The following is a 255,790-nucleotide window of genomic DNA, read 5'->3' as shown; positions in this document are numbered from 1 at the left end:
AGGCAGCCATGACTGGGCAAGTGTGCAAACAGGTAAAATCAGGCTGATGTGTGGTGGTGTTAGTACATGGTATGTATGCAATAGACAGCACTGGGACACAACCAGGTATGCAAACAGTTATGTCCATGCAACCAAGTGGTGGCCCTATAACACAGCAGCTGTGCAATCAGACATGACCAGCCTGTGTGCCAACAAATGTTTTCAGACCACAACATGGCTACCCTAGGATGACAAAAGGCATGGCAGCAGTCACATCAGCTTGGGAACACACGTGGGACATTGTTGAGTGCCATCACATGTTGGCATGGGTACACATATTCACATTCATGATGGTTCTGTGTGCTAGCACACATTACTGTAGGCTAAAGTATTTACGCAAGTGACATTTTTGTATATTATCACATGTAGGTCTAATGTTTATGAGCATGGTCACAGGTTGTTGTGAACACATATATTCATATATAGACATTTTTTAGTGCTGTCATATATCAGCGTGGACATATGTGTGTTCGTATATTTACCATTTCAGAGAACTATCACATGTTAACATGAGAAAATGTGTTCACACACATTCCATTTCTGAGCAAAATCGTATTAGTATGTGCATGCATGTTCTCAAGCAGAACCTTTCTGAGCTCCATTATGTGGGCATAGGGATACATGTTTGCACATGGATGTTTCTAGTCACTGTCACATTTGTCATCATTGGCACATATGTTACATGTGTGATCTGAGTGGCATCACATGATATGAGCATGTAAGTTCACACATGTGACAGTCTTGAGAGGCATCAAATGTCAGAATGAAGTTTTTGAATATCATTGAGTATGTCGACATATGTGTTCATACATGGGACATTTCTAAGCACTGTTACATGTCAGCATTGACTTATACATTTAAATGCATGACAGTGGTAAGAACTAATGCAAGTCTGTCTGAAAGCATTTGGTCAAACATGATATATTTCTGTAAGTCATCATGTTTCAGTGTGACATTTCTGAACACATGTTTATACACAGGTTCCCATATATGACACTTGTTAACATGTTTACATATTGGTATGGGCATGAATGTACACACATATGACATATTTAAGTATGAGAACATGTGTTTACGCGTGGGACATTGTTGAATACTTACATTCACATATTTCCATGTGCCGGAATGTTTACACATGTGCTGTTTCTAAACACTGGCATATGTTCGTATTTGCACACCTGGTTATATGTGTGACCTTTCCTAGCATAGTCATATATTAGTATGTACAAGCATCCTTACACATGTGCCATTGCCAAGTAGAATCTTCAAACAAGTGATACTGATAAGTGCTGTCATATACGTGACTGAACACATATGTTCATACACATGAAGTTTCTGAGAATTGTCACATATTGATATGATGTTTTTGAGTGCCATCCCATTTTGGCATGAGCATGTGTGCTTATACATGGAATGTATCCAAGTATCAACACATTTCACTATGGGAATATGTATTCATAATGTGATATTGATGAGTGTCATTATTTATATGTCTGGTCACATTTGTGCACATACATGATGTTTTCAACCATAGTTACATGTCAGAATGTCATTTCTGAGCACTTTCACAAGTTCACACATATTCATACATGTGACATTTCTTTTTTAACATACACATGACATTTTAAGCACTATCACATGTCATCATATGCATGAGTGTTTAAATTTGGAGTTTCTGAGCACAATCACATGTAAATGAGTGCATATGAGCTCATACATGGGCATTTCCATGTGCAATAAATAATATGTAGGCATAGGCATGTGTATTCATACATGAAACATTTTTGAGCACACAGTCAGTATGAGTATATTCATATGCAGAAAGTTGTAGTACCATCATATGTCTATGTCAGCTTGAGCATTTATGTTCACATGTGGGACATTTCCAAGCTCATTTATGTTCACATGTGGGACATTTTCAAGTTCAGTTATATCATTGTATGCATTTGTATGTACATATGTAACATTTATGAGAATGAACGTATGGTCGCATGCATGCCATTTCCAAGTGTCATCTCATGTCATGGGCATGTGTATTCACATATGTGTAGCTTTCAATCATATTTCTGACCTGGGAATACATATGGTCACATGTTATGTTTCTGAGCATGATCATATGACAGCATGTATAAGTATGTCTACACAAGAGCCATGAGCAATGCCAAATATCAGTGCATGTATGTGTGAGACCATGTGTGCTGTTTTCATGCAGTGGTAGGTTGAATGAGAATAGACTCATATGCTTAAATTCCTGGTCTGCAATTGGTGGAACTTTTTGGGAAAATTAGAAGGCTTGACCTTTTTGGAAGTGGTGTGTCACTGGGAATGGTCTTTGATGTTTCAAAAGTCATGCCAGGACCAGTGTCTAGCTGTCTTTTTCTCTGTGTTCATATCTTTTATGACCAAGCTAGGAAAAACAGGTGTGTGAAATTGTATATATCAGCTTACTTGTATCAAAGTTGGATACGCAGGTGTGTGAATGTGCATATATAAGTCCACCTATGATTGAGCAAAGAAATACATGTAAGTTAATGGTGTGGGACAATGTTCTGTATTCTGTCAACTATATTTTAAATAAATGCTGTTTGGTCAGTAGCCAGGCAAGAAGTATAGGTGAAACAACCAGACAGAAAGTAGAGGCAGGTCAATGAGAAAAGAATTCTGGGAAGAAGGAAGTGATAGCACATTCCTTTACCCAGTCACAGAGGAAGCAAAATATGACTGCCTCGCTGAAGAAGGTACAGAGCCACGTTGCTAACATATACTAGAATAATGGCCTAATATAAGTTATAAAAGTTAATAAGTAGCCTGGGCTAATGGGCCAACAAATCCGTTTATAGTTAATGTAGACCTCTGTGTGATTTCTTTGGGACTTAACGACTGCGGGAGCCAAGCAGGACAGAAATCCCCACAATAGGTTAACCTGTGCATATATGCTTAAATATGACAGAAGTAGGATATGTACAATCAGTACATACGAAAGTACCTATTAGTGAGCTAGGATGTATGTTTGTACATAGGTATGTACATACTGTGTGTGTTAACTGGCACATATATGCTTATAAAATTTCTAGAAAGTACATGTGTATGATTCCACACATTATCAGCTTACCTGTGATAGAGCTAGAAAATACATATGTGACCTTGCGTATATAGGCCTCTGTGTCAGAGTTAGGACATATAGGTATTTGAGTCTGTACATTAGAGGCCTACCTATTATTACATAGCCTGTTAATCCATTTGTGTGAATGTGCACTTACATGCTTACCAATGAGAGAATTAAAAATACATGCATGTGAAGATGCACATATAAGTGTACCTATGACAGAACTAAAAGATATATATGTATGAACCTTCATACACAAATACTCACACACAAACACGTTTATCTATAATAGACCTAGGAAATGGATGTTTGAACCTGCACTTAAACACGTACCTGTTAAACATAACAGAGCTGACAAATAATATGTATGCTAGCTGCACATAGAGCTCTATACCTAAGACAGAATTAGAAAACATTTGTGGTAAACCTGTACATATATGCCCCTCTATGTAAAGAAGGAATACAACAGAGTTACAGTATGTGTACACGTGTGATGTGCATGTACATCCCTGCATTTATTGCTATTTATGTTAGAACTATAAAATCCATTTGTGTGCAGTCACACTTATAGGTGTACTTATAAAAGGTATACTTATTATAGCTAAGAAATGCATGTGTGTCAACCTGAACATATAGGAATTCATTTCATAGACCTATGAAATCCATATATGTGAAACATATATGCTTATTTAGGGCAGAACTAAGAAACTCATGTATGTGAACCTGAAAGCACATATCTAACTCTGACCAAGCAAGGAAATGCATACATATGTGTTTGTTAACTTGTACATATAAACCTACCTATGAGAATCTATTAAATCCATGTGTGTAAGCATTCACATATAGGACTACTTATTACTGAATGATAAAATAAATGTTTGTGAACCTGCACTTATCTACCTATGTATGACAGAGCTAGAGAATGCACAGCTAGAATATGTGTGAAAATGTATGTTCACATATAGTCATAACTGTGAAAGAGCTAGGAAATACATGATCATAAATCTGTACAAATAGGCCTACCTAAAACATAGCTAGGAAATACTTGTATGTGTGAAGCTGTACATATATACCTGCCTATAAAAAACCTACTAAGCCAGGTAGTGATGTTGCACACCTTTAATCCCAACACTCTGGAGGCAGAGGTAGAAGGATCCCTGTGAGTTCGAGGCCAGCCTGGTCTACTGAGTGAGTTCCAGAACAGCCAAGACTACACAGAGAAACTCTTGTCTTGAAAAACCAGGAAAAAAAAATCTAGGAAATTAATGTGGGTAAATGTCACAGTGCTAGGCAATACATTTGTGTTAGCATTCCAATCTACCTATTCCAGAGCTAGAAAATGTATGTGAACCTTCATGTATGAGCCTACCTAAGACTGCGTTAGGAAATACATGTGTGCAAACCTGAATGGTTAGGCCTGCCTACTAAATATCTAAGGAATAGATTTGTGTGTCAATGTGTACATATAGGCCTTCCAATGACAGGCCTAGGGATTACGTGTGGGTATGTGCTTGCACATATAGGCCTACCTATAAGAGAGGTATCAAGAACATGTATGTGTCTAAACCTGTACATATACACTTAATGTATGATAGAGCTAGGAAATACATGTGTGAACCTGCACGTATACACCTACCTGGAAGCTTTAAGAAAAACAATTTGTGTGTACCACACATTCACACCTGCTAATGACACATCCAGGAAGTATATCTCTATGCTCTATGAATATGCACATATAGACACATGACAGAGCTAGAAAATACATGTGTGTGAACGTGCACACATAGGCCTACCTATGATAAAGCTAGGCAATACAAGGCTGTGACATTGCACATTTAGATCTACCTATGATGGGCATAAGAAATACATGTTTGTTTCTCTGCAAATATACACCTTCCTATTACAAAGCTAAGAAATGCATGTCTGTGTTCTTGCACATATAGGCCTACTTATGAGAGAGGTAGGAAATACATGTGTATGAACTTGAACATATAGACACACCTGTGAAAGAACTAGGAAAAACATGTATTTGTAAGCATGTACCTACAGACCTCCTACATGACAGAGCTAAGAAATTGTCTGTGTGCAGATCTATACATAAATACCTACCTATGACAGTGCTTGGACATATATATGTGTGTAAATGTGGCATATAAAATCCTATCAATGATGGAGCTAGAAGGAACATGCATGTACCTACCTATTATGAAAGTAAGAAATAAATATTTATGTTTATGTACATGTTGATGTATCTGTGACAGAAGTAGGAAGCACATGTTATGACCCTACAAACAAAGGCTTATTCCTGGAAAAGCTAGGAAACCGTGCATTTGTAAACTTGCACCTGTAGGCATCCCTGTGAGAGAGCTAGAAAATTCATGTTTGTGAACACCTATGGCATGGCTACGGAATATATGTGTGTGAACCTACACATGTGCAGCCACACATGTGCAGCTAGGGATCCATTTCTCTGAACATTCACACATAGGTCTACCTATTACAGACCTAGGAAATGAGCATGTGTGTACATCTTTGCACTACTATTTGTTTACAGAATAACATGAGCCACCAGGTTTCATCACACAGGTGGCCTCATCTCACTAACTTTTGAATTAAGCATGGGGTTTCACGCTATCTCTAAAGAAAGAACTTGTTTGTCGAAGGATTGGATTACAATGGAAAAGGGACATGCCACTGCAAACTTCTACACTCGGAAAGTATAAGAAGGTAGAATGATAAAGCTGTTGGCTTGCTGCTTCTTACAGATGAAAAGCCTAATGGCAAAGGAATTACAGCTCACTGGAACCAGAGAGATGACGTAATAGTTAAAAGCACATGCTGTCCTTACAGAAGGCACAGATTCTTTTCCTAGCACTCACATGCTGGCTTACAGTCATTCACAACTCCAATTCCCAGGGGATTCAGCACTTCTTCTGACCTCCAAGGGCAGCATACACATAAATACATGAATGCAGAACACCAATATACATACTATTAATCATTTTTTAAAAAACTAGAGAACACAACTCAGATGTTTGCCGAAAGAAGGCCTTTCTGAGATCAGAGAAATTGGAAGAATAAGGTAATGAGGATGAAGGTGACAGAAGATACCCATAAGATTCAACCTTTTATACCGACAAAGGAAAATGTCTGTAAACCAGCAAGCAGATGGAAATAAAATCTTAATAATGGACCAATGCAACAGGCCATGCTAGTGAGTGTTCTGTTTCTGAACTGGTTGAATTTAGGAAACCTTTACACAATAAAACATTTTGTCACAGCCTGACTCATGAGGCTATAAGATATGGGGTGAATGGGATTAATCTCTGCTGCAGAACAGCAAAAACTGTGTAATATAACTATTTGTCTATCTGTGAGGTGGTTACATCACCTGAAGAAATTAATGATCTTCAGATCCCTGATGAACTGACTTCTAGGATCTATTAGAGACACTTGGTTATCAATAGTTGAGATCGGCATGAGTGTCACTGACTAGAACCCGATAAAGGATGGAGAGAATCAGTCAGTGCTTGGTGTCCATTTCTTTGGGTCCAATGGAGCTTAGTTTGCAGGAGAGTTAAAAAAAAAAAAGATTGATTCAACAGGGACTTCATTAATTGCATGGGGTTTTTGTAGTTTTACTGAGCCTCATGGTAGGACATAATTATTACTCAGAAGAAGCTCTGGCAAATCTAAATGACAGAGGCCAACTGTCATTATAAACCCAATTATGTATTGGGTTTATTAAATACCAAAATCAATCAAGATGGAATGAAAGAATGGAAAAACTGACCAAGAAGTCTGTAAGATTTGTGTCAAACTGGAGTTCCTAGAGAAGAAAATCAATAGAAAGCAAACTACGGAGCTAGAAAACTCCAGGAAGGATTTAATGCCATGCTAAGAGTTGATAGGACAGGCAATTATCCACCAAGACTATTTGGTGAAAACCTTTCTGAGGGTAGAGACTGTTCACCCAAGTTGGAGCCTTTCAACAGCAAGGTGTGGCTGATGGAAAGGAAAGGGTGGCAATGTTGTCCTGGAGCTGTGCGGAACAAGGAAACCAACCCCCAACAGCTGGCTGGAGTAAAGCCCTTGTGCCAAGGAGCAAAGCCAAACCCACTGAGAACATCAAGATTTAAGAGATTCATAACGACTTCAAGACAACAGTTATCGTATGGTTGGAGAGTTCAAGGAAAATGCCTATGGATTATGGAAGGTTAAATGGAGTAGAGTCTCCTACCAATACCCCTGGACCCAATATTGCTCTTGGCCACTTAGTGAATCCTAGGCCAGCTAGACAGTCTCAAGACCCTGTCTAAAAGACAAAGAACAATAATAAAATGCAATTTCCAAAGTGACAACAACAAGGGATCAGCAGATTAAAACAATACAGCTTCTCAGCAGATAATCCTCTTATGTTAAAAATAGCTAATGAAATTAGGTCAATAGGAATCCTTTTATCAGTGCTGGGGGAATCTGGTGGCATCACTGAGGTCCTTTATGGCAAGGTCTACCTTACTCTATCACTACCAGTCTAAATAATTGAGCTCATGAGACAGACAATAAATGAAAAAAAAGAATCTTCATTTACTGAGTTAATGAGAAGCAGGGATTATCAAGCATGTGCAATTTTAATTTTATTACTTCATTTATTTGATACTGGGTCTCATGGAACTCAGGGTATGATCTCAGACTCACTCATTATTTAGCTAAATATGCCTTCAACTCCTGATCACTCTGCCTCTGTCTCCAAAATGCTAAGATTACAAACATACCATGATCAATGGAGGTATACAAGCATAGGGAGTGTTTGAGACATGTCCACATTCCTCTTCTATAATGTACTTTTCAGCCTAAGATCCTGACTTGCACCTAGTATGTATTCAAACCTCTCTCCTTACAATGCAGGCAATAGCCTAAAACTCCCACATGCAATCCAGACACATCCATACACAACTACATATAATGTAATAAGTTTCTCCTTTCTTAACTATATCAAATTGAGACTAAACGTGTTCCTAGCTATATCTGGGTTGTATATGATGGTAAAGAGGTTGATATGACATGAACTAATTTTAGGTGAGTGTGTAATAGTACAAACTGTTCTAAGAGTGAAATTTTACCATCTTGTACCTGTGCATAATTTGACATGTATATGATTGTAATTAGAAGTTTGATATAGCGGGGCTGGAGAGATGGCTCAGAGGTTAAGAGCATTGCCTGCTCCTCCAAAGGTCCTGAGTTCAATTCCCAGCAACCACATGGTGGCTCACAACCATCTGTAATGGGGTCTGATGCCCTCTTCTGGCCTGCAGGCATACACACAGACAGAATATTGTATACATAATAAATAAATAAATATTTTTTTAAAAAAGAAGTTTGATAGGAAAGGACATGAACAGTAGAAAGTAGATTGACACATACTTCAAATGTATCAATCAAAATAGAAAGCTGTCCATGTTACACGGCTTAGTAACCAGCCCCTCCTTTCTTTAGACCCCATAAAAAGAAGCCCCAGTTAATAACTGGGACCCTTGAGCATCCTCTCACTACGTCGCCTGCTGTCATTCTTAACAGTTACTTTGATCCATTCTATTGCTTTACTTCGGGAAAAAGTTTCTTTTCGATTCTGCAGTCTCTTTGTGCCCTTGTTTCAGTTCTTTGAAAAAGAGGCCAAGAACCTCAAACATTCACTCCAGACACCGACAATCTCAGCAAAACAATTATTTGTTGTTATTAAATAACAAGAAACTAGAACAAAGGGCAGCAGAAGATATTTTTATACCTCATAAGTTTCCAGAGTCAAGTTCACTTGTCTAGTGGATTAGCCTACACAATTTAGAGAGTTTTAGACTAACATGGACTACATACAATGCTCAACACAATAAATCAAAGCCGAAATAGAATCAAACAAAAGCCTTAGTAATGTCAGAAGATATTAAAGAAAAGTTGAGAATTCTATAGAAATCACCCCTTTGGCTAAAATACCCGGCCAACAACCAACACTACATTGTCCCACCACGTTGAAATTGTTGAAAATTGTGTAGCACATGAAAATAAGGAAGATTGCTCTAGATCTCTGGTTTTCAACTTGTGGGTTGTGACCCCACAGTGGTAGAATATGAAGTATCCTGTATACTAGATACTACAGTTCATAATAGTAATAAAATTACAGTTATAAAGTAACAACAAAATAATTTTATGGTTCGGGTCACCACAATATGAGGAACTGTATTAAAGAGTCAAAGATTAGGAAGATAGGGAACCACTATTCTAGATGTTAATGAAATGTTGGTAAATACTATCTGCTAGATGTGGTTTTGGAGTTTTAAAACTTTGACCTTCAGAATGTAATTTTTATAAGGAGGATGCAAGTGCTAAGGCTTGGAGAGATTGGATAAGAGTTGGAAGATGCCAACTCTTCACACATGTATTTGGAAAACAGTTCATGAACTGTTCACAATAGAAAACAATTTCCTGGTTTCCAGTCTTCCAAAAACAAATCTTTCCCTCTTCCCCCTTTTCTCTATTGTTCGTGAGGAACCACTCAGGGAAAGGTTTGGAACCTTGGATGAGGATGATACTTTGTCAGAGGGGCCATGAAAAAAGAAAAGGAACTTCTGGGGCAATTATAGAAAAATTTGGACCATTATTACCATTACCTGGTGGATATCTGTGGATGGGATTGGACAGTAAGGGAGGAGCAGGGAAATAGAAATGCATAGCTTCTTGTGTTGTCTCCACAGGTCCTAGGCACATTGGAGACACCTAAGTCAGCAGGACATTTCTTGCAGGGTTTTTGTTGTTGTTGTTGTTGTTGTTTTTTTCTGGTGGCCTTAGGAAGGGAAGTACTATATCAAGGGAGAGGAATAGTCCAGGCAGAAAGGAAACACTGTCTCTCAATCTGAGTTTCAAATTATTGAAACAATGGACCTTAAAGAAATGGGATTTAAAGAAATGCTAGGATCAAGAAAAGACACCAGACCAGGGTGGGGGAAGTGTCTTACCTCCTGGAAAGAGATTTCATAGTTTTAGCAACTTGCCAGACTGTCTTACTGGAAAAGAGTGAACCCAGACAATGGTGGGTGGGGCCATGTCTTGACTGGGACTGCTTAGATATGCATATCTTTGGCTCACTATTTAAATTTTAATCTCAGTTCAGGACTCCAGAGATCTTGGGGGGATTCACCGAATCTCTTTGTCCCTCTTCTCAATGTGGCCACATCAGATAAATCTATTTTTCTCTGTTTTCCATTTTTAATTTTGCTCTTTTAGTTTGCTTATTGAGAACAGGTGGTCAGATCTGGTTTCAGAACAGTCTGTGACTCACAAGTTCAGTGACAGGATTAATTTGCAGGCAAAAGAACATTTTAAGAATGAGAGTTGCTAGTGACTCACGACTGTATACTTAGTACTTGGGAGTCTGATGCAAGAGGGTCAAAGCCAAAGCCAACATGGCCGACTGTGTTATTCGGGATTCTCTAAAGGAACCGAACTGACAGAATGAATAAATGTGATATATATATATATATATATATATATATATATATATATAAACATATATACTATGTATGCCATTTATTAAAGTGACTTCCAGGATAGTCCAACAATAACTTCTCCTGAACCAAGAATCTGGTTCATAAAGAGTACATAAAGCTGGGCATTTCAGGTGGTCTTCAGGCTATGTGGAAATCCTGAATAAGTATGTTCTAATGCCTCAGCAGCAGGATAGATGGTCTCAGCAAGAGGGCAAGCAGACGAAGAGCAACAGGTTTCTTTTTTCTTCATATGGGCTGACCAGATTTGAACTGGGTCTTCCCACTTCAAATGATCCAAGGGGGGAAAAGAAATTCCTTATAAGTTTGCCAGCTGCTTGGGTTGATGTCAGGTGTGGTCAAGTTGACAAAGTTAGCTATCACAGCTACATAGAAAGATTCTGTTTCAAAAAAGAAACACTGCCCCTAAAAAAGAGAGACAGTATTATTAGTAGTATTAGTCCCTCCTTTCTTTAAGTTGCAATTTGGGGTCTTTGTGTATTATTTTAAAAAATGCTAAGTGATAGTATGCTAGCATTCCTGACTCCCCAAGGGAAGCTTGACCCCCTCTGAGGAGTGGATGGGGGATGGGATGGGGGAGGTGGGGGGCGGCGGGAGAAGGGGAGGGAGGGAGAATTGGGGTTGGTATGTAATATGAAAACAATTTAAATAAAAGAGAAAAAATGTCAAGTGAATTCAGGAGAAAAAGTGGAAAATTCTAGTTAAAAACTGGAGAATTCAGTTTGCTATGTTAAACAAATGCTGTGCAGCATTATGCTTTTACAATTTGAAGGTCAGATCGCCAGGCTTTTTATTCTACGGTTATCACGCTTCGAATCTAACCTAGCAGACAGCTCTCTTTCGTCCCTTTTCTTTTCCCTTCGCTTCCTTCCTGACTGGCCATACATATTTAACGAAAAAATCCGGGGTAGGGAACAGAAGGGAGGAGGAAGGAGAAACTGCGGGAGTGGTGTAAAACAAATGAAAAAAAAAAATTAAAAATCATGTCATTTTTTTCTTAACACACACACACACAAACACACACACGCATCCCTATAATTCCCTTTAAAGTTGAATTTTCTACCTTTCCTTTTTTTAAAGCCCTAGATCTGCTCCTTGACTTTATTTCTTTTCACGACAGGCTCTAACTAAGTAGCTCCAGCTGAGCTATAGCAAGTGTGGCCTTGAACTCACAACGATCCACAGGATAAGTGCTGGTGCTACAAAGACTCGTGCCACAAGATCTAGCACGCTTTGACTTTTTTTTTTTTTGGCTTTTTGAAACGGAGTATCTCTGTATAAAAGTCGTTCAGTCGTCCTTGTTCCGACGGTTGCCACAGAGCCGTGTGCAGAGTCTAGGCAGGCTTGTGGAGCCTGTGGGAACCCAGTGAGTGCTCCGAGTAAGATCTGTGCACCTGCTCCTTCTGCTTTTCCAGTGTTTTTCCCCTTTGAGGAAGACGAGCCTGTCCCCAAGGAGCAGGAACTACACGGCAGAGGCTTCAGGCTAAGCAGGGAGAGGAAGTCTCAGCTCAAAGGTACTGGGTACCTTTAAACAGTTTAGAAGCCCACGTGACCCCGTGAGCGCCCGGCCCAGCGGTCACGTGAGGGCGAGTGCAGCACACGCACGGGAAGCCAGGCTGTGCGGCTTGCGCGTCGGGCACGGCCTCCTGCCCACCCCGGAGCCGGGAGGGCGGGGAGCCGCGGAGGGATCCCGCGGTGGCGCCGCGTGCGCGTGCGCAGCGAACAGCTGTCACCCAGTGCGGAACAAGTCTTCCAAAGATCCCGAAAGCCTCGGGGGAGGCCGCACTTTCCTCTCCGCAACCGGGTGGTGTCCGGGCCTCCGCCCGCCGCGCAGGTAACCGCTTCTCGCTCCGGGCGGAGCGGAAAGAGTGGCGGCCTCGGCCGATCTCGGCAGGGCAGCGGCACAGGCCTGGGCGCTCCGCGGTGCACGGCCGTCAGCTGGGAGGGAGGAGGCGGCCGTGACAGCCCATTCTGGGCCCCCGGGTTCGGGAACTCGCTCGCCGGCCTCCCGGGAGCCGAACCGAGGCGGCGCTGCTTCGGTCTGCCGGGCTGGGGTGGTCTGGGGCGCCGACCGACCCGTCTGCGGCCGACGCCGGGCAGGCCGGGCCTGGGCCCCTGCGGGCCTCCCGTGGGTCGGGCTGCCCGTACCCGCGAGGTAGCAGGTAGCGCCCCCCCCCCACTCGGATTTGTTCTTGGCCCTGGCAGATGACCTTTTGCGTTTTTCTGGCCTCCGTCTTGAGGCCATTTCTTGTGCAGTTCCTGGAGGAGCCAGGATGCGGGTAGACAGTGGGCGCTTAATAGATGCGAGTACGATGGGGCGTGTGAACTGCCAGGCACAGGACGTGGTGTGTATGCGGTGGGAATGGCGCGGGGAAGGCAGGCGGGCTAGCCCGGGCTGGAACCTGCTGTTCTCTGCTCAGCAGGGAGAGCAGCTACGCTCAGTTCGGCTGCTTTCGTCTTGAACCCAGGAGGCTGCGGTCGGTGTGCCTGAGCCCAGCAGCCTCGCTCGGACCGCCTTTGCTTAGATGTTCCCAAAGAAGACTTAGCAAACTTTTTTTCCTCCTTCACTCAATGCAGTCATTCACACTTGGTAATTTACCCAGCACTACTTAGAAAGCTTGAGTTAGACTTGCGGTCCGTTCCCGGGAGAAGCGTTTGATAGGCTCGGTCTGCTTAGGTTGGCACCAGTCTTTGCCCTATTTCACCCACTTGAATTTTGCACGTAAGAAGGGCGGGTTAAGGGGAAAGCCACGGTTTCTATGGCAACGTTATTAATATGCTAATTGAAAGCGTGGTGCTTAAAAATTAGTGGCTGAAAAAATGTTATTTTTTGCCTTTTGAGTCAGGGTCTTACTATTCGTAGTCCTTCCCGACCTGAATTCATGGTAGCAGACCTGGAGCTCAAGAAGATCTACCTGCGTCTATCTCCTCAGTGCAGGGATTCTTGGTGTTCACATTCACATTTCTGCACTGCTACGGACTATTTACTCTCTAAAATTTACGGTCCCAGGCTGGGATATAGTTTAAATGATAGGGTGAATGTTTAGTATTCGAAGACCTTACGTTCAATTTCTATGACTGGAAAAAAAGAAAGGAGAAAAAATTTCGATTTTTCTTTTTCTTTTTTTTTTTTTTTTTTAAAAAAAACTAATGGCTAGAGAAATGGCTCAGCAGTTAGGAGCACTGGCTGCTCTTCGAGAGGTCCTGAGTTCAATTCCAAGCACCCACATGGTGGCTGACAACCATCTGTAATGAGATCTGGCACCCTCTTCTGGCCTGCAGGTATACATGCAGAGAGAAGGCTGTATACATAATAAAAAAATAAATCTTTAAAAAAAAAAAAACTAAGTAGCGTGATTACTAAAGTTTTTCTGAAGCTTGTTGACCTGGTAACCTTCCATACCGTGTTTTGTTATATATTGCCATGTTGTTCAGAATTTTAGGCCTTTCTTCCCATCTTAGCATTATGAGTTTACACATTATGTTTACAGTTCTCCACGAAATCGGTAATACAACAAAATGTAACTCCGGCCTGTATTGTTTTACTAGGAAATGTACTTAATTACTACCTTAGCCCCTGTCTCTAGTAGCCCACCTGGGTTGGTGGGTGGCCTTGAATTCAGGAACCTTCTGTCAACTACTTCCTGGGGGTAGGGATTACCATTGTTTGACTCCAAAGCAGGGTACTGAAGTCGAGCACTCCACCAAGCTACCTTCTAAGTCCTTCTTTGTGTTAACAGTATTTCTTACTGCTTGTAGTTATGGCTTTAATATTTATTATTATTTATTAAAGTTAAATGATAAAATTTTGTACTGCCATTAAGTTCAACAGGAAATGAAGGCCTTTTAAGATTTTCTTTTATTATATATTAATGTTTAGTGCTCCTATAAGTACCATTTCTTATTTATATTTATTTAAATTTTTTCATAAATATATTTTGATTATGTTTTTCCCTGCACCAACTTCTTCCAGCTCCTCTCCACCTCTCTACATATTTTGTGTTTTGTCTCTCTTTCCATGCCCCCAAACCAATCAACCAACCAAAAATCAAAACAAAAAAACAGTAAGGCCGAAAATTCATGAATAAAACAAAAAATGTATGCACACACAGAGGGGTGCCAAGGGAGGGAGGGAGAGACTGAGACAGAGAGACAGAGACAGAGAGAAGGGGGGGAATTCTTTTTTATTGTGGCCAGCTACTTCTGGGCCTGAGGCCTGCCCTGGAGGGTGGTTGATATGTATCACTCCATTGGAGAAAACTGACTTTGATTTCTTAGGGCTGGGAGTCTGTGTCCACTTATTCTTCTCAGTATGTGTTGGGGGAGACCTCATCTCGCTTGAACCTATACAGACTTGTGTGTGGTACCACAGTGTCTATGAGTTCAAATATGCCATTCTTGCTGTGCCTGGAAGATGCTGTTTCCTTGGGCAATTCACTGGCTTTCTACCTTCTCTTCGTATAGATCCTTGAAACTTGGGGATGGAGGAGTTTGGTGAAGATATTTTATTTATCCTGAGTGCTCCAAAGTCTTTTATTCTCTGCACATTGCCCAGTTGTAGGTCTCTGAGTTAATTACTGTCTACTGCAAGAACCTTATCTGATGAGGGTTGAGTGAGGTACTGATCTGTGAGTATAGCAATTTGTCATTAGCAGTCATTTTATTGCAATGTTCCCTGAGCAGAACAACAGTAGTAGATTTTCTCCCATGTCCATGACTTACTTCAAGTGTTTGACCACTTAAGCTGTGACATTTATGGGTTCCATCTCATAGTCTACGTTGCAGTCAGGTTACTGTTGTTGGTTACAGGGTTTGTAGATGGGTGATATTGATGATTAACTTTTCTTCTTTGGCAGCATGCAAAGTACCTTCCAGCACCATGAATGCTAGGCAGTAGGGGTAAAGCTTCTGTTTAGATACCAGATCAATTTTTCTGAGTTTGAGAACAGAAGTAGCTGATGAGTAACCAAGAGCTTTGGCAAAAACCTGTGATTTTTTTAAAATTATTTCTATTTTATGTACATTGGTGTTTTGCCTGCATGTATGTCTGTGTGAGTCTGTGTCTTGGAGTTACAGATAGTTGTGAACTGCCATGTGGGTGCTGGAAATACAACCTAGTTCCTCCTAAAAGCAGTCTGTGAGTGCTCTTAACCACCGTCCCCCAGCCTGTGATGTTTTGCAGGCATGTCTATGGGGCCCATTTGATTATTGACTCAAAAAGATGTAACCTATTCCCAGCAGTGGGGATTTGTGGCATACGATATGTAGTTGGGGTGTTGTCTCTCCTATTATATGATGATTCCATTTAGATTACTTTCATAGGTGTATATTTTTTAGGAAACTTCTAAAGTAGGTTTCTATATTGCTTTTCAAAAGGCCTTCAGTGCTCCTGCCCATAGTCCCTCTTTTACCGAGCCCTTCCGTTTCTCTACCAGTTTGGTCTTCCTATTCCTTCCCCTTTATTTCTCCATAACACTATATTTTATTGCTAACAACTGAATACTGTTTCATATTCAGTTGAATAAATGTAACACATTTTAATTATCCATTCCAATAGTTCATTGACACCTAGGCTGCTTACAGTTTCAGGGTATTATGTATAGAGCAGCAATGAACATGAATAAGCAGGTATCTTTTTAGTAAGATGTAGAGTTTTTTGGGTATATGCAAGGAGGTAGCATCATTCCTGATTTCAAATTATTTTACAGCTTTAGTAGTAATAACAACATGATATTGCTTATAAATGCAGACATATTACTCAGAAGAATAGAATTGATTATCCAGACATAATTCTACACCCATGTGGACTCCTGAACTTAGATAATGAAGCCAGAAATACACACTGGAGAAAAGAAAGTATCTTTAGCCATGGTGCTGGTCAGACCGGATGGCTGCATGCAGAAGAATGAAAGAAAATGCAAATTAAAACTACTTGGATATTTCATCTTAACTCAACCCGAATAGCCAAGATCAGTAAAATGACAACACATGCTGACAGGAATGGATTATTCATTCTGGTGGGAGTGCAAACTGGTATAGCCAGTATAGAATTAAGTGTGGAGGTTCCTAAGGAAGCTGAGAATCAATCTGCTTCAATTCTGCTGTTTATTTATTTATTTTGGGGGGGGGGAGGCCTCACTTTGTAGTTCTGGTTGATCTGAAACTTACTGTGTCCACAGGGCTGGCCTGGAATTCCTGGAGAACTGCCTGCCTCTCCTTTCAGAGTGCTGGGGTTAAAGGCTTGTCCACCATTCCTTTCTCCTTTCACTGCTGTTTCTCGTCTGATTTTGTGTAAAGTCATTGCCCGCCCCCCCTTTTTTTTCTTTTTGTTGTATTAGGGATAGAACCTAGGGCCTTATACATGCAATGTCTATCTTTGTTTTTACGGCTATAGAAAATGTTGTGTATCCTAAATATAAATTTAAAATACTAGTGTTCAGTGAGACAAGATTCACAGGAACAGTCTGGACAGGGAGCTGACACATAATTCATAATTTTCTTTAGGTATGAGGTTTAATTAGAGTTAGACAGACTCAGTGCTATAACTCATTTTGTTTTTCAATCACCCAACTTCCAAAGCCTCTTGAAATTAACTGACACACTGAAAAGACATTGCCTTTCATATTCCATGCTAGCTGGGTCTGATTCCATCCATGCAGTCAGAATAATCCTTTTAAGAAGTTTATCCTCCTTGCTCCACCTTCTAGCCTTTCTTCATTGTAGAACCAGCCTGTAGTTTTGATCACTTGGTCATTTCTCATTACACTCATCTGTTTCCTTAGTTCTAAGGAGGGTTTGATACTTTGTTCTTTCTTCTTTTGGTTTCAGTGCTCCTCTGTTTTATACTTCACTGTTTATTCATTTTAACTACCTCACCCCCTTTCTGAAAGCTCTGCTGGAATTGAGGGTAGTTGAGTATACATTTCTGGCCTGTAATCCCAGCCATGTGTTGGTAGAGGCAGGAGGACCAGGAGTTACAGCTCAAATTAGACTTAGCTCAGGGACTGCCTGGGCTACAAAAACAAAATAAAACAAAAGAAACCAACTGCTCAGTTGGAGTTGTTGTCTCTTTAAGTCAGTTTCTCTTTAATCCTGCACATTTGCCATAAAGTCGGTTTGTTAAAGTCTGTTTTCCTTCCCCATAGCCATTGATAGTGGTTATTACTTTTGGTAATGAAGTGGTTGGTAAATTGTTGCTCTGTGTGCATTTTCTAAATTTTCTTCTGTGAATCATGGTTGCACTTTTGAAGAGGAGAAAAGACTTAAAATCCATAAAATAATAAATATATTTTAACTTATATAATAATAGACATAATAAAATTCCTGTCTTTTAGAAAGTCTAGGAAATAAACGGAGGAAAAAGAAAAGCCTCCAGAGCTGATGTGTTGGGTGACTGTCTTATCTTGTAATCTCGGTTCTTGGGTAGGCTAAATCAGAAAATTCTCAAGTTCAGTGTTATGTGGGCTATGTGGCCAGACCTTGTCACTGGGTAGGGGGGTGGGTGTGTCATCACTATTAGTTTTTCTTTTTTTAATTAAAAAATGATTTATTTTTATTTCATGTACATTGGCCTTTTATCTGTATGAATGTCTGTGTGAGGGTGTCAGATTCCCTGGAAGTGGAGTTAATAGTCATGAATTTCTGTATGGGTGCTGGGAATTGAATCCAGGCTGTCTGGAAGAGCAATCAGTATTCTTTAACTATTGAGCCATCTTTCCATCCTCCAGCATAACTTTTTTTGTTTGTTTATTCAATTTTACTTCCTATAACTTTTAATAACTTTGATGATATTTTAGTTCAGCCTTAAATTAATCAAAAATTTTCTTTTGAGTCTCATGTCTTCCAGAGTTTTTTAGGGTATAGTATCATGAGATTACTATTAGTTGTTTACATGAAATTTTTGATATTGAAATTAAACTAATTCTTAGGGAACAGAATTTAGCGTCTAAGAGTGAAGTATGTGTCAAATAACTTCTTTTCTTTGGATGAATGTATTGATTAATATATATGAGATTTTGCAGTAGTGACTTGTGTTTGGATAAAGGTCCATTATTTGTCTTGTTTATTTTTGCTGGGTGGTATGTTCTATGTACATTAAAAAAGTAATATGTACATTTTTCTAAAGCATTTATTGAATATGGGATGCCGTCGACGCAAAAAACCACAATTTTCATTTTAAAGGGAATAAGGGGTAGTTTATTCTAGAGCCATTTTGAGTGACCACAGATTTAGATTACTCCAAATTTTATATTCTTATGTTGAAGCAATTTGTGACAAGGTTTTATCTTTCTGTGTGACCCATGCTACTGTGGCACTCACTATATAGCCCATTAACTATGTACCTCCAACTCCTAGTGATCCTCTTGCTTAAGTCTCCAGAGTAGGTGAGTTTACAGGCCTGGCCCTTTCTTTTTCTTCAGTTTTCCAAAGACCGAGTCTTATTGTCCATATTGGTTTTGAACTCTGTAGCTCAGGCTGATCTTGAACTTGTGATTTTCTTGTCTCATTCTCCCTAGTGCAGGGAATATAGGAATGTCCTACCGTACTTGTACTCATCTCCTTTGTTTTTGTTTTTTACCAGGCATGATTTTGCTCTACAGCTCTAGATGGTCTTGAATTGATGAGGATTTTAGGTGTTGGAATTATTGCTAATGTCCAGAGCTACTCCCTTCACCCCCAAACTCGCCCCGCTCCCCAACCAGTGCTGGGGCTCAATCCTAGTGCATGCTAGGCAAGTATCTTACCTCATTGACCTACATCTGCAGCCACAGTTCAGAAATGTTGACTTTCATTCCTTTTTCATTTTTGTCATGGAATTTTCTTCAGAATGTACCTAATAGGCAACCTAATTGCATCTCACTGCCCACCATGTATACAAGCCTTTATTCTGTCTCGCCTGGATTTTGATAAATTGCCTCCTTTATGCTCCCCCTTCTTCAGCCTCTCTTTATTTCACATTCTTTTTTTCTTTCATTTTTTTTCTTACACAGCAATAAGAAATCAAAATGTGGGTGAGATCACTTTTCTACCTCACTTTTCCCAGAATAGGTAACCTTAGAGAGCTGTTACTCAGTGAATGGTATAAAAAGACGTTTGAGTTTAGGAACTGCAAAGGTTAAAGGGAAGAAGTCCAAAATTATTTCCTGGCATACTAAGATAAACTGCAAATTTCCCTTTCTCTTCTTTTCTTCTCACCCTCTCTGTTTTGCTTTTAATTATATTTGCCTCCTTATTATCTCTTAAAGGAAAGAGCCTAAGGAGACTTTCCTTTGTCTGAAATAGCTATCTTCCATATCCATACCTATTTATTTCTCTTTTTCCGGCATCTCCTGAATTTTGTTTTTCTGAAACGCCTTTTTTTCCCTCCTTTTGAAACAGGAACTATCCTTGTAGGCATTTCATCTTCTTAGTACTCACTATTGTAAATCAGAATGCCTGAAAAGCAGCTTTGTCTGCAGAGACTGACTGATTAGAATTTCAATGCTGTATAGAGGTTGGAATGTTGCAGCTCTAGAGGGTAGCAGCTACCTTATTGTGGAGCAGCTACCTTATCTTGGGCTAGTCTTAGTCCTCTGCAGAAGAAGATGTTGCTTTCAAGCCATTTGTGCCAGAACTAACATCTTGTGACTAGTAATTCAAAACCTCTTGGAATCTGATAATTTAGTTTCCTCTAATCAATGGATAAGAATGTTAGCAAATAGCCTCTAGGGCGTATAGGAAAGCTTCCCTCGGCTTTCTCTAACTGCCTCTCTGATGTGCCCACCAATTTGTTTTCAACTTGCCTTGATTTATAATTCTTTGCTCTGTAAAACTATGAAACTGCTTCCATGTTGGACCATGGAATTTGGGATAACTTAAATCTGTGCTTCCCTGGGACACAATCAGTCAAAATTGCTTCAGAATAAACTATCTCTTGCTCTCTCTTATTCCCCTTAGGATGAAAACTGCTTTTTTTTCCCTTTTCTTAAAATGAGATCTGCATTTTTTGCATTAACACTCTACTTATTGTGTGTGTTATTCCATTAGTGACAGGACTGTTCTGTACTCTGAGTGCCTGTGGAACTAAAGTTAGTAATTCAATCATTGTTTGTTGAATGGTTAGCTGCATTTCCAATTTCTTCAGTGGCTGCTTCCTCTCCTCGGAGAAATACCAAGGCTACTCCTGTACTTTGGTCAAAAGGAATGTTTCATTTCATGTATCAAGTATGCTTTGACACAAATATTTTGTAGGCTGCTTAGAATTTTCTGCTGTTATTATTATTATTATTATTATTATTTTGTTAGTGAAGCAAATGAGTCTTGTTTGTTGTTTTGCTTTTTGTTTTGAGATAGTACTGTGTAGCTGCCTCACCTAGAGGTTGGTATATAAAACAGGCTGACTTCTGAAGTGTGAATCCTCTTGCCTCTGCCTTTCAAGTACCAAGATTATAGGTGTATTCTATCACCCTTGGCTAATCTGTTTTCTGAGTAACTTTTCTCTTGTTTAGAACAATTGTTTTCCTTTTCCCAAATGTAAAAGTCTTTTTTTTATGTAAAGACTTTTTATTTTATGTAAAGACTTTTTAATATTTGACACTTCTTTTTTTCTGATTGATTTCATTTGTAAGAGTATATATATGTGGCGTGTGTGTGTGTTTGTGTGTGTGTGTATACATACCACATATATTCCTACAGATGGTTGTGCGTGCTGGGATTTGAACCAGGGTCCTATGTAAGAATAACAAGTGCTGTTAATTTATGAGCTTTCTCTCCATTCCCCTGATATTTCCAGCTTGCCTTTCTTTTCAGGACTTGATAGCTCAATGGCTAGTGGGAAAGTGCCAGCATTGGGAGAGGCAGCTGCTGTACATATAGTGTGTGTGTAGACAAGGAGATGGAGCAGGGGGTGTCCCATTGAGTCCTATATTGGACAATGCTGTATTACCAAAAGTAGGAAGCAGCCGGAGGCTACTTCAAGGGGAGGAATATTTAAAGTCACAAAGAGTTTAGCTTGTTTGAGAAGGTTAGGTTAAATACTGTTTGAGGGTAAAGTACATTTGGCTTTCTGTATTTGAGATTTTTGGATCAATGAATTGAAACAACCAAGGGCTTGTAAAAAAAATTACATCTGGTTAAGGATGTAGCTTAGTTGATGGAGTATTTGCCTAGAGGCTTTGTGTTTGATTCCTATCACTACATAAATCTTTTGTGTGCATGCCTTTAATCCTACAGTGTGGGAGATGTAGGCTTGTGGATCAGATGATCAAGGTCATTTTCAACTACATAACAAATTCAAGGCCAGTCAGGGTTATATTAGAGGTCTCATAAAGAAAAATTGTATTAGCATTTAAGTTTATTCCCCGTGCTGGAAAGTTCTATACCAACTTGACACAGGCTAAAGGAGTGAACCTCAAGAAAATGTCTCTGTAAGGTTGGCTGTAGGCAAGCCTGTGGGGCATTTCTTAATTAGTGATTAATGATAGTGGGCCCAGCCCATTGTCATTGTTGCCATGCCTGGGCTGGTGGTCCATGGTTCTATAAAAATGCAGGCTGAATTCCTCAATGGCTTCTGCTTCAGCTCCTGCCTCAGGTTCCTGCCCTGTTTGAAATACTATCCTGACTTTATTTGATGATGAACTGTGATATGGAAGTATAAGCCAAATAAATCTTTTTCTCTCCAAGTTGCTTTGGTCATTTACCCTTTACATTGTATTAGATAGTCTTAGAAATGATTTAAAGAGTAGAGAAGATGTATGTATGTAGGTTATATGCAAGCAGTAAGCAACTTTATGTGAAGGATTTGAATATCTTTGAATTCTGATTTCCTGCGGGGAGGGTCCAGTATTCTGTGGATGCCCGAGATGAGTTCATGATTGTTTTGCAAGGACTTCTAAAGAATTATAAGTTTGCTATATTGAATGGAAGTCTTGCGATTAATTATTTTTTATTGTGCGTGTTATGATTTTATATGCATGTAGTGTTTGTAGGAGTTTGTGTGACTATACAAAGAAAGGGACCAGGTAGGAGGACATCAGGTGTCTTGTGATATCATGTTCCACCTTTATTCCCTTGAAACAGGATCTCTTAGCTGAACCTGGAGTTAGGCTGGCAGCCAGTAAATCCCATTGATCCTTCTATCTCTGCCTTCTCCCACAATGCTGGGGTTACAAAACATGACCATGTTTGACTTTTAACATGGATACTAGAGTTTGAATTTAGGACTTAATTTTTGCACAATAAATGTCCCTTCTTAGCGTAGTAAGCTCCTCTGGTGTCCCTATTCCTGTTTTCTGTCCTCAGTACTTTAGCCTAGTTTCTAGTGGTTTTGTCATGTGATTGGTTTGTAAATTATCATAGAAAAGCATGCTATAAAAAGCTGAAAGCATACTTCAGCTCCGTGCTAGGTATGTTGAACATTTTCCATGCAGTGTACATCCTAGGCCTTTATGCATGTGTGAGTGAGATAGTGGAATTTGTACATCTGTGAGAAACTGCACTTCCAGAAAATTCATTTTTACTTGGAAAGGTTTCATGGAGGTCAGCAGTATAGTCAGGTCAGTGATTCTATACCCAGGATAGGAACATGTCTGGAAGCTACCGGAGGCCAGGAAAAGACCTGAAAGTCTCAGAGAGGTGGGAAGGAATGGACAATAACTAAAAAGAAAAGTTCCTTTTCCTTTGGTAGACACATGAAATGTTGGTGAAGGCCACTGGTAAGCACAGCTTCAGTAATTCATTGTTAATAGTCACATTTTCTCTGCAGAGACGTCTGTAACCATCATGGAGGTGGTGGAGGTGGATAATCCTCTGAATCCCAGCTGTAAGATAATGACCTTCAGACCTTCCATGGAGGAGTTCCGGGAGTTCAACAAATATCTCGCATACATGGAGTCTAAAGGAGCCCACCGAGCAGGTCTTGCGAAGGTGATTACTCAGCCTAGTCACAAAATAGTATCATTTGAGTTTAGATTTTATTTTTAGTTTTGTTGTTGTTATTTGTTTCTTTCAGTGCAATGTGTCTGCTATGCTTGTTAATGCAACTGGAACACTTAATTTTCTTAAAGAATATTTATCTTACTTTTGGATTATTTTTTATGCTAGGGTGTGTTCTATAGTGGTTTCTTTTCATTTTCCTCCTCCTCCTTGTCTTTTTTCTTTCTTTCTTCCTTTTTTTAAAGTAAGACTTCCAGAGGTGTGAATGTATCAGTTTTCATCCATTTCTCATAGAAAACATCTATTAAATTGAAGGTTAAGGTGATTCCCTCTCTGTGTTCCTTTCCTTGCTTCTACTTTTTCTTTTTATTTGTTTTACTGTTTTGAATCATGGCCATCATTTCATGGCCTCCCAAATGATGGGATTATAAGTCTTTCCTACCATGCCTGTCTCACTTTAAAACAACAATTTGTAGAAGTGTTACTTATCTTACATAAGTTCGGTCCCTAGAACCCTGTAGGACATCTATTGTAATCCCAGCCCTCCTGTGGCAAATGAAGACAGGAAGATCCTCAAAAGCTTGTGGGCCATTTAGCCTGACATAGAAGACCACCGTGTCAAAAGGGTAGAGGTATGAGGTAAGGGTACACATCCTAGGTTGTCCTCCGACTTCCACTCACTGGCTATGTAGGCTAAAAAGAACTTTAGATCATTTGGAGTTGGAGTTACGAGTGTTATCAGCTACCCCATATGGGTCTTAGAATTGGAATTCTGGTCATCATGATTGAGCAGCAAGTGCTCTTTAGCGATCCATTTCTGTAGCTCACTTCTGTTGTCACTTGTTCTTACTCTTTGCTCTTTTTGACTCTTTTGGGGACATTCCACCCAGCTACCAAATAAATAAACACATGAAGTCTTATTCTTTCTTATAAATGCTTAGTCCTAGCTTGGCTTATTTCTAGCCATCTTGTCATAACTTAAATTATCCCACCTACCTTTTGACTCTGGACTTTTGCTTTTCTCTATTTCTGTATATCTTTTCTTTCCTTGTTATTCTGTGTTTGGCTGTGTGACTAGCCCTTTTGTCTTGCTCCTTGATCTTTCTTGTTTTCTGATCCTGCTTTTTCTCCTTCTATTTATTCTGACTGCCAGCTGTATCCTTTCTACTATCTTGCTATTTGCCATTCAACTGTTAATTAGATGATAAATCAGGTGTTTTAGACAGGCAAAGTAACAGATTTTCACAGAGTTAAAGAAATGCATCATAAAACAATGCAACACATCTTCGCATCATTAAACAAATGTTCCACAACATATACAAATGTAAAGTACCTCAAAATAATATTCTACAATACACCACTCCTATTAATTTATTTTTATTTTTTCTTTAAAGGCATGGTCTTTTGTAGCCAAGGCTGGATTCAAACTTGCTAAGTGTTGGAATCACACCCCACCAAGTTAATATATCAGGGGTTTATTATTTCTGCAATGAGAAGTGAAGATGGGCTTACAGTTCTGATTATTCTGACAAAACAGTTTCATGAATGAATGGTTTATTTTGGCTCAGTTTTAGGATACTGTCCATCATGGTGGCCTGGACATCAGGCAACTGGTCACATTGCATCTACTTTATGGAAGCAGGAAGAGATGAATATTGTTGTTCAGCTTGTTTTCTACTTTTTGTGGCTAAAATCTGAGTCACATTTGAGGTGGGACTACACATCTCTGTAATACAATCTAGATCAGTCTCCTAGGTGATTTCTGCCAAGTTGGCAATCAATATTAACCATTAAAGTTGGGAAGGAAGATGTAGTAAATGTTTTCTTGTACTGTTCTTTTGCTATGTTGAGTTGAGACATTGTTTGCAAAAACAAGTTACACTGGCTTCTATGTAAAAATGAGTTTGGTGTTCAGGGTAAATGTCCACAAGAAGTCTTACGAGAAATAATCTATAGCTCTTGGTAGCTTAGAACAGATAAAACAAAAAATGATCTGTGAGGATGTTCATTTTTTTTCTTGTTCCTAAAGATATGTAACTATATCTTTAAAAAATAATGATAAATGATGTGCTTAGGGTCATAGAAATGTTCATCAAGGTGCTAAAGACTGTTGCAGGTTCAGATCATAAATCATATTTAGAGCTTTGAAGGAGCTACTGTCTGTATAATTTATTCTTTGACCTACACCAGGAGATGTAGCCTTCCAGAATATAATGAAAATGTATCTGTGTAGTAGGCTTTCTTTTAGGTCACCAACCAGCTCCCAGATCATGACATGGAAACTTCTTATTATTTGTAAATGCTTGACCTTAGCTTAGGCTCATTTCTTGCTAGCTCTCATAACTTAATTTAACCTGATCTCTTCATCTATATTTTGCCTCTGGGCTTTTAAATTTTCATTCATTCTGTATGTGCTACTCTGTGTCTTGCTGACTAGTGACTGGATATCTCCCTTTTTTTTCCTCCCTCATTCTCTTTTCTCTCCTCCTTATTCTCTCAGCCCACCAACCCCGCCTATCCCTCTTCTGCCTATCCCTAAATTGGCCATTTAGCTTCTTATTAGACCAATCAGGTGCCTTAGGCAGACAAAACAACACTTTTACATTGTTAAACAAATACAATGTAAACAAATGTAACACATCTTTATATAGTTAAAGTAATAATCCACAACATATCTTAATTGAAAACTTTTTTCTAGAGTACTTTTTTGTTTGTTTTAATTGCAGGTCAGCTTGTTAATGTATAGATATTATTTGTGATTTGTTTTTCTATAGACAGTTATTTCATTGTAAATGTTTGAGACTGGCAGAGCCTTTTGGTAGGCTGACCCATTTTATTGGAATTATGGGAAGCTTTTTTTTTCTGGACTTTTCATGTCTGTTCTGTAGATCAAATGGTGTGGACAACTATTGGGAGCTGAACAGAGAACCTCAGGACTTCAAGTATTAGAATGCAGAATGTAAAAATGATCCATATTTGAGGAGGCTGTTTATAAACCAGTTCTTCATTGTTGGTGGCATTTTGTTCCCAAAGGTCATTTCTTTTGTTATGTGTCTGCTGCCAGTAGCTGTCCTCTGACATCCACATTCATACTATGAGGCATGTGAACATTCCCCATGCTTCCATTCACCAATATATAGAATAAGTAAATGTAAACGTTTAGAATTTGATTTTTCAGTTTTTGCATCTCAGGACTTCCAGATTACCATTTGAGGTAAAGGTGGAGTGATCATTCTTCATTTGAGCAGGTGCTATATTTTCAGAATCATTTGGAACACATAATTAGTCCTGAAGATGTAATGGTATGTAATGGGGTTATCAAGAGTTCAACTTCATTTGCATCGAGAAAAGCTGGAGATCACTCCTTCCTTTCTCGCCAGATCTGTCTGTCTATCGATTGAGTCTGTCGTCTATTTATCTATCTATCTATCTATCTATCTATCTATCTATCTATCTATCTATCTATCTATCTATCTATCTATCCATCCATCCATCCATCCTCCTTCCCTACCTTCAAACCTACCATCTAATCTTTTTTTCTTTCTGAGACAGAGTCATCATAAATCCCAGATATCCTGGAGACCTGAACTTCCTGGTCCTTCTGCTTCCATCTCTGAGTGCTAGGGTTGTGTGTCACCATACTGTCTTTGTTATTTGACTTTTTAATGAAGCCCTTTGTTTTGTTTTCTCTCTTTTTGTTGCTTAAAACATCTCTTGGTCATCTGAGATTAGTATGCTGTTCCATAGTAAGGTGACATGTTTGGTAAGGAAGAGGAAATAGCAGCGGCCCTTATAAGGGAGCAGCAGGCACACTGAGTACACCTATGAAGCTTCTGACAGTATGTAATAGAATAAAGTTAATTAGAATTACAAACACACCTGAGCCCCGTGTATACCTCCCTCAACCTGAGGCTCATTAACAGAGTTTTATAATAATGTCACATTATACTAGGATGACAGTTGAACTGCTTGTTTCAAATCATTTCTGCTATATTTTCTTTGTCAAATAAATTATGTTAGCCTAGTCTCATTCTTGTTCTGGAGGTTGAAGTAATTTGAAGTGTACGAAACTCCAATAAACCATTTTTTATTACATTATAAAAAACCAGATTACACAGATGTAGATGGTTTTCTTTGGGCCTTACCCTGGGGGAACAAAGGCACACTGAGGTTCTTTCTTAATGTATTTTTAACAACATTAAATGGATTCATCTTAACTATTTGAAAGCAATAGCTGAGTACTTTATAGTAGTGATTTTGATTTCAGATATCTAATTTTGGTTTTTCTCTAATTAACAATTTTTAAATTTAGACTTACATTTTGTTGTTGTTATTGTTGTTAATGTGCATTGGCGTTTTGCCATGTTCCCCTGAAACTGGAATTGTAGACAGTTGTGAGTTGCCAAGTGGGTACTTTGGGTCCTCTGGAAGAACAATCAGTGCTCTTTACCACTGAGCCATCTCTTTAGTCCCACCTTTTGTGTGTGTATGTGTGTGTGTTAAATTTTTGTTATATAATCTTGGCTGACTTGAACTTTTAATTATTCCTCATTATTCCAGCATTCCAGGTACTGGCATGATACCATGCGTAGCATTGGTATCAAATAACCTTGATTGTCTGCACACTTGATTTTCAAGTTGGGAAATTGAAAATCTCCTTAAGTATAAAATGTTTTATTGTAAGGGTATCATGATGAACTTCTAAAATATGTGAAATGTATGACATTTGTTCCCTGTAGTACTTCTGTACTACATAGTACATTCTGTACATAGGTTGCACTAGAGAATGTTATACACACTATGTGCTTCAAAAACACCAGAGAGTGCAGATATATCCGTCTGTGGCTGCAAGATGAAGATAGAAGAAGCATTGTTCTTCCTTTGACAGTTTGTAGACAGCATCTGGCTTCAACATATGTAGTAGACATACACATTTTAGCTGGAAATGTCTAGGTTTTGGTAAACAGTGTTATAAATGTATATTCTGTTTTGGTATACTTCGGAAGGTGAATATATACAGTTTATAGAAATACAGCAGAATAGGTTTCTTTTACTTTAACTCATTAAATGTAAAGGTATTAACTTTGAAATTGCTTAATAACCAGATATTTTGTACTTGATTTCTAATTGTGTGAAGTAATTTAACACTTAAAAATTTAAAATGGAATTGGTGTGTGAGCTCAATAGGTAAAGCACTTGCCTCATGAACCTGATTACCTACTGATTCTTCTTCAGTCTCTGGATCCCATCTGTAGTGGAGGGAAAGAACCAGCTCCTGAAAGTTGTCTTCTCATCTCTGCTTGTACGCCACTCTCCTTTCCCATGCATATTAATAAACTAAAATAAGATAAAATTTAAAATTAGTTCAAAAGAAAATATTTGTTACAGGCTTTGTTTTGTCTGTTTTCCTCCCTTTCATTTATTTATTTATTCATTTATTTATTTATTTTTTTTAGTATGGAGTCTTATTGTGTATACCCAACTGGTTTAGGACTCATGATACAGACCAGGCTGACCTCAAGTTTATAGAGATCTTACTGATAGGCTTAAGTTTGTAATGATTTTATTTTATGCTCTGTTCTATCTTTAGAAATTTGTTTCAGAATATTCCTAGGGGGCTAGAGAGGTGTTTTAGTGAGTAAGTGCACTTGCTGTTCTTGCAGAGGACCTGGTTTAGTTCCCAGGACACCCATGATAGCATACAACCCTTCATAACCTCAAGGACATCAGACATTCATGTGGTACACATACATACATGCAAGTAATACACACCCACAAAATAAAATAAATATTAAAAATAAACTTTTAAGAAAAAATAAATATTTAAATATTCCTAGGAACCAATTACACCTTTTTTTTGTTTGTTTGTTTACTTTATTTTCCCAACCCCACCCCAAGACAGTTTTTTTTTCTGTGTAACAGCCTTGGCTGTCCAGGATTGTAGACCACTCTGGCCTCAAACTCACAGAGATTCACCTGCCTCTACTGGGATTATACACATGCACTACCATGCCTGGCATACTTATTTTTATTTTTTAAAATAAGAATTTTATTATTTTGTTTTATTATTATATATGAGTGTGTGTGTGGGTGTGAGTGTTGTTGTATGCAGAGGTCAGACAACCTTTAGAAGTCATTTTTCTCTTTCCATCAAGAATTCCAGGGATGAAACTCAGGTAGTGGTTTGAGTATATGTGGACCACTTGTGTGTAGGAGACCTCAGAAGTCAAAGAAGGTCATTAAATCCCCTGAAACGTAAGTTACAGAAAGTTGTGACCTGCTATTTGGTGATGGGGGCCGAACCCCAGTCTTCTGACAGAGCAGTAAATACTCTTTGCCACTGAGCTATTTCTCAAGCCCCTATTTATGTTTTATTTTTGAGACATGGTCTCTTGTATCTCAGACGGCCTTGAACTTGCTTTGTAGCCAAGAATGCTTCTACTGTCTATAGACATTTACTACCATGTCAGGCTTATGTGTTACTGGAGGTAGAACCCCAGACTTTGTGTATACTTCCTATTTCTTATTCTTTTAAGATTTATTTTTATTCATGTTTGTGTGTATATGTGTGTGATTATATGCTGTGTATTTTCAATTGTCTTCAGAGGGTGAAGAGAGTAACTCTGGTCTCAGTAAGTAACTCTGTCTCAAAATAAAATAAAATAAAATAAGGTAGATAGGAATAGAGGAAGACATTTGATATTACTCTCTGGTCTCTACATACACACGCATGTGTATCCTAATGCATGTGCACAAACACAAAAATATACAGATGCTACGTATACTAAGTAAAACAAAGCCTAGTATTTAAGAGTACATGGCCACATATAAAACTAAATTTTATTATCAATAAATTCCATAGTCATTACCTCTTAAATAAAAATAGACCTATTTGGAAGAGATGCTAGCAACATTCTGCTTCTTATTCCTGGGTTAGTGAGTCCTCTTTGGTTTGGCTTCTAATAATTCATTTTCATTTTCTTTCAATTTAAAATATTTTAAGAATTTTCTAAGGTATGCTAGTGCATGCATGTAATTCTAACATTTAGGAGGCAACAATAGGAGTTCCAGGTCATTCTTAACTATATAGCAAATTCAAGGGTGGTTTGGGTTGCATGAGAACTTATCTGAAAACACAAGAAAAACAAAACAAAACTAAAAGTACTGCCCTTGTTGGAAGAGGCATACCATGGAAGTAGGCAGAGACTACAAATCAAGCTTTTCCTCATCTTCACAGATAACTGGTCTTTAGACATTTATTAGTTTGCTGTAAACTGAGGTTTCTTTCCCTTCTGCCAGTTCCCAAATAGCCACTCAGAGGCTTAATATTATAAATCTTTGGCTGTTGGCTCAGGTTTATTATTAGCTAACTCTTTAAATTAACATGTATTTCTTATCTATGCTTTACCATGTGTTTTGTGCCTTTTTACATCATTTTTTACATGTCTTGCCTCCTTGGCAGCTGGCTGGCATCTCTTAGATTTCACTCTTCTCCTGTATCTCTGATTGGATTTCTCGCCTAGCTCCATCCTGCCTTGCCATATATCAAAGCAGTTTTGTTTATCAACCAATGGGAGCAACATATATTCACAGTGTACAGGATCCCACAGCAGTTTGCAACCATGTTGTTTGACAGTGAAGGGGAGTTGGATGGACATAGGCAAAGGAAGTGAAAGCGACCTCCCTGCGATTGACTTCTTGTTACCAGAAGACATTATGGGAAATATCTCAAGAACCTTTGGGAAGGCACAGGGGTTGGTGTCTAAATAGAACCAATAGTAGAAAGGGAAAGACACAGGGTCCCTGTAAAATACCCAGGCTAACATCCAAGCTTAGGCCTCTCACTTTCTTAAGGGATAAAGCTTTCACTTTCAGTTTGTCTTTGTCTTCCAAGACATTCAGTTCTTTGTCCATGCAAGACACTAGATGTGGAAGTTCCTCTAAATGACTACAGCAACCCTGTTATATGCTATATTACAAAAGAATTCTAAAGAGGAAATTTTGACCAAGCGAATATTTACTGATATGTGTCACATAAAATCACATAAAAAAGAGACACTTAGATAAAATACAGTAAAGATGAACTTCTTTGAGGACCATTAACATTTGAGCTTCTGTTGAGATGACACAGTGGTTCATTGTTTTGGTGTCATGATGTTTCAGTTAACATTGTAGCCTCTCTGTCATTAACTCTTTCCCCCCTCAGTCTTTCCGTATGTTTTAAAATCTTGCAAATTAAAATCAGTTGTTAATAGTACCACTGAAAATGAGGTAATACAAGAATAGTTTTGAGTGTAGTGAGTATTCAGTGAATTTTGTTAAGAATCATACTTCCTTAGTACAAAGTCTTCGTGAGTTTTTAAAGTACTTTTGTTTAAGTGATGTTGAGAAAATGTTAAATTATGTTTTTCTGAAAAATAAAGGATGTATAATATTTAGTTTTGAATAGTTTCAGGTTAATATTTTGTTTTGTTTTTAGGTGATTCCTCCTAAGGAGTGGAAACCGAGGCAATGCTATGATGATATTGATAATTTGCTTATCCCAGCACCAATTCAGCAGATGGTCACAGGGCAGTCGGGACTGTTTACTCAATACAACATCCAGAAAAAAGCCATGACTGTGAAGGAGTTCAGGCAGCTGGCTAACAGTAGCAAGTGAGTCAATTAATTTTTATTTGTATTTTTTCCAAAGAGGTATGTGAGTATGGCAGGAAGCCAAGTAGCTAGAGAAGCTTATAATTAAACGCTGGACCATGGTGATGCACAGCTTTCATCCCAGCACTCGGAAGGCAGAGGCAGGTGGATATTTGTGAGTTTGAGGCCAGCCTGGTCTACAGAATGAATTCCAAGACAGGCTCCAAAGCTACACACAGAAACCCTGTCTACAAAAACAAACAACTAAATAAGGAAAGAAAGAAGAAAGAAAAATAGGAACCTCTTTTATCTCTGGTTTCTGTTTTTCAAATGGCCTATTCACGTTCACTTATTTCTAAGGAAATCGTCCCACATTTTATTTCACATCATCATTATTATCTCATAATCTAGAAATGGTTTTTTTCTTTTACTTGTCATTCTCTTTATTTGAATTGTCTTAGTTTTATTGGATGAAATTTTATTCATAATTTTTTAAGACTAAAATTTCATCAGCATTAACAATTTCAAAAAGAAAACTTTGAATGAATAGGAAGGTACATATTATATTAGTTATCTATGGATATATAACAAATTCTCAAAATTAACCTCTTCAGCTAGCTCACATTTCATAAGAGTCTGGAGCCTAGGAGTCATGTAGATATGTGGACAAGTGATTTTAGCTTGGGGTGTTTTGAAGTTTATTGTTAGGTGTTCACTGGAAGTGCTGCTGCTTGGGAACGTGGCTGAAAGATTTTTCCCAGGTGAGCTCCTTCTATGACGCTAAAGTCTTTGCTGCTTGTCCTTTAAGGGAAACTTTACAAGTTTTTTTTATTATTTATTTATTTAATTGTGTGTGTGTGTGTGTGTGTGTGTGTGTGTGTGTCCTGGAACTTGCCTTATAGACCAGGCTGCTATTAAACTAACAGAAATCCTTCTTCCGCTGCCTCCTGAGTGCTGGGGTTAAAGGCGTGAGCTGCCACACCTGCCTTCACTCACATATTTAAAACTACACTTCATAATAAATTGTAGACATTGTCCTTTTTCTCTTAAATACTTTTGCATGTATATGTACCTTTAGAGTTTAATATTTGCTTTTTATTTAGTTTATTCTTTGACAATTTCATGCATGTATTTAATGTATTCTGGTACCGTATCCACTACCATCTTATCTCCCTAACATCCATTTCATTCCCCTTTCTTCCTTTAGGTCCTTTTCTCATGTTCATACCTTTTTGTTTTGTTTTTTGACCTGCTGAGTTTAATCAGGGATGTCTGAGAAATTATAGTATTATAAATATACAGTGGAGTCTGATAGGCTCACTTGTGGTTACACATTTGAAGATAATGATGCCCTTTGTCCAAAATCCTTCATTAGCCAATGGATTCCTCCATCCTTGACTGGCAGCTGAAAGGTCTAATACTGTGCAGACACAGTGCTAGTCACGGGTGCAGTGAGTTAACAATTAAAATGGGTATGTCATGTCTTTATTTCTTCACCATTTTCCTTATCCTACATTCTTTCCGCTTCCTCTTTGGCAGTCTTCTTGAATACTCAGATAGTGGCAATTGGCTTCTTCCAGAGAAATTGAATAGGTGCAGCTTATACTAAATGGAGAGGAGAATGAAGTTTTACGTTTTTTGGGACAAGGAGATACGCTGTCACTGTAAAGCCTAAACTGACAATGAATTTGTGGTCCTCCTGTCTAAGTCTCCTAAGTTCTGGGATTAAAGGTGTATGCTACCACACCCAGCAAAATTTCCTTTCTTGAAGAAGAAACTATTAAAGAATTTATGGATGTATTTTAAAACCATCACAATTAGTTTTTCTTTTTTGATATTTTATGCCCTAGATAAAAACCTTAACCTGCAGTTAGAGGCATAGCTCAGTTGGTGGACTGTTTCCTAGCATGCATGATACTGTGAGTTTAATCTCCAACTTGGTGTTGTGACATTATGCACTTGATGCTAAGGATCATCTAAAGTTTAAAAGTCATCCAAAAACTCCCATGAAACTGACTGTGTCCTAGCTCCTGCTTTTCTCTCCTCCTCCTATAAAAACAATAAAATACCCATTCTGACAAAAATGAAGCCAAACCAAAAAGACCTATCAAAAACATAGCTGTCTATAAATTTCTTGCATGGTTGTGAATGGAAACAAATCTTTGGATGAATGTAGCTAATTAGTCATAAAAGTAAATTGTGCTGGTGTGCATATTTGACATAGCAAGCAGACGATAAGGAGTACTTTTATATTTCTAATGTAGAACCTTCTGATACTCTATAGGAATTATAAATTTTAAATTTAATTTTGAGTTTTATTAAAGTACTAGTAGATCCTCATTCTTTTATATCTTAGTGAGATTGTAAGACTTTCCTTTTATGTTGAGTACATTATTCAATTATTAAGAAACTTTGTTAGTGTGTATGTGTGTGTACTTGAGTCTGTGCTTGAGTGAGCATGCATGTGCCATATAGCTTCTGTGGTAATCTTAGGACAACTTTGTGGAGTTGAATCTATGGACTGGAACTCAAGTCCTCAAACTTCTGAGGCAAATAACTGCCTTTATCCAGTGAGATATCTTGCTGATCATCATCATAATTCCCCAATGGGACCCACTTTGGGGAATGAGAGAACCAACTACCACAAATTTTCCTATGGCTTTCATGTGGCACACTTATGTGAGCATACACATACAGTAAAGAAATGAATTTGCTAAAAAAAAATCCTTTTGATAAATATCATATCTCTGTACCATGGAAAAGGTACACAGTGCTTTGTGGATTACAATGAAGATTTAACTTTTGTGATGTTTAACCAGGGAGACAGAAGTTTCATTTGTAGGTGCTGTTGAGATAGATTTTGAAGGAGGTTCAAAAATTTCAACCAGATACAGAAGTAATATGTGATAGCCAGATATGGGAAATATTGTTTTGCTGTCACACACCTTTCATATCAGAATTAGGAAGGCAAAAGTAGACCAGTCTCTGAGTTCAAAGCCAGCCTGATCTCCATAATCAGTGCCAGACCATAAAGGACTATTATAGTGAGATTCTTTCTTAAAAAAAAAAGTAATACATAATTAAAATCTCAGATATAGAAATACATATCTCCCAGATAAAATCATTGTAATGTATAGTAATTCAGAACACTGATAAGAGAGTTGTGGATGCAGTTCAGTGGCTGAATGCTTGCCCAACATACTCAGTTATCTTATTTGATCTCCAGCCTTTGTGCATTTATGTGTGAAATAGTAGGGTTGGGGAGAGACTACGCCTGATAAGAATTGATCTTAAGTTCTGTGTTCTGTTGTCACAGAGAGTCTTTGATCATTATTATTGGTCCATTTGCATATTCTGCATGTTTTCCATCTTTCACTTAAATATTGTGTTTTTATTTTGTGTGTGAAGGACACACATGCCATGGCAAGTTTTGTGGTGGTCCTAGAACAACTTGTAGGAGTTGGTTTTCTCCATTAACCATTTATGTTTTGTGGATTGAACGCACATTGTCAGGTTTGGTGGCAGGCACGTTACCCATTTTTTTTTATTTTTAAAGAACATAAATTCACTAGGGTTTAGTTTTATAGTTGTCTCTGTCTCGCTGAGATGGCTTCATTATAGATGGATTCTTTTCCACTGAAAATCACCATGCAGGTAAATTTGGTTTGTTTACCTCTGTATCAGTGCAACCTAAGATATGGCAGGCATGTTTTTACTATATAAATTGAATCAATAGTGTTATGTTAACAAAAATACATTTGAACTTGTATAAATTATTAGGTAAGTGATAAACATTTACTTAATAACAATATATGTTTCTCTGAATTATGTTTAAAGATAATATTTAGATATGGTTCTTTTTTAGTTATAAAATTTAATTATTAAGAATAGTTTGATTTCTAGATTGAATTTTATTTTTTTCAAGTCTGTTTTCCTCTAAGTTTTAGTTACTCTTTTTCATAATAATTATATTGTTAAGATGCTGTGCTGCTTAGTTTTTGTCAATTTGACACAAGCTAGAATCATGTGGGAAAAGGGAGCCTCTGCTTGGATAATGCCTCTGTCAGATTGTCTGTAAACAAGTCTGTCGGTTCCTGTACAATATAGGAACTTCTGGAGGCATCACAGTCCCTGAATTCAAACTGTACTACTACAGTACTACAGTACTGAAAACAGCCTGGTATTGGCATAAAGACATACAGGATGACCAATGGAACTGAATCAAAAACCCAGATATTAATCCACACACCTACTAAGAACACCTGATTTTTTGACAATGAAGCAAAAAATATAAAATGGAAAAAAGAAAGCATATTTAACAAATGGTGCCAGGATAACTGGATATCAACATGTAGAAGAATGAAAATAGATCCATATCTATCACCATGCACAAAACTCAAGTCCAGATGGATCAAAAACCTCAACATAAAGCCAGCTACACTGAACCTCTTAGAAGAGAAAGTGGGAAGTGCACTTGAATGCATTGGCATAGGAGACCACTTCCTAAATATAACCCCACCAGCACAGACCCTGAGAGAAACAATTAATAATAAATGGGATCTCCTGAAACTGAAAAGCTTCTGTAAAGCAAAGGACACGGTCAACAAGACAAAAACGACAGCCTACAGAATGAGAAAAGATCTTCACTATTCCCAAATCAGACTGAGGTCTGATCTCCAAAATATACAAAGAATTCGAGAAATTGGTCATCAGAAGAACAAATAATTCAATAAAAAAAAAATGGAGATGTAAACAGAGAACTCTCAGCAAGAGGAATCTAAAATGGCTGAAAGACACTTAAGGAAAAGCTCCACTTCATTAGTCATCAGAGAAATGCAAATCAAAACAACTCTGAGATTCCATCTTACACCTATAAGAATGGCCAAGATCAAAAACACTGATGACAACTAATGCTGGAGAGGTTGTGGGATAAAGGGAACACTTCTGCATTGTTAGTGGAAGTGCAAGCTGGTACATCCCTTTGGGTATCAGTATGGCGATTTCTCAGAAAATTAGGAAACAACCTTCCTCAAAGCCCAATAATACCACTTCTGGGTATATACTCAAAAGATGCTCAATTTTACCACAAGGACATGTGCTCAACTATTTTCCTAGCAGCATTTTTTGTCATAGCCAGAACCTGGAAACAACTTAAATGCCCCTTGACTGAAGAATGGATAAGGAAGGGGCTGGAGAGATGGCTCAGCGGTTAAGAGCACTGGTTGTTCTTCCAAAGGTCCTGAGTTCAATTCCCGGCAACCACATGGTGGCTCACAACCATCTGTAATGAGGTCTGGTGCCCTCTTCTGACCTGCAAACATACACACAGACAGAATATTGTATACATAATGAATAAATATTTAAAAAAAATGGATAAGGAAAATATGATACATTGACACAATGGAGTACTACACCGTGAAAAAAATGACATCTTGAAATTTGCAGGCAAATGGATGGATCTAGAAAACATCATATTGAGTGAGGTAAACCAGACCCACAAAGACAAATATCATTTCTATTCACTCAAATGGTTTTTCGACATAAAGCAAAGAAAACTAGCCTACAAATTATAATCCCAGAGAACCTAGACAACATTGAGGACTCTAAGAGAGACATACGTGGATCTAATCTACATGGGAAGTAAAAAAAGACAAGATCTGAGTAAATTGGGAGCATGGGGACCCATGGAGGAGGGGAGATTAAGGGAGGGGAGCAGAGAAAAATGTATAGCTTAATAAAATCAGTAAAAAAATTTACAAATTCATCAGGGCATTATCTTGATCAATGATTGATGTGGGAGGGCTCAGTCCACTGTGGATAATAACAACCCCCTGGGCTGGTGCTTCTGGGTTATATAAGGAAGCAGGGTAAATAAGCCACGAGGAACAAGTTAGTAAGCCATGTTCTTCCATGGCTTTTGCTTTATTCTTGCCTCCAGGTTCTGTGCTTGAATTTTGTGTTGACTTTGTCTGTGATAGACTATGATTGGTACATGTGAGCCAAATAAACCCTTTTTTGCAAAATTATGTTGGCCATGGTGTTTATTATAACAATAGGAAGCAAACTAATGCATATATATCTCAATATGTATAATAGAATGTATATACCTCAATGTATATACCTGTAGGTATAAGGATAAGTGTGTAGGATACAGTTAGATGTTTTGCTGGTTGGCGAAAGTGGCACTAGTAGGTTGTCCTCTAAGGTTCCTTTGTTACAGTGTCCATATGTTTTGACCAGCTGTGATCTCTAATTGTGTCTACCTGCTACAAAAAGAAGTTCTTTGATAGGCATGAAACTTATACTGATCATCTTGTTTGTCATGTGTCTTTTTAGATTGTTTATCTCTTCTTGTTTTGATTTTGGTGGTTTGGATGATCGAGAAATTCATTTATTTCATTTAGATTTTCTAACTTAATGGAGTATAGTTTTTTAAAATATTTCAATTTCTCAAGTATCTTTATTTTATACAGCTGTATGTTTGTTTCTTGAACAAACAATGCTTGTTTCATTCAGGTGTCTATTGCTAGTCTTATGTTTGAGCTGTCTGTTTCTTTTTAAAGGTACCTGATAAATTTTAAGTTCTGCGTCCTGGGGTTCATGTAGGGAATTCTTATTGGAGAACATGTCTATAAGACTGATGCATTTGGGGGGCGGGTGCAAGATATATTGCCTTAACTTTTCATATTGATTTTATGATGTGACCTGGCCATGTGGTTGGTTGGGTATCTGATGTGAGGTTCTGACTGCCTCATTAGGCCTATGTACATACAGGCAGTGTGGCTGAGGCAAGGCCTGAGGGATGAGGATGGCATAGACAGATGAGGTTTCATGTACTCACCAGGCCAGATCCTTGTATACATGTGTGATCTGGTGTATGCATGTAGGTTGTAGCTAGGTGCCGCCTTGGTGGTCTGGTGGAACTCACTAGACTAAACTAGTACACATAGTATATAAGAGTGGGGCCATTGCCGAGCCTGCAATTTGGGAAAGGCACAGGCAGTGACTGAGAAAACTAACGGGGGAGAGGGGCTCTGGAGAGAGTACAGACAGGCTATGTTTCGGGTAACTCAAAAGAGTGGATCTGAGAATAAGGTTGGGGAACAGGACAAGGGCTGAGGATTGGATTTGCCATAGGCAATTGGAATGGAGGATGAGGACAAAGAGAGCATAGGTAGTCTTCCTGGGACTGCCATGGTGACTACCAAGTCCCTGGTAGCAAATGGGGCTGAGATCAGTCTAGTCCAAAAGACATCACCTCTATTTTATAAAGTAATAATTAAACCCCAGAGAAATTGAGCTTTCTGTCCAGGGTTATTTAATTTTTGCTTGACAAACCTTGATGCATGTGGTGGCTCTTACCTGTAAGTACAGTTCTAGGGTTGCCAAGGAAGGAGAAGCCTAGTCATGAGCCTCTCTTTTAAGAGCTTTGCTACAGTGAGTGAAAGGTTCTGAGAAAATATTATTGAGTCAGTTTTGAGTAAATTGACATTTGGAACAGCTGTGATGGACTCTGGAGTCAGTATTCAGTCGGCTCTGGTACAGTTTACTAAAATGCTTACTTCTAGTTTCAATATGCATTTCAAATACTTAACGATGTAAAACATTCACTTCAATTAATAATGTCAACTTAAGCTTTTTATTATAGTATTCAAGGTTAAAAAAATTCTCAGTTACCTATACAGTGACAGATTCTATAGTGCTTTAAATACACATACTACTTTTTCAGAGGACCTGCATCCATGCTGGGAGGCTGACAACTACCTGTAACTCTAGCTCCAGCGAATCCAGCAGCTTCTTCTAGACTCCAAGAGCACATACACATACATGGCATGCATTCACAGATACTGATAAATAATTTTTTTAAAACAATCTAAAAATAAGCCAAAGAAGTAAGTTGGGCTGGTAGACAAGCAGTTTTCCATTTGAGCTAGGTGTATATATTCCTAACTCCCGAGCTCTGTTTTTGATTTTATTTTTAAAAAACCATCAGTGGGATTATGATATATTTAGTGTGGGAATATTTTAATGTCATTAAATAGAAAGAAGATCTACCTTATTTTATGTTTAGTCAATCATGATAGTTAATATTCATTGTCAAATTAACAGGATCTAGAGTCATAAGCCTCTGGGCATACCTGAGAGAGTTTATTTATATTAGATTAATTGGTATGGAAAGACTACCTAAACTGGATAGAATAGTTACATGGGCTGGGATCCTAGACTAGAAGAAAAGGGAAGCAGAGTTGAGAATTAGCATTAGTCTTTGATTCCTGAATGCAAATGCATGTGGTTTTGCCATCTCAAACTTCATTGTTAAAGTGAACCCTTTCTTCTTTAAGTTGCTTTTGTCATAACTGTAGGAAAATAATTCATACCTATTGTGTTTCTAGTTACTTACACTGTACCTCCTCATTCTGTATTTCACTGTTACTAAGATGCATTTCTAAATTTTAGATCAAGAGTATATATACTTAAGATTTATTTATTAATTATGTATACAGTGTTCTGTCTGCATGTATCCTTGCAGGCCCAGAAGAGGACACCATATCTTATTACAAATAGTTGTAAGCCACCATGGTTTCTGAGAATTGAACTCAGGACCTCTCTTAACTTCTGAGCCATCTTTCCAACCCATATATATATACATACTTTATTAACTGAATTTATAGATAGTTGTGAGCTGCCATGTGAGTGCTCTTAACTACTGAGCCATCTCTCCAGTCCCACAATTGTATATATACTTTTGACTTGATATGTGTTGAGAAATTATATCGTGCTAGTTTATTCTTCCACTCCAACTATGTAGGTGACTTCTTTTTTGCATGTCATTAGTATACCAGGCAGTACAAGCCCAATAACTGCAGAGTATCTTATTTCAGCTCTCTTGGAGTTATATACAGGCTTTTTTCCCCTCAGTTTTGCCATATATTCTGTATCTTTTTATATATAAATTTGTACAATGTTCTTGTATAATTGACTAAGTATTTTAGAAAAACTTTGAAAGCTAAAATAATGAGGTATAATTTGCTTCCTTTATTAATATTTTTATGAAAGTGAATGTCTTTTTTTTTAAAACTTATTTATTTATATATAGTATATAGTATTCTGGGCACCAGATCTCATTATAGATGGGTGTGAGTCACCATGTGGTTGCTGGGAATTGAACTCAGGACCTCTGGAACAGCAGTCAGTTTTCTCAACCTCTGAGCCATCTCTCCAGCCCCCTGAAAGTGATTGTCTTACTGATAAAGAATATAAAAAATCCTATGGAGTTTTAAGTATAAATGCTTTTGTATATTATTCATTAAATTTGACACTATTATAGTTTATAATAGTTTTATTTAGAAAGTAAATTACATTAGATGGGTGGAAAATCCTTAAAATTGCCTTACTGATCTGTGGTCTTTACTTTTTAATTTTTTTATAGATACTGTACTCCAAGGTACTTGGATTATGAAGATTTGGAACGCAAGTACTGGAAAAACTTAACTTTTGTGGCACCTATTTATGGAGCAGATATTAATGGAAGCATATATGATGAGGTATATATATACATATATGTGTATGTATTTATGTTGTGGTTTTTAAAAGATCGGTGATACTGCTTTTATTTATTATTTTTAGATATCCAAGAAGTACTCAGTTGTACTTACTTTCTTTTTTTTTTTTAAATATTTATTTGTTTGTTATGTATACATAATTCTGTCTGCGTGTATGCCTGAAGGTCAGAAGAGGGCACCAGACCTCATTACAGATGGTTGTGAGCCTCCATGTTGTTGCTGGGACTTGAACTCAGGACCTTTGGAAGAGTAGGCAATGCTCTTAACCACTGAGCCATCTCTCCAGCCCTGTACTTACTTTCTTCATCATATTTTATTTATTAGCTTTTGGGTGTCTATACTTTTTCAAGTATGAGAGAAAACACCAGGATTCTTTCTTGCTCCTTTTTCGTTCTTTCCCTCCCTAATGCTCTCTTTTTCATTTTATTTTAAATTTTTATGTTTATTACCTTAAATTATGTGAATGTATGTGTGCCTGTGGTTGAGGATATACATATATGTGCAGATACTTTTGGAGGTTTGAGCCATTGGATCCCTTGGATTTGATGTAAAGGTGGTTGCGAACCTTCTGTGTGAATATTGGGAACCAAATTCAGGTCCTCTGAAAGATCAGTATTCACTATTAGCCACTGAGTCACTTTCTAGATCTCCCTCACCCTTTTTTGTCATCTGAGCCAGAGTCTTATATAGTTCTGACTAACTTAAAACTTGCTATTCAGCAGAGGATGACCTTGAACTTCTAATCCTTTTGACCAATACAGCTATAGTTGTTTCGATTTATATCTGGCGTCTTTGTTTTATTCCATTGATTAGCCTGCCTGCTTTTGTGGTAGCACGATGCTGATGCACTGATGCCATTTTTATTACCTTTGGTGTGTTTTGCTTGAGATCAGATATGCTGATACCTATGGCATTACTTTTTTTGCTCAGGTGACTTTGACTCTTTTTATGCATCCATATGCATTTTAACATTTTTCTCATACTGTGAACAATGGCATTGGAATTTTGATAGGGATTGTATTGAATATATAGACTGCATTTCAGAATATTACCTTTTCTGTTCTGTAAGCATGGGAAGTCCTTTCATCTGCTAGTGTCTTCCTCAGTTTATTCTTTCTTTTCTGTGTTTCTTTTCATTGAGATTGTATATTAATAATATTTTCCTTTTCTTTCTTACCTCCATATCCCCCTACACCCCTCCCTTTTCTTGCTCAAATTCATGACCTTTTTTTCAATTGTTACTATATGCATATATGTATTTTTATATACATTTATATTTTTAAATATAACTATTTGAATCCATGTAATGTTTCTTGTGTGTATGTTTTCAGGGCTGACTCTTGGCACTGAGCAACCAATTGGTGTGCTCTTTGCTGTGGATGGTCACCTCTGCCATTCTCTGCTTTCCTTAGTGAGCTGTAGTTCTTGTAGAGTGGAGATAGACTTTGCTTTTCCCATTCAGGTTAGCGTGTGTGTTAGTGTCCTTCTTCAGCTCATGTTTAGGCAGTCATGTTCAGAATTTATGGATAAAGCTTCTTATGTTACTAGGAGAAACAATCTTACAGCAGTGTCCCTCATCCTTTGGCTCTTATATTAGTTCTGCCCTATCTTCTGCAATGTTTCCTGAATCTTCACTGTAGGAGTGTTTTGTAGATGTATCCATTGGGACTAGCTCCACAAATCTGCATTTTGATGGCTATAGTTTTATATACTATTAATGCCTATTGCATAGATTTTAGTTTCCTCAATAAGTTGCAAACACTATATTTATCTGTGGGCATAAAGACAAATGACTATGTGGGTCTAGTATATTAGGGGTTGTAGATTCTCCTCCTATGACCGTGATTTCACTAACACTGAGTAATGGTTTCTAATTTCAAGCATGGTCTTCCTCTTGTCTTTAATCCAGTTAGAGAGCAGTTGTTACTACCAAGGTGTGTGTTTTACTACTGCATCTGCAGGGTTATTATGCCATGTTGGTCATTGATTGTTGGTCATTGATGTGATTCATAAGTATCATAGTTGGATAGAACTGTTGATTATCTCTGTCCTTTGGAAGCTTTCATGGCCCCTTCTGATACCATGCAAGCTTGTCCTCAGGGAAGGGACATTCAGGTCAATTTGAGCTTTAAGGCCTCTGGCCATGATGTTTCATGGCGGTGTTTTTGCATGGTATCAGAAGGGGCCATGAAAGCTTTCAGCAGTAGAAATTTACCTTCCACCACTATAGGTCAACTAAGGACAAAAGCAATAAATTGTATGTTTTGGGTTTCTCTTAGCCCTTGCCAGCAATATAAGTGAAAGTTACTCATGTCTGGTATTGGGGTTTTTCTCAGATAGTCTTTGGCCTTTGAAGGGATTTCCATCATCTCAGAAGAGAAAATCTCATTAAAATTATAATTTGTACATTGAGATGTGTGCCTTGTAGATTTTTTTTTAAGGTTAGGTAGCATTATGATATCTTGTGAGTTTTTCAACCACATTGTTATTTTACTTCCCTCCGTCCAAGCTCTGTATTCACCTCCATCCTCTTTCCTTAAGGTACCTCACCTTTCCCTTTTCCCCTTTCTGATCACTTGTATCATGCCATTCTCTTGTACCCTCTTCCCACCTTCTGTATTTTCCTACCTCCTGTTCCCCAAGGAGCCCGCACTTTTCTCACTCATGATCAGATTACTTCTATTTTGCTATTTTCTTCTCTATTGCTCCCCAACTCCCGTAACCCAATAATGGTCCCCTTTTACATTACTGGTTTCTTTATGTACTCATATCTTAAAATTTGGAGCTAGGAACCTCCAATAAGGAAATGTGACATTTGTCTTTTCTGTCTGGATTACCTCACTTAATTAATCTTTTTTAATTCTATCCATTGGCCTGCAAAGTTTATGATTTTGTTTTTCTTTACCACTGAATAGTATTCCATAGTGCATATGTACCACATTTTTATTATTCATTCATTGGTTATAGGACATGTAGGTTATTTCTTCTTCCTAGCTGTTATGAATAAAAGAGCAGTAAACATGACTGGGCTAGCATTGGTGGAGTATGATGTTTAGTCTTTTTGATATACATTGAGAAGTGGTTTGTCTGGTAGACTTATTTCCAGCTTTTGGGAATCAGTGACTGCACAAGTTTGAAATCCCACTAATAGTGAATGACCCTTACAACTCACCTTTTAACATTTGTTGTCTGCTGTTCCACTGGTCATTTGCCATTCTTTTTTTTTTTTTTTTTTTTTTTTTTGAGATAGGATTTTTATGTAGCTTTTGAACCTGTCCTGGAGCTAGCTCTTGTAGCCCAGGCTGGCATCAAACTCAACAGAGATCCACCTACCTCTGCCTCCCAAGTGCTGGGATTAAAGGCGTGCTCCACCACCACCCAGCTTCGTTTGTCATTCTTACTGATGTAAGATGAAATCGTAGAATAGTATTGATTTGCATTTTCATAATGGTTGTAGTGATGCACATTTTTAGAGATATTTTGGCATGTTGTGTCTTCATTTTCTTCTAATTCTAGGTAGTTTTTTTGTTTTTAATTTTCTTGATTTTTTTACTGTTTCCATTTCATCATTGAGTAGTGTGTTGTTTTAATACCCATGACTTTCTTTGTTTTCTGTTTTTTCTTGAAATTGATTTGTATTCTTTGTAGTCAGAATACAAGAAGTTATTTTAATTTTCCTGCATTTGTTGAGACTTGCTTTGTATGTGATATGTTTTAAAGAAAGTTTCATGTAATCCTGAGACAAATGTGTTTTCTGCAGTGTTTGGATGGCATGTTCTGTAAACATCTGTTAAAATCATTTGATTTGTGATGCCATTTAAAGCCTCCGCTTCTATTTTTTTGTTGGAGTGAACTACCAGAGCTACTGGTAGTAAAATCAGGCAGTATTACTGGTTCTTCCAGTGACAAATAGATGAACCATCCTTCCTTCCTTCCTGCCTTCCTGCCTTCCTGCCTTCCTTAACTTCCCTCCTCCCTCCCTCCCTTCCTCCCACCTTCCCTTCTTCCTGCCCTCCTTCCTTCGTTCCTTCTTTTCTAATACAGTCTGCTGACTAGTCTGTCCTTTGATTGGGAAATTGAGACTAAATAATATTTGAAATTATTATTGAAAGGTGTGTTCCTTTTGTTGATTTTGGAGTGTTTATTGTTTTGCTAATGATTCTTTGTTTAACAAATGTATTATTTTTCTCCTCCTGTAGCTTTTGGATGTCTCTAATGGTTGTGTTTACCACTCTCTTGAATCTGAAGAATTTCTTATTGTATCCCCTATAGAGTTGGCTTGATGTTCATTCATCTTTTTGCCTGTTTTTATTATCAATTTAATATTTAATTTCTCCCCCAGTCATAATAGATAGATTTGCTGGGTATTGTGTAGCCTGGGTTGGTTCTTGTAGTATTTCAGAATATGCACTGCATCTTTCTATGTTCTTCTGACTTTTAAAGTTGCAATTGAGGGATCATTTGTTATTGTGTGAGTCTGTCTTTTTTTATGACTTGATGGTTTTCTATTTGTAGTGCTTTATATGCTTTCTTTGTTCTATATATTTATTGTTTTAACTGTAGTATAACTTGGAGTTTCTTTTTCCAATTGCTTTTTTTTTTTTAAAGATCTATTTATTATGTATACTACATTCTGCCTCCATGTATGCCTGTAGGCCAGAAGAGGGCACCGGATCTCATTACAGATGGCTGTGAGCAACCATGTGGTTGCTGGGAATTGAACTCAGGACCTCTGGAAGAGCAGTTAGTGCTCTTAACCTTTGAGCCATCTCTCCAGCCCTACAATTGCTTTTAAAAATGCTTTTTATATGTGAATAAGCCCATGTTTCCCTAGGTTTGGGATTTTTTTCCTTCTACAGTTATCTTCCTTTAGAATAAATTTTCTTCTTAGTTTCATGCCTGTAATTCATTGATATCTATCTATCTATCTATCTATCTATCTATCTATCTATCTATCTATCTATTTTTGTCTTTTTCCTTTCTTCCACTTCAAATTCCTAAGTATTGATTCATGACTTGATGCATGCTAGGCATGTGTGCTTTCAATGAGCCACATCTCCAGGTGATTTGCTTTTCAAGATGTCCCCAAAAGTTTCCCTGTTCTGTTCATATTTTTTAAATTTTATTATTTTCTTTCAGTGTACCAATTCTTATACTTGGTCTTAAAAAGATTTCATTTGATTTATTGAATTTTTGATTCCCACCATCATTTCATTTGGTGTTTCTTAAATATTTGTCTTTATTGAATTACCTTCTCATATCCTGTATTAGCTTACCTGTTCTATCTATTCAGTTGTCTTTGTTCTCTTGTAATTCATTCAAATTTATTGATATCATCTTTCATTTTGTAAACATAGTTATCATTCTTTTGACTTGTTTGTGTATAATTTTGTCTGATCTTTTACCAGAGGATATTGCTCTGGAATTGGTCAATTTTAGAGTGGAGAAAAATATATAGCTCAATTAAAACAATAAAAAAGAAGAAGAAATGGCTCAAATTGGTGCTATTCAAAGGCTGTACATTGGTGCTATTCAAAATCTACATGGAGAGCTGAGTATATTGCTCACCGGTAGAGTACTTATTTACCTTGATTTTAGACGGCCCTGGATTCAGTCCCTAGTATTGACAAAACAAAACAAGCCGTAAAACAAAAAGACATTTTAATGGTTGCCAATTTCACTCTTGTGAGGTATGTGACCATTACAGACTCTAAGATATTATAATCCCCCTTTAGCCAATGAGTGAATGGGGAAAGTACGGACTTGTGTATTTATTAAGAAGCAAATATATGTGACAGACATTATTTTACTGACAGGAATAGATAGAATCAATGGCTAAGATGAATTGGCTGTTTGTTATTACTTGTATTATAATTTGAGGCAAATAGTCTAGGTCCTGTTTTTACCTTCAAGATGCTATAATCAAAAGATAGATATAAAAAGCCAAGGAAGAAAGACTTTGGCCTTGGTCATTAGAAAAATGCCAGAGAACTGCCAGATTTGAATGACAAAGAGTTTCAAAAAGTTGCAACATGTATTGCTGTGGGACTAATAGTCCCAGGACCCAAAGAGTTGCATTCGAGCTGCAAAACTGTATAGTGCTCCCATCACTTGTTGCTTCCAGAAGCTGTTGGGGAATACTATTTTTAGGTGTGTGACTTTTGTTTACGCTGTATTTGTTTAACTCTTTGAAACTGTGTTACTGTGCCTATCTAAAACACCTGATGGTTCTAATAAAGAGATAAGTGGCCAGTAGTGAGGCAGGAGCAAGGATAGACAGGGCTGGCAGGCAGAGATTATAAATAGAAGGAGAATGAGGTGCAAGAGAACAAGGAGAGGTGGACATCAGGAGCCAGCCACTCAGCTACACAGCAAGCCATGAAGAAACAAAAAAAGATATACAGAAAAGATAAAATCCCAGAGTCAAAAGGTAGTCAGGATAATTTAAGTTAAAAAAGTTGGCAAAAAAACAGCTAAGACTGGGCATTTATAATTAAGAATAAGTCTCTGTGTGTGATTGATTTGGGAGCTGGGTGTCAGGCCCTTCAAAGAATCAAGAGTAAAACGTCACACAAGAAGAAGCTGAGATTTACATCTGCCCAGTACTGAGCTGCTAGTGGATACATCCCAAAGTGTGAACCTACAGCCACACATGTTGCAGCTCTTTGAAACTCTTTGCCATTCAAACTTTGCCGTTCTATTGCATTTTTCAGTGACCAAGGCCCATAATCTTTCTCCTTTGGTTCTTTGTAGTTTTCTTTTTTTAACCTTAGCTCTTTGCCTGTTTATCTTTTTCTGCTTTTGCTCTCTCTTTTCCATTGTTACAGTTCTACCTGAGCTGTGGGACTTCTCAGAAGCCTTTCATCATATTGCATCAGTCACATTTGTCCTAACGGAAATGCAGGACTATTTATATCAATCCCAGGCAGAGGATGTGCTAGGTCTTTGGTCTTGGTGGTAAAGATTGAGGGAGGTACCATCTTGAGTTCACCAAGGCTTGTTGTCACAGAAGTCTTGTGCAAACAGTATGAAACAATTGTAGTTCAGACAATCTTTTTATGAGCCAGAGTTATGCTTTAGTAGTAAGCAATTATGGTTTCCAGAACACAGATATGGCTACTTCATTGGAGTTCAAAATGTGAGTGCTGCACATCTCTTTGGGATGGCAGCAAAGGTTCCTAGGAAGAGTTCCACAGCAGTCAATTGGAGTTAAATTGTCCTGGCCCATAACATCTTAACACATTTAAAGGAAAAAGAAATAAAATAGAATAAGTAGAGCTCAGGGTGATGGATTACACCTATAAATACAGGAAGAGATGAGTTTTTCATCATATGCTATATATTGAGTTTGTGGCCAGACTGGGCTATTTGAGACCCTATCTTTTTCTTTTTCTTTTAAAAATATTTATTTATTTATTATGTATACAATATTCTCTCTGTGTGTATGCCTGCAGGCCAGAAGAGGGCATCAGACCTCATTACAGATGGTTGTGAGCCACCATGTGGTTACGGGAATTGAACTCAGGACCTTTGTAAGAGCAGGCAATGCTCTTAACCACTGAGCCATCTCCCCAGCCCTTGAGACCCTATCTTAAGGAAGAAAGGAAAGATGGATAGAGGGAGACGAATGGAGTGCTTTTAATAATGGCTTATTATTTAACAAGAATTTGACAGTATTTAATAATGTTTAATTTTAAACATTGTTTTAAAAATGTTTAATTTTAAACGTTGTTTTAACAATGTTTAATTTCTGTTCTGCTTCCTCAAGATGGTGTGAATTCCTCTCGTTTTTATTCTCTCAAAAGGAAGGTAAAGTCTTGTGATTTAGATTTATTTTTTTAAGATCAACAAGGCTGTGCACATGTAAATGTAAAATATAAAGCTTGCTAGCTGTAGTGGCACATGTCTTTAAGAGAAAGGCAGATCTCTGATTTCTAGGCTAGCCTTTTCTATATAGAGAGTTCTAGGACAGCTAGCGCTACATAGAGATAACCTGTTTCCAAAACAACAATAAAACCAAACTAAATAAAAAAAAAACCATAGTGATTATTTCTTTGAGTTTTAAAATAACCTTTTTTTCCCCTTTAGTAGTATGTGTATGTGAGTGGCAAATGCCAGCCACAGGATGTCTTACAAGGCCAATTTATAGGAGCTAGTTCTCTCTTTAAATAATTTGGTTCTCAGGGACAGAACTCAAGTCTAGAGGCTTTAGTGATACTTACCTTTACTTTTTGAGGCATCTTACTGGCCCTTGTAATTAAGAAAAAAAAAAAAGACTTTCTCTCTGTGGGTGTATCCGCGAATATTCTACATGACTTTACATATTTCTAAATTTTGATGGACCTACCTAAAAAAAAAAAAAAAACCAACATTAAACCCAAAAACAGAAAATAAAGGTCCCAAAGCACACTACATTTCTGCTTTCTAAGGTGTTAGGAGATAAAGGAGATGTTCTGCTTTTTTTTTTTTTATGTAAAACTTAAATGGATCAGAGTTGACTTTCTGGCAGTTTCTGGGGTACATTGTTTCAGAAACCATAGAGCCATTCCAGGCTAGAATTTTTCGAGTTTTTCATCCTTGGCTTTGTGGTTATGAATTTTGAGAGTTTGAGATCCTGGGCAAGCTATGCCTTTCTACAGTCCTTTCAGATGAAGTGGCATCTGAGGACACTTGTCACTTTCATAGGATAAAATGAGATGACATAACTAAAAAGAATATATATTACTTTCCCTCCCTTATGCATTGGACAAATTTAGTTGCCACTTGTGATAATGTTATAGAAAAACAAGGCAAAGAAAATCTATGGACTGTAATGATACTCTCTAGCATAGTCTGATAAGATAAATTTTGTTTTGTACTTATCCTTGTAAGCAGAAGTGCAGTTTGCACCTAGCTGCTTATAATGTTTCTTCTGTCTGTCTGTCCAAGATTGACCAAGCAATGAAAATTGCTTGTTTAGAAGTCAACTACTTAGGAAAAGGAAGACCTTGCTGTGTGAGGCACCTGGATGGAAATTTTGGCATGTACCAAAACTCAGGAGATAGTTTGTATGATTTTTAAAAATTATTTTATTTCTTATGTATAAGTGTTTTGCTTGTATATGTGTCCATGTGTGCCTGGTGTTCATGAAGGCCAGAAAAAGGGTGTTAGTTCTCTGGAACTGGAATTACAGATGTTGTGAATCACCATTTCTAAGACTTAAGCTTAAGTACTTAAACTAAAATTTTAAACATAAGCTAAATCTTCACATACTGTCCTGAATAGATATGAAGAGAGTGGACAACTTTTTCTTATTCCTGATTTTGGTGGAATTGCTTTGTGTTTTTCTCCATTTAATTTGATGTTGGCTACAGGCTTGTTATAAATGGCCTTTATTATGTTTAGATATGTCCCTAATCTCTAATCCCTCCAGGACTTTTATCATGAAGGCATGTTGAATTTTGTCGAAGGATTTTTCAGCCACTTAATGAAATGATGATGTGATTTTTTTTTTCAGTTTATATATATGGTGTATTATATTTACTGATTTTCATATGTTAAACCATCTCTGCCTTTCTGTGACGAAGGGTCCTTGATCATGATGGATGATCTTATTGATATGGTCTTGGATTTGCTTTGCAATATTTTATTGAGTATTTTCACATCAATGTTTAGAAGGGAATTTGGTCTGTAATTCTTTCTTTGTTGAGTCTTTATGTGGCTTAGGTATCATGAAAACTGTAACCTCATAAAATGAATTTGAGAATATTTCTTCTGTTTCTATTTTGTAGAGTAATTTGAGGAGTGTTAGTGTTGCTTCTTTGAAAACCTGGTAGAATTCTTCACTCAACCATCTGTCATAGGGCTTTCTTTGATTGGGAGACTTTTAGTGACTGCTTCCATTTCACTAGAGGTTATAAGTCCACTTAAATTGTTTATTTGATCATGACTTAACTTTGTTAAAAGGTACCTGTTGAGAAAATTATGCATTTCTTTTAGATTTTATAATTTGGAGTATAGGTTTTCAAAGTCTTTTTAAAGGATTCTCTGGATATCCTTATCTATTGATATATCCCCGTTTTTGTTTCTGAGTTTATTATTTAGGATATTCTCTCTCTGCTTTTTAGTTAATTTAGATGAGGATTTATCTATCTTGTTTATTTTTCTCAAAGAACCAACTCTTTGTTCTACTAATTTTTTTTTTGTATTCTCTTGGTTACTGTTTTATTGATTTCAGTTCTTACTTTCTTGCATGTGCCCTTCTTGGCTTACTTTTCTTCTAGAACTTTCTTATGTGTTGTTAAGTTGCAAGTATGAGGTTTCTCCATTTTTTTTTTTTTTTGGCTAGGCATTTATGTCTATGAACTTTTTTCTTAACACCTCTTCACCTCTTTCATTGTTTCCCATGATTTTGGATATGTTGTATATTTGTTTTTATTGAATTTTAGAAAATCTTTAATTTCTTTTGTTAATTTCAGTCATGACCTAATATTTTTTCAGCAGAGAGCTGTTCAGTTTCCATGAGTTTGTAAGCTTTCTCCTGTTGATGCCCAGTTTTAATCCATGGTAGTCTGATAGGATGTAAGGCGTAATTTGCTTGTATCTGTTGAGATTTGCTGTGTTCCAAGTATGTAGTTAATTTTAGAGTGAGTTCCATGAGGTGCTGAGAAAAGATATATATATATATATATATATATATGTATGTATGTATATATCTTTATATATATTATATGTATGTATATATATATGTCTTTGGGTTCCTTTTTTGATAAAGTCAGTTAGCTCCAGCATTTCTTTCTTTAGTTTTATATTGATGGCATGCCAGTTGATGAGAGTGAATGTTGTAGTTTCTCACTCTTACTGTGTGAGAATGTGTGAGAGGGTCAATGTGTGATGTAAGCTGTAGTAGTGTTTCTTTACAAAAGAGGGTGCCCTTGTGTTTGGGGCATAGATATTAAGAATTAAATGTCATTTTGGTGGAATCTTTCCTTTCGTTGGAATATGTAGTATCCTTTCCCCCCTCTCTTTTGAACAGTTTTGGTTTCAAGTCTATTTTGTTAGATATTAAAATGACTATACCAGTTTGCTTCTTAGGTGCGTTTACTTGGGTTTTTTTTTTTTTCACAAACTTTAACCTGTTGTGATGTATATCTTTGTTGTTGAGGTATGTTTCTTGAATGGTCCTGTATTTATATACTTTCTCTTAATCTGTGTGTTTTTGTTGGGAATTTAAGGGCATTGATATTGAGCAATATCAACGACAATGTGAGTTAATTACCTTTATTTTATTATTGTTGTTGCTGGTGGTTGAAGTGAAATGTCCTTCTGTATGCTGTGAATATGCTTTATTACTATTATTGGTAATAATATTATTACTAATATTACTATAGTATTATTAGTAATGCTTTATTACTATTATTACTAAAGAAACTGCTTTGACCTAAGGCAGGGCAGAATATAGCTAGGCGGGAAAGCCAACCTGAATACAGGGGAAAAAGTCGGAATCTGGGAGATGCCAGCAGCCACCTAGGAAACAAGAAAGGAAGATGGGCGGTAACAAGCAATGAGCCTTGTGGAAAAATGTATACTAATGGGCTAATTTAAGGCGTTAGAGCTAGTTAATAATAAGCTTGAGGTAATAGGCCAAACAATTTTTAATTAACATTAAGCCTCAGAGTGGTTATTCAGGAATTGGCGGGCAGGACAGAAATCTCCAGTTACACGTGGTAGTAGTAATTAATGGTAGTGTGTATATGAACGCACGTGTGTGTGTGCATGTACATGCTACCCTTCTTTTGGTTTTATTAATGTAAGAATATTTATTGTCTTTGTTTTCATAGGTGTAGTTAATTAACCTCCTTGGCTTTGAGTTTTCCTTCTGTATGGGTGGATTTATAGATGGATATTGTTTATATTTTACATTATAATGGATTGTCTTTTTGTTCATTTATGGTGAATAAGAGTTTTGCTGGGCATAATAATCTGGGCTGGCATCTGTGGTCTCTTAATCTGCAGGACATCATTGCAAGCCCTTTTGGCTTTTAGAATTTCCACTGAAAAGTCAGATATAATTCTAATAGGTCTATTTCTCTTGTAGCTTTTAATACTCTTTCTTCTTTCTGTATGTTTAGTATTTTAAGTACTAAGCTTACTTAAGTTTAAGTGCAGCAAGGGTACTTTCTTTTCTAGTCCAGTCTATTTGGTGTTTCTTTGCTTCTTGTTCCTTCATAGGCATCTACTTCATTAGGTTAGGAAAATTTTTGGTGATGGTATTTTTGTTGACTTCCTCTGCTTCTATTCTTACTTTGGTCTTTTCATATGTCTCAGATTTTCTTGATGTTTCATATCAGGAAATGTTTTAGATTTACCTTTTTTTGATCAGTGTGATCATTTTTTCTAACGTATCTTCACTTGAGATTCTCTCTTTCATCTCTTGTACTTTATTGGTGATACTGCCTCTGTAGTTCTTGTTTGCATTGCTACATTTTCTGCTTCCAGGATTCCCTTAGTGCTTTCTTTATTCTATTTCCATTTTCAGGTCTTGAACAGTTTTTTTTTGTTTGTTTGTTTCCTTCTGTTTGTTTTTTCTTGGCTTTCTTTAAGACATTTATTCATTTCCTCCAATTGTTTTTTGTGCTTTCCTTGATTTCTTTAAGGGATTTATTCCTTTCTTCTTCATGGACCTTTATCATCTTTATAAAGTTGGTTTTAAGGTCTTTTTTCTATACTTCAGTTGTGTTTGAACATTGAAGACCTACTGTGATAGGATGGCTGGACTCTGGTGGTGACGTATTGCCCTGGTTGTTATGATTGTGTTCTTATGCTGGTATGTATGTATCTGAGTTTGGGCTGATTATAGCTCTAGGTGCTGATTTCAGCTTCTGTCTTGCTTGGGTGGGAGTTTTGTTCCATGGTTTCTGTTTCCTCTCTGAATTTTCCAGGACTGCTTTGACTGAGTGTTGCTTGTTTCTCTGGTCTGCTGGACTGGTGTGTTCATTGGGAAATGCTTGTTGGTGTTGGGTATTTGGGTAATGGAAGGCAGGGGAGATAGTCTGAGGGATCCATAGGAAGCTTAAACAAGAGAATGGGGAAATTGCTTAAGGCATTTTGTCACAATGCTAGGGACAACCCTGAGAATTTGGTCTAGCATAAGACAGAGGTGGGAATATCCATGGTTTTCTGGCAGGCTTTGCATATGGTTAACTACTGCCAGGGTTGGGGGATGGGATGCAGAAATTCATAGGGAAGGGAAAGGCAGTGAGGAATCATCTGTAAAATCCACAGACCCTGAGCATTGGGTCTAGGGAAACAGTGAAGTTTGTTCTTAGTTTGAGACAAAGTTTCATATGTAAATGGATGAAGATTTTCTTCTAAGAGTGTTGAATTACTTCTGCTTGGAACCACTTCTTTATTTACCTCAGATCTTTGGTGGTTAAGTCTTTAGGCAGTAAACCCTAGGTTTATAAGGTTTTTTCATTTCAATGAAGGTTTTTTCATTGACTGGACAGTCCCATCTCTCTACCCTAATTCTGTCCTTTCAATTCAAATATTTACCTTTAATATGAGCAGTCAGTCTTTTCAAATAAATAATTACTTGTGACAGAATTTGTTTCTTTGAAAAGATGATCTGTAGTTGCTAATTGTCTAGAATTCTGGAAAGAAAATAAAGCATTACTCTAAAACTCTTAAGCATTTCTTACTAAAGAATGCCATAGGAAGACCTGGAGAGATGACTTAAGAATACTTGTTGCTCTTCTGGAGGACTTCTCCGTAGCCTGAGAGTGCAACTCTTCAAGGGCACCTCCAGTATTCAAGGAGGAAGTCCACAGTGAAGCGAAACTGAGCTTAAGGGTTTTTTTTTTTTAATCTAAGTTCTAATTCTTTATAGTTCTTCCTTGTTTCAATTCTGCTTCAACTCTCCTTTACTTCTCCACCTAGCTTAAATACATTTTTTACAGGAGGTTTGGGGTAATAGGAAAAAAAAATTACAAGAATTACATCTCATTGGTCATAGCATATTCCTTGGGTAAACGATCAGGAGTCAGGCCATTTACCTTTGCAATGCAAGGTTTCAAGGTTTCTGATGTAAGATTGTGATCAGAGGCCGGGGACACATTGGCCAGAGACAAGCTGTGAGACATAGGTTTTTATCAGCTAGACTTAGCAAGTGAAAAATTGGCATGCTTTTTTTTTTAGGTTACTTTGTGTTAATAACCGTTGTTAGAAATCTGCATCTTTGATCTAGTGCATATTTGTAAAGTTTTTTTAACTGATGATCCATTTACAGAAACATTCTAGTTTGAACTTACTCTGAGGTAAAAATCAGCTAAAACGTGTGTAGCTTGTCTTAGACTGGGGAGAAATTGTTGCTTTGTGTGTCTGTTAGTCTGAGTAAAAGGAACAAAGCAGTCTTTTAAGTGTTTTATAGTCCTTGTGAGACAGTAGATCTAGTTATGAGACATCCTAGTATATTTTCTATATATCAAAATTGTACAGTTTAATGAGAAGTCATCTTCCTAACCACCTATGGATATTTGTGCCCATAAAATAGAGATGCAATCATTAAATTACATATACATATCACATGAGATTATACATTACAATTCAGGTATTGAGGAGACACCATAGCTGCTTTTGCAAATGCAAAATTACAGACAGGAACAACGGTTTCCAGAGTCGTTGGTCCCACAGTCCTTTCTCAGACGGGATTCTCCTCCTTCAGAGAATCATTCTTCTGGTGGGTTGACATCTGAACAATATTTTTTACTTGCTGTAACTCCCATAGCCTCCAACAAGAACTGAAGTTTATTTCTCTATACTGATATCATGAAGCTCGTTAGTGTTTATAAATTTCAGTTCTGAGGAATCTAGCATCCTCTTCTAGATTTTATTGTTAGCCACATACTGGACATTGACTCAGAGATAAAAACATTATGCACATAAGTAAAAATAAGTCTTTTGAAAAGAAATTCAAAAAGGGAAATAGGTCTTTTTTTCTGAAAAGTGTTTACTGATGGGAGAGCTGGACTTGGGGTCCTAAGAGTGGGAGAGTGGACACTGCAACTTGCCTGGGCAGCACATTAGAGCTGACCTGCCCCTCCCCCCTCATCTGACATTGGGAGGGAAAATGCCCCATCAACCCCCACCCCAACTCCTTGCCAACTGCTCTAGGCAAGAGAGGAGGGAGTACTGGCTTTGCACCTCACTAACTGCAGCACTTGGAAGAGCAGAGAGTGGGCCCTGCACCATGCCTGGGCAAAACAGTAGAGCTGGCTCTGGTGAGATGTGTGTGGGTGAACCAGCCACAAGGGCATGAGAGCAGAACAGCCCTGCTTCTTGCTGCCTGCTGCAGTGGATGGATGAGCTAGTGTATGGGGATGGGTGCGGTATTGGAGAGCGCTCCCTGGCAGACTGATCAACCTAGCTACCACCTAGGCCCCAAACCAGGACTATGAATTGGCCCAACAAAAAATCGACCTCACCTATGAATTTCTGGATCATATGAAAGAGTGAAGATCTCCATGACACAAGGCAACAACAGGATTTTAGGATATTCAGTAGGCGTCCCAGTAAGGGTCTACTACCAACGGTTTAACAAACAAAGGCTGCTAACCAGACTAACAACAACTCATTGCAATTGCAATGAACACTTACAAGTAAAGATGTGTGGACAAAAGGATATACTGTGTGGGTCATTGTGTCAAACTACAGTTTCTACATTGAGACTTCTTTATTTGTTGTTTGTTTTTCTTTTAAAGTTTATTTTATTTTGTGGGAAGGTTGCAAGGACAGATCTGATATAAAGGGATGAGGAAATGAATGGAATCAGGATGCATTGATGTTAAATCCACAAAGAATCAATAAAAAGTTTTAAAAAATTCCTAGCACTTTGGAGTCAGAGGCTGGTGGACCTCTGTCAGTTCCAGGCTAGTCTAGGAGTTCTAGGACAATCGGATTGTTACACAAAGAAACCCTGGCTTGGAAAAGATTGTAACTTACTTTAAGACAAAATGAATTTTACAGAAGTTGAATTTTCTTCTTATAAAACAAAAGTTTTAAGGAAACCCTCATGTATCGTACAAGAAAATAATCTCTTTTGAATAAAAAAATCTTTTAATGTGGATCAGTTATTTCATTTTATTGTAAGGTTAAATTGTCTTTTTACTATGGAATAAATGCCGCAGGCTATGGTGTAGATGCATTGAATTTTGAATACTAACAAAATCTTATATTCATTTCTTCATGAACATTTCCTTGAAGATTTAAAGGAAATTTTATAGCCATAGGAATCATATAGATTTGCGATAATAATTTGCCTTTGCCTAACTTTAAATAATTAGTAAATTTGTGTAAATTTAGTGACTGGTCTTTTATTTGAACAGCGTGCTCTAGGGGATATTGGTCAGAATGTGGCAAGGGTCATTGGAAGGAATGATAAGCAAGTGAATAAAGGCCCATTGTTTTATCTCTTTCAAAATAATTAAAAATAAGTATTCTGAAATTGAATTTAAGTAAAGATTTTTAAATTTAAATATGCCACAGATCAATGTGGTAATGGAAAAATATATCACAATGCTGTTATAAAATAAAAGTCAACAAGCTCATCTGACTGAAGTTAGTTATTATAGATGGAGGACCTAGCATCTATGACATGTTTTTCTATTATATGAGTTATCTCACCTCTTTTGAGAGTCATGCATCAAATTAGCCACCTTTTGAGAAAGTCAGTTAAACATAAATGCTATTGTCAGCCATTAGAAAGAGCAACAATACAGCATATAATCTAACATTACAAGTGACATTTTCATGATGGGAGAAATATTGTAATCTGTCTCATCTATGAGCTCCTTTTTATGACCTCATTGGTGTAAATGATAGACTTGGAAACTTCAGATTCTTTACTAAGTTCTTTCCGTGATTTTTTTGTCATAAATCGTGAAGTGATTAATTTATCTTTCTTATTTATGATGTCTGTTTGTTTTTGTCTACTTGTCAAAAATCTCAACATATTAAGAAGGAATCTTAATTGAGTAAATGTTTCTATAAGATAGTCCTTGTAGGCAAAGCTCAGGGGTATTGTTTTAATTAGTGATTAGTAATTGCCATTGTGGGTAGTACTGTGCAAGTAGTCCTGCATTGTATAAAAAGGCAAACTAAACAAACCAGAAGGAACAAATATGTAAGTAGTGTTTTTCGAGGCCTTGGCTTAATTTCCTGCCTCCAGTCCTTGCCTTGCCTTCCCTTTGTATGACAGACTACAACTCTTTGATGAATGAAATCCTTTACTCCTGAATTTGATTTTGGCTGATGGTCTTTATCACCACAGTAGGAATCAAATTAAGTCAGTTATTTAATTTGCTTTTAGGCAAAGTTTCAGTTAGATTTTGCTACTCTAAAATTAACCGTGTAGTTGAAGATGACCCTGATATCTGGATCATCCTGTGCTCCCCGTGTGCTGGGTATTATAGGTATGTACCACCATATACCAGTTATTAGAACTAGGACTTGGTTCATACTAGACAGGTTCCCTTTTCCATTAAGTTGGATTTTGTTTTATTTTTCTGAGACAAGTTCTCATGTAGCCCAGGGTAGAGACTGACATTGAACTGTGATCTCTTTTTGTGTTAGATATCTTAGGGCTGTGATTCCATATGTATACTACCACATGTAGCTTTGAAACATAATACAGCTAATCTTTTTTATTATGTTAATAGGTTGTGAATCCTACTGTACCTGAAACACCTCTCCGTACCTTTTAAAATAAAATATTCACATTTTCAAAGTTTTTAAATGGACTCAGAAATGCTATTTTTTTCTATCTATGAGGAAATAATTCTGGATTTATATGGTTTTAGGTAGCCTTGGGACTCTCTACTTTAGGACTCTGCTTATTCTGGATGGGAAATTGTTTTATAATAGTTCTGTGAAGAGACTAGACCTTTATAAGTTGACTACTGTCTGTCATGGCCTAGCTGGCAGAACTGAACAGAGGTAGTTGTCGTGAGATAAAGAAAGAATCATCAAGAAAACATCAGATTTTGAAAACCCAGCATTTGACTAAAGAGCGCTCTCTCTGTCTCCGTCTCCGTCTCCGTCTCCCTCTCCCTCTCCCTCTCTCTCTCTCTCTCTCTGTACATGTCTAGCATACAACTCTGTTTACCTTTTTTTATTTCCTAGACATTTCCAAGTAGAAACAGGAATCCATCTGTCTCTGCCTCCCTAGTACTAAGACTCTTAAGAGCATATCACAATACTTATATTGACTTGTTTTTATTTCCTTTTTGTGAGTTCTGAGACTCGTGGAATTAGCTTGGACCCTAGCCTCCTGATTGTACAACATTTCTCTTTCTTTCTCTCTCTCTCTTTCATATTTTTATTATTTAACAGTTCTAAAATTTAAATATATTTTGATCACATACTTCCTCTTTCCCAAGTTTGTCAAGATCATATCTTCCTCTCTGTACACCCAACTTTCAGTTCTTTCTCAAAAAACAAACCCAAAAATCCAATCCAATAACAAAACATCCAAACCTAGAAAACAAAATTACAGTATGACCCAAGAAGAAAACAAACCAAACTATAAGCAAATGAAAGCATAGAAAAAACTGTGTAGTCCATTATTTGTTCGTCAACTACTCCTGAATATAAGGCCTTCCCTGGAGTGGTTGATATACCCAGTGCCATTCTGTTGGAGAAAACTGACCTTTTCCTCTCCCAGTAGGTATAAATGACAGTTCTGTTATGAATTTTTGCCCTAATGTCTAGGTTTATAGTCATTCATTCACTCACTCATGCATGCATTTTTAACTATAGCAAACTAAAATATAATAAGATAAAACAAAAACTAGCACTTCGAAGTCTGCCAGGATAGACCAAGAGAAGGAAAAGAGCTCAAGAGAGGGCACAAGAATCAAGAGACTCACTAGTTTGCACACTCAGGAATCCCATAAAAATACTAAGGTGGGAACCATAATATAAGCACAGAGGACCTGGTGTAGACTCATGGAGGTCCTTTGCATGCTGCTTCAGTCTCTGTGAATTCATATGAGTTTTGCTTATGTTAGTTTGGTGCCCTCCATTCTCTCTGACTCTTTCATTTCTTTTGCCTCTTTTTCTGTGGGCTTCCCTGAACTCTGAGGGGGAATGATTTGTTGGCGACATCTCATTTAGGGCTGAGTGTTCCAAGGGCTCTCACTTTCTGTGTAAAGACTGACTGTGGATGTCTTTGTTACCATCTGCTGCTGGAGGAAGCTTCTCTAATGATGGTTGAACAAGATACTGATCTATGAATCATTAGGAACCTTTTTATCACTACACTATTATTTTCTTTCTTTTAAGTCCAATATTATTAGATTTCCCCCTAGGTTCCTGGACTCTAGTCTCAGGTTCTTGATCACCTAAGCAATATTGAGCAGGAGCCTTAATCATATCACTTATTCTTTGGTTACCCCAATATATCTTGTAGGTAGTTGTAGACAGAAGTTTCTGTCCTGCTTGACCCTGTAACCATTTAATCCCCAAGAAACACACAGAGGTTTATAATAATTATCAATTGTTTGAACTATTAGCTCAGGCTTATTATCAATTAGCTCTTACAACTTAAATTAACCCATAGTTCTTGTCTATGTTATCTACCTTTTATCAGGGAGGCATTCTCATCTTTCTTCCTCTGCATCTGGCTGGTGACTGCAGACTGTGCCTTTTCACTTTCTCAGAATTCTGCTAGTCTGGTCAGTTCGCCCTGCCTTTACTTCCTGCCTGGCTACTGGCCAGTCAGCCTTTTATTAAACCAATACAAGTGACAAATCTTTACTGGGTACAAAAGCATTATCTCACACTAGGTAATACTCCATTGTATTTAAAGGGGTTTATGGCTGGCTTGGTTTTTATGTTTCTTGTTTGATAGTTTGTAGATTACCCTCCTCTAACACAGACCTTGGGACAGAGGGTGATTGATGGCTTTGTGAAGATCGTTCTCACTAGCTTGTCATCTCCATGTTCAGTGAGTTGCATAGGTGTTGTCTTCAGCAATGGGGCCCTGCTTTCTGTTTGTTGAGAGCAGCCAGTAGTCTCAGCAGCATCATGGATTGTTTGGGGATTCCTGTGGGCCCCTTTGGCCAATGCTATTAAATAACCCAAACCTAGTAATGGAACCTTCATTTAGTGAGAAGAAATTTGATGGTTTCATTTAGATTTGTATATACATTTATATATGTATATATTTTAGGAAATTTCTGTTGTATTAGGTTTCCATACTACCCTTCAAATGTCCCTTATTTTAGCTATCTCCTCATATTCTCTACCCCTATCCCCTCTCCCCCTCCCAACACCACTTGATCCTTGCATTCCAGAGGCTTCCCTTGATCCACTAATATCTTTTTTCTCCTAATTATTTCTATCTATCTGTTCCTATAATCACTTTCTTTATACTTCATCTTTGTGGATCTATGGATTGGAGCTTGGTTATCATTGACTTAATAGCTATTATCCATGTATAAATGAATTTATACATATTTTTCTTTCTGTGTCTGGAATACTTCACTGAGTATGATTTTTTTCTAGTTTCATCAGTTTGCCTGCAGATTTCATGATGTCATTTTTTAATGGCTGAATAATACTTCATTATGTAAATGTGCCACATTTCCTTTACCCATTCTTCTGTTTAGGGATATTAGATTGTTTGCAGTTTCTGACTATTATGGATAGAACAGCAATGAACATGGTTGAGCAAGTGTCTCTGTGGTGGATATTCTTTGGGTATATGACCAAAAACCGTATAGCTATATCTTGAGGTAGATTGATTTGATCTTCCTGAGGAATCACCACACTGATTTCCAAAGTGGTTGAATGAGTTTGTACTCCTACCAGCAGTATATGAGATGACGTCTTACTCCATATCCTTGCCAACATGAGCTGGCACTTGTTTTGTTGATTCTCGGGTATAAGACAAAATCTCCCAAGTAGTTTTGATTTCTATTTCTCTGATGACTAAGGATGTTGAACCTTTCTTTAAGTGCTTTTCAGCCCTTTAGGTTTTTTCTATTGAGAATTCTCTGTTTAGATCTGTACCCCACTTTTTAATTGGGCTATTTGTTTTCTTGATATCTAGGTTTTTGATTTTTATATACTTTAGATATTAGACCTTCATGGAAGATATAGTTGGTAAAAATGTTTTCTGTTTTCTCATTCTGTAGGCAGCCAATTTGTCGGAATCATTATGTTTTAGCCAAGTGTAATGGGTGTGGGGTCCATGGTAGAGTGCTGTTTTACAGGTCATTCAGGAGTCACAAGTGATGAGCTAGAAGAAAACACTGAAAGGTGACACTATAGGAAGAACTTGGGGTGTTCTGGGGCCATGTCCCAGGGGAATGTAGGTTGTTTGGGAGGTAGGACTTGGACTAGTAGGCTATAGCAAGACTAAGAATAAGTTTGGGGAGATCAGAATGGAGGACATTAAGGAGGATCTTAATTTCCCTACCTGAGTGTCAGCCTAGTCTGGCAGCGATGGGTCACTGGTAGAGAGGTTCAATTCAGTTTGTTGGCAAAGTCAAAAAGAGCTGAAAATATGCTAAAAGGAAAGGCTGAATGGGGCTGTCAAGAAGAAATAGGGGGATCTTGGGGCATGTACAAGACTCTCAGTTATTAGGAGATGGACATATGTTCCTGTGGGTGAATTGCAGCAGGACTAAGGATCTTTAGGTGTTTTCTTATGTAGGAATTCAGTGAAGTGGTTTATTTGCATGATCATTCAGTTTCAAAATGGTTTCTACATTGTGATACTTATTTAATTAATTCATATTAATCTGTAAAGATTTTCAAATAGGACTCTTACTAAAGTGTGTGGACTGCAGTTTTGTTGGAACTGAATTAAGAGATGGCATCATTATAAATGAGAAAATAATCTACAGAACTTTATTGCACTCTTCTATGATCCCTTAAGCATAAATCTTGCATTTTTAAAGAAGACTTTGATCAGTTTTCAGAGCTTCAGTTATATATATAACACAGTTATTTCATGATCTAAAATGTCTGAATGATTTCTTCCTTCTTTACTGCTTCACCAATATTTTTCCTTACACCAAAGTGTAAGGAAATAGAGTTAGTTTATTAATTAAATAATTGTTTAAAGATTAAAATAAAAACAGAACATCCCTAAAGGTTTTTAGTGTAAAAGGGAAATGATATAAAGGGTTGTTTGTAAGGCCACTATAATACTTATTAGAGAGATCGCTTTTAGTTCACATAGAAGAAGATTTAATGCCCCTCTGTTATAACACTTTGTGGAGGGTGAAATGAATCTTTATGGATGTACCCAGTTTTGGGTATTAGAATTTAGCTATGAGGAAAGTATATGGGGAAGACAATATTTTTTGCTAAAACATTCTATGAATTATAATAAATTAGTTATTGATTGGTAAATACTCTTAAAAATCGGAATTTTTTTCTTCAGTTTTTTTTTTTTTTTTTGAGATAAGGTTTTATGAAGCCTATGCTGGCCTTAAACTAGCTGTGGAGCCAGTTTTTATCCTCCTAGCTCCAATTCCTAAAGTTCCAAAACCATAGGCATTACTACCATTCCAGCCACTTTTAACAAAAAATAAACAATAACACAACAAAATTTCTTTTACTTTAAAATCAGAAATTATAGCTAGTTTTCACCCATGCCTCGAACTAACTGGGGCTAAACAAAACTAAATTATTCCAATAGTTTTACCAGAATTTTGATGAGTTGTTTACAGTTGAAATTATGTATTTAAATTTCCTTGGAAGTATATGCTGTTTTTATTTATTGAGAACTACTCTGAGCACAGGGTCTATGGTTTGGAAAAATGCAAATTTTTCCAGGAGTATGAACTTTGTAGGACATAGTGGATCACATGCTAAAGTAAAGTAAACATGACTGGGGGAGGGCTTTTGCAAGGTATGTTTTGCTATTGGTTTCCTAAGATTATGTTTCATGTTGAATAGGCCCTCAGAACTTATGTCCAAACAAGAAACAAACAATAAAAAACTTCAGCTCCCAAATTAAATATGTGCCAAATATCAGCATTATATCCCAGGCTGTTTTAAATTAAAGATGATTATTATTCTTTTCTTAGATAGCACCAAGTGGGAAATGAGTACTTACTTTTGGTTTTCATTGCAGTTATTGGATGCAATTTTACATTGATAATTGTATAGAAACACAAAATGTTAGTAGTAATTTTGGAATAATTTTAATGGATATATGCTTATCACTTTTTAGTAAGTGATATATTTTTCACTTTTAAGCAATAAAACTTAATAGTATAGTACTTGACTATTTGATTAATAAATGCTGTTTTCCATTTGCTAATATTGATTTTGCTCTCTTTCTCCCTGTTTTTGTTCTATCTAGGGTGTGGATGAATGGAATATAGCTCGCCTCAATACAGTCTTGGATGTGGTTGAAGAAGAGTGCGGTATTTCTATTGAGGGCGTAAATACCCCCTATCTCTATTTTGGAATGTGGAAAACAACATTTGCATGGCACACGGAGGACATGGATCTCTACAGTATTAATTATCTACATTTTGGGGAGCCCAAATCTTGGCAAGTCACTAGTTTAATATTCACATCCTTTAGAGTTACGAGTCATTGAGTGTTGTGCATTATTGAAGAGTATTGATTCTTTGATAGCATATAAGGAAGTTTTGAATTGTAATCATATAATCATTTTTTTCTTCTCAGATTTTTGAGTAGAAACTTTAAGCCCAGTGGTTTCCTATGGACATTTTGTATGCCATGAATTAATATAATCTTTATCTGAAGTAATTTGTGGAATGTCTTTATTTCTTTTGAGTATTTGTTAAAAATCTTGGATGTAGAGATTGAAGAATCTTGATCTGTTGATTCAGCTTTCTCTTAATAACAATTCTCATTTGGTATGTGTGCCAGAACAAGGGGAATGAATCAGGGGATCTATTAGCAGTCCATGGGAAATAGTTTTGGTAAGAATGGCAACACAATTAAGTTAATATATTGTCACAAGCTGTTGTGGGCCATGACACAATTGCTACAAATGATAGCTGATATTTATAAGGTCAACCTACATGGTGATCAACTGATGGAGGAAATTCATAGGCAAGGCTTATTGAAAATATTGCATATAATACTGACTGCCTATGTCTGTAAATTCACATGATATCTTCCCAATACCTGCAATGTAATGTGTATTCTCATGTGATGTGTGTATATAATGTTATGATTACACTTTAATCTTATGGACATATATATCTATGGATGGTCAGGGAGATACTTTTTCATTAAGATGTGTAGTTTTGATATATAACAAATATACTCGGATATGCTTCATAACTAGATCTATTGTCCCACAAGGACTGTAGACATTTAGGCCCTGTCTTTTATCACTAGCTCAAGACTGGCATGAAGAAAACGACAGTTTCTTCTCACTTCTAAGACAAGCCACATACAATTCATTGATTCATAACCTCAAGAGCAGATTCAAACTAGACTGAATGTCTCTGTGAACAAATTGTAAGTTAAAAACTTTGCAAATATGTACAAGGACAGAATTGCAGGTGTCTAAACAAGGTTACTAGCACAAAGTGACCTAGAACTGCTCTGCCAACTTCGTTAGCCAGGTTTGGCTGATAAGAGACCAGCAGCTACTCCCTACTAAATTCCTTAGCAATTAACACTCTGCACAAACTTCTAACCTCAGTTTATGGTACAAAATTCAAGGCTCAACTAAGTAACTGTTTATATTTTAGTCCTAAAATTTATATGGAGGACAGGAATAACAATTAACCAATTAATCAAGTCTAGTGAGAAGCAGCCCTACGTGGGAAAGGAGTTGCAGATGGCCAGGACTACAGAAGATAACCTGACCTCACAGCCTTGAATAAAATGTTACAAGCTTTCCTCCTATAATTCCCTCCTTGTACTCTGGGGCTACACACAGGATAAAAAAATATATATATCTTTAGTCTTGGGATGCTTTCAATGCTAGCCTTAATGGAAATACTGAAGTGCGCAGCACTCTTCATCTCTGCCTATGTGTTCCCATGGTAAATAGCCCTGCCCCTTATCTTTACTCAGGAGTGCATTGTGACCTTGAGAAGAAGATTTTGTAATGCTTTTTATTGACAGAAGTTTGCTGTAAAATATGTATATAAGCTGTGTGCCCAGAGAGTTAGGAAGAATAGAATTGGAACGAGAGAACTGAAACTTAAAATTAGAGAAAAATAGAACAAGAGAATTAGAACTAGAGAATTGGAAGCAGAAAAAAGAGAACAAGAAGTAAAAATAACATGTCCCTCAGTTCATGTATGTGAGTCTTTTCCTTTCAGATAAGAAAATTTCCCTAAAGTTCTCACTGCTCTGAGGCATTCTTTTTGTTACCTTGGGTACAGTGTTGGCAGCTAGAATCACCACTACAACAATATGTGGTGCATATATTTATTAAGATGGCGTCTCATTGTTCACACTGTGGTGGGCCTAAACTCATCGTAATTCTCCTGTTTCAGTTGCCTGAGTGTTGAGATTACAAATGTTAGCTGCCAGACTGGTTTGATAAGTGGTTTTGCTGTATATTCCTGGTTGGCCTGAACTCACTGTATAAATTGCATGTATCATAGACTTCCAGTGATTATTTCTGCTTCTGCCTTCCATATGTTGGAATTAGAGGCATACGCTATTTTTTTTGTACTGACTTTAAAATGTATCAGTGAAAAATGAAGTATATGCCACATTCATTACTTGTTTGTAGTTATTAGCTTATTAGTAATACTGGTTAATTTTGTTTTTAGTCAATTTCTAATATAAATTTAATTTTCTCTAATTCATACATATGCAGGCTGACATATAGACAGGAGCATGTTGTCTATCTTTTTGACAGAATAGGAGATACATTGTTTAGGATGCTTTTCGGGGATACTTCCCAGCATGAAACACCTTTTCTCACCTGAGAGTAGCCTCTTCTAGTTTCACTTTGATAGAGAATTGGAATGATTTGCATAATATACATCTCTGTCTTGCCAGTACTTCCACTTGTGCTATTATAATAATTTGTGCTATTTAATAACGACAAAAAGAACATTCTATTGGTCAAGTAGTTTCTTTTTTACTTACTAAAATTTTATTACAAAGAACTTACAAATAAAAAAATAATCACACAGTGAGTTTACATGCACCGAGATCTCCAGCTGTTGGTCCAGTGTCTGTGAGGTCCCAGGAGCTCCACTCAGTTGTATCTCACTATAAAGAGAGCAGCCATTCTGGGGAACTTCACATTGGGTATTGCATTTTTATAAATACATTTATCAAATACATTTTTATGCACTTACTTACCATCAAAAAACTAAAAAGTCCAAGATTCAATTAAAACTAGTAAAAAACTTAGATAATACTTGCTTTTTTTACTTCTGTCCTTTACCTTCAGTCCTTCCTCATACCCTAATATTTTCATGTTCTTGTTTTCTTTTTCTATGCTCTTCTTTACCAACATGTACATCTGTTCCCTCATACACTTACAATGCTAGGATCCTCATGTGAGGGAGAGCACATAGGTTGTTTTGCTTTCCTTTCTGAGATTGTATCACCTCACTTAATATCATACATTCTAAATCCTTCCATATTTACACAAAATTTTATGATTTCATTTTTCTTTAGAGATAAAGTCTTCTGTTTTATAAACGTACCACGTTTTTATTATCCATTCATTCATCTGTTGAAGGACAATTAGGTTGGTTCCATTTCTTTGCTATAGTACATAAAATAGCTTTTTTTTTTCTTTTTCTCTCCCGTCCCCCCAACAAGGTCTTTCTATGTTGACAGCTCTGTTTGTCCTGGAAATCTCTATATAGACCAGGTTGGCCTTAAACTCACAGACATCAACGTACCTATTCTTCACAGGTAGTAGGGTGACTGCTCTTGGGTAATCCAGTTTTTCAAAAACATTAGTTCTTTGAGAATATTGTATACCATGTTTTGGCCATATTCACCCTTCCTTTCCCAGCTGTACTTCTTCCCTTCACACTCCAACTTTGAACAACCCACACCACCTCTCCAAGGTGAATTTGTGCTGCTGAACTATTTTTGGATGAGTGATCTTTTACTGGAACATGATGGATTTAACAGGGCATACACTTTTAGAGAGAATGATCTTATCTCTGTCAGCAGCTAAGAATTGTATATCATGAGGTTTTCAGTTCAAAATTTAGGGAATTATTCAGATACTACATATTTTAAAGCACAAAGACCTGTTGGTCAAGAGTCCTTTGGCAATCATTCACAACAGTAGCAAAATTACAGTTATGATGTCGCAATGAAAGTAATTTTATAGTTGGGATCACCACAACATGAGGAACTATATTAAAGGGTTGCAGCACCACTGCACTGGGAACTTTAGATGAATATTTTTGTTCTTTAGGGTGAAAAGATTAAAATCAGGATTTTTTAAAAAAGTTATATAATTTGTGAGATAAATAGATAAGTAAAAGCTACATTTCAAAGACAACAGTAAAGTCTGGGACATGGCTCACTGATAAAGGTTCTTCCCTCCAAGTATGAAAACCTAAGTTTGATTCCTAGTAACTAACTTGATAAGAGAGAACCAAATTCTGGAAGTTGTTCACTAACCTTCACAAGCACAGATGATACACATGTGCATTCATACACATACACAGTAAGTATAATAAAAATTACAAAAAAATAGCAACCAATGTTTTCTTTGAAATAATACCAAAACTGGCCAGTTTCCAAACAAACAAAATACCTATCTGCAGTACATAGGAAAATTTTGGTTGAGTGTTTATCTTGATCCTTTGTTCCCTAACCTTTAAGTTACAATTGATCTTGGACATTTAAGTTGATAGTTTATATTGATTTTCTTTCATTCTGTGTCTAAGGTACAGACTTTTGTGAGTTTGAGTTCCTATTTTCTACTCAGTTCATCTAAGTGTAGTTTGGTGTTAAAATTTTGTAAGCAAAGATATTTGGAATAAATATTCTTCACTAACTATAATATTATACAACATTTTCTTATTTATTCTTAATATTTTAGGTATGCTATTCCACCGGAGCATGGAAAACGACTTGAAAGATTAGCCCAAGGTAAAACTTGCTTTCCATTTCTTGCCTTATGCTTTTTTTTTTGTGGTAGTTCAACAGTTTATTTACTGTGTTTATGTATGTCCTCTTCAAACTGTTGGCTTTTAAATGTTACCCTAATTGAACAATGTTACTTATTTTCATATTAATTTGTGATGTCTCTTCTGTTACATAATCTTCATAATGATTTTAGCTACTGTTTAGTTTTCATTGGACAGTTAGAATTTCAAACAATTTTGACTATTCTTAAATTTCTTTTCTTTCTTAAATAACATTGAACTTTATCTTGTTTGCTATTTACCCTTCCCCCAAATATGTCAGCTGGCCATGAACTATTCATAATAGCAAGTAGCGTTGAATTTGAGTGTTAACTGGTAGCAATTGTTCTGCCTTTATCTAGGATTCACTCTACAGCAAGCAGAGCACTTCTGCTGAGGCATATATATGCTTTATTGTTATGTTAGGTTTGCGTTTTATTAATATGGCAAAGGACATTTTCCCTCCATGTTACCTACTTTCAGTTAAAAATGAATTGAGGACATTGAGAAAACTCATTGGCTCAACAGTATGAGCTAAAATTGATAATGGCATCTACAGTTTATTTCCCTAATTCAAATTATAGGAGAAATTAATAATGATATCTACAATTTATCTCCCTCATTTAAATTATAGAAAACTGTTAGAAGAAATAGTACAGGATCACCTTTGTAAGAAGCAGTATTATAATTTTGGCAGGCTACAGTGTTTTGTTTTTAAGTGTATTTTATTACAGTAATAGTAGCAATTTAAGCCGGGCTGTTGTGGTGCACGCCTTTAATCCCAGCACTTGGGAGGCAGAGGTAGGCGGATCTTTGTGAGCCCGAGGCCAGCCTGATCGACAAGAGCTAGTTCCTGGATAGCTAGGGCTGTTATACAGAGAAACCCTGTCTCGAAAAACAAAACAAAACAACAACAAAAAAATAGCAGTTTAATTGTGAACTTTAATTTAGGAATTGTTTTCATGAATTACTAAAGTAGTTGAATACTGTGAATACTGTTCTGGATAACAGATTAAAGCAATTTTATAGATGATTATCATAAATTCAGAATGTATAAGCAATGAACTTTATGCTAAAATTAAATGTTGCTCTGTTCTTTTTTTTTATAATAACTATTTCAATGTTTGTATTAAACTCATGACCAAAGAACTTAAAAAGGAGCTAGTGTCAGCTTTGTGGTGTGGGGTCATACTATGAAGTTTATTATGTAAACTATAATAGATAATATCCCAGGGAGATAAAGGTACAATATTTTTAAAGAATAAGGTCAACAAAGTTGGTTAATGACCAAGAACTTTAAACCAAGACTGTTTTATAGTATCATTTTGAGAAAGGAAAAAAAATGAAAGTTCTATAGACAGTGAAGGATTTATGCCAGGTGATTATAATGATAAAGCAATGCAGTATATATGATGGAGTATTATAGACTATCTAGATCAAGGCAACATCTGATATATAAAATGAAAAACAGGTATCTTATCTGTACACAATAATATTTACGGCCACCTTTTTTTTTCATGAGTGCATTCATTTTTGATTTCCACTGAAATTTTGATTCTGACACCTATGAATATTTTATCTGAAAGCTATCAGGTCTGTATTTAACAAAGTCAAGAATTTGAATTTGCCTTTCAGTTGCTTTCTCATTTTGTGTGTGTGTGTGTGTGTGTGTGTGTGTGTGTTGGCATTTTTGTGTGCGCACAGGAGTTTGGTGTTGAGTGTCTTTCCCATTTGCTTTCCACATTATATATTTAGGTAGGGTATTTCACTTGAACCCAGACCTCCTCCATTTGGTTTGACTAGCCTAGCCAGCTTGCTCAGGGATCACTTTGGCAGACTGGTTATAATACCTGATTGACATACATGGTTTCTGGGGATCAGAACTTTGGTCTTGATACTTGAATGACAAACATTTTACCTGATGAACTACCTCCATAGACCTTACCTTCTAATTTATGCAGTACTTTCTCCCCAGTGTTATGTAGGCATATGTATAATAAGAATATACAATTGTCTGCTTGTTATATTCACTGGTAATACCATTGAATTCTTTCCACTGTTTGGTTTGATATAGTTGAATTCCAAACTGGAAGAGAATAGAGTATAATTATAAACTTTAATAAAAAATGATATCAAATTATTTTCAGTTTTTAAAATATCCACATCTCTCATTTTTTATAGAAAAAGGACAATGATTTTGCTTTTGTATTAAATTAATTCAAAACCAGATTGAAGTAAATTGGAAATGTCATTTTTAATGAAAATGCATATTCTATTTGACTCTTATTGTGAATAAAATTTTGTTTAAAAATATCGACAATCACTTGTTTGCATTTGTGAAAATTTTAGTTATTAAGAAAAGATATGATTTAGGATGATGTACAGTAAGTTTGGGAATGTGAGTGACTAACAGGGAGTGGATTCTTCTGTTTACCTGTTACAATGTGTAGTATTTCACCTTACTTATTGTTTGAGCGGGTAATTACTTTTCAATTAAGTCTTAGTAAGTTTGCTTTTACTCCATTATTTATTTTATTTGATGGATTAATACTATTGCCCATGTTGTCCTTTATCTCCTATACGCAGGAGATCCTTCTGTCTTCTGAGTAGTTGGTATTATAGATTCCAGCAGCTGCATCTAGCTACCACCTTATTTATAAAAACAGTATTCAACAAGTGAGGGCAGAAGAGTAATTATTAAGAAAGACTAATAAATTAGCGCATAAGTTATAGAGACATATATGTGAGTATGTATATATACTTCAGGCAGTTTTGAAACCTAGGGTGCAGACTCTTCTACCCTGATTTGATGGCATCCTTTTTGCTGGGGAATGAATAAAGTCCTGTGGGTGGAATACAAGCAGCCATCTTACATATTTCCTGAAATTATATTAAAATTGTGTCAGTTTCTGAGAAGTCATTCAAAGGAACTTTGGCTTAGTCCTATTAGTCCTGTCAAGAGAGCAGAAACATAGTTGTCATATGATACCTTTCTCTTTGAATTAGGTTGCTATACTTTTATTATTTCAATGTGATAAATATTATTCCCGTAAGCATTCGTTTATTGGTGGTCTAAAAATGTCATTTTAAAATATGTGTCTTTGAAAAGCTGGTTAATAGAATATCCCTAATTCTGAATAGTCAATCTTAAGGGATTCTATAAATATTTTTTAAAAAATGATAAAATCTGTGCTGGAGAGATGGCTTAGTGGTTAAGAGCATTTACTGCTCTTTCAGAAATACCTGAGTTCAACATTGTGACTCACAAATCTCTAACTCCATTGCAGAAAATCTAACACCATCTTCTGGTCTTCTTGGGTACTGAGTATTCACGTAATATATATACTTACACACATGCAGGCAAAATGTTCATACATATAAAATAATATCTTTTTTAAAAAATGATAGACCTATCTTCATTCCTTTTCATGGAGAACAGTTAGTGATCTATCAGCTTGAGTTTATTTGCATGTAAAACGTAGCTGGGATACATTAAGAATAGTAATGTAGCAATCCCTAAACCTCATACTTCACTAATATTTAGTTGTACTTTGATTCATTTACCCTTTAGATACTGGCTCTTACTACATAGAGCAGGATGACTTCAAACTCAAATCTACCCACTTTCCTAGTCTTTAAATGCATACATCACCATACCTGGCTAATAGTTTATATTTTTTGTTTTTTAATATGTTTCATGTATGTTTATAGTAGTTCTAGGAAGAAGGAATATAGAAAGTGATTATCAGTTATCAGGGAGGAATTATCAAAAATTGAACATTTCTGTGTTTTATGAGCATAGAATTAGGATAGGTTTTAAGCCAAAAATAAATTATCTGGTTATCTTTGTACTTGTTTGTTCCTCTTTATTTCTTAAAGAATTCTCATCATACATACACATGTGGGATTTGTCACATGTCAGGGAGAGAAAGATTTACAATGAAGTAGCCTCTGAGATGCACAAATATTTCATGTGAGAATGATCTACTGTTTGAGACCAGTTTCTACAAAAATACTACTTGCCAGGGTAGGGGCAAGGGGATCAGAAAAGTTAGTAAAGAATATGAAGACGTGAAAAATAATGAAACAGAAACATAGGATAATATCGGGAGGGAGTTCCAGTGAATACTGAAATTGCCTGCCTTTAATTTTTTATACACTTTTATACCCCAATACAAAAAAACGGAAGAAGGCAACAAAGACTTCTTTAACATGATACAAAGAACAACTCCAAAAGTTAATTGCTTCAGTACTTTGAGACATTAAGTCATTAGCATTTTGTTGTTTAGGGAGTGAAGTCACCCTTATATCAAGTATCAAAACATTTGTACCTGAAGGCAGCCACTCTCTAGGTCAAACCTCCTGTTTCAAAAGGAGCAGAAGTATGCTTGCATATTCTGACCATTTGTCAGAATGGAGTAGATCTACCTATATGTGCCGTTTTACTGTCAAAAGAACCAAGTAACCACATCCATTGTTAGGAAGTGTAGCCATACCTGTCAACAATTTTGGTCACCCTCAGACTCTCTGACCTTCAAACAAAGTGGGAAATAGGCTCACAGTTTTGGGCCTTCACAATCTGCAGAAAGTAAAAAATGGGTGAAAGTTTCTGCTAATCAGTTTGATATTGAAAAAAAGATACAGCTCAGTTGGTAGAGTGCTTGGCTTGAGTCTAGTCTCTAAGAACTCGTAGAACTGGGTGTGGTAGTGCACACTGAGAAGAAATAAAAGGAATAGAAATCTGGGGTCATCCTTCCCTGCACAGTAAGTTTGAGGCAAGCAGGCAAACAAAACTTGTCAACTATAAAAGCACTCTTTTCAGGAGATAAAAAACAAAGTAGTTTTTAGGAGACGCATTATCTTTGATCTGAAGGTCACTGTGATCTCTGCCTAGTACTCCTCTGAGCAGTGGTTTGGGTAAATGGAGGAAAACCAGAGAAGTTTGAGTCTCTAATGTCTAGGCTTCTTCTCACATAGTAGCTCATTACTTAAATTTTTAAATTAAAATATTTTTGGACCAGAGGTTTTATCTTAAACTTGCTGTATAGTGGAGGGTGACCTGACTGTCCTGTCAAGTGTTGGAATTATATGCATCAGACACCACACAATATCTCATAGTTTCTTCTATTGTTCTTTTTCTTACATATCATAGGTATATGTCACAATCTTTTAGTTTATTGTCATTTATTTATTGTTTGAATTGTGGTTTATTTGGAGACAGGGTCTTCACTCTGCTACCCAGTATAGCCTGAAGCTCAATGTGTACTTCAGGTTGGCCTGAAACTCATGATGATCCTTTTGTCTTAGTTCTCCCTAGTGTTGGGATTATTGTGGTGACATCAGACTTAGATTTTTTCCTTTATTGACACACTATACTTACATATTTTCTGGATTTAGTGTGATAATTTGTTATGTTGTAATTATTTTTATGACCAAATAATAATATTTCATTGTATATATACCACATTTTCCTTATTTATTCATCAGTTAATAGACAACTTCTGTTTGGTTCTATTTCTTCTCAGTTGTGAATAGTGCCATATTGAACACTAGAGTCTAGCTTGTTTCTTTAGTGTATGGATTTTATTTCCTTTGTATATATACCTATAAGTAGATTCCTATGTCATATGGTAGTTCTCTTTTAATTTTTATCTGTTTAAAGATAAGTATATTTATTTCATTTGATCAATATCTTATGTTTTGTTTACTGTTGAATGTTAGACAGAGCTATTGTGTCTGTTGCTTGCTTCTTTTGTGGTGCAGAAGCTTCCTAGTTTGATTTAATACCATTTGTCTCTCTCTTTTTTTTCCCCTCTGAGCCTTTGAGACTTGACCTTAAAGAACTTCGTTTATGTCATTGTCTTTTTTTCTCTATATTTTCTTCTAGTAGTTTCAAATTTTCAGGTATTGAATGAATTTTGTTCATTTTGAGTTGATTTCATAAAGGTAAGAAGTCAGTTTTACCAATACTGTTCAAGAGATTGTTGTGCTTTTGGCTTTTATTTACATTTTGTAAGACTTATATCAATAATGTAAATATGCAGAAGTTGTTAAAATGTGTCAAAGAATGCAATACTACCTTAAGATTTCTATTGCTGTGAAGAGACACCATGGCCATGGCAAATCTTAATAAAGGAAACATTTAATTGGGGTGGCTCACTTATGGTTTCTGAGGTTCAGTCTATTATCACCATGGCGGGGGCATGGTGTTATGCAGCCAAATGTGGTGCTGGAGTAGTAGCTGAGAGTCCTACATCTTATAGACAACAAGAAGTCAACTGACACACTAGGTGGTATTCTGAGCAAAAGAGACCTCAAAGTGACACACAAAGAGACCCACAGTGATGCACTTCCTCCAACAAAGTCGTACCTTTTAATAGTGCCACTCCCTTTGAGGTTATGGGAGCCAGTTACATTCAAACTGAGACACATGCTATGGTAAATTTCAATTATATTAAAAATAAATGATCATTGTCAAAGATTTTTCCCAATTTAGAAATAGATCTATACCTTTGACCTCCCAATTCTTTTTCTCCTATTTTGCTTTTTTTCTATTGTTTTCTTTTTCCCGTAAGTGGCCAATAAATATTGGAAAATCCTTATAGTTGTGTTTATTGTTCCTACTTAAAATCATTATCTTTGGCCTGTAAACTTACCCCCAAAGCTTAAAAATTTAGTTGTTTAGAGCATTATCATGCCTTTGTACTTGAGTTATCTGAGATAGAATTTAAAGGGAATTTCTTGGCAATAGTGAATATGTTACAAAATATAAGCTAGTTGACAACCCGGAAGACATTTCATCTGAAAGAAGGTAAATTCCTTTTGCATTTACTTTATTTCTAAAACAACTTCAAAAATACTGAAAAATATTTTGGTCAGATCCTGCTGTGTTTAGAAGACCAAGTTTGCTTAGTGTCCTCCATTTCTACTGGCTCTTATAATCTTTCTGCCTCTTCTTATATAAAGTTCCCTGATCTCTTAGGGTAGGTATAAGACATCCCATCTTTAGGACTGAGGGTCCAAGTCTGTCACTCTCTATGTGATTATGTCTGCCTGTGGGTCTCTGCTTTTGTTCCCATCTGCTATAGGAACAAACTTCTCTGATGATGACTGAGCCAGGCACTAGTTTATGATTTATGAGTATAGCAGAATGACTTTAGGAATCATTTTATTGTGACATTCTTTTAGTACTACGTTAGTATTTGGTTTTTCTTTAGGTCCATGATCTATCTAGTCTCAGGTTCTTGGCACCAGAGCAGTGTCAGGTATGGATTTGATTTCGTAGAGTGAGGCTTAAGTCCATTCAGATATTTGTTGATTATTCCCACAAATTTTGTGCTACTACTGTACCAGTACTTCTGTCAGGCAGATCACCATTGTGAATTATATGATTTGTAGCTGGATTGGTGGTTACCTTTTTCCTTATGCCTTGATTCTTTTCTTAGAACTGTTTTTTAAATTTTAACCTGTATCAGAATTTTACCTTTTGTTTTTTGGTTGAATGATGTTCCATTGTATAGTCATATTACACTTTATTTACTTTTCCATCAATTAATGAGTATTTGAACTTCAAATTTTTAATATTTTAAGTTTATAGTTTTAGAATTTCATACGTACATACATTATATTTTGATCTTATTCTTCCCATGTCCCCTCCAGTGACTCCCCACTCCAGTGCCTCCTGGCTTACCCCTTTGTTTCTTTTCTTTTTTTAAAATAAATGACTAAATCCAATTAGCGCTATCCCTATTTTTGTGTGTATGAGGCCATCTACTGTAGCATATCTAACCTACCAGGAGCAACACCACTAAAGAACTCCCCTATTAATCATCTGCTATCAATAGCTCCTCAGCTAACAATGGGGGCATATGAGTCCCTCACTACTTCACACTGGAATGTTGACATCCTTGGTCTTTTACAGGTCTATTACAGGCATCCACAGGTGATGTGGGTTCTTAAATGCAGTACTTCTGTTATGTCCAGAAGATACTATTTTACCCTGGTCCTTTCTGACCTCTGGTTTTTCAGGTATTTTTATGGCCATCTTTCTCTCTGCCTCTCACATCTTGAGGAGTTTGTATATTATATAGTTGTCACACTGATGGTTAAACTCTTCAAAGATACTTTTTCACAGAAAGACCCTTCTCCTATGAAGACTGAGAAGCATACTAATGTGTGCATATAGAGATGCATACATAGAAGGAAAACAGATTGATTTAATATCCATTTAGCAAAATAACAGTAGTTTCACATTGGACCTGTGATCTCCCCAGCCATGGATTCTTGGCCAGATTTATAGTATTAGAAATTAGCTTGTTCTTATGGAGCAGTACTTAAATCCAGTTTAGCTGTTGATTGTGCCCATTCATGTGATTAGTATACCCATGAACATATCTTTCAAGGGCAGTAGTTATTGTAGCTTCCAGGATCTATAGTTGTGTAAGACAGTTGATGACTTTTCTCCTCCAGTAGTCTGTATAGTACCTTGCCATACTATAATTTAAAAATTAATAGTGAAGAAGCTTCCAAATTGATTTCTCCAACTCCTCTGACCAGTTTTTGTAGTCTCTTTTAGCAACAGGATCTATCTGTCAGGTTCTTGTGGGCAACCAAGAGCCATGGTAATAGCATTATTTTAGGAGTCTCTGGGACCTCTTCTGAACAACAATTCAAAAAAATATATATCATACCTGGTACTGGGCTTTTGTATTTTCTTTCTTTTAGTAAGACTTATCTTTTTATGGATCATGGCAGTATATTCTTGTAATAATTTAGTTGAAAGGATAGTTGTCATGGGACATGCTTGCAATCCCAACTACCTTGGTGACTGGGCTAGAGAGATTACAAGTTCAAGTCTACCTGGCTGGATAGCAGGATCTTGTCTCAAAAATGCAAATGAAGAAAACTTGAACAAGTAAAGAAAGTCAATAGAATTTTGAGTAAACAGATTGGAAGATTGAAGCACTCAGATTATACTACCAATCAGACACAAGACTGTGTTGTGATTAGAATCTGTGCTCCCTTTCCATCTTAATTGTTTTAAAGATGTATTTATGCACACTGTCTGTGTGTCTGGCATCTGCGGAGGTCAGAAAAGACAGTCAAATCTCCCGGAACTGGAATTAATGAATTGCTGTGAGCTAGCATGTGGGTGCTGGGTCCAGGTCCTCTGCAAGAGCAGCAAGTGCTTTTAACCACTTAATGCCCACCTTCCCATCCCAAAATGTGTGTGCTTGAAGATTAGAGAAAAAGGAACTTTGTTGCTCCAGGAAGTTTTTTCAGTGTTGGTGAAAGGATGTATATTTATGCAGAGTTTTGCAGGACGGTTTTCACCACAAGTAGGCTACCTCTCAAGTACCCTTTCCTCACATCTGTACCAGATGGGTGATAATTTTGTCACTTTCAACACTAATGTAGGTTTTATATATGTTAGTTTCTAAATGAAAATAAACCAAATGCTATAACCCTACAAAAGCCAAGGTTTCAGGAAGATGGGACAGGATTATCTTGCATGTTTTTCTACCTATGGCATGTTTATTGGTGCCCTCAGAATATGTGAAATGGTCTGTGACTATGGGATTTCAGCATTACTATAGATCTTATTGGGACTTTCCCCTCTGATGATTATGAGACAGTTAATGATCCCATTAATGTTTGATTTGATAAATAAGTAAATGTTATAGAACATTCCAATAGTAACATTAAATTGTGGGAACTTTCAGAGACCATTTCTTACAAATGAATTACTGTCAAGTGCTTTTAATTGTACTGTCAAGTACAATTAAAATTTTTTTTAAAAACTTAGGGAAAATAAAGAATTTAAAATGAACTCAGACATATTTGATGAACTTGCAAAAGATTTTTGCATGTAGTGGCTGATCTTAAGTGGAGTTTGCTATCTTTTTTTGTGAGATTTTTTTGTTTGCTTTTTTATTGACTTTGACAGACACTAATATTGTTTATGAAAGCTAGACCTCACTCTTTCAAATATTGCTTTTGTCTTGAGAAGTATTGTGGTTATGTAATGAATAAGATGTTTTTGTAACCTATGAACTGAGGGTAAGTGAGATTTGTAGCCCCCATAAGTATTTTGATATTAAAATTCATGTTAAGACGTATATCTTGTGCTATGTTTGTGTTGGCTCTTAGATGATTTTCAAGATGTGGTTTCTGATAACTTCCTGTAAATAAAGTTTCTCAACCAATGTGAAGTTTGTAACTTACTTCATATTACCTTCCTCCAGTGCTTTTCTAATTTAGGTTAAATTTTGACATGTTTCCCTATTGTTAAGGTCCTGATGACAAATTCAGTTCAGAAGCAAATTAATAGACCTTTCGTTCTTCAGTGATTTTACCTTAAAATTTAGCTCATATAGTGTTGCACAAAGTTACAGATTTGGAACGCCTTATGGATCTCTTTGAATTGTATTAATAAAATTTTTGTATGGGTTTGAATTTGGAGACTACCCAGAGTTGGGTGCTTTATCGTCCCCATAGGTAAGAATTAGTGCATCTTAATTGTGGCTATTTAATCATTATTTTGATACAGGATTTTCTCCATATTCACTAGAGTTTTACTTTGTGTTTGTATTTTATGAGTATTGATCATGCATAGACTGATGTGAAATGACCCCATAGGGCAAAGTTATGTCTTATGGAGAATGGTAGTAGGTCCCAATGCCTCTAAAGAGACTTGATTTTGTAAATTCCTTTCCCTTCCCTTCCGTCTTTCCTTCCTTTTCCTGCTTTTAAACAGGTACAGATGCTTACCCAGAATGTACTTTAGGAAAAATATTTATTTAAAAAATTAATTGTGAATATGTGTGTTTGTATATGTGTCAAATGTGTGCAAGTAAGTAAAGGTACCACTGGAAACAAGAGGCCATCAGATAGATATTCTAGAACTAGAGTTACAGGTGGTTGTGGGCCTCCTAGCATGGTGCTAAGAACTCTTGGGTGTTCTGAAAGAACAGTATAAAGTTTTAACTGCTAAGCCAACTGTCTAGCCCCCATATGCACTTTTTTCTACCAAATTGTTTCTAAATTCCCTTGCTTCTATCCTGACTGTTTGTTTCCCACCCCCTAGCCTTGTCTGCCCTTCTCTTTGGCTATTTGTCCGTCCCTCCGTCCTTCCTTCCTTCCTTCCTTCCTCCCTCCCTCCCTCCCTCCCTCCCTTTCTCCCTCCCTCCCTCCCACCCTCCCTCTCTCTCTCCCTTCCTCCTTCCTTCCATCCTTCCTTCATTTGAGCTATGGCCTTACCCCCCCCCCCCCCATTGAAGCATATTTTTTTTTATCAAAGTAGCCTAGTGATTAATATGTTGGCAAGTCTTCCCTTCATATAGACAATGTGGTCACATGGTACCCTTGCTACATCCTCTGTATATGGATTATTCCTGGTGTCTTCTTGTTTCCTCAGGATTTGCCCTCTTTTATTATCCCTTATCTTTTCTTTGTCTTTCTCCTCAGTGTAGATTATTTTCTTCTTTCTTTGGTGATACTGATCATCCTTGGAGGGAGAAAGGTCTGACCAAGACATGAAATATGCTAGTTTTCATTTTCTTCTTCCTTGTATCACCAAGGTAGTAAGAGTATGCCTCAATAAAGATTGAAGGCAATGTTGGAGAAAATCAGCCATGACCTAAAGCATATTATACTGTTGAATGAATGTTTAAATATACTGTTGAATAAAAGATTAGCTTCCTCTCTTAAGACCTCCCCAAAGTGGCTGCACAAGTTTGCATTCCCACCAACAATGGATGAGTGTTCCCCCTATTCCACATCCTCTCCAGCATAGGCTATCATTGGTGTTTTTGATTTTAGCTATTCTGACAGGTGTAAGATGGTATCTCAAAGTTGTTTTGATTTGCATTTCCCTGATCATTAAGGAGGTTGAGCATAACCTTAAGTGGCCATTCGAACTTCTTCTGTTGAGAATTTATCCACTCACTGAGACAGTGGGACTGATCTTATGGGAGCTCACCAAGGCCAACTGGACAGGGAGTGATGGAGCATGTGATCAAACTGGACACTCTGAATGTGGCTAGCAAAGAAGGCTGACTGAGAAGCCAAAGACAATGGCACTGGATTTTGATTCTACTGTATGGACTGACTTTGTGGGAGCCTGGTTTGTTTGGATGCTCACCTTTATAGACCTAGATGGAGGGGGGAGGACCTTGGACTTCCCTTGGGGCAGGGAACCTTGACTGTTATTAGGACTACAAAAGGAGGGGGAGTTGGGGAGGGAGAGGGAAAAGGGAGGCGGGGAGGGCGTGGAAATTTTTAATAAATAAATAAATTTTAAAAAAAAAGGACCTCCCCAGAATCGGTTTCCCACAAAGACTAGTAAGGCAGGTTTTCAAGCATTTTGTATATGTTGACTAAGAAGTGTTTTTAAATTTTTTTATTTTACTTATGTGTATAAGTGTTTGTTTGTATGTATGTATGTATTTATGTGTACCATGTATGTTCTTAGTGCTGTAAAGGTCAGAAGAGGGCATCAGATCCCCTAGAACTTGAGTTACATGTGGTTGTAAGCCAAACCTAGCTCCTCTGATAGAGGAGCAAGTACTCTTAATAGTTTAATTCTCTCTGCAGTCCCTAAAATAATATTATTTTTAGTTGATATCTAGTAATTATGGATGTTTATATTGTTCAAAAAGGGGAAATCTATTATTTAAGAGATACATCATGTTTGAGATATTACCATCCTGTCTGTGATTTTGAAATATTTAATTGTTCTTAATATAGTTATAGAATACTGTAGGTTAGTAGTGATTAGTATGAAATTGATGGGAAGAAAACAAAGATAAGGGTCTGTTGGGTGTATGCTGTGTGTTGGGTGTTTAGGAGCAGTGCTTTAAGAATGGTTGGTTCTTTAATGGCTAGTTCTTCAGAATCTCCAATGACAGATTTATCTAGTAAATGCGTTTTTATGCTCAGTTATTGCTTTACTGGAAATATGTATCTAATTGAAATTCTTTCTTAAAGCTTAGTGAATTTTATATTTTAAGTGTTATTCTTGGTAAATATTTTTGAAAAATTTAGCCTTTTGACAAATATATTTCACTTTTAAAGATTATGACTTCAGTTTTACTAAGAGTTGTAAGAACATTAGAATTAAAGTATGTTTTAAAGCTATATGAAATGTTATTTTAACTCATACCTTATTTGCTGTTGATCTTTAGGCTTTTTCCCCAGCAGCTCCCAAGGCTGTGATGCATTTCTCCGCCACAAGATGACATTGATTTCTCCCTCAGTTCTGAAGAAGTATGGCATTCCCTTTGACAAGGTTTGTTCCTCTTAGGCTTTCACAAGTAGGCTTTTCATTTTGTGGAATTTGTATTTTGGATGAACTTAAAAGTACTCTGTCTTGCATTGTTAAGAACACTTTTATGAGTGAAAAGAAGCTTATGCTCATTTTCTATAACATCAATAATTAAGTTGAATACAATTTGACTATTTTATTTTAAAATATATTTAGAAGAGTTTATGTATATATAATCTTTTGTTAGAGAATTTCATGCATGAATACATTATGCTTTAATAAAATCCACTCACTGTTCCCTCACATCCAGATCTTCCCTTATCTCCCCCACTATTTTTCCATCCAAACTTAATTGTGGTTTTCGTTTGTTTGTTTCTTTTTTTTATTATTATTTACAGAGTCCACTTAGTGTGTTATAGCTGGAGGATGGATAGCTTCCCAAGGGCCATATATATAAAGGGAAAAAAAAAAACACTGATTGTCCATTCACTACCAGATATCAGTTGCCAATAGCATGATCTCCTTCTCTATCCTTACTGAGATTATGGCTTGCTTGATAATTTTACAGTTTTTGTATATACAGTCATAACTGCTGTGAGTTCATGTGTGAAATGAAGCTATCATGGCTGGCAGATACTGGTTTTCTGCAGATATCTACTTGTCTGGTTCTTACCTTTCTGTCCCCACTTCCATAATGATTTTCAAACTTTGTGGGGAGGAGGAGTGATATAGACACTCAGTGATGCACAGTCCACAGTCTCTTAATCTCTGCACACTGGCCAGTTGTGGATCTCAGTGTTGATCATTGTCTACTTCTCTGACTGAAGGTTGAGAAATGCACCAACCAATAGGTAAAAAGCATAGAACTGTGCAAGGGACAGTTATCATTGTGGCCATTTATCCAAATAATTCTGATTGGTCTTTCCCTGGGGAAAAGGTTAATGACCTAGCCAAGCAAGAAGTGTGAACCTAGTTAATGGTACTCGGCATACCTTTCATCTTGTAGTGTGGACTCTAAATAAGCAAATAGTGGTTGGTTGCTACTGTAATAACTGTAACATGATTGCATGTGTGAGTTTTTCTTGCTGGCCTAGTGTTTATTGTATCTCTCAGGGTTCAAAATTTGATAAGACTGTTGATGACTTTTCTTCCCTAGTAGTGTTCTTACAATACTTTATTGCTATGGATAACCAGTATGGATGAAGCTTCTGCATCAGTACCAGCTTGATTTGTTTTTTCCTCACCCCCATATTTATAAGTCAAGTATGTTGTGCCTACCTCAGTTGGTAGAGGATAATCAAGAACAATGGCAATATCATGTAATGTTTAGGATAACTCACTGACGAACAGCTCAAAAAGATAACCCCTTTCTGACACTTGGCTTTTTATTTGAGTGTATCATTGTATCTAGGGGAGGCATTGTCCCCTTATTAATTATAGGATAACTTCATTTAAACTCTTTTTATATGTACATCTGTTTTTGGAAGCATCTAGGTAGTCACCATAATATGCCATTCAAAAAACTATTTAGTATTATTTATCTCTGCCACCCTGACCGCCCATCCGTCTACCCAATATAATGTTTCATATTGTTACTCCTCTTTTCCCCTTCATACTATCTGTTTTCTGTCTTTTGAAATCCATCCTCCTACTATGACTGGTAACTAGGTTCCTATTTTCTTTGAGTATTCCAATTTAAACAAATATTGAAAGATTCAAAGCCAGCATCTAGCACCCACTTGTACAAATGAACATGTGTTTTTCTTTTGGATTGGAATTACCACAGTCAATGATTATAATTCCGTCCATTTACCTGTGAATTTCACAATTATGTTTTTCTTCATGGCTGAGTAGCATTCTATTTATAGCACATTTTCCAGTTGTTAGGTTTCTAGGTTGCTTTGATTTCCTAGCTATTGTCAATACCATAGCAATGAACATGGAGGTGCAAATATCTCTATAGTAAGATATAGAATCCATTGGGAATATACCAGTAATTCTGTAACTAGGTCATATTGTATATCTATTTCTAGCCTTTTGAGTTATCTCCATACAGACTTTCAATAGTACAAGTCTTTCATACATGGGGAGTTGAATTTGTATAGAGCCAAAATTAGTATCTTATTTTATTTTTCTATATGTAGCTCTCCAGTTTGACTAATACTATCTGTTGAAGATGCTGTTTTGTTTTTGTTTTTTTTCCTGCGGTGTGCTTCTGGCTTCTTTGTCAGTTGTCAGGTGGCTGTAAAAGTGTTGTCAATAATCACATGACTGTAAGAGTATGGGGTCATATCCATTTATCAAGGTGTTTGTTTTTATGACATTGCCATATAGTTTTTATTACTATAGCTCTATAGTATAATTTGATACCAATGATGGTAATACTTCTAGCAGTGTTTTTATTGTTCATTATTGTTTTAATTATCTAGTCTTTCATGTTTCTGTATATATTTTGCAATTGTTATCTTTAATTTCTGTGAAGAATTGCATTTAAGTTTTGATGGAGATTGCATTGAATCTGGTGATTGCTTTGAGAGCATAATTGTTAATCCTACCAATTCATGAACATGAGAGGTCTTTTCATCCTCTGATAGCTTCTTAATTTCTTCCTTAAAGATTTTATTGTACAAGTTTTTTCGATCTTTAGCTAGCTTTAAATATCTATCTATCATCTATCTATCTATCTATCTATCATCTATCTATTCGTCCATTTACCTACCTACCTACCTATCTTTCTATATATGAGGTTGTTCTCATTGTACGGTACCAGCAGCCCACAAATAATGCCATGAAAACTCATTAATTATGAAAGTTTGGCTTTAGCTTAGGCTTCTTCTCAACTAGCTCTTCTAATATTTAACCCATTTATATTAATCTATATTCTTCCACATGGCACCTTCCATCTTGTACCTCCTATTCTGGCTGACAACTCCGCTTCTCTTCTTTCCAGAGTTCTCTCTCTTGCTGCCTCTAAGTCCCACTTATAACTCCTGGCCAGCTATTGACCATTCAGGTTCTTTTTTTTTCTCACATCAGTCATAGCAATACATCTTAAATATCACACAAAATACACATATACATACATGTATGTATGTATGCTTATGATTTTAAAATTTATTTAATTCCTTTTAGATATTTATGGATTAGATTGTTTCTCTGGGTTTTTCTCAGTATTTTTGTCATTGCCTACTGATTTTTGTGATTTTTTTTTCCTCAACATATTTATTGGTTGTAGCAGTTTTCTGGTGGTCTTTATATATGTATATATATACACACACATATATACACACACACACATACATATATATAAATATATGTGTATCATTTTCAAATAATGACTTTCTGGTTTCTATCTTTTCTGTTTCTGTTTTCTTTATCTTAGTTTACTGCACTAGTGAAGACTGCAAGCATTATTTTAAGGAGGAGTTGACAGAATGGCTATCCTCGTCTTATTCTTGATTTTAGTGGAAATGATGTGACTTTCTTTTCCATTTAATGAGACATTGTCTGTAGACTTGTTGTATATTGCCCTTATTATATTGAGATCAATCCCCTGTGTTTCTACATTCTATTAGAACTCTTATCATGAAAGGATGCTCATGGATTTTTGTCAGAGACCTTTAATAAGTGTAATGAGTTGACCCTGAGGCATCTGATCAGTGTTATTATAGGGTGGATTATGTTTATTGATTTACATATGTTGAACTATCCTTGTATCTCTGAGATAAAGCCAATTTGATCATAGTGAGTAACTTTTTATATGTCCTTTAGTTTTCAAGGTTTTTTTTTTTAAATTGAGAGCTTTTTTCTTTTATGTCATAAGGGGAATTGGTCTTTAATGCTCGTTTTTAGTTCAGTAGGCATGCTAAAGAATTTGAAAATATTCTTTCCCTTTATATTTTACCAAGAGAATTGAGGAGTGTTGTTGTTAGTTATCTGGATATCTTGGTAGAATTTTATTCTCAGTGCATCTGGCCTGGGTTTTTTTAAAACTTGGAGGATTTTCAATTTCTCGATCTATCTTATTTATTTATTATTGGTGTGTATAAATTATTTTTTAAAATTTTAGTTTAACTTTGGAAGGTCATATGCATCTTAAAACTTATCCATTTCTTTCAGAGTTTCCAGTTTAGTGGGACGTTCTTATGATTCTCTTGAGTTTCCTCAATGTCTTCCTGTTCATTTTTAATTTTATTGACTTTAGTCCTCTCTTTTGCTTAACTGGCTAGTTTTTGTCAATCTTGTTTATTGTTTAAAGAACAAATTCTTGTTTCTTTGGTTTTTTTGTTTCTCTTTCATTAATTTCATACCCAATCTTTATTGTCCTACTGGTTTGGTTTTGTTTGTTCTTGTTATTTCAGGGCCTGGAGGTACATTCCTCTATTATTATTTTTCCATTCTTTACTAACATGGTGTAATATTGCCAGGTGGTGATAGTACACCAATTTTATCCTAGCACTTGTGAGACTGGCAAAAGCAGTGTCACTCTTCTGCCCTCTTTTCTCTTTTTTATGCCAATAATTTGAGGATTTAGTATTTTAATGGTATACCACATTTTCTGTATGTTCCTATCCTGTGAGGGTTGTCCTTTATAAATTTTTCCTCTTTTTCTTTTTTTGTTGTTACGATTCTTCACTTTGTGTCTTGATACTCTATCATTTGCTTGTTTCATTTTATTTATTTGTAAGGCTTCTTTTAATTGAGATATTGAGTTTTTGATTTTCAACTTCATTTAAGCTTGTGTTTTCTTCAATGTTTATTTCTATTGAATTTGTTTTTGAAATCCCACATTATCTTTTGTTATTTTATTCAGGTATGTATTTTTATTCTTGATATAACTCAAGGTCTTTTTGTTATCGTTTTGGAGTGTTTTTGTCATTATAAAATTACATGCATAAAATTACATGTATTTTTTTTAAGTTTATGATTGTTGATTTTTTTTAAGTTCTTTGTCCTGAGGTTTCTATAGGACTTATGAACTTGACAAGAGATATTTTGTATTTGTTTCTGTGATTTGACCTGGCATGTGACCTTTATTCTTTGCTTGTATGTTTTTTGTGATAATCTGACTTTCCTTAAAGTGTTCAAGATTCACCAACATAACTACTCTGATAACAGTTGCACTGTGTACTCTTATATTTATATAGTGGACCTGATAAATATTTAGTTGCATATTTCCACACATTCATCCATTTTCCAAGGTTTTAGAAACTGAAATGTTAAGAGAATTATTTCCCTTTTCTCAGTAGTTGAAACATAACATTGCTTGGGCTTTATTTCAAATGCTTTTGGAGAATATTCTGTCAGTGAGAACTAAATAATAAAATTTTCTTTCACTTTATTTAAGATTTTAAAAGAACTACTATCTTTTCTAGGATTGGCAGATGCCTGGTTCCCAACTATTATTCTTCTGGATTTCATTTCATGCTGTCTATTCCTTTATTCTTTTGCCACCTGTGGCTGGTGATCCAGGGTAGTAAATCATAGTTTGTCTATTCTACTGTTAAAATTCTCTTGCCATTCATAATATATTTTTAATATCACTATTAATTCTACCACCATGAACATATTGGGTATCTGTGAAGAGCAGTAATGATAAATATCACAGCTGGGAGAGGTTTTGGGTAATAGAGAAGCACAGAACATAGATGACAGTAGTAGATAATTTTTCTGGGTTGTATCTGCAGCTGAGGAGAGTCCTTCATAGTCAATTCAATTCCAGTAATTGCTGACAACACATATTCTCCTTTTGCATTGTGGGTGCCAAAGATGGAACTCAAAATTTCAGGCACTTTTAACCACTGAACCATCTCATTACCTACAACTTTTCTCATTTTAAAATAGTTGTGATATCATGACATTTGTTTGCTGTTTTAAAAATAGAAAATGAGAGCGTATTCTAATCGTTACATGATTTGGAAAGTCTTATTGAACATTATGTCTCATCAAACCCTGCAGATCACCCAGGAGGCTGGAGAGTTTATGATCACTTTTCCTTATGGATATCATGCTGGTTTTAATCATGGTTTCAATTGTGCTGAGTCTACAAATTTTGCTACTGTCAGATGGATTGACTATGGGAAAGTTGCTAAATTGGTAAGTTTTATCTGAAAAGTAAAGCATATATAGTGTATTTCAGTTGAACGTCTGCAGCTTTGTTTTCATCATTCACACTGTGTGCCTCTCGCTATAGCGCCTTTTTCTTTTCAGTTTTGGTATATAGTCTTTCCATGAGCTGAAAATTCATGCCTGAAATTTTCTATTTTGACATTATTATAGGACAGTTTGCTGAGGAGATTTTTTGCTATGTATGCTTAGTTTCTCTCTCAAAGCTACCACTTGGGTTTCTTGCAATATTTTCTATTGACTGTGTTTTAAATAGATTTGTATTTCTCATGCTAAAGTTCAGTCAGTGGTTTAGAAAATAGGTTATAAAAAGAAGTGATTAGTTAAATTTGTTAAATTCTTAGTTAAATTTGATGACTAAAGGAATGTGGTAAAAAGATATTACTAAAGGTTCCTTAATACAGAAGTGAATTTCTCAATAATGTAAAACATACTTTAAAGTATATTTTAACATTTAAGTTGGTATAGAGTTCTGTTTGTAGCTCTTGTCAGCTGTATTTGTTGTAAGGCATAGACTTTGTATTTTCATCTACAATGAACAGTTTTATGAAATTAGTCTGCTTTCACCTTGTGCCATTAAAACAGAGATATTTTCCAAACAATTGATAGTAATTTTCCCTTTTTATGGCATTTCAGGAGAAGCAGAATGGTAGAGGGTTATGTCATAATGAAACTGTTTCACAGTATAGGAAGTTCATATAGAGGCAATGAGAGAAAAGATAAATGAAGCTTATGGGCCTTACTTTAGCTACTTTATAGTAGAAGTAACTGTATTTTTTCTATTCTGAGAAGAATTGTATGTAGAACCATTTTGTGAATTTAGGGAAAATTATTTTTAAGTTATATGCATATTTAGAAGATTCCATGATATTAAAATGTATATGTAAAATTCTAGCCTTTGGCAACTTAGGAAGCATTTGAATAAATTCTTAAGAAGTTTGATTCTTGGGCAGGTCCTTTTATATATACATTTGGTCATTTAGTCATCAATACCCTCTCACAACCCCTCCCTACACTTACCAAGTCCCTTTCTCTTCCTAACAAGTTCCCCTCCTATTTTTAAATTTGTGTTGTCACCTGGTTTAGTTTGTGAGCTACATGGTTCAATTACAGCTGCATGAGAATGGGTGGTGATTTTTAATCAAACGTGGGCAAGTATCTAGTGGCTACACCACTGAAGAAAATGATTAATGTCTGTTTCTGAGGGCTTGTTTTCAAAGGCACAAAGCTGAACTACTTCTTACTACTAATTGGTAGTATGGATTAAAATAAGACATTTCTTCCTTGTTGACAGCTATAAACAATGAGATAAGTTTTCCACATGTTTGTAGTAAGAGTGGACTGCAACTGGTGAGAAATGTGGATCTTGGTCTGCGTTAGAATCTCACTTGACTGAAGGTCACTTGGATCTGAGGTCTAACTTTTCTGCTCTTGCTTGATACAATATATATATATATTGAAAATACTTTAGGAAAATAATTTATTTTTCAACAAAATTAGAAAGATCCTCTTTTACTTTAAAAATTTGCTGTAGGCCAGGAGGTGGTAGCACACACCTTTAATCCCAGTTCTTGGATGGCAGAGATAAGAAGATCTCTGTGAGTTGGATCTCTGTGAGTTGAAGGCCAGCCTGATCTATATAGTGAGATCCAGGACAGGCTTCAAAGCTACAGAGAAACCCTGTTTCAAAAAAAAGAAGAAGAAGAAGATTTTCCGTAAGAGGAGAAGAATACATATGTATGTGAACATTCACTTTTTAGTTTTGGGAATTTTATTTAACTAGACACATAGTTATTGATTCACACTTTAGGCTAGCTAATTTAAAATGTTCCACATGTCCTATGTAGGCATTTCCCTCACCCCTTTCTTTATTCTTCTCAGGTACTACTCTGAGTACTTTAGATTTCTATTGCAGGTTTGTCAAAATACCATTTGTTGATGCTTAGAAATATCATCTCTTTATCTTCGTACAGTTTAGTTGGTTAGAGACTCAACTTTGACCTCACCAGCAAAAAGTCAAGTTGTTTTATAGACTAGGTTTGTTACTACAAACTGTGGGAACAAGCAGGATTTTCCTACCTTCCCTTGTTTAGTTTGTATCTCAATTATGTTTCTATTGCTATGAAGTGAGATGTGTCTCCTAGCTAACCCCACTCCATAGTCCGACCAACATGACTGCCCAAACATGAACTCAACAAGGACAATACAAATGGACATGACAAAGTGGAGTGGGGAAAGCCCATGAGGTCTTGCCTCCACAAAATACTATAGGCAGCAAAGAAAAGTTGGGATTGGGATAGGTGTCATTCCCTAGGGAAGCACATACCAATTGGCAACATACATACAAGTAACATTATACAGACTGAGCAGGTTATATTTAGGAATAAACACATACATATGTGTGTACACACACACATTCATACAATAATGAATAATGAAGCCATGAATTTGAAGGAGAGTTGGTAGGAGAGTTGATTATAGAAGGGTTTGGAGGTAGGAAAGGAAAGGGAGAAATGTAACTATTAGCTTAAAATTTAAAAGAAAAATTAACAAAGAACAAAGAGACACTATGACCAAGGCAACTTATAAAAGAAATCATTTAATTGGGGGTTTGCTTGCTTTCAGTTTCAGAGTACGAGTTCATGGTCATCATGGCAGGCATTGTAGTAGAGCTGTAGTTGAGCTTATATGAGAAAAAGAAAGGAGGTGGGGTTGGGAAGAGAGAGAGAGAGGAGAGAGAGGGAGAGACAGAGTGTTAACTGGAAATAGAGTGTGGGCTTTTGAAATCTGAGTGCCCATCTCCAGTGATAGACCTTGTAATCATTCCTAAATGCTTCTACCAAGTAAGATGTGATGTGATTATCGTTTAGACTTTAGTTGTTTTTTATCTCTAATTTTCACGGTAGATAACCTTATTAATTTATAATATCATATATGTGTGTGTATGTATGTGTGTGTATATATATTAACCATTTGTGTAATGTGTGTTGAGAACAAATTTATTTGTTTTGCCCATGTTAGTTATGGATTGTGGTAAGCAGACGTTTAGCTTTGTAGATGCCTTATTTGTTAGTCTTATTATTTGCCTTTTTAAATTCATTCTAAATAGTAGATTACAAGTTTTTATTTATTGTAAACAAACTTCTGCTTTTTTACAGACAAGTGCAAAAGTGCTTGATAAAGTCTCTGTTAGAGATACTGCATTAATTGATGAGTGTAGCAGTACATGTATACTGTACATCTTCTTCATACTATAGACATATACATAAGTCATTGATTTATATGCTATGAAATAATTTCACATTATTCCAAATTTCTCATTTGTCTCAGAAAAAGAATTATTGCAAAATGCTATTTTTAATGAAAACTAAATTGATTTGAACACCTGACCATTTTCTCTGTGAGATCTTTGATTCTAAGCTATCAGGCTTGTTTGGTAGAGAAAACTGTCACTACTTTAGGTGACTAGTTGACAGAGAGAAAACCTCTATTTACTGAGACTGTGCTTGCTTCATATTGGTGTTGGTCTGGAAACCACAGGCGAGAATATTTAGCGTTGCATGGGGTCCAATACTGCTTCCTTTGTCCTTTGATACCTACTTAACCATCTGATGGTGTGGTGGTTTCTGATGGTACTTTTTTAATAGGTGGGTTACAGGTTTCAGCTGAAATGTTTAATGACTTTTGATATGTAGTAGTCAATAAAGCTTTGCTCTTACAATCGGTTTTGATTGACTAGAGATCCCATAACATGATTGTTATCCAAACTCAATGCCTCTTCCAAATTGGTACAAGTTTTTGGAGTTTGATATCTTCAACTAAATTTTTGAATTTGAAGGCTATTTCAGAGCTTGTTTCTTAGTCAAAGATGATTTTTCTTATGTATTGGTTTAAAACTCTCATTTTTCTCCAGCTTCAGATCTCATAGCAACATAGTGTGATCATCGTTTTTTCTAAGAGGTTCCTAATACGCTATCTACAGATCCTTGAAATTCTTGTTATTTCCTTCAATCTGAACCATTTAGCTCTCTTTTCCCTTGACTTATAAAGTATTACAAGGAGCTCCAGAGCATCAGGACCTTGTATTTAACAGGGTTGTGCTACATGAGAAGGTGTTTATATAGTTTGTCCTGATTTTACTAATCTAAGATGATTCTCATAAAATATACTCAGCTCCCTGTAGTCTTAAACTCCTTGCTTGGCGGGGGAATACTCAAAGAGTCTTCTCTGAAAGAAGTACTGGGCTGTAGGTTGTTGCAGGAATATGTGGGAATGATCTTAATGAAAAATACTGTTCAGATCTTGCTCTTACATATCAAACTTTCACAAAACTGAAACCAAGCTAATTGCTTTCAGATAATTTATCACTATGTACATGGTAGGCTCATATACCGTGTACTCAACCTGTTCTGCTATCTACGAAAAACATACTTGGTTCCCTGCAGTGTTATGATTTGGAATGCCCTCAGTATATTGTGTTCCTTAATTTTCTTTTGTGTTCTTGTATATCCCTGACTCAGAACAAAGTATGCGTCTATGAGCTATGGTAAGCCGGTCTCAGACCTTTCATTAGAAGCAGTCCGGTGTTTAAAGCAGCATCTCTTCTCCCTACATATGTTGGGAAAAACATATGGTAGAGTTATTAGGACCAGGAAAACAATTTCTGCCTTTTGAAATTCCAATAAATGATGATGAAGACAAGGTCTACACTCCCTTGTTCTTACCATATTTCCTGTGCAATTTGGTATATGAAGAAAATGGCCTTTGTTTATGGCTACTAGGACTAATCAGACTCTCTTAGCTTAGACTTCTCTTTTAGATTAATACAGGAAGACCAAAACCTCTTCAGAATAAATCAGGGCCACTGTCGAGTAAAGCACACCAAGAGTTAACTTTTTCTATTTCATGTGACATCACCACAAGGATCAATACATTTTCTCTGTCTTTAGGGAGCCTCCCTGAATAACTTTTAATAACTGCCATGTACAAGCTTTAATGGTAGTGGGTAGAATGTACTGTTGACTTATTTTGGGAACCTTCATTGCTTTAAACATCAGAGTAAATATAAAATAATAATGCTATTATACCCCTGATAGCAAATGAAGCCAAACATCTCTGCATGTTTGAATTATGCGTTACTTCTGTAGCATTCCTTTGTGGAAAAAGTGGAGCCCATGGTTATATCTGTATAGCTGCAGTGCTTTTCACAGGCTTGGATCCTGTCTAGGCTGTATGAAAGAGCTAGTTTTCAGGTTTTGGTTTTATCCTTTTATGTAGTGGGGTGAAATGTAGTTATTTGGATGCTGGATTTGATATATAGGTTTATTATTGTTATGTTTCTATTAGTTTCACATAAAGAAGCTGGTAGCTATTAAATAAATCTTTGACTTAGATTTGAGATTGAGTGTTCAAAGACATTCGTGACAGTATTTTGTTTTTGTGATGTGGCAGCTGTAAATATTGTGATCTCCTTAAAGAGAAAGAGTTATTTACTGTACTGATTGTTTTGGGGACAGTTATGTCTTACCTACATCCTCAGAAATTGAGTGCTTTTTACAGTGTGTAGAGTGAGAGACTTGCTATAACTTGTTAATGATGTTGTTTTGATTTGATTTGATTCACAGTAATTTTATGTCATATATAATATATCAGAGACTTGAATATTGAAATACAGACTGCAATAGATTTTGAACAAGAAGTTGTCTAGGATGTAAGCACCAGGGTATGGATTCATTCTTTTACAATTCTGTCTTTTTTTTTTAATGAAACAGAAAAAAAATTAGTTAATTAGCAGTCTTCCAGTGAACTCTTCAGTTTTGGTCATAAAACTCCAAGATCATTTTTTAGTTTTCTTTTTATTTTTTCCATTTCCTTGCTAGCTGGTACAGTTCAAATCTCCTTAGGCATCTTGGTAATTTTCTGCTTCTGGGAGATTTAACCATGCTCTGTTAGTTAGGGTCGCTATTGCTGTGATGAAACACCATGACCAAAGCAACTTGTTGAAGAGTGCTTACACTTCTATGTAACAGTTCATTATCAAAAACAACAAGTGCAGGAACTCACATAGAGATGTAATCTGGAGGCAGGAGCTGATGCAGAGGCCATGTAGGAGTGCTGCTTATTGGCTTGCTCAGGGTGTTTTTTTTTTTTGTTTTTGTTTTGTTTTTTTTTTGTTTTGTTTTGTTTTTTTATAAAGCATAAGACCACCAGCCAAGAGATGTAACCACCCACAGTAATCTGGGCCCTCTACTATCAATCACTAATAAAGAGAATGCCTTACAACTAGATCTTGTGGCAGCATCTTCTCCATTAAGGTTTCTTCATTTCAGATAGCTCTGTCAAGTTGACTTAAGATTAGCCAGCACTTGTGCTGATACCAAACTAGAGTGACACCTGTTTAATGTATGCACTACAATCCAGAATCCTTGGGTTCAAGCTATTCTCCTGCATCAGACCTATGGTAACTGGATTTTACAGGTGTGTGCCATTTGCACTTTATACTGTATCATAAAACATTAGTCTAATAATATTTACCTGCTGTTATTGTATGCAAACGAAAGAAAATTCGGACTGTCTTACATTTTTATTGAACAGGTCTCTCCTCTCCCTTCCCTTTTTCCTTGTGTGAGCTCAAATCCATGACCTTGGTCATACTAGACGAGAGATGAGACGTCTACTACTATTAAACTACATCACCAACTTCAAGTTCTAGATTTCTTAAAGTATTACATATTTTGTGTTGTGCAGTTGTAGCTTAAGTTCATATTTAATAACTAAGTAACTTATACAGTTATGTACAAAGATAAATAGAAAGTGCAGTTTAATGAATTCATAGATAATGTCAGCATTTAAACTTAGGCATGCTAAGTGAAGTATTCCCACTTCATTACTAAACCTACTTCATGTTTCCAGTCAGGCTCCTCTCCTCACTATTCATATTTTAGAAATTTAGCAAAAAAAAAAAAAACCTCAGGAAAATCAAACCAGGCACAAATTTCCAGTTAGCCCTTCTACTGAAGCCCTTCAAACTTAAGCTTCATGGTCTATGGGAAAATGAGGGCTGCAACAGGAGTGCATGCGCTGCCATTTTTTACCTTGTAGGTCCCACAATACATTGTTTTATTTTATTGTCTGTATCTGTATATGCTGTTTTCATACAGTGCTCCACACCTAAGGATCAAAGGCTTGAGCAGATTGGGAGAGATCTATAAATAAATTATAGCCAATTCACAAAAGATAACAGTTCAATTTGATGATGCAAACATTTGGTAAGTAGCCAATGAAATTTTCATTTAATAAAATCTACAGGAAATAAATGATAGTATAAATATTTTTTACATAACTGAGAACCATCTATTCAGCATAGCAAAGAAAGACCAATAATATCCTTCAAGACTTTCTCAGATTAGGAAAAGAACTATGAGGGGAGCTCACTCATTCTAAAGGACTAAGAAGACTAATATTCATAAGGAGATACTGTGTGATACACACTACTGTGGAATCATCAGTTTGAAAATAAAAATAATGAGATATTTTAATATTTAATCAACATAGTCACTGATGTAATCTACAGAGTCTGATACAGATTCTTGAATATAAACAGATAATAAGCATTTAGTACATAAAAGCAAAAGCAAACATGCAATTCAGGATTTAAAAAAAGAATATTCTTTCTAAACATAGTTACAAAGCAGAAGTATATTTTAGTTATTAAAATATAGTGTGGGTTTGAGTGCATCTATGATTGTGGGTATAACTTCTGTGTTTGTGTATGTATATGTGAGTATATGTGTTTGTTCATGTATGCTGTATATGATCTACATATATATGTCTATGTATATGTATGTAGGCATATTTATGTCTTTATATTTGTGTGTTTGCAGTGTAAGCATGTGTGTAGGTATCAGAATAACTTTTGTGAATAGGTTCACTCTTTCACAATGGGTTTTGGGATCATACTCAGATGTTCAGGTCTGTTTGGATAGCATTTTTATCTGTGGATACAAAAGCTTGATTTATTATTTATTTGATTTTAATTTTATTACCTGAAAGCCATTTTTCATTTTGTCTTCTCTGGAAGTTAATGCTGTCTCTGCTTCTGTTTTCCCTGGTGACTTTCAAAATGGTTTTATCTCTGCCACTTCTGACATAATATTATATTTAAAGTATTACTTTTCTAGTCTGTGTTGTTAGAAACTAATATATAATACTATTTATTAAATGCATACTAGATTAAAATATTCATGGAATAACATGATGCAAAAACTGAAAACAGCCTTGACATTACAATAGATAAAAGAGGGGATAGCTCTTTTAAAGCAAGCATGTTCTCTCCAGTTTTCACTTTCTGTGAAACAGTTCCCCCACTGTTTCACCTTCCTCTTTCTTAGTAGCTTATGAAGATACTTTGGGTCCCCTATACCTAGGCCTACCTATTGCATTCAACTATCATCATAAGTGCCTCATTCTGTGTCTATTGTAATTTGCTGCTCATGATTCTAATGTCCTTTAGTCTTAATAAATCATGTTTATATATTGTAATTTAATTCTTTGAGAATTAGAATGAACATTGGTCATTCATATATAATGTCAGTAATAATAGCCAGGATTGAACTACAGAAGATCTTCGCTAAATAAGAGTGGATAAGATTTGATTAGTAAAGATTGCTGTCCAAGCTTCAACAAGATTAATGTTGGGAATTCTAACACACCAATTATTTTTCCTTAAAATTTCTGACAGAGGTCTTCATAAAGAAATCATATGCTCATGTATCTGCAGGAACTTGCCCTCATTTTCTGAATTGGATTTGTCTCCCTGACCTGAGAATGTATTCAATGAAGAGTTAGAAATGTGTGATCTTTGAAATGGACCTGTACTAATTTTTTATTTAATTAAGTATTCATTTATTTATTCTGAGCCAAAGTCTCATATATTCCAGGCTGCCTTGAACTACCTATGTAGTTGAGAATAACCTTGAGTTCGTGATCTCAGGCCTGAGTTTTCTACCTAGGCATTTACCTCTTGCGTGTTGAAGTTATAGATATGACTCACTATCTGGTACCAGGACAGACCATATAAATCATTTCACCCCCGACCAGCTTACTGAACCAGTGATTTTCTTCAGGTTAGCTACAGTTGTATGTGCCACTCAAAGGCAGCTGTGTCACCCAACTTATCCCAGCATTAGGGAGACAATTCACTAATGAAGGCCTCATCCTTACAGATTCTTGTCTAACTTGGGGGCAACTGGGACAGTAGAAACATATTTTTCTCCCTAACAATCATTTACTGCTTTGGTAACCTTGGGGTAAGCCTTGTGCCAGTTTACTGAGCCTTATAAATTGGATTGCTTCTTTTTATCAGCTTCCCTGTTTGCCCCCCCCCAAGAAATGTATCAGTTCAGAGGAGATAACTATATAGTTTTCCCTCAGTTACTAGTGTTTCTTTTCTTTCTGTGAATTGCTAATGTCTACTTTTCATTTTTTTTTCCTTTGGTTTCAGATACTATTATAGATATGCTCATGTTTTTTATTCTCTGTAAATGTAGGCTTCTTCCTAGTGACTATCTGCTTTTCTTTTGTCAATTTAGCCTAGGTATTTTGCGTCATAAAGTAAACTCAGTAACAAACATACGTTTAGGAAACTGGTGTTTTAAAATGCTAAGTAATAGATTCCTCTGTGTCTAACTTTCAGTATGTTTTTTTATTTATTTTTTTTGTGCATAAATCCTGCAAACCAAGTTAGAAAAAGAAATCAATCTGGTTCACTTTATCAGAATAAAAAAAGTTAAGGATAGTTTTAGAATAGAGTTGTCAAGCCACTAATAAATGATTTTGAAAAAAAATATCCCATGGTCTTGGCATTGCTAATTTCTTGGCGACACTATTGCAACATAAGTTTTTTTTGTTGTTGTTGTTTTTCTTATACCCTTATGCTTGGTTAGTCCTTCCTTGCTGGGCAAAAATCTGACCCAGCTACATATTGCTACGCCTCAGTGACTTTTTGTGACCTAATCATAAGCCTTCCTGATCTCACACATAGTGGTTTTCAGACCTGTATGATCAATACTGCAAGAACAGTGGTGCCAGGTTATTCTGCCATCTGGTACTATAGTCTTCTTGGGTACACAATTGCATCAGGCCTTTGGATGATGAGGTTGCAAAGCAGTGTTCAAGGAGATTGTATTAGATCAGGAACTCCTTCATTCTCATTTTCAGCTTAGGCACTCTCTTTCCAAGTGAACTTGTATTTTTACACAATGGAAGCCTTGCTGAGTGACGTCTTATCCTCAGAAAACCTTTGCTATTATTATATTCTGTTGGAAAAGTGAATCTTGGCACCTTTAGGTCATATCCAAAGGTCTACAAACCTCCTGTTGAAGGACCTTCTGATTACCAGACTATCCCACTTAATAAAATAGATTTTTGGCTTGTACTGCAAATAATACTATGCCTTAGAAATCTCATTTCAAATCCTCTTTGGATTGTAAACTACCTGAGCTCTATGGAATAAATAATGGGTGAATATCCTGAGGTCTTTTAGCTGGATTTCTAATGCATAGTATAACACTGGCCAATTGTTTAATTTGTTTGAAAAGTTAGAGCCGTCGGAAGCCCAGCTGGGACGAAGGAGTTTCATGTTGGGTTTAGAAACACAAGATCAGAAGTCGGAAGACAAGCTTGCTAAAGCAACTAGATGTAGCTGTAAAACTACTATAGAAGCCATCTTTAATTATATCTCAGGTTATTACGGATAAACTGTTTAATAAAATTAACATTGCTTAGTTACCGCTGAGTACTTTCCTGAAAGCTGATATGTGGAAGGAAAAAAAAAGCTTCAGTAGCACTTTTAAACCAGTTACCAAAACTCAGATTAGAAGCCTAAGGTGCTATGTGAAGTCCTGTGTGTTAGCGCTGTAATAAAACTATCACATGGAAAACAAAGAAGTCGGCATTCTCTTTCGCCTGTACTCAACTTTCTGATACAGAACTTTAAACTCATTAATTTCTTAGCAAAATGGAACATTTTTCAAATCTTCCTGTTCAACTGGTAGTTTTTTTTCCCCTTTCACCTTCTTGTTGTAGACATATATCAGAGCATCAATAATCTGACTTGTATTCTGCTGGAAATTAGTCTACTACTACTAATTAACTTCATTCAGGTTCTTCAGGATGTGAACCAAACAATCCAGCATCTTTTCTGTTATAGCCATGTTCCTGATAGACTCATGTCTTTCCCTGAAATCTCATGAGTTGAGCTCCTATTTTCTGAATATGTACTAATATTCTGGCCTTCCAAATTTCCACAATAATTGCCCATTGTGCTTGGTTGATAACATTCTAGAGTATCTATCCCACAGTTACGATCTCTTCCATAATCTTCCCCTAGACCAGTAACAAATGCCTACAAACCACACACTCTGGTTGATCACAATGGCCCTACATGGGTACCAATTATATACATACATTCTTTTTTCCTTTCTGTAACAAAATACTTGGTGAAAGCAATTTAAAGAAGGAATTTTTTTAGGCTCACTGAAGTGGAGAGAAAGCATGGCTAAAGAAGCATTTGGTGGCTGGTCATATTTTCACGAAACAGAGAGAAGAACTCTGAAAAATTCATCCTGAGTTGTGTTTCCATGGTAATGCTAAATCCATGGTATTTCCATGAAGATTCCACATTGATGATTATCACGCCGATTGATAATCATAATTAACTTTTACAAGAACTGATTTTTAAAGAATTTTATGTTTATTAGTGTTATATGTCTATATATTTGTGTTATATGCATGTCTGGTGCCAGTGGACTTCAGAAAAGGGCATTGGATCCCCTCACGTTGGAGTTACAGATAGTTTTGAACTACCATGTGTATGCTACAAACCTTACTCGGGTCATCTGCAAGAGTAATGAATGCTCTTAACTGCTGAACCATCATCTCTCCAGTGTCAAGAATCAAATGTTTTACAGTTGCTTGTTTTATGCATTATCAAATAATTATTGAGAATTTTCATCTTTCATTCATTCATTTTGGTTTTTTGAAATGGAGTTTCACTGTGTAAAAGTCTTTACTGTCCTGAAACTAACTGGGTAGACCAGGCTGGTGTTAAACTCACTGAGATCCATCTGTCTCTGCTTCCCAAGTACTGGGATTAAAGGCATGCACCACCACTGCTTGGCAACTTTTCATTTCTTAAAGCTTAAAATTTACTTCTAATCTTAAATTTGTTGCTGCTACGGACCGGCTCAGGGGAGTCACTCAGACCGTGAGGGAATCAGGGCGAAGGATGGAAGATTTCAGGATATGGTGGAGGAAATTGACAGACAGTCACTCTCAATGTATTTTTGAAATGCTCCTGTGTTTTACTTATTCAGTGCGAGGTTTTTATATTATTACAAACAAAGAACTTGGCAAAGGCATACATCATCAGATCATAAAAATAAAAGCATAGAATAGTTTACAAAAAGAATCTTTGAAAATGCTTTGACTTGGGCACAAGGACTTTCGCCCAGTCTGTACCAGGCGGTTGGCTGGGCTAAGTGACCTTGTGCTCAGAATATCTTGGGGTGTGGGAGGAGAAGGCCACTATCTTCCTGGGAAAACTTTCTGCTAGGAAATTTTAAAGACGTTATCTCAAACTTGTCTGAATCTGGTTTCATACCATAAATCTCAACTTTCTTCCCTCCCCGACTCTCAGGGTCAGATGTTGTAATTAGCCTAGGTTTGTTCTGGCCATAATGAAGGCTGCATAGGCCTCCTGCTCGTAATTCTCAGGCAAACATCTAGTGTTGCTGCAGCTCTTTTCCTGCAGAAGGCTTCTAAGGTTTCTCCTGATAAGAGCAACTCCTTTTGCTCCACATCATTAAGGAATTATTTTAACGATGACTTCCCTATTTCCAGAACTGGCTATTTCTTTAAAGGCTTTAATGAATAGTGGAGCAAAACTCGAAAATGTCCTCAGCATTCTTGTTTGTATCCGCAACTGCCTGGAATAGTCTGATCTGTTAGCAATATGCAAGGATCACAAAGAACACACAGACAAGGGAAAAGACAGACATATAGCACCAAGTACAGTCAGGTCGAGTCAGTACAAATGGTAACTCAGGTAGCATTACACCACAACTGATTGCCAAGGGACAGCCCAGGACTCAACTCCGAGAAGCGCGGATCCTGATCCTTCTGGCAATATTTGCCCATCTAGTCAGCATTTCTGCTACACTGGCGAGACAGCCGTGGATGTAGCAGTTGCAATTTAGATCAGATGATTCTTTTCATCTTTACTTCTGGCATAAACTCCTGTAAGGACAACCAATGCAGAATGAAAAAGTATTAAATTGAGGGTAAAGCTTGTAAAAGCCAGAGAATCAGGAGGGTTTTTTTTTTTTCCCTCTCTGAGACTGCATCTTCTTATGATCTCAGAAGCTACAACATGGCCCCTTAAATGTGAGCTGACTAAAAACAGCACCAATGAATATCCCAGATTGGATGGGGGAAAGCCCATGAAGCCTTAATCCTACACACATACTAAAAAACTATTGGTAGCTGAGGAAGACTGGTATTGGAAGAGATGGTCTCCTCCAGGGAAGAACACACTAGTGCCAAAGGTTAGCCCTGAAAACATACATACAAATAACATTATGCAGAGTGAGTGGGATTTACTTATTAATATACATGTATATGTATGTACATACATACACACACATATGCAATAACAATGAAAGAAGAGGCCATAAATTTGAAGGAGAGTAGGGAGGCGTATATGGGAAGGTTTGGAAAAGAAATGGAGAAAAGTAGTTAATTATAATTTTAAAAATTAAAAAAAATGAATGGCAGGACTTTTAACACAACAGAAGAAAGGCATTTACCTTAGACGTTAATAAATACAAATATAACCAGAGGATGTATCCCTAGGCCTTCCCAGGACTGTTACTTGAAGATGATTGTGGTGTTTTAATTGAGAATATCTCCTGTAGTTTAAAATACTTAGACATTTGCTTTCCAGATGGTGGCAATGATTTTGGGAGGACTATGAGGTTTAGTCCTTCTGGAGGTAGCATGTCCCTCAAAGTAGACAGAATTAAAAAAAAAATATTTCACCTACTTCCTGGTTGTTCTCTGCTTCCTGCTTGCCTGTAAAGGCGCGAGCTTTCTGCTTCCTGTTTCTGATTGCTGCCATGCTCTCCCTGCAATTATGGACTCTAATGCTCTTAAATATTTTTTTAATATTAATTAATTAATTGTTCCCCTACATGATCAGTTTCCCTTCCTTCCCTCCTCTCTTCCCCACCCCTTTCATTCAATGCCCTTAAACATCTCCCCTAATCCACTCCTTTCCATTTCTCTTAAGAACAGTGCAGGCCTCCCATCTATGAGCCAGCCATGGCATAACAGGTTGCAGTAAGACTAGGCACCTCTTCTCCTGTTCAGAATGGATATAGCAGCTGGACAGTGGTGGCACATGCCAGCACTCAGGGAGGCAGAGGCCAGCCTGGTCTTCAAGAGCTAGTTCCAGGTCTGGCTCCAAAAGTTACAGAGAAACCCCATCTCGAAAAACCAGGGGGAAAAATGGATAAGGCAATCCAGTAGGAGGATAAGATCCCAAAAACAGGTAACAGAGTCAGAGACGGCCCCTGCATCTTCTGTTAGAAGTCCCACAAGAACACCAAGCCACCTAACTGTAATGAGGGACTAGGCCAGTCACATACAAGGTCTATGGTTGGTGGTTCAGTCTCTGTGAGCCCCTATGAGCCCATGTTAATTGATTGATAATGTAATACATTATTGCCAGTTTCAAAGTTCACATTTGAGAAACAAGCAATCCCCTTACAAAACCAAAACAACAATAACAAAATTCTCACAAAATGGTCCACTAATATTTTAAGTAATTTTATGATTTTTGTATTGGGCAACATTAGTAGCTGTCTTGGAGTACTCAAAGTCTGAGGCCACAAGTTATATATTCTTTGTCATGGGTTTATAATAGTATAGCCCTCCACATATATACAGTTCAAAAATAACATGGGAAGAGGTTAATTGTGTATTTGTGTGTGTACACATTACACACCTCCTTTCATCTATTTCATACACATAGTACTGATATATGATGTGGGATGTCCCTCTCTATGCTTTGAATAGGTTTTATTACCATTGATTAATAAAGATGCTAACTGCTTTGGCTTATGGCAGGGCAGAATGTAGCAAGGTGAGAAATCTAAGCACAGAAACAGTGGGGGAGGGGTAAGAAGGCAGAGTTATGGAGACACCAGTAGCTCTGGATGAATAATATGCCAAAGTAAGCCACGGTGACATGGTGATATTTAGATTATTCGAAATGGGTTAATTTTTATGTAGAAGTAGCCAGCAAGAAGCATGAGCCATCAGCCAAACAATTATAATTATATTAATATTATTAATATTATTAATATTAAGCCTCCAAATGATTATTATATAAACAACTGTGGGTACCAGCAGGTGAGAGAGAAACTGGTCTGGTAGAACTGGGCAGGACAGAGAAAAACCCCCAGATACAGATATATATATATATATATATATATATATATATATATATATATATGTATGTATGTATGTATGTATGTATGTATATATGTATGTATGTATATATATAGTCGTACTCATTTAAAAAATTTAAAAAGCAGTTCAGTTTTTAAATTTGTCAGGAACAATAGGGACAGAGTTATAACTCCACTTTATACCCAGCATCTGACTAAACAACTCTCAAAACAGATAGAACAGAATTTATTATTGACAATGTTCTAGAAACATAGAAACACATTTATATTTGTTACCCCAAATTCCATGTTTCAATTTGGCAACTGTTTGATAATGTTATTATAGTAACAGAACAAAAAGATTTCATCAATCAAGGCATCTTTAATATATATTGGTGGAAACATAAATAAGTGGATACCTTAGTTAGCTTTTCTGTTTATGTGATAAAACACTGACAGAAAGCACCTTGGAAACATTTAAGGAGGAAATGTTATTTCAGTTTACACTTCCAGGTAACTACCATTTGGGAAGACAGGGTAGAAACTCAAATAGGATCCTAGAGGTTGGAACAGAAGCAGAAACTAGGCAAGAAAATATCATAGAGACTAGGCTCACTGTGACTTATTTAGGTTGCTTTCTTATGTAGCTCTGGACCACCTGTGTAGATATTGTACAACTTATCATCCATCCTTAGTAAAGAAATGCCTTCTATAAATGCCCACAGGTCAATTTGATATTCTGTCTTCCTCAGTGACTCTAGTTTGTCTCTGTCTGGCAAAATTCAACCAGAACAGTGGGTTATAGCAAAGTGATGAACTAAATCGTTCGGACGGTAGAAACTAGTATTTTGTTAAGTTAATAGTGCAGTCTGGAAGGTTTTATCTGCTTCTCTTAGCTATAATATGTTTAGCTAGATGTTACGGAGGTCAAATAATGGCTATTTATGAAACTAAAGATTAAGTTCTAGACCTGCTAAATTTTTACCTTTCCACATTGTAATTATAATCAGTTTCTCAATTGTGTAAAGTTTCTGATGAAGGTAAAACTCCTTTCTGAGATACTTACTTTACAATATCAACTCTGATAAGGCAAGGTACTTGGTTTTGACACAGGAAAGAATGTCAGGACTAACAAATAAAGTAGTTAGGATTTAGAAGTTCTCTCTCTCTCTCTCTCTCTCTCTCTCTCTCTCTCTCTGTGTGTGTGTGTGTGTGTGTGTGTGTGTAGGATACTTGTGCCTCTCAGTTTATGTTCATAGAAGCAGAGGTTGATGTTGGATGCTTTCTTTTGTTGTTTCTGTCCAGCTTAATTTTTAACACAGAATCTCTAATCATTCTGGACTTCACCCACTGAGCAGACTAGCTAGTCAGCCAACTATCTGAAAATCTGAACTAAGATTCTCATGCTTGTGTGGTAGGCAAGTTGTGACCTGAACCATCTCACCAACCCTTAAATATACTTTAAAATACATTTAAACCCCAGGGTTTAGAAAGACATGAACAGAATGAATTTCAGTTTCCCTTAAAAGAATACCAGTTTGTTATCTTTAAACTAGTTGATTTGGGTGGCAAAATAACATTATCGCATAGGCCCTGGGAGAGAATTATAATTGTTAAGGCAAAGCAATCCTTCACAGGAATGTAGGCAGATGGGATATCTTTGTTGTATATAAAGTTAATAGATATATTAGAGGTTCCTAAAATTGTTCAAAAGAATGAAGCACTCTCCAGGTCATATACTTGTCAAGTAAGCCTGTCCCATTACTATTTCAACATAAAGCTTCAATTTATGAAAAGAATGTTATCTCTAGTTAAGTGCTAAGATCTCTCTCTCTCTAGTCCTAATTTGTGTATTTCTTGACATTCTGTTTTTTCATATTATTGTTTCTTGTAATACTTTTTCGCTTATTCATAGGTCATATCAGAGAAATATTTGGATGTTTGGAGAATAGAAAAGGCTTTACAAGGCATTGGAGCCCAAGGATTTTGATTGTTTGAAAGCAAAGAATATATTTTTTTCTATTTAATTACATAAAAACACCTGATTTATTTTTTTACTTATGATTCAGAAGCTAATCTATTTTTGATCAGTGAAGGTTAATTTCTTTTAGTCTGCTTCTACTAAATAACATTAACATGATTCCTTACCTTTCATCTTTTACCTGTTACTGTTGGATGCCAAATCTTAGAAAATAGCTAATTTCTCAAAGCTTTTTTATATAGCTCTTTTTTTTCTTTACTAAATGTTGGGTATTATATATTTTTAATGAGAATATCATTAGTATTCTCATTAGTAGGTGTTGACCAGATTCTGTTGACAGATGATTCTGTCCAGTCCTGCAGTCATTCAGTCCAAAGGAAACACACAGAAGTCTACATTAATTGTAAACTTGGTGTGGGAGGCCCTTCTGTCTATGTATTGCTTATATTGGTTAAGGAATAAAGAAATTGCCTTGACCTGTTGATAGAGTAGAATTTAGAGGGTGGGCAAAACTGGACTGAATGCTGGGAGAAGGAAGGCGTAGAGAGGCACCATAGGTCTGCCACCAGAGTCAGATGTGACGAATCTTTTCCCGTAAGCCACTGACAAACACATGGTGATACACAGATTAATAGAAATGGGTTAAATTAAGATGTAAGAGTTAGCCAATAAGGAGCTAGAGCTAATGGGCCAAGCAGTGATTTATTTGCTACAGTTTCTCTGTGATTATTTTCGGGGCTAAGCTAGCCAGACAGTTGGGACCAACAAGCGTCTCTCCCCTGCAGCATAAACTGGTTGGCCTAGTAGCTCAGGCTTCTTATTAACTCTTATAACTTATATTAGCCCACATGTGACTTGGTACCTTTTTCAGCGAGGCAGTCACATCATGCTTCCTCTGTAGGAATTGGGTCACAATTGCAGACTGAAACTTTTCTTTCCCTATAATTCTTGTCCCGCCTCTGTTTCCTGCCTGGTTACCCTGCCTATACTTCTTGCCTGGCTACTGGCCAATCAGCATTTATTAAGCAAGTATAAGAAACAAATCTGTACAGGGTTATACCATTGTCCCACAGCACTTACCCCCTGTTTTTAATAGTCTTTGTTTAGCTTTTTGTCCAGACCACTATCCATAATATATTGTATCCAACACTCGAAACAAAGATAAATTTCCATAACCCATTTTTTTGGAAATGTGGACATAGTTTTCCAGGCTACTTCCTGCTGATTGGGGGCACTGATAATCTTATGCGGACCTAAAGAAAATTTAGAATTTTGGTCAAGTCATGACTTGAATATCCTGTGAGGCTTGAACATCTGAGGCAGCAGTATTGAATCTGTTCTGGATATAGAACTCAGACATCTAGGCCATTCACTCCTATCAAAAATTTCTCAGGAGGGCTTTTTGGTTATTTTGGAGCTAAGCGGCCTCCTTACTACAACTTAACACCCATGTGGTGGACTAAATCCATGTAAAACCTTAGAGGACTTGAAAGGAACTCTAGACATCAAGAAACGAAGTTTAACAGCATTTGTTTTCCCCAAATGGGCTTTGCTACAACTACAGAGCTTTTGTGTGGGGTTTCTGAGCAGACTGCTGCAGCTTGCTTAATTTCTGCCTGACCTAGATGTGTGCCTGAGAATGGGGTTGTGGGCATGACCTCTCAGAGGCAGCAAACAGTTCCATCATGCTGGGCTGGGAAGGGCAAGCAGGAAGTACCATATATACATACCCTAGTAAGGCTGCAGCTTAATGTTTTAAGAAGTGCTTAGCATTTTAAGACGTGCTCCTTAACAGTAAAGAATTACAGATACACAATAGGGCAGATTCAAACATTTAAAACCTCTAAATGGGTCACAGTGTTGGATAAATGTATATAGGCTTGGGAGAAGAAAAAGAGTACAAAGAGCTATAAAAAGAAGTAAGTAGGACTGGAGAGATGCATCAGCGGTTAAGAGCATTGCCTGCTATTCCAAAGGTCCTGACTTCAATTCCTGGCAAACACATGATGGTTCACAACCATCTTTAATGAGGTCTGGTGCCCTCTTTTGGCCTGCAGGCATATACACAAACAGAATATTGTATACATAATAACTAAATAAATATTTTTTTTAAAAAGAAGTAAGTTAATGGTTTTTTAAAAAATAAAACAAAGTCTTTTTTTTTTTTTTTTTTAGTAAATTTTATTAAATTATAAAAGTTTCCATTTCCGCCCCCCCTCCCAACACCCTCCCACTCCCCCCACTCCCCCCCTCCTTCCCCTCCGTCCCCCAGGGCAGTCAGGGTTTCCTGCCCTGTGGGAAGCTCCAGCTCCCTCCCCCTCCCTCCAGGTCCAGGAAGGTGAGCGTCCAAACAGACTGGATCCCCAAAATCCAGCATATGCAGAGGAAACAGGTCCCAGTGTCATAGTCAATGGCTTTTCAGAAAGACCCCGGGCCAGCCACAGTCAGAGAATCCGGCCAAATTCCGAGAATCTGGCTAGATCACGTCCTCGTTCAGTCCCAGTCCGACTGGCCCTGGTAAATTCTCATCAGATCCGTTCCCTTGTATCAGTGGGTGATAGCATTCCTCGCAGTACTGATTTCGTCTTTCATGTTCCTCCTCCTTCCGCTCCCCCTCCGGACCTCGGGGGGCTCAATCCGTTGCTCCAATGTGGGCCTCCGACTGCATAGCCGTCCTTCGCCAGACGAAGGATCTATGGTGATAAGCAAAATATACATCAGTATGGTCATGGGCCACGGCCAATTCAGGCACCCTCTCCTCTGTCCAGAGAGCAATCTGGGGGATTTCTCCTTGGACCTGGGATCCCATATATAATCAAGTCTCCTGTAAACCCTAAAATGGCTCCCTTAGTTGAAATATATTGTTCCCTGATCCCATATTCATCCTACCTCCCTCCCCCCCCATCCCCGGCCACCAAGCTTTCCCCGTTCCTCCCCTACTCCCTTCTCTCTAGCCCTCTCCCCCTCCATCGCCCCTCCCACCCCCCCATGCACCCGAGGTTACCTGGGACTCTTGTCTATTTCCTACCTCCTGGTGGATAGCTAAATAATCTTCATCAGGTTCATCTTCTTATTTAGCTTCTCTAGGATCACGAATAATAGGCTCAAAGACCTTTAATTATGGTTAGAATCCACTTATGAGTGAATACATACCGTGTTCCTCTTTTTGGGTCTGGCTTACCTCACTCAGTAAAGCGTTTTCTATTTCCATCCATTTGCATGCAAAATTCAAGATGTCATTGTTTTTAACCGCCGAGTAAAACTCTAATGTATATATGTTCCACACCTTTTTTAACCATTCTTCTATTGAGGGGCACCTAGGTTGTTTCCATGTTCTGGCAATTACAAATAGTGCAGCTATGAACATAGTTGAACAAATGCTTTTGTAGTATGTTAGGGAATCTTTAGGGTATATTCCCAAGAGTGGTATTGCTGGGTCCTGAGGGAGGTTGACTCCCAGTTTCCTGAGAAACCGCCACACTGATTTCCACAGTGGCTGCACGAGTTTGCATTCCCACCAACAATGGATGAGTGTTCCCCTCACCCCACATCCTCTCCAGCATAGGCTATCGTTGGTGTTTTTGACTTTAGCTATTCTGACAGGTGTAAGATGGTATCTCAAAGTGGTTTTGATTTGCATTTCCCTGATCGCTAAGGAGGTTGAGCATGACCTTAAGTGTCTTCTGGCCATTCGAAGTTCATCTGTTGTGAATTCTCTGTTAAGTTCAGTACCCCATTTTTTAATTGGGTTAATTAGAGTTTTAGTGCCTAGTTTCTTGAGTTCTTTGTATATTTTGGAGATCAGACCTTTGTCTGATGAGGGGTTGGTGAAGATCTTCTCCCAGTCAGAAGGCAGCCTTTTTGTCCTACTGACAGTGTCCTTTGCTTTACAGAAGCTTCCCAGTTTCAGTAGATCCCATTTATTCATTATAAAACAAAGTCTTTAAAGAGATAGAGCACATACAGTAATATATTAAAGGAGTAAAGATGATAGAATAAATAATAAATGTGCAGAAAAAGTAATAGAGTAAAAACAAGCCACGTAAAGATGAAAAATTCACAGAGTCTGAATTATGTATATTATTGTATTGTTGAATTTTTAGGCTGCAGAGAGATATTTGATGCTGGGAACTGCTAAGCTAACCATATATATATATATATATATATATATATATATATATATATATATATATATATGGTTTTTCGAGACATATACTTTAAAGGTATCTTGAATTCAAAATGTGGGCCTAAGTATATGTTTATTTCGAAAAGAGGTTCTTCTTTTGTTTTATCAGTGGATAAGGACCTGTGGATTGCTTCCAGACTAATGCTCTTTGATGGATCAAGTCCTTCTGAAAGGTTGCCTTGAACACATCTCAAAAAATTACGTCACCCAATGAACAGCAGGGAGCAGTTTTGATAGAACTATGCCCATATTAAATATACTACACCATATAAATATTGTTTGTAAATTTTTTTTTACATTTAAAGGGGGACATGCTATAGAGATTTGCATTGGAATGGATCTTGGTTTATTGATGCAAATTTAAAGTCAATTCTGTTATATGTATATTTCTGATTTTGATTAAGGTATTGTGTTTGTGCAGCTCATTTAAAAGTTAATGTATAATTAAGAAATATAGGTCAATAATTATTTATAATAGTCAAGCCTGTAGTCATGTTAGTTAGGTTTTCTAGATGTATAGAGAAGTATTTCAGATGGATAGGCATTCTTCAAACCTTTCAAAGACTACAGAATATGGCATTTAAAATGTTTTAAGAGCTTAAAACTGTTCATGACAGTGAAACGCATCACTCCTGGAAGCACCAATTACTTCAAGAGGAAGATAAGCATTGAAGATGCTCCTTATGGAGATGGTTAGCCATTTGGGCAAGAAACTGCTGTTGCTTGGACTGCTTGATAAACTGGACATTCAGGACCCTCAGAGTAATGAGAGCTGAACTTGCCTAAAGGTGGATGATTCCTCGGGGTCCCTGCTTCAGGAAAGAGTCTGCAGGATACAGAAAAAATGTGACTGACAAACTGTCAAGACAGGCAGCACTGTCTTTGAAATTTCCTGCTTCATGGAAAAGTCTGCTGGAATCTATGGGCCAGTAGGCTGAAGATGGATGCCCCAATGATACAGAAGAACTTTGGTTGACTGTCCAGGCAGTGAAAAGTCTCTGTCAGTTCTAGAATTTTGGAAGTTGCTTACAATGAACTTATTGTTTACTTAGGTAATATTATATTCTTCTGGAGTTTTTGATGGAGTTGAAGAATTTATAGTTGTAGTTACAGTTTTCTTTAATGATGATAAGAGAGTGCTGGAATTAATGGCATGTGCCACCACTGCCTGGTTCATTTAAATTTCTTATTTCTATTAACCTTTTACCTTTCTCTACAAGGTGTGGTTGATTGTTTAATATTATCTTTGGTATAAGGTAGAAGAGATTTTATTTAAAATTTTCAGTTACTTTGCAAGCGTTTATTTTATTTTATATGTATGAGTGCATTTTCTTAACATCTGTCTGTGTACCACCTGTATGCCTAGTGTCTGCAAAGATCATAAGAGGTTGTCAGATCCCCTGTAACTCGAGTTAAGGATGTTTGTAAGCTACCACTTGTTTGCTGTGAATCAAACTGGACCCTCTTCAAGAACAAAAGCTTTTAACTAGCTAATCATCTTTCTAGCCACAAGAGTTTATTAATTAAAAACAAATAATTAAATACTTCTTTTTTTACATATATTTATAGTATTGTGTGTGCATGCATGTAAGTGTATATTGGCATATGCATACCATCATATACAAATGGAGTTCTGAGTACAACTTGTAGAGTCAGCTCTCTCATTTCGAGTGATAAGAGAGTTTTCTTTCTCATCTATCTCTTGAGGTTGAACTCAGGTTGTCAGGCTTAACAACTGCTCTAAACCACCCAGATATATCACCAATGGCTCACTGGTTAAATTATTCAATCTCACATTCATTGACATTCCAGATTTGTATGACAACTTTGCTTAACTGCAATATAATGCCTTAATACAAGTATCTGCAAAGAACTCAGTGCTTTAGATGTTCAAAAAGGAAAAAAAAAAATGCGCCAGCCCTGTTTGTTTGGGCCTCTGGTAAGAATAGCAAACTCTGTTTGTACATGTAGTCACATCTCACAAGGGCGGAGCTAAAAGATAGTTGGGGCTTGGTTTGCTTCTTTTATATCAGGCTTTACATAAGAATACATAAGAGAAATCTAAAGGGTTCACATATAACTATTTACCAAAGAAATATTATAAGAAGTATTTTATTTATCCAATGAGTTAAAATCCATTCATTAGGCCTAACCTACCAATAGCACCTCTGTGTGCACCAAACTTTTAATTAAGGTAAAAGTTTTGGTGATTTTCAGAACATGCCTAAACTAGCAGAAACATTCCATATAGCATCACTATTTTGGAAGGTTGATGCATATGTGTGATAGTTATCCTTTCATACTAACACAGCATGCTGTACTACAGAGTTTTGATGGATATCTGTGCTGGTAGGTAACTAACTGTTCCTTTGGAAAGCCTTCAGACAGACATTCATGCTTCTCTGTATCTTTTTCTTGGTACACAGTTCATATAAATGTACAGAGTATTTTTAAAATATTTTCTTATTTCAAAAAAAACCTGTTTTGAGTTTTTTTTCTTTAAAATGTAAAATTTCCTCATTTATATTTTAATTAAGCATTCATGCTCTACTCATTGGCATGGTATGTTATGTAGTTAGCAAAATATTTTATTGTTGATTTTATTGCAACTGTTCATTGTGTTTCAGTGCACTTGCCGGAATGACATGGTGAAAATATCAATGGATATATTTGTAAAGAAATTTCAGCCAGACAGATATCAAATTTGGAAACAAGGAAAGGATATTTATACTATTGACCATACAAAACCTACTCCAGAGTCTACCCCTGAAGTAAAAATATGGCTACAGAGGAAGAGAAAATTTAAAAAAGCCTCAAGGAGGTAAGGATCCTATCACATCCTGCTTGTAGTATGGACTTTGTTGAAATGGATCATGGAACAAAGTGTTCTCCAGGACTATTGGTTTATTTTTGTCTTTGCTATTCATATCTTTATTGTATTACTGAAATTTTGAGGTAGTATATGTTTAGTTTTTGAATTGGTGTAGTGGAATTTAGTAACAAGTAGTCACTTATGCAGAGTATTCCTGAAATCAATGTACATAAGGAGTAGAACAACAAAGAATTTTTTGGAATTCTTCCATAAATTTTTTTTAAATATGTATTTGTTCTTTGCCTTATTTATCATATTTTAAATAACTTGACTTCCGACTCCTATATTCTACCATTGCTTAAAATTTTTCTGTATGATTTTTTTTTCATTAGCTGAAATACTTCTTTCCTCATCTTGATGCTTATACTGTGATTTTATTCTTTTTGCTTTCCTTTCAAAGACTCAAAGGAGAAAGTGTTATTTCTCTACCTTGGTGAACTTTTTAAACCTTTCATCTAATCCACTTTCGTGACTAGGACTTTGCTAAAAATCCTTTGAATAGGCTATGTGTCTTATGGCTCAGATACTTAGGTTGCATATTAACTCTTAAATTTGAAAATTATTGTTTAGGTTTTCTTTATACTAGTGTATATTATTCTTTCAATTCATAAAAATAATAGTTGAAATCTGTTAATTTTCTAAAGCCAGGAAAAAAATATTGAAGGAATCCAATTCATTATTAACTTCACTATCTAGAGACTATCTTTCTTAATATTTTGTATATATTCCTTTATATTTATGTATATTATATATAATATAAAAATATTATACACCTCTTTCAAAATTAGCCTGTGCTATGTTAACAACTGAGTAACCATGTATGTGAGTGCTTTTCATATAATTAAATTATTTCCTTTAGCATAATTTTTAATACCTACCTGTATTTGATCTCCTACAGTTAGGACACCTTTGTTTTTGCTGTAATAACACTATTTAAATATTTTACTCAAAAGTTAGTAGTTATTTTATGTATAAGTTATCTCAGTAAAATGAATAACTTACTGTTAATTCTTTCAAAGTTTGAGATGCTGTAATTAGGGAGTCAGTACCTCTGAGGCGTTCAGGAAACATAGCAGTCTGAAATCTGGAGAAACGTGCAAGGTAGCACTTGTAGTCAAGTGAATAAACTGACATAGCTGTTAAAGTCACCAGTCTTTTCAACTTGATGGAGTACATACATTTGATACAGACCGCCAGTGTTTAATCAGAACATGTTTCTCATTTCATACAATTACTAATGTTCAGGAGTGTATTTTGTTTTTCTTAGTCACTGGCTTAAAATGGTGATTGATGGGATGGTCCTTCAGTAAGACCATCTTTCGGCATACACATATATAAAACCACCTCACAATCTCCGAGCCATGGCAGCTGCATTAGTTTACATGTATACCTTGTGATATGCAAATATTGTTCATGGCCTCAGTGTTGTTATTGCTGTTGACAGCACCCAATTGCTAATATGTGTGTGTTCTTCTTTTTTATTCTGTTTAGCTCATTTCTCTGCCTTACATGACTTTACAGTGTTATCTCATTAGGTATTCATAATATGAAAATTCTGTTGTTAGTAAGTCAGTTTAAAAAATTATGGCTTCAAATTCAGACTTTATTATTTGTAAAAATTATATTAAATAACTAAATTTTTCTTGATATAAGGACCAAACAGTATCATTTGCATTGATATGTGTTTCATATCTATTTTGAACTTTTGCTCTGACCACCTTCCTTTTGTTAATAGCCTCCAGGGTAATAGGTTGCTTTCTAAAAGGCCTAAATCTGAGGAGGATGAGGAATTTGTTGAATCTAATGGTGAGGAGGTCTCAAATCATGCCATATGTCCAGGGCACCTAAAAGTCACTGAAAAGCCAGGAAAACCATCCAAGCACGGTAACACAGAAGCCCCTTCAGAGGGAGAAGCTTCTGATGCCAGGATACAAGCAGATCAAAAGTTATTGAATGACACCAAACTCTCAGGTAAGAAAATGTATGATTATTTTTCATTTATGACTATGGTAATTAATAATCTGATGCATTAAAACTGTATCCACTAAGATATCTAACTAAACCACCTCGCTTTTTTATTAACTAAATAAACTTACAAGCTAATTTACCTACGAGGACAAGTGCATGCAGTGCAGTAAGGTATACAGTTTTTATCTGCAGTAGAATGCTGAACTTAACATCCAGTAGTGCACATTTGGTTTAATAAAAAACTAAGATTTACAAAATTTTAAAATTCAATTTAAAATTTACAAGAAAAAGGAGGAAGTTATAGATTATTCTGTTCAGATTTCTTGCTAATTTTAAGAAGAAAATAAAGAATAAATCTTTTTAAAAGGGGGGAAAACATAAAGTCAACTTTATAACACCATCAGCTCTTCGTTATATAAATGCACTTTCATCAAAGAACAATCATACATACAGGCAAAGGACTCAATAATGTAAAATAAATAAATCTAGAAATAAGTAAAAGGGTTAAGTAGTGGTGCAGTGGTGAAGACTGTAAAGTCAGTCGAGGAAAATGAAAGAATAGACCCAATTTGACCTCAGAAAGGTAAGAGCAAACTTTTATTCGTCTGAGAAGTTAGCACTTCTAAACCTGCTTAGCATATAATGGTACAGGATGCACCATGCCAGGTCTGGAATTAGTTTTTGCAGTGGAGAGTTAAAAGGGTAGAGGGCCTGCTTATTTAAAATAAACTGGTTTTTGTTTGTTTGTTTAAACTGGAAAATGAGAGATAAGTCAAATTGCCTAGTTTTATGATCTCTGGCTGCAAGTCAGTTGATTTCCAGAATGCCTAGGACAGCAGATTCCTTGAAGTCCTGAGCTTGTTTTATGACCCAATTATCTCCTTAAAGATTTTCTTTTTTTCTTTCTTTTTTTTTTTCTTTTAAACTTTATGTGTATTGGGTTTTGCCTATATGTATGTGATCCACTGGTACTGTAGCTATAGACAGTTGTGAGTCAGTATGTTGCAAATTGAACCTGTGTACTTTTGAAGAATAGCTAGTGTTCTTTATCACCCAGCCATCATTCCAGTGTCTCCCCCCCCATTTTAAATACATTTTAAATTAAAGCTTAATTACATCACTGCCTCTTTCTTTTGCTTCCTCCAGCTCCTCCTCCAAACTCTCCATGCCCCTCAAGTTGATAGTCTTTTGCTTTTGATTGTTATTGTTTTCATACACATGAACACACATCTAGGAGCAAATATGGTAAAACAACCTGCCGAGTCTGTTTTTATTGTTGTTTATATATGGTCTCAGGGCTGAACCAGTTTGTTAGGGGCTAATACTTACCAAAGGCTAATCCTCTAGTCCCCTCTGCTGTCATATCTCTGTAAATGCAAAAGTACAGCTCTCACATGAAAAGGAATGAGATTACTTATTTTGGAGCCAAATTTGAAGTCTGACATGGGGTGCGGGGAGCAAGGAATGGCTTTTTAGTAGGCCAACAATTAGAAAAATTAAACTCTGGAACTGCAACATTCCAACTTCTCTTTGAAGTTTTAAACAGTCAGTCTTCAGTAGACACATTATTTTTAGGAATTCTCATTCACATCTTCATATTGTAACTTTAAAAAAGAGTTCAAATCATGTTTATACCATCTTTGTAGTATTCTACTTAGGATGATAAAAAAAACCTTTGTGTTTCATTCTTAAAACAATTGTTCCTCAGTTTCTTCTTTAACTTTATTACCTTTAATTTTATTTCATTTTTTGTTTATAATTGAGCAATTTTCCCACTCCTCTGCCTTCCTCCCCTCCCCCTTTCTTTCCTCCCTTTGCCCTCCCGCTTCCATTTTACTCAGGAGATTTTTTTTCATTTATTTCTTCCTAGGTGGATTCATGTATGTCTTTTTTGGATATTTCTTTGTTGTCTAGGTTCTCTGTGTTTGTGGAGTGTGGGATAGCTAGTTATTCTTTGCTTTATGTTTAAAGTCACTTATGAGTGAGTACATATGATATTTTTCTGGGTCTGAGTTACCTCACTCAGGATGGTTTTTTTCTAGTTCCATCCATTTGCCAGCATATTTCAAGATGTCATTATTTTTTTACTACTGAGTAGTACTCCATTGTGTGAATGTGCCACATTTTCTTTATCCATTCTTTAGTTGAGGGGCATCTATGCTGTTTCCAGGTTCTGGCTATTAAAAATAATGCTACTATAAACATATTTGAGCAAATGTCCTTGTGGTTTGACTGAGCATCCTTTGGGTATATGTCCAATAGTGATATTGCTGGGTTTGGAGGTAGAGTGATTTCTAATTTTCTGAGAAACAGCCATACTTATTTCCAAAATGGCTTTACAAGTTTACATTTCCATCAGTCTATGTTGTCATCAGTGTTCTTGATGTAGACCATTTTGACAGGTGTAAGATGGTATCTCAGAACTATTTTGATTTGTGTGCCTGTGATGACTGTGTATTTTGGCCATTTGAGATTTCTCTATTGAAATTTCTCTGTTTAAGTCTGTACCCCATTTTTTTTTATTGGTTTTTTTTTTTAATTGGCTTATTTGTTCTTTTGATGTGTAGTTTCTTGTGTTCTTTGTGTATTTGGAGATCACTCCTTTTTCAGATGTGGGGTTGGTGAAGCTCTTTTCCCATTATGTAAGCTGCCATTTTTCTTGTTCACTATGTCCTTTTCTTTATAGAAGCTTCTCAGTTTCAGGAGGTCCCATTTATTAATTGTTGCTCTGAGTGTCTGTGCTACTAGAGTTTTATTTAGGAAGTTGTCTTTTGTGCCAGAGTGTTCAAGGGCACTTCCCAGTTTCTTCTCTGTGAGGTTCAGTGTGGTGAGTTCTATGTTGAGGTCTTTGATCCATTTGGACTTGTTTTGTGCATGTGATAACTATGGGCCAATTTGCATTCTTCTACATGTTGATATGCTAGCAACATTTGTTGAAGATGCTTGCTTGCTTGTTTTCTCGCTTCTCGATTTCTTGCTTGCTTGCTTGCTTTCTTTCTTTCTCTCTTTTTCTTTTTTTTTTTTTTTGTTGACTTAAAGTTTTAGTTTCTTTGTCAAGAATCAGGTATTTTTGGTGTGTGAATTGATATCCGGTTCTTCAATTTAATTTCATTGGTCTTCTTGCCTGTTTTTATGTCAATACCAAGATGTTCTCATGATTGTAGCTCCATAGTAGAGTTAGAAGTCAGGTATGGTGATGCCTCCAGAAGTTCCTTTATTGTACAGGATTGTTTTGGCTACACTGGATTTTGTTGTTTTTGTTTTAACATATGAAGTAGGATATTGGTTTTTTGAGGTCTGTGAAAATTTTGCTGGGATTTTGATGGGCATTGCTTTGAATCTGTAGATTGCTTTTGGTAAGATTGCCATTTTTACTATGTTAATTCTGCCTATCCAAGAACATGGGAAATCTTTCCATTTTTCTGATGTCTTCTTCTGTTTCTTTCTTAAAAGATTTAAAGTTTTTGTAATACAGGTCTCTCACTTGTTTGCTTAGAATTACTCCAAGATTATTATTATTATTACTGTTTGTGCCTATGGTGAAGGGTGATGTTTCTCTGTTTTTTTTTTCCAGCCTATTTATCATCTGTATATAGGAAGGGTACTGATATGCTTTTGAGTTAATCTTGTATCCTGCTACATTACTGAAGGTGTTTATCAGTTGTAGTTCCCTGGTAGAATTTTTGGCGTCACTTATATATATTATCATCAGGAAATATTGAAAGTTTGACTTTTTCTTTTCCAATTTGTATCCCCTTGATTTCTTTTTGTTGTCTTAATGCTCTAGCTAGACCTTTGAGTACTAGATTGAGTAGCTATGAAAGAGTGGACAGCCTTGTCTTGTTCATGATTTCAGTGGAATCGCTTTGAGTTTCTTTCCTGTTCTGACAGGCCTATAGAGATAGAAACTTAAAAGACCATGTATTTTGCTGTTAATTTCTAAACAGTTGTGAACAACGGGTTGGTAGGTAAAAGAGTTGAGAAGGTAGAATGGGAACAGCAGTTAATGCGAGCAACATAATTGTGTATTATACATAATTATTTCCTTATAGTTCTTCACCATGAATTCTATCACTGTTTCTTTAATTTGGTTATGACTTCAGGGTAAGTTTTAACTAAGTGTGCCTAATTTTCTTATTTCTATCTAGTTCTTTATATTTTGATCTATTAGTTTTGAGACCTTGTAGACTACTTAAGTAGAAGACTTGGTTTTAGTATCAGACCTAGCCTGTGATAGGTAAAAATTAAGAGGATTTTGTGCATCTGGGAAGCGCTTTATCATATCTCACACAAGAAAACTTTATTTATTTCAAATCCTTTTCTCCAAACCATGTGATAGTTAAAAGAATCACTTTTGCCTAAGTCCAATTGCATTCTACATTTTTTCATTATACCATAAAGGATTAATGTAGCAAATACCTTTTATTGGATTCCTTGGGCATTATATGTACCATTTATAGACCTTCTTTGAATTCACTGTTTTTTGTATAGCTGTTTTTAGCATTATCTATTGGAAAAGTTTTTATTGCTACATAGATTTTGAGTTGTTTATCCTTTTTAAAATATTTTGAGTAACCTATACATTGATGATAATTTGAATTACAACATACTTTTAATCTTTGATTGTCTTGTCAATTTTTTTATTTTTTGTTTTGTTTTCTTTTCGAAAGTACTAATTTGGACTTGAAGAGATGGCTCCACATTTGAAAGCATTTGTTGTTCTTACAGAGGACATGAGCTTTGTTTCCAACACCCACAGGGAAGCTCACAGCCATCTATAACTCAAATTCCAGGTGATCTGACACTCTCTTCTGGATTCCATGGTCACTAGGCACACATATTTAGTGCATTTACATTCTTACCAGCGAAAACCTCATACATGCCTACATAAAAATCATATACAGAAAATAGAAAAGAAGTCCAAATTCTTATTGTAATGACACTGATGACTTTTCATGTTTATGGAAATTGAGGTGGACAATCAGAAAACATAAAATCAGCCATATATGTGGCACACACTTTTAATTACAGCACTTTGGAGGCAAAGGCAGGGTGGTCGGCCTGGTCTATAGAATCTGGAAACCCTGTTATGAAAATCAAAAATAAATAAATAAGTAGATAAATAGTAGATAAATGAAAGAAAAGAAAATATAAAATCAGTAATCATTTAATTGTTCAGTCACTTAGTATTAAAGCAATGCAGCATTTATTGTTAGTCTTTTGTTTGCTCTTCAGGTAAAAGCTGTATAAATTCCCCTGTAACAACTAAAACACATAAGAATGACGCAGCTGTTGCTATAGCTTCACCATCTGTGTCCAAGAAAGACTGCAACTTCATGCCATTTTCTAGTGGCGAGGTAACAGGCAAGGAGTCACATCTCCTTACGATTCTACGGCCGGAGTCTCCGAAGTTGTCTTCCTCCCTGGCAGAAAGTAATACAATATTGACGGAGGAAGAAGACAATGATGAAGAGGGCATCAGAAGTAACCTTGAACCTGGGGAAATCCCTGAAGCTCATAGTGAAGAGGGAAATGAGCTCAAAATCCCCAAGGTACATGTCAGTATGTATTTCTACTTTGTTCATTGGGTGGTGGCCTATATGGTTATAATAATGCATTGTGAATACAGTATATTATCCCCTGAAATTTTGCTTTAAGGCAGAAATAAACAGTATTTACGAGCTTTAATCATATTTCATCAATGGAATACATTTTTGGCAGTGAAATACTATGAGTTCTGGCTTACATTTTGATTTATTAATACTGAAAACTTTTAGCCATATTTTGAGATCTAATTTTCTTTCACTTCATACTTTAAAAATGCAGCATCTTTATTTGGAGCTAATACAGTCCTCACTGCAAATATGCAGACAGATCATTTGTATACTCATTAGTAACTTTCCACAAATACTAATACATGATAGGAATTATTTTGAAATCTTAATCATATTGATATTTAGACAGTTGTGATACAGTGTTCCTCTCACCAGCCCTGTTGTCCAGTGTGAGATAAGTTGCCTCTTGGGCATTTTCTTCCTGACAATATAATTATTAAAAAGTCAATTTTATTCAGTCTTAATATCATGGCTCACATGATTATTGTTTTCTTTGATTCCTCTTATTTAGAATATTAGAGCTTCATTTCTGATCCTGTTTATTCACATAAACAAACCTTTTGCCTCTCAGAAAAGTTAAGCTCTATCTGGAGGTTTCCCATCCTGCTTGGTTCTGTGGCCCCTTTTAAAGTAACCACTCGAAGACTTCATATTAGTTACATAGCATTTGGCCTGTCAACTCAGGCTTATTTTTACCTAGCTCTTATAATTTCATTTAACCCATTTCTGTTATTCTGTATTTCAAGGCTTATGACTTGGAATCTCATATTTTGCTTCTCCAGAGGCTGCTGGCACCTCCCTGACCCTGCCTTCTTTCTTTTTGTATCTGTCCGGATTTCCTGCCTAGCTAAATCCTGCTCTGCCATATGCCAACGCAGCTTCTTTATTACCAACGACAATAAAACATATTCACAGCATACAGAAAGGCATCCTCCAACATTCCCCTTTTTCTTTCTAATTCAAAAGGAAGGTTTTAACTTTATCATAGTAAACTATATACAGTAAAATGGTTATTAAACAAAAATTATTGTTAAAGTATTTAGTTATTTGTATTTGACAAAACTAAAGAAATTTTTGTGAGAATAAGTTTCGTATCTACATTTATTATAATTAAGGAAAACTATAACTGTTGTCTTCAACTCCATCAAAGACCCCAGAAGGATATAATACTTAAGTGAACAGGAAGTACATTGTAAGCAACTTCCAAAATTCTAGAAATAATAGATGCCTGGACAGTCATCCAAAGTTTTTTTGTAATGTTGGGACATCTCTCTTTAGCCTATAAGCCTAAAGTATCTAGCTGATTTATCAGTAAAGCAGGAAATCCGAAGGATTGACTAATCAGGCTATTTTGGCAAAATTTATCAGTAGCTTTTCTTCTATGTCCTTCAGAATTTATGCAGACTTTTCCATTAAGCAGGACTTAAAGGACTGTCCCACCTTGTTTTTCTCAAGTTCATCAGTCATTTTCCTGTAGGTCCTACATGTCCAGTTTATACAACTTATTGTATGAAATGCAGGAGCAGGTTTTTTGCCCAAATGGCTAGTCTCACCACACTGAAAGCAAACTCTACGAGGAGCTTATTTGATGGCCATCATCCTCTTGAAGTATTTGGTGCTGCCAGGAGCAGATCTATCTCATTGTCCAGAAATGTCAAGTTATTAAAACATTTTTAAATGGCACATTCAGTAGATCTTTGACATGTTTGAAGATTATGTACCTATTTGAAATATATATCTGCATATCTAGAAAATCTACCTAACATTACTATAAGTTTAACTTAATTTGTATTTCTTAACTACTCATTTCATTTTTAAGTTAGCCACATAAACATAATATCTTCAACAAGAGTAGAAATAAATAGTATAACAAAATTAACCCAAAATTTGTCTCAAAAAACAAAAATTCATACCAATATCAAGAATTTTGAAATTAGTAGTTTTTGTTTTTTGTGTTTTGTTTTGTTTAAGGATTTAGATTTAGTAATTTATGCTTATTTCAAGTTGGGAGCCATTTGTAGACAATACGTTTCTGTCCTGCCTGGTCCCACAGCCTTTCAGTCCCAAATAAACACACAGAGGCTTATATTATTAATTATATACTGTTTGACCTGTTATTCAGGCTTAATAAATATCTCTTACAACTTAAATTAACCCATAATTCTTTTATTTATGTTTAGCCATGTGGCTTGGTACCTTTGCTCAGTAAGGCATTCTCATCTTGTTTCCACTGTGTCTGACTGGTTATTGTATCTCTTCCATTCTTCTTCTGAGAATTTTTCCTAGATTGGTTGTCTTTCCTATACATCCTGCCTGGCTACTGACCAATCAGCATTTTATTAAACCAATATGAGTGATAAATCTTTACAGTGCATTATTCCTAATCATTACCCATAACAACTTGTAACCAACACTCAAAACAAAGACAAACATCCATAATTCAATTTTTTTTTTGGAATATAGACATAGATTTTTCTGCTAACTGGGGCATTGGAAATCTTCAGAGCACCCTGGGAAAATTTAGGATTATGGTCAAATCCTGACTGGAGTATTCTCTAAGGCTGGAGCACCTCAATCAGTCATATTGAAGGTGTTCTTGATGTAGATAGAACACAGAGGTGCTCTAAGACGTTGGATCATCTGGGCCATTCACTTCTTTTGGAGATTTTTCGGTGGGGTGGGGGTCTTCCTCAATAAAACCTGACTTTTCTTATGAATGAATCCAAATCCTCTTATTTCCTGTGGAAATAAAAGCAGAAAATCTTTCTCAAAGTAACATATCTTTTGTCTTAAATTTTGAAGTCAAGGTATTTTTAAAATATATAGGTTGGTTTAATCCAGCAGGATTTATAATCAATTGTGTTTTAGCAGCTGTTACTCCTTCCTCAGCAGTCAAACAGTTGAAAGATAACACAATAACATAGCGTATCCATATTCTTTGTGTATTACTCTCTTTTTAAAGTTCTTTCTCTATCCTTTTTCTTTTCTCTTCCAAGCCTATGTTACTTTTAAACACACTGTAACACATTTTTAGATGTCTTTCATCGGAATCTGTCTGTACTATATACCTCTATCTTTTTCTGACCAGATGAGTCTCTAATCTGCTAAAGTAGAATGACTACAATTAAAGCAGCATCTTTGGCAGCTTGCTCCGCCTCATTCTTGGGCTTCCTAATAGTCTAGCTTCATGGTGGAGGTACTTGTGGGAGCCATGTTTATTGCTACAACTCTGCAGAGTTTCTAGGTCCATGCTATCATCAAGAAGCCTGCCGTTGGCTGCTCATAAACATCGTTTAAGGTTTTGGTAGTAGGAATTCTTCAAAGAATCACTTGGTTTTTGCCCCTAACACTGAGTCAGGTAGCCTCTATTAAAGGAACTGTGCCTCTACTTTTCTCTACCAAGCAGAACAAATCCCAAGAAAATGCAGCTACCAAGAAGCCATGCTTAACTCTGTTCTTTTGTCTCTAAAATCCATTACCAAGCTCTCTCGGATTTTATGTGGCTGTAGTTGCTAAAGGTTGGGTGCCATTTGTAGCAGATTTCTTATCCCACCTAGCCCCACAGCTGCTTTTAAAATATACTACGAGGCTTAATATTAATCGCATACTGTTTATCCTATTAGCACAAGCTTATTATTAACTAGCTATTACAACTTCACTCAACCCATTTCCATTATTCTATATTTTACCACAAGGCTTGTGACTTGGTATCTCACAGCTTACTCCTCTGGAGGCTACTGATGTCTCCTCAAACCTTGCATCTTCCTCCCTGTATCTGTTTATATTTTCTGACTAACTATATTCTGCCCTGCCACAGGCAAAGTAGCTTCTTTATTGACTAATGTTAATAAAACATATTTGCAGCATATAGAAGGTCATCCCACATCACCAAGCCCCTATGCTGCTTTTATGGCTAGAGATCCTTTCTGTATTTCTCCATTGTTCTCGTTTGGTGTTAAAATTATATGTTTGCCAAATGAACAGTCGTTAAATCAGGCATGGGTCAGATGAGCTAATGCTGTGCTAACATTCTGAATCTCACCAGGGACTTCAGTTGTCTGTGAGGAGCTTTTCTGTCATTTGAGAGGGTACCTGATCAACCTGTTGATTGTTCCCAGTTTGCTAAACCTACTCTGAGCCTTTTCACATTCTTTAGTCACAGAGCATACTATGAAGACAGCATTTACAAATAGTCTATTTCTTAGTAGTCTTAAAATATAGTTCAATAATCAGTGGACTTGATCATTTTCTAAGTTAATGTATTCTACACAAATACAAATATATCTTCAAAATATTGAAAGTAAAATTGGAAAGTGTCTCCTAGGGGCTTAAAAATATCTTTCAAAACTTAATGACTTCATAACAGGAATGCTTCATTTAAAAGTGATATTTTCTTACTGAACCTATGGCTCATTTCTCAATAGAAAAAAGTCATTTATTTCATTTGGCTGGTTTTTCCTCTCTGTGAGGGTAAATGCTAGATCACTTGCCAGATATTCATGCATGAAAGGTTAGAGGTGATACAACTTCACAGTTCTTGATCATTTTATGAGTGAGCATGTAATGGTGGACTTGGCCAGTTTTAAAGGACCTTTAAAATCTTGCTAACTTTGGTACATCTTCCATGAAAGACAGTATTTTTTTAAGGAGAATTAATTGACCTCTTGGGAAAAAAAAAATGCTACCCCTTTTCCTTTACCTCCCATTTCTCTCCCTCTTTTCCTCTCTCACTCTCTCCTTCTCTCCCCCTCCCTCAGCCTCTCTCCCTCTGTCTCTCTGGTAGTACTGTGGATGAAAACCCAGGGCCTTGTGCATGCTAGGTAAGTGTTCTACTACTGAGCTCTACCCTAGCTTGTAAGTCGAAATTACTTAAAATGCTAAGTTCTTAAAGAGTAAATAAGTATAAGATTTATTACTAAACAGTGATAACATTTTAAAGTATATTTTTTTTCTGAAACAACTCTTTATTGAGTCTGAAGAAGCAGCTCAGTAAATAATGTGCTTGCTATTAAAGGATGAAGAAAAGTTAGTCATGGCTGTGCTAGTTTGTAACCACTGTGCTTGGAGCCAGAAGCAGTGGAATCACTAGAGCTTTTTAGCCAGTGAAACTAATGAAGAGGTAATCTCTGGGTTCACTGAGATCCTGTCTCAAAATGTAAAGCAGTGAGCTAGTGATGTGTCTACATCTTACATCTGCCTGTTCTTCTGCACACACATGTACATACCAGACAAATGGGAAAAAGAAGTAAAAGCTGAAAATTACCAAGTATTATTCATAGAGATTTCTACCTCTTTTTTTTTTTCTTTTTCCTATACTAGATAATAGAAGGACAGCCCAAAACTACTAAGAGTTGGCGCCATCCACTTGGTAAGCCTCCAGCCAGATCCCCAATGACTGTTGTGAAGCAGCAGGTAGTGAGTGATGAAGGTGAGTGTATATCATTATTCATCATCTTTTTTTTTTTTTTTAGTAAATTTTATTAAATTATAAAAGTTTCCATTTCCGCCCCCCCTCCCAACACCCTCCCACTCCCCCTACTCCCCCTACTCCTCCCTCTTCGTCCCCCAGGGCAGTCAGGGTTTCCTGCCCTGTGGGAAGTTCCAGTTCCTTCCCCCTCCCTCCAGGTCCAGGAAGGTGAGTGTCCAAACAGACTGGATCCCCAAAATCCAGTATATGTAGAGGAAACAGGTCCCAGTGTCATAGTCAATGGCTTTTCAGAAAGACTTCGGGCCAGCCACAGTCATAGAATCCGGCCAAATTCCGAGAATCTGGTTAGATCACGTCCTCGTTCAGTCCCAGTCCAACTGGCCTTGGTAAACTCTCATCAGATCCGTTCCCTTGTATCAGTGGGTGATAGCATCCCTCGCAGTACTGATTTCGTTTTTCATGTTCTTCCTCCTTCTGCTCCTCATTTGGACCTCGGGGGGCTCAGTCCGGTGCTCCAATGTGGGTCTCCGACTGTATCGCCGTCCTGTGCCAGATGAAGGATCTGGGACTCTTGTCTATTTCCTACCTCCTGGTGGATAGCTAAATAATCTTCATCAGGTTCATCTTCTTATTTAGCTTCTCTAGGATCACGAATAATAATTTTATATTCATTATAGTCATTTTATAATAAATGACTTCAATTGAATCACATCAAATCATGTCGTACGCATTGTCTGTATTTTTAAACTGAATCATTTTAATTCATGAACCCACTAAGAAACCACCATGTATCTTTTTTAAGTCACATATCCCATTGTAACATTTATGTTTTTTTTAAATTTGATTAACCTTTATGTGATGTTTCTGTGAGACTTCTACTAAGTACTTCTTCATTACATTTCTAACTGATCTTTTCAAGCATTTTTGTTGTTTGTTCATTTGTACAGTCCATCTTTCAGATATTCTCCTTTTCTCATAGTTTTTATCTAAAGTCACCTATCTTTGAGGGTGTTGTCAAGAAAACAACACTATAGAGATTCTGGTTTAGATTAAATAACACTCACTTGAGTTACCAACATCATTTTTCTTCTTACTATCTTTTATGATATATGTTTATGTACAAAAAAGAACATAGTCGCAGTACTTTTTATAACAGGGTAGCATTTTAGTTCAATAGTAGAAATAAAGAAACATACTAGTTGTATTTTTGTATATTATCAAGTTGAGTTCTAATTTTTTGTTTCCTTGATACAAGTTACTGTAGTGCAATCTAGACAGGCTGGAGATTTGATCCTTCTGCTTCAGTCTTCTAATTGCTAGGATTATAGATATTGTCTATACTTTATCAGTTCCCTTTTTATTCCATTTTAGTTCTTTTAGCACAAGCTGTTGTTGGTTAAAGTTATTATATACATATATAACCTGTCTCTTCATTGGATCTACAAGTGAGATTTGGCTACCTGTCCTCCACAAACATTATTATTAGAAGAACCAAATCAATAATAATAAGGAAAAAAAAGATTTATTCATTGTAACTACATTGGGAAATGTGGCTGATTGGCTATCTCTGCCAAATCCATCTTCATAGTTTTGATGTTAAGTTAAAAGGCCAGATTTATTTACATTAAGTTGTTGTTTATCCCACCATCAATTTCTCTCCTGAATCGTGGTCTGACAGGTTGTAAATCTCTGTAGAAGAAAATCATCCCCTTTGTTTTTAGGTTTTTCTTCTACCAGAGAGAAATTGCTGTGGAATTCCTACTTTTTGAGGGTCATTTTTTTTCCTGTAATCTGGTAGCAGAACTGAGGGACCTAAGTCATTTTTTATATCTTTATCCCTACCAGACCAGCTACAATAGCATGTGTTAAGTAAGATGTTAAAGGTTTGTTTTCCTAAGACCCAACTGTCATTGTACTGATTTCTATTTATATCTCTTTAACTCTATTTTTTTAAAAATTCTTGAGTAACCAATACAGAAAAAAATATACCTATCTAAATAATGTCTTTGCCCAGGTGTACAGGTGAACCCTGCCCCCCTTTACAAGTTTGAGTATTGGTAGGAGCCACTTTGAAGCATTGATTATAGCTCTTGTTCTTACTGTTCTCATGGATTGGGCTCTAGTAGACACAGCTAGCTAATGTGAGACATTTGTCATCTTTAAGCCACATGTAAGAAGCATGTAATGATGAAAAACAGAAAGATGGGATTTACTCAGTTTGGTCACTTTGGCAAGAGAAATCAAATCAAGTCCATCTTCCCCATGAAAACTTAAGGGAGAGCTGCATATAGCTAATTAGTCCTGGGCCTTGGTGTGGTCCTTCCCATCATTATTGTCTGAGCCCCAGTTTCTCTTGTTAGGTCCTCTGCAAGTTTTCAGAACTCTGAGAAATTTCTTCTAAGAGACATATTTCCCTTCTGAATGGCAGCTGGATTCAGTATTTTCTTTCCTTGAGCATGAGATTCCAAGAAGAATTCCAATATATTGCTATCTGTTGTTTCAATACTAAGCAAAGGAAAGATGGGGGACATAAATTTCTTTTTAGAGTATCTTCATTCCTTGGTAGCACCCAATTTCATGTTCTTTCTCTCTGTGTGTTTTCTATCAAGGAAAAATAAAAACAAAATAAAATAAATAAACAAATAAAAATGGAGCAAGATAAATCACACAAAGAGGCCCTCAATGCAAGCGAGAAAATAGTAATATAAAAAATGCCAAACACAAACCAAAAGCATGAACCTGCACAGACATGCATGTGCACAAAGATGCAATTCATTTTGTGTTTGCCAGCTTTTCCTGGGTAAAGTGATTGCCCTCGTGTGTGATTGATATATCCAATTACACTCCACTGGCTAAAACTGACTTTTTGCTTTGTCAACAATGATCAATTGCAGATAGCTTCTTGGTGGTACCCAGTGTCCATTTCTTTCTTGCAACCAATTTGAACCTGTGCGGGTCCTATATGTGAATTCATATGTGTATCAGTCCTTTTGTGCTTCTTTAGAGTAATCTGTATTAGGTTTATTTTGATTAAGATGAATGATATGTCCTATTATTGTTATGTCCCATTAATTAAAATGGAAGGGAATGAGGAAGAGCGGACTGAGTTTAAAATACAAATTTTTTTTCAGAGCCTATTTTGGAAGGAAATCATTATAGAGTTCTTTATATACTATATAACATTTCATAGTTTTGTGAAATTGTTATGACTACAGTAAGTATTTTATGTAAATGAGGCATTTTAATGCTTTATTAAAGTTTTTTTATTCAAAGATATCATTTTCATAGATTTTAAGAAGCTAAGAGTAGCTAATTTTATAAAGTGGTATATATTTAGCAGGCCTTGCTATACAGTTACACATTCCTTTTATTTAAGCATTCCAAAAGTAATTTTAATGCTCAGAAAACTAAAAAGCTGAAGACAAGTAGAGTTTTATTTCTCAATTATTTTAGGAGCTTCTAGAGATAAACTGGGTTTTATCTTACTGATGTTTTTCTTTCCTCTTTCTGTCTCTCATTACATGCTATTTTTTTTGTTTTGTGTTTGTGAATGTATTTGTGTAGTTATATACCACAGTGTCTGCCTGTTCAAAAGACAATTTGTAGGAGCCTGTTCTCTCCTTCTATCATGTGGATTCAGGGATGTAATTCAGGTTATCATGCCTGGAGACAAGCACCTCTACTGACTGAGCCGTCTCACCAGGGTCGTGTTGTTTATGGATCTGTGTTCTGCAATATAGACATGGACTTCCCTGTTATGAACATCTCTGATGTTTTTCTTTCACTTCAGTGAAATAATGTTGTCCACAAAAGACAGAAAAAGTCTAAACTGCTGGTTTCAGAGATAAGTCATGAATTGCTATGACTTTTGTTTTTATATTACCATTCAGATGAAAGGTACATATGGGCTGTCATGTTTATGTGAGTGGCTTATTACCTCGTAAATTATCTCTGTACTTCATAAATACTGTTGTGACTACTAAATGAGTAGGCAGAACTGGAGAGCAGTTAGGATATAAAAGAGTAGAGCGAAATAAATCATAGTGGTAAGTAATTGGGAAGAAAAGTTAACTGGGAGTTAGTATCTATGTATCTGCTCCTGCCTCATCGCTAGTGCATAGGTAGGAGTTAAGAGTTGGAGGGACCAGCCAAGAGCAATGGCAGTGTTTATACCAGGTCCTCATTTGAGTCTGTCATTCTCCTTATCTTGGTGTAGTCCTCTGGGGGAAAAATGAAGAAAGGTTGGTTATGCTTATAGGGTTCAGTGACATTGTAGACACTAAGCCATGTAATTATCATTGTCTATATTAGTACCATAATGTCCTCCCTCATAAAAACACCACCATCTTGGTGGCACAGTTAATTATAACCATCTTTCTTTGCACACACATTGGTCAGACAGCTTCAGTCTGCATAATGCTAAGTATGTGACTACCTGCATCTCCAGTGGGAACTAGGTCTCTGTGTGTTCCCAGGCTTCACTTGGATCATGGTGACTATTTGCAAGTCTTGCAGTTTAAAGACAAACCCTCCTGTATAGTTGCTTTACAATTTAAAGTATGGCTTCTCTCAGGAAGCCATTAGCCCATTCCTACTTCTTTGCCCTATGTCAAGTTGCGATAGAGAGGACAAGGGAGAGTGTCCAGACATACCTCCAGCCTCAATCACTGGAAGCCGTGAAAGAAAGTCAAAGGAAATGCTGAATGTAGTTCTCCAGACTTTCATGTTTTCATAGGCTGTCATCATGCCTTTCTTGGGAGCTTTGAAACCATTTTGAAATGTCCCAGGAATAAATAGCATAGCTTTTCCTACTGGGTGGTTTACCTGCCATTGCATCCATTGATCAGGGTTCAGAGTATAACCACGGGTTATTGTGTCTTCAGAAAAGTGAATCAAACTGGGAACAAATCTATGATGAATGAAATAGAGACTCTTTCTTGAAAAGGAAACACGTTCTAGAAAATGGGCATTGACTAGACAGCATGAAAAGAAGGCAAGTCACCAGAAAGCTACAGGCCTCTGGTGCCATCAGTTATTTTAGAGGCTATTTACAAAACCACTTTGCTTGACTGTGGATATCAAGGGCTTTTCTCACACATGATATTGTTTTCTGTTTAGTGTGTGTGTGTGTGTGTGTGTGTGTGTGTGTGTATGTATGTGTGGTCCTAATGGGGATGAGTTTCCAGTCTTTCTACAGCTACCTTCTTTTACATTTGAATTTTTATGCCTCTTTCTCCAACTCTGCCCCATGACAACTACTTTGTTTTCTACATTATGGGTGCTTTGTAAATACCATGAAATTTTAAATTTAAAAAAAATTCAATTTAATTAAATTCAGTTGATAAACTTTTACTGTGTTAAGTGAGGAAAATGAAAGTATTAATATGAGGGTCACTAGCTTAGTCTTACTTAAACTTCTTAACCGTGTGGGTGGTTTTGCAGTGGAAGCTGAAAACGTGAAGTGAAGAAGTTTAAGGAGGGATTGGTTTAATTTTTCCCAGCAAAAAGAAAAATAGATGATCTGATCTCCTCTTCCAAGGCTGGAGAAGATGACAAGAAAACCCAGTTATTCTATTTCGTTCATAATATGCTTGATAAAATAGGCCTAGCATCTGACATTTGATATCACAGTCATTTAAGACTACTCAATGTCTGTTACCAGGGTGATATCTTTTCTGAGTCTTCTGTTCATTTTGTTTTCCTCTTTTCTCTTTTAAGAGTCACCTGAAATTCTATCCATTGACGAAGAAGTGGAAGAAACAGAGTCTTGGGCAAAGCCTCTCATCCACCTTTGGCAGACAAAGTCTCCTAACTTTATGGCTGAACAGGAATATAATGCAGCTGTGGCAAAAATAGAACCACACTGTGCAATTTGCACTCTGCTCATGCCGTACTACAAGGTAATTTGGAGTGTGGCTACCAATGTATCCTTCTACTGCTGTACTTTCTTAAGGGCTTTTGATGAGCTCATTTTTTGTTTGTTTGTTTTTAGTGTTTGTTTATATTAGTGCATTTTAGAAACTTGCAATTCTAAATCCAATTATTTTACTAAAAGGCACCAAACTTCTAAATTAAAGCCTGGAAACAACATTTCATAGAAAAAAATATACTTAGTATTTTTTAGAATTGAAAGTATTCTTCAATAATATGGATATCAGTGCCCTGCCCTCCCGTTTTCTTTTCTTTTTCACCTTTCCATCTGAAACATTCCAAAGACACACCCAAGACTCAATACAAACTGTGTATTTATTCACTATTATCAGACTACTATGCTTGTTGATTCCATCATTATTTCATGCATGTCATCTGACAATATCTTAACTCAGGCTTGACTGTATTCTTCTGAATACACACAAGAAAGCGATCTTGAATGCTGTATAAATTAAATTACATTGTGTGCTTTAAGGTACAATATATTAGAAAACCCATTACTAAGATCATTATTTTTAAGTTGTCATGTGGGATTTCCCTCTGTATACAATGAATATGTCCTATTGCCATGTTGTTTGGAACTGCTTTCCAAAAAAGTTGTTGTTTCCCTGATATAGTCATAAAGACTTCATTCAAGATCATGAATTTCTAAAAGTGTCATGTAATAGTTATTTAATTTGGATATTTTAGAACTGGAAAGAGTGAAATTTCTTCATTTTCAACTTTGTAAGTAGTAGTTTATTTACTTTTTGTTTTACTTTCTTTTATCCATTAAATATTTGCTTTTATTGATTCTTATTTAAGCATTTTTCTTTACTTGTGATTTTTTTTTCTGGTTTATGTAGCCACCTCCTAAGCAGCTTGGGCTACAAGACCTTTGCACAAAGAAGAATGTCAACATGTAAATTGACAGGTTATAGTAATATAATAATAAAAATATTCCTTATTATAAGAATTTTAGAAGTTGATTTATTTAAGATCCAGGAGATAATAAAGGTAATCCATTAGCTGTAATTTCCCCGTGTTTGCTGAATGATGACAGTCATGTCTGGCACATCATTCTTATCTGACCACAAATATGTATGTCTCCTGTATTTCAAGCTTTTTCTGGAGCCTAAACTGCTGCTCATAGAAAACTTGGGCATTTATATGTAGTCTTTGAAGTACAGCCACATAATATTTTTTTTAATAAGCCAAAACAGGCATTAGCCAAATACAAGTAGATCTATTGACAAGTGTAAGCAAAACTAATTGTGCATTCCTGAAGTATTATGGAGTACCATAGTTTAAAGAGCTCCTCACAATCTTTATGAAAACACAGTTCTTCTTTATTCTCTGACTGATTTCTGTAGAGGAGCATTGGTAAAATACTGCCAGTTAAATTAAAAAAAAACAACGAGACATTGTAATTTAGTGGCTAGAACGGGTGTAAGTGGATTAATGAATAAAAGCTGAGTTCTTTCTTGTATTTAATCATATGTATGTATGTATGTTATCTTTTCAGCCTGAGAACACCAAAGAAGAAAATGATTCTAGATGGGAGACAACAGTAAATGAAGTGGTTAAATCTGGAAGAAAGACTAAACCCATTATTCCAGAGATGTGTTTTATTTATAGTGAAGAAAATATAGAATATTCCCCCCCAAATGCCTTCCTTGAAGAGGATGGAACAAGCCTTCTGATTTCCTGTGCCAAGTGCTTCGTGCGGGTTCATGCAAGTAAATAAATCTATGGTTTTCTAGCTCCTGGATTTTCAGTATTTTACATAGCCCCTATAAATCACCTCATTATAACCTGTCAATTTACATGTTGGCATTCTTCTTTGTGCCAAGGTCTTGTATCCTAAACTGTTCAGGAGGTTACTACATAAGCCAGTCGGCCAGCCATTTTCTTGTGTTCCCACTTCTTTAGTGCTAGGGTTGCAGATATGTACCACCATGCCTGGATTTATGTGGTAGTGAGACTGAGCCTAGGACTTTGTGCATAGGAGACACAGCCGGCCAGTAGAGCTGCATTTCTAGTCTTATTCTTAATGACTTCCATTAAGATTATGAGTAGAGATAATCATCCTTTTCTCCAACTTTATGAAGCCTCAGTGAAGAGAAGGTATGAGTATTTTATTTTCATGAATCAAGGTGCGATATCATCATGGAGCTCCTTCACTTATTTGAATTTTGAATTAAATATTTTTCCTCATAAATATAGAGAAATTCCTATTAATAGTCATTATAGTAGTTGGGTTTGATATGTTTCACAGTTTTTTACTTTTAAATAGGTATGTATTTGTAAACATTGATTTACCACATAAGTCCCTTAGAATATATAGGGAAATTCATTACATATTACAAATCTATTGTAAAGTATTTCAATGTGATTTTTCTTAATTACATTTATCTGCTTTGGGGGCATTGTTGGTTTTTTCCTTTTATCTTTTATTGGTAGTGGCCAAACAAGAGCCTCATGCATGCTATATGTTTCTTGTGCCACTGAACCATATCCAGACTCTAAATCCCATTTTTTTTCTCCTTTTATTCTTTATAATTTTATTAGATGCATGAGTATTTTGCCTATATGTGTATATGTATTCTGCATGAGGGGTTGGTGTCTTGGGAAGTCAGAAGAGGGCTTCCAGTCTTCTGAAACTGTTGTTATAGCTGATTGGGAGCTACAGTATTGATGCTGCGAATCAAATCTGGACCCTCTGCCAAGGCAACAAGTTCTCTGAAATACAGTAATAGCAATTTTTTTTATACTGATACAGGTTTGGAAGATATAACACACGCGCACATGCACACACACACACACACACAAACACACACAGAGACATATGTATGTACATTATTTTACCATACATTCCTATGTATAGCCAAGACACAAACCCCAGCCAACAATAAATATGTATTCAGCCTTGTTTTCTAAAGTCACCAGCTATGCAGTCTCACCATTCTAGTCCCATGAAGATGAATGAATTTAGCATTTGGTTTGTCTTGGTTACATATGATATGGTTTTCTTTGGTGCATTGCATGTCTGAGGTTTTTCCTTTTCTGTCTCTAATATCACATTTTGGTGTTAAAATTTACTCATTTATTGCTTCCAAATGCTTTTATTTTAGGAATTAAGGATACTGTGCCTCTCCCCCCACTCCCTGTTTGCTTTCTCTTACGTCTGTCCTCTTTTTTCCTTTCCCATCGTTGTTTCCTATTCTCTTTCCAAGAATTTTCTTGGAAATAGTAGGCAGGCTATGTAACATTTGTAATATTATGCAATTACTACAAATATTTGCACCATCTCTCATTTTCACACTTAGTTTTAGGCATTGATTAAGCAAACACTGAATTGAAATTTTTTGTTTTGCTAATTGTGGACTGTGCAGCCTTTGCCCCATGACTAAAATACGTGTCAAACTTATTTAGCATTTCCCAAAACAGCTTTATGAGTTGCAGCTTATTTTTAAATATTTATGTAAAAGTGACAATGTTAACATTATAGTTTGAAATTTTACTTTTATCCTTGCAAGAATTATCTCTATGATGATATTAATATGTACATACACTCTGAAGCTTGGTGTTCTGGTATGCCTCTTAACCTAGTTCTCAGGAAGCTATAGCGAGAGAATCAAAAGTTTCATTCAACCTGGAGTGTGTAGCGAAAACTCTTATAGAAGATTCCAAATAAATAAGCTTTTTAGATGACTCAGTTGCTTTGTACACCTGACTTTCTGTGTTTCATTGTCACAACCTATATAGTAACCCTAGAAACCTGTTCTCTGACCTCCATGTGGTATACATGGGTCCACACTGTTACACATACATCATACATACACACACACTAATACCAATAAATAAAACAAAATGAAGCCAAATCCCAACTAGAAAATAAAAAATTGTTTCATGTTTGGAGACATGATAGAATAATAATTTATAAGATATGTGAATCAGGGGCTGGAGAGATGGCTCAGAGGTTAAGAGCACTGACTGCTCTTCCAGAGGTCCTGAGTTCAATTCCCAGCAACCACATGGTGGCTCACAGCCATCTATAATGAGATCTGGTGCCCTCTTCTGGCATGCAAGCATACATGGAAGGAATGTTGTATACATAATAAATAAATATATCTTTTAAAAAAAAGATATGTGAATCAGAGGTGACTTTGATAGAGGCTTACTTACATTTTTGGTATGCTAGGCATTGAATAACTTCATTTGTTTATTTTGAAATACGTATTTTTTTCCATACTAGATATTTTCATAATTCTTTTTCACATTCCAGACAGTCTATCCCCAACCTGTAACCTGAAGCATCTTTGTACTTTTTATTTTGGAACTATCTCACATTATTACATAGATTAGCTTTGAGCTCACTATAGGTTGTGTAGGACTTGAATATGTGATTGCTATGCCTCAGCTTTCTAGTAGTTGGGATCATTGGCTTTTTTCTACCATGTCTGACATTTTAAAGATGCAAGGGACTGAATATATACTTCCATGTTATTTTATTGTTAGGTTGCTATGGTGTCCCTTCTCATGATGTCTGTGATGGATGGCTGTGCGCCCGGTGCAAAAGAAATGCATGGACTGCAGTAAGTAGATTTAATATTGTGCTCTTCCTCCTGTCTTTGTGCCCACTGTGATCATAGCTAAGTCTACTGGAATGGTTAAATGTGTACGTGTTATGTACATTTATCCCCTCTATTTCCTAGTCATACTACCTAACAGCTTTGTAGCCACTCTAGAATGTTTAGGTGATATTCTAGGTGTCATTATACTTCAGATCTTATGAGCACCCTACTTCCTCAAGTCTACATTTATGTATGACTACAATATAAGTAATCACAGACACGAGGAAAATGTTGAGGCCATAGCCATTGGCAGGGCTTGGAGTGGCTCACGGAGCAGGGAGTTTGAGAGGAGAATAGCAGGATACAGGTTATATGAAAAGGATGCAGAAAAGTGGGAGGATCTGCAACTGGGAACTGAGAATAAGGTAGTCAGTACAGAACAAAAAAGAGTGACAAAGACCATATAGCACCAAGGTTATTAGATAAAGCCTCATGGAAGCTTACTATTTTAATTATATTCAATACATGTAAGCACATTTGCGTGTGTATCCTATGCTTTATACACACACACACACAGAGAGAGAGAGAGAGAGACAGACAGAGAGAGAGAGAGGCAGACAGACAGGCAGACAGATGTAGGTACACACCTCTTAAATAAGTTATGCCTTTTGGGCTGACAGTGCTCCACACAAGACCCACTGATTAACATAACACTGTCAGGCACAAGAACCCTCTTTACAGTGATTGGTCAGAGTAATCCAAGTGACACATAAAGCAATATAGACTCTCTTTATAGCTCATGGTTGCCATTCAGAAGTTAGATATGAACCCCTATTTTTGAATATAGTGCACATCTAAATCATAGGATTTGGATGACTCAAACTGGGTTTAACCTGACACGCTAAGCCATGGGAGAAGTGGGAATGGGGAAATAAAAACAAACCTTAATTAGCAAAGGTATCTCTAGAACAGAAAAGATTGTGGTCTGGAATTATGTTTCCACGTCTGTTTTTATCTATCTATCTATCTATCTGTCTGTCTGTCTGTCTATCTGGTGTGTGTGTGTGTGTTGTATTTGGTTTTGTTTATAAACTACCTGAGTTTACTTAGTGCTATTCATGGATTTGGAACCATCTACCACAGGCCTACATCTTTGAAGAAAACTAACTCTCCTCCTCCAGGAGCCATCATTTACCAATAGCTCCTGGCTTACGGGTGGAACTTCACAAGCCTTTCACTGTTACTGGACAATTTTTCAGTGACTTGGTCTTATATAGGTATTATGGATAACAGTCATAGATGCTGTGAATTCATGTGTCCTTTAGTGCTGTCATGTTCAGCAATTATTTCTGCCTCTTATAATCTTTCTGTTCCTGCTTCCACTCTGATTCATGAACATTTGTGGTGGTGGGGTAGGTGTCTCCCCTTTTCATCTCTAGTTCTATTAATTTGCATCTGCTATGTGTTTGTATTTAATGTGGCTAAGAATTTGTCAATCTTGTTTTTCTTTTCCAAAAACCAACCCTTTGTTTATTGATCCTTGTTTTATTTATTTAGTTTGTTTATGTTTTATCAATTCTGCACTGATCATAACAATTGCTTTGCTTCAACTGAATTGTGATTGTTCTTCCTTGCGCAGGACCCAAAGGTATATACCGTTATGTAGTTCAGATCTCTCTGATTTCTTCTTTTTTTTTCTTTATCTTTTTTGTATTTCAGTTATAATAATTACATCAATTTTTCCTACATTTTCGTCCTTCCTAACACATCCATTTATCCTCCCTTGTTCTCTTTCGAATTCATGGCCTCTTTTCATTAATTGTTGTTATATGCTTATCTTATACATATTCCTGCTCTTTCTGTATGTATTCAGGGATTAATGTAGGTACATAGGACTTCTTTCATTGTATCTCATAGGATTAGATAAGTTACGTTTTCAACCTACTTTCTTGTTAAAAAGTACTCGATTTGATCTTCATACTTGCATTGTTGTTAAGGTTTCTATTGCTTTGGTAAAACACTATCACCAAGAGCAAGTAGAGGAAGAAAGAGTTTATTTCATCCTGTACTTTCAGGTAACAGTTTATCATCACTGAGGTAAATCAAGGGCAGCTCTCAAGGCAGAAACCTGGAGATAGAAGTGACTTGCTCCTCATGGCTTGCTCAAGCTGCTTTCTAATATGTTCCAGGACTACTAGCCCAAGAGTGACACTACCCACCATGGATTGGCTCCTTCCATATCAATCATGAAGCAAGAAGATGTACCACGGGCCAATTTGGTGTTCAGGGCAGGGTCTCAGCTGAGACTTGTTTGTGTCGAATTGGCATATAACTAGCCAACATTTATGCATATCAAAGAGTTTGATCAACTCTTTCCCCTAATCTCTCCCCTCTCTTCTCCCCTATCCCCCATGCCACTTTCCCCTTCCAACTGTCTTTAAAAACAATACCCGTTGAGTAATATTTAGTGCTGCCTCTTTATGCATGGATGTGGAACCATCTTCTGGAACATTGGTAGCCTCTCAGGGACCACGTACCAGAAGAAAACAGACATTCCCTTTCCCAGAAGTCATCAGTTGCCATCCCTCAGCTAGGAGTGGAACTTCATGAGCCCACCCACACACACACACTGAGAATCAGGCTGACTTGATATTGTGCAGGTTTTTGTATATAATTACTGCTTTTGTGAATTCAGTTGTATAACTATGCTGTAATGTCTGGCCACTACTGTTTTATTTATTTTTTTTAAAGATTTATTTATTATGTGTACAGTATTCTCAGTATTCTGTCTGCATGCAGGCCAGAAGAGGGCACCAGATCTCATTACAGATGGTTGTGAGCCACCATGTGGTTGCTGGGAATTGAACTCAGGACCTTTGGAAGAACAGGCAGTGCTCTTAACTGCTGAGCCATCTCTCAAGCCCCACTACTGTTTTATTACCTGAGTGTAGTCCTTCTGGATCTTTGAGCTGGCATTATTCTTATACTGCCATATTGACCACTTGCAAATCTTTATTACTCTCCACCTGCTGAAAAACAAAAATGTGTCTGATGTTTGTGGAGAGATGGACCAATCTATAGATATAACGATAAGAACTTGGGGGATTCCATATCCATTTAGCAGAAAAAAAAATATAATAGTGGGTTAGTTACCCTTAAGGCCTTTGAGTAAGCTGGCCTTTTTTTTTTTTTAAATTTAATACAGTTAGTGGTATCAGATATAGGCTCTTTCTTGTGGCATGGGCTTTAAATTAACCAGAATATTATTTCCACAAGAATCTTAACACTTTCTTTTATGCTTCTCTACTACCAGTTTGATCAGACAGACATTGAATATACCAACCTGTGTTGCATTCCTGTGTTGATAGTAATATCTTCAAATATACAGTGAAAACCTTAACGTAGTACTGTAGTCTATTAGTCTTCGATTCTTGACCACTTTGGTAGTTTCAGGTACCCATTCCATCTTATAGAATGGAATCTAAATCCAATCAAATAATGTTCATTTCTTCCCATAATATTTGTACCACTATTATACAGGTATACCATGCAGGCAATTCACTGTTTTGCTTTACAACACTTATAAGTACATGATATTGATGTTTACATTTCTCTTCTTTTAGAGTGCAAAGTACCTTCCAGCACCATGAACACTATTCGTTAGGGATGAAACTGCAATTTAGGTACCAGCCAGACTTTCCCTGTTCTGTTCAATGATACACGTTTTGTCTTCAGCAATAGGGCCTTACCATCAAGTTGTGGAGAGTAAGCATAACCTTGACAGTAGCCTTTGATATTTGGTGGTGAGGGTGGGTTTCATGGGTAGCTTTTGTCCAGTGACTCAACAAAATATGACCCATTCCCGGCACTGGAGGTTTTACTTTGTAGAATAAGATGTCTACTTGGAACATAGTTTCTCCTACTATTTGGTGGCTCCATTTAAATTCCTTGTATATATAAATATATGTTAGGAAGCTTTTACAGTAATAAGTTTCCATATAACTTTAAAAATACCTTTAGTGTTAGTTGTTCCTCCCCTCAGTCTTGCCTTTACCCTTTGCTCCCATCCATCTCCCCACTGAATTCTCCTAGTCTGGTTTCTCATGTATGTCTCTATAACACTATTTTCTATTTCTCCTTCCTTGAGAGATCCTCTGGTCCCTTATAGTACCTAACTTCTGTGGTTATTTGGATTGTAGTATACATGTCTAAAGCTTAACAAGTAACTTCTGTATGTGAGTAAAACCAATATTTGTTACATCACTCAGGATGACTTTTCTAGCTCCTGTGAATTTTATAATTTCATTTTCATCACAACTGAGTAATATTCCATATTTTAAATGTACTATATTTTCCTTTATTCCTATCTTGATGGAAATCTAGACTGTTTCCAATTTCTGGCAATTATGAATAGACCAGCAACAAACATGAATGAGCAAGTATTTCTATAGTAAAATATAACATTTTCAGGCTTCTTTAGCTCATAGATCCAATCTCCTCCACATATTTCTGAACATTAGTTCAGATCACAGAGTCTGATTTATCACAGCTCTAGTTCCACTTCGGGCTACCAGTTTTCTATATTAGTTACTTTCCTCATTGCTATGAGAAAATATCTGACAAGAAGTAACATATGGGAGGAAGGGTTTATTTTGGCTCGCAGTCTAATACACTCCATCATGTAAGAAAGTCAAGGCTTGGAGGTATGTTGGTCCTTGAAACTGACCACAATCCACGAAAAGGAAACTTTTGAATTCATGTTATAATCTTTTTTAATTTTCTCTACCTATGTGATAGTGACAATCAAAGCACTCCAAAGCCGTGTATCATTAATACCTCCAATGATTTCTTTATATGAAGATTGAAATTAATTTGACATCTCCAAAGTTCTTTTTTACAACTTTCCTTTATTGCAATTATGAGTGAAATGGTGGTTCCTTTGAAAAGATCATTGTACCCAAGCATTTTCAGCTTTTCTCTTTCCTTTCTGGAACTTCAAATACCATTGTTTCATTTTAAAGCTTTTAGTTTCAAGATGAATGGAAAGGGGCATAGAAGATTTTGTAGAGTTGTTTAGATGAATGGCAGTGGCCTTTTGTTATATGAGTCTTATAATTGTTTTAATTTCTCCCTTTAGGAATGTTGTCTCTGCAATTTAAGAGGAGGTGCTCTTAAGCAGACTAAAAACAATAAGTAAGTAATACACTGATGTGTTGAATTTCATCATTTCTTTGTTCTCTTGAAATTCTGCATGATAGTTTGCTTTACTCCTCTCTCTGTGATGTTTCATAGATACTGCTTTCTGGATCTAGGGTGAAAATGTTTCCTCAGAGACTAAAACTGACTGGATGTAATATATGGCTTACTCTATTCTCTACTTTTCATATAATGACAGCCCTTATTTTGTGAATAGTTTCTCCTTTATTGTCTTCCCTCTTATGTTTCTCCTTTTTCTTCTCTCTTACTTCAGCAATACTCCATTCATAGTTAACTGAACTATTCCTATGTTCTCACTTCCTCTTTTTTTTAAAAAAAAAAAAAAAGAAAAAGTTGGTAGAACTTAGCCTCAGTGGGACAAATAGTCCTGCCTAGCCCATAATACTGTAATTGGAACTCCTCATGCAAAATGTTTTGATGACATTAACATAATTTCATATGTATGTATGTGTGCCTGGTTACTTGGAAAGAAGAGTAAAGGGATTTGTCATCCCCATATTGATAAAGTGTTGCCTAAGAGATAATATTTAATTTTAGATTATCTTTCATAATTTTATCTAGTAAGACTGATATTATCCTATAGAGCTGTCACTAGGTTTTAGATGGTGTAGACAGTGGGGACTATGATATACCTTAGGTGCTTCCTGTAAAAATGTATATCATGAGAAATTGTCTTTTTAATAGTGTTTTTTCTGGAATCCTAATTTTATTTAACTGTAGAAAACTGCTCTGGTTGGGTTAATGGCTGACCTTTCTTCCTGTGGTCTTAGTACAAAGTGTGACATTTATTAAGCGAAGTAAATAAGCTTTGGCTAAGCCACGTCTAGTGGTGCAGTCCTTTAGTCCCCGCACCTACGAGTCAGAGGCAGGTGTACACCTCTTTGTGAGTTTGAAGTCAGCTTGATATATATACTGAGCTCCAGGGCAGCCAGGACTTGTCTTGGAAAACAAAACAAAACAAAATGAAGAAGCTTTGGCTTAAACATGGGTTGATATATTTGATAATACAAATTTTCATGATCTCTGAACCTCTTAAGTCCTTATATTTACTTGGCGGTATAACACAAGATACTGAATAATATTAATAACACATTTATGCAGTAATACTGCAATGAGGAAAATTATTTAAATATTTAACTAGTTTTAATTTGTATAGGAAATATTTATATTTGAACTAATTTGCCTCAGAACATATGGTATATATCATGTATTATATGAAAACGTAATTTGTAGTTAATTGAACTTTTACTCTTTTGTTACGTATTATCCTAAATACACGTGTAGTATCAAATGATAACAAAAACCTACATTTCAGTATTATTATACTTTTTTGAATATATAAAACTATGTTATAGGACTTTATCTTTACCTGGTCCGTTTTGTGTATGTGTCTGTGCCTTAGTTTGCATTCAGCTCAAAAAAATGCAGAAGAGATATCTCATCTTCCAGTACTAGAGTTTCAGGCAGTTATAAGCAGGCATGTAGGTGCTGAGATCTGTCAAGGTCCATTTCAAGAACTTCTAAGCGATCTCTCCATCCCCCTTTACTAGTTATTGATGTCAGAGTATTAGGCAGATGTGCTAAATAAGTCTACTTCTCATTGAAAAGGTTTAAAATCCACAGCTTCTTTGGGATTTTACAGTAGGATTAAGGTTTTGGCTTCATTTCTTCTGTGCACCAAATTATAACCACCAAATTGAAGTCTGCAAGTTTAGGGAGCTTGCTTATATTTAATGTCTCCTTTCTTGTAGGTGGGCCCATGTCATATGTGCTGTTGCAGTTCCAGAAGTTAGATTCACTAATGTTCCAGAAAGGACACAAATAGATGTAGGGAGAATACCTTTACAGAGGCTAAAATTGGTGAGTGGTAAAGCCTTTGTTTTTTTACTTCTTACATTAATGTTAATTTCAAATCCTGATTTTTTTTTTCTGTCAATTGTTTCCAAGATAATAAATCCAATGGTTTCATTTTGTTCCACCTATATTTTCTTTTGTCCTGAATATATTTACACTCAGATTGTTTCCTGGTATATTGTAAATCTCTATAACTGCCATCATTTTCTATTTGCAATACGGGAAAGGGATTAATACATTTCCTAGATTGATATGTGTTGTGGGATTTCAATCTAATAGCTAGCTGTATGGGGAAGCTTGGCCCAATGGGTGTGGTGTTCTCTGGAGATTTGTTACCCAGTGTAAGGAAGGTTAAGGCAGCTGTGTGCAGAGCTGGACTCCCCAGTGGGAACAGTGGAGCAACTGGAGACTCTACCTGGATTCCTTGTTCTGTTTTGTAGTCACTAAGTATGAATTTTGATATTAATAAAAGTAACACTGTCCTCAGACTTTCCTCTTCCTCTTTCCTGGCACCCACGTGGCCTGAGACCAGCTGGCCTGAGGAACCCAATACCCCACTCGGGCAGCCAGTGTTTGGGTTTCCCCCACCCCCATTCCCCACCTCAAACCCCTCTCCCCCAACTGCAGGTCTGGGTGAGCACTGCTCAAGGCTGAACTGTGCAAACTAGACAGGTGCCTCTAAAGAACCCTGCTCCAGCCTGAACCATCTGTCACGTACAGACTCACAGACGCTGCGCAGGTTCTGGTCCTGATGCCCATTTTTGCTAACCTCACAGTTCCAGCATAAGTAACCTCTACAGTAAAATCTACTGTTCTCCACCGTGGGCCACCCAGTGCCTGCTGGCTTCTTATATGAGCTATCATCGGTCCTTATAACCCCTGCAGTGTCTGTCTCTATGCTCATTGAAATCCAGAGCTACAGTCAGGCTGCCTGGTGTCCACAGCCTGTCTGGAGCTATTTGCAAGGGTGCAGATCCTCCCAACCCCCCACCCCCACCCTGGTTATCAGTTCATGTATCTCCAGAGAAGATCAGGCCCATTGGACCAAGCTGCCCCATACAATTTACTATGGGATGGAATTCCCACAACAGATTGTATGGTGTGGGAGAATTGTCTGTATTCTGTCAATCATGTTTTAAATAAACGCTGATTGGCCAGGCAGGAGGTGTAGGTGGGAAAACCAGACAGGAAGTGGAAATGATGGAAGGAGAGCAGGAGAATTCTGGGGAGGAGGAAGTTGATTCCTCCCACTCCTGCCCAGACCACTGAAGCAGCAGGATGTAAGCTGCCCCACTGAAAAAGGTACTGAACCACATGGCTAAAATAGATCAGAATAATGGGTTAATCAAGATGTGAGAGTTAGCTAATAAGTAGATTGGCCTAAAAGGCCAATCAGCTTTATAACTTATAGAGATCTCTTGTGTGATTTTTCTCTGGGACTAAACAGCTGGGGGGCCGGGCAGGACAGAAAAACCCCCAACAAACAGGCCCCCTCATGTTACAATTGTAAACATTATACTCTCTGAGATTGTTCAGTAATGCCCCCAAACGGTTCAACTCTATTGAAGTTGCCTACTGTTCTTCTCTCTTTGATTTCTGTTGGTGTAGCAGTCCAACCTAACTTTATCATCCCTTTGCCAAGAAGAGCTTTACAGTGAAATAAGAAGCTTTTTTTACAGGGTTGTGTTACAAGTAGACACTAGATGCTTAACATGTCAAGCTCTTTCCTGTTACCTTCAGAAACTTTCATAAAAATCTCCTCCATGGTTGACCTTTTGAAGGGAATTTTTTTTCATTTCCGTATATCACAGAATTACTTTGGGCCATGTAAAGCCCATTACTTTCCCTTGTAGCAAGTTAAAATTAGTCTTTCTGTACAAGCCACAGTCAACACCTAGTAATTACATGAGGATAAAAGAACAACTGATGGGCAAACATGAGCTCTGAATAACTTCTATTAAAACTATTTATTTAAAAAAAAGTTACTAATATCAACAGTCTTTCAATGAAATGAAACCACAGAATTGAAACAGATGTGATCTTAATACTGTGGGTAAATTTGTATTAATTCAAATGCTTTACCTATGGCTTTTGGAAACAACTCTGCATAATTATTTGTATAGAAAACTTTGCAAAGGATAGAAGATATGATATAAGAAAAATTCTTTTCTTGAGTAGGTTTTCCCATACAGGAAAATGGTCAGTTTTCATAAAATGACACAGCAAATGGTAAAGAAGCCTTTTAGTTTTCATCCTAAAGTAGTCACTCCTGTCTGCTTTGCTTGGTGATGTAACAGATGTTCTCTATTTAGTATATCATAAAATTGATGACAGTGATGATGCTAGGTTTATTTTTAAACCATTTTATTTCTATTGCCTATTTAAAATATTGTAATAATTTGTTGATTTTTTTAAACTAAACTGTTTTGGGCAAGCATTGTTTATGGTGGGTTTCTTTTCAAAATTATGCATTTTAAATTTTTGACAATAATTTACTAGCGTGCCTATTGGGGGTAGTTGAGGAGTGTTTTGAGGGTTTTGCTATAAAGTACTAGCTGACCTGGAATATTCTATGTAGCTAATACTGGCTTGGCACTCATGGCAGTCCTCTTGCCTCAGTCACTCAAGTGCTAGGACTACAAGAATGTACTACTGTGCCTGGCGAATGTTTCACTTCTTATTGAAATAGAATGCCACTTTGTAGCTCAGGCTACCCTTGAGCTTTCAATCCTTCTGCTTCATCTTTTTAGCTGCTGGGAGTACAGCTGTGTACCTCTCTATTTAGCTCAATATTTTACTTTTTTTTTTTTTTTTACAATCATTACATAGTCTATTAAGTAGTTGCTGTCCCTGTGGAAGCATGCTACAGGTTACTTTGTAAAAGTAGTTTGTTGACACGAGTCTTTTTGTTAAGGAATGGCAAATGAATGGATGTATGGTAGGCATGTCCAAACAGACTCAGCCACTTTCAGTGGAATGGCTCATGCAGGTTTTGAACCCCAAATCCTCCTGCCTTAGCTTCCTGAGTGATAGGATTATAGTTGTTTACCACCATTGCCATCTCTTTATTTTTAGTGCAGAATTTGAACTATGATGTTTCTTACCTACTCTCCTTACTGTCTTTTTCCATGTGGAAACAGTGTGTCAGTTCTTATCTTACACAACTCTTTCTCATGGTACAGTGGTCTCTTCTGACCAATCAGGTCTAATGACAAAGCATTTAATTCTGTCATAACAGAGAATGAGGAGGCTGATGGGGACTTCAGAGCCCTCAAGAAAAGCAGTTGGTTGATGGAATAACTTTGGCACTTGGGTGTGAGGGTGTGCTGGAGTGTGGTATAATTTTAGAATTTCTCAGATTCATTTCCTCATCTTCCTTTCTGTCTTCTTTTCTCTTCTAGTGTGATTGGTTAGCCCTAATCACAACTAGAAGAGGAGCCAAAGTGAACAGAGACAACAATATAAAATAATTATGAAGAGATACAAAATGCATGTTAAAGTAGAATGACTTATTTTTATTTTCACAATAAAAAACTTTTAAAACAGCAAGAAACAATTAGGGCTTTGACTTAAAAGGAAATTAATCATGCTTTGATTATTTGTTCAGAGGAAGGAAAGTATCAGTACAGTCAAGAAGCACATTTATATGAAATGTGTAGATTTGCCTGTAAAGCTAAGAAGAAGACTATTTAAAAAAATTTATTTGTTATGTACATAACTAGTGATGTGAATGAGAATTTCCCCCCATAAGCTCATATGTTTAAATATTTGGGCCCCAGTTGATTGAGCTGTTTGGGAAGGATTAGGAGGTATGGCCTAGTTGGATAAAGTCTGTCACTATAGGTGGACTTTGAGATTTCAGAAGCACATGACATTCCCAGTTATCCCATTTGTGGATCAGATCAGACATAAGCTCTTAGCTGTAGATCCAGTACCTTTCCTGACTGCCTGCTGCCATGCCATCATCCTCTGGAAGCATCAGCCCCAAATTTAATGCTTTCTTATATGTTTGCCTTGGTCGTAGTGTTTTGTCATGGCAATAGAAAAGCAATTAAGAAATGTTATGCGTGCCTATTTATTATATACATTGACTATTTCTTAATTAGGTAAAGGTCATTAGGATTTTTGTAAATGAACCACCAAAGCAGTTTTTTGGATTTTTAGAATTTTTGGACTGTCTGCAACTTCTGAAATATAGGAAATGAATTACAGAAAACTTCAGATAAAAGAAACATTTTCATTTACCTATTCTGTTTGGGCTCATGACCCTTGACCTTTATTAGAGTGGCACCCAATTTTTAGCTACATGTTGGACTATGACCTGATCCATGGAAGGAGAATCATATCTACTTCCTTGTCCTATATTTGGTGTCCCTTGTGTAGCTATCATGAAATTCATTCTGTATTGGCCTTCTTCTCAGTCCATCCAGTAACAGAATAGTGCAAGTATTGATAGAGACTGAGAACATTTTAACATTTTCTCATCATGAGTGACTCTTTAGCCATGTTTTGAATGAATGGATTTTCATATCTGAATGTACTGTTGCCATTGTCCACTTTTCATGCCCTTTCTTCGCCTAGCTGAGTTCATCCCTTTCCTTCTTAGTCTGCTATTTGACTTTTTCTTAGCTTTCTCACCTTTTTTATCATGACTCCCATGAGACAAAAAGTGAGGATATAGATGGCTTCTCCTCCGTCTGCTAAATAAGAATTAAAATAAAAACATTAACATCTTTCATCTTAATGCTTTGAACCCAACTTCAAGAGAATGGATTACCAGAGGGATTTCAGGAGCGAGAACTATTGCACAAGCATACAGAATAGTGTCTTTCTGTTGTCTGATGGCACCCACACAATATGTTATTCTTAGACAGCACAGGAATTATTGTTTGTCACAGAGGCAGACAAATCCTGTAGAGTGTACCTACTGGAAACCTCAATTTCAGTGTGCCATCCTCATCCCATTTCTTGCCCACAATACTTCAGTAAACTCAATTCTCATTGTGTTCATCTACATACTTGTGTGGGGTGAAGTTTACATTCTGCTTTTGATTGTAGTCAAATTATTACATATCTCCCTGCCCCCAAACTGTAAACTCTTGCCATAAACTTGTTGATATTTCTATTGTCATGTTGATGTTCCTGTTAGCAGAAGATAAAACTTAGCTCAGAACAAAATTTTTTTTTCTACAAAACTTTCAGTAACAGACTTGGATTAAAATGAAAATTTTGTATTCAGTCCTCTGACTTAACTATGACAACAGTGACATCTGTTAACATATCATCACTCAATGTTTGCGTTGGGAATGTTAACTTGTTCTTTAACGTCTAGAAATAAATATCTGGAGGTCAAAAAGCAAAAAGGAGTTGATTAATGTTTTATTATTAGTCTTCTAGATATCTGATAAACAGTAATTTTTATTAAGATACAATTATACAATTTTCCCCCTTCCATATTCTTCCTCCTATCCCTCTTGTCTACTTCCCCCAACTTTGCTCCTTCTCAAGTAATGTGTTCTTTTTCTTTGATTTCTTTTGTTCCATTTATGTACAAGTACCTAAATATAAAAATACAATCTGCATAGTCCTTTAGTGATTTCAAGTGTGATTGCTTGGTATGCACTAACCAATTAGGGGGTCATCTTTGGAAAAGGCCGATTGTCCCTCTCCTAGCAGTCATTGTTTACCTGTACTGCTTTGTCTAGGATTGAGGACACATACACATCATAGCCCTCTTTTGCTTGTTAATATGCTAGTTATTCCTGTTATGGAAGAGAACATGCAGCAATTTTCTTTCTGGGTATGGCTTACCTTAATATAATACATTTTAGATCCTTTCTTTACCTGCAAAATTCATGGCTTCATTTTTCTTTTCAATTGATTATTATTCCCCAGTGTATGTGAACCACATTGTAGTTATCCAATCATTATTTGCAGACTGTGTGGGTTGTTTTCATTTCCTAGGTATTATGAATAGAACAGCAGTGAACATGCCTGAACAAGTAGAGTATCTGTCGAGTATCCAGTTTTTTGATCATATGCCAAGGAAAGGATTAGCTGGATCATATGATCAACTAATTTTTTATAATCTTAAGGATTCTCCACTCATTCCATAGTTGCTGGACCAGTTTGCAGTTGAACCAGCAGTTTTACCCACCTTGTCTCTAACATTTATTGTCACTTATTTTGTTGTTCTTTGCCATTTTACCTACTGTCAGATGAAATCTCAAGATTGTTTTAATTTGTATTTTTCTAATTGCTAACGATGATGAATATATTTTGAGATACTTTTCAGCGGCACTCTTAGCATCTGCTCCTACATCCAGATTCCTACCTTTGGTCATCATGTTTGGTCACAGAAATAGAAGGCTAACTAAGATAGTATACTGACTTTGAAGGTATTTGGGAGTGCTCCCTCTGTTTCAAATTTTCTTTTTTAATGATTTAGAAGGATTGGCAGTAAACCTTCTTTGAAAGTCTGATAGAATTCTTCTATAAACACATCTGTCCCTGGATACTTCAGAAAAATTTTTATTATTATTTCAAATTCCTCATTGTTACTAACATTTCTAGGTTGTTGACTTCTTTGTTTTATTTTAGTGCTTTGCATGATTCTAGAAATCCATCTATTTCTTTTAGGTTTTTCCAATTTAATGGAGTGCAGAATTTTTAAGTATTCTCCAATAACATCCTGATATTTTTCAGTGTTGACTGTAGTGTTCCCTTGTTTATTTATGTTTCTGTTAATTTGGTCCATCTCATTATTTCCTTTAATTAGTTTTGGTTTATCACTTTTGTCTATTAATCCAAGCTCTTTAACACATTTATTCTTCATATTGTTTTCTTTGTTTCTGTTACATTCATTGCTGCTCAGACTTTTATTATTTCTTGTCATCTACTGGGTTTAGATTTAGTTTCTTTTATTATTTTTTGTTAAACCCAGATTCTTGAGTGGCATCAAGTCATTTATTTGTGATTATTCTGATTTGTTTTTTGATTTTTGAAACAGGATTTCTCTGTATGTCTGTAAGTCAGATTGCACATTTGTTTTCCAGCCGCCTAGACCCAAATAATCACATAAAAACTATTAATTACAACACTGTTTGGCCTATTAGCTCAAGCTTCTTATTAACTAACTTACATCTTAAATTAACCCATTCCTGTTAATCTATGTATCAGCATGTGGCTGTGGCCTACTAGTAAGGTTCCAGTATCTTTCTCATTTGGCAGCTCCATGACATCCCTTTGACTCTGCCTTCTTTCTCTCTGCATTCAGCTTAGTTTCCCTGTCTAGCTCTATTCGGCCCTGTCATAGGCCAAAGCAGCTTGTTTATTAACCAGTGGGGAATTCCACATCATGTAACAGTCCTAACTGTCCTAGACCTCACTTTGTTTGCCAGGCTGGTATTTAACTCACAGAGATCTGCCAGCTCAGCCTCCAAATGCTGAGATTATAGGCATATAATACCATGGCTTGGTGCTGTATATTTTATTTTAGGATAGGCACTTTGAGCTATAAATTTCTCTCATGGGACTACTTTTAATGTGTCCCAGAAGTTTCATTGTTTTCATTTTCATTTATATGCAGAAAATATTTGATTTCTTTTTTGAGCCATTCATCCCTCAGTAAGGAGTTGCTTGATTTCCTTGAATTTGTGTACATAACAGAGTTTGGTTTGCTGTCCATTTTTAGTTCTATTGCATTATGATCAGAATGGATATGTGAGGTAATTTTAGGGTTTTTTTTAATTTCTTAAGATTTGTGTCCTAGGATGTGGCTTGTTTTATAGAACTTTCCATGGGGAATGTGTATTCTTTGTTGTTTGAGTAGAATATTCAGTAGTTATTTGTTGTGTCCATTTGATATAATATATCATTTAACTCTGATAGTTGTCGTTTTATTTTTTGTTCAGATGGGATATTGAACTCACCTACTATTAATGATTATATTGACATATATGTGGCTTTAATCCCAGTTGTTTACTTTTTATGAAATTGGTACCCTAAAGTTTGGTGTGTCCATGTTTAGGATAGTAATGTTTTCTTGGTTAATTGTTCTTTTGATTAAAATGAAGTGCCCTTCTTCATCTCTTTTAATTTTAGATTGAGTCTAATTTTTCAAAGATTAGGATAATAATTTTTACTTACTTCCACATCTTATTTTATTAGATTGTCTTCTCCACACCCAGTTTTAACTTTGGGGTTGTGCCTATAAACAGGTAAATTTCTTGTAGACATTAAATAGGTGGATTTTGTTCGTTGGTCTGTTCAACAATGATGTGTCTTTTGATTGGAGAATTAAGACCTTTAATATTTAAATATTTAATGTTAATATTGAAAGATATGATAATTATGCAGGTTTTTTGTTTTGTGGTGGTTTATCATGTTAATTGTGCTTTATATTTTGTTAGTTATAGCTTTATTTGTTTTCCTTATAGGTTGTCTTGTCTATGTGTGTTTATTTCTCTTCTCAGTCCAAAGTATTGTTTCCGCTAGTACCTGTAGGGTTTGTTTTGAAAACATACTTTTTTTTGTTCTTTTAGGCCATTTATATCATGATGGAATGTTCTTTCTTCTTACACTATGACAGTTTTGCCAAGTACAGTAGGCTAGGTTACCAGTAGTGGTAATTTAGAGTATATTGATCCATGTTCTTGCTTTCAACGCTTCTATTGAGAAACCAACAGTTAATTCTGTTAGGTTTTCTTTTATATATAACTTGAGTTTTACTCAGCTTTTCCATATTCTTCCTTTGCTCTGTATATTTAGTGTTTTATCTATGATATTCAGTAGGGAGTTTCTTGTCTTATCTGTTTGGTGTTCTGCTTCAAGTATCTATCTATATGCCTTACTTTAGTTTGGTGATATTTTCTTCTATGCTATTGTTGAAAATCTTATTTGTGCCTTTGATCTGGTTTCCTTTTCCTTTATCTATGCTTGTGATTCAAAGATTTAATCATTTCATTGTGCCCCACATGTTTCTTTTCTGCACTTAATTAAATTTTTCATATTCATTGCTTGTGTTATCTAATTCCTGGACTTTATCTTTGAGTCCTCTATTAGTCTAGCTGCTGCTTGATTTATTCTACTCATAAGGCTTTTTCTTAACTTTTCTGCTTGAATTATTGATTTTTCCAATTCCATCTTTATTTCAGCTTAAGTTTTCTTCAATATATTCATCTCTTTATTGAATTCTGCTTTCAAATCCTACATTGACTTCATCATTTCATTCAGCCTTATGTTTGCATGTTTTGGGAATCTTTCAGATGTTATTCTCTTAACGTTTATTCTCTTTTTAAGTTTATTGAGCTATTTCATTATGTTTTTAAACTCCTGTTATTTTTTGAAGTTTATTCTCTCCCTCTCCCCCCCCCCCCTCTCCCTCCACCACTGCCCTCTTTCACCTATGTAATTCTGAATGGCAAATATTTCTTTGGGACTGGTGGATTTGGAAAAAGACATACTGTCTTGATTTTTCACATTGATTTTATTTTCATGGTTAAACTTTGCCATTAGGTTTGATAGTTTTCTGTCTGGCCAACCATTCTGAGACAACACGGGTTAGTAGGGAATCTGGAGCCTGAAGGTTGGATCTGATGTGAGAGGGGTTCTATGCTAGAAGACAGACTATGTCTCCTGTCGAGAGCCTGTAGGTTGTATGTTTTGAGAGTACAGAGTTAGCCACTGGACTGGACTGAAACATGGAGTAGATCCGAGGATTATGAGTAGGGGGATCTGGCAAACTAAGCAGGGTGGCCCTGTTGTAAAATGTGCAAGGCCAAACTTAGCTGGAAGGTTGATGGCACTCGAGGGATGATGCCAGATGTTAGCAGGGCCCATGTGCTATCATATAGTGTGTGCCTCCTGTCCAAGACCTGTGTAGATTATGGTCAGGGCAAATACAAACTAGTCACTGGATGAGCATCTAGAACTAGGTGTGGGGACTGGGGATGGTGTATAAAAGAAAGGTAAGGTTAGGTATACTCACAAGGCTGGGCTTTAGAGCACCAAGAAATAGTAATTTTATTTTTAAAGACATTTATGCCTGTTTTAGAACTACCTTGATATTTATAGAAAGAATAAGAATGATAAAAACTGGTAAAATGACAAAATCATATTATTAATCATATAAATAGAAAGAAGAGAAGGATATGCATTTTGAACCTCCATCTTTTTCACAGTTCATCATTTCTTGATGTCCTTTGCCAAGCTATGTCCTTGGACATCAAGAAATTATACACAAAGTCTCATTGTCTCCTCAGTCTGTTAGTGCCCTCAGTGGCCTGTGCCATGAAAATAAATATGGAAATCTAGTTCTCCAAGGAAGTACAATGATCTATAAATCATTCCTCTGAAAAGCCTCAGCCCTTTGCTTTGTTCAAAACATGAACAGTCATTTACTTCCTAAATTCCTTTGTATTAAAAGTGCCTCAAAATAGTTGATTTTATTTTCTCGCTTTTTAACCAGAAAGTTCTTGAATCCTGATATGTAGAGCATCAGTGTCACTGAGAATGTGTCATAAAATACAAATGCAGATGTGCGGGATCTTAGAGATGTCCCCAGTCTGTTTATAGAAGACCTCCAGTTTGCTCTGATGCATGGCTCCATTGTCTTTGATGAGGGATATAATGTGTATATTGACATAGACGAATCAGAACATGAAACATGACTAAAATCTATTTGAAGGCTTTTGTTTAATTCAACAAACACACGGCAATCCCCAGTTCTTTCCCTGGAAAAAATATAAGAGATAATTTAAGGGGACAATCCCATGTCATTGGTGTCAGTTTTTCGCACTTGTGTTAGTTTCTGGAAGTCAGCATTTTGGTGACCTTGTTCTAAAGCATCAATAAGAGAGCTTCTCTTAGATGCCTCATTTGACTTTGTGAATCTCTTTTATCAGTTGTTGCCCAGATGTTTCCATATGATCCCTTCCCAAGGCATCACCAGTACCTTAACAATGGTCTGCAATAATGATCTTGTCTTTCTGAAGGTTTCATGCTCTTAAATTCTGTGGTTTATTATCCTCAAGTCCTCTTTGTTATGTGGAACATGGTGGCAGAACTCTGTCATTCATACCGCTGGGATTGAGACTGAAGCAGGAGAGTCACAATTTCAAGGCCTCCCTGGGATCCAGATCAAGTTGAGAGCCAGTCTCAAAGAAACAAACATGGCTGTCAGCTTGCCTGAAGACCTGGGCTAAATCCCTCTTCTTAAGCTGATAGCTCTATTTAAAGAAAGATGTAAATCCCATGTTGAGCTCTATCACCAAAGAGCAGGAAGGAAAGAATACCCAAACCCTGACCTCTTCCTAGAAATGTCAGGTGCCTGAAGCCAATGAATGCCCTGATCAGAATTTCTGTGGCTTTCTAACAGTTCCTTTCCTTTTAATACTGTTTCAAAACAGAGTCCAGTGATTTTTAAAAATATCAAGATATGGTTTAAAGTAATGCTTTGAGATTATACAGACTTCATTTCTGTTCTGTGGTGTACTTTCTCTCCCCATCCCCTGTTTCTCCCTGTCCCTCTTCCTTCTTATCTTCTCTCTTTCTTTTTCTCTTCATGGCTCTATGCATACATATGTTTTAAAATAAATTACGCATTTAGTCCCTAGTATAAAATATGTGATTGTACATTGAGCCTAAGTGCATGGGGAAACCTGTTTACACTTAGTGCCTGGAATCTAGTAGTGCTCTTGTGAGGACTAGTGAAATATAAGGCTGCTGTCATGGATGATGGAAGGGCTTTTGCAATCGTTATCCTTTCATGTCATGTTGTGCCCCCTCTCCTTTCCTGAAAGAACTTAAATATAACAAGATGCCACTGAGGAGAGGAACATAATATTTATGTTGTATAAAGGTAATCCTAGCAGCCCTGGGAAGCTGAACTAAAATGGAATGAAATAAAAGACCAGTTAAAAGACCATTTCTATTCTGGGCAAGACAGCATGAGTAGAAGACGTGGCAGTTATTATCAATAGGTAGCAAGAGAGCAGAGCAAGATTAAAGAACAGAGTCTTTAAGATTGTCAGTAATCATCAGCTGTAACTACAAAAAAGGATTTAGAAGTTCAGTGCACATTGAATCTTACATGACTGTGGTAAGTCCCCACGTGACTTTTTTACTTTAAGAGCCTATTTTATCGCACAAAGAAGTTTACCATGTTAAAGGGGATCCATTGCCCCAACATTGAACCAAGCATGTGGAAATTAAAGATTGAGCTTTGAGATTATTCTGTTTCTTCTGTCTTTTCAAAACAAACGCTTGCTATTGTATGGCCATAGGTATTCTTGCTGATAAGGCCCTTCGAGTCAGAACTTGATGTAATGCCTGGTGAGTTATTCATTTAATAACTATTATTCTCTGATGACTGGGTGTTATTCTCTGTTTTAACCCTTTAGAAATGCATCTTCTGTAGACACCGGGTTAAGAAGGTTTCTGGAGCCTGCATTCAGTGTTCCTATGGCCGCTGCCCAGCTTCATTCCATGTCACATGTGCCCATGCTGCTGGGGTACTCATGGAGCCTGATGATTGGCCTTACGTGGTAAACATCACGTGCTTCAGACATAGAGTCAACTCAAATGTGGTAAGACCTTCTCTCCCATTTGCTGACACTTTATCTGAATTCTTTTCTGGACCCTTCATTGGTCTAGAATACCTTGTTAGTTTTGCCATGTCCGGACTATGATATACTTTAGACTAGGGATTGAGCGCTGTTATTTACACATAATGGCACAGAACCTTTCAGTTTCTAATATACACTAAATGCAATATTTAGTAAGTTGAGTGACTGAACAGATGAGTGAATCAAGCTATTTATATCCATTCTAGTTCAGGATCTGTGTAAAAAAAAGGTATCTGAATAATTGTATATATAAAGATGGTGCAGTTTGTGTGTTTGGGGTGTCAGAATATCACTTGACGTAAAGCAGTGTGAAAAATACCACCTCAGGTGTGTAATACATTCCCTATACAACTATACATTTATTCAATCTCTCCTGGAAGAAACAAATAATAGCAGTGTTGTGAAAGGAATGTGAAGAGGGCCAACAATTTTTTTTTGATCCTTTCTACCTAAGATGGGTAAGTCAAGACCAACATGGAAGCCCTGGAAGGTCAATCTTATAGAAAATAAGATATTGTAAGTAATTTGCCCCATCAACGTATTTGTTTGTTTTACTTAAAATTGAACTTCCTCTGAGTAAATAGAGTTTAATGTGAATTTAACTATAATTTAGTTAACCTCTTCTTGAATAAAGAAATCATTCCCCTCATGTAAAAACTTTAAAAGATTATGACAGTAAAGCAATTTTATCCTAACATGCTTGTCTGTCTCTAATACCATTTTTCTCCTCTACTCTTTTTTTTAATTATTTGACAACTTCTTACCTGTAAACAATATATCTTTATCTTATATACACTCTATTACCTTTTATGAGCAGATACCAAACTACCCACATTGAATTATGGAACCATCTTTCCTACACAACAACTTTTTGTAATGATTGCATCAATTTCACTAGTTAGTGTGCTCACTCTCATGCACCCCCACACACACCTCATTAGATATGAGCTTTCACCTGTGGCTCCAGCACGCTACTGCTCCAGCACTGTCTGCTTGCCTGTTGCCATAATCCTCATCATGGTGATCATAGACTCTAACACTCTGGAGCCATGAGCCCCCAAATTAGATACTTTCTTTTATTAGTTATAGCAGTAGGAAAGTAATGATGGGATCTGGTGGCAACTTCCCTTAAAATCATTTTAATTTCCTATTGTTTTTATCTAAGTTATTCAATAAAGACTCAGTAGTTAGATGTTGGTATGAAAACCTGCTAGATCAGAGAAGCTGAGAAGCAGCTAGTTGACCTTCCTTTTTAGCCAGACACCCAGCAGGAGAGTTTTTCTCTACCCTTCCCAAACCTAAAAAGGCCTGAGAATCTCTAAGTCCCACCTCCTTCCTGCACATCTCTATCCTTCCTCCTGGGTTCTCCTTACTCTCTATGGCTAATTCTTGTCAGCTAGTCACACTGACTACACCCTCTAATACAACATTAATTTTATTAACACAGTCTCAGAATTTCACAGTGCAATCCAATATTTTGCAGCAATTGCCTCTCCTGAAGTACATGGTTTTTCCATTTCAAAAACAACAGTGTTCAAACCAACCAAACTGAGGATGATGGTTTTGGTGATGATGATGGTGAATGGTTGAATGGTAGTGGACATGCATCTTAAAGCAGAAACTGTAATTTGTCTATGTTCTTAACCATGCCTTGACTCTTGAAGATTAATGGACTAAATGATAGCTGTGAAAACCATAAAATAAAGTTATACCTGACTCCAGAACTGGTTCTTTTCTATAATAAAACTTGTACAATTTAGGGGAAATAAAATATTAACTTAGTACTATGTCGATGGGATCTCCATTTTTATAAGAGGTTTCTGCTTTTTTTAGTTTCACCCAATATTTGCTTTATATATTTAAAAGAAAAATTTTAAAACAAATTCTGTGTGTTTAGTAGCATAAGTTATTTTAAATATAAAAACTTATTCAACATTAATGAGTTGTCTTTGTTCCTGTTCTATTGTGATGAAACACCATGTTCAAGGGAACTTATAAAAGAAAGCATTTAATTGGAGGTTTGCTTAGAGTTTCAGAGTGTTATCCCGTAATCATCATGGTGAGAGCATGGCAGCAGGCATGGTGGTGGAGCAGTACTGAGAACTTACATATGATCCATAAGCAGCAGGCAGAGGGAAAGGGAGAGGGGGAGAGAGAGGCAGAGAAACTGTGGGGCAGAGAAATAGAGACAGAGATTGTGTATGATGTTGGCTTTTGAAACCTCAAATCCCACCCCCAGTAATACATCTCTAAAAATGCACCCAAGTTTGCCTGGCAATCTTGTCTACTTCCAATATCCAGGAGGATAACTATATGATTTTCTTCAGGTTCACCTTCTTATTTAGCTTCTCTACGATCACGAATTATAGGTTTAAAGACCTTTAATTATGGCTAGAACCCACTTATGAGTGAGTACATGCCATATTCTTCTTTTTGGGTCTGGGTTACCTCATTCAGTAAAGCGTTTTCTATTTCCATCCATTTGCATTATGCTAAATGTTTTAATAAACATTCTGTCTTATGAAGTCTAAGTCTTGTATAGGAAATGGCTTGGCTAGATCATAAGAGTACAGTAACTATGACTATCTAATCTTCAAACCCATCAAAGGCCTGAGAAGGGAAATAATATTACTTGAGCAGGCAGGAAGTACAATCAAGTAGCTTCCAAGCAAGCAATATATGATGGAGACAATTAGCTACCTGAGCAATCACCCAAAGTGTCATTTTCAACGTTGAAGCAACCAACTTTGGCTAATGCCAAGTGTAACTGACAGACCATTTTCAGAGGCAGGAAATTTTTCAAAACCATTTTACCCTGTCTTGGCAAGTTTTGACAGTCCTGCTTATCCATTTCCGGATACTATGTAACTTGTCAGTAGTTGAGGCATTGTCATTTCCTTGCCCAAAGACCAGTATTGCCAGGAAGAAAACAAGCTCCAAATGGAGTGTCTTTGGTGCTCAACATTCTCTCAGGAATAGATTGGTGCTGTCAGAAGCAATCATGTCTCATGTCAACAGAACCCTAAGTTATTTAAATGCCATGTTCCACAGATTCTTGAAGTGGTTGAAGAATACCTATTTAGACAGAATACAATCTATATGTATCTAAAGAGCCTAATTGATCCGGCTGTCTGTACAGCAAACATGAACAACTATTGACCTATAATAATATGAAATTATACCCTAAAAGTTGTCACTATACAAAATGTCCTAAATCGAGTTAGAAACATGCATTCTACCGTTTGCTCCACGTTGTATGCCAGATGAAGCCACAAACCAATCCCACACCAGTTAAGAATTGTGGATAATAAAAGAGGTTATTTATTTAAGGGGAAAAACTTACAGATCACCGTCCCAAACAACAGTCCTCTCGTCGCAAAGAGAGTCTAGCCACCGGAATGGGAGCCAGAAGCGCGCGCGCGCGCGCGCGCGCGCGAGAGAGAGAGAGAGAGAGAGAGAGAGAGAGAGAGAGAGAGAGAGAGAGAGAGAGAACAGTTCCCACTGCTTTTGAAAGTATAAGAGACCATGCCCCAGTGGGCTAGTATCTTAAAAGCTATTGGCTGAAAGAGCAGAATGTGCTCCTGCAGCAGGCTATATTGCTTAGATAGTCACTTGGACTACCCTCACCTGTGGTTTTATTAGATAACTCCAAAGGAAGTTGTAGTCTCATACCGAGTATTGGGGAGTGGGGTGTTAAATACTCTGACTCTTGTGACGGAAATTGTCAACCCAAGTGAGATAACATCATTTGAGAGAATTACATATTTTACATTATTTGTATGTATTATGTAATTTAGGGTAAGTATGATTCTTTAAGGCCTGTTTTTAATCCTTAGTGTTATTTGACCCCTCTCCCTCCCTATTCTTCATCAAAGCCCTCCTTCCCCCTTCATATATCATCTACATAACATTTTCTTCTCAAGTCCCCTGACTACCTTTTACTTTCATGATTTCTGTAGTTACTCCAATTTATATACTCATATCTGATATTTGGAACTAGTAGCCATCAATGAAAGACAAAATGTTTGTCTTTCTGGCATTTCATGATTTCAGCTTTTTAAAAGCTAAGTAGTGTTTCATTTTGTATATTTCCTATGTTTATCTATTTATCAATTGAAGGACATGTAGGTTGTTCTGATTTCCTAACTATTTTGACTAGATCAGAATTAAACATTGCTAAGGACGTATCTGTGCTGTAGGATGTACCTAACTGCTTTGAGCCAAGGAGAAGCATGTTGAGTCATAGAGGAGATTTATTTTGAACCTTTTCAATATCCCTCACACTGGTTTACAGACTGGTTTCACCAGCATGCATTTCCACTAATGATGAAAGAGAATTCCCCCTCCCCATATTCTCTCCAGCCCTGGTTGTCAGTTGTTAATAATTTCACAAAGTTGTTTTAATTTACATCTCCCTAGTTGCTAAGGACGATGTATATTTCTTGAGACATTTCTTAGCAATTTTTATTTCTTAAGACCTCTGTTCAGATCCATAGCAAATTTTTTAATTGAGTCATTTGTGGATTTTGCTTCTTGGGTTTTTTTTATTTTTTATTTTTTGGAGTTCTTTTTATATTCTGGATATTAATCCTCTGTCATATGTATACCTAGCAAAGAATCTCTCCCAATCTGTAGTTTTCTTCACTGGATACTTTCCTATGCTATACAGTTAACACCTGGCATACAGGAAAGTACATAATTAGTTTCTTTGATTAAAAATGGACCTGAATAATCTTTCAGACTTGCTACCATTGATTAAGATGTGCTACAGAAAATCTGCATTAAACTGTTATGATGAGAATTAGAAAATTTTCAATTGATTTTCCTTTTACTATTTCTTCTAAAACTCAAGAAAATTTACTGAGTTTATATTCTATTAGTGTGTCTCACAGGGCAGTGTATCTTTATAGCACAATTGCTTTTTGGTCCTATCTTGACAGAATGTCAACATAGATAAGGATTATAAAAGAAAAAATAATTAACATATATATAGCATCTTAGATAATATTGTGTATATTCAGGCACAATTTGTATATAATCATCACAGAAAGCCTTAGTAACCAGTATTCTTTTTATTGAAAATGGGTTTTTCACACAGTATATTCTGATCACAGTTTTCCCTCCCTCATTCTTTTCCACATCTTCCCACTTTTCCCATTCATCCAACTCTACACCATATTTCTCTCCCTCTTTGGAAAACAAAACACAGACATACACACAACTAAAACAAAAAACAAAAAAAATGCATAATAAGGAAACTATACAGACACATAAGAACAAAACCCATAAGCTATAATATACAAGTTAGATCAAAAGATAAAGACCAGTTAGATCAAAATTGCCCTATCAAAACAGTATGAGAAAACAAAAAGAAAATCTACAAAACAAAACAAAAAGAAAATCTACAAAATACCATTGAATTCATTTTGTGTTGGTCATCTACTGCTGATAATTGAGCCAACCCTTAAGTGTAGTATATATACCAAGTGACTCCAGTGGAGAGAAAAAGTAGGGGGGTGTTTGTTGTTGTTGTTGTTGTATTAAATGGTTGTCAACTAGAGCTTCTTGGTTAAGTGTGGGAGTTTATGCCCATTTCCCCTTCTCAACCCTGGTATTCATTCCCAACAGAGGGCCTACCTTTTAAATTTCAGTAATCTCTCAATGTGCCACCAGCCACCTGAGAACCACATGTTTATACACAGGAGACCATTGGGCATATTTCATATTCAAAACTTATTAGTTCTGCCAATAATTCTTCTGTTTTCAGTTGACCCTTCTTCAAGAAGAGAGCCCAAATTAGTTTGCTAAATGATAAGAAAAGTCTATTCTGGAATTGTCCCTTGTTGTAACACATTTAGCTCCTTTTTCCCTCATGAACTCTTTTAAATGTTAACTGCAAGTGTGAGCATTTATGAAGACTTAAATATAACCATTTAAAAGGTGACTCCTTTGAGTGTATACCTTTAACACCTGAATCTTGATGTTGGTGTTAACCTGTAGAGTGAAGAGCAGGTGAAGCCATAAATACCAAAACCTTGGTGAGACTGTCTTTTGGGTAGCCACAAACCATAGAATAAAATATGTACTTTACTGAGAAAGAAAAAAAATATATTGGGAATCAGAGATGACTATTAAAACAACAGAAGATATTCTTCTGTGTTCTGCCTAATATGACCTAAACATAAGTGATGCATGTAGAGTATCTTCTAGTATAGAATATATCATTCTTCCATATAAAGTGCTCATCCTTTCACATCTGTCTTATATTTTTATATTTACTGAGCAAATGTTGAAGATGGTCTTTCCTTGCTAGGTAATTATGTGTCAACTTGTTTTAAAACTTTTTGGTTGATTATAAGTAATTGGTTGCTTAAAAATTTGAAAAATTTTGAAGAACTATTCTATTTTGTATTTCCATAATCAGTGGAAACTACAGAGAAGTAAATTCAGTAGTAAATAATGAAAATCCCTATGGATCATCTGTTTCAACAATCCTTTGTTGCATGGTTCTTCTATTTCTGTACCTCTGGTCAGTTACTGAGTTCTGTTAGTGTCTGGCATCCTAATTATTATCAATGTAGTCATTCATTTTTTAGAAACTAAACTTGTGTTTTATGTGTCTGAGTCCCTGAATGCGTAAGTCACAAACAGTCCCACACCAGTTTGGAATTCTGATTAATAGAATGGTTATTTATTCAAAGGGGAGAAAACTTACAGATTACCGTCCCAGACAACAGCCCCTCTGCACAAACAGGAAAGGAGTCTAGGAGTCTAGGAGCCGGAAGCGGAGTCGGAAGCCAGAGAGAGAGAGTGGAGGACAGCCGCTGCTTTTTTAAAGAGAGAGAGAGAGAGAGAGAGAGACCACGCCCCAATGGGCTGGTCTCTCAGCGGCTGTTGACTAAAGGAGCGGAAGGAGCTCCTTGAGCACAAAATCCCTCCAGTCCCTCAGCTTGCCCCAGAATCAGGCCACAGAAACCTACTAATCCAAGCATCCCTGGAAAGCTCCACCACCATCTCTCCTAAGAAACCCTAAATAAGTCCTGTACTCTGTTTGCTGTTTCTCACTGTAGAGACAGTCACCCTCCTGGATTTTTCCTTCCCAATAAATTTCTTGAGTGAGGTTTGTTGTGCCGTGTTACATTTTCAACCAGATGTAAAAACTGTAGTGTTAGCTGGAACAGGGCGAAACTGTAACACTTTGGGGAAACATTCCCCTAGCAGAGCAGAACTGTTACACTCTAGGGGATCTAAAGTCCCTAAAGGAAAAGAAAAAACAAAAACAAAAAACAAAACAGTAGTGTCCAAGGCTTCTTGAACATAATGCTCTGAATTAATATAGCATTACTTCTCTAAGATAGTGTTTTGACCTAAGCAAGCTAAACTATAGCCTGGTTCAGACTCAAAGTATTGGGTCACACTTTGTTTAGGATCTAAAGTAATGTTGGGACACTTGCAAAAATTATGTGTCATAAGATGAAATATCACCATAAAAAAAATACTGGATTCTGTACAAGACTGTATAGTCATGGGGAAATATCATGCAGATGATCTATTAAAAAACAGGAGAAATTTAGCTTTCTAAAGTATCACTACCATTAAAAAAAAAAAAGACCTATAGAAATGAGGTAAAATGAGCCTAAAATAATATGGCAAATAAGTAGAACTGAACTGGATAATAGATTCTCTTTTTCAGAGTTTCATGGAAGGGGATAGGAAATCACCAAGGTCATCATGAAGTCAGTTGATCAAGTTGACTCCCTGTGGCAGATTAAAGTGTCTTGTCAGTGTTCAACTTCTTGAAGTTGATTACTGTATAGAGTTGTGATTATATGAAGGATACCCCTCTCTTAGAAAACAAACATTGAAGGATTCATATGATAAATATCATGATATGCATGGATTCAAAGTAGTTTTAAAATAAACCTTAGGGGATTGAGGTTCAGGGCTCACTGGTAGAGTTCTTGCAAGCACACCTGAGACCTAATCTCTATCCTTCTGCTTCACACATGCACCAAATATTTAGATAATAAAGCACATCATAAGATGTTAGTAATCAGTGGCCAGCAAGTAGTAGATGAGTAGTTTATTTTTTACAAATTACATTCTTGAAATTTGAAATTATTCTCTCATACTAAATTTTAAAAACTTTAATCTTGTGAGGTGACATTGGCACATGCCTTTAATTCTAGCACTGGGAAGCAGAGGCAGGTGGAGCAAGTTCTACAGCCAGAACTCACAGAGAAATGCTGTCTTGAAATGCATCCCTCCCCCACAAAAAAGCAGAACAAAAACACCTTATACTGGGCGGTGGTGACACACGCCTTTAATCCCAGCACTCTGAGTTCCAGGCCAGCCTGGTGTACAAGAGCTAGTTCCAGGACAGGCACCAAAGCTATATGGAGAAATCTTGAGGGAAAAAAAAAAAAACTTGATGAGATCAGTTATTGTTTCCCAAAAATACTTTTTATTTTCTATTCTCTTTTTTCATTTCTGTCACTTTTCTTTCTTTTTCTCCGTCTTGCAGAAGTCCAAAACTTGTGAGAAAGCCATCTCTGTGGGCCAGACAGTCATCACAAAGCATCGGAACACTCGATACTACAGCTGTAGAGTGATAGATGTGACATCTCAGACCTTCTATGAGGTCATGTTTGATGATGGCTCCTTCAGCAGAGACACATTTCCTGAGGACATTGTGGTAAGTGGGTTTTTCCTGAGTTCCTGATTCCTCGGAAATATTTGTAACTGTCTATTACCATTGATAATTTTGATGTTAATTATCCTTTGTAGTATAGATAAACAGATGGATTTTTTTTCCCAGCTCTTTTGTCTTTAGCCAAGAAACATAAGATACACTCTTGATTTTTTTTTTTTTTTTTTTTTTTTTTTTGGTCTGCTACTACAAAAGAATATCTAAGACTGGGTAATTTGTAAAGAATAGGAATTTATTTGTTTGAGTTGTGAGAAGGCAAGGCAATCCAAGTTCTTATATTTGGTCTGTCAAGTTCCTTCTTTCTGAACTCTCACATGGCACAGGGTAAGGTGGCCATTTTCTCTAGAGTTTACACAGGTTTTTGGTCCCATGTACCAGACAACAGCCTTCCTGGGTCTAAACATCTGTAAATCCTTTTCTGACTTTGATGGTGAGGTTGGGAGATAGGACCTTTTCATATAGCTCAGGTTGCCCTTGAACTTAGAAAGTATCCCAGACTGTCATCATACTGGGAATGATCCTTCCGCCTCACTCACCCTCACAAATACTGGGATTACAGTGTGAACCACCTGCCCTGATTTGATAGTGTGCCCAGGCCAGCAGGTCTGAGAAAATGAAGAGATGTGGAGTAGGTGCTACTATACACCCCTTCTTTACTTTACTTCTTTATTTCTTCTTCTTCTTTACTTTTGTTTTTTTTCTTATCCCTTTTATACCCCCTAACACGACAATTTTATGCAAGAAAATACAACCTCACAACCATGTTACATATTTTCCAAAAACAAATTAGAATCTTTATACAAGAGGAAATCACATTATGATCACATTACATGTTTTCCTTGGAATCTCACAAGAAGTTGAACATTTTCCATTATATTAGTTTTCCCACCATAATATTTTTACCCCAAAGTAATGATTCTTTTATTATTGATTAACAAATTTTTAAGAAAGCCAAGTGTACTGGCAGGCAGTTCTTTGTGCACTTACAGTGTAGTTGATTCCTAGTTTATTTTTATTGTACAAAACCTTAACCAAGTGGTCTAGCTAACCATCTGATTTTCTTTTTTCTTTAGACACAAGGTCTTTTAATTTTCTTTCATAACTTTGTTTTTTCAGGTACATACAGAAACCTGTGATTAATTCTGAAAAGTACATAACCAAGGAACTCAGACCTTGGGCCTTGAGTATAGGGATATAATTGCTTTCTTTGATCATCAGCCTGTTTTTCCCCATAGGCAAAGTTTGTGGGTCTATAATGCGTGAAACTTCCCTGTTTACATTTTCCATCCTAGGCAAATCTAGGCATCCTAGGAAAACTACATCTAGCAAAGAGAGGGTCATTTCTGATCTAATTTCTGTTTTTTGTATCTCTCTTTGGAGCAATTGGCAGAGCAATTTAAACCATTTCTCTAATCGTCTTAGTAACTGTCTTAACCACCTATTTCTTTTAGGGTGACTCAGAAAATTTCAATTAAATCTTTTATCCAACTAAGCATCATTGCTCCTATAAAAATATTGATTATGATCTGCAAATAAATTGCCTAGTGAGGAGTAGAATTTTCCCGTGATACAATCACAGTGTACTAGATACAGTGTGATTCTTTCACATAGTAATCATGCCAGGCCAAACATAGTAGGAAAACAATAGCAGCAAGCAGGTGGAAACAGAGCAGAAACAAGGGACATTCTGGAGACACACACACACACACACACACACCCGGCCTTTGCCTCTCTAGGGTTGCACCCATCATAGCTTTGTTATCTGGTTGGTTGTATCCATAAGCTCCATTGCTGACTGCAGCTCTAAAACTTGGCAACTAACAGTAATGTGTTTAACTTAAAAGCTATTTTGCATTGGAGTAACAAAAATCACACAGCAAAAGGACTTGTGGACTTGTGGCATTTAGTCAGATGTGATCTAGGCTCAGGCCCTCACTGTAACACTCAGACTCATTCAGAGAAGCTTGTGCATATGTATAGTGTAATGTCTGTGACTGTGTTTTCACAGACAGAAGGGGCTTTACACAGAGATCAGTTTCCAGAGAAGAGGCTATCCAATCTAATGGTGCTTTTGTTATACCTTCGCCTGGGCATTTCAGTTTGGGGCCCAAGTCATAATCTTACATGTGTTGTTTCTACTTCTCCTGTTTCTCTATAAATGTTTTGCTTCAATTTGTAATTGGAAAGAAACTTCTTAGCTTTACTAATAATTATTATTATCATACATTTTGTGTGATTATAAATTAAATATAACCTATTGAGTTTGCTTGTGAATATGTCCAGAATTTGAATTATTTTTTAGTGATGAAGATACATTGATTCAGTTAACTTTGTTATGCTTACATCTATATTGTTAACTGGGCTGTGTAATATGTTCTAGTCAGAAAAGGCACTTGCTGCCAAGCCTGATGAACTAAGTTCAATACCCTGAACCCATATGATGGAAGGAGCAAACCAGCTCCTGCATGTTGTCTTCTGACTTCCACATTTACACCATGGCATGCACTTACTCCCCTGCACTCAATAAACTCACATATACAAAGTAAGTAAATATAATGTAATTTAAAATATTTTTAAAGGAATGACATGATAAAAGACAAGTGTTTTTTTATCTCTGGCACAGCGGCTGCACCTGAATCTACTGCTGTTTCAGCCCTTAATTGTAGCTTTGTAGTTATTGACTTCTTTCTTCAGTGACTGCCCAATGAGAATTTTACATCCTACCAGATACACCTCCTGCTCCTGCCACCAAATATAGTTTTCTAACTAAATGTGTATCATGTGATATTTTGTGTGTGATCTAACAGATAAAACTTGCCTGAAGATCAGAGTGCAGAGCTAAGCACAAATTAACCATAGAGACCAGGCAGTGATAGCATACACACCTTTAATCCCAGCACTTGAGAGGCTGAGGCAGTTGGAATTCTGTGAGTTCAAGCCCACCCTGGGCTGCATGAGATTGATCCAGTCTAAAAATGAAACAGAGCTAGTTGGTGGTGGCTTACGCCTTTAATCCTCGTACTTGGGAGTCACACACCTTTAATCCTAGCATTGGGGAAATGGAGACAGGAAGAAATATGCCTAGGCAGAGAAAGGAATATAAGGTACTAGGACACAGGAGCTTACTGGATTCCCTTTGAGCTTTCATAGGGACCGAATTTAGTCTGAAGATTTGTAGAAACAGGATACCCCATTCGGTCTAGGATTTCGTAAAGGTAAGAACTAGTAGTTGACTGCTGCTCTGCTTCTCTGATCTTTCAGCTTTCATGCCCTAATATCTAGCTCTGGGTTTTTATTATTAAGACCAATTAGAAGTCACACTACACTGCCATTCTATACTTCTTTTTTATTAATTAGAGTTTTTCATTTATTGTCCGTCCTCATGGGTATACCCTCCCTCCTCTCCTTGCTTCCACCTCCTTTTTGCCCCCCTCCACAATCCACTCCTTCTCTGTCTCTGTTCAGAAAGGGTAAGGCCTCCAGGAGTGTCAACAAAGAGTGGCATATCAAGTTGAGGTAGGAGTATGCACCTCCCCCTGTATTTAGGCTGTGAAATGCAACCCAGCTGTGAAATGCAACAGGTTTCCAAAAGCCAGCCAAAATGTCAGGAACAGACCCTGCTCCTGTGGCTGGAAGTCCCACAAGGAGATCAAGTCACACAACTCACACATGCATGTCCCATGCAGGCTCCCTAACTGTTGGTCCAGCATCTGTGAACTTCCACAAGCGCATGTTAGTTGTTCCTGTTGGTTCCTTTGTGATGACCCTCACCGCCCCTGGCTTATACAGTCCTTCCTTCCTCTCTTCAACAGGATTCCCCAAGCTCAGCCCAGTGCTAAGCTGTGAATCTCTGCATCTCTTTTCATCAGTTACTAGAGGAATCATGTAGGAGGGCTGTCTGTCTATACTTTCATTGGTCAAATAAAAAAGCTGCCTTGGCCTTTTGATAGGCCAGCCCTTAGGTGGGTGGAGTAGACAGAACAGAATGCTGGGAGAAAGAAGGCAGAGCCAGGCAGATGCCATGAAGCTCCAGCCCAAGATGGACATAGGTTAGAATCTTCCTGTTAAGCCACAACCCCATGGTGATACACAGATTACTAGATATGGGTTAATCAAGAGGTGAGAGTTAGCCAGTAAGAGGCTGAAGATAATGGGCCAGGCAGTGTTTAAATGAATACAGCTTCCATGTAATTAATTCGGATAACGCTAGCCAGGTGGCGGGACGCAGCCCACTGCCCCTTTTACAAAGTGGCGCCCAATGTGGGGCCTGAACCCATGACGCTGAGATTAAGAGTCTCATGCTCTACCGACTGAGCTAGCCAGGCAGCCAGGCGCTACAGAGGAAGTCTCCCTAACAACAGTTTGGGTAGTCCCCAGTCTGATCATAGGAGATGGCCAATTCAGGCCATCCATCCACCTCAGCTGGGGTCATCCCTATAGATTTGTGGGAGTCTACCTTGGATCAAGCTTCCACCTGACCCCTAAATGACTCCCCCATGAGACCATCTTCTTCATTACTTTCCCCTCTCCATCCACTCCCCAAATGGATCCCTCATGTTCATATCACCACCTGCCCCCGTCTACCCAGAAGATCTCTTCTATTTCTCCTTCCCAGGGAAATCCATGTGTCCCCCTTTGTGCTGTCCTTGTTGCCTAGCTTCTGTGATGTTGGACTGTAGCATGGTTATCCTTTACTTTACAACTAATATCTACTCGCAAGTAAGTACATACCATGCTTATCATTCTGGGTCTGGGTTGCCTCATTCGAGATGATTTCTTTTTTTAGTTCCATCCACTTGCCTGCAAATTTCTTAATGTTATTGTCTTAAATAGCTGAATTATAATCTGAAAAAAAAAACAGATGTATTGTCTTCAGATAATATATCTTCTTGCTAGGTGAAATTTATCTTTACTTTGGGAAATTATTCAAGGTTCTTTGTTTTATGAACTTATTTCCAAGCAACATTTGAGGGTTATAGCCTCTGAATTTTCTTGCCTGCCCCTATACTTAGTCCTGTCCACAATTCCCTTTGCAGTATATGTGTAGTCACATCTTGATGGAACCTTAATCTCTATTTGCCTACTGACTAGTGTTTTGACTGTTCTTCTTTCAAGTGCTTACTACTCAGTTACCACTCCTTTGTTGAAAGTTTATTTAAACTAATAAAATAGTTTTTATTTCTGTTGAGCTACAAGAGATTTTTGATTAATGTTTCTGTCTCATTGGAAGTTATAGGTCAATTTAAGTTGTTCATTTTATCTTGATTAAGTTTGATAGGGCATGTATATCTAGAAATCCATTTATTTCTTTGAGACTCTCCAGTTTGTTTGAGTATGTATTGGTATTCTATTGCTGTATTTTTTTTTTCTTTACTGAGAAGGAAATGTTTCTGTTTACATCTTCTGACTAGTTTTTGTTTCAAGTCTGTTTTGTTGGATATTAGAATAACTATACCTGATTGTTTCTTCATTCCATTTGTTTAGAATACCTTTTTCCATGCGTTTACGTTAAGATGCTATCAGTCATTAATGGGTGAAGTATGTTTCTGGAGGCGACTCTGGGGAGTTTACTCTGAATTGTTTTGTGGGGTGGGGGAAGGTCATGGAACAAAACACCAAAAGAGAGAAAAATTTTAAACTGTTTGTGGGGCCACTAGGGACATCTGGAAGCAGTGACCTGCTCACTTAGTGGTATGTACCAGCAGGAGCATTTATATTTGGGAACAAACACTATATATATATATATTTCCATTCAAAAATTTCCACTTCCTCCCCTCCTCCCATTCCCCTCCCACTCCCTCACCCACCCTCTTCCCTCATCTTCAAGTCTTTTTTTATATTTATTTATTTATTTATGTTTTTATTTATTTATTATGTATACAATATTCTGTCTGTGTGTATGTCTGCAGGCTAGAAAAGGGCACCAGACCTCATTACAGATGGTTGCTGGGAATTGAACTCAGGACCTTTGGAAGAGCAGGCAATGCTCTTAACCACTGAGCCGTCTCTCCACCCCCCTCCCCCTCCAGTCTTAAGAGATGACAGAGTACCCTGCCCTGCAAGCACAATTCTTTTGAGGCAACTGAAGCAGGACATATCCCATCTGCTGCTCTACCTGCCATGTCCCCTCTATCCTTTGCCTTTCCTCTGTTGCCTGAATCAATCTTACTGATTTAAGGTCCTTCACCCTGGGTATGTTCAAAAGATACCTGACATTCAACTTCATTCATGGCATAGGAGATCCTTAAAGGCCCAGTTTTGTTGTTTGTAAAATAGAGATGATACTCTGTCGCTTCATGTGGTCTCATCATGGGTTAAATGAGGTAGGCATGTAGTTCTACCAGCCACTGAGTATCCATTGGCATTTGATATAGATTTTTTTTACTGATGTTACTACTGGTAGACCAACCACACTCTAGGGCATTCTCCACACCCAACACAAATTGGACAATAAAATTTTGATTCCATGGTAATAAAAGAGATAAATCTCTACTTTGGACAAGTAGGGAGGTGGCAATGGATGCAGAAAGATTTGAGAAAGGGGGTGAATGTGATTTAACAGAAAATATACACTGTATCAAATTCTTAAAAAATACATAAAAATATTACTTTTAAAAAATCTGTCTGCTTCAAAGAGTGATTACAAAGACTAAATTGTATCTATGCTAAAACACTTTGTTAATTGTAAAATGCTACAGAAACGTTGGATGTTATAAATCACTAGCAGTTCTCTTCCTCAGCTAAAATACTTTGTATTATTTGAGCTTCTCCTTGGATGACTCATTGTCTAATAGCAAATATGAAGTGTTCGTGTTTTCTTTCTGCTTTTCTTATGAAACTCTTTTTGCAACTTTATGGTTTAAATTAAATCTTTAAGTGCTCCTTTGCTTCATATCTCTTACCTGAATACCCAAGCAAGATAGAATCCGTAAAACAGAGGGGCACTCCTTTTAACTGTCACAGTCCATCATTTGCTAAGCTCTAAATGCATTCAACTAAGCACTTGCCTTAAAACATCTTTCCATTAATTCCACAGAGCAGAAACTGTGTGAAGCTGGGTCCTCCTGCTGAGGGAGAAGTCATCCAAGTCAAGTGGCCTGATGGTAAACTCTATGGGGCAAAGTATCTTGGATCAAATGTTGCCTATATGTATCAGGTGGGTGCTACTCTCTCGGACAGTAGATACCAGAAAGTGATAATATGAGTGTGCTGTGAGTAAAAAGTCACACAAATTTGGTTCTTTTTATGAAAAAGAAAACTTGAATTTCTAACAGTCCAGGTTTCAACTTAGAGTTAAGTTGCCTGGTTGGACACTGAGAAAACCTAACATTTGATCTGGTTCAACTACTAGATAGTGGCTGTTTGCTTGTGTTTTCATTCTTAGAGTTGGTTTATCTTGCCTTAAGCCAGAATATGAAGCTGGGGATGTTTTGCCTCAACAGTAGAGCACTTGCCTTGTATATGCAGGCACTGGGTCTGATCTCCAACACTGCAGGGATTTTAAAACAATTTAGATAAAAATAAAATAAGATGTAACATTCATTTGCCAAGTTGAAACAATATTACATATTAGTTCATATTGTTTTGCATTGACTTTGTGTTGCTCTATGTTGACTATCCAACTAGCACCTTGTGACTTGATTTCTTTGGGTAGAGAAGCCTAATCTGGGCATCTCAGATAAACCAAAATTCTTGGACCATTGGCACAGATGTCCCAAGGAGCTTACAGTTGTCATCTACTCAAGTTTAAAAAGTAGTAGTTTAGGAAAAGTGAAACTGGAATTATTTTAATCTTACCAAAAATAAAGATGAGTTATACTCACAAAAGAAAAACAACATGGGTAAGGTAGCACAAGTGCATTCATATTCCTCAGAGAACTTTCAAACTGAACATTTGCGGATACAACAGATTTCAGTAACACCGTGTCACAAATCAATATTCTCATGTAAATGGTATAGTAAAAACCGGGTGGCAGGACTAGAAGATTCAAACCCAATATGTTGACGAGCAGCTTAAGAATAATAAGATACCAGTTTGAGTATAGAAGTTAACAAACTGATAAGGGGTAAGGACTTAAATAGAGTACAGTGCAACACGCAGGGTACCAGGAGATAGAGCACAGCTACAAAACACTTCTCTCTCCACCTCTCATGCTTCTCCTTCTGCACATTCAGCTGCGTCTCCCTCTCAGTGTAGGGGCGCGCGCACACACACACACACACACACACACACACATCTCACATTTCTCTCCTACTTCTCGCTCTACAACAAATACTCTGTACAAATATGAATCACATTTTCAGGGTCACACAGCATTTCTGGAGTAAATAATGAGTAACAGCCAAACCGATCACACAGTTTCTCTCAGGCTAGGGAGTTCACGCTGACTGGGCGTGTGAGTAAAGTAAGCACATAGCTCTGAGTGGTCAGGGTTCCCAGACAGTAAGTAACATTGACGTTCAGGACTTAAACAAGAAACAGTAGTGGACTGAACCTTGAGGTTAGGAGTATGTGCAGAAAGTCCATTGCTGAGAAAGTTATGTCTACTAAAATTGCTTCATGCCTGACCTCGAATCAGCAATAAACACCTGGGAATGTGTCCTTATGTATATTCACCTCCAGGAGCAACCAGTTTACCTTGAATTTATCATGAAGTTTAAAATTATCTGTCTTTGTGACTGAGAATTCTTTTACTTTCCTATGTCCATCTGAGTAATGAAAAATACCCTAGTATTATTTCTATTCATCAGGATTGTAAAGTTAAGCAGAAATCATCTTCTTGATCATCCACAGCCATATGTGTGCCCAGTGTAGGGTAAAAGGTCCAACGGGAGCAGGAAACCAGCCAATCACTGAGCATCCTGACTTTGAACCCAGAGCCATTGAAAGAAACACACCCTGGATCTGAGAGCCAGGGAAAGAAGCACCATAGCCCTGAACTCAGGACCAAAGAAACATGCCCTGACTCTGAAACCAGTGCCAAAGAAACACACTTTGTCCCTAGAATCAGAGCCAGTGAAAGAAAAACCTTGCTGACATGCTCCCTAAGTGGGGCTGTGCAGGAAAACTAATAACTTTTTCCAGAGCCAGAGGAGATTGCTACATTTCTGCAGGGGCTTGCCCTTTAGCAGAGTGTTAGCAAAGAAGTAATGTCTTAGACCAGAGAAGAAGTCTTTAAGGGAACAGAGAAGAGCTCAGCTGTAGCAACTCTCCAGGAGACAACGAGATTGCTATATCCGATGGCAAGACCATTCCCTACCACAGCCTAGCTTCAGGTAGCCTGGCTTCCAAATAAGTCAGGACACCTTGCCTCCTGGGTAGAGCTGTCCTATTGTGGCTCTATCCTTCAAAGCTGAGCTCTCCTATTCTGGCTCCAGCCTCCAGAACTGTCCTATTGTGACTCTAGGTAGCCTGGCTTCCCGATAAGTCAGAATATCTTTGCAGCTTCAACTGTAACTCTCACTCCCCTACACCCAGTAGATAGAAATTTTTCATGAGATAAAAATACAAGCAGTAGGGAAAATACCCATAGCTGTTTATAGTGTCACATGAGAAAAGTTACAGAAACAAAGTTATGCATAGGTAATGGTCTTGTAAGCCTTGTTTCTCAAGATTCTCTCCATGATGTAGTTGTTCATCTGGTGGGTTGACCTACACATTTAACCAGGTTTGGTGGTTCACACCTTTAATCCCAGCACTTGGGAGGCAGAGGCAGGTAAATGATCTCTGTGAGTTCAAGGCCAGCCTGTGTATATCTTTGTGTATGTATGATGTCTGTGTATCTATGTGTTTATTTGTATCTTTGTGTTTCTGAGTATATATGTCTATGTGTGTCTGTGTATATTTGTATGTATGTATGTATATTTGTGTGTGTCTGAATATATATGTATGTGTATCTGTGTATGTATGCATGTGTGTATGTATGTCTCTTTGTGTGTGTATATGTTTGTGGGTGTAATTTTGCCCTGCACCATAGTTCTTTAAATAGATTTTTTTGATTCTCAGTCTGTAAATAAGGGGAGGTAAATGCACAGGGAAGAAATTTTAAGTATTTTTAAAGAAAAAGAAACCTTTTTTGTATTTTATAAGAGCATGCAGCTGGTAACCAAAAGAAGAATCAGAAATTACTCTTGTCTTCATTGTAGAAAGAGAAATGAAATGTCCATACTTGGAATACAGTTTTGCTTCTGCATTCTTGAGACTTGGACAGTCGAGGACAGTGAACTACACTATCCACGTTGTTTTAGTAAAACTGTCTTTCTCACATAGAATGTTCAAATTACTTAAAACAAAGGAAAGTAGTCACAGGTAGTTATAGCTATGCTCTCAAATGTGTAAATGAAAAGATACCTTTTTAAATTTAGTCCCAAGGGAAACATTTTGTAAATAGAACAGGTCCGAGAAGTACCCTATTTTCATTCTCAGCCTTCCATGAAGTAGCAGGAAAGTTGTTTTGTGACCACAGTCTGATTCCACCCTGTTGTACAGCTTAATCATATGTTAGTGGTACATGGGACACCTAAAATAAAAACAAAAAAGTGCTTAATTTCTGCTTCTGGCTTTGTTTTGTTTATAGCATGGGACCATTACATAATTTGACTCATCTTTTAACTTTTGAATTTTCTACTGTATTTTATTGAAAGTGAAAAATATAGAAAATCAGAAAAGGTAGTTCTAAATTCTAAGGTTTTAAAGAATTGCAATTATATCAAATGTCTACTGATCCCACCAATTGTGCTTTCTTTTGACAAAAACTGTTTTTGGAATGCACCTGGTCCTACTTTAGGCTTCAACTCTGCCAGGATCATGAACTTCTCATGGACTTTTGTCTAAGTCTCCTAAGGGGTTGTTTCCTGCCATTTCTTTTAAAAGATACTATGAGAACACTCTTCCATTGCTGCTGGGAGTGTAAACTTATACAGCTGCTTTGGAAGTCATTATGTTGATTTCTCAGAAAATTAGGAAACAACCTACCTCATGACCCAGCAATACCACTTTTGGGTTTATACCCCAAAGGACACTCAATCATACCACAAGGACATGTGCTCAAGTATGTTCATAACAGTATCATTTGTCAAAGCCAGAACCTGGAAACAACCTATTGACCAAAGAATGGATAAAGAAGATAAGGAATATTTACACAATACTAAACAGCAGAAAAAAATAATGACATTTTGAAATTTGTAGGCAAATGAATGGATCTAGAAAACATCATATTGAGTGAGGTAACCAAGACCCAGAAAGACAAATATAATATGTACTCACTCGTAAATGGCGTTTAGACATAAAGCAAAGAAAAACCAACCTACAATTCACAATCCCAGAGCAATCCCAATGAGGACCCCAAAAGAGACATACATGGGAAGTAGAAAAAGAAAAGATATCCTGAGTAAATTGAGAGAGTGAGGATCATGGGAGAGGACAGAAGGGGAGGGGAGAGGAAGGGAAGGGAGTGGAGAAAAATATATAGCTCAATGTAAATAATTAAAAAAAGATACTGTTTTCACATACTAATGAGGTTTACATGCTATATAGTGAGGACTATTTGAATTTGGAAAATTAATATTTGTTATGAAAACTTCTTAACATGGATTGGAAAGCTGGCTAAGGCAAAGTTGGTCATGGAAACTGTGACTGAATCCTTTTGCTCCAATTCTCTACCAATACCCTCGAATGACTGGCCTGGAGGATATATAGAGAGCATAGTCACTCCCACTGCCTAGACAACCAGTCTCACAAGAGAACACAAGAAGTCAGTCTCTCCAACAGGTGCAAATATTCTTAGACAAGAACTCTACAAGATAAAAAGTTAAATTTGCTGGTGTTTTACAGGAACACACATTGGCACACTGCCCTAATGCTTCTATGTCAGAACCTTACTGGACATAAGTAAAGTACATAGTTGTCTTTTACTGCAAGAGATTGCTAAACACTTATTATTATTTTTTCTTCCGTTAGCTATAGTCGGGTTTCTCCAAAATAGTAAAGCTGAACTTAAGCCAGCAAGAGCATAGATAGATAGATAGATAGATAGATAGATAGATAGATAGATAGATAGATAGATAGATAGATAGACAGACCACAACCCACCATGAAGACTTACGTGAAACTAACAGAAAGAGTGAAAGAAAGGGAAAATAAAGACTAGAGGCACAAAAGGCAACATCAAAACAGGTCACTATGACATCTCACAAGTTTACCACACATCAATCTCAAAAAAACATAGATAATGGGATAGCTGAAATGCCAGAAAAGATTTCAGGGTCCTACTTTTTGGTTTTCAAGACGGGTTTCTCTGAGTAACTGCTCTTTATGTACTGGAACTTGCTTTGTAGACCAGATTGCCCTCAAACTCACAGAGATCTGCCTGCCTCCGTCTCCCAAGTGCTGAGATGGTGTGTGCCACCGCTATCCAGCTCAGTGTCCTACTTTTAAAACGAAAAATTACCATGTAGAAAACTTAAGAAAGGGGAATTGAACTCGGGACCTTTGGGAGAGCAGGCAGACCAGAAGAGGGCACCAGACCTCTGTAATGAGGTCTGGTGCCCTCTTCTGGCCTGCAGGCATACACACAGACAGAATATTGTATACATAATAAATAAATATTTTTTTAAAAAAAGAAAAAGAGAAAACTTAAGAAAGCCAATTCAGAACCTAGTTAAGAAACTCAAAAGTGGAAAAAGCTGAGCAATTGGAAAGAAAAGTTCAAGGGAAAAAAGTCAAACAGAAATGCAAGAAAAGAATGTGCTGATTAAAAATAAAATATAATGGATATGATTAACATGCAAAACCAAGCAAAAGAATGGCTATCAAGAATAAAGGACAAAGTGAGATATTATGACATCCAGGCTTCTGTTATATCAAAAAAAAAAATCAAGAAAAAGAAATGAACATTATCCTGACATCCAAGAACTCTGGAGTATGTTCAAAGGGCCAAACCTAATAATCTCCAGAGAAGCAGAAGGAACTGTGATAAAAAATTGAATCATAGCTGCAAATTTACTAAAGCTTGAGAAATGCCCATCCACTTAGAACTCCCAGAACAAATAACCAGAGAGATTCTCATGTCCTGAAGTCAAGATGTCAAACATATAAAACTTTAAAGACCTAAAACAAAAATTAAAGAGATGGAGAGAATATTAGATACTTATCACGGGAATAATCCACCAAGAAGATACTGCAATTCTAAGCATTTATGCACCAAACCAAGAGTATCCAAGTTCCTAAAATAAACAGTATATAGCTGAAATCACATGTGAATCCAACACAGTGATATGGATGACTTTAGTATCCCACTCTCACCGAAAGACAGGTCACCCAGAGTCCTCTCTCCACAAAAAATGTAGGTAAATGGATGGAGCTAGAAATAATCATCCCAGATTTTGAGTACCATGACCCAGATCACATGTTTTCTCTTACATGTGGATGTAAGCTTTTAAGATTTTGGTATTCAATATTTGCCTTCCTGAGTCTGGGTTTCTTCGTTTAACACAATAATGTCCAATTTCACCCATTCTCCTAGAAATGACTTAATTTTACTTAGTTTATATGTTTTTGTTTGTTTTTATGTGCTTACCCCTTTTTCTTTATTTACTTTGTTTACTAATGTGGTTCCATCTCCTCACTATTTTGAATAGTACACCAATATGGATGTGCAAATATCTCTGTGGAATGTTGACTTGGTCCTTCAGATGCACTCAGGAATGGTGTGATAGACCATATCATAGTTCTGTTTTTAGATTTGGAAGGAACCTCTAAACTGCTTTCCAAAGTAGCTGTAGCAATTTAGAGTTCTAACTGCAGAGTATAAAGACTTTACATTCACCACATCTTCACCAGCATTTCTGGTTTTTTGTTTGCTGCTAATAACCCTTCTAATTGACCAAGAATCTCAGAGTGTTTGAATTTGTGTTTCCTTGATACCTCAGAATATTGAACAATTTTCTTAATTACTTATTGAGCATTTTATTTGTTATGAGGCAGTCTATTCACTAGCCCTTTTACTGACTAGATGATTTCGGGGAGGTTTTTGGTCTGGTTTAGTTTGGTTTGGTTTTTGTTTATTTCTCAGAAATCATCTGATCAGCCCTCATTTTTTGTTTGGTTTTGAGGATGATAAAGATTTCATAGCTCATATTTCAAGTCTGCCCTGTTCAACATTAGTTGGATAAGAGAAAATGTTCTTCCAACTTTCCTGACTTTGGCTGGTTCTGTATTTGCTCTGTTATAGTCCTTTACTCTTTTTTTTTTCATATTTCATTGGAACTCCTGAGAAATGATCAGTACTCTTGGTTTTACTAAATACACAATGCCTTATGTTTCTTTAGGTTGAATTTGAAGATGGATCCCAGATAGCAATGAAGAGAGAAGACATATACACTTTAGATGAAGAGTTACCCAAGAGGGTAAAGGCTCGCTTTGTAAGTGCTAATGACAATTGCTACTTCGGGATACCTCTCTGTGCTTTCTCAGTTCCAGAAGAAATCAACCTTGGGCTTTTGATTAATTTTGATGAAAGCCTAAGTAACTTTTCCCTTGTTGTAACCTGTTGAATGAAGTCTCCACTTGGACAGAAAGAGGAAAACCAATGCGCACATGGCTTAATTTTCTTCTAATGAAATCAAACAAACAAACAGTTCTTTGTGTTAAAATATATTGACACACAATTATGGTTATTAAACTTGTCGTTGTCCCTCTGGGGACCAACAAATATGAAGGCGTTCACTCTTAGTGGAAACTATGTAAAAAGGAAGTATTTAGCAGTAGATTTAAGAGCGTCTGCTTTAGCAAATGGTGTCTAGTAACCTTATCATGTATTGTTGAAGTTCTGTGTCACACACTCAGTGATGCTTCTTTCTAAGCTCTCACTTTCATAACAACATAGCAAAGCCAGAATATTAGTGGTGGGAAAACTAAAAGATTAGGTATAATAAATACACATATATATGTGTATATATATTCTTTCAAGTCCAGTGCATGCCACTAAATAAGTAAACATGGATGGCTTAAAATCTGATTTTTTTAATATGTATTTTATAATACTGTAGGTTCCATACTTTTGTATTATAGCCTAAAATGAAGTCTATTTTACTCATTTAGAATCTTATCTGTAGCCTTCCTGAAATGAGAAGTTAATAGAAAAGTTAATTTTCTGAGTAAATTTAACTCTCTTTCATCCATTCTTATGATTATGTCCTCTTACAGTACAATGACAGAGTTATGATAGATTAGTTAGTTTTGGAAAACCAAGGGCTTTTGTAAGTGGAAAATTAAGTATTCTTTTCTTTTGTTGGGTGAGATCCTGATGACAGGGAACCCAAAGCAGGTGAGTTCCCTCTCAGGAGCACTTCCAGAGGAAGGACTTTAAAAATTCAGGTTAAGAGAAGGGACATTCTCAGTACTGCTGTTTATCCAATGGGATATGAAGTACTCAGGACACCTGCACACTCTGAGAACATTTTAATTTAAAAAAAGAACAATAGGCTCTTTCCCCCTCAACTGATATACTTTTCCACCTGGGGAGTCAAATCTTATTGGAAAGCTAGATCATTGATAGAAGATATTTTATGGTTAGAGAATATTTTTGGCTTGACGAAGATTGATAAGCAGCCATTATCATTGAGAGTTTACTTTTTAGTGACTTTGCTTCCCTTGAATTCTTCTGGCTTGGAGAGATATGTTTTGAGAGACTCAGCCAGTCACTAATGACAGTGCTGGATTGTTTTCTATTGTCTTCAGAAACAGCCCATTACCTTTTATTGTCTCATAAAGTAACCATGGTAACCATTGAATAATTAACTAGAGCTCCTGGTAATTTGACTTTACTATTGTTTAAGAGGCTGACTTCTGCTGTGTCTGCACAGTGTCAGTAGATGTTTTATTTCCTCATTTGATTACATTAACACTTATAAAAGGGAAATATAAGTCAGAGGAAGTACTTTCCAAGAGTTACTGAAACAATGTTTCCTCCTGATGAGAGAGAGACAACCAATTCATAACTTCTAAGTTTCCTTCCCAGGTGAAATATGGTACTTTCTATGGAACCCATAGAATAGTCTGGCACTCTGTATAACTGCTTCATGAGCTGGTGGGCAGAAAATATACACAGCTGCCAACCTGAACCATTTCCAGTTTCCAGGCTTCCTCATGTCTGTTCCGTTGTTTTCTCTTCATTGTTTTTCACAATGGACCTTTTTGTTTTCAACTCCTAAGAGTCTCTTTACATTGTTACCAACCTAAGATAATGTGTGATTCTATCATTAGAAGTCATATGCCTGACTTGAATCAGTGGAAAACATTCTAGATAGCAAAACAGTAGGGAATCAGGAACTAAAATTGGTGTTTTAGTATGGACTCGAGGTTTGGTCTTTACCTGAGTATCTCAGCAATAGCCTATACTTTTCACTAAACACTTACCAAGCAGTAGGTAAGTTTCACACCTACTACTTTGTGTAGGGACATACAACATTTGATTTATAGTTGCTAATATCCTTTACCTTAAGGAACACGTGATGGGACAAATGTTGCCTATCCCTGCATTCATGTTCACAGGAACTTCCAGCTTTCCTATAGCAGACACTCTTCTATGGAAAGAAAACTATCCCAAAAAGAAAGTGTCCCAGACCCAGTGCCAGTAAAATGAGGCTCAGTATGTAAATTTCAACTCAGAGAAGGAAGTAGAATTTGTTAGGTTGTAAAAGTCTGTCCTTGGGAATGTGGAAATCATATTGAGAATAGGGAAAAGATGAAAAGATTATAGATAGGTATATGTACCCCTCTGTAATCATTTAGCTAGAGTGTTTTTAGAAAGCTTTTTTTCTAGTGGTTTAATGGGAGATAGATTGGGACAGCTGCATTTATTGCAGTGATTCAGGAGAAATGGGAGATCCTGCATACAGAATCATGACTGCTTCAGATATATGGAAGAGACCTCCTGACTGGATAAGGATAAGAGGGAATCCACAGTACCATTAAATTTTTGACAGATAACTAGACAGATGAGCATGGTATTAGCTTTTAGGAAATTTAAGAAGGGCAATGATGGTGGAAGAAGTCTTTGAGTTCTATTTTATACAGGCTATATTAGAGCACGTGAAGCAGACAGTCTGAAGTACATACTGTGCAGGGTTCTTGTAGGTCCTGATGCAAGAGATCTAAGTCAGTGAGAAAGCAATCGTCATCTTTGTATTGTGGTAGGTGCTGGTGCTGAAACAAAGTCTATAGCGCAGAGCCCCCAGGTGAATAGATAGTTAAGACAGTACAGCCCTGGAACATCAAAAATGAGCAAGCAGGTGGCCAGTGAAGTAGCTAACCAACAGAACTGCTACAGGAATTAGAAACTAAAGATTACCCATACTATCTTCAAGAAAGTGGGGAGGGGACAAAGGAACAAGAAATGGAATCCAGGGGCTGGAGAGATTAGCTCAGGGCTTAAGAGCACTGCCTATTCTAGAGGTTCTGAGTTCAATTCCCAGTCAACCACATGGTGGCTCACAACCATCTATACTGAGATCTGATGTCCTCTTCTGGCATGCAAACAGGCCTGCATGCAGAATACTGTATGTGCAATAAATAGATCTTAAAAGAAAGAAAGAGAATTCAAAATTAATTAACAATGACTGTTGACCTCCCCCCAAAAAATGTTTGGGCAGAAACCAAGTGGAGGTTAAGACTAAGAAAGCAATGCAAAACCTACAACTCCCATTCTAAAGGAAATTACAGATTATTCTGGAGCAACTTTGCTTGATCATGACTCAGAAGGTAGATTTAGTATAACTAAAATTCCATATTACAGCATGGAACCAGCTTCATGAAGTTTTATGGTTTTTCAGGAATACAGAAAGTTATGGGCAAGTTTAAAATAACATTAGTGGGTACGTAATAGAGGTATGTAGCAAGATGGGGGTAGCTTTGCTATACGTCCAAGATACTATCTGATGGCACAGTTAGCTTTTGAATTGGTGGGAGCTAGGGGTCTGCTAAGTTAATAGATTCCCTACAGTTTTAATCTGTGAGTTGCAAGATGTTACTTTCAACACAGAGGGCAAGGTGTGCCTGTTCTGAAAGGCTTCAACAAGTGATTGGCATTTAGGCCTACAGCATTCTAATCTCTTCACAGTTATTCAAATTCTAATCAGTTCATCAGTGTCTAGTGACCTAGCTTCCTTTTAGGAGTTTTCATTTACAGTCAATTCAAAATGAGACTTTAATTTTGTTTCTGTTTGGGAAAGCACCTTGAGGGCAGAGAAACTAAGACTAAATGGAGTCATAAGTCTATGCCATATGGCCTGTATGAGAAATAGCTGTTGAGCAAGAATAAAAGTCTATGAGTATGTTTACTTCTACCCTATGACAGATCCAACCTCAGCTGACAGAACCAGATCTGTGTCCAGTGTTTCTGTAGTCAGTAATAATATACTTTTGCATTTAGTCCACAGCCTCTGACATGCGATTTGAAGACACGTTTTATGGGACAGATGTAATCCAAGGTGAGAGAAAGAGGCAAAGAGTGCTGAGCTCCAGGCTTAAGAATGAGTATGTGGATGACCCTGTATATCGCACTTTCCTGAAGAGTTCTTTCCAGAAGAAGTGTCAGAAGAGACAGTAGTTGATAAACTGCTGCAACAGAGAGAGCTCAGAGCAGCTCAGACCTGAAGAGGGAAGACAGAGGGACACTCTTGGGTATGCACTGAAAAGGGTGACTGAGTGTTTCTCTCTCATTAGTAATAGATAAGTCTTCCAGAGTTTTGGTTGCCAAACAATAAGGAAGACATTGATTCTGTATCTGATCACTCCCTCAGACATATATTTGACCCCAAAGAATATTCCTAAGTGAAAGGAAATAACAGTGAATGGCCCACTAGATAGAATTCATGCCAGAGAAGAGGGGTTACCTCTCTGTGGCTCAGGTCCCTCCTCAGGGAACATATATGGAGTCTCCTCTTCCCCAGCTCCTTTTAGTGGAAGCCTCATCACCCAAGAGGGAGGGTGATAATTTATGTGTTTTCCACAGTCAGGGAAAGACTCTCAACATTTGTTTTAAGTGGCAGTTTTTATAAAAACATTTTTAAAACACAAATGGCATGAATGGTAATGGGATTTACCTATGTGCTATCTGTATTCCCCTGTACAGAATGTTTCCATTTTTTATATTATTACTTTTGATTGTGTCTAAAAACTGAGTTGGCCTTTGTAAGAGGAAAATTTTTGCTCTTGAAGAGGAATTCATATGAAGTCTATGGGAATTTTATATATTTACAGAGGAAAAATCTGAGTATGATATTTTGAACACTTCACAATTCCTGTTCTGAATAGATATTTATAAAATATATATTTCTCTCATTATGTGTTTGTAAAATTTAGAATTTAAATAAATATACTTAAATTAGTTTTGAACTAATGTAATATGATTTTTCTTTGCAAAACAGCCTGGAAATGTACTAGTATTTAAAAATTAAAATCTGTTTTCTCCTGTCCTGTCTTCTGTCTTGGCTTATTTGTCCATGTTTAAGCCAGTAGATAAATGAGCTTTGGGGCAGGTGTGGTGCTTCATACACCTGATCTCAACCCATGAGAGTCTGTTGTCTGTCTGTTTCCTCTAAATTGAAACATGCTCTCCAGGAGGGAAATTGCTGCTCATGAAACTCCAAAGGTAGACAGAAAGCCATATGTCTGGGAAAGCAGAAACTGGGATTATTCTCAAAAGCCCCTTATCAGCTTTGTAGGTAAAGAGATCCTTGGCAAGGAGACTTTGACCAACCAAAATGCAAAGGAGAGCATCTCAGGATTATCTGCCTGTAAACTGTGCAGAGAGCTCCAGTATTTCAGCTTTTTGATTATATATATGGCTGATTTTGAGATATCTCTTTCTCATAAGTAACTCCTCACTCGTATTCCTTAAAAACCTCAATAAAAACACATTGACTCAAAAAAAAAATCTCATTGGTTCGCCAAGTTGTATACATTGATCTGTTGTGAGTTCCCTTTCTGGGATGTATAGGTATGTATGGTAGGTGTGTGCATGATGTGAGTGGGTGTGGTAAATGTGCCTGTTGCATCTTCCCAGGAAAATCACACAACAGGCTGAGGCATGATGATTTAAGTACAAGTCCAGCCTATGATATGGGAAAAACTCCCATCTCAGAATCAAAGCCTGAGAAAAACACGTGCTATTGGGCAACTCTCAAGATAGTTTGTGGCACACATTTTTCAGGCCCTTCTTTTGTACCTGAGCACCTTCATGCAAGCATCACTGAACATAAATTATCATCAGCATGTCCCCAACACCAGCTGGTGTGATCCTCACTTTTAGACCATTAATGATCTGAGTCCTTTCAGTATGAATCACTAGTTACGCAAAGTTTCTTGGCCCCTAGTATCACTGGAAGGAACTTTGAGAGTCTCAAGTTTCCCCCTTCATTTTACAGATGAATGAAAGGCTGGCAGGGAAAGGATGCCCCAAAAGTACATATAACAAATGAGTTCACATTTCCATTTGCCTGCTGCAAATTAGTTTGCTTTAATAGGTCTTAAAGTTGGCTGTGCTGAACTTGTCTTGAGCTAATTCACAGCTACTTTCTGAGACTGTCAATATGGTAGGCCAGGTATAGTCTCACAATAACAATAGACACAGGAGAGCAGTCCTATGTGAAAAGTCTACATGGACAAAATCCCAGAATCATGGATTGATGGAAAATTGAACTATTTCAGGGCAAAGAGTGCAATGTCTCCTATTACTGGGAATAGTGAAGTACCAAACAAGCAGTGGCAGGTACAACTATAGCAGTGTTCATTTTCTGGAGTGACTCTTGGGAAAGCACACCAACCTAATTTCACAAGACCTGCCACACCACCTTTTCTGCTAGGATAACAGCATTTAACGTTATAAGTTTACCAAGCTTGAGTTTTCAGTTTTTAGGTTTTAAATCAAACTGACTTCTTTTCACAATAGGCCAGAAAAGTAGGCCTGTGTAACTCAGTAAGAGGAATTAATCTAAATAGCATCATTTATTCTATAACAGATAATTTGCTTATCAGCAAGATTTCTGATTGGCTGTGACAGGGAGAAAATGTGTAGAGTCTTATGTGATCTCAGACATAGCTGTTCTCTATGCTCTTATTTAAGTAATGTTCATTCCTATAACCAGGAACAACTGTATATTGCCTTTGCAGAGTCCTGGCCACAGATAAACTTGCCATGGAGAACTGCACTTTTGTTCACTGTTTTCTTCATAAACAGTTATTATCTCTGCCTCTATGCAGAACATCCAAGCTTTTCACATACTATATGACACCTTTTAATTTCTGTGCATTACACTAACTGCATGTTTAGTGTGTACATGTAGCACAAAATCAGTTAAACTAACAGTTTATAAATTCTACTGTAACGCTAATTGCAAGACCTTTCCCTGGTGATTAAGAGCTTAATAAAGCTGGTTGACATATTTCACAATATTTAATTTTTTGTGTGCTTGAAATGAGGACAATGTGATCATTGTCAGTTTAATTTTTCTTTTTCATCCAACTAGAGAGAAGCTGAGACAAAATACCCACTGAAATACCCCATGACTTCTCAAAATGTGTTATAAATTTTTACTTGTTAGAGACACATTGGACAAAATTATGTAGGAGGAAATGGGAAATGTGCTGTGGCACTGGGTGTTCCTTTTACTTTTCAGTAAAAGAGATCTGAAGTGAAATATTCTTCTCAGGGTTAAGATATAAGCAAGCTCCCAAACTCAAAGGTCACCAGTAATGCTAAGATATTCTCAATACACTGCTACTTGCAAGACTCGCTAGACTGCAAAGTTTCTGAGAATTCAATGTTTGTTCAGTTCTCTAAAATGTCACATTCTCTCACCCAAGAGCTTGGTAGCTGACTTCGTGAACATGGGAGAGTGGAGCCTAAAATTGAGGCAGACTAAAGTCTCATGGAAAAATCCAACTTTATTCAGAGCATCAGACAATCTATACTTTGAGTGTTAAGAAGAATCACTGAATAAAGTATACAGTCACAAGGACAAGCAAGCTTTCAAAGGAGGGAAGCAACTAGAATTCCTACCCAGATATGCTACAAGAATGACCAGCATGGCACAATACCCTAACGGTGCAGTAGCAGCATATATAATTTGGCAGTAACCAACAGCTCTCTAATTAGTTAGACCTATTTAACAAGAGCGAAACCATGCCTGATACTGGAAACCTGACCAATACCAGTGACTAATGAAATCTTGGATCTGAAGAACCTACAATCACCATTTTACTAGACAAGCAAAATATGTAACTACATACTAAGTATTTATCTTATACAGATAACTATAGTTCTCACCTCTCTTCAGGGAAACTTCTCTTTGCACAGATGGATATCATTACAGAAAACTACAATTAAAATACAGAGTTGTGGAGCCCAGTCCCAACTGATAACATCTACAACAACACTCTTGCACCTAAGTAAGACTCAAGAATCATTACAGAAGAAATAACAGCCAGAAGAGGAAGTTTGCAATGTCATTGCTTCTTCTAGTAGTGTTAGAAGCTTAAACCATTAACTGTTACCAGCATGACTGCCTAAACATGAGTTGAACAAAGTTGACAACTCTACATAGAGTAATATGGAGTGAGAAAGGCTCATGAGGACTCAACCCTATATAAAGAGCTACTGACAGGTGAGGAATGCTGAGAACAGAAGAGTCTTCCTCTGAAAGAATGTACCAAGTGCATATGTAATACCAAATCATCAGCTGTAAGAAAATATGCATAGAAATAATATTATGGACTGAAATATATTTGATTATATATATAATACATTATATTTAAGTATATAATATATTTAATACATTTCATGTTGTGTACAATATAATAGTTAAGTTTTATTTAAAGAAAAATCGTAAGTTTTAGTTGGGGGTAGGTACATGAGGGGTTGGAAGAAAGGGAAGGTGAGAAATTATATATTATGATTCCCCCAGTATGAAATATAATATTGTTTTAAAGAAGCAGGCGTGCTTCTTAGCAGCCACCATGTGCTATAGGCAACAAATGTTTCCTGAGATACCTTTCTTCAGAATTGAAACTATTGTATGAATGAATACCAGTAGTTTTATTGGACAAAGTTTTCTACTCCTTTAGAAACACAGTGGTAGTGGTTTTATTATAAAAAAAAATAACTTTAAATATTTTCTTAGCCCATTATTCTTCAGTATATAAATATCAAGTTAATATATTTTTTATTGCATTGAGTTAGAATGCTTGATTTTTTTAATGACTTTAAATTACATGTATTTATGTGAGTGAGTGTGTGTGTGTGTGTGTGTGTGCTCCTGATTGTAGGTGCTTGGGGAAGCCAGAAAGGAGTGTTAGATTCCTTACAGAATTTTGTGAGCCACCCAGTGTGGATGATGGGAACTGAACTCTGAAAATGCAGCAAGTTCTTGTGACTACAGAACAATCTCCACCACCAGAATATTTTTTAAAAAAATTGCTATTTGAAGAGTTGAGTTGCATTGCACTAAAAGATGTTTTTGTCTTAGGGTTACTATTGCTGTGCACCCTGGCAACTCTTAAAAAGAAAACATTTATTTGGAGTGACTCGCTTATAGTTTCAGAGGTTCATTCCATTATCCTCATGACAGGGAGCATGGCATCATGCAGGCAGACACATGGTGCTGGAGCTACTACCTCTTGACAGAGGCAACAGGAAGTTGACTGACTGAAGCTTGAGAAAAAGACCTCAAAGCCCATCCACACAGTGACACACTTCCTCTAACAAGATCACACCTACTCCAACAAAGTCACACCTAATAAATAGTGGCACTCCACTTGTGAACCATTTTCTTACAAAACACCACAATGTTTAAATGGTTTTATCTTGTAATTACAACAGGATTTCCAAGAATTTCTGAAATAGCTCTAAAAATGTCTTTGCCATTTTGTACTATCTATTTATGAAAAATGTTATTCTCACCAGTGCTAATAGAAAAATCAAATTACTGATCAAGGCTAAAACTTAAGTGTCAGAACATGGTCCACAAATAAAGTTGTATGAGATTTCTGAGAGCTTTTGAAAAACTACAGAGTAGAGTCTTATAACCTCTGTTCCTCCATAACATGAGTTTCTTCTTGTAATGTGCTTTCATGCTCCTCCAGTGTATAGCAATAGGAGTAGGTTTTACTTTAGATTACCCACTATCAAACCTACACCATTATTCACAATGAGGTTTCCAAGCAGAAGTTGTCCTCATGACTGTTTACAGGCCAAACTCATGTGACCTTGAACTTGTGACTGTCTGCAACTTGAACTGAAATCTACTTTGTTCCCATGACATTGCTTTGCCCTCAGAATGTTTGATTCCCTAAATAAAATTAACTATGGCCTGAGACTTTAATCTGCCTTAATTTAGGTTCCATTCTCCCAAGTTCAGACCACCAAATAAAGTGGTAATAGTTAGCTGCATTGTATAGTAACACATATTCACACATGGTTTTAATTCTTTATGTAATGATATGCAAATCCATTTCAGTAGCATGGAAATCTGCTTTCATCTTTAATAAATGGTATAACTATATGTATACCTCAGAACTGTTTTAAAATTTCTTGATTTATTAACAACAAATCTTTGACTTATATATACTACTTATTTTGTGCTTATGGGGTTCATGAACACAATCATGAATGAAAAAGATTTAAGAAGAAATTCTATATTACAGCTTCAATAATAGAATTAAAAGGGCTGCTGAGTATATTAGAAATAAGGTAAAACATTGTTGAAGATCAGTTAGAAGTGGTAGCGTTTTATGTGTTAATTGCTTTTGTATTATGGGGTGGTATTTCACATAAACATTTTATATAAATGGTTGAATTTGCAAATGATTTCAATCTGTCATAGCAGAAAGAAACACCTCACAGCACAGTAGTCAGGAAACAAAAGTAAAACTGTTTGTTGGCTTTTCTTTAATTCTCCTTCTATCCCAACTATGCCCCAGGATTTGGGATATTGCTACTGATAATCAGGATGGCTATTACTTAATCATTTCTTCAAAGGACCCCAAACACAGAGATATATATAAAGTTGACAGTCAAGTTTAACCATCACAGTTTAAGAATCCTACACTTTAGAGTCAAATGTGATGTAAAGGACAGTGAAACTAAAAGTTATTTTATAATTTGTTTATTTGAACTAGATTTTAAAGCTGGGGATTTATATACTGTTCTTGCATTACATTTACTGGAAAGAAGTGAATAAATATCTATTTACCCCTACTGAACACTGATGATATACTAAGGTTAACAATTCTACTAGCTTAGCTTAGTAAACCAATGAGTATATCGGATTTAATTAATCTCACTGGGTGAGAATAAGACCATTACCACAATTTTTGAGCCAAGTTTTTATAAATGATTTTATTGAGCTATACATTTTTCTCTGATCCCTTCACTTCATCTCCTATCCACTTCATCCCTTGCCCATGGTCCCCATGCTCCGAATTTATTCAGGAGATCTTGTCTTTTTCTACTTTCCATGTAGACTAGATCAACAAATTTCTTTCTTAGAATTCTCAGTGTTGTCTAGATTCTCTGGGATTGTGATTTATAGGGGTTTTTTTTGCCTTATGTCTAAAAACCATTTATGAGTGAGTATATATAATATTTGTCTTTCTTGGTCTAGGTTACTTCACTCAATATTATGTTTTCTAAATCCATCTATTTGCCTGCAAATTTCAAGGTGTCTTTATTTTTTTCTGCTGTGTAGTACTCCATTATGTAAATATACCACATTTTCCTTATCTATTCTTTGATCAAGGGGCATGTAGGTTGCTTCTGACTATGACAAAAATACTGCTATGAACACAGATGATCACATGTTCTTGTGGTATGATTGAATATCCTTTTGAGTATATACCCAGATGTGGTATTGCTGTGTCTTAAGGAAGGTTGTTTCCTAATTTTGTAAGAAATTGCCATACTGATATCCAAAGGGGCTATACCAGCTTGAATTCTCTCCAGCAATACAGGAGTGTTCCCTTTACCCCACAACCTCTCCAGCATTAGTTGTCATCAGTGTTTTTGATCTTGGCCATTCTTATAGGTGTAAGATGGAATCTCAGAGTTGTTTTGATTTGTATTTCTCTGATGACTAAGGAAGTGGAGCTTTTCCTTAAGTGTCTTTCAGCCATTTTAGATGCCTCTTGCTGAGAGTTCTCTGTTTAGATCTCCATTTTTTATTGAATTATTTATTCTTCTGATGAACATTTCTTGAATTCTTTGTATACTTTGGAGATCAGACCTCAGTCTGATGTGGGATTAGTGAAGATCTTTTCTCATTCTGTAGGCTGCCATTTTGTCTTGTTGACCGTGTCCTTTGCTTTACAGAAACTTTTCAGTTTCAGAAGGTTCCATTTATTAATTGTTTCTCTCAGTGTCTGTGCTACTGTGGTTATATTTAGGAAGTGGTCACCTCTGCCAATGCATTCAAGTACACTTCGCACTTTTTCTTCTGAGAGGTTCAGTGTCACTGGCTTTATGTTGAGATATTTGATCCATTTGGATTTGAGTTTTGTGCATAGTGATACATGAGTCTATTTTCATTCTTCTTCATGTTGATATCTTGTTATGCCAGCACCATTTGTTAAATATGCTTTCTTTTTTCCATTTTATATTTTTTGCTTCTTTGTCAAAAATCAGGTGTTTGAAGGTGTGTGGATTAATATCTGGGTCTTCTATTCAGTTCCATTGTTCCTCCTGTCTGTTTTTATGCCAGTACCAGGCTGTTTTCAGTACTGTAGTAGAGTTTGAATTCAGGGATTGTGATGCTTCCAGAAGTTTCTTTATTGTACAGGATTATTTTGGCTATCCTGGGTTTTTTGCTTTTCCATATAAAGTTGAGTACCAATCCTTTGAGGTCTGTGAAGAATTTTCCAGGGTTTTGATGGTCATTGCATTGAATCTTTGGATTAATTACATTAATCAGGTGCTTTACAAAGGCAAAACTCATAATGCTAAATACTTCTCATCTTTGTACAGTCAGAGACAGGCATACATCTTGATGTACTTCCTGTCTATATATCTCCAATCTATATGAAATTGAGAACCTGTGCAGTTGGGGCCACCAAACAAGCTTACAGAAGTGAAAACATATGACTTGCTATTTCATATGAACAACAGCCCCCAGCATGCCAAGAAGTTATCTGTCCTTAAGCAAGTAAGGCTCTCTCAAGTTTATTGTCAAAAGGTGTGGCTAATATTAAGCCCTTCTCTTTCAGGTATAGAGAAGTAGATCTGTTTCTACCCCTAAACAAAATTCTTAAGGATCCAACTAAGTTCCTACTCCCTTAAGGAGATAACAATGGAGTTCACCCAGGGAAGGATTTGCCTACAGAATGTTTTGGGCTTGGTTGTGAGCATTACTTATCCTGTTCTAGCAACAGAATGTTTAACTAAGAATGTAGCCTGCGACATCCAACTGATCTGTTCATTTCCTTGTATCATGCTAATGTAGTTTTTCTCTTACTTTTTCCTTTTGGTGCCAGGATATTTTAAACAAATGGAAATTAAATGCAAATGATTTTAGTATTCACTGGAACTCCCTATTGATACTATCCTATGTTTTTTGTTTTATTATTTTCACTCATGTTTTCATTCTCTTTACTTATTTTTAATCCCCATGCCCCTACCCTGGAAAGTGGTATTTTTGTCAAAGCTTGTCTCTGAAAAATGGTGCCCTTATTCAGTGTCAATGATCTTTTTATGAGCGAGAGAAGGATTTTAAAACAAGCTCAATTGCTAACAACAATTGCAGTCAGGGCTTAAAGTACTAAGTCAAATGCTATGTAAATTTCCAGACATATTAATCATTCATTGTATAGAAGATGTTCTCTCTTGATTATTCAATTAATGTTTAATATGAATGTTCATTTGTCATGGTAAATGGGCTAAAGGAACAAATTCATGATTTTAACAAACTGATTGAGTTGTTAGGTTATTAGATAATAAGGCTACTAAGGAAAAAACTTATAGAGGATAAAGTCTTACTGATTAAGAGCTTACAGAATTATTTAAAATAGTGATAAAAGCTTTAGTTCACACTGTTAATTGGCAAGTTGCATTAACATGTTACTTGGATCTATGAAAAAGGATCCTCCTTTAAAAATTTTATAGAAATGTTCTATGAATATTGCTTAAAGTTACCTCATAAAACCTTATAGAGATTGTTTTAATGCATTTATAGGTGGCTTATGTAAAAAAAGACCATGCAACATATGGGAGCTTTACATCCAGAGAGAGTTGCCTTCTCCTACAGCTATACCAAAAGATGCTTAAAATTACTTTAGACTTAATAGATTGTTGTTATACCATCCTTTTGGCTCCACAAGTACATTATATTAATTATGATCAACTTTGGCAAGGATGAAAATAACCTACAAAACTTATTACTACCACAGTATTATGTCAAAATGGTTTGCTTTTATGGCTAAACCTTCTCATTTCACCAACTAAGGTATTAAACCCTTATTTTAAAACAGTAGCTTGTTTTGCACGGAAGAGTAGGATGCAATCTAGGAGGTATTTTAACAGGGAACCTGCTGTGGTCAACATTCCTTATACTAAGCAACAGATTGATTGATTATTTCACAATAGTGATTCTTGGACAATTGTGTTTGTTCAATTTGAAGACCAGATTAAAAATCTTTTGTCAACTGATCCATTGCTGCAATTCACACAACTACATTCATTTATTTTCCCTAAAGTTTTAGCATAAGATCCCTTAAAGGCTTCTATGTTAGTTTTTACAAATGGTTCCTCCAGTGGAAGAGCAGCATGTGTTGTAATGCTGAAGGACACGTAGTGCTACCGAACCGTGCTCAGCTCGAATAGTTGAGCAGCAAGCCGTTGCTATAGTGTTTCAGCGTTTTGCAGATAAGGCATTTAATCTATATACTAACAGTCAGTATATTTTTGATTTTCTTTAAGTCCTAGAAACTGTCCCATGTATTGGGACAAGCAATAAGCAAGTTAAAATGTTATTCCAGCAAGTCCAAAATGTCATACAACAAAGAAAGTTGCTATGCTTTGTAGTGTTGTGGGAGTAACTTCCGCTGCCTCAACCAATAGTCGCTGAAATACGAGCCCACAGTGCAGCGGGGAGCGACTTCCGCTCCGTCAGCCAATAGCTGCTGAAATACCAGCCCACTGGGGCGTGGTATATTTCTCTTTTAAAAAGAGAAGCAGATCCGGATCAGGCTCTCTTGGTTCCGGCTCTTGGTTCCGGTGCTTGCTCCCGGCTCCTGCTCCAGCGACTAGGCTCCCTTCCTGACAGTTTATGGTGTATGTAAGTTTTACCCCCCAAAATAAATAACCCCTTAAAACATAACTGGTGTGGGATTGATTCGCCGATATTGTAGGGCGTATTGGAGTAAGTTCAACTCTTCCTGATTCACTGGCTGAAGGTAAAGCTTTAGCTGAGAAGCTTATAAAACTAATCACTTTATCTCAGGTTGAGCTTGCTCTGTATCATCGAAAGGTGTAAGTTTAAGAAAACAACTTAGACAAAGAAAACCAGCCTACATATCACAATCCCAGAGATTATAGACAACAATGAGGACCCTAAGAAAGACATATGTGGATCTAATCTACATGGGAAGTAGAAAAAAACAGGATCTCCTGAGTAAATTGGGAGACTGGGGACCATGGGAGAAGGTTGAAGAGGAGGGGAGAGTCAGGGAGGGGAGCGGACAAAAACATTTAGCTCAATAAAATCAATTAAAAATTATATGACTAAAAAAAGAAAATAACTTATTTTAACAAGAGAACTTACTGCCAAATTTTTAAGCAAAGTGATAAATGCTCACAGTATTTACCTGTACCTCATCTTTGAGTAAATCCCCGAGGACCTCAATAATTGTGGCAAATAAATGTTACTCATATTGCAAAGTTTGGCAAACTAAGATATGTTCATGTGACAACTGATTCATTTTGAGGATTCTTGATGGCCACTGCACAAACTGGAGAAGCCACTAAACATGTAATAACTCACTGCTTAAAACGCCTCTCATATATGTGAACCAAAAAAATCATAAAGACAGATAATGGGTTTGGATATGTTAGTAAAGCCTTTCAGCAATTTTGTTCCCAATAGAATATAAAGCATAAGACAGGTATTCCTTACTATCCTCAAGCTTTGACTATTGTCTACCAATATAAAATACCTCCATCAGAACTTGTTATCTCACTCAATAATCGTTTGTAATTAACTTCTAAGATGTGGACCTCCAGGAGAGTCCAAAATACTTTATCCGTATTTTGGTTTACCCACTACTTATCTTCTTTTCCCCATTCCTATGTAAACCTTTAACCCACGTTAAAAGTTGTTAAATAAGATTCAAAGCTATCAAAATCAAAATAGATTTCTATATGGATTTTTTATATATGCCTCCTTTTAGTTAGCTTTCTCCTTATGACTGGGCAGTAGTAGCACACGCCTTTAATCCCAGCACTTGGGAGGCAGAGGCAGGAGGACCTCTGTGAATTGAGGACATCCTGGTCTACAAGAATTAGCTCAAGGACAGGCACCAATGCTACACAGTGAAACCCTATCTTGGGAAAAAAACAAACAAAAAAAACCAACAACAACAACAAAACAAAACAAACAAACAAAAAAAACAACAGAAACAAAACAAAATAAAACAATTCTTCCTATTCCTTGAGTATTTCCGTACTCCCATCTTCATCCCAATTTAAGATTTTACATTCTCTAGTTTTTCCTATGTTCTACTATTCCTGCTCCCTTAACAAACTTCCTAATAGCCCCTTTCTAGTTTCCTGGCTTCTACATATATTTGTAGTTAAATACGCAAATTCTTGAAAGTAGAATCTGCATGCAAGAAAGAGCATGTGGATTTGTCTTTGTTAGTTTGAATTGCCTCACTAAGCAAAACTATTTTTCAGTTCCTTTCATACATTTGCCTAAAATTTTCCTTAATTTACTTTGCTTTATACCCAAATAAAATTCCGTTATTTGTATGTGTCACATTTTCTTTTTCCATTCATCTATTGATGGGCATCTAGGTTGATTTCATTTCCTATCTATTTTGAACAGATCAAGAATGAAGATGAATTTATAAGAATATCTGTAGTAGGATGTAAGGTTCTTCAGGTATATAAATGAAAGAGTCATATGGAGACTCTTCTAGTTTTTAGTGAAGCCTCCAGACTGACTTATAAAGTGGTTTACTGTCCCACCAATAATATGTAGGAAATGCCGTTTTTTAACATCCATGCTGGTGTTTTCTTCATTATCAAGACACACATATACACTTTCCTTTTGGGTTATATATATAGGCTTGGAAGGTTATGTATTAGCTGAGGTTGTAATGGTTGATAGGTGAAATCCAAGGCAGGTAAGGCAGGAGTCTCACATGGTTCTCTTAAAGGTAATTTAAACAAACAGACTGAATGCACACAGTAGGATTGCAGTCTTAAATCTTAAGTGACCTTAAGTTATATTATTAACTCTGGTTGTGAGGTCCAGCAAAAGTTTCAGTCTTTTAGAATGTGAAAGGTATTTTCATAATAATGGAGTCCCACAGGTTTTGATATTCAGATTTAAATGACTTCCTCCCTTTTCTTTTTTGCATAACAGTTTAAATAGCATTGGTTTTTGTTTGTCTTTGAAGTTCTAGTAGCTTTCTGCAGTGAATTCATCTGGTCCTGACCTGTTTAGTTAAGAGACTTTTTGTTGCTGTTTTATTGCTGCCATTGCTGATTATAGATTTATTCATACTATTTATTTCCTCTGAGTTATATTTGACTCATATATATATATATATATGTATATATATATGCATACACACACATATAATTTTATCTATTTCCATTTTCTAATTTTGTGAAGAATAGATTTTTTTTTAGTTTTTTGCTTTTGAGACATGGTTTTTCTGTGTAGCCTTGGCTGTCTTGGATTTTGCTCTGTAGACTAGACTCACTGGCCTCAAACTCACAGTCTCTGCCTCCCAAGTGCTGGGATTAAAGGCATGACCCACCATAGCCCACCAAGAATAGATTTTGAAGGCTGTCCTCATGATTGTCTGAATTTCATTTGTACCTATTGTGGTGCCTTTTTTTCATCCCTAATTGTATTAATTTGAACCTTCTCTATCGCTATTTTTGTTATTTGACTAATATTTTATTAGTCTTGTTTACCTTTAAAAAGTAATTCAATTGGCTTTTCATTCATTTTTTAAAATTTGTATCTAATTATTTGCAGTCTTGAATTTTATTATCTTCTTTGGTAATTGTTTGGGTGTTATTAGTTTTTGTTTGTCCAAAGCCTTATGGTGAATCAAATTGTTTAAGATCTCTCCAAATTTTTAATGTTGGCACTTAATACTATTAAATTTCCTTTTAGGACAGCTTTCATTAGTCTCATATATTTCAGTATGTTTCATATTTATTAAATTGTAGATTTTTTTCCTTCTTTATTCAGTGACCCTTTCATCATTCAATGATGTGTTATTTAATCTCAATGAGCATTGAAGTCAGATAGAATGCTAGACATGATTTCAGTTTTTCAATATTTATTGAGATTTTCTTTGTGTTGTAGAATGTGATTAATTTTAGAAAAAAAATCAATGAATTGGTTAAAAGAGAGTGTATTCTTTTCTATATAGGTAAAATATTCTGTCTATATCTGTGAGGTCCATTTTTATTTATGATATAATTTAATTTCAGTTTTTCTTTGTTTAGCTTTTATCTAGATGACTTATCTATTGGTGAAGATGGGTATTGAAGTCTATTTCTATCAATATTTTGGAAGTAATCTGTGTCTTTATCTACCAATGTTTGTCTTATGAAACTCAGTGTATGTATATTTAGAATTAATATCTTCTTCATGAATATGAAGTGACCTTCTTTATCTCTTCTGATTGAATTTGATTGGTCTATTTTATTAGCTATTAGAATTGCTATACCTAGCTAGGCGGTGGTGGCACACACCTTAAAACTCCCAGCAGTTGGAGGCAGAGACAGGCAAATCTCTGTGAGTTTGATGTCACCATTGTCTACAGAATAAGTTCCAGGACAGGCTTTAAAGCTATACAGAGAAACCCTGTCTCGAAAAACAAACAAACAAACAAACAAAAAATAGCTATGTCTGTTTGTTTCTTGGTTCTATTTGCTTGGAATAAGTTTCCCCCATCCTTTTAGCCTAAGGTAGTGTCTATCTTTTATGAAAATATGCTCTTTGAGGAAGCAAAAAGTTGGATCCTGTTATCTTTTGTTTCTGTGCACGTGCGAGCATGTGTGTGTGTGTGTGTGTGTGTGTGTGTGTGTGTGTGCGCGCGCGCATGTTTTCTATATTGGGTGGGTTTTTAAAGATAATATTTATATTTTCTTTGAGAATTTCACAGCATACACACAAAACATATTCACTTCATAGTCATTCCGGGTCCATCCCTAGTCCTTGTGACCTCCCCACTGAAACAATTTAAAAAAATCAATTTGTCTTATCTATATACATACAGAATGTTCCTAAAACTGACAAAATTCACTGTACTCTTCTCATGATTACAAAAGCAGTAAATAATTGCTCAGTATCCTAAAGAGACTCTCTGACCTGTGAGTTGACTGTCAGTGATGCAGAGTACCCCAAAGTCACTGCCTTCAGGAGTCATCACTAACATTGAAGTGAACATATTAGTAGTACAGCTGTTTTTGAGTTATTGATGCTCTTGTGAGTATGCTCAAATTAACTCATTTATTTTCTAAGTTCATCTTTGTTCACATCACTACTCTGTCATCAGTTCTGTTTCCAGAATGAGAAGACATTTGTTCACATTTTCCAAGAAATTTTGACAAACCAGAAAGTTGATGTGTTGGCTAGTTTGTTTCTTGGGAAAGAAGATTTGATAATGTTCAATATGACAGAACGGCATGGTCCTGGAAATTTCTCTCTAGAGCTCTAATGAAATTTGTAGACAAGGAAGAGACTTTTAGCCAGGAAGCAGTTTTATTTGTGATGACTCTGAATCATCAGATTCATATCCAAAGGCTAAGTGAGGTCTGAGCATAGTGGAGCTTTGTGTTATATAAATTTTTAGTTTCTTTGTCCACCTAATACTGTAAAATATATTTTAGTTGGGTATTTTACAGCTGTAGGGCTTTGTCAGTTAGGCTATATGAATGTGATACCATTGCTATGATAATGAGATAGAAATGTGATAGGGTTACCAGAGCATTGAGGACACATTCTAGCAGCTTTAGTGTTTCAGGTTTAACATTTAGGTCGTTGAGCAATTTTCATTTTTTGTTCAAGATGATAAATATAGGTCTAATGTCATTCTCCTGGCTGTGCACAACCAGATTTCCTGGCATTATATGTTAAAGATACCTATTTTCTCAAGCTTCTGTTCTTGTCATCTTTTTAAAAGGATGCCATGTAAGTTGAAGTTACATGAATTCACGTTTGGGTCTTTAATTTTGTTCCACTGCTCTACATGTCTGTTCTTGTGCCAGTACCATGTTGTTTTTATTATATAGTTTAGTAATATATCTTAAGATCTGCAATGGTAATCCCTTCAGCACTGTTCTTTTTGTTCAGGATTGCTTTGATCTTTTGTGGTTCCATATGAATTTTAGAATACTTTTTCTAATTTCTGTGAAAAATGAGATGGGAGATTAGTGATGTAGGTGGGTCTTCTTTCTATGTGTTGCTTTCATTGGTTAATTAATAAAGAAACTGCTTGGCCTGATAGGTCAGAACATAGGTGGGTAGAGTAGACAGAACAGAGTGCTGGGAAGAAGGCAATGAGGAAGACGCCATGATTCTCCAACCCGAGATGGACGTAAGTTAGAATCTTCCTGGTAAGCCACCACCTCGTGGTGATACACACATTAGTAGAAATGGGTTAATCAAGACGTGAGAGTTAGCCAGTAAGAGACTAGAGCTAATGGGCCAGGCAGTGTTTAAATGAATACAATTTGTGTGTTGTTATTTCGGGTGTTAAGCTAGCCATGCAGGAACTGGGCAGGATGACAAAACAGGCCTGCTTGCTCATCACTACAGATTGGTATTTCATTTAATTTGTAAATAACTTCTGGTAAAAATGGCCATTTTCATAATATTAATTTTACCAGTCCATGAGCATGGGATTTGTCTTTCCATTTTCTAGTATCTTTCTCTATCTCTTTCCTCAAAGAATTAAAATTTTCATTGAAAAGGCTGTCACTTCCTTGGGTAGGTTTATTTCTAGATATCTTAATTTCTTTGAGGCTATTCTAAATGTGAGTATATTTATAATGTCCTTCTTTGTATTTTTGTTGTTGGTGTATAGAAAAGTTTTGGTTTACCTTAGCTGATTCTATATCATGCCACATTTCTGAATTTATATGTTGTGTTTAGAAAATTTCCAGTAGAATATTTGGGATCTCTATTATATAATATCATTTAAATATGAACTTAAAGGTATTTCTTATCAGGCCAAAGACATCTCTGTCCAATTCATAACTGGCTCTCTGGACAGCAGAAAAATATACATGCTTCTAACCAAAATAAAATCTGTAGTTTCTGTTAGGACTCAAAGGTATGAGTCTATTCCTTCTATTTACAGATACCCATTATCTGCTCTTTTTCTGCAATATGGATTTCAATATGGGCCTAAAAGTTTCAAAAATATTATTTTCTTTAAGTACATAAATTTTAACTTCTGTTCCTACTTTAAACTTATCTCAATAGGTTTCCACTTGACTGGAAGACACATCTAAGCATCAGTTGATAATTCCAACATGCTCTGAATAACTGCAAATCCTGGACTTCCTCAAAGTTGATGTGGGCTAGTCCAGCTGATGTGAATGCTCCCTGTCTCTTCAACAGAATCTGTGAACCAGATGCTTCTGATGAGTGCCCCAATGACTGAATTCCCTCCTTACCTTTGGATAGCCTTCCAGCCTACTTGAGACCTGATGACAACATCCCAATGTCAGCTTGAAGTAGTTGCAGAAAGGAACATATCATCCCCTGCTCCTTGCCCAGAATAGGTTGAAAGGATGAGACAAGAGGGAACTGTAGGAGGGTCTTCTGTCTATGTGTAACTTTCATTGGTTAAATAAAGAGGCTGCCTTGGCCTTTTGATAGGACAGCAGCTTAGATAGGTGGAGTAGACTGAACAGAATGCTGAGAGAAAGAAAGCAGAGTCAGACAGATGCCATGGCTCTCCTCTCCAAGATGGACGCTGGTTAGACTCATGCCAGTAAGTCACAGTCAAGTGGTGATACACATTAATGGAGATGGGTTAATCTAATATGTGAAAGTTAGCCAATAAGAGGCTAGATATAATGGGCCAGGCAGTGTTTAAATGAATACAGTTTCCATGTAGTTATTTTGGGTAAAGCTAGCTGGGAGCCAGGTTGTGGGAAGTGGCCTGCTGCTCCTTTTACTACAGGAAACTCCCTGGCATGGAGGGCAAACTGACTACCTATAGTATCTGTCAATATACCAGAAAATAGGCCTAGAGTTGTCAATAGATTTATTGACTAAAATGGTCCTACAATAAAAAGATACTTTGGCTCTTTATGCAGAACCACAGAACCAAAGAGGACATCCAGGATTATAATTACAATTTGGTTGTACTCAAAAGACCAGAGCTACAGGGCCTGGTATGCTGGCCATTGCCCTAGAAAAATTTGTTAGCTAATAGTTCTTAGGCCCCAATAATATTTCCTTAAACTCATGGGCAAGCAGAAACCTTGATTAGGTCCTATCATAAGTACTTGTGAAGGGGTAAGTATAGAACCCAGCCATGATAGAGGCCTGAGTCTCAGTAGTTTTTCCTAAGACAATATCTGGTTGTAAGAAAGACCATAAACTGAGACCACCCAGGCACTACCCAGAAACAGGCCATTCCAAGCAAATTCCTAATGTTTCAACCATTGTAGATAGGATCATCTACCAGCACACACCCATTGCTTTTCACCAGGACACTTCTAGACAAATGTCAGCCAATCAGGATTGAATCCATCATCCCAAACCTGCTAATGTAACTATTTTTATTTGTGCCTTTAAATTGTGCTCTCTAGAAGGGTGGGATACCTCTTCTCTGCTGTGGTGATGAGGTCCCTGCCTGCATATACTCGTGTACAATAATAAACCTTGTTTTTGTATTTCAGTGAGCTGGTCTCCCTGGTGGTCTTTTGGGGTACCCACAGACAGGGAACAACAAAAATAAGGGGAATAATAAGGAGAAGAAAGAAGGAGAATCAGGGAAGAAGTAGAAGAAGTAGCAAAGAGAAGAAGAGGAAGAAGAGTGAGGGCTGATGTTCATGAGGTTTCCAGTTTTTATAGACATAGTTGGAAAATTCCAAAGGTAAGGACAATGATAATATGCATTTCAAAATCACAAACAAGGCAGGTAGAAACTGACAAAACAGTAATCCAGAACAGGTTACCCAACCCAGGAAAGAGCCAGCGTTCAACGGGAAGTACTTGACATTCCAAATCATTAGATAAATTTACTAAACATCTCTAAATCCTAGATTCGCCCATTCTCCTCACCTGAAGAAGGACATTTAAAAGAAATCCCACACTAACTCAGAATTGAGTATAACAGAGGGTTATTTGTTTGGGGTAGATCATAATCCTCTGCTGGAATGGGGAACAGCAACCAAATCCTGCAGCTGGAAAAGAGGCAGGACGTGTGCTTTACATAGGCTTTTATAGTATAAGAGGCTACGTCCAAGTGGGCAAGTAACATAAAGGCTACTGGTGGTAGAAATTCCTACAGTACCTTACATTTTTGTTTAAATAAGGAAATTCTAAGCCAAATACAAAGTTATATACAATAAGAACAAATATAAGGTATAAAAATTAGAATTACAACCAGCATAAACAGTATCAAGTAAGAAAGGTAATAAATGTTTCAATAATTATCCTACCCTAATGAGTTTAAGTCTTCTATATAAATAACTTGGCAAAGTAATGAGAGGAAAGTAACTACAACTATCTAGTCTTCATTTCCACCGTAGACCTGAGAAGGGAAATAATATTACTTGTGTAAACAAGTAATCAAGCAACTTCCAAAATGTGCAACAAATGACAGAGACAGCTGGCTACCTGGGCAATTGCCCAAAGTCTCATTTGCAACATTGGAGCAACCAACTTTGGCTAAGGCCTACAGTAACTGACAAACCATTTTTAGAGGCAGGAAATTTTTCCAAACCATCTTACCCTGTCTTGGCAAGATTTGAAAGTCTTTGTGTTGGATGCACGGGTAGTTCCTTGCCCAAAGGCAGGTTTTGCCAAGAAGAAAACAAGCTCCAAGTGGGGTGTCTTTGGTGCTCAATATTCTCTCAGGAATAGATGGAATAATGAATTTCTAGGCTTTCTGCAATTAGTGTTGTTGTTGAATTCTAACTTTAAGCCATGATGATCAATTAAGATACAGGGGGCTATTCAATTCTTTTGTGTCTGCTAAGTTTTGATTTGTTACTGAGTATTTGGTTAACTTCAGAGAAGGTTCCATGAGGTGCTGAGAAGAGGTATATTCTTTTGTATTTGGGTGAAATGTTCTATAGAGGTCTGTTCAGTCCATTTGAGTCATAACATCTATTAATTCCCTTATTTCTCCTTTAAGTTTCTGTCTGGCTGCCCTGTCCATTGGTGAGAGTGGGATGTTGAAGTCTCCCACTATTAATGTGTGGGATTTTATTATGATTTAAGCTTTCTTTTTCATATGTGGATACTCTTGTATTTGGCATGTAGATGTTCAGAACTGAGATTTCATCTTGATGATTTTTTCCTGTGGTGAGAATGAAGTGTCCTTCTCCTTCTGTTTTGATTGAATTTAATGTAAAGTATATTTTGTTAGATATTAGGATAGCTATACCTACTTTTTGTCTTTGGTCCATTTGATTGGGAAATCTTTCCTATCTCTTTACTGTGAGGTAATATCCATTTTTGAGGTGGAAGTGTGTTTCTTGTATACAGCAGAAGGGTGTATGCTGTTTTTGCATCCATTCTATTAGCCTGTGTCTTTTTATAGATGAACTGAGTCCATTGATATTAAGAAATATTAATTAGCCTGTGTCTTTTTATAGATGAACTGAGTCCATTGATATTAAGAAATATTAAAGATGATAAGTGATTGTTAATTCCTGTTATTTTTTTCTGTCTTCCATCTCTTGTATTCTGTTGGTTATGCTTGTATCTGTAGTTCCTGTTCATTTACCCAGCTTTTCCATTTCCAGAATTCATTCAGTTTATGTTTTCTTTATTGCCTATATTTTAATTTTCATGTTTTGAACTGTTTGTATTGTTTGCTTTACCTGTTTGATTGTTTTTTTCTTGGTTTTTGTGGCTTTCTTTGAGAGATTTATTGATTTCTTCCCATTTTTTTGTTTGTCTTTTATTTAAGGGAGCTTTTCATTTCCTCTTTAAGGGTCTCTATCATTTTCTTAAAGTTATATTTAAGGTTGTGTGGTGTTTGTTCTGTTTATTCTGGGTTAGGGTGTTCAGGTCTTCCTGTTGTAGAGCCACCAGGTTCTGGTGTTCTCATACTGCTGTTTAGGTAGCTGAATGTATTCCTGCTTTGGTGCCTACCCATCTCTTCCTCCAACTGGTGCAGGTAGTGTCTTTGCTTCTTGATCCAATCCTTGTTGCTGGTGTTTGTGTCTCAGCGAATACTCTCTTGGACTAATTGTTGCAGTCGCTGTCATTGCTTCAGGGAGTTGCTCTTGGTCTGCTCTGTGTAGTCACTGTCTGTGTCTCAGGGAGCCACTGTGATCTCCAGGGATGGTGGGCTTTTGGAGCACAGTGGGACGTTTAGATTACAGGGTCCAATGTGGGAGTGTTGTGGCTGCAAGCCTATAGGCAGTTTTCCCACTGGCTGGCTTGTACAGCTGAGGCAGGTGAGGGAGGAGAACAGGGTTTTGCCCCAGGGCCTAGGGCTTAGAGACTGTGTTGTGCAGCTGAGGGACTGGACACTAACTTCTTGTTTTGCTCTGTGCAGTCCCAGTCTGTGTCCTAGAAAGCCACTGAAGTCACTGGAGATGAGTGTGCATTGGGACTTTTGGATTACAGGGTCCAATGTGTGGGTGTTGGGGCAGACTGCCTGCAGGAGGCTTGTCTGCTATTTCATTAGTACAGTTGAGGTGGGTGCGGGAAGGGATCTGAGTTTTGCCCTGGGGTCTATGTAATCGAAGGAAACTCATTTGTTTCCCAGCTACTCAGATCTGAAGTAACCACACAGAAACTGTAAAATTAAAACACCGCTTGGACTATTAGCTTATACATACTTCTAGCTAGCACTTATTTCTTAAATTAACTGATTTCTATTAATCTGTGTATAGTCACATGGTTGGGGCCTACTGGTAAGGTTGCATCTGGTGTCCTGCGTTTGTCTCCTGTGGCAGCTACCTGGCTTCTCTCTGACTCTGCCTGCTCTCTACTACTCTATTGGCTTGGAATCCCTGCCTTGCCCTATTCTGTGCTGCAATAGGTTCAAAGCAGCTTTATTTATTAACCAATGGTATTCATAGCATACAGAGGGAATCCTACATCAGGCCTAGGGTGAAGAGACTGGGTTGTTCATTTGAGGAGTGCTGGTCACTCACTGCTTGGTCTGCTCTGTGCAGTTTCAGTCTATATCTGATTTCTAAAACCTTTAAGCAAATCAAAATGCAAAAGTTTTCATTGTTGTGGGAATTGCAGCCCCAAGTTACATTTCCCTGCCCCCATTTGAGGTGCTTATCTGTAAAGAAAACATAATAACTTCCCTCTGCTCCTGGAGTTGGGTAAGGAAGTTTGAGTGCATGTGATCATTCCTTGATCCCTGCTGGGGTCAGGAGACAGTCCCTGCTGGGGTCAGGTGACAGTCCCTGCTGGGGTCAGGTGACAGTCTCTGCTGGGGTCAGGTGGCAGTCCCTACTGGGGTCAGGTGACAGTCCCTTTGCAGCCCCCTGCTCTTTTGGTGCCATGGTATAAAAGCTAGCCCCAGCAGAACAATAAAGAAGCTGTTCCACCTCAACCTCATGCTCTGTGAATTCATTCAACCTGGACAACCTCTGCCGAGACTTGTGGTTCCAGCCCGCACATGGCGCGGTAACTGGAGGCCCCCCCGAGATTGGAAAGAGAGGTTAGTGGACTGGGTCATCCTGTAGCCGGCCAGGATGCATTGGGGATTAAGAGATAATTAAGAGATAAGAGATAATTAAGATAATTAAGAGATGATTAAGAGATAAGAGATAATTAAGCAATGGGAAATATCCAGGTAAATCAGAGTTAAAGTTTCAGTTAAAGAAGTTGTTGAAAGAGCAGGTAACAGCTGTAAAAACTAAGACTTTAGAAGATTTTCTTAAAACTATAGAAACGTGGAGTCCCTGGTTCATCACCAGTGGAGCCCTCAATATTTCTGAATGGGAACAGGTTCACAGGGATCTTCAAAAGATTTTGAGAAAAGACGGACCTGAAGTCTTGCCAATCACCACGTTCTCCCTTTGGAGACTGATCAGGAATGCTATGCTTACAGAGAAAGTCCAGGTTAAGCAGGCTTTGGAAGCAACAAAAGAGGTGTTATCTGAGATTCAAGATAGTGAGACTAAGGCTTTCCTTGGTTCTCATTTTACCTCCTACACGGAGGCAGAACTGCTCGCTCAGCCTGCTAAGGGGAGGCCTGATAAGGTAGAGGAGAGGAAGACTAAAAAGAAAAAACCTCCACACAGGGAGGAGGGAAATAGGTCACGGGACAGAGTTTCCTCTCAGAACTTAGGGGCTCGTCCCAAGCAAAACTCTTCAGCGCAAACACACCTCTCTCCCTCTTTGTCTGATTTTGAAGAGAGCTTGGGGGAATCAACAGATTCAGAAGAGGAAACTTTGGAGGGAGAAAGCACAGCACTGCAACGGGAATTACACAGAGCCCGTTTAAAAGAAAAGACAAAAGGGACCTCTGGGGAGAAGGACAAGCCCCCTCCCTAACCTCTTTCTGATGCAATCAGGACCTCTCCGGCCCCTCCCCTTTGGTCGGGCTTGGAGGAGGCTCCCTCTAACTGATGGAGGAGGTCACCTGTCTAAAATCCTTCAGGGACCTTCAGAATCATTTTCAGATTTTGTAGATTGACGCATACAAGTAGCAGAGCGACTTTTTGGACCGGCAGGAAATTTTATGCCAATGGTGAAACAAATGGCCTATGAGAATGCCAATAGGTTCTGTAAGGAAGCTCTCCATCCCCACCGGAAGAAGAGTTTTAATGACTATATCCGAATATGTCGAGACATCAATGGGAATTTTATTCAGGGGCAGGTCTTGGCCACTGCACTAGGGCCCCAAAAAGGGGGGAACAATAATGGTACTGGTGCGGGAGAATTGTTTGTATTCTGTCAATCATGTATTTTAATAAAACGCTGATTGGCCAGGCAGGAAGTATAGGCGGAAAAACCAGACAGGAAGTAGAGGCGGAGCAATGAGAATAGGAGAAGGCTAGGGAGGAGGAAGCTCCCTCCGCCATTCCTGCCCAGATCACCGAAGAGGCAACATGTGAGCTGACAGCTGAAAAAGGTACCAAGCCATATGGCTAACATAGATCAGAATAATGGGTTAAGATAAGTCATAAGAACTAATAAGTAGCCTGACCTAATGGGCCAATCAGCTTTATAACTTATAGAGATCTCTGTGTGATTGATTTTCTCTGGGACTCGCCTGCTGTGGGGTACTGGGCGGGACAGAAACCCCAACAAGCCGGCCCTCATGTTACATAGTACCACCAAGGGACCAAGGACTTACTTTGGTTGTGGCCAAATTGGACATTTTCGCAAAGAGTGCCCCCAAAATTTAAATAGCAATCTTCGCCGCCCAGGACTGTGCCCCTGCTGCAAGCGAGGATACCATTGGGCCAATGATTGTCGTTCTAAGACAGATGTGGAAGGACAGCTTCTTCCTCCTCCTATCAATAAGGGAAACTGGAAAAGGGCCCAGCCTCAGGGCCCCCAAGCCAGTGCATATGGGGCTATGACCTCCCTTCCAGGGAGTGGCAGGATTTATTTGGTCCCCCAGAACAACCCCTTCACATCTCAGACCTCATCCGAGGAACCCCAGGGAGTGCAGGACTGGACCTCAGCCCCACCAGTCGAACAGTTTTGACACCTGAAATGGGAATGCAGGCCCTGTCTACAGGGGTGAGGGGACCCCCACCTCCAGGTACTATGGGCCTACTGTTGGGAGGTGCTAATGCGCTCCTTAGGGGCATCCGTATACATCCTGGACTGGTGAATCCTGACGGCCTCTGTGGAGAGGGGAATGGCAGTAGTGCCAGCTGTGGACCAAATCGCCCAATTAATCCTCATACCAGTGATCCCATATGACACTCCGGTGTTAAAAGAGAAACAGGAAAGACAATGCTTAGGGGAAACTGGGGCATCTGCGTTTTGGGTTGCCACCTTGAATAAACACCCTCAACTCACCTTAAAGGTAGAGGATAGACCCTTTATAGGAATTTTGGATATGGGGGCGAACGTCTCTGTTCTGGCTGAAAAACATTGGCCTAAAGCATGGCCTAAGCAGGTGGGCACTGCCACCCTTCAGGGGATTGGCCAGGCGATACCCCAAAAAAGTGCAAAAATTTTAAAATGGCAGGATCCAGACGGACAGACAGGCCCTGTCCTCCCAGGACTCCCAGTTAATTTGTGGGGTCGGGGCATTTTGGAAGACATGGGGGTCATTCTCACCACACAGGGCTCCTCATCAGCCCAGAAAGCCACCAGAATAATTCAAAAGATGGAGTGGACTCAAGGCAAAGGCCTAGGAAAGTCAGAATAAGGCTTAGCGTGAACAGTAACGGACCTCCGAACTGATACCCGTGCCCCCAAGGGTAGAAGAGGCTTGGGCATTTTTGATGAGGGTCACTGTTGTGCTGCCAATGCCCATACCAATTAAATGGCTTGATAACACTCCAGTGTGGGTAGAACAGTGGCCTTTGTCTAGAGAGAAGCTTCAGGCAGCCCATGAGTTAGTTGAAGAACAATTGCAGGCTGGACATCTCATGCCCTCTCCGTGGAATACTTACATCTTTGTTATAAAAAAGTCCTCTGGCAAGGGGCGACTGTTACAGGACCTGCGTGCCATTAATGCCACTATGCAACCTATGGGACCCCTTCAACAGGGCTTGCCCTCCCCAGTGACAATTCCCCAAAAATGACACTTGGTCGTTATAGACCTTAAGGATTGTTTTTTCTCTATACCCCTGCATATTCAGGATAGCCCTCACTTTGCTTTTAGCCTTCCCTCCATTAATTTTCAAGAGCCTGCCCTGCGCTATCAGTGGGTCGTTCTCCCCCAGGGTATGGCTGCCAGTCCTTCAATTTGTCAAATGTATGTTGCTGCTTGTTTGGATCCACTTAGGCGTAAGTTTTCCTCCTTCCATATTGTCCACTATATGGATGATATACTTCTGGCAGCACCAACAAAAGAGGAAAGTTTACTAATGTTTGCAGAATTACAGACCCTTCTGGAGGGACATGGGTTCATTTTGGCACCAGAGAAGGTGTAGATGCAACCCCCCTATTCTTATCTGGGCTTTTAAATACAATCTGTCGGGCTTCAGCCTCAGAGGCTGCAGTTGGACTGCCCCCATTTGCGGACCCTCCATGACTGGCAGAAACTATTTGGAGATGTTCAGTGGATCCATTCTTCCCTTTCCATTTCTATGGGAGCTCTTAAGCCCCTTTATGACATGCTGCCTGGGAACCCTTCCCCTGCTTCCCCCAGGATCATGACTCCAGCAGAAAAGAAGCCCTTAATGCCTTGCTTAATGCTCTTGAGCAAGCATATCTCCGCTGCTTCGATTATGCTCATCCTAAATATTTCATGATCTTTTCTTCACAATTTTCGCCTACTGGCATTTTTTGGCAAGGAGAACCCATTCATTGGCTACATTTACCTGCTTCCCCTAAGAAGGCAGTGACCCTATATTATGAAATGGTGCTATAGCTCCTATGGAGGGCATATGATTTTAGTTTACAAGTTTTTGGCAGGATCCCAAATAAATTTCTAGTACCTTATCAAAAAGAGGAAATAACAAGGCTACAGAGGGTTCAAGATGGATGGACCTTATTCATCACAACCACTGGAGCCATTTTTGATAACCATTATCCTGATTCCCGTTTAATTTCATTTTTTTAAGAATCATCCTGTTATCTTTCCAAGAATTATTAAAACCTTCCCACTTAAGGGAGTGCGCTCAGTGTTTCCTGATGGTTCTTCTAAGGGCTATGCAGTGGTGGTCTCTGATTCGATTAAAGAAAAGCAGCCCTTAGGTCCAATTTCTTCCCAAGCTGCAGAACTCATGGCCTGCCTTATGGCCTTTTCTTTTTTCAAGGATCAACCCTTCAATTTGTATACTGATAGTATATATGTGGCAAGGATTGTTGGGCCATTGGAAACCTCGCCATACATATTACCTACCTCTCAGGTTTTCCACCTTTTGGTTCAGCTGCAAAGTCTTATATGCCAAAGAATGTTTCCTGCCTTTGTTGGCCACATTCGGGCCCATACTGATCTGCCAGGGCCTTTGGCAGAGGGAAATAAGCTTGCAGATTCCCTCACCCGCCCAATGGCATTGTTCCTTTCTGGGGAACAACGAGCCCATCATCTTCATGAAAAGTATCATTTAAATGCCTCTTCTCTAAAGTTTCACTTTGGCTGTACTCTAGCCACAGCTACTCAAATCACATCCCAATGTCCAGCTTGTGCTCCATTTCATAATGCCCCCAACGAAGGTGTTAATCCTTGAGGCCTCTGTCCTAACCACCTTTAGCAGATGGATGTTACCCATTTGTCTCAAGCTGGCAGACTTAAATTTTTACATGTCTCTGTAGACACTTATTCCAACGTAATTTATGCCTCCCTACATTCAGGAGAAAAGACTAAGGACGTTATTGCCCATTGTCTACAGGCTTTTGCCTATATGGGCATCCCAGATTTTCTCAAAACAGACAATGGACTGGCTTATACCAGCCAACGATTTGCAAAATTTTGCCAAGAACATGAAATTACACATACCTTTGGAATTCCACATAATCCCACAGGACAGGCCATAGTGGAGCGCACGCATGCTACCCTTAAACAATTTTTTTTGTAAAATAAAGAAGGGGGAGTATATCACCTCCCCAAATACCCAGTTAGCTACAATTTTATACATTTTAATTTTTTTAACAGTAGATAAACAAGGTCTATCAGCAATGGAGAGACATTGGCAGAAACCTTCCCAATCTCTGGGTTGGGTTATATGGAAGGATAGTATCACAGGACAATGGCAATCACCCACACCCATGTTGGCTAGGGTGAGGGGAGCCATTTGTGTCTTCCCTCCAGGAACCAAAAAACCCATTTGGGTGCTGGAGCAGAATGTTTGGCCAGTGGAGCCAGGCCCTACTGGTCCTGATAATATGGATTCAAGTTACGAACATCGAGGGAGCCCTGAAATGGGCACTGGTGACGAATCCATCCATACTGATGCCAGTAAGTAAAATAAGCTCTATTTTTCCATCCTTTTATTCCACCAATTATACATTGGGCATTCCTGCAGCAAATACAGTATTAGAAAGATCTTCATTGGGTAATTTAACATTTGACATATCCCATGCCCTCTGCTTCCGGAGGATTAACAATATTTCAGAGGTGCCTAGTATCTCTCTTTCTGGACCCTGCATGGTCCTTAGTAATTATTCTCTGGGAGACGTTCATTCTAATTCTTCTGGGTATCCCTGCTTTGGACTGAGAGATATCTTTTACCCAATAAATTTTAAAAGAACTGTTTCTGGACTCCCAACCCCTCTGAGACCAGCTCCCTTATGTTGGAAGACGCCACAATCCTTCAGATTGTACTTACCATTACCTTGGGGAAGTTATGCTCCTAAGGAACTATGGAAATTGGAGGGAGATAAATATTTATGGTGGTTTGGTCATTTACCTACCTTTAAAAACTCCTTGAGAGGGGCCTTTGATTATTCCTATAGAAATCCAAATATGACAGGAGTTTCACCTACGTTCGTGGGCATGTTTCTCTGTGGCCCTCATGCATGTACTGATATTAGGCCTTTAGCCCTTCAAAGGTGCTTGACCTTCAATGCTACAGCCAGATGGGGCACATTGGACATCTTTGAATCATTCCTCCAGATTAATTATGCAGCGGGAATGAATTTCTCTATTGTCAGCCTAGCTTGTGTTCTGCCTCCCTTTATGTTTGTCTCCTTTAATGGGTCGGTCAGGGAGGATGGTGTCCTTAATTGTTCTTCCAGCTCCTGCTTTTTGAGCAACTGCTGGTCCCTGACGGATGAGTCTGTGCTGATGGTGAGAATTCCTGCCCTGGTTTCCCTGGTGGTAGAAGACCCACATGATGAATGAGAGCTTATCTTGTATTGAGAAAGAAGAGACTTTAAAATCACCGCCGCAGTCATCACAGTTATTGCCATATCAGCCACAGCTGCCACTGTTGCAGGAATCACCGTGTCCCAGAATGCAGCTACTGCAGAGACTGTTAACACTCTTGCTGCCCATGTTACCCAGGCCTTAGAGACTCAAAATACCATTGACTCACATATTCAATTCGGGATGTTAAATTTAAATCAGCAAACAGCCTTATTACAGGAACAGATTAATGTGTTATGGATGGTGAAACAAGCCTCTTGTTCTCATTTTTATCATTCTGCCTCTGTGACCCTTATGGAAGTGAAAAATATGTCCTTTGAGGTGCAACGCCTTAATGCTTACCTTAGGGGGCCTTGGAATGATTCCTTTGTAAACTTTACCCACTCTTTGGTACATCAAATTATTGCAATTAATGAAACTCATGTTAAACCTGTATCTGCTGAGGGATGGTGGAATACCATGGCCCAGATTGGGGGTTGGGCACAGAGATGGGGAGGTTCCTTTTCCCTGGGGATCTTGGGACTAGTAGTGGTGGCAGTAGGCCTGCTCCTCTTAAAACGAGTCCTAAACACCTTCACCATGACTGAGCTTGTTCACCATCAGGTGTTACTCAGTCTGTCCCATGACTCTCCTGGAAGCCATGAGGTATAGCTGCAGATGCTGAAAAAATGAGGGCCTCCAAGGACGGGCAACCTGTGAACAGACCTCCCCCACCTAAGACAGGGCATCGGGGGCCCTATGACGGGTAAGGGAAGGTACTTCCCTCGCAGGACCTAAGACAGGACCCCTCATTATAAAATAAAGTAGGGGGAATTGTGGGAATTGCAGCCCCAAGTTACATTTCCCTGCCCCCATTTGAGGTGCTTATCTGCAAAGAAAACATAATAACTTCCCTCTGCTCCTGGAGTTAGGAAAGGAAGTTTGAGTGCACGTGATCATTCCTTGATCCCTGCTGGGGTCAGGTGACAGTCCCTCCTGGGGTCAGGTGACAGCCCTTTTGCAGCTCCCTCCTCATTTGGTGCCATGGTATAAAAGCTAGCCCCAGCAGAACAATAAAGAAACTGTTCCACCTCAACCTCGTGCTCTGTGAATTCATTCAGCCTGGACACCCTCCACCGAGACTTGTGGTTCCAGCCCACGCTGGTGTGGTAAATTGTGGCAAACAAGGTAATTTGTAAAGGACTTGTAGGAAAGGCATTTCTAGAAACAATGTTTATTTCTAGAGTGTAGAAGGCCGCAGCCACATTCTCCATCATCAAGATGGCGCTGACATCCGGCTTCACTGCCAGGTGAACGCACACGTGTTGGTATTTTTCCACTACTGTCCCCGCCTACTCCCGAGGCATTCACCTGGGATTATGGACAATTGACCAATCCAAGAGTGACACGTCCGAAGCAGGGTCTGTTTCCTATATAAGGGATGGGTTCCATCATATCTGGGTCTCCGCCATGTGGCTTATGCTCTAACTCCCAAGAGGATTAAAGCTATTTCTGCAGAAGGATCCTGTGTCCCGCGTGGTTCTTGCTGGCGAGACGGTAGCGTGGGACACTAGAGATAATCCAAAAGGAAGGCTCTAGTTTTCCCTGGAGTATGCATAAGGTGTGGTGAAGGCTGGCATTGGACTAATTAATGAAGATCAACAAGGGACAGAAAAGTAACATTTTAAAATGAGGAAATGCCCTAAGGGCCTCCCGTAGGTCTCAGTATCCAATTTGATGCAATCACTTCCTGCCAACAAAGGAGAAACTCACCCAGAGAGCAATTATAAGACTTAAAGCCTGTTGTTAAGAACCATAATGCTCTGGATGTGATCAAGGATAGAATGGCTTTAGTAACTAAAGCAAAAACAGGTCAAGTAAGGTAAGAAAATGAGTATTTTGACAAACTGCTATAAAATAATCAGTGACCAAAGCTAAAACTGCAAAAGTAATTTTTTTTTATTTAAACTGAAAGTTCAGTAGACATAAGGGGCAGGTATAACAATACTTTCACCAAAATTTTGTCATCCAGATTGGTCTTTCTCTTCATGAGGTTAATGTTCAGCTCTTAGGGATTGGAACATTCTCTGAGGAAAAACAAAGTATAAGATGGGTCAAATGTATAGGGCACCACTGTCTTTCATACTTCTAATATGGTCCATTAAGCAGTGCTTAAAGCCTTTCACTGTTTTAATTCCCCCAGTTTATATTACTCCAAATAAAAACATAGTTAGGCCTATTACAGCAATACCCCATTCCTGGCACAAACTTCTGTCTTAGGGTTTTTATTGCTGTGAAGAGACACCATGGTAACAACAACTCTTATAAGGAAAATATTTAATTGTGGTACCTCACTTATACTTTCAGAGTTTCAGCCCATTATCATCAAGGTGGGGAGCATGGCAGACATGATGCTGTCTATGTCTTGATCAGAAAGAAACAGGAAGTTGCTTAAGACACTGGGCTATGTCTTGAATAATAGAAACCTCAAACCCACCCCCATAGCTTCAAATTTCCTCAAACAAAGGCCATATCCACTCCAACACAGTCACGGCTCCTACTATTATTATTCTTTATGAGATGATAGGGTCCTATTACATTGAAATTATCAATAAAAGGATTTAATAGTCCAAGAAGATTGACTCTGGTATAAAAGCAATTATAGCATTCACACGTGGATCACTTGGATCAGAGTGAGATTGTGTTTTACTTACTTTACCTTCTACTCATTCTCCCACAGGAATTGTTATGCAGAGACAAATACTATCTTAGAATGGATAGTTCTACCACATAGAGGAAAAAGATTAAAGACCTATGTAGAATACGTTTCTAAATTGATTCTGAAAGAAAAAAATGAAACTTCATCAATTAGCAGGAATAGACCCAGGAGAAACTGTTCTTTTAATAATGCTGAAATTACCTCATTATGGGCAGAAAATGAACATTGGCGAAGAGTTTGCCATAATTTGGGGGGAGAGACTAGCAACAAATATCCTCAAAGCAGGAGAGTTTGGTTTTTAAAAAGAATGAATTGGGTTCTTCCTCATACAGTGAAAGGAGCACCAATTTCTGGAACCCCTACTTTCTATAGTGATGCAAACAAATCAGGAAAGGAAGGGTTATAAATCAGGAAAGTTAAGTAAAATGGGTCAAAGCTCTTATGTTTCAGATCAAAAATCAGAATATAGAAATCATTCATTGTATATAACATACATCAGACCCTATATCTGTCTACTAACCCCTCTAGCACAATGCATTGATGAAATTGATCAGTTATTAATAGGAAATATGCTAGAGGCATCAATATTTCATAAGAAGCACAATGTTTGTATTACTTGGCAAGAAGCCAAGGAAATTATAAGGAAATGTCCTACTTGTTCTTTGTATAACCAAACCACATTTCCTGCAGGAAATAATTCAAAGAGTTCCTAAAAATTCAAATTTGGCAAATGGAAGTGTTTTATTTTGCAGAGTTTGAAAGATTAAAATATGTGCATCATGTTATAGATACATTTTCAGGATTTCAAGGGATAACTGCTTTAAGTTCTGAAAAGGCTGATTCTATAATTATACATATTTAGAAATAATGGCTGTTATGATTCTGTGTATGAGAGACCTTGGTGGGTAAGAACCCACGGGGTGAGGGACAGACACGCCATGCAGACGGAACTAATGTGGGAGGTTTTACTCATAGAAAGGGAAAAAAGGGGGGAGAAGATGAAAGAGGATGGCTTTTGGGGACATGAGTGGCATAAAGAAGAAAAAGAGGGGGGAGAGAAAGAGGAGAGAGAAGTAAGTGGAGTTTTGCCTTTTAATGGGACAGAGTATTGCTTGCCTTGGCATTTGTAACACTGGAATAACATACTTTGTCAGATCCTCAAGGTGAAGACCCAGGTATACATGGATGCTAACATTCCTCCCTTCTCTATTTTTTTTTTTAAATGTAATAATTTAGCCTTGGCAGTTCAGAGAAATGAGGGCAGTGAGTTCTCGAGACTGCTTCCTGATGATTTGTGGGCTGTCAACCATCCATGGGGGACCTGAGAAAGCTGGGGAGTGTTGGCCACATCATAGAGTAATTGGTTGTTTCACTGCTGGCCAGGCTCTATGAAACTGTATGGTACCACTAGGACCTGGAAAAATGTTGGCAGAACAGAGGACAAGGTTAAGTTTAGAGAAAAAGTTTTTTCTTAGATTCTGGTAATTGAGGGAGAGGAGTGTCAGGATCAGGGTAAGGTAAAGATGCTTAGGTTGTTTGGGTCCTGGTAATTGGGGGTTGCATCTAACATTTTTAAGGTGAATTCAAGTTGACTTCCTGGAACTTAAATTTTTGAGTTTGTAAAAAGGTATAAATTTTACACCCATTGACATTTTTACTGTTTTTAATGTGTATTGAAATTTACACTGTAGAATTGGCAGTATATTCATGCCAGAAATGATTTAGGTTGAAAGCATTAACACTCTTTCTTCTATCCTGAAAACTGTAACAGGTATTTTTAGCACAATAAAATAACCTTTTAAATCTCTAGTTAGGAAACCACCAAAGGGAATTTGAAATCTTGAGTTTGTGACTATGATGACAATGGTGGTATTCTGTCAGAGCTAGGTTAATTGCTTATCAGAAGTTTGTTAATTAATATTAAGATAATATACCAGCATACTGAAAGGGAGAAATCCAGAACATTTCATTCTTTTAAATGCCTCAAATCACTTATTCTTTATCAGCCCTTAAGCATTTTTTCTCAGACCTTTATAACCTTAATAACTTGCAGACCCTAAAACACCTTCTTAGATCCTGAAACATTCTTAGATCCTCATATATTAAGCTTTTTATCTTTACATATGTGAGCCTGAAAGCACCTGTTGCTTTCCCATCATTAAAGCATCACTCAGGAGAAATCTGTTTTGTGAGCTTGTAACTTCCTGAGGCTGGTAACAAGTGAACTGTGTCTGGACTTAGTATTGGTTCTAAGAGCGTGAGATTGAGAAAGCAGCTGAATCCTTGTTTTCTGCTGCTAAGATGGCAAAGCTAGTAGCCCTCAAGCAGCATCAGAGTCCTGAGAGGAATAAATGTTACCTGAATTAATGATTAAAAATGACAGAAACTTACTTGATTGGTTATCTTGATAACCACACCAGGATCCCCCATGGTTGTTGAGGGCTTCTATAGGTCTCTGGGCTACATCCATCTTCCCAGCTTGAAGAGGCAGGCCTGCAAGGCCCCAGAAGATACCACAGGCTTCTGTGGAATAAGAACTCACGGAAGGACCAGCATAACCTTAGACAACTTTAGGCAACTGATTTCCCAGTGTCCTGTTGCCCATAGTCTGAAGAGGGTCTTTATAGCAGTTGATGTGAAAGGTGAGGTTTCTCAGTGACTTGTGAAGCAAGTTCAAGTGGAGGTTTTTCTGTTCTAATTCATCTTCTTTGTTGGAAATATGGGTGCTTGCCAGGATCTCTCAGAATTTGAAAACTATCTGTCTATTGGGCATATATAAGTTATGACTACAATGATACCAGTGTATTCTCTGTCTCGAGAGTTGGATCCATGCTGAGAGGTTGTGGAGAAATATTTTATCCAGTGCCTCCAGCTTGACTGTAACTTATTTTAAATTAGCAGGACAGATTTAAGCTTGCAAGGGATAAAGAAGTAAAGAAAAATTCCCATGTTCATTAGAAGCTTATCACTAAAAACTGACAATAGTGAAGGTCTTCTAAGCAGCTTACAGGAAGAACTGGATGGTATAAATTCCTAAATTAGCTTTTGTTAATCGGAAATATATCTTTATATCTTTAAATTTTATCACTATATAGATTATATTTTAAAGCAGAGTTAAATCACATATATAGGATGTTGTAACATATATAACCACATGTTTATATCATCATCTAAAATTATGTAACAATTTAAAGTATTTGAGACATGTTTTCTTATTCTAGAATGAGATGCAGTGAACAGGGCTCATTAGGACTGTTTAAAGTATATTTTCTTAGACAATAGCTACACACACACACATACACACACACGTGCGCATGCGCCAGAGAGAGAGAGACAGAGAGAGAGAGGGAGAAAGTTAAAGCTAGCTTACATTTATAGAGTTAAATCCAAATCATATGCATACATATGCACACATATCTTTTACCCTTACTAAATATGGCAGTTGCCCATGTGATCACCCTTAGTAAAGATGGTGAAGGTCATCTGACCTGCCTGTAGCCAAGATGGCACCTGCTCACTTGGTATAAGGTACTGACAGACTACATGATGGTTTTTAGAACAGTTGTAAACTATGCCCAATCAGTAATACACACATACGGGACATTCAGAAACACACTCATGTGGTCACACGATTTACATATTCCTTCATACATATGAAACAGACATACCATCTCAGACATCAGGTTTTGAGTTTTCTTCTTATTTTTTTAAAGTAAATTTTATTAAATTATAAAAGTTTCCATTTCCGCCCCTCTTCCCAACACCCTCCCACTCCCCCCACTCCCTCTCCTCCTCCCGCTTCATCCCTTAGGGTAGTCAGGGTTTCCTGCCCTGTGGGAAGTTCCAGTTCCTTCCCCCTCCTTCCAGGTCCAGGAAGGTGAGTGTCCAAACAGACTGGATCCCCAAAATCCAGTATATGCAGAGGAAACAGGTCCCAGTATCATAGTCAATGGCTTTTCAGAAAGACTTCGGGCCAGCCACAGTCAGAGAATCCGGCCAAATTCCGAGAATCTGGTTAGATCACCTCCTCGTTCAGTCCCAGTCCAACTGGCCTTGGTAAACTCTCATTAGATCCGTTCCCTTGTATCAGTGGGTGATAGCATCCCTCGCAGTACTGATTTTGTTTTTCATGTTCTTCCTTCTTCTGCTCCTCATTTGGACCTCAGGGGGCTCAGTCTGGTGCTCCAATGTGGGTCTCCGACTGTATCGCCGTCCTTCGCCAGATGAAGGATCTGTGGTGATAAGCAAAATATACATCAGTATGGTTATGGTCCACGGCCGATTCAGGCACCCTCTCCTCTGTCCAGAGAACAATCTGGGGGATCTCTCCTTGGACCTGGGATCCCATATATAATCAAGTCTCCTGTAAACCCTAAAATGACTCCCTTAGTTGAAATATATTCTTCCCTGATCCCATATTCATCCTTCCTCCCTCCCCCCCCATCCCAGGCCACCGAGCTTTCCCCGTTCCTCCCCTACTCCCTTCTCTCTAACACTCTCCCCTTCCATCAACCCTCCCACCCCCCCATGCACCCGAGGTTACCTGGGACTCTTGTCTATTTCCTACCTCCTGGTGGATAGCTAAATAATCTTCATCAGGTTCATCTTCTTATTTAGCTTCTCTAGGATCACGAATAATAGGCTCAAAGACCTTTAATTATGGTTAGAATCCACTTATGAGTGAATACATACCTTGTTCCTCTTTTTGGGTCTGGCTTACCTCACTCAGTAAAGCGTTTTCTATTTCCATCCATTTGCATGCAAAATTCAAGATGTCATTGTTTTTTGCCGCTGAGTAAAACTCTAATGTGTATATGTTCCACACCTTTTTTAACCATTCTTCTATTGAGGGGCACCTAGGCTGTTTCCAGGTTCTGGCTATTACAAATAGTGCTGCTATGAACATAGTAGAACAAATGCTTTTGTAGTATGTTAGGGAGTCTTTAGGGTATATTCCCAAGAGTGGAATTGCTGGGTCCTGAGGTAGGTTGACTCCCAGTTTCCTGAGAAACCGCCACACTGATTTCCACAGTGGCTGCACGAGTTTGCATTCCCACCAACAATGGATGAGTGTTCCCCTCACCCCACATCCTCTCCAGCATAGGATATCGTTGGTGTTTTTGACTTTAGCTATTCTGACAGGTGTAAGATGGTATCTCAAAGTGGTTTTGATTTGCATTTCCCTGATCGCTAAGGAGGTTGAGCATGACCTTAAGTGTCTTCTGGCCATTCGAAGTTCATCTGTTGTGAATTCTCTGTTAAGTTCAGTACCCCATTTTTTAATTGGGTTAATTAGAGTTTTAGTGCCTACTTTCTTGAGTTCTTTGTATATTTTGGAGATCAGACCTTTGTCTGATGAGGGGTTGGTGAAGATCTTCTCCCAGTCAGAAGGCAGCCTTTTTGTCCTACTGACAGTGTCCTTTGCTTTACAGAAGCTTCTCAGTTTCAGTAGATCCCATTTATTCATTGTTTCTTTTATTGTCTGTGCTGCTGGGGTCCTACTTAGGAAGAGGCCTCCTGTGCCTATATCTTGTAGACTACTTCCCACTTTCTCTTCTATCAGGTTCAAAGTGGACGGATTAATGTTGATGTCTTTAATCCATTTGGACTTGATTTTTGTGCATGGTGATAGATATGGATCTACTTTCATTTTTTTTACAGGTTGACATCCAGTTATGCCAGCACCATTTGTTAAAGATGCTTTCCTTCTTCCATTGTATACCTTTAGCTCCCTTGTCAAAAATTAGATGTTCATAAGTTTGTGGGTTAATATCTGGGTCTTCTATTCGATTCCATAGGTCGACTTCTCTGTTCTTATGCCAATACCAAGCTGTTTTCAATACTGTAGCTCTATAATAGAGTTTGAAGTCAGGGATGGTAATGCCTCCAGAAGTTCTTTTATTGTATAAGATTGTTTTGGCTATCCTGGGTTTTTTGTTTTGTCATATAAACTTGATTATTGTTCTCTCAAGGTCTGTGAAGAAGTTTGGTGAGATTTTGATGGGGATTGCATTGAATCTATAGATTGCTTTTGGTAGAATTGCCATTTTTACTATGTTGATTCTCCCAATCCAAGAGCAGGGGAGGTCTTTCCATTTTCTGGTATCCTCCTCAATTTCTTTCTTCAAAGACTTAAATTTTTTATCAAATATGTCTTTCACTTCCTTGGTTAGAGTAACCCCAAGATATTTCATGCTATTTGTGGCTATCATGAAAGGTGATGCTTCTCTGATTTCCCTCTCTGCTTCTTTATCCTTTGTGTATAGGAGGGCCACTGATTTTTTGGAGTTGATCTTGTATCCTGCCACTTTACTAAAGGTGTTTATCAGCTGCAAGAGTTCTTTGGTAGAGTTTTTGGGGTCACTTACGTAAACTATCATATCGTCAGCAAATAACGAAAGTTTAACTTCATCCTTTCCAATACGAATCCCCTTGATCTCCTTATGTTGTCTTATTGCTATTGCTAGAACTTCAAGCACTATATTGAAGAGGTATGGAGAGAGTGGACAGCCTTGTCGCGTTCCTGATTTTAGTGGAAAGGCTTTGAGTTTCTCTCCATTCAGTTTGATGTTAGCTGTCGGCTTACTGTATATTGCTTTTATTATATTTAGGTATGATCCTTGTATCCCCAGTCTCTCCAACACCTTTATCATAAATGGGTGTTGAATTTTGTCAAATACTTTTTCAGCATCTAGTGAGATGATCATATGGTTTTTTTCTTTCAGTTTATTTATATGATGGATTACATTGATAGATTTGCGTATGTTGAACCAGCCCTGCATCTCTGGAATGAAGCCGACTTGATCATAATGGATAATTTTTCTAATGTGCTCTTGAATTCGGTTTGCCAGTATTTTATGGAGAATTTTCGCGTCGATGTTCATGAGTGAGATTGGCCTGTAATTCTCTTTCTTGGTTGTGTCTTTGTGTGGTTTTGGTATTAGGGTAACTGTAGATTCATAAAAGGAGTTAGGCAATGACTCTTCTGTTTCTATATTGTGGAATACATTAAGGAGTATAGGTATTAGCTCTTCCTGGAAGTTCTGGTAGAATTCTGCATTGAAACCATCTGGTCCTGGGCTTTTTTTGGTAGGGAGATTTTTGATAACAGCTTCTAATTCTTCGCGACTAACAGGTCTATTTAGATTGTTCACCTGTTCTTGGTTAAACTTTGGTATATGGTACTTATCTAAAAAAATGTCCATTTCTTTTACATTTTCCAACTTTGTGGCATATAAACTTTCATAGTAAGATCTAATGATTCTCTGAATTTCCTCTGTGTCTGTGGTTATGTCCCCCTTTTCATTTCTGATCTTATTAATTTGCATGTTCTCTCTCTGCCGTTTGATTAATTTGGATAGGGGTTTGTCAATCTTGTTGATTTTCTCCAAGAACCAGCTTTTTGATTCATTGATTCTTTGGATTGTTTTCTCTGTTTCTATTTTGTTGATTTCAGCCCTCAGTTTGATTATTTCCAGTCTTCTAGACCTCCTGGGTGAATCAGCTTCTTTTTTTTCTAGATCTTTCAAGTGTGCTGTTAAGTCTCCAATGTGTGCTTTCTCCGCTTTCTTTAATTGGGCACTTAGTGCTATGAACTTCCCTCTTAGCACTACTTTCATAGTGTCCCATAGGTTTGAGTATGTTGTGTCTTTGTTTTCATTAAATTCAAGGAAGAGTTTAATTTCTTTCTCTATTTCTTCTTTGACCCAGGGGTGATTTAGTAGTTGACTGTTCAGTTTCCATGAGTTTGTTGGCTTCCTGGTGGAAGCATTGTTGTTGAATTCTAATTTTAGTCCATGGTGATCTGACAAGACACAGGTAGTTACTAATATTTTTTTGTATCTGTGGAAGTTTGCTTTGTTACCGAGTATGTGGTCAATTTTCGAGAAGGTTCCATTAGCTGCAGAGAAAAAGGTATATTCTTTCCTATTTGGGTGGAGTGTTCTATAGATGTCTGTTAAGTCCATTTGATTCAATACCTCCAATAGATCTCTCAATTCTCTGTTTGGTTTCTGTCTGTTTGACCTGTCCATTGGTGAGAGAGGAGTGTTGAAGTCTCCTACTATTAGTGTGTGTGGTTTGATGACCGCCTTGAGTTCTAGAAGAGTTTCTTTTACATATGTGGCTGCCTTTATATTAGGAGCATAGATATTCAGGATTGAGACTTCCTCCTGATGAATTGTTCCAGTTATGAGTATGAAATGTCCATCTCCATTTCTTCTGATTGATTTTAGTTTGAAGTCGATTTTGTTAGATATTAGAATGGCCACGCCCGCTTGTTTCTTAGGTCCATTTGCTTGGAAAACCTTTTCCCAACCCTTTACTCTGAGTAGGTGTCTGTCTTTGTGGTTGAGGTGTGTTTCTTGTAAACAGCAGAATGTTGGATCCTGTTTTCGTATCCAATCTCTAAGTCTGTGCCTCTTTATAGGTGAATTGAGTCCATTGATATTAAGTGATATTAATGACCAGTGGTTGTTGACTCTGGTCATTTTTTTTTTTTAGGTAGTAGAGTGTATGTGTTTTTCTTCTTTGATTTGTGCTTGTGAATGGTCGCTAGATGTTCGAGTTATTGTAGGCCGTGTTGGGAATGTTGGATTCCTTCGGTAGTGATTTTCCTTCTAATATTCTCTGTAAGGCTGGATTAGTAGCTATGTATTGTTTAAATTTGTTTTTATCCTGGAATATTTTGTTTTCTCCGTTGATAGTGAACAATAGCTTGGCTGGGTATAGTAGTCTGGGTTTGCATCCATGGTCTCTTAGTTTCTGCAGTACCTCTATCCAGGATCTTCTGGCTTTCATGGTTTCCATAGAGAAATCCGGTGTAAGCCTGATAGGTTTACCTTTATAAGTTACTTGACGTTTTTCCTTTGCAGCTCTTAAAATTTTTTCTTTAATATTTATGTTTTGTGTTTTGATTATTATATGGCGAGGGGATTTTTTTTCTGATCCAGTCTATTCGGTGTTCCGTATGCTTCTTGAACCTTCATAGGAATATCGTTCTTTAGGTTGGGAAAGTTTTCTTCTATAATTTTGTTGAATATATTTTTCTGGGCCTTTGATCTGCAGTTCTTCTCCTTCTTCAATCCCTATTATTCTTAGATTTGGTTTTTTTATTGTGTCCCAGATTTCCTGAATGTTTTGTGAAGAGAATTTGTTGGATTTGCCATTTTCTTTGACCAGAGCATTTATTTTCTCTATGGTATCTTCAGATTCCGAGATTCGTTCTTCTATCTCTTGTATTCTATTGGTTATGCTTGATTCTGTAGTCTCCGTTCGTTTACCTAGGTTTTCCATATCCAGCCAGTTTTCCGTTTGTGTTTTCTTCATTGCCTCCATTTCAGTTTTCAATTCTTGCACTGTTTCCTTTACTTGTTTGATTGTTTTTTCTTGGTTTCTCAGGGTCTCATTCACGGATTTACTTATTTCTTCAAACTTTTTGTTATATTTCTCATCAATTTCTATATTCATTTCTTCAAACTTTTTGTTATATTTCTCTTCCAATTCTTTAAGGGAGTTATTCATATCCTGTTTAAGGGACTCTATTGCTTTCATAATGGCACTTTTTTCCACTTCTTCTGGGTTAAGGTGTTCAAGCCCTTCTGTTGTAGGGTCCTTGGGATCTGGTGTTTTCATGTTGTTTTTCAGATTGTTGGATGAGGTCTTGCCTTGGCGTCTGCCCATCTCTTACTTCAAATGTTCTCTATTGGAACTTCTGTTACTGGGTCAGGTTCCCTTCTTGGGCAGGGACTTCACCGACAGAATGCCCACCTTTCCTCAGGCAGGCTATTGAAGCAAAGGCACTCCCTCTTTCCTGGATGCGCTTACAATGCAGGCTCAGCTTGCAAGGCAGCTGAGCTGGGGAAAATTTTATGGCCCCAGGGGGAAGGGAGAAATATAGGGATTCGTACCTGGATGGGAACTGGGATGGCAGGCGGGAGGGGGTAGCCAGCACTGCAGGACGACCTGGGCGACTGTGGGGTCGGGGAACACCAAAGCTCTTCCTCACCAGGACCCTGTCAAGGCCCGAAGCAAACTCACCCCTCCGATGGCCCTCTGCCAGAAGTCAGGGCCCTTGCTGGTCAGGAATGTGGCTGAGCTGGCACCTGGACCACCTGTCCTCAGGGAGGCCTTTAAGACCCAGGAACTGCCTCCAGCCGGGCTGCACCTACAGCCCAGGCCCAGTTCGCAAGGCAGCTGAGCTGGGGAAATTTTATGGCCCCAGGGGGAAGGGAGAAATATAGGGATTCGTACCTGGATGGGAGCTGGGATGGCAGGCGGGAGGGGGTAGCCAGCACTGCAGGGCGACCTGGGCGTCTATGGGGTCGGGGAACACCCAAGCTCCTCCTCACCAGGACCCTGCCACGGCCTGAAGCAAACTCACCCCACCGATGGTCCTCTGCTAGAAGTCAGGGCCCCTGCTGGATGGGAGCCGAGATGGCAGGCGGGAGGGGGTAGCCAGCACTGCAGGGTGACCTGGGCGTCTATGGGGTCGGGGAACGCCCAAGCTCCTCCTCACCAGGACCCTGCCAGGGCCCGAAGCCAGCTCACCCCACAGAAGGCCCTCTGCTAGAAGTCAGGGCCCCTGCTGCTCAGGAATGTGGCTGAGCTGGCACCTGGACCACCTGTCCTCAGGGAGGCCTTTAGGACCCAGGGCCCGAAGCCAGCTCACCCCACCTGAGTTTTCTTCTTAAACAAGAAGGATATGTTTTTGGTTTGGTATTTAAAACACAGTTAAGAGATTTAAATATTTTAAATAAATTCAAACGACTACTATCGTTCAAACTCATTTATTTAAATCTCTAAGAGTTGGAGTGATTTGAAGCTAAGATAAAATATTTGAGCAGGGTTCTGGTGGCACATGCCTTTAATCCCAAAACTTTGGAGGCACATAAGAATTAGGATTAGAATAATTTAAATTTAAAGCCACTTGTGAAAGGCAGGCTGAAATTCATAATGAATGTCCCTTGTGATTTAAAAATAAGCAAATGTTTAACAAATAAAAATAAATACCTTGAATTTATACATAAAGAGAAAGGGGGAAAATAGGTATATTTACCCACATATATTAATATATATTTAGGTTCAAATTTTTAAATATTTTATAATTGAAGGATAATAATTTTTCTGTTATCAAAAAACTCATTTTGCCCTAAGAAAGACATAATCTGCCTTAAAAAAAAAAAGGACACTCCTTTCAAATTAGGGGTGGGACAGTTTTGCTTTTGTCTTCCAGGGAAATTTAAGCATCCAGCTAAGAGCTCCAGAGACCACTAGATAAGTGAAACATCTGAAGAAAAGGGAAAGATTATCAAGAGAAAATGTCTCAAGAAAAAGTAAATAGGCCTATTGGTATCACCCACCTACTACAGGATAGAATTTTTAAAATCTTCCCAAATGCTTGTTTTTGCTGCCCTCTACAGACACAAATGGCAAATGCTCTTTATGTGGTCCAAATTCAATTAAAAATTAAAGCTGTTGTTAGGGTTGGAATGTGACTCTCTTGTTCTCTAAACCCACACATACTTGTTGAAGGCAAATTCAAAATCTCTGTCTCATATCAGAAGAGTCACCAAGTATGTGACAGAAGAAAACAAAATATAAGGGATTCTTCTATTGCCACTCATCTCATATTCTTTTTGTTTTCATTTGACTCTTTAAAACTTTTCTTAAAGTATAAATGTGACCTCAAAATCTATAAGATTATTGTGTATATGTAAACCTTATGCCATAATAGTAGTGGTCATATATAATACAAATTCTATAAACAAGATTCACTAGCTTACTGTACATGATTTCAGGTTTGAGTTTGAAGCAGGTAGCTAGGAAGTTTGTGTACTCCAGATGTACTTAATGGATTGTGGTTCTTTAACTTTGCAGTGTCTTGCTGAATATGGAATTTACTATGTTTTAAGTTTTCTACAGTGAACCGTGCAATGCTAGTTTGAGAGCTCCAAGAAGATGATGTGTCCCTGCAATAATGAATCTACCAGGATTGTGTTAATATGACTAAGGTGAAAAACACCATCCAAAGATCAACTTTGACCTACAAACTGCTCAGGAAACATCAAAGCTGTTATCTAAGATGGTACAGCCTCACAGAATTCTTCAACAAGTTCTATGCTCTGCCCTTTCCCAAGTCACACAGAGACTTGATAACAAGTGGTAACAGCTATTTCTCTCAGGACTTAACAATTATCCCAATTTTCTCAGAATCCTCTAAAGGTACATTCACTCCAAGACAAAAGGAAGCAATTTTTAAAACTGTTCACTTCCCTGAGTGATGGGTTGGTGGGTTTTGCTGTCCAGTGGGTTATGGATATTATTGTAATCCTTCCTTCCTTCCTTCCTTTTTTCCTTCCTTCCTTTTTTCCTTCCTTCCTTCCTTCCTTCCTTCCTTCCTTCCTTCCTTCCTTCCCTCCCTCCCTCCCTCCCTCCCTCCCTCTCTCTCTCTCTCTCTCTCTCTTTCTTTCTTTCTTTCTTAGTTCTTCTAGTCTTCTTTCTTTCATATTTTGTGCTGGTGAAAAAGGGAGATAAGTGATGAAAAAGGGGGTATAGGAATAATGGGATAAAGGAGTAAAATTGATGCAGAAGAATTGATTGTATTCTTTCAATCATATTTTAATAAAACGCTGATTGGCCAGGCAGGCAGTATAGGCGGGAAAACCAGACAGGAAGTAGAAGTGATGCAATGAGAACAGGAGAATTCTGGGAAACAGAGAGGTTCCTCTGCCATTCCTGTGCAGACCACTGAAGAGGCAGCATGTAACCTGCCCTGCTGAGAAAGGTACGGAGCCATGTGCTAACATAGATAAGGATAATGGGGTAACATAAATTATAAGAGCTAATAAGTAGCCTGACCTAATGGGCCAATCAGTTTATAACCTTATGGAGTCCTGTGTGTGATTGATTTTTGTTGGGGCTTGCTGGCTTGTTGGGTTACCGGGCAGGACAGAAACCCCATCAAGTCAGTCCCCTCATGTTACATAAAATAATCAATCTACTTTTAAACTAAAAAGCAGGTGCTATTCTCAAATATTTTACATTGGTTTGGATTTTTGAATATTGATATAAATTTTGGATTATTTTTCACAGAATACTGTGTATATGTTTCTACTCTTTTTTGGGGTATTGTAAATGCAGTTCATTTCAAAATATGTAAAGTTCTAGTCCTTGATATCTACTGTTATAAACTTTTTAGGATAATTAAGAAATGCTGGTTAATAGTTAATAATCACCTTCAACAATGAAACTTGTCATGTTAGGTTGTTTTCAAGGTTAATTAGAGATAAATTTTATAAATAGGTGGCCTTCAAACATTTCAGACATCTACAGAATATAGCATTTAAGAAGTTTTAATAACATAAGGCTTTTCATTAGAGGGAGACATATCTGTTCCTGGCAGCACCAATTTACTTCATAGAAATGGGCATTGTAGAACATCCATATAGAGCCTATTTCAAATGTGTCAAAGCTCATGGTGAAAGAAACTGTCCTTTCCTCAACTCCTGACAGTTTGCTGTCCAAATTGGACAAGCAGGACACAAAGTAATTCCACTGATGACCTTTGTCAAGACAAGGTAGGACAGTCCTTCAAAATTGCGGCTTCACAGAAAAGTCTGTCAGATATTCTGGGCCTGTAGGCTGAAGATAGATGCTGCAAAATTGCAGAGAAACCTTGGGTGACTGTCCAGGCAGCCAACTGCTCTGTAGTTTTTAGAGTTATGAAAGTTGCATGCTCTGCACTTTCTTTTTACTCAGGTAATATTTATACTTCTCTAATTGGTGTTCAAGACTACTAGATACTTAGAGTTTTTCTTGTTCTCAAATGCAGGAAAGAAACTCATAAAGGAGATATAAGGTTTATAGAAGTTGAGAGACATAAAAGCTTAAGTTGATTTTCTAAGAAAGTGTTTTACAGTCTAAAAAGATATTTTTAAGTTGGTAAAACAAATTATGATAGAAAATAGTTTAGGTACAAAACCTTGGACTCACAAAGTAGGATATATAATAGAATACTTTCTCCAAAGTTGCCAAATACAAATGGACTGGACATTGTTAATGTAGTTCTTACCTGATAATTGTTTCTTATTGAATACAGTTTTACCAAATTAGAATTAAAACATTTCCTGTTATTTAGACAAAAAGGGGAAATGTTGCAGGATATTTAATCACACTGTAAATGCTGAAATCATGGTATTTATTGAAAAGTCTGCCTCTAACTGTAGTGTGGCCCAGTCCTAGTACACATTCTTAATTAAAATTTTTCTGTGTATTGTAAACAGGAATAAATAAAATCAACTATAGGTCACAAGGCAAAGCAAGCATGTAGTTGACAGAAAGTAGCTATAGAGAATATGAGGGAATCAGGTAGATGGATGGGGGGACAAACAGGAAGTAGTGGGGGAGGACTTTGAGTTTGGTGGTCTTTTTGGTTTGGGATGGTGAAAGAGAAGCTCTGTTTCTGGCATGTTGATGAAGGAGGAAGGCCAGTTGTCTGCTTTCTCTGCCTCTCTGAGCTAACATATTTTCAGCCCAGAATCTGGTTCCCAAGTCTTTATTGGTAAAAATAAAAGGATAGACACTTAGTTTAAACAACATTTGTCTCCCTATGTGGAGACAGCTCTGGAGACACAGTTAGTTGTTGATAAGATCAGGTGTAGCTTCTGTGAAACAGATAAAAAACAAAAAGGAATAAAGATCAAGGATTTGCCTTAAGTCCACTATCAGGGCACTGAAGTATGAAAATGTTGAAATAGAGGGTCAAGCATACTCATGTTCAAGCAATCCTATTCAAGGTGCAGTTTTAAGCTTGACTCACAATTATCAGGATTTTAGTCTCTTAGTGTCCTGTAAGGTAGTTTGACAAGTTGCTAGAATTGTTTGAAATCTCTTTCAAAGAGACAAGTTCCCCCTCTTCCCCAAACTCCTGAGATTCCTGGGGGAGATTCCCTTATCCTTAGGGTACATTCTTCTAACAGTCTAACAGCAGATTGAGAGATAAAGTGTATCTTTAGAATGTTGCTATCTGTTCAGACTGGTCACAGGAGGCAATAAAACAAGGGTCAGACGGCTGTGGATATGATGGAGATAGCCCTCCAGGATATGACTTCAGTGAACCAGCCCAACTCTATTCCAACATGTAGGAAATATATCGGATTGGGGAGCCTGGAGAAAACCTTAATTTGCATTAAGTGGCACGTTCCTATCATAAAGCTTCATATGTGGCAGTAGAGTCCTATAGCAAGGATCCTAGTACAAGTCTTAGTGACCATATGTGGAACACCATGAACGATTCTAGCAGAAGATTGTGCCAAGTTTCACAATACAGATAAATCAGGCAGTCAGACATGGAGACAGCTTATAGATAAGGTCAGTCCTCTGGACCTAAAGACATTCTCTAGATAAGGGTGGGTAGAGAGCAATGAGGCTCACTGGGGAGGGAATCTATTATGTTGTTGAGCTTTGGAGAGATCTACCAGGCCATGATAGAGTACAACTTCTGACCATCAAGGCTTCCCAACACCAGTCTATGCCCTTCTAGCTTTTACAGTCTCTCTTGAAAAGGTATATGTAATTTTACTAGGTCTTCCTTTATATGTAGCTCAGCCTATTTTCTCCTGGCAGCTTTTCATATTCTTTCTTTGTCCTGTATATTTAGTGTTGTAGTAAGCTTTCTCATTGACCAAGAGCTAACAAACAATAACATAGAAACTTACTATTAATTATTAAATCTCAACCTTATCTTAGGCTCATTTTCAACTATCTCTTATAATTTAAATTAGTCTGCTTTTATTAATCTACATTCTACCACATTTCTCAGTTACCTCTCCTCTGTACTGTATGTTCAACTTCTTCAGTTTCTTCTTAGTGTTTCTGCCTTTCTTCTTCCCAGATTACTCTTCTCCATGAACGTCTAGCCTAACCAGTTTTGGCCTAGTTATTGGCCATTCAGCTCTTTATTAAAATAATGAGAAGGGTCATTGGCAAGGACACAGTGTAAACAAATATTCTATAACACAGTGTTTTGATTATTATGTGGGAAGGGGATTTTTCCTTCTGGTCCAATCTATTTGGTGTTATGTAAGTTTCTTGTGTCTTTATAGACATGTCCTTGTAAAAATTAGGAAAATTTTCTCTGATGGTTTTGTTAAAAATATTTTCTGTGCCTTTGAGGTATTCTTCTCCTTTTTATTTCTCATATTCTTAGGCTTGGTTCTTTAAACATTTTTTTGATCATTGTGTCTATTTTTTCTCTCTTGTCTTCAAGTCTGACATTTTCTCTTCCATCTCTTGTATTATTTTGGTGGTGATTGCACCTGCAGTTTCTGTTCACTTACTTAGATTTTTCTTCTCCAGGATTTCCTTAGTTTGTGTTTTCTTTAGTGCTTCTATTTCCATATCAGGTCTTGAACAACTTTATTCATTTTCTTCACCTGTATTTTTTTCTTGGCTTTCTGTAAGGGATTCATTCATTTTTTAAAGGACTTCTATCATCTTCATAATGTTGGATTTAAGGTTATTTTATTGTGCTTCAGCTGTGTTGGAATATTCAGGGTCTTCTGTAGCAGGATAGTGAGGGCTCTGCTGGTACCATATTGCCCTGGCTGTTGTTGATTGTGTTTTTGTATTGGTGGCTAGGTATATGAGTGATGTTCTTTCTGCTGAAAATGAGAGAAACCATGAGGTACAAAGGAACCCACGTGTAACTTTATTACAGGGAAAGGCATGGTGAACCGTGCAAGTGGGAAACAGGAAGGAAAAAGAGAGCGGAAGTACCGTGCTTTGCCTTTTATTTATTTATTTTTTTTTTGAGTTTTTCTTTTTTTTAAAGATTTATTTATTTATTATGTATACAACATTTCTTCCATGTATGCTTGCATGCCAGAAGAGGGCACCAGATCTCATTATAGATGGCTGTGAGCCACCATGTGGTTGCTGGGAATTGAACTCTGGACCTCTGGAAGAGTAGTCAGTGTTCTTAATCTCTGAGCCATCTCTCCAGCCCCCGTGCTTTGCCTTTTAAAGGCCACCCCAGTGTCCATGCATCAGACGCTGCGTTTTGCCTCTGCAGGGGGTGGGGGGGTTGGGGGGTGGGGGTGGTGGTGGTGGTGGTGGTGGTTTACATTGCATTGTGGGTTCATGTGTTTCTGGGAAATGAAGTCTTCTGAGTCAGGCAGCCGATGCTGTACTCTGCGCCTGTGCACAGTGCCCTCCTGGGAAATGTAGTTCCCCAGAATAACATTCCACGCTTTTTGATTTGCTAAAAATTTGGGGGGTTGAGGGTCTTAATGGGTAGGGAATGGGGGCTTAGCCTGGTCTCTCATAACTGCTTCCTGCTGACTTTATGGGCGTCGAGGGGTTGGGGGTGTCCGATGCATCCTGGTGATCATGTCATGTCCGATGCATCCTGGTGATCGTGTCCTGTCTGCTGGTGTCCTTTGATGTCCGATGCATCCTGGTGATCGTGTCCTGTCTGCTGGTGTCCTGTGATATCTGATTGAAATCGCATCTCTCTAGGTCTTGTGGAGCTGGAAAACAAGTCATGTTAGAAGAGGAAAAAAATTAGAGGGGAGATTTGAGGTGGGGGGGAATAAAATAAAATTAAATGATACTTATTCTGTTTTGAGTCTGGTCCATTTAAGTGGGTCAAGCTGGCTCCCTGGCGCTTAAAGAAAATGCCTTAAAGGAAATAAATTTTTTATCTTGGGCATTGTCTCAACATCCAGGGGACACTGCTGCAGTCAGTGTTTAACCTGTCATGTCAAGGGACCCATTTAGGTTTTGCTTACCACCTGGGCTTAAAATCTTTGGCTCCATGTTTGATGATTCCTGTAAGAGCAGCTGAGTGGTTATTTGGAAATTTAAACATGACATTGGAGGTATTTGGAGAGGTTACATACAGGAAAAAGAGAAGAAAGGAAAATATGTTGGCATAAAAGAGTTGAGTGAAGGATAGGAATTCTATTTTTCTTGTGTCCTCTGGAACTTAAGAGAGCAAGGTCCTGTCTGAGTTACCATGTATGAGGGATTGTCTTGAGCTGGAGGCGTAAATGGTTTAAGATGTGACAGGTGCGGGCTTGGCAGGAATCAGAAGCTCAGCAGTCGCCAAAGCACATATGCAGGGTGTCCAGCCCTGAGTGGTGAGGTCCATCTTCTTTGACAGGTATGCTACAGGTGCAAAAGAAGGTCCCAGTTGATGTCCTAAGATCCCAAGGGCATATCCCTCCTTCTCTACTACATAAAGAGAAAAAGGGCGAGTTAGATCCAGAAGATTAAGAGCTGGAGCCTAGAGAAGGGCCCGTTGGAGTCTTTGGAAGGGTTTGGTAACCAAATGGAGAAGGTGCTCATGCAGAGAGCTGAGAGCTGCTTCATATAGGGGGCGGGCAAGGAGAGAAAAGAAGGGGATTCAGGAGCGCAGAAAGCCGGACACTCCCAGGAACGATAAAACTTCTTCTTTGGTGGAAGGAACTGAGTGGTAGATAATTGAACCTTAGAAGGTGAGACTCTATAGCCCCTTTTAGATAAGAAATTTAAAAGGGCAACAGTATCTGTCTTTCTGATCTCCAGTGATGGGCTGCAAAGTAAAATGTCATCCATGTATTGTATGAGCTTGGATTTAGGGAGAGACAGTAAAAGCAGATCAGAGGCCAAGGCTTGGCCGAAGAGTTGTGGGCTGTCTCGGAAACCCTGGGGGAGAACGGTCCAGGTGAGCTGTGTGGAATAATTAGTGTCAGGGTCTGTCCAGGTGAAGTCTCTGGGTCCGATGCCCCCATGCCACTGTGTGCACAAGGATAATCTACAGACCAGTGACCTTCCCTGTGACACCTTGGACAAGGTCCCCTGGGATTACGATGAGAATTAGGGCATCCTTGGGCCCAGTGGCCCATTTTACTGCACTTGAAACATGGACCTGGTGGCTCACGCACCCCGGGAGGCAGGGGGGCAGCATGAACAGGGAGGGTCGAGTAGTCTGTCACCTTGGCTGGCAGGGCGGCCGTGGCTACCACGTGGCAATGGCAGTGGTTGCGAGCTTTGTCATTCCTTGCATGGTACACCTTAAAAGCCGTCTCCAGGACTTCTGCCTGTGGGGTTAAGGGACCTTTCTCCAAACGCCTGAGCTTGGCCTTGATGTCTGAATAACATTGATTAAAAAAGTGAGTCATTAATAGCTGTCTGCCCTCAGGAGATTCTGGGTACAGGTTCGTAAACTGTAACAGAGCTTTTGTAAGGCGTTCCAAAAACGCAGAAGGATTTTCCTTTGTGTCCTGAATAATTTCTGAGAGTTTAGAATAATGTACTGGCTTGAGGGCAGCCTTTTGGAGGCCTGTTAGGAGACAAGTTAAAAATCGGTCTCTGACCAAGATCCCACCTGGAGTGTTATAATCCCAGTGTGGTTCTTGGTCTGGGACTGCCTCTGCCCCAGGAGGGTGGGAGGCAAGAGTCTGGTGAACTTCATCCGCGTGCTGTCTGGCCTGCTCCCAAACCTGCTTGCGCTCCTCGGGAAATAAGTTATTGGACAGGATCATAAAGATGTCATGGAAAGTGAGATTATAGGATTGAGTAGTATATTGAAATTCTTTTATGAAAGTGGTAGGATTAGACGTATAGAACCCAAGTAATTTGGCTATATGGGAGAGTTCCGAAAGGGAGAATGGAACGTGAGCCCTAACCAATCCGTCAACGCCAGCCACCTCCCTCAGTGGCAGGATGGCAGCAAGCTTGGCTTGATCAGGATTAGGCTCCGTGGTGGCCCGCGAACGCGTGAGTGGGGGAGTGAAGGTAGGTGCCAGAGCAAGGCGGCTGGCTCAAGAGGAAGGGGAACTCAGCAGGGCTTTGGAAGACTGAGGAGGTGGAGTAGAGCAGGAGCAGGAGGGAGATGGGGAGGATGAACCTAAAGAGGCTTCTGGCAATCTACATGACCTGCGACGAGAAGAGGGTGAGTGGGAAAAAGTGGAACCGGAGACCTGTTGGCAGGAGAGGGAGAATGGTGCTTAGGTGAGGCTGTTTTAGATTTTGAATAGGATTTGTGTGAGGTTTTTGGTGACCTAGAAGGAGAAAGGCTAGGTGAGGTTTTCTTATGACTGGACCTGGAAGAAGATCTATGTGGGACTTCCGGAGACCTAGGACTGGAAAGTTTATGTGAGGTTGTGTGTGACCAGGTAGAGTGAGAGTGAGCAGGTGAACAGTGAGGGATGACAGAGGGGTGAGTCTTAAGGGCCATATAGAAGAAAGCAGAGACATAGGAGAGTTCCTTCCATCTGCCTGTGTGATTGCAATAATTTGATAACTCCCATAAAATGTTGGGGTCGAAGGTGCTGTTAGGCGGCCATTTGCAGTTTCCCTCTAAGGTATACCGGGGCCATTTTTTGGAGCAGAGACGGATGAGTGTGGAAATCTGTAGGGAAGGCATCAAAGCGTGAGGCTGCATGGCATCCAAAAGACGTCCTAGCGGGGAGTTTGGAGTGATAGTTTTAGACAATTTGCCCCCCATAACTAAGGTCATGAAAACACTCGCAAAAAAAAAAAAAAAAAAAAAAACGTGGCACCTCAAGCCTACAGTGAGAGTGACTCCCCATTAAGGTAAGATGCAGATGGGGACTGGCTAGGCCAAGCTGTCCCAGGCACGGGCTTAGCAAAGGGGACAAGCTGGGAATGAATGCCAGCGAAGGGACTCCAGGCCCTGAAGGCCCGTGCTTGGGGAAAGTCTCCCCAACCCTAGAAACACTGGGAGTACCGGTCAATTCCCAGATTAAAAGAGTTGGTTAAGGGGGCCGGAAGGGGACACCCACGATTAGAAGCCAGTGTTGTTCGTAGGAGCTCACCCAGGCAGATAGAACACGTGGGTCATTGTAGAGGAGGTCCTCGGTTCTGTTCATGTCCCGGGAGGAAGTCGGAGGCCCAGGAGGTGCCTGAAGCCTGAGCTATGGCTTTCAGCTCTGGGTCGAGTCGCGGTACCAGTGATGTTCTTTCTGTGGAATACGAAAGAAACCATGAGGTACAAAGGAACCCAGGTGTAACTTTATTACAGGGAAAGGTGTGGTGGATCGTGCAAGCAGGAAACAGGAAGGAAAGAGAGAGCGGAAGTACCTCACTTTGCCTTTTAAAGGCCACCCTAGCATACGTGCATCAGACGCTGTGTTTTGCATCTGCGGGGGTGGGGGTGGGGTGTTACGTTGCATTGTGGGTGCATGTGTTTCTGGGAAATGAAGTCTTCTGAGTCAGGCAGACGATGTTGTACTCTGCGCCTGTGCACAGGGGCCTCCTGGGAAATGTAGTTCCCCAGGAGAATAACAATGAGTTTGGCATGACTTATAGGTCTAGGTGCCAATTTCTGAATTTGTCTTTATTGCATGTGAATTGATTCTTGGTTGTTGTTTCATCTTTGGTTTTCTGTTCTTGTGATCTATATTTCTGATGGCAGGTATGATGTCTGGTCCAGCAGTGAGTCTCCACCAGTTTGGTGCCAAACTTCTGGCAGCTAGTATGGCTTTTGGTCCAGCAGTGGGTCTCTGTTCTGATGGATATGGCCTGTACATGAAATGCAGATATCTGCCTCTGTATGGGTAGGAGGAAGGTAGGAAGAATGGGGTATCAATAGCTTGGGTCTTTGGGATCTAAGCTGAGAGAGAGGGAGGATTCAGAGGACAGGTGGGTCCTGACTGGTATGGCCTGCACATTAGCAGTGGCTATTCTCCAAAGGCGGGGACAGTATCTGTGTGATTATTTTGGTTATGGGTGGTTAGGATGAACAAGTGACCTTCCTGTTACAAACCTTCATCAAGCAAGAAGCAGATACAGAGATCCATATCTAAGCACCAGGCTGAGCCATAGGAGTCTAGTCAAAGAGAGGGGAAATAGCTTATATGAGTAAGGGAGGTGGGATCAAGGTAATGATGGGGAAACCAACAGAAACAGTTGACTTGACCTTGTGGAAGATCACAGACACTAGACCAATACCTGGGGATTCTGAATGGAATCAGATCAGACTGTCTACATGGGGGTGACAGTTTTGTAGCCTTGGCTGTTTGTGAGACTCCTGGCAGTGGGACCAGGATCTATCCCTAGTGTATGAGCTGGCTTTCTGAAGCCCATTCTTGATGTGGGAATGGGGGTGGGGTGCTTGGTCCTGCCTCAATTGAATGTGCCATGCTTTATTGACTCTCCATGGTCTCCTTACCAGGTCTGAGGAGTGAATGGAGGAAGCTTGGGGGAGGGGGGAGAGGTGTACTGTGGTTGATAGGTAAAATAAGTAAAAACACAATAATATTTTTTAGAAAAGAAGGAAGAGGAGGTGGCAGTATCATGGCCACAAAGTTGTCAGTTTCTCTAAATTTAGAAATTTATGAATATCATGCAAGAATCAGCAATAAATAAAAACAAACAAAGCCAAAGTTCCCCCCTCAAAGAACACAAAACAAAAATAAATAAAATGAAATATAGTCAAATGTTCCATGATGATTGTTGGACCCAACCACGACAAGCTCAATAGAGGCCAGAGTCTCAGTAGTTTACCCTAAGGCAATACCTGGTTCCAAGAAAGACCAGAAACTTAGATTACCCAAGCACCACCCAGGAACAGATGATCCAATGGAAATTCCTAATGCTCCAACCTTTGGAGATAGGATTACTTGCCAGCACATACCCATTGTTTTTCACCAGGACACCCTTAGACAAATGGCAGCCAATCAGGAGTCCTGAATCCTAGAAATCCTCACCCCCATTTTTACTGCTTTAAAAACTCAACTCCAACTGAGCTCAGGGCTCTCAGATCACTCCAATATGTCAGACACATGGAGAGTTCGAGTTTGCAAACTTGTGTAAGAATAAAGGTTCTTTGCTTTTACATACAGGACTTAGTCTCCTAGCTGGTTTTGGAGAAACTCTGTGATCTGGACATTATTGATCAGTTTAGGATGACATTTATGTAGTGTGAATCAATGAGATTCTAGTAAAAAGTTCTGAAAAATTTATTTGGGTCTAAAATAGGGGTAAACACTCACTGATACAGAACGGGTTCGACGTGGCCACTGATCCAGCTGTCTTGGTCAGGTTGTTCTGCCCAGGGTGTGAAGGGTACCAAACGCAAGCTACCTGCTCCATTCAGACCACCCTAGAGAGCACTTATCAATTGTCACAAGACCACTTCCTAGGGCTTGTTGCCCCAAAAGTCGTTGGCTAAATGGATTGAAAAGTCACAGCACATTTACATAGATTAAATACCGTGGTTATAGAGACTTACTTCAACTCAAGATGTAGACATCATTGTAAAATGCGTTAATGGGCTGAGTAAGTAAAGGGGCAAGTTTGGAACAAGGTACTGTTTTTGTCATTATGGATAAGGAGTCAATAGCCTAGCCTGACCTACTTAAAGAAACATATGCTTAAAAAAAAGAAACATATGCTTATTAAAGAATTTATATTCTAAAAGAAATAAGCAGAAAGGCCAAAAGTACTGATAGAAGATAGGGATAGTAAGAGAGAGAGTGCAATTAGATGATGTGAAAATAGTTTGTCCCTCTGAAATTTGTGTCCACATGGAAATCCATTACAGAAAGTTTGCATTGTTAGGACTTTGTTCAAGAATGGATGTGTGTGTGTATGTACATAATTTTTTAATATGAGTTGTGTGTATGTGCATGTGGGCATGAATGTGCCTAGGTACACATGTCGAGTTCACAGGACAACTTTTGAGAATCAATTCTCTCCTATCAGATGTGGTTCTGGTGATCAAATTCATGTCATCAGTCGAAGTGGTAAGTGCCTTTACCCACTGAGATATCTTGTTGATCATATTCATATTAATGGATTAATGGGCAACCATAAAAGATCATAAAAGCCATTTTGATTAGTTCTCTCATTTTCCTTCATATCATACAGTACCTTATATTCCTGTGAGAGATCAGACCCAAAAAATGTAAAATGGAACAGGCATGCATGCCAAGTTGAAATGGGTTCTATAAATTATAGCCACAACTTGAAACACAATTAGTGATTCTTTTAAAATCAAAAGACTTCATTTATTTCCACAAATAGGTTAAGTAAAAATAGATGTATACTAAGAATAATAGTTTGGTTTCATAGCTCTATAATGTATCCATATAATCTCACAGAAATATTTGGGTTTTCAAGTACCGTTTGTTCCATTATTTATATAATCTTTTATCAGTGACTTATTTGGAATTGATTGTGTGCCTATCTCTGAAATCACACATTCTTTGATCAACCATCTTGTTTTTTAAAATAATTCAGACTTACTTTTCAAAGAGTGTAATTCTCACTTACTGACCCTGGGTTGAATCAAATGTATTCAGTTTTGGAATTTCAAGTTTTTTTTTTAATTTTTGAGTCATATGGCGGGAAGAAGCAATGGTCATTTGCAAAACATGAGACCTGGCAACTGTCTGCAACTGAATTGAAAACCCTGGCAGAGGATTTAAGACACTAACAACTCTTCCAGAACAACTAGCCTGACAATGAGTAATATGCAGTTTGATGTGAAAATTAGAACTCTGGCGGATGAACCTGCAAGAGGGAAATTGGATTTCTAGAGAGATGAATGAGAGGCTGTGAAGCTGAATACAGTTCATAAGATGCAAACGCATGAAGAGAAGTCTCACCCTCCCTTACTCCAACTGAGCAAATAAGTTTTGTGTGCCTATTATTTATTTATTTATAGGCAAAATATGAGCATTCTATATTCTTGGCATTTTATATCAAAATGGATAGTTTCAATATCAAGCAATGGTGTGCTCAAAATGAAAGCCACATTGTTAAGTGTCTCAGGCATTTATTAACACAGTTTTCTTCTTAAAGGAATAAAACAGACATTATCTCAGCAGATCCTCTTTTACCATAGCTTTGTGTGTGTAGTGGGGGAGTGATTTTTGGCAAACTTTCAGTTTCTTAGAGGCAGCTGAATGCAAAGCAAACCTGGGGAATGCAGAGATACCTAGGGATTGTGAAAAGGAATGGAAAGTTCCCAGACAGAATTTTGACCAGGAGAATACCTTCTGAATTCCTAAAGGTGACTTTTAAGTTACTTCTCCCTTTCTTTGGCTCCTCCACTCCTTATATTATTAGCTTATTGGTATTATTTCCACTCTTATTTTGACTATCTTAATACACATTTTTGACAACTAGAAATGGCTTTTGCTTTCATGAGCTGTAACTTTATTCTGGACTTGAGAATAGATGGGAAAGTGGCCTACTTCATTTCTGAGGACTATCTGAATTGCTGAATGCTCCAAGCAGCTCTGTGCAAAAAATTGACTGCAGTTCTGAACGAAAGTCCATGCTCAAATGATATAAACCCATTATCACTGTTCCAGCCAGTGAGTCTTAACCATGACCTAAGTGGTGTAACGTGAGTTTGAATGTTTCATTGGGTCAAAAAAAAAAAACCACATCTGGAAATTATACCCTTTTAAGTGATAATTGAAAAATTGTTATCAGGTCAACAATAGATTACCATTTGCATCTATTTAGTCTCAAGACATTAGTGTTTTTCAATGTACTATTGTTCTTTATACTCCTGCCATACCAAATTAATTTTCACATGGGAAGAAACCTATTTGTTATTGCAGTGATTGCTTGGAGCCTATAAAGATCACATACACAAGGATTGAAGAAGTTGTCTTTCTCTTCTATGAAAACTGTGCACACTATAGCATCTAGACTTGCTCCATCAATAGAATTAAAAGACTTAATTAGTTTACATTCTCAGATGATAGTGTAACAGTTTCTTTACCAAATGGATCACAATAATAGTAACATAGCGGCAAAAAAATTGGTTACTTTTTTAAACACTTAAAATAATACCCATGTATTGCCAAAAAGGCTTTTGACAAAATACAGCATCCCTTCATGATAAAGGTCTTGGAGAGAGTAGGAACACAAGGAACATACCTAAACATATAAAGGCAATATACAGCAAGCCAACAGCCAGTATCAAATTAAATGGAGAGAAACTCACAGCGATCCCACTGAAGTCAGGAACAGGACAAGGTTGTCCACTCTCTCCATAACTATTCAATATAGTTCTTGAGGTCTTGGCTAGAGCAATAAGACACCAAAAGGAGATCAAGGGGGGTACAAATCGGAAAAGAAGAAGTCAAACTTTCACTGTTTATTTATGATATGATAGTTTACATAAACAATTACAAAAATTCTACCAAGAAACTCTACGACTCATAAACACTCTCAGTAATGTAGCAGGATAAAAGATTAACTCAAAAAAAATCAGTAGCCTTTCTTTACACAGATGATAAAAGGGCTGGGGAAGAAATCAGAGAAACAATACCCTTCACAATAGTCACAAATAGCATAAAATATCTCAGAGTAACTCTAACCAAACAAGTGGGAGACTTGTATGACAAAAAAAATTAAATCTTTAATGAAAGAAATTGAAGAAGACATCAGAAAGTGGAAAGATCTCCCATGTTCTTTGGTAGGTAGAATTAACATAGTAAAAAATGCAATCTTACTAAAAGCAATCTACAGATTCAAAGCAATGCCCACCAAAATCCCAGTAAAATTCTTCACAGACCTCACAAGAACAGTACTCAACTTCATATGGAAAAGCAAAGAACCCAGGATAGCCAAAACAATCCTGTACAATAAAAGAACTTCTGGAGGCATCACAATCTCTGACTTCAAACTCTACTACAGAACTACAGTACTGAGAACAGCCTGGTATTAGCATAAGAACAGACAGGAGGACCAATGGAACTGAATAGAAGACTTGGATATTAATCCACACACCTTCAAATACCTGATTTTTGATAAATAAGCAAAAAATATCAAAGGAAAAAAAGCGTATTTATCAAATTGTGCTGGCATAACTGGATATCAACATGAAGAAGAATGAAAATAGACCCATATCTATTACCATGCACAAAACTCAAGTCCAAATGGATCAAATATCTCAACATAAAGCCAACCACACTAAACCTTATAAAAGAGAAAGTGGGAAGTACACTTGAATGCATTGGCACAGGAGACCACTTCCTAAATATAACCCCAGTAGCACAGACACTAAGAGAAACAATTAATATATGGGACCTCCTAAAACTGAAAAGCTTCTGTAAAGCAAAGGACACAGTCAACAAGACAAAATGACAACCTACAGAATGGGAAAAGATCTTCACTAACCCCACGTCAGACAGAGGTCTGATCTCCAAAATATACAAAGAAATCAAGAAATTGGTCATCAAAAGAACAAATAATACAGTAAAAAAAATTGAGTCCACACCTAAAAGGGAACTCTCAACAGAGGAGTCTAAAATGGCCAAAAGACACTTAAGGATATATTCAACATCCTTAGTCATCAGAGAAATGCAAATCAAAAGGGCTCTGAGATTCCGTCTTATACCTGTAAGAATGGCCAAGATCAAAAACACTGATGACAACTTATGCTGGAGAGGTTGTGGGGAAAAGGGAACACTTATGCATTGCTGGTGGGAAGGCAAGCTGGTATAGCCCCTTTGGATATCAGTGTGGCGATTTCTCAAAAAAAAATTGAAGACAACCTTCTTCAAAATCCAGTAATACCACTTTTTGGTATATATCCAAAGGATGCTCAATCATGCCACAAGGACATATGCTCAACTATGTTCATAGCAGCACTGTTTGTCATAGCCAGAACCTGGAAATAGCTTAAATGCCCTTTGACTGAAGAATGGATAAGGAAAATGCGGTACATTTACACAATGGAGTACTACACAGCAGAAAAAAATCAGTATCTTGAATTTTGCAGGCAAATGGATGGAACTAGAAAGCATCATTTTGAGTGAGGTAACCCAGGCCCAGAAAGACAGTTAACACATGTACTCACTCATAAGTGGTTTTAAAACATAAAGCAAAGAAAACCCGCCCACAAATCACAATCCCAGAGAACCTAGACAACAATGAGGTCACTAAGAAAGACTTACATAGATCTACTCTACATGGATAATAGAAAAAGACAAGATCTCCTGAGTAAATTGGGAGCATGGGGACCTTGGGAGAGGGTTGAAGTGGAGGGGAGCGACAGGGAGGGGAGCAGAGAAAATTGTAGAGCTCAAGAAAAATCAACAAAAAAAAACTGAAAAAAATGAATGATTTGTATTGAAATGAGACTTTGAAGTTCTTGCTTAAAGATACTATAAAAATACAAGGGTCTGTAGTTTATCATGCTGGTCTAGGATGTTCACAATGATTCTATGAAAGCATTTTCTTTGGTAGACACTATTTGTTCACTCAGTTTCTCATCAAATATAGCATTCTGGGCTGTCTTGAATCCCCTGCTGGAGAAAATATCTAAAAACTCACATGAGCAAGGTTTCTGCTCTTTTCTAATTTTCTTTCTTTTTTCAATAATTAATATTATTTATTTATTTATTACATACTAAACCCAGTTCCCTCTCTCTTCTCCCCTCTCATTGCCCTCTTTTCCCTATTTGCTCCTTAGAGAGGATTAAGCCTTCCCTGGAAAGTCAACTAAGTCTGTCCATCACCTTGTTGAGAAAGAACCAAGCCTCACCCTCCATTCCTCCCCCAACCAGGCATAGACTGCAAGGTATTTCTCCATAGGGAATGAGCTGCCCAAAGTCAGTTAATGCAATAGAGTTAGATCCTGGTCTCATTGCCAGTGGTTCCATATACTGCCCAAGACACATAATTGTCACCTGTATTTGGGGGACCTAGTTTGGTTCTGTGTAAGTTCCCCACTCATGGGTTCAGAGTCAGTGATCTCCCACTAATTTGGGTCAGCTGATTCTGTGGGTTTCCCCATCATGGTCTTTGACCACTTTGTTCCTCCCTCACTTAGTATTCCAGGAGCTCAGCCCATTGGTTAGTTGTGGGTCTCTGCATCTGCTTCCATCTGTTTCTGTTAGATGTAGGGCCAGGGTCTGCCCCTGCTCCTGGGGTCCATCTTGAGGACAGTTTCTGGTCAGCCAGTTAAAACATTCTGTTTATTTTTGTGCTCCCTCTGCCCCTACCTGGTGATTAGCTGTAGGGCACTGTTTACTTCATCATTGGTGTGGTAATCTCTCACCTGCCTGGGGGGAAATTCTTGTGTAGCAAGGAGGTGTTTATGGATTTCCCCAAAGTTAAATAAAAGGCATTTGGCTGATCTACTTTCAAATGACCCAGGTCTCTTGTGTGTTCTTTCAATCTCCAACTGTACTGATAGGGTAACACAGAATCGGGTGTTACAGTTAGAGGGTTCTAACTTCTCTAGGGTTGTGGCCTGTAGGCTGGTTATCCTTTGCTTTATGTCTGGTAACCACCTATAAGTGAGTACATACTTTATATGTCTTCCTAGGTCTGGGTTACCTCATTCAAGATCTTTTTTTTCTAGTTTCTAGTTTCTAGTTGCCTGCAAATATAAAGATGTCATTATCTTTTACCATGGAGTAGTACTCCATTGTGAAGAGATATTACATTTTCTTTATTCATTCTTCAGTTAGGAGCATCTAGGTTGGTTCCAGGTTCTACATATTATGAATAGTGTTGCTATGACCGTAGTTGAGAAAATGTCCTTGTGGGGTGTATGTGCCTCATTTGGGCATATACCCAAGAATGATATTGCTGGGTCTTGAGGTATATTGATTCCTAATTTTCTGAGAAACCACCATACTGATTTCCACAGTGGCTGTACCAGCTTGCACTCACACCAACAATGGAGGAGTGTTCCCCTTACTCCACATCCTCTCCTGCATAAACTGTCATCGGTGTTTTTGATCTTAACCATTCTGACAGGTGTAAGATTTTCCTAATGACTAAAGATGTTGAGCAATTCTTTAAGTGTCTTCTGGCCATTTGAGATTTTTCTGTTGAGAATTCTGTTTAGATATGTATCCCACTTTTAGTTGGATTATTTAGTATTCTGAAGTCTAATTCCTTGAGTTCTTTGTATATTTTAGAGATCAGCCTCTGTCATATATGGGGATGGTGAAGATCTTTTCCCATTCTGTAGGCAGCCACTTTGTCTTGTTGACCATGTCCTTTGCTTTATAGAAACTTCTCAGTTTCAGGAGGTTCCATTTATTAATTGTTGTTTTCAGTGTTTGTGCTACTGGTATTATATTTAGGAAGTGGTCTCCTGTGCTAGTGCAATCAAGTCTACTTCCTTCTTTCTCTTCTATGAGGTCCACGGTGGATGGATTTATGTTGAGGTTTTTGGTCCATTTGTACTTTTGTTTTGTGCATGGTGAGAGAAATGGATTTATTTGCACTCTTCTACATGTTGGCATCCAGTTATGCCAGCACCATTTGTTGAAGATGCTTTTTTTCCCCATTTTAAAATTTAGGTTTTTTGTCAAAAATCAGGTGTTCCTAGGTATTTGGGTTAATTTGATTCAATTCTATTGGTTCACCTATTTGTTTCTATGCCAATATTCAGCTGTTTTCACTGCTGTAGATCTATAGTAGAACTTGATGTCAGGGGTGGTGATGCCTCCAGATGTCCCTTTATTATACAGAGTTGTTTCTGATATTCTTTTTTTTTCTCTATATAAAATTTAGTGTTGTTCATTTGAAGTCTATGAAGGATTGTGCTGGATTTTGAAGGGTAGTGCATTGAATCTATAAATTGCTTTTGGTAAGGTTACCACTTTTACTATGTTATTCCTACTGATCCATGAGCTTGGAGATATTTTCATTTTCTGATATCCTCTTCAATTTTGTTCTTTGAAGTCTTAAAGTTCTTGTCATATAGGCCTTTCACTTCTTTGGTTAGAGTTACTCAAGATATTTTATGCTATTTGTGGCTATTGTGAAATGTAATGTTTCTCTGATTTCTTTCTCAGCCTATTTATCATATGTATAAGGGAGGACTACTAATTTTTAGAGTTAATGTTATATTCTGCCACATTATTAAAGGTGTTTATCAATTGTAGAAGTTCCATATCTATTTAATATAGTACTCAAAGTCCTAGTTAAACAATAAGACAATAAATGGGGATCAATCAAATACAAATTGGAAAGGAAGAAGTCAAACTTTCACTATTTGCTGATCATATGATAGTATATTATGTGACTTCTTTTCTGCTTTTTTTTATTCCTTCTACTATCTGCTATCTTGTTTTGCATATTCAGAGAAATTTAACCTCTAAATGCTAACCCCAACGGATTGGCCACAATAGTACTAAGTTCTATATTACTACCAAGTTTAACTGTGTTCTTTGCTCCCCTACCTGAAATCAGTTTTTAAATGGCTTTGAAGGTAGGGACTCAGTTGTGTGCATTTCCAGTCATGAAGTCTTTGCAGACAGAGTTGGTAGAAAGCTATTATCTAATGTCAAATGGTGGAATCTGGGGAAACCTTGAGTGAATGTATATTATTGACAAGGAACAGTGCCTCACAATCATGGGAATTAGCAAAGTCTTCCTCAGTTGAGCCTCAGAGGCATGATAAAACCTCCTTCTGGTTCAAGTATTAGTGTTTAACAATGAATGCCTAATGAGCACAAAAACTAGCAACTGTAATTTTCTCTTCAGGTTGCAGGATGACTACAATCAAATACTGCTTTCCTATAGAGATTCTACCAAGACTAGCTAATTCCTTCACTGGTACTAGCTACCTTCCTCCCTGAACTGTAGAGAATACATTTGATGTAGTTCCATGACGTTTTATAGTTGGTGCTACTTCATCAGAGAAGCATGACCCATCTGATGACCCTGCTCTTCTGTATGTGTGTCTGTCCTTTTCCTCTTCCTCACTGCCCTAGTCAGGTTTCCAGGACCAACCCATGCAGAACACAGCTGTCAACTGGTCAGATGTGAATTTCTTTTCAAATTTTATTTTTTTTTATAATTTCATTTTATATTTTATTCACAGTTCTCTCCCCTTTGTTCCTCATCTCAGCCCACCTCCATCCACTCTTTCCAATGGGTAAGGGCTCCCATGGGAAGTCAACAAAATCTGGCACTTTAAGTTGGAACCGGACCAAGCCTTTCCCCTCTGCACGAAGGATGAACAAGGCATCCAACCAAAGGAAATTGGCTCCACTGAGCTAGCTCATGCACCAGCAATAGAGCCTATTCCTACTGCCAGACGTCATGCTGATAGTTCAAGCTACACCACTGTCTATCACATATGGTGGGCCTAGTTTAGTCCCATGGAGGCTCCACAGCTGTTGGTCTAGAGTTCATGAGTTTTCACAAACTTGGTTCAGCAGTCTTTGTAGATTTCTCCATCATGATCTTGACCTCACTTGCTTATATAATCCCCCCTCCATTTCTTTGACTGGATTCCTGGAGCTTGGCTGTTGCTTGGTTGTGGACCTCTGCATCTGGTTCCATCAGTTGCTGGATGAAGGCTCTATGATGATAGTTGGGGTATTCACCAATCTGGTTATAGGGGAAGGCCAGTTCAGGCTCCATCCCCACTTTTGCTAGGAGTCATCCTTGTGGATACTTGGGAATTTCTCTAGCACCAGGTTTCTCCCTAGCTCCAAATTCTATGGGTCCTGCGAATTTTCCCAAATGCCATTATGTTGAAATCAATAGAACTCATAACTTAATTCCTTCTACTGATACTGGCAGATATTGTGGTTTGATGGGTACCCTTGGAGGGATTCTAGGTTCTTGTATACAAGAATAAGGAACTGAATAGAAACTACTATGGTTAGTAGTCAAAGCAAGGACAATTAATAGAAAAAAAAGAAAACATACTCTAAGGAAGAAAGTGGGCCAGAGAAGGAATGACTTTAGAAGCTCAATGACTCTAGCACAGACTGTCTTGTGTATGGTTTATCTGTTACATACATCAAATATCTCATTAGCATCCTAAATCTCCACCATTTGGTGTGCATGTTAATATTTTAATGGGTCATAAGTAACTTTCACATACCCTGAACTGTTTCTGAAACTCTAGCAGTGACTGGAGCTAATTATAATTGCCCTTAGGGAAAAGATGTTTTATCTTTGAATAAGGGCTCCTGCACATCATTTTCTGTCTTATATTTTTGCCTTATTACCTTCAAAAATTCTTCCAGACATATTATTTTACTTTTTGGGGGGCATTGAACAATGAAGATTAGGGAGATTTATTCTTTTAAACTGCCTATAATGAGGCAAATGTTTGTTTAAGGAGAGCATATATGACTGGTGAGAATAAGAAGGGTGAGTTGGGGGCACATGGAACACAGCATTCTAAGAAACTGCATGCTCTTTTCCCTCTGTGAGCTGTCACCTGTGCACTTGTAAGCTAATAATTATGCACAATAGCATCTGAATGCTGCTATTATCCACATGACAAGATGAATGAATCTTCTGTCTATTAGAGATGAACTCACTGCATGGGCATAAGGGAGTCTTTAAGTTTTAAGCTCTGAGTTAAGTAGATTCTTTGACTCAGTAATGAAGATGAGGCTAATCATTTAACTATAGTATTAACAGTACTGGCAGATACATGAGGAACACTGCACATTTTTCTTTCTTGAGGTGAAATCTCATACCCAATTTTATGGAGATGAATATAAAGATGAAGAGAGAAGAATTATGTTGAATATTTTATAGTTAGTCAAAAAGTCAAACAGCTCAAATCAGCGATGAGATAAAGACCACATAATCTCTATAATCTCTAATATCAGAACTATATATACAAGAACCACAAAACACTTCACATTGTAACTATAGTGCTGAGAATATTTAGACTTTTTTCTCATCCTCTAGTAATTTCTTGGAGAAAATGGTAAGAGGATATACTTGGAAATTTTATTTTTATGAGTTATTTATTAGCAATAGATTGTATGTGTGTGTTTGCATACTCTGGAAATACTGGTATCTGATGTGTGACTACTCTTTTAAAATCAAAATTATAGCTTTTGCAGGGAGTCAGGTTAATACCAATCCTTTTGGAAAGCAACTGTCATAGTTGGATTCCGGCAGGTTCCTTTGCTAGGGAGATGCACATTCAATATTAATTCTTTTCTTCAGGTCAAATTTGGAAAGGTTAAATTAGCTCTGTGAAAACAAATAATAAAGCAGACACATTCAAGGAGGCAGTTATGTTAGGGCATGAACAAATAGAGTGATACTACAATGTCCCCCAAAGTGGACAGAAAATGGGAGAATAATGTTGCCTGATGCAATACTTTGGAGTGTCTGTTGTGTGGGGCAAAACCCCTGTATCTTGTTTTTTGTCATGTACTTTTTTTCTATTGGTCTCATCTGGATAGCAGACATTCCTTGTAATCCAGTTTTCCTTGTTCTTTCTTAGAAGAGTCTTCTTCTTGTTAACTTAGTGCCTCTATCTTCAGCCTGGGATGGGGATCAAACTGTCTCTACTGCGTGTAAACATTTCTTCCACAGTTCTGATTGTGTAACTGCTTTTTATCCCCTTGAAAACACTACATTACGCCTATGTATTGGCCTCTTATACCCTACCTGGCCACACTCCTAGGTACTGCCTCTTCTTTGTTTTCTGAACTATCACAGAACATAGCTTTTCATAAAGTTAATGATAATATACTTTACTGAATTAATTAATAGCAGCATTGAATATAATAGCTTACTAATGTAATAGAGAAAAAAAACCAATCCATACAAATAGTTTCTATTTCTTTAAGTTCCTGATAAACAGGAACCTTCTAATGATGTGACAAAGTGCTTCCATCTCCAGTGATACTGTAGATTAGACATTGTTAGAATCATGGCCTTTTCATCGCTTGGATTCCCATTTCCCCTTTGGATTTTTTTCTTTATAATTTACACATTTAAACTTAGTACCAGGGCACTCTTGATGCTAAAATCTGTCATATAACCAGCTTTTGCCAGGGAAGTGGGGCATGTTGCTTTTAGAATTTACCATTTGTCTTAGGACTTCTACTAATTTTCTCAATTATGATTCCCTCTTCCTAGACAACTCCAGCTTGTCTCAAGCTGATATAAAATTAATCAGCACAATTGACTACTTGTCAACTTGACATAAAAGTAACATCACCTGTTGAGTCATAATCTTTCTTTTATCATACACAAGATCTCACATTAATATAATATAAAACATTTAAACTTTTAAAAGCTCAAAGTCTTTAAAAATTCAAACATCATAAAAACTCAAACTCTCTTTAAAACTCCAGAATCTCCTTAAAATTCCAAGTATTCCAAATTCCAAAGTCTCTTTAACTGGGCTCCTGTAAAATCAAAATGAGTTAAACACTTGCTTTTTATTTTTATTATTATTTTTTGTTTTTTGGAGTCAAGTTTTCTTTGTGTAGCCCTAGCTGTCCTGGAGACCACTCTGTAGGCCAGGCTAGCCTCAAACTCACCAAGATCAGTTTGCCTCTGGCTCCTGAAAACTGGGATTTAGGACATGTGCCACTATCACCTGGCTACATTTTCTTTTTCCAGGAGGGAATAACCAAGGATAGTCACAATCAAATCAAAGCAAAACCAAAGTGCAACAATATAAAATTTCAGTATCATATTTCTAGGTCTTATAATCTACATGTCTCCAAAGGACTTCCCACCACCTAGGCAGTGTGTTTCCTAGACACAAGCCAACTAAATTCTACACAAGCTGCTGTTCTTGGTGGTTGTCCCATGATACTGTCTCAAGAAACATATCTTCAAAATGCTGGGATCTTCTGCTGTTGCTGAACTGTAGTTCAACTCATAGTCTCTCCTGAACTCTGTTCAGGTGTTGTGACCCTGCCACAGAGTACTGAACCTCAACTGTCCATGACTCCTTTAATCATAAGGGTTTTACTATAACCGAGGTTACACCTTCACCATTGGTCTTTCTGGCCCTTTTTTGGGTTTCCAGCCCATCTACCTCATGCCAAACCTCAGTTTCTGTCAACAACTTTTGATGCCTTCAAAACTAGTACCACCTGGGAAATGTATACATTATCAAGTTCAGCTGCCAGTGTAAGGTCAGCCTTGGCCTCTTCTGGAATATAACTTCTGTGTTCTAATCCTGAGGAAACATTTCCCAGAAGATTTAGCTTTAATAATGCTGGTCTCTTCTTAACCACATCTGATTCTTCAGCCTCAACTGCTCAGTATCAATTGTTCCAGCAAAATAAAGGTTTCAAAATAAAAGTGATTCTTAATTAAAAATAGCACACAAATGGTCTTAGTAGATTCTTGCGTCTGAAACTTCACAAGTCAGGTGTCCATTGTTTAAATTGCTCTGAACATTCTTATCTTTCAGTCTCCCATAGAATAGTCATCCCATTGAGCTTTAAGCATGCAACAATTTTTTTAACCCAGTGTTCAAATGTCACTCTATTACTTCCCGAAAACACATGGTAAGGCCTGTCACAGAAATATCTTCTGATCTAGTACCAATTTTTATCTTAGGGCTTCTATTAATTTAAGAAAACAACATAACCGAAAGCAACTTGTGGAGCAAATGGTTTATTTCAGCATATAGATCCATATTACAGTTCACCACTGAGGGGCTTCACCACTGAGGCAGGGGCTTGGTCAGAGAATGTGAAGGACTGCCATTTGTGGCATTTTCCTCACGGCTGACACAGGCTACTTTCTTAGAGCACACAGGACCACTTGCCCAATGGGGGCACCACACACTATAACCTGGGTCTTCCCATAGCAATCACCAAGCACATCAACAAACTGTGCTTGCCTTCAGGCAATTCTTACAGGTGTATTTTGTCAGTTGTGCATCCTTCTGTACCAATGACTCTAGTTTGTGTCTGCTTGACATAAAACAAACCAGCCTACCAGGAACAGCTGGAAATGATTAAGCTGACTCGGACAACTGCAGGAAAGCTAACAGTAACATCATGTTCAGATTTAGGGTTTTATTTCTACCACATGAGCTGTGATGTTAACCATGCTCCAGGATCCGTGATCCAGGAACTGACTTATTAATTTTCTTCTTGAGTGTGAAGTCTCTGATCCTGGTTAAATGGCTCTGAGAACCTAAAAGTTTTATGAAATTTACATCTCCAATTATTTCCTCCTTCCATTTTCTTTCTCTTCACCCCTTCTTTCTTCCTGCTTTCCCTCTCTACCAGAACCAATGAGACAAACAACTACAGGTTCTCTGTTGTCCTCAAGCACATGACTCTCTTAGGCCTCACCTAAGAATGTCTGTTCATTTAGACACCTAATTATGTTGTGGACTTCTTGAAGACGGCGGCATGTCTTAGAATCCATTCTTTTTCACTCACATCACGGAATATTGGACCACGGATACTTTTGACTGCAAAAATAACAGACGACAAAATGTTTACAAATGAGTATATATAAATAAGTAACCAACAAGTAAACAATAATATAAGTAGCTAATTAATGAATACTCTTTGTCAAAACAGAAAAAAAATAGTAGCATTTAGAAATGTATTGTATTTTCACTAGAGCTTTAAGATTTGGGTATTTCTGTTAATAAGACCATCCAAAGAAGAGATATGAAATTCATTAGCAGTACATCAGGCAGCATAGAGATATAATATTTAGTGTTGGAAAAAAATCTCATTCATGAGCCAAAGTCAGCTGAATTGGTGACTGTGGGTTATGGGAAATGTTTATGCATCCCTAACATGTGTGATTATGTGTAGAATCTTCAGTGGGTGAAGCTCCTTCTGGAGTTATAGGCACACAGATCTTAAGAGTCTAATGCTGACTTCTGAATAGTCCAGAATTTCATACGTAATTTACTTTGTACCGTTCTTAGGCAACTGTCGCTACAACTACCTAGTCTTAAATACCATGAGAAACCCAAGAAGGATATAATATTACCTGAGTAAACAGGAAGTACAGAGCAAACAACTTCCAAAACTAAGAAATGATAGAAACAGCTGACTGCCTGGGCAGTCACCAAAGGTTCCTTTGTAATATTGGTGCATCTATCATCAGCCTAAGGCCTAGAATATCTGACAGACTTTTCTGTGAAGTAGCAATTTTGAAGGTTTGTTCTACTTTGGCTTGACAAAGTCCAGCAGTCACTTTCTTTTGTGTTCTGCCTGTCCAATTTGGACAACATTTTGTCAGCAGTTGAGGCAAGGGCAGTTTCTTTCCCAGTGACTAACTTTTGCCACAAAGAAAGCAAACTCTATATGGTGTTTCTTTGATACCCATCGTCTTCTCTCAAGTATATTGGTGCTGTCAGGAGCAGAAATGTCTCACTGTCATAAAAAATTATATTATTAAAACATCTTAAATGCCATATTCTGTAGGCCTTCGAAGTGTGCCAAGACCATCTATCTATCTATCTATCTATCTATCTATCTATCTATCTATCTATCTATCTATCTATCCATCTATCTGAATATATCTATTTAACCTTGAAAACATACTTAATATGACTACAAGTTTGATTTTTATAGATGACTAAATGCTAACCTGTATTTCTTAATTGTATATTATATTTTAAAATGAGCTGCATAAATACAATAAATACCCCATGTTTGGGACATGTAAGGGAGATATTCCAAAGGAATATTTTAGGGATGGAGCAGTGATACTATTTGCTTTCCAGTCATTCTCCATTTACCACCAGACATTTGTAGAGATAGATACCTTGAAAAAAGCAGTGTTGGCTAATCTTTCTGTGCCTGGTCTAGTGCTCAAGAAAACATGTGTACAATATAGGCATTCTGCACATTCTACTGAAGCATTGTTATTAAAAGAGTAGCTGTAAACTTTGTGAAAAATCAAAAATTAATTTGGGATAGACCTTGAACAGACAGCCTGATGCTCAGGCTGCTTCATGACTTGGAGAATGAGTAGGTCTCTTTCAACTTTTCTTCTCTGTCTTGCTTTCTCTCATTTTCCCTTCCAACATAGCAGTGCAGTCCATGTCGTTAAATAGCAGAAAGCAGTGTTATGATTTTTAAAAGACATCTACTATAAGAAGAATCTGAGTTCTCTAGCAAACCTGCACTCACTGCTGCTGCAGTTTCTTCTTCCCTTTCACTGTGTTAATGATTTTTCATCATGCTGCGTGCCATAGGAAGAATAATTTAAAAGCCTGCATGCTCATCCTTCTTCCTGTGGAATTGCTGCTTTGACTCAGCTGGGTCTAGAGCAGGACAGGACTTTCTCTCTTCATTATCACCTTGTCATTCAGTTACCCCTTGTCTGAGTTCGGGTCACCAGGTGGATGGAGGAGCTGAGTGCAGGGATTGAAGCACTAATGAGGAGACAGTTTTCAAACGTGGACCCTGTACTCCCTTAGTCTCCATGGAAAATGGTGACAGAGAGCCCATCTCTTTTCTTACTGCTGAATTCATTTGAATTTCAATGCTACTGTTTTGTGGGTAAGTAGAATCTAAAGTTTTAGTTCTACATGGTCCCTGGGAAAGGAAAATTGATCAATCATTAAGTCTGTGTAGGAGATTATGAAAAGAATTATAGACTCTCTCATTGGGGAATTGTTTTAAAGAGAAATGCATAACAATTAATCTGGCATAAAAAATCAAGTTTCTGTTGAACAGATACTGTTATAACTCCTCAAACATTAGATGTCTGGTAACAACACAAGCATTTAATGTATCCTAAAGTTCATTAAAAACATGACATTGTAAGTTTTGAGCCTCTGGGATGGGTTCTACTTTGTGGAGTTAGTTGAACTGAAAACCTATTTCCCAGGTTTCTCTCTTGCTCTAGCACTGGGTTTGGGTTTGGCTTTAAATGGATGAGCAAGGCACAGTGCAAATAACAGTTAATCTTCTCTGAAACATTGACTAGGGCTCCAGAACTGCACAGCCCATGTCTATCCTTTTGGATCCGCTGCTCTATAAAAAGGAAGGAGCTGCCATAATCTATAAAGTCTCACATTACCCTTACCAGGGTAATGATGCTCTAAGCTCTGCTATTTTTATAATTTAAAAATCTGGAAGGGATAAGATCCAACAGATGACTGGGAAGCCAGATAGATGGATCGGTCATTAAAAACACTTGCTACTTTTCCAGAGGACCCAGGTTCAGCTCTCAGAACCCATATGGTATTTTGCAACTGTCTGAACTCTGGTTCC

The 255,790-nt window shown here is 37.4% G+C and overlaps 1 protein-coding gene across 1 annotated transcript; it reads left to right on the top strand.

The window, feature by feature from the left end:
* The first annotated feature begins 12,380 nt into the window (after positions 1-12,380).
* Positions 12,381-185,236, top strand: Kdm4c (lysine demethylase 4C). The gene is made up of 22 exons (XM_085686138.2): positions 12,381-12,535; positions 23,444-23,604; positions 32,093-32,268; positions 41,678-41,792; positions 65,167-65,360; positions 69,835-69,884; positions 83,104-83,207; positions 89,142-89,279; positions 113,613-113,806; positions 115,593-115,828; positions 121,061-121,377; positions 126,760-126,868; positions 132,587-132,768; positions 134,304-134,517; positions 137,300-137,376; positions 142,493-142,548; positions 144,324-144,432; positions 156,828-157,013; positions 165,577-165,747; positions 172,799-172,918; positions 180,091-180,183; positions 184,194-185,236. Exons 2-22 carry the CDS (start codon positions 23,461-23,463, stop codon positions 184,368-184,370), a joined length of 3,162 nt encoding a protein of 1,053 aa, XP_085542264.2. The 5' UTR covers positions 12,381-12,535; positions 23,444-23,460; the 3' UTR covers positions 184,371-185,236.
* The last annotated feature ends 70,554 nt before the right edge of the window (positions 185,237-255,790 follow it).

This window comes from Myodes glareolus, chromosome 3 (assembly GCF_982192425.1).
Source record: "Myodes glareolus chromosome 3, mMyoGla1.1, whole genome shotgun sequence".
Classification (NCBI taxonomy): Eukaryota; Metazoa; Chordata; class Mammalia; order Rodentia; family Cricetidae; genus Myodes; species Myodes glareolus.
This window is presented reverse-complemented; position numbering and strand designations above follow the sequence as displayed.

Excerpts from the sequence above, each read along its gene's own strand:
- Kdm4c (XM_085686138.2), top strand. The coding sequence starts at position 23,461 with ATGGAGGTGGTGGAGGTGGATAATCCTCTGAATCCCAGCTGTAAGATA. Across the intron at positions 32,269-41,677 it reads CAGCTGGCTAACAGTAGCAA|ATACTGTACTCCAAGGTACT; the intron begins GTGAGTCAATTA and ends ATTTTTTTATAG. Across the intron at positions 41,793-65,166 it reads ATGGAAGCATATATGATGAG|GGTGTGGATGAATGGAATAT; the intron begins GTATATATATAC and ends TGTTCTATCTAG.